Source organism: Homo sapiens, chromosome 6 (genome assembly GCF_000001405.40).
Source record: "Homo sapiens chromosome 6, GRCh38.p14 Primary Assembly".
In the NCBI taxonomy this organism is placed as follows: Eukaryota; Metazoa; Chordata; class Mammalia; order Primates; family Hominidae; genus Homo; species Homo sapiens.
Window position 1 is genome coordinate 138,113,370 of NC_000006.12, and position 242,584 is coordinate 138,355,953.

A 242,584-nucleotide genomic window follows, 5' to 3' on the forward strand; every position below is an offset into this window, starting at 1 on the left:
ATCAGGCCGGGCGTGGTGGCTCACACCTGTAATCCCAGCACTTTGGGAGGCTGAGACGGGTGGATCACCTGAGGTCAGGAGTTCGAGACTGGCCTGGCCAATATGATGAAAACCCGTCTCTACTAAAAATACAAAAATTAACCAGGCATGGTGGCGGGTGCTTGCAATCCCAGCTACTTGGGAGGCTGAGGCAGAAGAATTGCTGGAACCCAGGAGGCGGAGGTTGCAGTGAGCCAAGATTATGATACTGCACTCCAGCCTGGGTGACAGAGTGAGACTCTATTTAAAAAAAAAAAAAAAGTTTAACAATCAACTTCCTGAAGAAAAGAAAAAAGTATTGATTTATAACATTTACCAATTTTCATGGTGTAAATATTGCCCCTATGGCTGATTTCAAGCTATTAGGATGGTGCAAAAGTTATTGCGGTTTTTCCCTTTTTTTTTTTTTTTTTTAATGACAAAACCCGCAACTAAGTTTGTGCCAACCTAATACCAACTTGATGCCACTGAACAGAGTTAGGAAGAAATATGCATAATGAGCTGTCTAAGCTAGTAGGAACACACCACTAAGGGTGCCAGGGCCCCAGACACTGAGCACTGAAGGCTGTCTCTCAATAGGATACATGGGAAATGGATGCTGTCTCCTCCTACAGGCTGGCAGCTTCTACACCCACCCTGTTGGGTGATAGAGGATCTGTCCGAGAGTGAGACCTATATTCCCCATATTCTACTGAACCTGCTATCACAAAGGTCACTGGTTAGTTCAGATTTGCAAAACTCAATGGATATCACTTTTCTCTTTGTTGTACTAGACAATCTGATGTCTTCCTCCACAAAATTCGGCTCTCTTGGAACCTATAAAAATATTAAATCCCATTGATCAAAGACCACCCAGAACACACCAATAGTCAAATAAAATTAAACTCATTAACTTGCTGCAGCAAGGGAGGTTGCACACCATGGGGAACTCTGGGGATGTCTTGGTTAGGATGTCTCCTCACACAGGAGGGGTGAGATTGAGGCTGATGTTAGGTGATCTTGGTGAGGGCTCAAGAGGTGGATGTTTTATTCTGAGATCTCTCATGCCTGGAAGAGGGGTATCTTGTTTTGTGGGTCCATGGTGTTTTGTTTTTCCCATGTTGAGATCTGATTAGGGAGTGGTCTACTTTTTGTCTTGCTCCATCACAATTACAGAGTGACCCTGTCTAATGCTGCTATTGTGTGAAACTATTTATGTTCAGCATAGGATTCTTATAGCCTAGCTACAGTTTCCCAAGCCAACTAGCCGCTGCCAGGGATTTTTTTTTTCCTTTCTTGCTGGTTCTCCATCCCTTCCCTTTCTCCTTAACACGCTAGTCTCTCTCTGCCCTCGCCACCTGCCAGTATTGTATTCTCTAGAATTCCTTCTAAACATTTTCACCATTCTGCTTGTCCTTCTAAACATGTTCTTTGTGTTACATCATCAACTTTTGTGATTTCAACCCCTGCCTGTGTACTCATGGCTTGCAAATATATACCTTTAGCTCACACCTTTCCTTTATGCTTCAAAGTTTTATATCCAACTTCCAGCCAGATGGCACCACCCGGGTCCTCACTCAAACACTTTAACCTCAACCAGTGCAGAGTTCAAACTGCCCTTTCTTCTTCTAAACCAGCATCTTCTTTCTGTAGCCTCTGCAGCACCTCCATCATCTTGATCACCAACATTAAAACTCCAAGACCATCCTTGACTCTTTATCTCTCACTCTATATTTAGTAATTTAGAAATGAGCCGCCTACTCTACCTCCTAAATATTTCTGCCATCCAGGCTCTCTGCTCCATCCCAATGCTCCTCCCCTAGCTCATTGTTTTACTGCTGCAGCTGCCCCCTAACTGAGCCCCCACCCTCTCCGAAGCCCACCTCCTACAAGATCACTAAAAGGACAGCTAAACGTGAATCTGCCCCTGACACTCCATGCGTCGCTCACTGGTTCTCCATCACGTCTTTGATTAAGTCTGAGCTTCCTGAAAGTGACATATGAAACCCACCCCTTCCCCATGATCTGGTGTCTGTTTGCCTCTCCAGCTGCACCTGTCACTTCTGCTTGCCTTACACTTCCCACTGTTTTCGCTTCTCAGATACACGATGCTATTCTTGCTTTTCTCTTGATGCTATTTATGGAATACCTTTCCTCCCAGTCCCCTCCCTATTTACTTCCTGCTGGTCTTTTAAGATCAGCTTCAGACCACATCCCCCAAGAAATCGTCCCTGAATCCTGGCCTATGCCCTCTGTCACCTCCTCCAAACTAATGTAACTACGTGCTCTTCCTCAGTGCTCCCAAACCCTGGAAGCATGTGGACTAATCACACTGTTCCGAGTCATCTCTTTTATGTCCCTATTGGGCCGTGAGCTCCTTGAGGAAAGGGACCTGATTTTATTCGTCTTTATGCCCCCAGCACCTGTCATAATGCAGGTGTTACATAATTGCTTGATAAATGTGTGAATAAATGATTGGTTTTGTCAACAACCACTCGTGAAACTTGGCTTCTCTGAACTTCTGCGTAGTCATCTATCTGTTGAGATGGTTAAAAAATGAACCACAAGGAAATGAATCGCTCGAAAATGCTGTGGAAGTAGAGATAAATGAAAAACTTCTGAGAATCAAAATTGAAAAGGAAGTATTTCTTTGGAACACTAGATGGCAGTAGCACATCATATTTCAGCATAGCATTCGCTGTGCATTCAGCTGTCCTAACGCGTGGCCATGTCTGCGGGCTACAAGAGCAGAGAAAAAGGCACGTCACTTTTGGGCCTGGAGCAATCAGCATAATTTTTTTTTTTTTTTTTTTTGAGACAGGGTCTCACTTTCTTACCCAGGCTGGAGTGCAGTGGTGCAATCACGGCTGACTGCAGTGACTGCAGCCTCGACCTCCTAGGGCTCAAGTGATCCTCCCTTCTCAGCCTCCTGAGTAGCTGGGACTACAGGTGTGCACCACCACGTCCTGCTAATTTTTATATTTTTTTTGTAGAGACTGGGTTTTTCCATGTTGCCAGAGCTGTTTTTGAACTCCTGAGCTCAAGGGAGTTCAGCCTCAGCCTCCCTGGGATTACAGGTGTAAGGCTCCACAACTGGCCAAGTCAACATAATTATTAGGAGTCAGAAGTTAAGGGTGGTTTCAGACGCATTTGCTCTCTGTGACTTAATTCTAACTAAATTCCAGTTTTAACCTCCTCCCTGGAACCAGTGTGGCAGCATTCCAAAAGGAATTGTTGACAGCCTTTCAGTGAATGGGAGCAAAGAGCATTTGTTTAGCAAGAAGCATTTGTTTAAAACCACGTTCTAAGAATACCCTAAGCTACTTTACAAATAATGTATTTTTGAATTCTCATAACTAACTGTGAGTTAGATGCTGTCAGGCCCATTTTACAGATGAAAACACTGAGACTAAGTAAATTAGCTTGGTAAATAAGGGGATTCAAACTCCGACCTGCTTGCCACAATATGTGCAACCTATCACGTTGATGTCATATTCTCTTAATTGAGCTAAAAGCTGTGACTTAAGCATAGCATTTGGAACAAACAAGTAGATGGAGTTAATGAGTTGTCAGTATAGACATATACTGTCTACTGAAAATAGTTAAATTATCAACACCAGTCCCAAGCTTGAAAGTCACTAGGTAAGTGGAGAGTGAAATGCTGAGCTCAAACAATGTCATCTGCAGCCCAGAAATATAGTTAGAAATAACAAAGGCTAACGTTAATTGAACGCTTCAAGGCACGTGGCACTATTCTAAGATACGTATTAATTTCTTTAATTTCAGATTCATCTGGTGAGGTAGGTACAATGATTACACCTACTTTGCAGATAAGGATACAGAGCCACAGATCATTTAAATTACTTGTTTAAGGCTACTCAACAGGTCAGTGTTAGAGCCCAGACCAACCCTCTGGCTCTAAGGCCTCAGCACCTAACCACCACACAATTAGTTATAGTAATAATAATAATGGCAATCAGCCCTTATATAGTGTGACGTGCCGGTCTCTGTTTTAATCACACATTAATTTCTCTTATCCTTACAACTTCTCTATGAGGTTTGTACAAGTATTGCTTCTACGTTACAGATGAGGAAACTGAGGCATGGGGAAGCTAAATGAGTTTTCCTGGATAGCACAGCTAGTAAGTGGCAGAACTGGGCCGCACGCCCAGATCTTTACAAAGCTGCGCAATTAACTTCTAAAACTTTCCATTTCAATGTGCATATTCTTAAATTTATTGGAACACATTTGAAATTTGTAGAGCATACCCAGTTGTCTGCATGTATTTTAAGACTCTACTTATCTCTCCAAACCAATTCCAGACTACTCATTCTTTCTCACACATATGCAGTCTCTCTCGTTACAGTATAAAAATTATTATTATGCTTCTGGGTCTATCACAAAAATGCCGGTTGTACATCCCAGGGTTATTTCAGCCTGGAAAATTTCCAATAAATATTCAGCTCAGGCCTAAATTATTCATGCCCTTAAAATATACTTTTTACAAATATTCTCACCAGACAGGGGGAAGGGAATGAGAAAACACAGGCCCACACTGAGCTGAGCTGTGTTTAAAATTACCTGGACTTGTTTCTTGAACAAGTTGAAGGAGCCATCAATGTTTGTGGGGCTTTTTGTATTTAAAAGTCACACATTTCAGTCTGTTTCTTATATTGACATTTTGTTTCATTTGGAGCTTTAGAAACATGTTTGCATCTCTCAGTGAGTCCCTTCCTGGAAATAAGGCCACCTTAGCCCAGCCCATAATAACCTCTCAGAGACCACTTGGCCTTGTCTCCTGCCTGTACACAGGTCTTTGTCTTATCCCCAAACAGATCTGAAACACCTCGAAGCAGAGGTTTCCACTCCTCTGCATTCCTACAATGTCCACTTCAACGGCCAGGATCAATATTCCTTCATTTCAAGAAATAGAACTGATCTTAGCACTTTGGGAGGCTGAGTTGGGCAGATCCTGAGGTCAAGAGTTCGAAACCAGCCCCAACATGGTGAAACGCTGTATCTACTAAAAATACAAAAAAAACAAAAAATTAGCCAGGTGTGGTGGCGTGCACCTGTAGTCCCAGCTACTTGGGAGGCTGAGGCAGGAGAATCGCTTGAACCTGGGAGGTGGGGGTTGTAGTGAGCTGAAATCGTACCACTACACTCCAGCCTGGGTGACAGAGCAAGAGCACTCCAGCCTGGGTGACAGAGCAAGACTCTGCCTCAAAAAAAATTAAAAAGAAAATAAAAAAGAGATAGAACTGCCACATAATAAAGAGGTTTGCTATGTGGATAGAGATGAGAATGAGAAAAATGTTCTCTTTTTTTTCTGGTTTTCTTTTTTTTTAACTTTTATTTTCAAGTTCCAGGTACATGTGCAGGTTTGTTACATAGGTAAACGTATGTCATGGGGGTTTGTTGCACAGATTATTTCATCACCCAGGTATTAAGCCTAGTACCCGTTGGTTGTTTTTCCTGATCCTCTTTCTTCTCCCATGGCTCCACTCTCTGATAGACTCCAGTGTGTATTGCTTCCCTCTGTGTGTCCATGTGTTCTCATCACGTAGCTCCCACTTATAAGTGAGAACATACAATATTTGGTTTTCTGTTCCTGCATTAGTTTGCTAAGGCAAATGGCCTCCAGCTCCATCTGTGTTCTTGTAAAGAACATGATCTTGTTCCTTTTTATGGCTGCAGAGTATTCCATGGTCTATACGTTCCACACTTTCTTTATCCAGTCTACCATTGATGGGCATTTAGCTTCATTCCATGTCTTTGCTAGTGTGCATAGTGTTGCGATGAACATATGTGTGCATGTGTCTTTATGACAGAATGACTTATATTCCTTTGGGTATATACCAGTGATATGGTTTGGCTGTGTCCCCACCCAAATCTCTTCTTGAGTTCCCACATGTTGGGGGAGGGACCTGGTGGGAGGTAATTGAATCATGGGGGTGGGTCTTTTCTGTGCTGTTCTTGTGCTAGTGAATAAGTCTCACGAGATCTGATGGTTTTTAAAATGGGAGTTTCTCTGCACAAGCTCTCTCTTTGCCTGCCACCATCCATGTAAGATGTGACTTGCTCCTCCTTGCCTTCCACCATGATTGTGAGGCCTCACCAGCCATGTGGAATGGTAAGTCTATTAAATCTCTTTCTTTTGTAAATTGCCCAATCTTGGCTATGTCTTTATCAGCAGCATGAAAACAGAACTAATACACCCAGCAATGGGATTGCTGAGTCAAATGGTATTTCTTTCTTTAGGTCTTTAGGAATCGCCAGAGTCTTCCACAATGGTTGAACTAATTTACATTCTTCCCAACGGAGTAAAGCATTCCTTTTTCTCCACAACCTAGCCAGCATGTTATTTTTTGACTTTTTCATAATAGCCATTCTGTCTGGTGTGAGATGATATTTCACTGTGGTTTAATTTGCACTGCTCTAATGATCAGTGATGTTGAGCTACCTTTCATATACTTGTTGGCCACATGCATGTCATGTCCCTTTGCCCACTTTTTAATGGGGTTGTTTGTTTTTCCTTGTAAATTTGTTTAAGTTCCTTACAGATGCTAGATATTAGACCTTTGTCAGATGCATAGTTTTCAAAATGAGAAAGAGGAAAATATTCTAAAATATATAAATATCCTATAATATCTAACACCTCTGTTTAAAAAAAAAAGTAATTCCTAAACTCATTCAGGAAATCTGCATCTGCCAGTGAGACCCATCCCTCCATCAGTTTGGAGTCAGCTGACATTGTCATGTAGAGAGACAAAGTGGAGCAGCAGCCAGGAGGCTTATTAATTTATTAATGTTCAATTAGAGAATGTTGAAAGAGCTATGCTGACTCTTAGAACTCACATAGAATATTAAGTAGGATACAGGGATACCTTCAAGTCTTTTGACAAATATCCTGCTTCATTTCTCTGAAGATGAACTTAGATTACAACATTTCTTGTCTGTTATTGTAGTGCTGTCACCATTTTCATTAATTGGACTCAGATGAAGATTTCTGTAAATGAAGCAAAAGCTCTAAGTCTTTCTTTTTCTCATCCTAGTGTTCTGTATACATGCATATGCACTATGCATATACACATTCAATATGTGAAACCAAATGCTTTTGTTTTGGAAAATGGCAATAAATTTCTGATCTGAGAAATCTAATAAATATATGAATCTCATTTATTACATTTATAGAAATTTGCATTTACTACATATGATCTTGGTGTATAGTTAGCACCAGCGGGCCTAAGAGATGTTTTTTAAAAGTTGAAATCTCAAATGGCAAAACACACAAATTAAATATGGTTATTCTATTACAAGAGAATCAGCTTTTTACACTTTGAAAGATTTAAATGAGTGTTTCTTTTAAAATTAGATGAGTTAATCAAGCACTTTTTCAGTTGGATTTGTGGCAACTAGAAAGGAATATAGACCCTCCCACGTCTATTTCTTTTGAGTTTTCAGTTTAATTTGGAGGACAGTTCATAATGGAATATATTTGAAAACAAATAGCATTAAAAAGTATCTATTAAGTGCCCAGTGGAGACATACTGAGTGAACATTCAGAGGAGAGCTGGAAAAAGAATTATGGGGTAGTCCGGTGCTATGAACTGTTTGTATCTCCCCAAAATTCATATGTTGACACTGAACCCCTAATGCAATGGTACTAGGAGGCGGGGCTTTTGGAAGGTAGGTAGGTCATGAAAGCGGAATCTTCATGAATGGGATTAGTGCACTGAGAGGAGACATGGAGAGAGCTTGCAGTAGCTGCAAGAAGAGAATTTCCTTAGGCTGTCAAGATCCAGCAACTTGTTCTGGCAGATTATGACTCCTCTTCGGCTTCAAAGAAATAAAGGTTTTAAGCAAATACACTTAGTGTCTGTTGCATACTTTCCCTGGGGAACTACAAAATATAAGGAATTGGATATTTATTGACAGCTACTATTTATTTAGTGTTCACATTGGGTCAGGAATTGTGGCAAGCAATTCTTGTACATTGTCTGCAGTCTTTCCAAAAACCATGAGAGACAGATACTATACCTCCCCTATTGCAGAAAAGAAAACTGAGGATCAGAGAAGTTAAACAACATGTCCAAGGTCTTGGTAGCCTTGGACCAAGGCTTGGTATTTCTCATCCAAAGGGTTGGTTGCCAGGACTCTGCACTGGGTCTATCCAGCAAAGTCTGTGCTCTTTAAATTAAACACCACTGTCTCTTGAGATCATGCTTTAAAAAGGATGAAATGGGCTTTTTATTCTAATTTTTCAGGATGTCTAAAAACTTACGAAATAGCACATGCTCTATGTTAGTTGCCTTGATGGCATGGTTTGAGATTAATTTATTAATCAGAGCATAACATAAGTAACTTTGAGTGAAAAGGACAATTCCAATGGGAGAGAATGTCAGAGAGAATGACGCTGAAGAAATTCAGGGCTTAAGACTATATTGTGTCTTGCAAAACCAGGAGCCAAGCGTTGGATCACGTATGCAATCTGGGATATAGTCCAGTTGGGTTTCAGGCACACTGGTCATCAAACAGTCCCAGCCAGAATATTTGGGAAGGTCTGGGACCTGAACAACAGCTACCCATGGTGCGTCAGAACTAGAGTGGGTACAGACTTGACATCTTCTGAGAAAACTGCTCAGTGCTCAGCTTGTGTAATCACTGACATCCCAGGGCATCTCTCTGCATAGGAAAGAACTGGAAACCAAGGAATGAGAGGGAGAAGAAAGAAAGGGAGCCTAGACAGCAGAGATAAGCCAAGAGGAGGGAAGTGGAGAAAGGAACACTCTCTCAGTATGTCAGGTAAGCAATGATAGAGTGGATTTAATTGCCCCTCTGAGAGTCTGATGACACCAGCTGCCTTAAATGCAGCTTATGCACCATATTTAGCCCTGTCCCAGAGTCTCAGAGCAATATCCCAGGTTTTGTCCTTCTCAAGTTATTTCTGAACCAGCATTATGGAAAGGGAATCAGACTGGAAAACACTAGAGTTTTGGTCTTGACTTTGCAACTAATTATACAACTTTGGAAGATACTAAGTCTCTCTGGAATTAATTTTCCTCATCTGTAAAATGCAGAAGTTGAACTAGCTAACAGAGAGCTATAAAAATGAAAAATGGAATATAAAGAGCAATAAATTCTCCACGTAATCTTAACCTGAAAAACAGCTTCCCCCTGAGATATCAAGAAAATCAGGGCAAATATGGTGGAGATGATTCCTAAGACTTTTCTAGATAAATGCATACATTCACCTCTTTATCTTACACGTTTATATTACAATCAATATACAGTAAAAATTTTGTTGATGAAAAAAATATATGACACTAGACAGACCTGTCCCTGAACATTTGTGGAGCCTGGGCTGAGAATAGGAATGGAGGCCAAATACCATATGTCTAAGTATTTAAAAGTTATAAGTCAAGACAACAAACTCAGAAATGAAATATGTTCCATCCTCTTATCTTGACAAGGCTACCTCCTAACAACCTGGAAGGTCAGGTTTGAATTGAGAAACCATGGAACTTGCTGGATATTAGACCTTTGTCAGATGCAGAGTTTGCAAATATTTTCTCCCATTCTGTAGGTTGTCTGTTTACTCTGTTGATAGTTTCTTTTGCTGTGCAGAAGCTCCCCAACTCATTGAGGCCAGCATCACCCTGATACCAAAACCTGGCAGAGATACAACAACAACAACAAAAAACTTCACTGTTTCCCTCCCCCTGGCTCCTTTCTGCACTGCCGGGATGTCATGCACCCCAGGTGTACACACCCCAGTTCACATGCCACACTCTGTCCAAATTCCCTAAATAGCCGCCCCTTGGCTACCATGGAGGACTTGGGGTGCACACACCAGCAGAGCATTTGGACCATGAGTGGATGGACCGAGGTTGCAGTTGGTTAGGTAGGGTATCTGTGGGACATGGGTAGTCAGTGTGGTCATGAGAGGACTAATGAGGGCACTGGGTGGTCATGTCCCTTGGCCTAAGGACTTCTTGCCCTCTGGGGAGGGCACAGTCAGAGGAAGGCCAGCATAGCTCCCTCTAAACCCAGGCCAGGCCAGGGGCCTCCTGTGTCCTGGGCATGCAAAGCTTTGCAACAGACAGCAGGCAGCACTACCCCCGAGGATTGACATCAGAGCACCTATTTCTCTTGTGGACACAATGGGAACCTCCAGCCATGCCCTTTTGAGCCCCACTGCCCTCAAGAGAAATGTCATCTGAGAGGCTCATGGTGCCCCCTGCCTGCCTGTGCTGTCCCCATCCCTCTCCATCTTCTCTGCTCAACTCTGTGAGGAGCAATATTAACTTACTTGCCCCTTCCCTTATTTCAGGAAGTCTGTTCCGCCACCATTACTTAATTGTATCATTCAGTTTTGTCTGGGGAAGTTTTTGGGTTTTGTTTATTTTTAATTCAAAGCAAAGCATATATCTTTATATGAGTGAGACAAGACTGGAAAGATATAGGATATATGTTAGCATGGTTTTTTATGGGAGGTAAATTACAGGTAATTTTTATTTCCACTTTTGAATTCAGCTGTATTTTTCTAGATATTTTATAATGAATGTATCAATTTTTTAAAAAACTTTTAGGTTCTGGGGTACATCTGAAGGTTTGTAAACTCATGTCATGGAAGTTTATTGTACAGATTATTTTATCACCCAGGTATTACGCCCAAGACCCATTAGTTACCTTTTCTGCTTTTCTCTCTCTTCCCACTTTCCCCCCTCAAGTAGACCCCAGGGCTTATTGTTTCCTTCTTTGTGCTCATGAGTTCTAATCATTTCGCTGCCACATATAAGTGAGAACATGTGGTATTTAGTTTTCTGTTCCTGAATTAGTTTGTTAAAGATAATAGCCTCCAGCTCCGTCTATGTTCCCACAAAGACATAATCTCGTTCTTTTTTATGGCTGTATACTATTCCATGGTGTTTATGCGCCACATTTTCTTTATCCAATCTGTCATTGATGGGCATTTAGGTTGATTCCATGTCTTTGCTATTGTAAATAGTGCTGCAGTGAACATTTGCATGCATGTATCTCTATGGTAGAATGATTTACATTCCTCTGGGTATGTACCCAGTAATGAGATTACTGAGTCAAATGGTAATTCTCTTTTAGCTCATTGAGGAATTGCCGTACTGCTTTCCACAATGGTTGAACTAATTTACACTGCCACTAACAGTGTATACGCTCACCAGCATCTGTTATATTTTGATTTTTTAATAATAGCCATCCTTACTGGTATGAGATGGTGTCTTATTGTGGTTTTGATATGCATTCCTCTATTGATCAGTGATATTGAGCTTTTTCTCATATGCTTGTTGGCCACATGTATGTTTTCTTTTGAAAAGTGTCTGTTCATGTCCTTTGCCCACCTTGTAATGGGGTTGTTTGTTTTTCTCTTGTAAATTTGTTTAAGTACCTTATGGATGCTGGATATTAGACCTTTGTCAGATGCATAGTTTGCAAGTATTTTCTCCCATTCTGTAGGTTTTCTGTTCACTCTGTTGATAGTTTCTTTTGCTGTGTAGAAGCTCCCCAACTCATTGAGGCCAGCATCATCCTGATACCAAAACCTGACAGAGATACAACAACAAAAAACTTCAGGCCAATATCCTTGATGAACATTGATGCAAAAATCCTCAACAAAATACTGGCAAGCTGAATCCAGCAGCACATCAAAAAGCTAATCCACCACAATCAAATAGGCTTAATCTCTGGGATGCAAGTTTGGTTCAACATATGCAAATCAATAAATGCGATTAATCACATAAACAGAACTAAAGACAAAAACCCCATGATTATCTCAATAGATGCAGAAAAACCTTTCAATAACATTCAAATCCCCTTCATGTTAAAAACTCTCAATAAACTAGATATTGAAGGAACATAACTCAAAATAATAAGAGCTATTTATGACAAACCCACAGCCAACATAATACTGAATGGGCAAAAGCTGGAAACATTACTTTTGCAAACCAGCACAAGACAAGGATGCCCTCCCTTACCACTCCTATTCAACATAGTATTGGAAGTCCTAGCCAGAGCAATCAGGCAAGAGAAAGAAATAAAGGGCATCCAAATGGGAAGAGAGGAAGTCAAACTATCTCTATCTGCAGACAATATGATTCTGTACCTAGAAACCTCCCTAGTCTTGGCCCAAAGCTCCTTCAGCTGATAAACAACTTCAGCCAAGCTTCGGGATACAAAATCAATGTACAAAAATCACTAGTATTCCTATACAACAACAACAGCCAAGCCGAGAGCCAAATCAGGAGAGCAATCCCATTCACAATTGTCACAAAAAGAATAAAACACCTAGGAACACAGCTAACCAGGGAGGTGAAAGATCTCTACAATGAGAATTACAAAACACTACTCAAAGAAATCACAGGAGATAGAAACAAACAGAAAAACATCCCACGTTTATGGATATGAAAAATCAACACCATTAAAATGGCCATACTACCAAAAGCAATTTACAGATTTAATGCTATTCCTGTCAAACTACCAATAACATTCTTCACAGAACTAGAAAAAACTATTTTAAATTCATATGGAACCAAAAAAGAGTCTGAATAGCCCAGGCAATCATAAGCAAAAAGAACAAAGCTGGAGGCATCACATTATCCAACCTCAAACTATATTACAGGGATACAGTAACCAAAACAGCAAGGTACTGTACAAAAATAGGCACAAAGACCAATGGAACAGAATGGAGAGCCCATAAATAAGGCCACAAACCTACAACCATATGAACTTTGATAAAGCTGACAAAAACAAGCAATGGGGAAAAGACTCCCTATTCAATAAATGGTGCTGGGATAACTGGCTAGCCATATGCAGAAGAGTGAAGCTGGACCCTTTCCTTATACCATATACAAAAATCAACTCAAGATGGATTAAAGACTTAAGTGTAAAACCCAAAACTATAAAATCCCTGGAAGACAGCTTTGAATAAGTATTTACAATGTTCCTTTTACCTCAGCTTTTACAAGAATTTTATCATACATACCTTGAGAGCTTAGAAGGAAGTTATAAGACATAACATTTTAATAGGGCAAAATAGGCCTCTAAAGTTAAGTCCTTATTAGTATAAAATTCCACACATTTCTTCAAGCAATTTTTAAATTTCATAATTATTTGACTTGGCATGAAAATTCTTTCTAAATATGTCAGAAGTTTGAAAAATAATGTTAACATTGTAATGAATCTCACTTTATTGCAGAGCCTGCCTTTCTCAAATTATAGTAATAATTCTACTATAATGTTTCCTGACACATTCATGAATTCCTTTAACTTACATTTCAGTAGCATCTTAATCTTTTGAACTTCTTGATGTGGAAATATCTTTTTATCTAATGTCATAATTTGTTGCAACATATTCCAGCAGAGGAAAAAAATCCTTCAATATATGAAATGTCTCCAATTTAAATATTTCTGCTTTTTTAGGAGGAGGGGGTGTTTTATGATTATATTACCTAATGCCTAGCTTTTTGCCATCTGCCCTGGTCACTAATTTTAAATGACAGGTGAATGGCTCACAAACATTTAAGAGATAAAAATGATTTAAAAATCCCTATATGTGCTTCTTTTATTTAAAAAATGCTGCTAAGAATTCATTATTATTTATGGTTCATGCACAAATTACAAGGTGAACTGGTCGTACACAACAGAATAATTTGTTTCCTGGGCTAAACATTTCCTGAAGTTGATATGATACTAGGGGATGACTCCATTGAAAAGTGCATGGCATCTTCAGCATTAAGGCACAACAGAAAGTGGATTAAGGGATGATGCTTTTGGCAGCGTTGATGACACAAAGGTAAATAGTTTCAGCCGCATTCACTTTGTGGGAATCTGGGTTTTGAGATAAAAGGAATTGTCAGAAAGAAAGGGATTTATATCAACTCTGCAGATTTGCATAATCAGAATAATAGCATACCCCACTGTAGTAGAATAAATCCTACTGTAAACAATGAATTTAAGCCCCAACTAAAGACATAGTTTCATCATATTCACACTGTTCCTGCTTAGGCAAGTGAAAGTCCCCTACTTTTGGACAATCATTGCTATATGCTGGTAAGTCAAATACTGGTATAGTAGATTCTGTGCTAACCCTCTACTTTGCTAATAAGAATCATCTGGGTGCGTATTAAAACCACAAGTTTCTAGACTCTGCGCCTGCAGAATATGCTTCTGTAGTGTGTGCTGGGAGGGTGGTGGATAAAATTTATCTTCCAAATGGTGTGCTGGGGTGACAGGAAATGTCCTGGTTCAACCAGGCTGTATGGGTCTAGGTGTGTATTTTACCAAGAACTCCATGTGACTCTTGTGGAGAGGGAATGAGAATCCTCCTGAAGGAGTTAATCTCCCCACTCAGGACCTACAGCACATCTAGGAGGAGTTTCTACTTGAAAGGAGTCATCTGCTGTGTAATAAGGAAGGGCCTTTCAGGTGCGTGGGCAAATATCCAGGTTTGTCTGAAACTTCAAGAATTCCCAGGACATGGGATTTTTAGTGCTAAAACTGGGACAAGTTGGTTGCCCTGTCATTGGGAACCAGGCAAAGTGGCTTTTCTAGAGACTTGAGAATGGGAGAAGTCAATGAGAAGTTAGAAAGAAAGCTGGGAATTCTCACAGGAGTGGAATTATTTCTATCCAAAAACACATACAAATTCCTAAGTGAATATATTAGTTCCCTAGGGCTGCCATAACAAACTTCCATGAACTGGGTGCCTTAAATTAACAGAAATGTATTCTCTCACAGTCCTGAAGCCTGAAAGTCTAAAATCAAGGTGTTGGCAGAGCCATCTGAGGGCTACGGGGAGAATACTTCTTTGCCTGTTTCTGGCTTCTAGTAACTGCCAGGCATTTTGGACATTCCTTGGCTGGTAGTTGCATCACTCCAATCTCTGCTCCGTCATCACACGGACTTCTTCCCTGTGGGTGTCTGTGTGTCTACAAATCTCTCTCTCCTTTCTCTTATAAAGATATCAGTCATTGCATTTAGGGTGGGCCTAACTTTAGTATTACTTCAGCTTAGCTAATTACATCTGCAAAGACCCATTTCCAAATAAGGTCACATTCTGAGGTTCTGGAGGACATGAATTTGGGGTCGGGGACACTGGGTATATAAGCTATGTTAATGGGGAGAAAACTATCCTAAAAGATGGTTCATATCGTCCTCTTTGTTTGGAAATCCATTACATAGTGTTCCTATGTAGGAGATTAGTAAATCTCTAATTTACCCTGTGGTCCACATTTATTAATAACATTCCTGTCCCACAAGCTCAAAATTCTGGAAAGACAAACATCACCACCCCCACCCCCACCCCACCACCTCTCTTCAGTTGCACTCAAAGACATGGGTAACTGGGAAACAGTGTCACCATCAGAAATGTTAGGATTCTCAGCAACATTGTGCACTTACAGAGTTTTGCCTTTCAGGACCTTCTGAGTAGGTCCTCAAACATCAACAAAAACATGTATACAGAAGAAAAATGCAACTGGACCATTCCATGTGTGTTTTTTTGAGTTTAAGAGGTACAAATAAAATGTGATATGGTTTGGATATTCGCCCCTCCAAATCTCACGTTGAAATGTGACACCCCAGAGAGGAAGCGGAGCAAGATGGCCAGATAGAGGCCTCCACCCATTGTCCTCCCTACAGAAACAACAAATTGAACAACTATCCACACAAAAAAAACCCCTTCATAAGAACCAAAACTCAGGTGAGTGATCACAGTACCTGGTTTTAACTTCATATCAAGGAAAGAGGCACTGAAGAGGGTAGGAAAGTCAGTCTTGAATTGCCAGCATCACCCCTGCCGCATTCCCTGGCAGTGGCTACGTGGGGTGGAGAGAGAATCTGTGTGCTTAGAGGAGGGAGAGCGCAGTAGTTTTGGGGCTTTGCAGTGGAACTCAGTGCTGCCCCGTCACAGTGGAGAGCAACACCAGGAAGAAGTCAGCTGACACCGATGGAGGGTGCCATTTAGACCAGCAGTAGCCAGAGGGCAGTCACCCATCCAAGCCGCCAGAACCTGAGTTCCAGCAAGCCTTGTCACCACAGGCTAATGTGCTTTGGAGTCATAAACAAACCTGAAAGGCAGTCTAGGCCAAAAGGACTGTCATTTCTGGTCAAGTCTAGCTGCTACGCTGGGCTCGGAGCCAGTGGACTTGGAGGTCATGCAACCTACTGAGACACCAGCAAGGATTATCAAGACAGTGCTTACACCACCCCTCCCCAACTCCAGGCAGTGTAGCTTGTAGCTCTGGGAGAGACTCCTTCCTTCCATTTGAGGAGAGGGGACAGTAAAGAGGACCTTGTCTTGCAACTTGGATACCAGCTCAGCCACAGTAGGATAGGGTGCCAGGCTGACTCATGAGGCCCACATTCCAGGCCCTAGCTCCCGGATGACATTTCTAGACAAACCCTGGAACCTACTGCCTTGAATGGAAGGACCCAGTGTGGCACAATTCATCATCTGCTGAGTAAAGAGCCCTTGGTCCCTGAATAAGCAGCAGGGGTAGCCAGGCAGTATTTGCCATGGGCCTTGGGTGAGACTCAGAGCCACGCTAATTTCAGATGTGACCCAGCATGTTCCCAGCTGTGGTGGCTATAGGGAGAGACTCCTTCTGCCTGAGAAAAGGTGAGGGAAGACTAAAGGGGAATTTCTCTTGCATCTTGGATACCAGCTTGGCCACAGTGGGGTAGAGCACCAAGCAGGCTCCTGGGGGTCCCCAGTTCCAGGCCACTTTGCTGTTTAGAAATCTCTTCCACCAGATACCCTAGGTCATCACTCTCAAGTTCAAACTTCCACAGATCCCTAGGGCATGGACATAAAGCAGCCAAGTTCTTTGCTAAGACATAACAAAAGTGACCTTTACTCCAGTTCCCAGTAAGTTCCTTGTTTCCATCTAAGACTTTGGCAGCCTGGACTTCACTGGCCACATCACTATCGGCATTTGGGTCACAACCATTCAACCAGTCTCTAGGAAGTTGGAAACTTTCCCTCATCTTCCTTTCTTCTTCCGAGCCCTCCAAACTCTTCCAATATCTGCCAGTTACTTAATTCCAAATCTGCTTCCATGTTTTCAGGTATCTTTATAGCAATGCCCCACTCATTGGTACCAATTTTCTGTATTAAGCCATTCTTGCATTGCTACAAAGAAATACCTGAGACCGGGCAATTTATAAGAAAAGAAGTTTAATTAGCTCACAGTTCTGCAGGCTGTACAGAAGCATAAGACTAGCTTCTGCTTCTAGGGAGGTCTCTGCAAAGTTACAATCATGGCAGAATGTAAAGCAGGAGCTTGCACATCACATGGTGAAAGCAAGTGCAAGAGAGAGACTGGGAAGGTGCCACACACTTTTAAACGACCAGATCTCATGAGAACTCACTCACTATCATGAGAACAGCACCAAGAAGATGGTGATAAACCATTCATGAGAAATCCATCCCCATGACCCAATCACCTTTCACCAGGTCCCACCTCCAACACTGAGGATTACAATTCAACAAGAGATTTGGTGGGGACACAGATCCAAACAATATCAGTGGGCATCCTTTGTTGTGTTCCAGATCTTACAGGAAAGCCTTTCAGTTTTTCCCCATTCAGTATGATACTAGCTGTGCATCTGTTGTACATGGCTTTTATTGTATTGAGGTATGTTCCTTCTATATCCAGTATTTTGAGGGTTTTTATCATGAAGGAATGTTGAATTTTATCAAATGATTATTCAGCATCAATTGAAATGATTACATGGTTTTTGTCCTTCCTTCTGTCGATATCACATTGATTGATTTGCAAATGTTGAATCATCCTTGCATTCCTGGGATAAATGCTACTTGGTCATGGTGAATGATCTTTTTAATATGTTGTTGAATTTGGTGTGCTAATATTTATTTGAGGATTTTTGCATCAATGTTCATCAGGGATATTGGTCTCTAGTTTTCTTTTTTTGATATGTCTGTGTCTAGTTTTGGTATCAGGGTAATTCTGGCCTCATGGGATGAGTTTGGAAGTATTCCCTTCTCCTCTTCTTTTTTTTTTTTTTTTTTTTTTTGAGACACAGTCTTGCTCTGTCTCCCATGCTGGAGTGCAGTGGCACGATCTCGACTCACTGCAACCTCTGCCTCCCGGGTTCAAGCAGTTCTCCTACCTCAGCCTCCTGAGTAGCTGGGATTACAGGTGTGAGCCACCATACCCAGCTAATTTTTATATTTTTCGTAGAGATGGGTTTTCACCATGTTGGCCAGGCTGGTCTCGAACTCCTGACCTCAGGTGATCCGCCCACCTCAGCCTCCCAAAGTGCTGGGATTACAGGCATGAGCCACCGTGCCCAGCCTACCACGCCTGGCCCTCCTCTATTTTTTGAAATTGTTTGAGTAGGATTGGTATTAGTTCTTTAAATGTTTGGTAAAATTTAGCAGTAAAGCCACCAGGTCCTGGGCTTTTCTTGCTGGGAGATATTTTTCATTATGACTTTGATCTTACTACTTGTTATTGATCTGTTCAGGTTTTTGATTTCTTCATGTTTCAGTCTTGGTAGATTGTACGTGTCTAGGAATTTGTCCACTTCTAGGTTTTCCAATTTATTGACATTTCATTGCTCAAAATAGCCTCTAATGATCCTTTAAATTTCTGTAATATTAGTTTTAATGTTTCTTTTTTCATCTCTGATTTTATTTACATTGATTTTCTCTCTTTTTTTCTTAGTCTGGCTAAAGTTTTGTTGATTTTATTTATCTTTTCAAAAGAAAACCTTTTGTTTTGTTGACCTTCTGTATTGTTTTCATTTGTATTTCGTTTATTTGTACTCTGATCTTTATTATTTCCTTTCTTTTTCTACTTTTGGGTTTGGTTTGCTTTTGCTTTTCTAGTTCTTTAAGATATATCGTTAGGTTGTTTATTTGAAGTTTCTACTTTTTTGATGTAGGCGCATATAGTTATAAACTTCCGTCTTAGTCTTAGTACTGCTTTCACGGTATCCCATAGGTTTTGGTATATTGCGTTTCCACTGTCTTTTGTTTCAAGAATTTTAAATTTCCTTCTTAATTTCTTCATTGGCCCCCTGGTCATTCAGGAGCATATTGTTTAATTTCCATGTGTTTGATTAATTTCCATAATTCCTCGTTATTGATTTCTGGTTTTATTCCATTATGATCAGAGAAGATAGTTGACATAATTTCAATTTTTGTGAATTGTTTTATGGCCTAACACATGGTCTATTCTTCAGAATGATCCATATGCTGAGGAGAAGAATGTATATTCTGCAGCCATTGAACGAAATGTTCTGTAAATATCTATTAGGTCCATTTTGTCTACAGTGCAAATTAAGTCTGATGTTTCTTTGTTGATTTTCTGTTGGGGTGATCTGTCCAATGATGAAAGTAGGGTGTTGAAGTCTATAGTTATTTTTGTATTGGGGGGGTCTATCTCTCTCTTTAATAGTTGCTTTATATATGTGGGTGCTCCAGTGTTGGGTGCACATATATTTAGAATTGTTATATCCTCTTGCTGAATCAACCCCTTTATCACTATATAATGACCTTCTGTTGTCTTTTTAAATAGTTTTTGTCTTGAAATCTATTTTGTCTGATATAAGTATAGCTACTCCTCCTCTCTTTTGGCTTCCACTGGCGTGGGGTATCTTTTTCCATCCCTTTATTTTTAGTCTATGTGTGTCTTTATAGGCAAAATGTGTTTCTTGTAGGTAATAGATTGTTGAGTCTTGGTTTTTTAAATCCATTCAAACACTCTGTGTCTTTTGATTAGGGAGTTTGGTACACAAACATTCAATGTTATTATTGATAAATAAGAACTTTTTCTTGCCATTTTGTTATTTGTTTTTGGTTGTTTTGTGGTCTTCTCTTCCTTCTCTCCTTCCTTCCTGTCTTCCTTTTACTGAAGGTTATTTTCTCTGGTGATTTTTTAAATTTCTTGCTTTTTGTGTGTGTGTATCTGTTGTAATTTTTTATTTGATGTTTCCATGAGGCTGCCAAATAATAACTTATAACCCATTATTTTAAACTGATGACAACTTACCACCAATAGCACAAACAAGCACAGAGAAATCTAATAAAAGCTCTATACTTTAACTTTGTCCTATGCTTTTTAGCTTTATAGTGTATCTATTTATATCTTATTGTGCTGTCTATGTCTTGAAATGTTGTTGTAGTTGTTATTTTTGATTGGTTCATCTTTAATCTTTCTACTCAATATATGAATAGTTTGCATACCACAATCACAGTATTATAATATTCTGTGTTTTTCTGTGTACTTACTATTACCAGTGAGTTTTACACCATTAGATAGTAACTGACTTTAAATTATACTACAAAGCTATACCAAAACAGCATGGTACTGGCATTAAAACAGAAACATAGACCAACGGAACCAAGTAGAGAACCCAGAAACAAACCCACACATCTACAGTGAACTCATTTCCAACAAAGGTGCCAGAAACATATGTTGGGAAAAGGAGAGTCTCTTCAATAAATGGTGCTGGGAAAACTCTATATCCATATGCAGAAGAATGAAAATAGACCATATACAGAAATTAAATCAGAATGGATTAAAGACAAATCTAAGACATCAAACTATGAAACTACTACAAGAAAACATTGAGGAAACTCTCCAGGATATTGGTCTGGGCAAAGATTTCTTGAGCAATGCCCCATAAGCACAGGAAGCAATGAAAGCAAAAATAGACAAATGGAATCACATCAAGTTTAAAAGCTTCTGTACAGTAAATGAAAATATCAACAAAGTGAAGAGACAACCCATAGCATGGGAGAAAATGTTTGCAAACTACCCATCTGACAAGGGATTAGTAACTAGAATATATAAAGAGCTCAAATAACTGTATAGAAAAAAACTAAAAATCCAGTTTAAAATGGGCAAAAGATCTGAATAGACTTTTCCTGAAAGAAGACATACAGATGGCAAACAGGTGGTCAACATCATTGATCATCAGAGAAATGAAAATCAAAATTACAATGAGATATTATCTCACCCTAGTTAAAATAGCTTTTATCCAAAACACAGGCAATAACAAATGTTGGCAAAAATGTGGAGAAAAAGGATTCCTTGTACACTATTGGTGGAAATGTGAATTAGGACAATCACTATGGAGAACATCTTGGAGGTTCCTCAAAAAACTAAAATAGAGCTACCTTATGGTCCAGCAATTCCATGGCTAGGTATATACCCAGAAGAAAATAAATCAATAATATCAAAGAGGTATCTGCACTCTTATGTTTATTATAGCACTCTTCACAACAGCCAAGATTTGGAAGCAATCTAAGTATTCATCAACAGTTGTATGGATAAAGAAAATATAGTACATAAACACAATAAAGTATTATTCAGCCATAAAACAGAATAAGATCTTGTCATTTGCAGCAACATAGATGGAACTAGAGGTCATTATGTTAAGTGAAATAAACCATATGCAGAAAGACAAACTTCACATGTTCTCACTTACTTGTGGGAACTAAAAATTAACACACTCAAACTCATGGATGATCTTCTGCATATGGATATAGAGTTTTCCCAGCAAAGAATAGAAGGCTGGAATGGGTACTGGGGGTAGGAGGATGTAGAGATGGTTAATAAGTACAAAAATATAGTTAGATAGAATGAATAAGATCTAGCATTTGATAGCATGGCACGTGAGTACAGTCAACAATAATTTCTTGAATATTTAAGCGTGGTGGCTCATGCCTGTAATCCCAGCACTTTGGGAGGCTGAGGCAGACGGATCACGAGGTCAGGTGATCGAGACCATCCTGGCTAACACGGTGAAACCCCATCTTTACTAAAAATACAAAAAATTAGCTGGGCATGGTGGCGGTCGCCTGTATTTCCAGCTACTCGGGAGGCTGAGGCAGGAGAGTGGCGTGAACCTGGGAGGTGGAGCTTGCAGTGAGCCGAGATCGTGCCACTGCACTCCAGCCTGGGCAACAGAGTGAGACTCCGTCTCAAAATAAATGAATAAATAGAATAAAATAAAAAGACTCCAAGAGTATAATTGGATTGTTTCTAACATAAAGAAAGGATAAATGCCTGAAGTGATGGACACACTCATTTCCTCTAATCTGATTATTATGCATTTTATGCCTATATCATAATAGCTTGTGTACCTCATAAATATATACACCTATTATGTACCCACAAAAATTTTAAAACTATAGAGAAATGTGGTCCCCAATGTTGGAGGTGGGGCCTGGTGGGAGGTGTTTTTGTCGTTGGGGTGGATCCCTCATGAATGGCTTGGTGCGCACCTCACAGGAGTGAGTCAGTTCTCACTCTATTAGTTCGTGCAAGAGCTGGTTGTTTAAAAGAGCCTGGCACTTCCTCCTCTCTCTTTTGTTCCCCATCTCGCCATGTGACATGCATGCTCCCCCTTTGCCTTCTGTCATGATTGGAAGCTTCCTAAGGCCTCACCAGGAGCAGGTGCTGGTGCCATGCTTGCACAGCCTGCAAAACCATGGGCCAAGTAAACCTCTTTTCTTTATGAATTACCCAGCCTCAGGTATTCCTCTGTGGGAACACAAAATGGACCAATACAGAATGGAAGTAATATTTATTACGGATTTAACTCACTAAGTACTTCCCATGTACTACTTCATGTAATCATCACAATAACTCTGTGAAATAGGCATTATTAGACCCAGTTTCTTATTGATTTCTTTTCTCCAGATTGTTTTCACAGAAGAAGGGTCTCAGTTCTCATGAATGCATTTACTGCCAAGACTCTCTCAGAGAGCAGAGATTGGTTACTATTAGCTCAAGTGCTTTATCTCAGGAGGGCAAAGGTTAGTAAAAGCACAGGAATGGAGGTATTTGTTGGTCTTGTTTCCCTGGCAGGTAACATAGTGGTCTGCCTTTCTTTGTTCAAACCACCATATTCTCAGCACAGGCCTTAGTGAGGCTGTCCATTCTTCTCCCAACCTGGGTCACAAAGAGTCTTTAAACAAGCCGCCACCCCAGCACTCAAACCTGCCCACCCATCCCACAGTGGACACCTGCTCTCCTTTCCCCAGCTCCCAACTGACTGGAGCATAAACTGTTGGTCAAGGCCTCCCCTACACAGCTTGATGCCAAAGCCCTCACTACCTAATACAGAGTAGTGGAGGAAGGGAGCCCAAGGTTCAGGGAACCTCATAAACATGGGAGTCCTATATTTTGGGAGGCAGGAACAAATAGCCCTTAACAGGGAGTCCCTGGAGAACAAGATCCAGGAATTTGCTGGGGGCATCCCCAGGCCATCTATGGGGATTCAGAGACAGAAGTCGGAGGCACAGAGTCTGTGACCAGAGATGTGAGAAGATGAGGTGTAAGGGCCAGAAAAGGAGAAAGGTCAGTGGAGAAAGGAGTGAGAGGGAAGTGCAGGAAGGCACCTCTGCAAGCTTAGAGAGAGGCGACGCTCGTCTCAATAGCCTTGGGTCTTTGCATAACATTGCGCTTTATAGTTTACTGAATGACTAGGATACAGTTTCTTTCAACCTATCAATCAGTACATTGGCAGTTTATTCAAGATTGTAAAAGATACTTTCTTTAATGTGTGGAATGAAAATGTTCACTAAATCACAGTTGATTTAACTTTATATAAAGACATTATAATAGCTCATTTTGACATATTTTTATGTGAGTCACGGGATAAACAGATCAAGTCTGAGGACTTTCTAAACATTTTTTGTAGATATGAACTAAGCCATGGTTTTCAGAATTGAATTTGTAAAGACTTTTGTTAAAATAATTTCAAAACATACATGAGAAATATACATGTAACTTCATAAAGGCTTTTCTGTCTTTTATGTGGCAATAACATTCCTTTCCCAAATATTTTTTGAAGAAAGGACAACTGCACAAAGGAGAGTTCGTATAAACTTTGGGCCTGTGTGTATTCAGCTTCGGAGAGATGACAATAATGAAGCTTGCCTGGGTAAAAACACTGATTCAGAAAGTGAGGATACCTGGGTTCTCACCCCAACTCTCATGTAACTAATCATGTAAACATGAAAACTTTTCAAATGTTTGTGCCTTGTGAGTCTTTTCTGTAAAATAAATATAATCAACACAGTTCATCTTTTTTTTTTTTTTTTTTTAAGATGGAGTCCCGCTCTGTTGCCAGGCTGGAGTGCAGTGGTGCGATCTTGGCTCACTGCAATCTCTGCCTCCCGGGTTCAAGCAATTCTCCTGCCTCAGCCTCCCGAGTAGCTGGGACTACAGGCATGCGCCACCACATTCAGCTAATTTTCGTATTCTTAGTAGAGAAGGGGTTTCACCATGTTGGCCAGGATGGTCTTGATCTCTTGACCTCGTGATCCACCCGCCTCGGCCTCCCAAAGTGCTGGAATTACAGGCGTGAGCCACCGCACCCAGCCAGTTCATCATTTTCAAAGTGTGCCTCCTTGCCCCCAAATTCCAGCTGAACCTCCCTTTGGACTTTTCTCACTCATTCTCCCTGGAATCCCTTTCTGAGTTGGGAAATAATTGAGCAATGGATGCTGGAGTCTGACAGATGGAGAGTGAAATATGGGCTTGATTACTGATGATGATGGAAGGTGAGTTGGTGAAGGTAGCTCACATGAGCTGCAGCAATGGGCCCCCTTGATATCTATCACCTGGGTCACTGACCCAGCTGGATACCTTGGGCCTTCCCACAAGTTCTTAACATATGAAGGGACAGAGAATGGATGTGTCCTGCAGAGGGACTGACTCCAAAAGGAACAGAAGCCCATAAAGGGCTGAGCCAAAACACCAAGTCCCTTTTTCTACATATACTAACCACCACTTAGGTCCTCCTCTTGCCACAGGGAGGAGGGAGGAAGTAGAGAAGATAGGCGGGTTCCACCCATGTTTCTCCCTTCTAGAAAGTGGGGTAAAAATTTCCTCTCCTTTCTGATAACACAAGGAGGTGAGAATACATGTTTTTTGTCTCCTGCAATGTATTCATTCAACAAATATTTATAAGACACCTCCTTTGTGCCAGGTGCTGGGATAGACAGTAGAGATATAGGAAGGCAAAACAAATACAAGCTGTTCTTGCAAGGAGCTTGCAATCTGCTGAAGGAGAAATGTAATTATGAAAAGAAATACTTAATTGCAAACTGTAATCCATACTAGGAAGGAAAAGCTCAAGGTGGTCTGAGAGAGAATAACACGAGAACATGATTATATGGGTGTGTCAGGTAAACTTCTTTAGAAAGTGATAGTTAACCTCAAATGGGAAGAGTGTTGGGAGTGTATGTGTATGAAAATCTTTGAGGCTAGGAAAAACTAGAAGGGGATTGTGCAGCCTAAGCAGAGAGACAGGGGCGATGAGCGACCCAAGATGAAAAGAATTAGGCAGGAGCCAAATCAACAGGACTTGTAGGTTATGTTCAGGAGTTGGGACTTCACCCTAAGTATAATGGAAAGCAACAGAAGGGTGTTAAGCACGATAGCAAGGGATAAGTGATAGACTCTGTGCTAATGAGAAGATCCTACAATGTAGCATCCAAACTAGCTCTGTTCCTCTCCATCAGCCTTCATCTCTGTTCTGATTTTGTCATATAAATGGAGCTGAGTCCACAGATTGAACTTAGAGGATACCAAGAAGTGGGAAAAATCATGAAGCCGGACTCATTATTATAGGGCCTAGTTTTCATTAGTTGCTTGACCATTGTTTGACGTCAATCTGGAGGAACATGTTTATGACATGCCACAGGCTTTGCCTTGTTAATATTTTATTCATTAAAATCTATGGTTGACATAAAGCTTAGAAAGAACAAGTGTATCAAATGACAAAATTTATTCAAAATTATGTCAAAATAAAGAAACTCTCAGTTAAAATCTACTGGATATAATGCCAGAGAGAAATTAAAATCCATCTATTTATTATCCAAATGAGTTACAACACCCACGGAAGTGACAGACGACCCATAGAATGGAAGAAAATATTTGCAACTCATATTTGATAGCATACTTTTATCTAAAATATAAAAAGAACTCTTACAACTCAATAATAAGCAGGCAAATGCCCAATATTAAAAATGGCAAAGGCTCTGAATAGACATTTCTCCAAAGAAGACATACAAATGGCCAATAAGCACATGACGAAATGTTCAACATCTTTAATTATTAGGGAAATCAAGTCAAAACCACAATATGATACCATTCTATACCACTAGGATTACTATAATAAAGAGACAGATAAGAAATGCTGATGAGGATGTAGAGAAATTGGATCCCTCATATACTGCTTAGGAATGTGAAATGATGCACCACTTAGGAAAACAGTCTGGTAGTTCCTTAAAAGGCTAAACATAGTTACCATATGACCCAGCACTTCCATATCTAGTTATACACCTAAGACATATAAAAACAAAAACTTGTATGCTTACATTTATAGCAACATTATCCAAAGTAGCCAAAAAGTGGAAATAACTCAAATGTCTATCAACTGATAATAGATAAATAAAATTTAGTATATCCTGACAATGGCATATTATTTTGTCATAAAAAGGAATGGAGTACTGAGACATGCTACAACATGAATGGACCTTTAAAACATTCTGCTAGATAAAAGAAATCTGTCACAAAAGACTATATATTGTATGATTCCTTTAGGAGAAATGTGGACAGGCATCATCATTTGTCCACATTGATGAGGGCAGATCTTCTCTACCCCATCTACTGATTCAAACACTAATCTCTTCTGGAAACATCTGCACAGACACCCAAAAATAATGTTTTACCAGCTATCTGGGCATTCCTTAACCCAGTCAAGTTGACATAGACCAACACAAATATAGTTCATTGATATTTGGCAAAGGTATCAAGGCCATTCAGTGGAGAAAAAGACAGTCTTTTTAACAATGATGCAGGAATAAAGGAAAGGAAAAAGGATTGACTGCCTAGGGGCATGAGAGAACTTTTTCAGCAATTGATCTATTCCATATTTTGATCGTGGTCATGACTACTGACTATATATACTTGCCAGAACTCAATGTACAATTAAATCAGTGAATTTTGTTATATGCAAATTTTACCTCAATAAAGTCAATTTAAAATTTAAAAAAAATAATTATATCAGGTCACAGTGGAGGAGGCTTTATTTGGGAATAGTTTCTGTGGAAGAAGATTTCTGAATGAGTGTTAATTTACCATACTTAATATGGGCTTACAATATGACATGCTTATTTTAAAAGGTGATAAAACTTCAGGCAATATTAATTTTACAAACAGTATAATAGCCTGTCTTTTCTCTTACTAATCAACCCATATCTGGAGTGCTGTGGGTCTTTTATAAAGAGGGACATTCATGACTAAAGAACATCAGAGTAGGAGAAGCTGGATGTGTTTCGATCTTCAACCCCCACTGAATTAAGACAATTTAGGGAGCTGAGGGGATTTGTTGAATCATGAAATAAATCTGCAGGGGAAAATTTTAATTATCTTAAAGAACTCATAATTCATTAAGTATTTAAGTCCCTGCCATCCTGCAGGCATTATCCTAGGCATTAATCTTATGATGAATAAACAGAAGAAATTTTTGCTGTTATATGGAGACAGATTTTGGTTCAATAAAAAGAAGAACATTCTAACAATTATAGTTGCAAAAAAAAAATGAGTCTTTGCAAAAGAAGTAGGGCATCTCCATCTGTGTGACTAAAGACTGCATTCCCAGTCACCAGGGATAAGAGTGGTTTCTTCTGTGTTGGAAGACAGGTTACCTCTGAATTTCCTTTCCAAATTAGGTTCAGATGGAGTTGTGTGAAACAAAAAATATTTAATATAGATTTGAGTCCAGGCACAGTGGTTCACGTCTCTAATCCCAGCACTTTGGGAGGCCGAGGTGGGTGGATCACTTGAGGTCAGGAGTTTGAGACCAACCTGGCCAACATGGTGAAACCCCATCTCTACTAAAAATACAAAAATTAGCTGGGCATGGTGGCACATGCCTGTAGTCCCAGCTACTCAGGAGGCTGAGGCACGACAATCACTTGAACCTGGGAGGCAGAGGTTGCAGTGAGCCAAGACTGTACCACTGCACTCCAGCCTGGGCAACAGAGAGAGACTCTGCCTCAAAAAAAAAAAAAAAAAAAAAAAAAGATAGATAGATAGATTTGATAAAAAGGAAAGATTTGACATTTTTAGTTTTATTTTTGTATTAAAAATATGTGCTTTTCTGATTATGAATATAAAGCACATGCATTATATTTCAAATGGTTAAGTTGCATAGAAGGAAGTAAAAAAAATTCATAATCTCGCCACCCAGAGATGAGCATCATTAACATTTTGTTACTCTCCTTCCAGATTTTTCCTATGTATCTATACACCATAGAGAGTGGAACATGCACATATTTTTCCCAAAATGTCATTGTATCGTACAGTCTCTTTTTACATGGCTTTCTCTCTCTTAAAATGTATTATGGGGATCTTTCTATATCAACAGAGACAGATTGACATTACTTAAATTGAATAACATGTTGTGTGGAGGTACTATGATTTGTTTAGTCAGTTTTCTGTTAATGAACATTGAACATTTTTGGATGCTTCCAAAATTATTTGGTTTGGCTATATTCCTGAGAGAGAGAGAAAGAGAGAACACACAAATTGCCTTCCAGAAAGAAAGATTGTTATTAATTTTGTTAATCTTTTACTATCTGAAAGGAGGAAAATTTGTTATAATTTGTATTTTTTTGATTACTAGGAGCTTACACTCTAGTGAGGGAGACAGACATTAATCAAAGGTCACAGATAAATATAAATATAAATTTACAACTGTAATAAGTGTTATGACAGTGAGTCAATGCAATGAGTATATAAGCAGAGATTGACATGATAAATTAGTTGGGATCTTAAGAAGTCAGGGAAAACTTCCCCGTTATAATGATGACTGAGTGATGTAGTCATCAGCTAATCAAGGGAGCACAGATGAGAGCTAGAGCAGGCATACAGAGAATTTCAGAAAGAGGAAATAGCAGGTGCAAAGGCACTGTGTATGTTCTAGGAACAGAAAGAAAGCCAACATGGATGGTAAGTGACAAGCCAGGGCCAGCACAGTGCTGCGATGGAGCTGGAGAGGGAGGAGTCACCACATCACTCAGGATCTTATCGTTCATGTTAAGTTCATATTCATATATTCCACTGGCCACATCTGTTGAAGGATTCTGATCTTCATCTGCAGAACGATGGAAGTCATTAAAATATTTTAAGCAAGAGAGTCACATAATAAAATTTACATTTTGAAAAAAATCACCTGGTTTCAGGTTGGAAAATGTTTAAGTTGGGGGCAGGGTGGACGTGGGTAGCCTCCTTCCAAGGCTACCACAGCATCTAGGAGAAAGATGGTGCTGGCTTAGATCAAGGTGGTGTCAGCGAAGCTAAAAAGAGAATGGATTTGCGAGCCCTATGGAGACAAGACTTGGAGAAATGTTGGGTACTAGGGGCAAGGAAGACTTCGAGGTTCCTGGCTGTAGGGCTGGTATTGGTACAATCCTAGGGTATTCCCGAAGAGGACCACTTTTAGGAGAATGATGTGTTCAGCTTTGATCATGAAACTTAAACACTTTTCGTTATTGGTCATTTGTATTTCTTATATGTACCGCCTATTGTGCAATTTCCTTTGGCATTGCTCTTTTCCTCTCATAAAACACCCCATTACTAGGGATAATAAACCATTTTCATATATGTTGCAAATGTTTTTCTCAATTTGTCATTTCCTTTTTTGGTTATTTGCTGTTAATTTTATTATTTTCTGTAGAAGAGTTGATATTTTATGAAATCTAAATATTATAAATTTGTGTTTTGCCTTTTAATTTTTGAAATTAAGCTATGGACATCACGGAAAATTTAATTTTAATTACCAATCAATCAGAGTTTTCACCCCAAGATTCATATTTTAATCATCCTCTTTGTATAGATAGAAAAAAAGAGCTCACCTAAATGAAGATACGAATAACTTTGTATAAGATGTTCTAGAAATTGAATTTTTATGACAAATGTCAACATTGTCATTTCTTCATGTGGTATTTAATATATATGGATCACTTCAGAATGAAAAATTTAAAACTCTTCTAGTCTTCCAAATCAGGCACTTACTAAATTCTTTAGAGTCTTAGTATCTGCTCTACAGCCCCTGTCAAATACTGATATTTGAGAGAAGTGGTGTATATTCCATAGATGATTCTGAAGGTCATATATGCCTTTTCATCTTTGCAACTCTAAGGCTTAACACGGTACCTGTTGAATGAATTAACAAAACATTTTCAATTAAAATACTTAGAAGTCTAGGTACACTGGCTCACATCTGTAATCCCAGCACTTTGGGAGGCAGGAGGATTGCTTGAGCCCCAGAGTTCAAGACTAGCTTGGGCAACATAGTGAGATCTCGTCTCTACAAAAAATATATAAAATTAGCCAGGAATGATGGCACGTGCCTGTAGCTCTAACTGCTTGGGAGGCTGAGTTGGGAGGATCACTTGAGCCCCAGGAGGCTGAGACTGCAGTGAGTCAAGATCAGGCTACTGCACTCCATCCTAGGTGACAAAGTGAGACCCTGTCTCAAAATAAAATAAAATAATAAAATACTTAGAATAAAATGTTTAGAAATGGTTATATGTACAAACATCCCCTGACTTATAAACTCTTGGCTTAACAATACTTACAAATGAATGACCACTACCACTTGCCCACAAAGTCCTCCCATAGCTATCACTGATGTCCTGTTCTCCAGGAACCTTCCTCTGTCATTGACATCTGGATCCATGGAGCCCTTCCCTACCATTACTGTGGAAAGCACCAGGATCCTCTGTCTGGGCACTCTCCACCTCCTTCCTTGCCTTGCTTTCGGACCTCTCAGGCCAGTGGCACCTGTACCCCTATTGCCAAAGCATCAGAAATCTACGAGCCTCAGGATGCAAGAGTCTTAGGGCTTGGGACTCAGCATGTAAGGTGGTGATGCTCAGGTGTTTCTTTCTGGAAATACTACAAACTACACTCAGGAATATTTCAGCGCCATGATAAATTAAATAAGATTTAATTTATTTAAGTTTGCTTGAGAATGTAGCCACCATTTATAATGCTCCTAAACATAGACTTAATACCTTCTGAAATTGGTGATTACTTGTAGAGAGAACATTAATATTTATGGTAAATTAATTTTTCTTTTTACTTGACAAAATATTAAATCAGATGCACATTTTTCCCTTTAATATTAAAGCCCGGTCCAATTGTAAGGATGAAAAGGGAACTGTTCCTTTCTGGGAATCCCTGCAGCTAACTCAAGGGATCTACCAGCAATGAAGGCAAGCAGCATTTCTTTCTCCTTCAAACACATGATGATCTGATTTGGCTGTGTCCACACCCACATCTCATTTTAAATTGTAGCTCCCATATTCCCACATGTTGTGGGAGGGACCCAGTGGAAGATAATTGAATCATGGGGGCGGTTTCCCCTATACTGTTCTCGTGGTGGTGGATAAGCCTCATGAGACCTGATGGTTTTATAAGGGTTTTCCCCTTTTTCTAGGCTCTCATTCTCTCTTGCCTGCCACCATGTAAGATGTGCTTTTCACCTTCCACCATGATTGTGAGGCCTCCCCAGCCACGTGGAACTGAGTCCATTAAACCTCTTTTTCTTTATAAATTCCCCAGTCTCAAGTGTGTCTTTATCAGCAGCGTGAAGATGGACAAATACAAATACACATGGTTTGCCCAATCACTTCCATTTTGTTTGTCATTAAAATCTTAAGCTACTGTGGGGCATGGTCTGTACTTATAAAACAATACATTTTTTTGTCCTCCTCAAATTAAAAAAAAAATAACTGATCACAGGAGGAGAAACTCAGTCTTCCTCATTCTGAAATTCCTTAAAAATGTCTTTAGTTTTGGTTAAGACAGAACATTTTTGCAGAATAAATTTCCATGTGTGAGAAAAGTGGATCAGAGCAGTCAGCGCTCTAGAGAAGATGCCCAGATAGCTTTACTGGCCAAGATGAAATTTTCATTTCCTTCTATTCTTACAACCAAAAGTTCCTTCTCCAAAAAGCAGGCCCAGGATTAGAGTGCTTCACTTTCATCACCCATCTTACCCTATAGCCAGAGGAGCTCAGCCAGCCATTTAGAGTGCATGCATTATTACACCATGTGCAGGGACCCTAGAGTCTAAGCCCCACACATCAGAGTTGTAATCAGAGGAGTAGACATTACTTGTTTCAGTTTCACCCAAGTTCCTACAGGTCAGGTTTGTGTGTTGATTCTAGTTCTCTTTCACTTCCCTCTGACTTCTATACCCAGGCACAGGTCAGAGCCATTTAAGATTGAGAGAGGTGAAGTTCGTTCTGTTTGGTTCTCGAATCCACTATTTAGTTCCAAGACAAAATCGCATTTCTCTCAACCACTAAATTATTGAGTCTGTGGGTCTATCAGAATTTACCGTCAAACTGCAATTCATCTAAAAGTATACCTACTTCAAAAGGATTAGAAATAGCTTATCTTTTTCCACAGTAAATGGAAAGTAAAGGTTAAAATATAAGACAGAATATCTAATAGGAATAAATTATTGAGTCCATGGGTCTACTGGAATTTGCCAACAAAACACAATTCTTTATCTAAAAGTATACCCACCTCCAAAAGTTAGAAACAGCTTATTTATTTTCATAGTAAATGGAAAATTAAGGCTTAAATATAAGACAGAAGATACAAAAAGAATATAAATAGATGTTTCCAGACACCTGGAGTAATGTAAGTATAATTGTTCACTTAGTCGTTCATGAACATTTTAATTGAGTGACCACTATATACCAGGCACAATGTTAGGTATTGCGTATGTAGCAAAACAGACATGGTTCCTTCCTTCTTGGCTTTGATACTACTTGCACCGGGAAGAGATACCAGACCTGGAGCATGATCAGCATAGTGATAGCCTCAAAGGCTCTGAGAGTGGATTTGATCATATACGGGGTGTTGGGGTGGTGACAGGGAGACAGAGAGGAAGAGGACAGAGAGAGGGAAGGAGAAAGAGACCATGAGAAAGGCGAAAAAGAGGGCTAGGACTGACGCGTGAGACTAATCTTTCGAGTTTGAGCAAATAGAGAGCCAGAAATGAAGCCTAATAAAGTACAAGACAAGTCAAAAGAAAACAAAGCAAATGTGGCTTTGCAGAATCCAATAAAGGAGCATGGTTTCAAGGAAAGAGTGGTCCGTGATAGCAAATGCTGCTAAGAGATAAAATAAAATGGAGGGCTTGTCTTAGTTATTTAAAGAAAAGAGCTTTAATGGAGAGGAAGGGCTGGGACCTGGTGTAACTGGAACCATGTGGCAGGGGAGGCGCTGGGGAGCCTGGAACCCTCGTGCTCTTCTCCCGCCACCGAGCTCTCTTCCACTCTTCATTCAGGTCAGGGCTTAGATATTGCTACTTGTGGGGAGACTCCCAAGCCACAAGTCTTGACTAGGTGTCCCCCTGTATGCTTCTGTAAGCACTGTTTACTTCCCTTCATTGCAATTATATTTTTTCTTGATTGTAAACAGCAGCAACCATCTCTGATAAACTGAAGTAGAAAAGACAATTTTTTGGAAGGCCGTTTGGGACTTTGCAGAATTTTAATGTAAGAACTAGGCTTAGAAAACAGGCCAAATCCAAAGAAGATCAAGCAATTGTGATACAGACCAGGTTACATCTCCAGGTGTGCTGATGAGTTAACCAGGCGACCTCACCCAGCTCACAACTGGCCTCATCACCACTATTCCCAGATGCTGGGTGCCGCTGCCATCATACCACCAAGAGAATGAGTTCCAAACTGTCCCCTTCTTCTTTGGTTTATTAAGTTGTGGCAAGAAAAAAAAAAAAAAGTACATATCAAAGAGGGGATTTGGTCAGGCGCAGTGGCTCACACCTGTAATCCCAACACTTTGGGAGGCCGAGGCAAACTGATTGCTTGAGCTTAGGAGTTTGAGACCAGCCTGGGCAACATGGTGAAACCCTGTCTCTACTAAAAAGACAAAAATTACCCGCGCGATGGTGGGCCCCTGTAGTCCCAGCTACTCGGGAGGCTGAGACAGGAGATTTGCTTGAACCCAGGAAGAGGAGGTTGCAGTGAGCTGAGATCGTGCCATTGCACTCCAGCCTGGGCGACAGAGCGAGACTCTGTTTCAAAAAAAAAAAAAAAAATTAGCTGGGCGTGGGGGCACACGTCTGTAATCCCAGCTATTCACGGGGATGAGGCAGGAGAATCGCTTGAACACGGGAGGTGGAGGTTGCAGTGAGCTGAGATCGAGCCATTGCACTCCAGCCTGGGTAACAGGGTGAGACACTGTCTCAAAAAAATAAAATAAAAATAAATAATGAGGGGATTTAACATTTAGGTACAGTTTAAAGCATAGTGAGCACTTCTGTAACTACTGCTAAGCTATTCTTCTGAAGCCCTTTAGCATTCTTCTCATTATTTTCCCCTCATTGCCCTCATCGCGTGGGTAACTAAGTTTTCTGGATTTGCGCTATTGTGTGTGTGTGTGTGTGTGTGTGTGTGTGTGTGACAAAGTCTCATTCTTGTCACCCAGGCTGGAGTGCAATGGTGTGATCATGGCTCACAGCAGCCTCGACCTCCTCTTGGGCTCAAGCGATCCTCCCACCTCAGCCTTCCAAGTAGCTGGGACCACAGGCACCTGCCACCATGCTCGGCTAATGTTGTTTTTTTTTTTCCAGCAGCGATGGGGGTCTCCCTATGTTGCCCAGCTTGGTCTTTAACTCCTGGGCTCAAGTGATCCTCCCACCTCAACCTCCCAAAGTGCTGAGATCACAGTCATGAGCCACTGTGGCCAATCCCTGGATTTGCTTTTCTTTATAGTTTTATCACAGATTTGTGTCCCTAGCATTGTTACTTTTGCCTGTTTTTGTACTTTATATAAATAAAATCACACTGTATGCATTCCTCTGTAACATGCTTTCTGCTCACTATGTATTTTCAATGTTGGTGTGAAATAGCTACTGTTTGTTCACATCCACTGCTTTATTGTATTAATATACCAGAACTACTTTATCCTGTCTACTGTTAATGAAGTAAGGAGTTTTTTTTTTTTTTCCCAGTCAACAATGCTGCTAATTATATACACACACCTCCTGGTGTACATATTAAATAATTCATTGAGGTCTATAGTGAAAGTAGAATTTCTTTTCTTTTCTTTTTTTTTTTTTTTTTTTTTTGAGACGGAGTCTCACTCTGTTGCCAGGCTGGAGGGCAATGGTGCGATCTTGGCTCACTGCAACCTCCACCTCCTGGGTTCAGGGGATTCTCCTGCCTCAGCCTCTCAAGTAGCTGGGACTACAGGCGTGTGCCACCATGCTCAGCTAATTTTTGTATTCTTAGTAGAGATGGGGTTTTACCATGTTGGCCAGAATGGTCTCGATCTCTTGACCTCGTGATCCACCCACCTTGGCCTCCCAAAGTGGTGGGATTACAGGCATGAGCCACTGCATCCAGCCAAAAGTAGAATTTCTAAGTAATAAGGAATGTGAATATTTAACTTTACTAGGTGACAGCAAATTATTTTCCAAAATGGCTGTAATAATTATATTCCCACCAGCACTGATGACTTTTTTCACGTTCCCACATCTCCATCAACATCGGGTAGTATCCAACTTTATTATCTTTGTCAAGCTAGTGGGTGCAACAGAGTAGCTCAGTGTGGTCTTAAGTTAGGTTTCCCTGATTACTACCAAGTTTGGGTGTTTTCCTATGTTTATAAGCCAAACACATTTGCACTTCTATGAGATAACTGTTCATATCTTTTACCCATTTCTCTATTGAGCTGTATATGTCTCTCCATATACTTGGACCTCCTTAAAGTTCCTCAATAAAAACTTTAGTAATTCTGCACCAGGGACCTGCACATTTTTCTTACATTTATTCCTGGGTGCTTTATATTATTTTATACTATTAAAACACTTTCTACTGTTGAATAGAAATGCACTTTTCTTTTTATATTGATATTACATCTAGAAATCTTGTTGAACTCATGGAATCTGATATTTTACCTGTAGATTCCATTTATCTGCAGATTATTTTGATTTTTCCATGTTGAAATTACATCATCTGTAAATGACTGTTTCATTTATTCCTTTCCTAATTCTTGTACCTTTTTCTTGTTTCATTGTGCTGGCTAAGAATTTTAGCCAATACAGTATTGAATAGAAGTGGTGATTCTTCTATTCTGGGAGCATTCTTATCCAGGACTTATGTCTCTTTCTCCCTTTTTTTTTCTTTAGGCATTTGGTACAGAATCAGAGTCCCAAATGGGCACATTTGCTTGGCCAAGCTTAAGTCACAGGCTTTTCTAACTGCCAAAGGAAAAAGAAGAAGAAGAAGAAGGAAAACATATGCCATAGTATGATATAGGGCTCTTTCTCGAACTTTTCTAGGAATTTCTCCAAAATGAGAAGGGCATTCAAATGCCTGAGAATGGAGAGCAACTTGTAATTACCTGTATACTTGCCTTTATGCACAGTAAGAATCTATGTAATCAAACTAATCTCCGTGAATAACGTGCCTATGGGAGAATTTATTCTTCACTTCAAATTGGAACTCTAAGAATATATCTCCCTTTACTGTGTACATAATATCAGAACTGGAGATTCTCCCTGTTCCAAATTATTTATGGAAGTTCCTGTGGCCTATTGTGGAGTCTTTAAGAAGGGAAAACCTGGGGAATGAATGGGGATGAAGTACGGAGCATTCTAAAGAATGAGAATTTCTTGTCAGCATAAAACCTCTGAGGTGACTTTTCTGAGTCATATCCTCAGTTATTCCCTCCCTCTTCTTTCACAGGTTTATATTCTTATGTTTCCAATGTCATTATCTATAGCTGTATCCATGTTTTCTTCTGCCTAAGTTACTGCTAAGTAGATCACAATCTCCCAGCTCCTTTACTTTCACGTCTGTGAAGAAGTTCATGTTCTTTTATGGTTTTCTAGAGGATTACTGCTAGCAATAATAAAAAGCAATTTAATAAAGAGCATTCTGCCACATAATTGAGACACACGCACACACACACACACACACACACACACACAGAATTTAACATTTCTATGTAGACAGTCATGACAAAGTTTTTTAAAAATGACAAAAAATTGCAACATTTATATGACAAAAGTTACTATCCGTAATATACATATAGTTCTTATAAACTGATAAAAGAGCTATCTGATTTTTTAATGGGCCAAGGACATAAACAGTCAGAGAATAAACAATAAAAATAAGATGTTCAACTTCATCTTTTAGGTTTAGTTATGAACTAAAACAAAAATTAAATATATTTTTTTCGACCAATAAACTGGCCAAGGGGAAAAAGATCTTCAGTACATGGTGATGCTGAAGAGAGAATACAGGCTCTCTGTGCACTGTTGGTAGACGCAAACATTGATGTTCCTTGAGCTGAGTCTGACAGTATGTTGCCAAACCCTTTAACCATGTAAACTTTTTTTCTTATTTCATGAGTTTATTCTATTAAAAACAAAACAAAATAAGCTTTAAGAATGTAAGCAGTCTTTCTATATTCAATTATTAATAATCGATACTTCAACAAACCTAACATAGCATTGATCATAAGATGTATCATTATTCTATGTACTACTATGGAAGAAAAAAATGTCAAACTATAGCACAATCCTTTTTATCACTTAGAATTCTCTTAAAATGTTCTAACTGACATGTAATAATTATACATATTTATGGGGTACAGAGTGATATTTTGATACACGTATGCAGTGTGTAATGATCAAATCATGGTAACTTGCATATTCGTCACCTCAAATATTTATCATGTCTTTGTGTTGGGAACATTTAAAATCCTCTCTTCTAGCTATGTGAAAATATAAAATAAATTACTGCTAACTATAGTCAGTCACCCCACAGTGCTATAGAACACTGGAACTTATTCCTTCTATCTAGCTGTAATTTTGTAACCCTTAACCACATGTTCCCTATCCCCTCACCCTCTAGTAATCACAATTCTACTCTATATTCCTATGAGCTCAACTTTTTTAGCTCCCACATATGTGTGAGAACATGCCGTGTTTATCTTTCTGTGCCTAACTTATTTCACTTAACATAATGTCCTCTAGTCTCATTTGTGTTGCCAAGAATGATAGGATTTCATTCTTGTTTATGGGTGAATCGTATTTTGTTTTCTACATATATCACATTTTCTTTATCCATTCATCCATTGATGAACACTTACATTGATTCCATATCTTAGCCACAATAGTGCTGCAATAATCCTTTCATTTTGATAAATACCCAGTACTGGGAATACTGGATCATATGGTAGTTCTAATTTTAGTTTTCTGAGGAACCTCTATGTTGTTTTCCATAATGGCTGTACTAATTTACAATACCACCAACAGTAGATGAGTTTCCATTTCTCTGCATCCTCACTTTTTGTCTTTTTGATAATAGCTATTCTAACGAGGGTGATATGATATCGTACTGTGGTTTGATTTGCATTTCCCTAATGATTACTAATATTGGGTTTCTTTTTTTATAGACTTGGTGGCCATTTGTGTGTCTTCTTTTGAAAAATGTCTATTCAGGTTGTTTGCCCATTTTTTTAAATCAGATCTTTTTCTGCTGTTGAGTTTCTCATATATTCTGAATCTCTTGTCAGATGAATAGTTTGCAAATATCTTCTCCCATTCCACAGGTTGTCTCTTCACTCTGTTAGTTGTTTCCTTTGCTATGCGGAAGCTTTTTAGTTTTATATAATCCCATTTGTATATTTTTGCATTTGTTGACTATGCTTTTGAAGTCTTACCCATAAAATCTTTGCCCAAATCGTTTCCTCTATGTTATCTTCTAGTAGTTTTACAGTTTTGAGTTTTACATTTAAGTCTTTAATCCATTTTGAGTTGATTTACGTATATGGTGAGAAATAGGGATCTAATTGCTTCTCAGCCTTTTGGCTAAGATCAAGTGGAGAAACAGGGATCTAGTTTCATTCTTCTTCATATGGATATTCTGTTTTCCCAGCACCATTCATTAAAGAGGATGTGCTTTCCCCAGTGTGTGTTCTTGGAACCTTTGTCAAAAATCAGTTGGCTGTGAATATCTGGATTTATTTCTGGGTTCTCTATTTTGTTCCATTGGTCTATGTGTGTGTTTTTATACCAGTGCTATGCTGTTTTGGTTACTACAGCTTTGTAATATGTTTTGAATCAGGTAGCATGATGCCTCCAGTTTTGTTCTTTTTGGTCAGCATTGTTTTGGCTATTGTGAGTCTTTTGTGGTTCTATACAAATTTCAGAATTTTTTTCTATTTCTTCAAAGAATATCATTTGTATCTTGATAGAGATTGCATTAAATCTGTAGATTGTTCTGGGTAATATGGTCACTTTGACAATATCCATTCTTCCAATCTATGAACATGGGATGTCTTTCCATTTGTTTGTGTCTTCATCAATTTCTTTAATCAGTGTTTTACAGATTTTATTGTAAAGATCTTATGCCTCCTTGGTTAAATTTATTCCTAGGTATTTAAATATTTTTGGCAGCTATTGTAAAGGGGGTTGCTTTCTTGATTTCTTTTTCAGCTAGTTTATTATTAGTGTACAAGAGTGCTATTGATTATTGTATGTTTGTTTTGTATTCTGCAAATTTGTTGAATTCATTTATCAGTTCTGAAAGTTTTTTTGTAAAGTATTTAGGTATTTTTATATATAAAATCATGTTATTTGCAAATAGTGATAATCTGACTTCTTTTTCAATTTGGATGCTGTTTATTTCTTTCTCTGGCCTAATTGCTCTAGCTAGGATTTCTAGTACCATGTTGAATAAAAGTGGTGAAAATGGGCATCCTTGTCTTGTTCCAGTTCTTAGAGGAAAAGCTTTCAAGTTTTCCCCCATTCAATGTGATGTTAGCTGTGGGTTTGTAATTTATGGCCCTTGTTTTATTGAGGTATGTTTCTTCTATACCTAATTTGTTAAGAGTTTTTATCATGAAGGAATGTTGAATTTTATCAAATATTTTTTCTGCATCTATTGAAGTGATCATATGGATTTTGTTCTTCATTCTGTTAATGTGATGTATCACACAATCATTTGCATATGTTGAACCATCCTTGCATGACTGGGATAAATCCCACTTGATCATGATATATAATCTTTTTGATGTGCTGTTGGATTTGGTTTGCTAGTATTACATGGAGGGTTTTTGCACATGTGTTCATCAAGGATATTGGCCTGTAGTTTTCTTTTTTGTTGTGTCCTTGTCTGGTTTTGGTAATGTGGCCTCATAGCGTGCATCCTTTTTGACTCAGCACTTCCCCCTTCTAGGAGTTTACTCTAGGAATATATTCTAATAGGTAGGTAATACAATAACCACAGCAATGTTTACTGAAGTCTTGTTTATAATAGTAAAAGCTGGAATCCAACAATATAGATGGATTAAATAGTTTTCTAGAGTTATACAACAGAATAATAAGCAGCCATTTAAAAGGAAAAATTGCCTGTGACAAACCATAGAGTGAAAGGAAGCAGAATGTATAAGACCATTTACATCATTTATATAAAAGTTACCATATGTACAAATACATATACGTCTACATATACAGATATGGCTATCAAAACATTTAAATTTTATTAACAAGCAGGTGGCAGGCATTGTGAGGTTATTGTTTATAATGTTATGTATAATTTTATATAGCCTTACTACTGTTGTGATTTCCTTTTCCCCGTCACCTTAGTTCCTCAATTCTAATTGTCTTACTCCAATTTTTGTCTTCCCAAATATCTCTAGGTCACCATATTTAGCTTGACTTCTGTGCACTATGAAGTGAACTAGCAAATGCTTCAAAGAAAGAAAGTAGCAAATAACATCAGGCTCACTTCTGTACATTCTCTGTCTCTCTAAGATCTTGTTCCTTCAAGTCCTGGCTGCCCTGGTTGTTTAGATGCCTTCAAACAGCTCCTCTTAATTTTTTAATCCAGATTTATAACTGCTTTCAACAGTAAGTGGTTCTGATACAAGCTGCTGTATCATAGCCAGAAGCAAAAGTCCAATTGTCTCATATTTAAGGGCATATTAATTATTGCTAAAATAGGAAATTATTTTGTAAGTAAAGAGATAATTTTTAATGTGAATAATTTTTAGTATTACCTGTTTTGTGGGTATTTAAAATTTTTCCTTGAAGAAAGGTATACAATATTTTATAGAAGTTACTTAAAAGTATTAAATATAATCTTTTAAAAATGCTGATCATAAATAGTTGTATAAACCATATTCAAATTAAATACTTTTTCACTCATCTAAATTTAATTCAAAATTGAATGTAATCCAAAAATATGCTTATTTTATTTTCTGATTATACTGCTGCATATTTGGGTATAATTTTATATTGCAAACAAGTTTCTTTACTACTGTATTCTGTGAATCAAGCATTAGAGTAAGTGAAAAGATTGACGATTTGAATATCAGGTAAAACAAGCATAACAGAGATTTGAGCTGGAAGTACAGATTTAGCATCATGAACCTAGGTGGTCAAGATCTGAAGCAATGGCAAATTCAGTAGATATTATCAGATATGAAAATTTTGTGGGATTGAGACTGCTTCCCAAGCATTCACAAATGGGGAACTACCTGGGTCCTCCACACTTCATAGAAGCCTTCTACACATCCTTAGTCAGCTCTCTTTCTTATTTTCGAATTTTGGGTCCTCTACCTGTTCATTTCTCCTCTTACATTCAGCATATGTCTTCTTGTTTCATAAGCAAAACAGAAGTCACCAGGTGTAGCTCCCACAAATTCCTGTCTCTACATCAACAACTAAACAATATAAAAAATCAGCTTTCTATCTTCATGCCCCACTCATATCCGTAAATTGGCCTTCATCCCCTAACTGGGCAATGACTCTGTCTATACTCTAGGTACCCTCTTTCCCATCTTCTTAGCATACTTGTTTCCCCCATTAGGCTGGCATCCTCCTGCCTTTTTTCAACCCTGCTTTTATGTCTTTTTTTCTTTCACTGTATAAATATACTCCCCACCACTAGGCTGTTTAATCACAAATTTTCCTCTGGTCTGGTGTTTTCCAAATTTCATGCTTCTCCCCATGAGTGGGTTGTGAAATTAATGAGTCTGTTTCATAAAAATATATTAAGAAATGAATTAGTATGGAACCTACAATATCAGAATGCAACACGTATATTCCTAGCAGGAGGTGTCCACATTGCCACAAATCCTGCAGACAACTGAGTTGAGTGACAGCTGGAGAATGAGAGGTAATGAATATATGCATTGGCTGGGAACTGCCAGCCAGTCACTCTTCTGCTCACTGGTGTCTCAGCTGATTTTTTGGAATTGATCATAATTGTATCAGGAGAGTTCATGTTTTATAGTTTCATTTTATGTCAATGTAATTTATAGCTAATTATAAAGTGAGGTTTAGAAGAACTTTATCTAGTCTTGGCAAAGGCAGGAAGACTTTCCACCAAGGTTTGGCTATGAGTTAGAAGATTTCAGTGTGCTTTTTGAATTAGGCATAACTGTCAGGCATTTTTCAACCTTGTGATAATTGTACATTTTAATCAAAGTTATACCAACTATCCTTAACACAGTTTATTTTATTATTAGAAGAAATAAAAACAGTCGTGTGAAAAACACAGAGGCATGTTCTGGCAGAACTACCAGATTTGGACATGTACATAGTGACAACATTAAGAAAAATGTCTTTTTAAATTAATAAATTCTATTATTTGAACTATAAGCCAAAGAAGTGCAAATCATTTTAATAATGATAAAGTATAGCTTGTCGATTACTCAAAACTCACTGAAAATGTATTATTTGTAATGACATTCTTGTAAATAAAAGCTTAAGATCTTCCAAAAAAATCACTTGAAATATAGCAAGCCAAATTTGTTCATAAGGCCTTCAAATATTTTCAAAGAAAAAAAGATGTAAATTTGTCAACATGATTTCACATTGGTTTTAATGAAAAAGCATTACTATCATAATTAGTCACATGTATGCAGCAAAAGGAAAAAAATTAAACAGCTCCTAAAAAAGTTGTTCTCAGCATACATGGTTATAGTGAATATGATTCTTGATAAATCAGCAGAGAAATTTAAAATTATACTTCTAAGTCATATTATAGTTCTAAAGAATATACAGAATAGAATTTATACTTATTAGGCACATACAGGCAGACACAGGTTGTATAATTCCACTTAATGAGAACACTAATATTTCACATTACTTAGACTTTAGTTTATGCCAAATATGTATGAAAATATGATTTTTATAAAGGATTTATTGTGTTGTTTCCATTTAACCTAACACAAAACTACTTGAGAAACATAAGTTCAACTGGAAAATTGTAACGGAATTGTGAGTGATTCAGAAGTAAATACGACCAGGAGACATGGAAAGATAATTTAAAATATTGTTAGAAGCTACTCTGTACATTATTTAAAATCTGTGTTTTATACATTACAAAGATTTTGCATCCTAACAATTGCACTAAATCTTTTGGACTTGAAAACAAAAGTAACGATAGTTGTTTAATTTTATTAAGGGAACCTTCAATTTTTGATATGTTTTGTTCAGAAATTGGATCTGTGGCTAATGATTCCCCTCCCTATGCCATAGGAAGAGAGCTGTGATTACTCAGGTATATCTCTGCAACTCTGTCTTCACCAATGCAATATATGAGATTTGTGTAACTTCTGCCTCTGAGGCATGGACTCCTCTACTCTCTTTTCCTCTTCCTATGGGCTAGAACACAATGTGCCTGGTACATATCTTTGAGACACACAAATGAGAACAACCCCCTATGGGATGAGGAAACAGTAACATTTAAGGTATATGGTCACTTAATCTCCTGGGACCTGCTGCACCAACCTCAACCACTGACTCAGGGTTTAATTGAAGAGAGAAGTAAGTGTCTATGCTTTGTAAACCACTGTATTGTTGGGTCTTTGTTAAAACAACTTAGCCTTTCCATCAAATAACATGTACATGTTGCATCGTACTGAAGTTATTGATTGTTACGAGGAAAGTACTCATTAAATTATATGAACTCAGGAACAGGATTCATATTTTCCTATTTGAAAAGCAATCTCATTTGGCATTTTGAAGATGATATTTCACCAGAAGAATCTGCATATAGGACTAATTTTTTTGACATTTTAAACTAACTGAATTTGGATCTACAGGGAAAAAGTAACAATATATTTCAAGATGTTTAATATATCCAACACTAACCAATACATTTTAAGTAATCACTGTGGTTACTATGTGTGCACAATTTTGTAACACATAAAGAGAAAATTAATGAAGACATTTTGAATAGAAAAATGATATTAGTTATATTACGTCTCTGTTATAAACTTTAATAATTTCAAAAAGAGAAATTTGAAATATTGAGGAAAAAATTGATAAAAGATCTGTTTTCCAAAATCCTGAATCCATATTAAAGTTGATACTCAAAGAAGAAAGCTAATCTCTAATACTTTAATACATTGAAGAATGATTATAAGTTTATAGCCATTTTAGATTAAGATTAAAGAAGACTTTCCATTGCTAAACAGAGTTCACTGTTGTTATTAATAGCATTCACAGCAACTTATTTGTGTGAGCCAGAATTTTTAAGCAACAAAACTAAAAACATTGGAAAGAAATAGGCATCACAGAGCAAACCACTGTGATTGTCCTCATGCCCGCAACCCAGAATGAATTTAGGAACAGGCAAGTATGCCTGCTGCAGTGAATGAAATCATGCTTAGTAGTAACTATTCTAGTTAACAGTATGTACTGTTTTATACCTAAAACTGTTGTTTCAGTTTTTTAACATATCTATACATGTATGTAAACACTGGATGATAATGTAAAGCATATTTTCTACTGTGAGTTATAGAAAAAAAGTAGAAAGGTGTTTACTTTCCTTCATAGCCATCCACTGGGTTGTTTATCCGTGTGATTTCACCAGCTCTTAATCCACTGCAACCAGGCTGCAGTCATCATTTCTCCCGGGTCTGGCTTCCACGGGATCCTAACTCTCTCACATTCATTACATCATTTTCTGTGTTTATCTTTGTCCTTTCTCTGGATGTTGACCTTGTTGCCTGGATACTACTTTTATTTCATTTTTGTGCCACTTTTTTTTTTAGAATAACACTTCTGATTATAAAAGTAAAAATATTTAATGAAAAATAAACTCACCTATAAGCCCATCAAAGATAATCACTTAATATTTTGTATGTACTTTTGATAGATATGTATGTACATATATGCATGTATTTTTGAACTTATATATACATCTACATCAAATATTTAAATAAAATTGGAATCATGTAGTATACAAAAGTACATAGCATTTTACAATTTGCTTACTTAAGTATATAGTATAAGCCACTTTTCTTTTTTTTTTTCTTTCTCTGTCTTTTTTTTTTTTTTTTTTTTTTTTTTTTTTTTTTTGAGACAGTGTCTTGCTCTGTCGCCCAGGCTGGAGCGCAGTGGCGAGATCTCAGCTCACTGCAACCTCTGCCTCAGGGTTCAAGCACTTCTTGTGCCTCAGCCTCTTGAGTAGCTGGGATTACAGGCATGTGCCACCACACCCGGCTAATTTTTGTATTTTTAGTAGAGGCAGGGGGGTTCTCACCATGTTGGCCAGGCTGGTCTCCAACTCCTGACCTCAGGCGATCCACCTGCCTTGGCATCTCAAAGTGCTGGGATTACAGGTGTGAGCCACTGCCCCCGACACCACTTTTCATATTATTCAATATTTCTCTCCCACATTATTCTTTTTAAATTAAAAACAATTTTTTTTTTTAGTAGAGATGAGGTCTTGCCATGTTGCCCAGGCTGCTCTCAAACTCCTCGGCTGAACCAATCTGCCTGCCTCAGCCTCCGAAAGTGCTGGGATTACAGGCATGAGCCAACATGCCTAGTCCCCCACATTATTCTCAAAGGCTATATAATATGATGCTTTATGAATATATCATGGGTTATCTATCCATATCCTTGTTGCATATTTAGTTTTCTCTTTTTTTAGAATTGAAAGACACACTGAAATGCTTGTAGAAAGATCCTTATCCATTTCCATAATCACTTTCTTAGGATGAATTCCCAGAAGTGGAATTGTTAGGTCAAAGCTATACCTATGCCACATACACATCCAGGCTCCCTCCCTCCAGGAATGTAGTACCAAGTTACACTCTGACCAGCACCCAAGACATGAGAGGACCTTGTTGTTCAGCTCCTTCAATAACATTTAAAAAATCTCTCAGTCAATTTGATTAATAGAAAATAGCATCTTATTTAAAAGTTTGTTCTCTTTATTAGGCACTTGAACATTTTTTATAAGTTTATGGGGTCATATGTATTCTCTCCTCTGTAAACTGACTTTATATATATTGGCTTTTTTAAAAAAGAAGGAGCATTTGTTTTTTAATTCTTTGTTAAAGCTTTTTTTTTTTAACAAAGCTATTCAAACTTTATATGTCTGACATTAATATAAACATTTTCCTAGTTTGCAGCTTAAACGAAATTGTTTTTAATTGTAAAACTAGTAAATACTTTAAAATAGATTCAAAAATATAAATCCACATATAATTAAGATTTAGAGGTATCATCTTTTCTTCCTTCAATCCATCCCTCAGAGTATCATTTGCTTTTTAATTTTGTATGAAACTTTTGGCATAAAGGTCTTAAATATTCAAATAGTCAAATCTATTGACCTTTTTTCCTTCAGTTTCTGCCTTAGTTTGTTAGAAATAATCTTAATGCATTAAGATAAGTATATTCACTTATGCTTTCTTCTAAACTTTTCATCATTTAATTCTTAAATTTAATTTTTAATACATTTGTAATTTATTTTGCTACACGATATAAAGTTGTGATCTATATATTTTTCCAAATAGTTAACAATTTTCTTTAACCCAAGTACATTATCTGCTGCGGCGTTTTTACTTTTTTTTTTTTAAACCTTTCTTTAAATGATGGCTTCACTGGGCGTGAGGGTAGCGGTAGAAGCATCCTTGGGGGCTGGGACTTTGTAGGTTTTGCCTCCTCAGTACCAAGAGCGCCGAAGGAGTAGTCTGACATCCCCATGTGTTGGACACCCTCCAATGGCAGTCCCTCCCCTGGCTGACCCCCTACACCTCGGATTTCGGACTGCTCCTCTCAGCCTCCTCCCTGGGCCCTTGCTCCTGTACCCATGATTTGAGAATTAGGGGGGCCGTCACTCCCTCTCTTGTGCAACCTTTGTCAAACTCGAGGCATCAACAACTCCTATATTTACCACCCTTCAAATACTGGCATCCCTCCCAGAGCTCTATCCTGAGTTCCTGTCCATAAAAAAAATCTACAAGTATCTCATTATCATTTCAATCTGAACATGTTCAAAACTGAACTCATATATCCCCCCTAATCCAAACCCTTTTTATCTTCTCTTCTTTAAAGAATGGGGCCACCATCCTCCCAATTTCCTAAACAAGTAACCTGGAAGCCATCCCATATACACCGTCTCTCCCCTATTGTGTCATTAAATCCTATTGTTTCTACCCTTCAATATCTCTTGACATACTTTCCTTTATTCCCCTTCTACCCACCCTTGGCCTAATTGGTTTCTAGATTCCTGCAGAACCTTTGTTCTCCCAGCTGCCAGTCTGCCCCTCTGCAGTCCATCATCCTCACTTCCACCACAGGAACATTTTCAAAGAAAAAGGAAACACGGGGTGCCCTGTCACACTGCCTTCCCCACCGCCCGCGTGAGTCTCCTGGGGCTCCCCCTTTTCACCCCAATGAGAAGCCCTCTGCTGCGGCGGCCCTTGTGCACCACATTTTTCACAGGGCAGCAATTCAGCGCAAGAGAGGATGGGAAGGGGAGGAGATAGGGGTTTTTAGAAGGGGCTTTGGATTCAGGACGTGTTTGGAGTCTAACTCTTGTTGGTCTGGGAAGTAACCCAGCCTCTCTGGGCCTGGTTTCCTTGGGCATATCAAGCTCTACCCCAGCCCCACCGCAGCCCACCGCCCGCCGCGTGTTGAAAGCTTGACTGGAGTTTCCCTGCAGGCAGGGGCACAGTGTGTGCAACGCTGCATCGCCCGAGCCTGGCACAGGGAGTGGCCCAAAAAAGCTGTTAGTGACTGAACGCAAGAATTTTCCGGTTAGCAGACGACGGGATGCAGCGGGCGCGGCGCCTGCACCACGCTGGGGGTCCCGGTGTCCGGGCTGGGCCGCTCCGACTCCGCCCGCGGCCACCGTCGGCTCAGGGGGTGCGAAGACCGCGGCGAGGCCCCTCCCCGCCTGCCTCCCGCCGCCCGCCGCGGACCAGGCGCTCCCTCCCGGCGGCTGGCGAGCCAGCTCCGGACATCCGTCCCCACCTTTCCGCTAAGCGCGGCGCCCGCGGGGCCTGCCTCGGCGGTCAGGTCAGCGGCCTCCAGCCTCACTCTCCGGCCCCAGCCCGCAGCCGCCGCCGAGCGGAGCGCACCTGACCCAGGCGGGCGGGGCGGGGCGGCGGGCGGGGCGCGGGGCTGACGTGGCCCGCGGCATGGAGCGGGCGTGATTCATCAGCATCCGCGCCGGGGCGGCATGGGGGCGCGCGCGGCGGCCGCCTAGGCGCCCAGGGCCAGGCAGCGGCGGCTTCCCCGGCCCGGCTCGCCCGCGCTTCTCTCCCTGTGGGCGGCGGCCCGGCGCCTGGAAGGTCAAGATGGAAGAAATCCTGAGGAAGCTGCAGAAGGAGGCGTCCGGGAGCAAGTACAAAGCCATCAAGGAGAGCTGCACCTGGGCCCTGGGTAAGCGTCCGGCACCTGCTCGCCGCGGCGGGAGGGCCGCGCGGCCGGGGCTGAACCCGCGCCTCCGCGCGTGGGGCTTTCGCGGAGCGTCGGTCATGGGTGCCGTTCTGGCGATTGCGAGAGTCGCCTCGGGAAATTGATGTGGGATTTGAGAGTCTTGGCTCGGGCGTGGACATCAGCCGCCTCCCCTCCGGTCTCTTTCACTCTCCGAAACCTTCCTCGGGAACCGCTGTCCTCCCTGCCTGGCGGCCCCCTTCTCCTGGTCCCGGCGCTGGGGACGATGCTTCCCCATCGCCGAGTTAGGCAGGACCCGGAGCCGGTGCGAATCCTGGGGCCTGACAGCGAAGCGCCTCTGGGGAAAAGGGAAGTTAAACCAACAACCCCGATGTCGAATCCTTGGCGAGTGGAACCAGGAAGGAAAGGCTTGTTTAATTTGATTTTCCTGATAGAGGTCAGCTTGCTTAGTGTTAGCTTTCCTGGTTATTGCACATGAAAAATAACATACGGGCGGGGATCATGTTACCTCTGCAATTCTGTTGTGGTCTGCCCTTCAGACAGGTGGGATTTTAGGGCTGTGAGCTGTGCTAGCGTTGAAGTAAGTTCCAGGGAGCAAATTTGTGTTTCTCATCAGACTCAGGTTGCAGAACTCAGCAGCGGAAAAAAACGGAAAGACATTTCAGTTAGGCGGGGTTTGGGCAATCAAAATGGTCAGGATGGTAATGCAAATAGATCAGAAGCATACTTTGGGTGATGGTGATGCTTTTTAGAAAGGAAAGGCCAAGAAGAAGCCAGCGCAGCTAGCTCTATGGGCTCCTCTCTCTGCCTTGCTGGAGCCTGATGTGATGCCTCAGTTGCCACTCAATTGAAAAATGAAATTGACTCCCTTTCCCTTGCAACCAAGAACCATCACTGTCTGTCATGACACTGTGTGTGCTTTGATGCAGCCTGAGATAGAGAAGAGCCTTTAGCAGGTTTTCCACTAAATGTAAAATTTTGAGAGTGGTTTAGGTGACTCTTAATATGTAGATGGTCTTAATTCACATATGTTTGGGTGTGTGTACAGGTAATTATAGCAGCATCTTTTTTTAAACCTGTGCCTATCATCACAAAATTGTCTAGAATATTGTCTAGGAAGTTTGTCTTGTAGGTAGAACCAGCACTTGACCATTCTAGCTTACTGTTAAAGAAAAATGGACCAGAAATCTGAGAGAACAGCAAGGCTCTTAAAGCCACAGTACTATTTTTGCCGTTGCCATTGTCATTCAGCAGCGTGATTCGAAGCTAGATTCCAAAATGCCTCTAATGAAGGGTCACAGATGGCTGGGTAACATGATAAAGCAGGGCCCAATTGTGCTTTAAACATGCCATTCCTAGTATTCGTTATTATTTTGCTGCAAATTAAGCAGATTTAGATAAACAGGGAGGAGGAGATTAATCTAGTATTTTAATAAGTTTAAATACTGACATCAACATCTTATTAAGTGAAACCACAACGTTGCTGAGTTTAGGTCCTTTAAAGCCACTGGGGAGGCTGAGCATTGAGGCAGGTAAATTTTTCGAGTCAAATCTGAAAGAAACCAGCCTGAGTGGATGTACTTCCTTTCCCAGTGATTGTTCTGTCATTAGCAAGACAAGACAGAAGTGCATGAAATAGTTAAATAATAGTGCAGGGCATTCATTGTGCAGTTGGATTGGGCAAACCAGGAAAACAAGTCAAAGAAGGGAGGATAAATGTGTTGTCCATGGATTGGGGGAGAATTGGTGTGAGCTGGTGGGGCTTTTGAAGTAGATTTCACTTGAAGAATGGGGAAGCTATGGGTTCCTTCTTTCCGTCGCTTCTTTATTTAGGAAACATTTATTAAGACCTCCCTGGTAATGAGCAATGGGATATATGGATGAATAAAATGTTCCCTGTAAGGAATTTGTTAGAAGGGCATGCTGGAGACATGAACAAAGGCCTATAGGGATAGGTTTTCCTGTTGCCTTTCCCACTCCAGTCCATTTCCACTGCCCGTCACTGTTTAGATTACAAAACACCTGTCACTCTTCAACCCCCCAATTTATTTCTAGATTAATGTGTAAATTCCTCAGAATGCTCTTCAGAATCTAGCCCCAGCCTCTGTTCTTGTCACTCCCCAACCAAGATTCAACAATCTAGTGGCAGTCAGCTGCAGCACTTTGTTGAACATGCTGTGTGGCACACTTCTCTCTTTGCCTTTGCTCTTGCTAGTCCTTCTGTAGGGAATTCCCTTTTCAGACTTGGCAAGGTCCATCTTGTTTAGGAAACATTCCCTGAGCTCCTCAATAGGATAAGTTGTTTGTCTGGGTTCAGATCCTTGCCTTGATGACTCTCTTAGAGTACCTACTATTTTGGATAATAGTTGATTGTGTGCACAGGTAGGCTCTTACGGGCAGTGTAATTGACAAATATGTTGGGTGCAAGAGACAAAAAAGCTAGTTTAAGCTGAGCTATACAAAACGGGATTTATTTACTCCTTTAACTAAAATACCCCTTACAAGAATAGCTGTGATTTAGGAATTAGACACTGTTTCAGGGATCTTGTCCTGCTCTTTGTGGGTTGACTGACATGCTCTGCGTGGGTCTCCACAGTTTTGGGCTCATGAATCAACACATTTAGACCATCTCATGAAAAGAGGCAACAATAAACTTAGACCATCTCAGGAAAACACGTCTCATCCCCCACTTAGACCATCATGTGATGGGGAGGTCAACCGCTACTTAGGTCATCATGGGAAAGGGGGGTTACCTCTCACGTAGACCCTCATGAGAGAGGGGTCATCCCCCACTTAGACCCTCATAGGAGCAAGGGGCCATCCCCTACTTAGACCATCATGGGAGAGAGGGGTCATCCTCACTTAGACCCTCATGGGAGAGAGGAAGCATCCCCCACTGAGACCCTCCTAGGAGAGAGAGGTCATCCCCCTCTGAGACCCTCATGAGAGAGAGGGGGCATCCCCGTCTGAGACCCTCATGAGAGAGAGAGGGCATCCCCCTCTGAGACCATTGTGCGAGACAGGGGTCATCCCCCACTTAGACCCTCATGGGAGAGAGGGGATATCCCCCTCTGAGACCCTCATGGGAGAGAGATCATCCTTGATTTAGACCCTCATAAGAGAGAGGGGCATCCGACACTGAGACCCTTGTGAGAGACAGGGATCATCCCCCTCTGAGACCCTCATAGGAGCAAGGGGTCATCCCCTACTTAGACCATCATGGGAGAGAGGGGTCATCCTCACTTAGACGCTCATGGGAGAGAGGGTCATTCCCCACTGAGACCCTCATGGGAGAGAGGGGGTCATCCCCCTCTGAGACCCACATGGGGGAGAGGGGCATCTCCCTCTGAGACCCTCATGAGAGAGAGGGGTCATCCCTCACTGAGACTGAGACCCTTATGGGAGGGAGGAGTCATTCCCCACTGAGACCCTCATGGGAGAGAGGGGTCATTTTCCTCTGAGACCCTCATGGGAGAGGGGTCATCCCTTACTTAGACCCTCAGGAGAGAGAGGGTCACTCCCCACTGAGACACTCATGAGAGACTGAGACTGAGACCCCCATAGGAGAGAGGGTCATCCGACTCTGAGACCCTCAAAGGAGAGAGGCATCATTCCTCACTCAGATCATTTTGAGATAGGTGATCATCACCATATTTAGACCATATCAAGAAAGCTGGACTTCTCCAGTCACTCCTGCCTGATCCTTGGTTTCCCTTGTTCTCTTTGTCCTGATGGTTCATGAGTGTATCCTTGAACCAGTCCTCTAGTCAAAGAATGAAGTAGAATAACTGGTTTAGGCCTAGGCTACAAGTTCCACTGAAATCCAGAGCTGGGGAAAAATGGCTTCCTGGAAGTAAAATTAAGATGCTTCTTCAAAAGCCAGGGGAATGGATACTCGTCAATCAAAACAATACATGTCAGCAGAGTAGTGAGCTCTTTAGCACAGGGACTGCCGTTTATGCTTCTTTGGTTGCTTCTGCACCTATAGTGGAAGGCAGATGTTCAATAAGTAAATCAATACTTTAACTACTTGTTTGAGTTTTAAATAATATTCATCTTTTTCTATTTATAAGAGTTATATATGTTCACTTTAGAATGTTGCAAATAATGGAACAACATAAAGAAAAAATTAAAATAATCTTCAGTCTCCCTATCCGGAGATAACACTGTTGACATTTTGGAGTCTTTCCCTTTGCAAAAGGTCATACCGCATATGGCATATTGTCATGTGTTTTTTAACTTTAGCATCTTCTTCTACTCTGTCTACTTTGTCATGACACTTCTCTGAAAATCAGTGTTAATGGCTGCAGAATAACTAATAAGGCATATGTATGTATCTTCTCTTTATTTAGTGTTATCTGGTTGGTTGTTTTTGTTAGTGAGGAATGGCGTGGCCAGGGAGTAGAAAGGAATGAATTGGATGAAGGGTTGGCTTGGGGAAAGGCAGAAAGAACTTCAGAAACTGGCAGTCCTGGGGGCTTGCAAGCTAGGCTGTGGTGGGATGAAATAGAATTGCAGAACAGGAGAGCTGGAAGCAACCAAGCCCTACTTTTAGTATTTTATATCTATCAGGGGCCTTATACAGAATGAATGTGGAAAATGGAGGAGCGGGGAAAGAAACTAGAGGTACGAAGGCCAAGTAGGGGAAGAGGGAACATCTATCCAACCAGCACCCTTCTCTCTATCTACCCATCTGCTTTTTCTTCCAGCCACAGGTGATTACTTCACAGCCAAACTTCTTAAAAAGTGTAGAAATTGTATCTGTGTTCTCACCTTCTACTCTGTCTTCATCTTTTTGTCATCTGCCTTTCACCTCCATCATCCCACCAACTCACAGTTACTGAAGAACAGTAACATACAGCCATTCGGCTGGCAGACCATTCTCATTCCCATCTCAGAGGTCCTCCTGGTGACACTGGACACAACTGGGCACCTGCTTTACCTTGACTTCTATGATCACACCCTACCAGCTCCATCTTGGTTCTTGAGCCATTCTGTCTCCTTTGCTAGTGCCAGATTCTGTCCCCAGCTGTAAATATTTGAGTTTCTCAAGGGTTAGCTTTGAGCCCTCATCTCTTACTCCCAGCTCTTCTGGAGTTGAACACACACATACCCACAGCTTCAGCTCCATTTCTGAGAATGTGATGCCCGTGTTTATATCACTAGTCGACACCAGTGCTCTGAAACGCACACCCCGCAACTTAGCTACCTGCTGAACATCTCCACCTGAATGGCTTGCAGGCACTCAGCTCAACAAGGCTCAAAGTGACTGTGTGTTCTTCCCCACCTCTACCTCACTGCCCAACCTCACTCACCTCTGGTGTTTCTAAATGATCAGTTGATGTCATCACCTGTCCAGTTGCATTGACCTGAAATCTAGAGTCATCCTTGATACATTTCTGTAATTTGCCATCTTACCTAGTCCGTCACCCAAGCTCTGCTCATTTTTACCTCCTAAATATATGTCAAGCCTGTTCACTTCTTTCTACCTCTGTTGCCAGCTCTCCAGAATAAGCTGCCTTCTCTTTTTATCTGAACTTCTGCAACACCCTCTTAACTGCTCCTTCCTTGTCTGCTCTAGTTCTTTTTCCCAAGTAGTGTCACCTTGGAAACCCCAATCTTTTCATGACATGCCATGTTAAAACACTGAATAGCATCCCATTAGGATAAAAACAAAAGTCCTTGGTGTGTTCTGTCCAGCCGTACATGGCCTGGCTCCTACCTGCCCCACAGCCTTGTGCTATGCCACCCTCATGAGACAGAGGGTCATCCCCCTCTGAGACCCTCATGAGAGAGAGGGGTCCTTGCTCTCTGAATTTCAGCCACACTGATCTTCTTTCAGTTACTCAGCTACACTGTGCTCCCTCTTACTTCATTAATTCAGCAAATATTTAGTGAGTACCTACTATGTGCCAGGTACTGTTCCAAGTGTTAGGGATAACATGGTGAGCAAAACATGCAAAAAGATCCAAGAGTTTACAGATTCTTGGAGAGATGACAGCCAGTAATCAAGATAAATAAATAAAATACACATGACAGCAAAGAGAGTGATAAGAGCTAAGAAAGGGAAAACATAAAATAGTGAAGAAGATAGGAGGTACTTGGAATAAAGAGGGAGTTGCCATTTAAATAGGGTATTCACGGAAAACCTTACTAAAAGGGAGGCTCCTAGTTGGGAAAACATCTGATGGCTTTGGGAAAGAGCAAGGAGCCAGGGGGCTGGAGCGACGGGAGAGAAGTAGGAAGTGAGGACCAGATCATGAAAGTCCTTGTTGGGCTCTCTAAGGATGAGATGGGGAGTCATTTGGGGTGGAGGAAATGCTCTCATCTGGGTCTTGACAGGGTCTCTCAGGATACTGTGTTAAGCAGAGACTGCAGCTTCAGGGGCAAGCCCAAAAGCTAAAAGCCTAGAACAGAGGCTGGTACAGTCATCCAAGTGAGAGAAGGTGACAGCTTGGACCAAAGTGGCAGGACAGAGTCAGGGAAGATGTTGAGATTCTCCAAGCATTTCAAACTTATTATTCCCTCCACTCGGAGTGACCTCTCCTTATCTACTTTAAATAAATCATTTGTGGTCTCATTACCCCCAGCAGGAAGCCCTGACCTCACAGTCCACAGTAGGACCTCCTGTTCCACTTTTGCCTAATTCCCTGTATTTTCCTTCCTGGCGTTTATCATGCTTTGAAATGAGAATGTGCACTCCATGAATTCATGGATCGTGTCTGTTCTCACCACTGGGTCCCTAGCCCAGGACCTGGTTCAGTGTTTAGTGAGAGATCAAAGAAGGGAGACAGGAATTGGCACTGGCGTCTAAGGACTGTGTCAGGCCCTTTATGATCATGATCCTATCAGCTCCTCACAAGCATCCCGGGAGGAAGGTGTCATTGTCTTCTTTCTAAAGATGAGGGAACTGAAACTTACAGAGGATAAGTGACCTGCCCCCATCCCACAGTGTCACAAGCTGGAGTGGAGCTGGGAGTGGAACCTGGTTCTCTTTGCTTTCCTTCTTGATGCTTCCATGGTGCCCTCTCCCCAGCTACCATTCTGTCCTGGGTGCTTACAGCAAAGCTGCAGGCCATTTTCTCCTTGACCTTTGGATGCTCTTCGCCTTGGGTTCCACACTGATCCCATGTGCCTGGGAGTCTCACTGCACTTAGAGCTGTAGTTTCATGGTGGCTGCTGTGTGACAGCCTTTTCTCTTTTCCTTTTCTTCTAGCTTGCTCTTAGCCTTATAGAGCTGGGCACTGTTACCCAGCCTTGGTTGACTATATATCCCTCTGTCCTGCGGGAAAACCATGCTGATCTGGTTGTTCACTGTCACTGCCTTTCCTTGGGGAGCAGCATCGGCTCATCCTGGGTGCCAGTCCCTGCTGTGCTAACTGGTGGGCTGCACTGGCCTGTGTGGCCTTTGAGCTGCTTCCTGTACCTGCATCTCAGGGCTTCCCTTTCTTGTCATCCTGTCTCATCTTAAGCATTGACTTCAGTCCTTCATCTTCCTCCATTGGCCTTGTCTTCACAGAACCAAGAACCCTGCTGAACTCATCTTTCTGTTTTGCTGATTAATTGTCTTTCTGAAATCCACTCTTTTGCCCCACTGGCCATATCAAGCCCAGATCCTATCAGGCCTGTTCTTAGCCTTGAGTCTCTGATATATGTATATATTTCACATTTGTTATTCTCTCTGATCTCTGAGCAAGGTGGGAAGAGACATTTCTCCTTCCCCAATGAAAATAGTTCAGATAGACAGGGCTTGTTGACTCCAAGGAGTGAAGAAAGGGGTCAACACAATTTCAGCTGCAAGACTGGAGACAAGTTGGAAGGATTGAAGTAGTACAGTTTTTTGGGGAAGAGACTGGTGAGCTTTTCATTATCTCTAAAATTGGAGGCAGCAATAGTGTGAAAAATCCACAAACAATGGCAAAGTATTGAACATCCAGGTTGGATTAACAAGATTTGGATGTGAGCCTTCCAATCAATATCCTAACTATACTGTAATTTTTTAAAAAAAGTTTAATCTACTGTGTCACAAATGTGTATGAGAATAATAAGATGTTGTGTAAGTGCTTTGTGAACTTGAAAGTCTTTCACAAGTATGAATTATTGTGTAAGGATATTGAAACAGTATTTTCAAGGAAACAGCTTTTCTTTATTTTTATTACAAGAATATTGTATCTTAGTTGTAACTAGATTCAGTGGTTCAGACTAGGAATTTAACTATTCGTTCTTTATCTGTTTAGGGAAATGTGCCCTAACTTTTAACTTTCCCCTCCTAGTTTGCAAGGTCCAGGGAAATCTCTGGGGCTCTCAAGGGAAAAGGATTTTAAAATATGAAGGACTTGCATGCAGATAGTTGAGAATTGACTAGTTTATAATTAGAGGAATTCCTGAAAAGAGAAACTAACAGAGAAATTCATGTACAATGTATATTCTCAGTGTTTAAATATTTATTTTAACTTTGTAATTTTTCTTTTGCAGAAACTCTAGGTGGTCTGGATACCATTGTCAAGATCCCTCCACATGTACTGAGGTAGGAGATGGACATTGTATAATATCACAGAAGTCAATATTACCCACTGAAGGCCCAGATAACCACATTGGTTTACAGTGTGTCTTAGTTTGTTTTGTGCTGCTATAACAGAATACTACAGACTGGGTGATTTATAATGAACAGAGATTTATTAGTTCATGGTTCTGGAGGCTGAGAAGTCCAAGATCAAGGGGCCACATCTAGCAAGGGCCTTCTTGCTGCGTCATCCCAAAGGTAGAAGGACAAAAAGAGGGTGGAACAGAGAAGAGAGAAGGGGACTGAATGCACCCTTTTCTAACAAAGCCCCACTCCTGTGATAACAGCATTCATCCATTCATGGAGCAGAGCCCTCATGGCCAGATCACCTCTCATTAGGCCTGACCTCCCAATACTGTTGCATTGGGGATTACGTTTCCAACACTTACTTTTGGTGGGGACACGTTCATATGATAGCATAGCATTTTACTTGCTGACTAAAGGCTTTCTTGCACCCATGAGCTGGGATATTTCATGAGGTTACCATGATGTGAACCTGATTGCATTCGCTCCCCCTGTCTGTAGAGGGAATGAAATCAGTGACCTAAAGGAACCAGCCATGGAAGTCCATGGTAAAAGGATCAAATTGGTCAAGGAGAGACATGATCAAAACTTATGTGAAGGAGTAGAAAGAAAATTGCACTCCCTCTGATGGGCATGCACCCCTACACTAGGTAGTGTGGATTTAAGCTCTGATTGGCAACCCTGGCTGGACATCATCTGACTGGTTGTGAAGTCCACAGCCACATGTAGCAGCCCAGAGATAGGAAGCCTATTTCCCCACCTTCTTCCCCTCCCACTATAACTTCCCCCAACCCTCACTGGGAGAGAAATGCCTGCCTCTGTAGAAAAATTGGAAAGAACAATACAACAAAAAAGAAAGTTGTCCATAACTACATCACCTAAGGATAACCACTGATAACAGTTTAATAGATTTTCTTAAATGTCTTTTTCTATACACATATATTTTTATAAATTAATATAAAATTTTATTCACGACTTTGTTGCCTGCTTGATTTTTTTTTACTCAAAACCATATGAAGAATATTTTCTAATGCCAGTATATGTTCTTCAAATTAAAATGTTACATATACTTCCATTATATGGCTGTAGCATAATTCATTTAGCAGTTTTCCTATTGTTTAATAACACTTGGGCTGTTTCCAGGGTTTTCTTTGAGATTATAAAGTATATTGGACTATAACCCTTTGTTGAGTATGGTTTCTATGTTCTCAGGATACTGTGATTAGATATTTTCTCTCTTTTTAAGTAGATTGAACAAAATTTATGTTTCTATCTTTTTAAAAAATTCATTACTTTTCCTGTAGTAACTGCTACAGGTTTACATATTGTAAGGGAATCCATGTTTTAAACTAAGTGCATTTTTGTGTGTGCAAAGCTTATACATGAACAGAATGTCTGGCAACAACATGTTTGTCTAGCGGAGAGGTGGTGCAGCTGGGATGTCCAGCACATAGGAGGATGTGAGGACTTTCTATGAGCTGTGAAGGCATGGATAGTTTAAAGAAGTCAATTTCCTGGCCCCCAACTTCTATAAGTCTCCTTTCTTAAAACTGATTTGCTTCAAAACTGACGTTGCCACGTCTCCTTTTCCACCGCACCTTTAACTGTCACTCTGCTCCTACTTGTCAGAGAAAACCACACCTGTTACCCACCTGTGTCTTACAGTAGTGTGTTGTCCTGGGGTACAGAGATCTTGTTCCACCCACAAAGAACTATGAACATACTAGTGTCCATACTGGTAAAGGGAGTGATTATAAGGACCGGGAAACATATCATTTTTCAAGTTATGTAGTTTTAACTTCTTGGCTTTCAGCAATATTGAAGGAGCTATAAGATGATAGATGAAAATATGTTTTTGATGATGTCTCCTTCATTCCCTTATTATTTATGTAAACAAGGTGTCTTACTGCTTACAACTATAAAGGTAAAAAAGAATTGATATGGAATTGGTGCTAAATTCTACCTTATTATATAGCAACAGAAAATACTTCTTCATAGGCATATGAACTAACTGGGAGAAATATAAACAAACTCCATTTCTGTAGAAATGTATTTTTAATAAAAGTGTATTTTCCATGCTAACCATATTGACATTTTGATAAATAATTATTAATGTTCTTTGGACCAATTTTGTGCATTAGTAATGATTGCTTACAATTGAACATTTTAAAGCCTTATGGTTACAGGAAATATTTTAAAAATTACTTTAAACATACTTTATCTTAACAGAGAAGTATAGTAGGGAGGTTAATAAAAGCCTTTCTAGCATTAAAATATATTGGAGAAAAATGTTTGGGGAAAATGGAATGGAAATACAATAAGTTCAAGGAGAAAAATAACAATACAGCATTATTTTACTGTTAAAGAAGAGTTCACCTTTTTTTTTGATGGATGAAGGTGTTTTTCAACTTGCTGTCGTATTCACAAGATACATTTCAAAAGTGATATGTTTTAATTAAAAATTTTAATAATTCAAGTATTCCAGAATTACAGCCTTCACAATTAAAATTATGATGAAAAAATTTGAATGCTAACTTAAAGTACGAGAAAAACAGAATCTTAACATTTTCTTAGTGACTACATAAGTAAAAGAGTTTGATAAACTCTGCTCTAAAGGTTGTTTCCTCATCCAAAGTGTTGTTTAACTTAGCAGTGAGGTTTTCTGTGGTTCTGGGTTTGTGATAAAAGGTATGTGGTTCAGTGTGAGGAGCAACAGAAGAGGTTTCTGCTCCACTGGCTGGGAATGTTTAAAATTGTTGGGCGCATACATATATTTAGAATTGTTATAGTCTCTTGCTTAATTGATCCCTTTATCATTATATAATGACCTTCTTTGTCTAGTGTTCATGTGTATGTGTGTGGCTAGAAGAGCTGGAGAGAATATGGTTTCAATGTGTCCAAGGACATATTTTTGGTTCTCCTTTTACTCATTTGGCTTTATTTTATTCAACGATCTTTTGCTTTACCCCAGAGCCAGCTACCTATCTTGTGCACCTACAGGAGCTGTTCACAACATTGGTGGGAGGGGTGCCAGATGAGAGACTATGGATGAATATACGCATATGTACATGTCTTTACATATTTTCACCATTATTAGAAATTCAACTCAGAGTATTTCCCCTAATGACAAAGATTATCCTAATGTACAAAGATACATCATCTTACTATTCAAAAGAATGGACATTATTATGTTTCAGATGCACAATGAGATCTATCAAGCATTCTTGTACAGAGAATTGAACCATATGAATGAGACACAGCAGATGTGAGCCTTGCATTCAAAGGTGTTTTTTTAAAAACAATTTGGAAGGAAGAGAATGAAGATATACAAAACAGAAAACATTGTGATGTGGTAGCAAATGTAAATTTATTATAGACTTTTATACATTTAAGGAGGTTTCAGTTTGTGATTCACAATAGTGGGGAACTTCTCAAAGCCTCTTCTAAGATACAAGAAGAAGCCATAATTAGAGCAGAAAAGAGATTGAATCAATACTAGTCTGATTTACTATTCCATGTTATCATTAGGGAAATGATATAAAGAGGAGACATACAGTAATGGGCTTTTCCCCCTGTGTTGTAAATCAGTCCTTCTTTAATCCTTTGATTCCTCTTCCAGGCACTTTAAACCAGGAGAGCATTTACTCTGTTAAATCATTATGTTTAACATGGCATCCTTCTATTTGAGCATCTGCTAAAAAAAAAAAAAAAAAAAAAAAAAAAAAAAAAAAAAATCCAGGCACTGTAAATATTTGTCTGCTCATTGAGGAGAATTTGGATATGTTATTTTTTCTTCCATTATGCTTACATTTAATATATGGGAAAGAAACCAAGTTTATAAACTATCTCTTGCATTCTTCTGATTTTGAATTCAGATTTAGTTTTCATTTCTGTTACATAATCACCTCCAGGTGATTATTTGCAGATTTTTAAAATTGTTTGTTTTGGAAAGGGCTACAGGGATCATTCATAATCTTGAATACCTTTGCTCTGCTTTTTCCTATTTTTTTCTTTTGCCACTTATTTGTTAATTTCATGTTAAATATAGTCCCATTCTCATAATTACTAATATTGTTTTGGTCAGTTGTGTACGTTAGTAGTGGTAGCTTAAATCAGAAGAACCCTTGAAGAGCCTGTGTTGAAATTGAATCCTTGAGAGACCTATGTTGTATTATTTTTCCTTTTGCCATTGATTGCTCTAAGGACTTTTGAATGATTTAAGTGACTGGTGACTGGATTCAGTTATGCATAAAGCATTCTAAGAGAGATATTGATGATCAAACATATTAGATGGAATTAAGGAGGTCAAGAGACATTACTTATTTGTGCTCAAGGCTCTGTCACTGATGAAATGCTCACTCTTATTGTTGATGTGGTGAGCAACAAGGGTAGGAATTAATGCAGAGCCTATTGATATTCAATGCCAGGGAGGGAGGCAGGTCCAGGGAATATGTACTATGGAATATTTCATGACTTTATTAGTGGCTAGTCATGTGAAAATCTTTCCACCTTCCTGCCCTTAGTCTTGCTTTTGATTTGGGGGTGAGTTTTAAGGGTCCTTATCTTCCTCCATGAGGAGACTGCACCCTTGCTATCTTTGCTTCTCTTTTCCCTTTTCTTAAACTTCAAGGTCTCCTTACATGCATCTTTGCAGGGTTGAATAAATCTATGAATTAGTGGGCTACTCAGGTATCCCTACACCGAAGAAGCCATCGATAGCTCAGGTTATGTCTTAGATTAGAATCATCCTCCCCATGTCCTTTTTGCTTCATAAGCAAAAGCCCACTCAGGATGTTCCCTAATAGTGACAGATTTGGTGAAAAATATGACCAAGTACAGTTGCCACTGATAGTCACTGATTCCATCATAGCTATCCACTGGTTTTTCAACCAAGTAATATCATAAGACTTGGAGGCTACCGATCAAGAACAATTAGAATATTCTGCAGTTGTTGAGTAGAATATTGTGTAAATGTCTGTTAGGTCCATTTGGCTTAAAGTCCAACTTAAGTCCAATGTCTCTTTGTTGATTTTCTGTCCTGACAACGTGTCTAATGCTGTGAGTGGGATGTTGAAGTCCCCTACTATTATTGTATTGGTGTCTATCTCTTTCTTTAGGTCCAGTAATATTTGTTTTATGAATCTGGGTGCTCCAGTGTTGGGTACATATATATTAAAATTGTTATAGTCTCTTGTTGAATTGATCCCTTTATCATTATATAATGACCTTCTTTGTCTTTATTGTTTTTGATTTAAAGTCTGTTTTATCTGACATAAGTATAGTGATTCCTGCTTACTTTTGATTTCCGTTTGCATGGAATATCTTTTCCCACCTCTGTACTTTCAGTCTACACATGTCTCTACAAGTAAAGTGAGTTTCTTATAAGCAGCGTATAGTTGGTAGTTGGATTTTTTTTTTTTTTTTTTTAGACGGAGTCTTGCTGTGTCACCCAGGCTGAAGTGCAGTGGTGCAATCTCAGCTCACTGCAACCTCCACCTCCTGAGTTCAAGTGATTCTCCTGCCTCAGCCTCCCAAATAGCTGGGACTACAGGCACAGCGCCACCACACCCGGCCAATTTTTGTGTTTTTAGTAGAGACGGAGTTTCACCATATTGGCCAGGCTGGTCTCGAATGCCTGACCTCGTGATCCACCCGCCTCGGCCTCCCAAAGTGCTGGGATTACAGGCCTGAGCCACTGCACCCAGCCTAGTTGGATCTTTTTTAAATCCTTTATGACAATCTATATATTTTAAGTGGAGCATTTAATGCATTTACATTCAAGGTTAATATTGGTATGTGAGGTTTTGTTCCTGTCACGTTGTCATTTAGATTCTTTGTTTTTTTCTTTTTCTCTGTCTCTGTGGTTTGGTGGAATTCTCTCTTGTTGCCATTCATTCCTTTCTCTTCTCTTAATCCTTTGATTGCTTTATAAGACCTGTGAGCTTTTGTGTTTTCATAATGGTGAATATCAGCCTTTTATTTCCATGTTTAAGACTCCTTTGAGCATTGCTGGTAGGCCAGTCTAGGGATGATAAATTCTCTTAGCATTTGCTTGTCTGGGAAAGAATTTATTTCTCCTTCATTTATGAAGCTTATTCTTTCTGGATATAAAATTCTTGGTCGACATTTTCTTTTCTTTGTTTTTCAGCATTTTGAAAATGTCATTCAATTTTCTTCTATCTAAGAGGTTTCTGCTGAGAAATCCACTGTTAGTCTAATGGGGTTTTCTTTATAGGTGACTAGATGCTTTTCTCTTGCTGATTTTAAAATTCTTTCACTTTTACTTTATTTATTTATTTATTTATTTATTTATTTATTTATTTATATTTTTTTTGAGACACGGTCATGCTCTGTCACCCAGGCTGGAGTGCAGTGGAGCAATCTCAGCTCACTGCAACCTCTGCCTCCCAGATTCAAGCAATCCTCCCACCTCAGCCTCCCTGTAGCTAGGACTACAGGCATATGTCACCACACCCAGCTAATTTCTGTATTTTTTGTTTGTTTGTTTGTTTATTTGTTTGTTTTGGTAGAGATTGGGTTTCATCATGTTGCCCAGGCTGGTCTCAGACTCCTTGACTCAAGTGATTCACCTGCCTCAGCTTCCCAAAATGCTGGGATTACAGGCATGAGCTACTGCACCTGGCTCACTTTTACTTTAGACAGTCTAATTATAATATGCTGCAGTGAAGTCCTTTTTGCAATGCATTTTTCTGGGAATTGCTGGGCCTCCTGTATCTGGAGGATCTGTCCAAATTTCTTGCCAGACTTGGGAAATTTTCATCAATTATTTCCTTAAAGAGATCTTTGGTCTTTCTCTTCCCTCAGGAATACTGATAATTTGTAAGTTTGATTGCTTTATATAGTCCCAAATATCTCAAAGGCTTTGTTCATTCTTTTTTCCTTATATTTTGCCTCACTGTATTATTTCAAAAGACCTGCCTTCAAGTTCTGAGATTCCTTCTTCTGCTTGGTCTAGTCTATTACTGAAGCTTTTGAATATATTTTGTAATTCCTTCAATGAATTTTTCAGTTCCAGAATATTTTTAAGATGTCTATCTCCTTGGTAAATTTTTCATTCATATCATGAATTGATTTTCTGATTTCCTTATATTCGTTTTCAGATTTTTCTTGCATCTCATTGAGCGTGTTTAAAATAAATATTTTGAATTTTTTATCTGACATTTCAAGGATATCTTTTTGGTTAGGATTTATTGGCGGAGAATTACTGTGTTCTTTTGAGGGTGTCACATTACCTTACTTTTGTATGCTTCCTTTATCTTTGTGTTGATTTAAATGCATTTGGAGCAAGGGTAGCTTCCTCTTTCTGAATTTGTTTTTGTTGGGCAGGGGGACTTTTTCTCTCGAAGATGTGACTATGATGTTGGTCGGCTAGGGTTTTACTGAAGGCATTCCCTAATCCTCACCATTCTTATGTCCTAGGCCATCTCATATAATGAAATATAGCATACTTGTCATGGCTCCTCTTCCTTCCACATGCCAAAGCCAAGACCAAAACCACAGGTCTAGAGGTGTTTGAATAAGTAGCCCGATAGCTCCCCTGCATGTTGAGCACTAAAATGTTAGGGGAACATGTTCTGGGCTGCTCTCTTCATCAAAATTGCCCAGTGTGTGTCTTATAACATGCAGCCTTTCTCACTTCCTTATCCTACTTATCCTTGAAGACTGTGCTGAGATGTCCTGAAGTCCTTCCTTAATTTCCTAGGTAGAAATTATATTTCTCTCCCTTGTGTCCTCACCGTTCTTCTTACATAATCCTGTCGTGAAGCTCATCAACCACGTTGGCAGTTGTTTGCAGGTTCTATTCTCAGACCCTAGCCTCAAGGAGCTCATCTAGACAAATTACTCATCTTTGTATCTCTTATGTCAGTGCCTTATAAATGTTTGTGGGATGAAACTGCTTCTCCAGCTTTACATCACATGTCCCAGAAAGCCACTGCCTTCATCTCCTAGATTCTTAGAAAATGCAGTATTTGAAAGAATCTGTGCCAAAATGGAATCTCAGCTTTGGCAATAGGACTTCTAATATCTTACTGACTGAGAAGGTCGGTCTAAAGAGTATACCCAGAAGCCCAACACTCAATTCATTGACCTCAGCTAGTGTAGACTTAAATCCTGTGCCCTCTACTCAACTAAAGCCCTGCCCCACCTAATGTATATTAGATAAGGGGTGGGGGATGGTGGTGGTAGTAATCAGGACTCTGACCAATATTCTATGCCAAAGGATGCTAAAGATACAAAGTTTTCAGTTCTCAGTAGATTTCCATGAAAAGTCCTTGGCCACCCTGGAAGAGGCATACTGCCTGTCCTACCTCCACCTCCAACATGAATTTGACTTGGAGTATTTATGTTCTAAAGGACTGAAGAACCTCCACTCCTATCCTGTCCCAATTCAGGATTGTCTCTTTCTTCCTTCCAGGTCACTTGCAACAGTACTGGTCCAGATGAAATAAAACTGTCAAGGGAATCCTGGAGCTATTTTGTCAAAAGGCAGCCATTGGCAGCAAACCTCTTGTTGGCATTACTCAGTGCCCCTTTGGGAACAATCCCAGTGATTACCCTAGCCATAACCCAGCCATTTTGCTTACCTGCTCCATGATTTTTCAGAGCCAACCTCAGCCTAATTGCTTTCTCTTGCCAGTTGTACTTTCCAAAAAGATTCTAACAGCTTTTTTTTTTCCCATTTGTCTTTGTATGTGTCCCACCACCTCTCCTCCCTAGCTGACCCTCTGCCTGGCCCTTTGCTTCATTTTGCCTGCCTTGTCCAGACACTTCATTCAGTCTAGATAATGACATATTCCTCCTCGTCTTGACGTGGGGACCTACTGATTTTTCATGCAGGGTGTGAGCACATTCATCAGTGTTTATACTTGGAGAGAACCATCCATAACAGCTTCCCATTTCTCATATGGTTTTACTTTAATTGCCTTTATGCTGCATTGATCTATTTTAGTGCTTTAATTCTGTGCTATGAACCCTGGAGCGACTTCTGCAAGATATGCAAGTTTTTTTGGTTGTTTTGTTTGTTTTGTTTTTTAGAGACAGTCTCACTCTGTTGTTCAGGCTGGAGTGCAGGAGCACAATCATAGCTCATTGCACACTCAAACTCCTGGATTCAAGCAACCCTCCTGCCTCAGCCTCCCAAGTAGCTAGGACTACAGGTGTATGGCACCATGCCCAGTTAATTTTTTTAAAATTTTTTGTAGAGATGGAGTTTTGCTATGTTGCCCATGCTGATCTCAAATTCCTGGCTTCAAGCGATCCTCCCACCTTAGCCTCCCAAAGTGTTGGAGTTACAGGTGTGAACCACCAATGCCTATCAGTTTTTTGGCTTTAATGTGAAGAAAGAAACATATCTGCATCAACTGGGAAGAACTTTGTATGATTTAACATGATGAGGACAGCAAATACCCCAATAGCTGTTTTTGGCACACAGTTTGATTCTCATCAGTATTTTTCCTGCCTTTCTTACGTCATGGAGAAGTGTTGGACTCCCCTTGCTACCTCCCACTGCCATGGAGGAAGCAAAGGATGCTGGTGTAGAATTTGCAGTTCATGTTTTCAGCTTGTGCTAATGAATGGAGGATCTGAGCATACATGCTGGACAGGTACTTCACATTATTCTAGGTAGATTACAAACATCTGTGCTTCTCTTGGATGTAAACTCATCTCGAGTCTCCTTTTCTTGCCTTCTTCCTTTTCTCCCTACTATAGCTGACTTCTCTTTGCAGAGTCATACAAATGTAACTGAGTTTTGGCCCTGTTGAGTCAAACTCTGTTGAGTTTTGCTGGTTACCATAAAAAAAAAGGCGGGCAGGTTGGGGGAGCTTTAAGACACTTTGGTTAGTCCAAGCCTGGCTCATTTTCAGATTTAGCGAATTCTTTATCCCAGCAAGCTGTGAAAGGCAATGTGGGGAAGACATTGTCAGCCTTTCTGGGCTCAGTGGGAACCTTGTAAGTGAGCAAGGGCTTGTTCTAGAGGAGAACTGAACTTTTCTAGCTTCCTGAGATCAGGCTTGCCATAAACAGGTGACCAGAAAAATCTGTTTGCAAGGAGAGAGTGGCACATGGACTAGCGTTTAGCAGTGGAGGTTGCTGAAATCTGTGTTAGAAATCAAGGTGCTCTGAAGATCTAGTTTCTCTTTTTCCTTTCCCTGCTGCCATAGAAGACAAAGAATATTCTTGTCTCCTTTTAACATAGTATAAGTGATAATACCATTCTATTTCCTAACTTACAACCAGCTGCGTCTGTGGGCTATCTGCCAGTTGTAAGCCAGTCCTAATGGTTTCCATGTTCTATTCCCATTAATAAGGAAGACCTACAATTAGCTCTCCATTACAAGGCCTGTCCTTGTTAATAGCTCTGACCTAAAAGCACTTTTTAAGTGATGCAGTCATCACTTAAAGAAGTCACCACTTAAAAAATGAGTGCATAAGTCACCCAAGTTAGTGTGTAGGGGATGTTGACTTGAGTGATATTTTAGGATGTGCACGAATTATTAATCTTCAGAAACAAGCCATGGCCACTCATCCTCTCTTTATGACCAATAGTTGATGACTTTATAACTCTGGGCTTTAAACATAAATCCACTGAAAAAAATAACAATCCAATTATGAATTTTTGTTTCTTAGGCTTCTTCATTCCTTTTTGTTTTGTTTTGTTTTTGAGACAGAGTCTCACTCACTCTGTCACTCAGGCTGGAGTACAGTGGTGTGATTTGGGCTCACTGCAACCTCTGTCTCCCGGGTTCAAGCAATTCTCCTGCCTTGGCCTCCAGAGTAGCTGGAGTTACAGGCATCCACCACCATGCCCAGCTAATTTTTGTGTTTTTAGTAGAGACCGGGTTTTACCGTGTTGGCCAGGCTGGTTTCGAACTCCTGGCCTCAAGTGATCCTCCCATCTTGGCCTCCCAAAGTGCTGGGATTATGTGTGAGCCACTGCATCCAGCCTCTTCATCCCTTTTGAATGGAATGAAGGTAGGATTTTTGCTGTGTGCATTATTCTGTGAATTGTTTTCATCATTAAACTGTGCCTTTAAGGCAATTTAGTCCCAAATTTCCTGCTTTCGTTTCAAACTGTGCCTCTGAGAAATTGTTTATATTGATGGATTTTAAAAATGGATCCCAAATGATGGATAGGGACCCGAGCTCATCAATTTAGTGATGTCAGTAGCTCCATAGAGTTATTTACATCTTTCTTTTTCACCCTGTAGGACTTTTCTTCTGGGAGAAGGGTGGGTGCAGACTAGAATCATGTGTTGTTTTCTTGGAAACCTTTGTTTCCAAGTGCTGGTCCCACTTAATCTTGACAGCACTCCTGTGTGAGACAGTGGACACACTGAGGTTGGAGGGGCTATGTAGCTGGCCAAGCTCCTTGAGCCAGTCCAGGGCAGAGCCAGGGCTGCTGGACTCCAAAAATCACCTTCCTAACTCACTATGGGGTATTAGCTCTCCAATTATTTGACTTAATACAGAAGATTTTTTATTATTATTTGCAATTTATGGGAAGAGCTGAGATATATACAATTAAATTTTGTGCAGTAAATCACTTGATGAAGCACCATTGTTGAAAAAACCTCCTAGAAAACCTGCTATATTTCGCCATTGCCCACTCACAAGTGCAACTTACCAATAAAGGATTATGGATTAGACCACCTTGTATCAAAACAGCTTCAAATGCAATTTCCAAGGAGCCAGTGCTTTTAAAAGACAGTTGTCCTATATTCAGACTGAGGGGAGTGTCATGAATTATTAGAGCTATTAAGATTAGCACGTATACCTAGCTTTGCCAGGAAATGACTTAAATTGACTTTACCTCTCTCTAAGGAAGAAGGAAACTTTAAGATAAAAGAGACTCTAGTCTGGAATTGATGTGAATACCCACTGGGGAAACCTGAGTAATTATGTAATTAAATAACTAACTCTTACCTCTCCACCTTCTGCTAACTTGACCAAGGGAAGAGGCTAGGTAACAATTGATATGGTTTTTTAATGAGGGTTAAGGTGAGCAAAACTGAAGAATTACTGAGAGAAGATTTAGGATAGGGCTCATTTTTAGGCCTAAAGGAATCCTTCTAGAATATTTTAAGTGAGAGCAGACCTATGCTAATTTTCAGTTTAATGAACTCCAGAGAGAATTGTTCTATGTAAAATAATGGGTTTTTTTTCCTGAAACTATAACTGCCCCATGGTGTGCTTTATTTTATAAATCCTATTTTGTTTTTCTGTATTTACCAGCTGGGAGAAAAACCTTCAAAAACAAAAGGGGTTTTGTAAGCTTATTTCAGAGGCTGTTGGTAGGACAGAAGCCAGGAAACTGGGTCCAGCTGTGCTTGGGGGTTGGGAGAAGGAGAGATCCCGTGACTGGGAAGGGCAGAGGGAGAGGGCTGAACACAGAGGACACCCAGGACTGAGCAGGTGGGAGGGCTGCTGGATTTACCCCCAACTCTGAAATAAAGCTGTATGTGGAAGACAAGGCCAGCAACACGACCTTTGCTGAAAATGGGGAGGGTAGCATTCATGCATTTCAGAGGTAGTAAAAATAAAGATGTAATTTAAAGTCAACAGGAGGATTTGATTAAGAAAGAAAACAATTGTTAAAGGTGTGCATGCCCAGGCATTCAGTACAGAGGATGTTTTTATGAATGTTTGCTTGAGATGATTGCCTCGCTGTGTTCAGTTCTACATGTTAACGTCTGTATCGGAGGGGTCTGGAGAGAGTGATGCAGAGTGGGAAGACAGGGTGGGGACTGGGCTCATGTGGATCAGGCAGTTGGGAAGGGGGAGCAGGTGGCCTGGGTTTGGAGTCAGAGCCAAACACACAGCATGGTGCATGCCGGAAATGCAATGAGGAACAGGACACAAGCTCTCTTCTCTCAAAGAGCTTGTCATTTGCTGAAGGGAAAGCAAATAGATCATCATAATACAGATGCAAGTCCTGGTTCTCCTACATATGCCTTTTGGGACCTCGAGCTGGTCATTTTGCCTGTCAGTTTCCGTAAATGGAGATGGAAACGGGAAGGTAGGGAGGTGCCTCTGTTTCCCCAGTGTGACAGGTCTGAAGAGATCCCATTGCAGGCCACAGAAGTGGCCTCAACCTCCCCTGTGAGTGCTCAGCATGTGTCCACGCTGGGTCTGTCCAGAGGAGGGCATTGCCCCTTTGTATCTCCCCCATATTGGGGCAGAAGGGCAGCTTCCACCCACAGGGCTCGCTCTCAGAACCCTCTGTGCGTTACTGATGTGGACTGAGGCAGCACTTCTCAAACTCTTTGGTCTCAAGACCCTGTACATTTTTAAAAATTATCCCACATAGCTTCTATTTAAAATTTGGATTGTATCTATTTACCATATTAGAAACTAAAACAAAATTTTTAAAATTATTCATTAAAAATAATAGCAAACCCATTTGATGTTAATATAAATGATATAATTTTAATGAAAAATAACTACTTTTATTATACTTCTACCATCCTCATAGCTGTGGAATTAATATTCCCCCAAACAATGTAGTCCTTACTGGGTTCTTATGAAGATTACATAAGATGTAATCTTCATAAGACAGCAGTTTGCAGAATGTACAACAAATGAATTAACATTCACAACAAGTGAATGAAATGTCACTAGTAAACAGGCTTGCAGTTTTCTGGCAGTTTGCAGTGTGATTAAGGTTTCCCCGCTCCTGTGCTGGGTTTCAAAGTGTGATGTTAGATAGGAAAACAAGGGTACCGGGAAGAAAGGGCAGATGAGACTATGGATTTAAGTAGCATTATTTCCTCGTCCTGTGAATATAAAAGGGCCCAGCTTGTCCTTGGGAATTATAAACAAATCTGCCTGAGCAGGCAAGATTTGGTAAACTTGACTATGGCAGTCTTAAGTGTTCTTTAAAATAAATTCTGGTGTCTGAAATAAGAGAATTGGAATCTAATGTTGCTCTATCAGTGTGTTCTGTTTCCATTTTTACTTACAGACTTAAAGAAATTTCTTTGAGCTGGCCTCTCTCATGGCAGTCCATGGATGAGGGTGGCTGTTGATGGAGCTATGGGTGGGACGGAGGACATCACATTTCCAGTAGTACTGCAACACATACTTACCTGAAGATGATGCTTTGGTTTTGTTTTTAACCAGAAAATACACAAGGGTATTCTTAGTTTAGGGGGTAATTATTTGCATTTGTAAATTCTCTAGGCCTTCCATTATTTTCCAATGGAGAAACCATTGCTTGCCTACCCAACATCCAACTGCTCCTTATCCTCAATGAACCTGACTAGGTATAGGATCTGCTCTTATTATCAGCCCTGTGCTTCCAAGGAGGCTGGCCACGGGCTTGCCCTGCATCAGAATATGAGAGGGGTACCCTCTCAGTCTTGTGAAAGTGAAGTTCTTTCTTCCTCCAAAACGTTTCACCTTCAAATGATGCTTGGAGCAGCTATAGCTGTTTGCAGCTGTGAAAGGAGCCAGCCAGGGAATGAAGCTGACACATGGTGGATCTGAAGAAAGATAGAAAGGGCCTCCTGGCTGTGTTAAGGGGGCACTGAATCACCTGAACCTGGAGCTAATCTGCCTCCTTGTTTAGGACACGGAGGGAATTGGACTTTGTTACTTGCAGCTGAACGCACCCTAACTGATGCACCCTCCCTAAAGGAATGATCATGACCCGTAGGGATCCAGAGAAGGGAGGATAGCCCCGGCATGTGCAGCTGCCATAACCAATCTGAAGAGCTGCTGGTAGGATTCTTTTCTTCATGTCTGGCTGTCTTTTGACCATTTTGTTGTCCTGTTATTTTGTAAGATAAATAGTTGAAGTTTTAAATTAAATGGTTGGTAACTTTGATAAAATATGGAGGAGAGCTGAGACATCTGTGGTGTTTACAAGGTATGGGACCTTAGAGGTAGGGCTTTGGGTTTCTTTCCACCCCTTGAGCATGCAGATGCATATTAGAGCCTCGACCTTTCTCCATAAATTACTGATTTACTTGTAGAATCTCCCATCCAGACCTTGAACTCCATCATCCTTATACCCATGGCTGCTGGTGCTACATGAGTGACCCCCAGTAATGAGAGTTACCAATTATGGCGTATTGTTCTATGCCAGGAATTATACTAATGGCTTGGCATGCATTGTCTTATCGTTTACAACAAGTACAATAGGTACGAACATAATCTGCATTCTAATGATAAGGGCACTGAGGCTTGAGTGATAAAATCACTTGCTTGAGGTCCCACAGCTAATAGATGATAGAGGTTCAAATATAGGTCTGACTCGAAAATTGTTTTTAATTATTCTGTTTCTTCAATGCATATTTGTTGAATATCTGTCGTTTAGATGTGTTAGAATGGGAATTGTTGTTCCTATTGATTGCAGCTTTCACCCTTGGGAAATGTACTGGGACAGAAGACACATATGCCACTACCTGAATATTGGCTCTTCTCTGGAAATAGGCCTTAGTGGAGTATGTGACTTACAAATACATTCAGTGGTCAGTAAGGGAAAGCCTAACTAGCAGTGGTTTAAATGAGATGGGGCTATTTTCCTCATGTAACAGGCTGTCTGGAGGTCGGCTTTCAGCACTGATATCTCCAGGATTCTCTTGGCCTTCCATTATATGTGACTCTTCATGCACAAAATGGCTGTTGCAGCTTCAGATCTCACATCCCCATCCAGAAAGAAGTCAAAGACAAAAGGCAGAAGGGCACAGCCAACTAAGCAGGTCTGGTCCTTTTTGTCGGTAAAGCAAAAGTTTTCCAGGGTTACACGGGAGGCAGGAGAAGTGGAAAACAGGATTGTTGGGAAAGGCTCACGCCAGTCCTGATCTACTACTTGGAGCTGACCATGCTGTTGGGCAAAATAAAGTTAGACTCTTGTCACTGAGGAGAAGGCTGCTCACACTGTCAGCCACACATCTGAAAGTGGAGGCTGTTAGAATTTGAAGAGGTGCTGGAGATATCCCCGTCCCGCAAGCAAAACAACTGAGACTTGTAGGGAACACAAGTGTCTGAGCCAGGATAAAAGAAAAGGGCCTGTTTCCTTAGACTCTGCTGCTCTTCTCACTGCACTGTCCCTTTCAAAGCTTTTACATATCTCCTCCACGAGTTATTCCTCTCATCCTTTTTCTTTTTTTTTTTTTTTTTTTTTTTTTTTTTTGAGACAGAGTTTCACTCTTGTTGCCCAGGCAGGAGTGCAATGGTGCGATCTTGGCTCACTGCAACCTCCACCTCCTGGGTTCAAGAGATTCTCCTGCCTCAGCCTCCTGAGTAGCTGGGATTACAGGCATGCGCCACCACACCCAGCTAATGTTGTATTTTTCGTAGAGATAGGGTTTCTCCATGTTGATCAGGTTGGTCTCGAATTCCTGACCTCAGGTGATCCACCTGCCTCGGCCTCCCAAAATGCTGGGATTACAGGCATGAGCCACAGCTCCCGGCCCTCTCATCCTTTTGAAGGAGGCTGGGAAAGTCAAACTTCCTAGAGCCTTGTGGATAGAAACAAAGCTTTGGAGAAAGCCAAGTAGCATGCCCAGGATTATCCCCTCTGTTTGTTCAGAGCTAAACAGTGGGAGGGAGTTGGACCAGAGTCCTTTTCACAGACCCCATTGTCCTTCATGATACTGTGACCTCCCTTTATGGTCTTTCTCCTTAGCCTGGAGCAGTGAGGCTCCTTGCTCAGACACCCTGGGCTTTCAGGTGGGTAGGCATAGCTGCCTTGACATCCCAGCAAGGAAGGCTCCGGCTCTCAAGGGACAATTGGGTAGCGCCCAGCCTGCATAAGAATATTGGGTCCATGTGTGTGCCTGGGGAGGGGAGAATGCCACCTGGTATGGCCATGAAGAGTGGTGATGCCCCATAAACTTGAGTCCAAATGTTTCTCTCCCAGGTTGGTTTGACCCTGTCTTTCAGTGCAGTTCCTGGTTCAGTCCTCTGTGGCATGTTTCTGCCTTCCCAGGCTGGGACAGAGAGTGCCTTGGTGCTTTCCCACATATTGGGAGAAACACTGTAGCCCACCTCAGCATCCACCTGATGTGAACAGTGTGTCAAGTCACCCTACTAAAAAGGCATCGGGTGGAGCCAGCAGTATGTGTAGGTGGGGGAGTCAAGCACTCTTAATTTTCCTCAACTTAGGAACCTCTCCCAATTATACTAGGATAGGAAATGAGTGTGTGTGGGGGGGTTTAATCTAGGGAAAGGAAAAACACCTGTCTTGAGCTAAAGGCGACTACATGATAAGCTTTTGCTATAAAATAATAGAGTAGGATATAGTGTTTATAATACTTGAGTATTTGTTTATTGAGAAATTCCCTTTTTCTCCATGTGAACATCTTTATCAGCCTCCAGGATCCTAGCTGGTTTTCGCAGATTTTTGTGGGCACCCATATGTGTACTTTTGCAAGCTTACTAAGTCTCTATCTGGATGCAGGGCATTTACAACCACTCCTGCTGCAAATGACAGTGCTGTATGTGCTCTTTGTGGTCTCTGGTAGATATGAATGGCGAGAATAATCATGTCAGGCAGACTTAGGTTCCCCCCCTCCGGTAATGAGGATCTGTCCTGTCCTCCACAGTCACTTTGTCATGCCCTCGGCTGGGATAGTTGTCAGGCAGCTTTTACTGTCTTAGTTTGACTGTCTTTTGCTCTTGAATCATTGCACTAAGAGAACAATCTGCTACTGTTTTCTGTCTTCAGTGTGTTAAAAAAAAAATACTGGGCATATTTGTTTTTCTTCCAGCACATGTCTCGTTTGGAAAGGTCATGCATTTATATGGTAGACTTGCTATTACCCTGACTGCAGTAAAGCAGCCAATTGCCAATGTATTGCTATACATACAGCTGCCTTCGGGGTGACTAGGCTATAAGGCAGTTACAGACAGGCTGAAGGGCACCTGTTGTGCCCACACACAAACCCAACCTTTAACACAACATTTATCCTGAGAAACAGTCTTGTCTTCACATCACATAGTGCCAGACCTGAGGCTACTTGTTGGGCAGGTTAATGCAGATCTTAGTCAGCTGACCTGCAGGCTGGAAGAGGGAGGTATAGGGTCTGTGATATGTTTAAAGCAGGCAGCTAGTAAGGAACCAGCCCAACCTTTTTGGCTCCTGCCCAAGGCCTATTTTTAAAGAGTGCTTGCAGTACAGGATCGATGGGGATGTTCAGTAGTTGAAATACCACAAACATATTACTGCTGGGAGAAGTTGCTGTTTATGGGAAAATAAAATTTTACCTCATTGTTCTCTGCGTGATGCTTGTTGCCAAAATGAATTACTTAAGGGGAGTTATTTCATACATGGATGCATGAAAGTGATGTTCGATGCCTATGGAGAAGGTACTGCAAAGCTTTTAGCAGAGGACAGGAGCTGTAACTTCAGAAGGTAAAAAGGTTTCAGTCTGACCTAGGGAAACACCTGTTTTAAATGATTTAGAAAGTAAGAGAATACACAACTGACACACTTGTGAAAAAAGGTAATGTCAGGGCGTGAACTGAGTATGTTCTCAGTGTAGAAAATTCAAAAGCCTAGGAAACATAAGTATTGACACATCATGTCACTTGAACCATGCGGAAGGTTTTACGACATCCCTACTTTATAGAGAGGAGACTGAGGCTTTGTGAGGATAACTTGCCCAGGATTACCCAGTAACAACTGTTAAAATCTAAACTCTAACCTGTGACTGCTGGGTGCAAAAGTCATATGACCTAAAGATGAATCTTAATATTTGGTTTATTTTCTTCTGAGAGTATACAATGAAATTAGGATATATAGTATGTAATATTTTGAAGCTTGCGATTTTCACTTAGTATATCAAACACGTTTTTCCAATGTCGTTAAGTGTTCTTTAAAAACATTTTAAGGCCATTAAAATTCCATCAAATTGATGCGCCATGGCAGGAAGGAAAGTCGTTTTACTGTCTCCTTTATTATAGGAATGATTTTAACAATTGGTCAAAAATTAACATGAAATGCTAGATATCTTCTCCTCTTTGAAGCTTTGGTCTCAGTTTTTAAAATGTATATGGTCAGGAATGGTGACTCATGCCTGTAATCTCAGCACTTTAGGAGGCCGAGGAGGGAGGATCGCTTGAGCCCAGGGGTTCAAGACCAGCTGGGCAACATTGCAAAAATCCCGTCTCTACAAACAACTTTTTAAAAAATTAGCCAGCCATGGTGGCACATCCCTGTAGTCTCAGGTACCTGGGAGACTGAGGTGGGAGGATCACTTGAGCCTGGGAGGTTGAGGCTGCAGTGAACCATGATTGAGCCACTGCACTCTAACCTGGGCAACAGGACAAGATTCTGTCTCAAAAAAAATAAAATAAAATAAAAATAAAAAGAGTAGCATGCCATCATGATACTAGAAAGGCAGTTCACTTGCTTGGTAGAGGATTTCGCAAGGATGTTTGTTGCTAGTTGATTGTGAACCAAGCAGGATAAACATGTTCCCCCACAGTTATTTAATGCTATTACTAAAACCACCCATATGTAACCAGCTACCATATCCTGTGTCATGGGGGTGGAGGAAGCACTAACCTTGCCAGGAGGGGCTCTGGGAATGCTAACAGGGCAAGCAGAAGTGTGGAGCAGGGTGGCATTTGGAAGGATGGATGGATGTGTCAAGTGGATATGAGCCGAGCATGTGTTTGATGAGCAGCGTGTGATTCTGAGCCTTAAATGGTACAGTTGATCTCAGAACCAGAGATGAAGCTTTGAGGTAGGGTCGTTGGCCTTGCCATGTATTTAAACTAGTCTGATGCTTAGCTTTTACTATATCTGAGGCTAAATTTAATGGTGTAATGCTGAAAGTTTTATCACTGTAGATAAAAAGTCAATAAAAGAGTGAAGGGTACAGATTTTTCTATCTTCTGGAGCCCACGTTCCTGCCCATTTTATAGCTGAGTGTGCGATTCGAACAGGAACAGTTCTCAGTGCTGTGTTTCCTGGGAAAAGTGGGGATTATTGCAGTGGTGCCATGTGCTGGGTGGTTTGTGTGAAGAACATAGGAAAACTGGAAGATTAAACCTTTTCAATACTTTGGCTAATCTGCAGGGATGCTGGTGCTTGTTTCCATGTTGTGGGGTTCTTTCTTTTTCCCCTTTAGTCTTTGTTCCCTGTGGTGGAGAGAGAACATGTTGCTATTTAAAGGGTGTAGGCTTTTGTGTCCTATAATCCTTATATTTGAGTCTGGACTCATCCATTTACCAACTGTATTCATGGATCCATGACTCCAGGAGCTTCATGTCTTGGACTGTGAAATGGACAGGATAATAGCCACTGCCCCAATTCCTGTGAGGATTAAATGAGCTAACTCACTGAGAAAGTTCCTAGCTCACTGAGAAAGTTCCTAGCTCACATCACTTCTCATCCTTTCCATGCCGCTTCCTCTTGAGCAAGTTTTTTCTAACTTTCACAGTAGAGTTAGGTTTCTAGTGGGAACTGATAATTCATAGTAGTTAGGTGACGTGGGACAAGTTACTTACCATCTCTGAGCCTGTCTGCCCATTGATAACATGGAAATAATTACATATCACATAGCGTGTTAATGATCAAATTAAATGAGATAATGTATACCAAGTCAGAATGCCTGGCACAGAGTGGGCAGTCAGTGACTGAAGGGTACTGGCACGAAATGGACATATCTTAGAAGGACAGCCTTCCTTCTGGCATCTTCCTGAGCATCACAGCCTCTTCTGGCTACTACTTCTTTGTCAGCATCATTAATTCTCTCTACTCGCTGGCTGTGGGGGTTTCTCAGAGCCCTATCCTTCTGTTCTGCACCTTGTACATTTCCTTGGAAGTTTCATCCACTTCCAAGTTTTCAGCTACTAGTTATAGATTGATAACTTCTAAATTTTTCCTTAGCTCCAGGTTAGTACGTCCAATTTGTTATGTATTAGCACTTAGATGCCCAAAGGCACTTTGAACTCAAAATATACAAAAATATAGCTGCTATCTTTCCCACTTACTTCCTCAAAACTGTTCTTTCAGGTAGTCTTCTCTACTTCGTTTGCATGCTGTCTGTAGGTTCTTTTTCCTTTTTTCCATTCCTGAATGCAGACACCTAAATGCACTTTCAGCGCTGGGTCCTTCTATTAGAGTGGAGCCCTTCCTCCAGGCTCTCATGCCTCTGGTTAATAATGATGACAACAATGAAGTTATCATAAGGCAACTGTGATAATCAGAAAGAGCACCATAATCACAAGCATTTGTTGAGCGTGTACAATGTGCTAGATACTGTCGGTGCTACGCTGAGTCCTAGGTGAGGCAGGACCCTGCCTTGGACCCGTGTTGTAGAGGCTTTATTTTCAGTCTCCTCAGGGCAATGGAAATGTTCCCACCCAAAGCCTGCCCTTTTCTCTCTGGGTACTGAAGACTTCAGAATTCCCTGCTCTGTCTGTGTTGAGCCTCTTTACAGAAATCAGCTGTCGGGGCCAGGCAAGGTGGTTCACGCCTGTAATCCTAGCACTTTGGGAGGTCGAGGCAGGTGGCTCACCTGAGGTCAGGAGTTCAAGACCAGCCTGGCTAACATGACGAAACATCGTCTACTAAAAATACAAAAATTTGCCAAGTATGATGGCAGGCACCTGTAATCCCAGCTACTTGGGAGGCTGAGGCAGGAGAATAGCTTGAACCCGGGAGGTGGAGGTTGCAGTGAGCCAAGATCGCACCATTGCACTCCAGCCTGGGCAACAGAGCAAAAACTCTGTCTCAAAAAAAAACTAACCAAACAAACTCAGCTATGAGGTCTCTTCCCTGGCTCTATCTTTCAGAAGGCAAATGGTGCCACAAGTGTGTGCATCCCTAGGCCTAAGGGCTGGCCATGAAGCAGTTAACTGCAGTGATTGTGGGTTGGGATTGGTCTGCAGGCTGAGGTGTCCATGTTGCTGAGACCCCTTGCAGGACAAGACAGAGCTGGGGCGCTCCAGAGCACTGTAAATGTTAGGCTGGCCCTGGGCAGTCAGGACTTTGACTAACATAGCTTCTTATCAGATCATTCTAACACTGCTTGAGATAGGTAATATTAGTTCCATATTTTTAGATGAAGAAAGTAAGGGTTGAAGAGGTGAAATGCTTAGCACACAGGTTGCCATTGTCAGGGCCTGAATTTGACCAAGAGTAGTTTGACTCCAAACATTTTTTTTTTATGATAGTCTGTTTTCTATCCATTTGCTACATTGTAGCCAGAGTTCCATTTGGTAGAAAATGTCTAAGATTACATTATTCCTTTGATTAAAAATCTTTCATTAGCTCCTCATTTTCAACTGGCTAAAGGTTAGTTTCTCTGAATGGTATGCAAGACCCTTCAAAAGCTGGCTCAAAGCTCCTTTGTGAAATCATTTCACACCAGTCTTCCCACTGTGACTTCCCTATCAGGTCACAATGGGACTTTGGCTGCTCCACGAACCCCCTCTGTACCTTTGCATTTACAATCTCATTTGGGAATGTCCTTTTCTTCTTCACTGAGCTGACCAAGTTCCATTGTCTCCTGCAGTTCAAGGCCTAATGAGTATCACCTTTTTATGAAGACACTTGCATTTTTCTAGACAAAATCTCTCCCACTCTCATTATACTTCTATAGTTGGTTGTGTATACCTTCATACAAGTGTCATTACCTTGTACCTATGTTTCCATATTATCACATGTCTGTTACTTCCTCTAGACTATGGGTTCCATATAGGCAGGAACCGTGTGTCTCATTCATCGTTATGTGTCTAACATTTCACACAGCGCCTGGACATGTAGTAGGCTAAATAAATATTTATTAAAGAAATGCTCTATTTATTACTAAAACTCTTATGTACTTCTCACAAATGGATTATTAGTCATTTAGGAATGCCAATTTTAGTTCTGACTGTTGTGTTAACTGGTAATGGATTGGTTTCATAAGGCATTTTGACACCATACCTGGAAATTTTTATTTCCTAGAAAACTGTTACTTTAGTTGACCATTTTGCAGTCATGGTACTTAATTTATAAGAAATTATAATACATCTATTTATACATTATTTGTGAGCTTTAATAGGCCAGTGAGTCTTGAAGAGAATATGAAGTCAGTCTTTTTTTCTCAAAATTATTAGTTTTGTTTTGCTTTTAAGTTACCTGTCTTTTGTAGCATAGATGTTTCTGAAAGATATTTATGCCATAGAGTTGTCATTTTTTTAAGAGGTAGCTCTACAGTTGCATAAGGTTATCAGCATATAAAAAAGACGATGGAGCCGGACGCGGTGGCTCACGCCTGTAATCCCAGTATTTTGGGAAGTGGGTGGATCACCTGAGGTCAGGAGTTCGAGACCAGCCTGAACAACATGATGAAACCCCGTCTCTACTAAAAATACAGAAATTAGCCAGGCGTGGTGGCGGGCGCCTGTAATCCCAGCTACTCAGGAGGCTGAGGCAGGAGAATCACTTGAACCCAGGAGGCAGAGGTTGCGGTGAGCCAAGATCATGCTACTGCACTCCAGCCTGGGTGACAGAGCAAGACTCCGTCTCCAAAAAAAAAAAAAAAAAAGATAGTGATGGTATTTTCCCACTACTTTTCTCTTGTTCCATAAAATTAAAGTGTTTGTGTTAGGAACCTGCTGCTGCTGCTGTTTGCATTTGCCACTCCTTGGCGGAAGGGCGCTGCTCCTGCTGGAGATTCCGGGCAGGGTGCTAACTCCAGATTGCCAGCTGGAGCATTTTCATCATGAAAAAAATCATTAAGTAACAAAATGCATGTGTTCTGTGATCCAGGGCAGGGCAGAGCAATTTCCATAGGCATGTTTCATACTGTCAGTATATCCACACTCTAAGGCTGAAAGCTTGATTGTAGGAAAACATGTCACAGAAAGGAAAGAAGCAAGGTTAAGTAGACTGATTTTAAATGACGTATTTGGCTAAGGTAACTGTATTTTAGGATCACAAGCCTCACTTCAGTCAAGAAGGCTTTAGGGAGAGGAAACAATTCAGGAAATGTTTGAAAGATGGTAAGGACATTTCTCTAGGGAGAAGAAAAAGAGAAGCTATTCCAGGAATATTGCTCAGTTATTGATAAATTGGAAAGGGTGGTGACTGGATAGAGGAGATGAAGTTAGCATGGAGGAATTCAGGAAGGATGACATTGAGGCCATTAAGGGAAACAGGCATTCAGTGTTCAGGCCATAAAGCTTTGAAGGAAAGGTAGAGCATGTGCATGTACTTGTAGGCTCAAACTAACTTCACCTTTTCCCTAATTTTTTTTTTTTTTTTTTTTTTTTTTTTTTTGAGATGGAGTCTCACTCTGTCTCCCAGGCTGGAGTGCAGTGGCGTGATCTCGGCTTACTGCAACCTCTGCCTCCCAGGTTCAAGCGATGTTTCTGCCTCAGCCTCCCGAGTAGCTGGGACTACAGGTGCACACCACCACATGCAGCCAATTTTTGTATTTTTTAGTAGAGATGGGGTCTCACCATGTTGACCAGGCTGGTCTTGAACTCCTGACCTCAGATGATCTGCCCTCCTCGGCCTCCCAAAGTGCCAGGATTACAGGTGTGAGCCACCGCACCTGGCAACCTTTTTCCTAATTCTGAAGGTAACATGTTTTATTCTTGAAGATATTTAAAATGTAGAAACATGTAAATAATAAAACCAAAATCATCCACATTCCCAAAAGGCAAAGTGTTGGGGGAAAGTTCTTTCCAATCTCTCCCCCTCTCCTCTGCCTATGCTGTATGTGTGTGCAAGGTTTTATTCAAGAGGACAACCATGTACGGTATATAATCTGCATGATAGTCTCATATTTTTGTATAACATTTTCAAAGTATTTTCCTGTGTCAAAAAAACTTTAGAATACTTTTAGTGATTATGTATTATTCTGTTCTATAGATGTACTGTGATTTGTTTAACCTCAGTTACATTATACATAAAGATACAGTAAACATCTTTACATAGAAAACTTTGCTATTATCTGTGACTATTTTCTTAGAAAAGGCTCCTAGAAGAGGAAACCCTAGTTCAAGGCATACCAATATTTTAATTTCTTTATATATATTGACAAAGAGCTTCTTACGAAAACCTTAAAGAGCAGACGCTTTCCACGGTGCCATGAGAAGTGGCTGTGTGAGGAATTAAGTGTGTCTGTGGGGCTGAGGAGCAGCTTACAGCATTTCACGGCAGGAAGTTGTAAAATTGACATGTGGGAGATAATGTGAGGAAATGTTAAAATGGATTGACAATGGACAGAAAGAAAGGAGTGTCTTGGTAAAAAAAAAAAAAAAGAAAAGAAAAAAAAAGATCTTCACTGGCTTGCTGTATGTAAAATGTTTAACCTCATTCTTGGAATGTAGTTTGAGATTGACAAATGGTAACCATTAAGGTCTCATGTGCTAAGGCATGAGCTCAGGGGTCTGGTGCCTGCCCTGCCTCTTGTCCAGGAGTGATTTTTTTCTCTTTCCCTCTGTCCCTCATCAGTAAATGCCAATAATACAGTCATGCATGACTTAATGATGGGGATAGGTCCTAAGAAATATGTCATTAGGCAAGTTCATTATTATGCAAACATCATAGAGTGTGCTTACACAAACCTAGATGATACAGTCTACTATACACCTAGGCTGTAGGCCTATTGCTCCCAGGCAACCTGTACAGCATGTTACTGCATGAATACTGTAGGCAGTTGTAACACAATGGAAAGTGTTTGTGTAACTAAACATAGAAAAGGTACAGTAAAAATGAAATACGGAAGATAAAAAATGGTACACCTGTATAGGGCACTTATGAATAGAGTTTGCAGGACTGGACGTTGCTCTGGGTGAGTCCGTGAGAGAGCAGTGAGTGAATGGGAATGCTGAGGACATTATTGTACACTGCTCTAGCCTTTATAAACACTGTACACTTAGGCTACACTAAATTTATTTTTAAAATGTTGTTTCTTCAATAGTAAGTTAACTGTGGCTTACTGTGACTTTTTTGATCCTTTAAACTTTTTAATTTTTTAACTTTTTGATTCTTTGAAGTAACACTTTGCTTAAGACACAGATTGTCAGTTGTACAAAAATACTTTATATCCTTATTCTATAAGCTTTATTTTCTTTTTCTTTTTATTTATTTATTTATTTTGAGACGGAGTTTCGCTCTTGTGGCCCAGGCTGGAGTGCAGTGGTGTGATCTCGGCTCACCGCAACCTCCGCCTCCCGGGTTCAAACGATTCTCCTGCCTCAGCCTCCCAAGTAGCTGGGATTACTGGCAGGCACCACCACGCCCGGCTAATTTTGTATTTTTAGTAGAGATGGGGTTTCTCCATGTTGGTCAGACTGGTCTCAAACTCCTGACCTCAGGTGATCCACCTGCCTCAGCCTCCCAAAGTGCTGGGATTACAGGCATGAGCCGCCATGCCCGGCCTTTAAGCTTTATTTTTTAATTTTTAAACTTTTTGTTAAGAACCAGGACACAAACACACATTAGCCTAGACCTACACAGGGTCAGGATCATCAATGTCACTGTCTTCCACCTCCATATCTTGTCCCACTGGAAGGTCTTCAGGGTCAGTAAAATGCATGGAGCTGTCATCTCCTATGATACCAATGGCTTCTTCTGGAATGCCTCCTGAAGGACCTGCCTGAGGCTGTTTTACAGTTAACTTTTTTCTTTATAAGTAGAAGGAGTATGCTCTAAAATAATGATAAGAATATAGAAAATACATAAATGAGTAACATGGTTGTTTATTATTATCAAATGTGATGTACTGTACCTAATTGTATGTGCTATGCTTTTATACAACTGGCGGCACAGTTGATTTGTTTACACTGGCATCACCACAAACATGTGAGTATAGTGTTGCATGATGTTAGGACAGCTATGATAGGAAATTTCCCAGGTGATAGGAAATTTTTAACTCCATGATCATCTTATGGGACCACCGTGGTCCGTCATTGACGGAAACACCATTGTGCGGCACATGACTGTATTTGTCCATCCTTATTGAGTGGTTGTGAGAGTTGTTGGGATCAAGTGCCTGAGCTCTCAGCACGGTGACTGGCATGCTGGAGGTTTTAATGATGGCACTTCCGTGACTCAACTGCCACTCTCCTTACATCAGTCAAGCTTAAGAAGTATTTTCTTCAGATTATGCAAGTATACTCTAGAGTTATTGTATTAAAATCGGTACAAATGGAAAGTATAAAAAAAGAAAAAATTCTCCCATGCCACTATCTGGAAATACCCACTGCCAACATTGAGCTGAGCTCTTTCTTAACTAATGCCCTAATTGATTTGCATTGGTGTATATTTATGTTTGTTTTTCTGCTTGTTTGGATTTTTCTTATATACATGTGTGCTTTTTATGAGAAAATCATGGACAATAAAAGTTGATGTCTTGAGGTAAAGTATAGGCATAACCATTTTATATTATTTAGAATTATTTCTACTAGATTGAATCATGAAATTGCCAATATTCAACCTCTTCTGACCTACACAAATGCCAATTTCATATGCTCAACTTAATAATTGCAATAGGCTTGCTAAAAAACCTTGAAAGCCTGCAGGAGAAAAGGGATTTTGTGTTCACAGCTATATCCCTAGGGCCTGAAACAGTGCCTGATGGGTGAATCCAATCTTTGTTTTGAAATAGAAAAGCATTGATACTGATAAAAATAATTTCATTAAAATAGAAATGAAATGGAAACATTTTAACTGCACTGTAGAGAAAATCAATTAAGGAACCAATTTAGTTCCAGTTGGCTCAATGGAATTGGCCCTGGCAAAAGCTTAATCAATGAAAATTCATCAATGTTGGTGTAAACTGTTTAAATGTAAAGGACCCATATTCATTAACATGAATAATAACAACTTGAGTGTCACCACAGTGAGGGTAGAAACCTTTCATATGCAAATTAGGAAACGGCATGACTACCAGGAAAGGTGCTGGCTGTGGCTTGAACTCAGCAGCTAGTTCCAAAGCCAGATTTTTTTCCACATATCCAAACTGCCTACACCTTCTCATAACTACACACCAACTGTCAACATAATGCATTGCTTCATGAATTATCACTCGAAATAAGAAAGTTCACATTATTTGTTTGATGCCTGTCCCCATTCTTAACATAGTGGACCTTTGAATTACCACTTTAAAGCAGTGTGCCCTACGCATAGTTGGTGGGAGCTGACTCTCCGTGTAGACGTTATGGCGTAGGCTTGAGGACATAGATTTTCAAAACAAATTGGCCTAGCCTAGGCATGGCAGCACATGCCTGTAATCCCAGCACTTTGGAAGGCTGAGGTGGGAAGATCATTTGAGGCCAGGAGTTTGAGACCAGCCTGGGCAACATAGTGAAACCCTGTGTCTATTTAATATTTTTTTAAAAGAAAAGAGATGGTCTAAGTCTGCATCACACTCTGTCATTTGCAAACGTATGACCTTGTACAAGTAACCTAATCTCTCTTAGTTTCAGTTTGGTTGAAAATTAAATGTCTACCTTCAAAAGTTATAATTAAATAGTAAATAGGGACATGTGTAGCATGTTACTTTGTAAGCCACATCTAAGCCATTTCAACCAGACCTATGATTATGATGTGAAGAAATTCAGACAGTTATTTGATAAATGGCTTAGATCACAGAATCCTAGAATTTTAGAGTATAAGCAGACCTCAGAAATGTAAGATATCTTTGTGCCTCTTCTCACCCAGAGCATCAAAGAGGAATCAGCCTAACATTCAGGAATGTATTTGGGGTTACTTAAAGTTCGCATTTTCCCAATATTGATTCTACCCATCCATGAGCATGGGATGTGTTTCCATTTGTTTGTGTCGTCTATGATTTCTTTCAGTAGTGTTTTGTAGTTTCCCTTGTAGAGATCTTTCAACTCCTTTGTTAGGTATATTCCTAAATATTTTATTTTTTTGCAGCTATTTTAAAAAGGATTGAGTTCTTGATTTGATTCTCCACTTGGTCACTGTTGGTTTATAGAAGAGCTACTGATTTGTGTACATTAATCTTTTATCCAGAAACTTTGCTGAATTCTTTTATCAGTTCTAGGAGCTTTCTGGAGGAGTCCTTAGGGTTTTCGAGGTAAACGATCATACCATCAGCAAACAGGGACAGTTTGACTTCCTCTTTACTGATTTGGACGCCCTTTATTTCTTCCTCTTGTCTGATAGCTCTGGCTAGGATTTCCAGTACTATGTTGAAGAGGAGTGGTGAGAGTGGGCATCCTTATCTTGTTCCAGCTCTCAGAGGGAATGCTTTCAACTTTTAGCCATTCAGCATTATGTTGGCTGTGAGTTTGTCATAGATGGCTTTTATTACATTAAGGTATGTCCCCTGTATGCCAATTTTGCTGAGGGTTTTAATCATAAAGGGATGCTGGATTTTGTCAAATGCTTTTTCTGCATCTATTGAGATGATCATGTGATTTTTGTTTTTAATTCTGTTTATATGGTATATCACATTTATTGATTTGCATGTGTTAAATCATCCCTGTATCCCTGGTATGAAACCCACTTGATCATGACCATGCTGCCAAAAACAATCTATAAATTCAACACAATCCCCATAAAAACACCACCATCATTCTTCACAGAGTTACAAGAAACAATTCTAAAATTCATATGGAACCAAAAAAGAGCCCGCATAGCCAAAGCAACACTAAGCAAAAAGAACAAATCTGGAGGCATCACACTACCTGATTTCAAACTATACTATAAGGCCATAGTCACTAAAACAGTGTGGTACTGGTATAAAAATAGGCACATAGACCAATGGAACAGAATAGAGAACCCAGAAATAAACCCAAGTACTTGCAGCCAACTGATCTTCAACAAAGCAAACAAAAACATAAAGTGGGGAAAGGACACCCTTTTCAACAAATGGTGCTGGGATAATTGGCTAGCCACATGTAGGAGAATGAAACTGGATCCTCATCTCTCACCTTATACAAAAATCAACTCAAGATAGATTAAGGACTTAAACCTAAGACCTGAAACTATAAAAATTCTAGAAGATAACATTGGAAAAACCCTTCTAGACATAGGCTTAGGCAAGGATTTCATGACCAAAAACCCAAAAGCAAATGCAATAAAAACAAAGAAAAATAGCTGGGACCTAATTAAACTAAAGAGCTTTTGCATGGCAAAAGGAATAGTCAGCAGAGTAAACAGACAACCCACAGAGTGGGAGAAAATCTTCACAATCTATACATCTGACAAAGGACTAATATCCAGAATCTACAATGAACTCAAACAAATCAGTAAGAAAAAAACAATCCCATGAAAAAGTGGGCTAAGGACATGAATAGACAGTTCTCAAAAGAAGACATACAAATGGCCGACAAACATACAAAAAAATGCTCACCATCACTAATCAAGGAAATGCAAATCAAAACCACATTGCAATACCACCTTACTCCTGCAAGAATGGCCATAATCAAAAAATTTTAAAAAGTAGATGTTTTTTGTGGATGTGGTTATCAGGGAACACTTCTACACTGCTGGTGGGAATGTAAACTCGTACAGCCACTATGGAAAACAGTGTGGATATTCCTTGAGGAACTAAAAGTAGATCTATCATTTGATCCAGCAATCCCACTACTGGATATCTACTCAGAGGAAAAGAAGTCATTATTCAGAAAAGATACTTGCACACACATGTTTATAGCACCACAATTCACAATTGCAAAATCGTGGAACCAACTCAAATGCCCATCAGTCAATGAGTGGATAAAGAAACTGTGGTATATACATACAATGGAATACTACTCAGACATAAAAAGGAATGAATTAACAGCATTTGCAATGACCTGGATAAGATTGGAGACTATTATTCTAAGTGAAGTAACTCAGGAATGGAAAACCACACATCGTATGTTCCCACTGATATGTGGGAGCTAAGCTATGAAGACGCAAAGGCATAAGAATGATACAATGGGCTTTTTGGGGACTTGAGGGGAAGAGTGGAAGGGGGTCGAGGGATAAAAGACAACAAATATGGTGCAGTGTATACTGCTGGGGTGATGGGTGCACCAGGATCTCACAAATCACCGCTAAAGAACTTGCTCTTGTAACCCAATACCACCTGTACCCCAATAACTTACGAACAAATTTTTTTTTAAAAAGTTCACATTGGTGCTTGTATTGAAAGATAATTATTGGTAAATCCTAACTCTTCCTTTGTTCCCTATTTTAATTTCCCTTTGTCCATTGTTACCTGTTAGCCTAATAAAGCTGGTCTGTTAACCATGACTATGCAGTTAAGGAAATAGGTTCAGTCTCCTTGACATGACCAGATGCAGCATCACAGTGCGGATGATGCCTTCCTCATGCATATGCAGCACTGCTAATTATTCTTCTTTAAGAAATAATGGCATGTCAGGACATGAAACCTGGGGGCCACTGCCTTTATTTAGTTAGGCAAGAATAAATTTGCACGTGCCTGTGCATAAAAAATAATCGCCTAATGTAATCGAATGTTGGTTTTTGCTATGCCCTTTTCCCAATGAGGCAGCATCTAGAAAGATCAAAAGATGATTTATTCCAGTACAGTGTGTGCAAAGGGGATTGAGTGTGTGCCATGTTGCATTTTCATTATAAATTTCGTCCTGAGACCCAATTAACAGGCCTGTTTTCTCTTTCATTAAAATCACTTTTAGAAAAAAAATGAAGGTAGGAGGGTTTTTATGATATCACAGAGCAAGCAGCAAAATTAGTTATGCCCCATGAATTTCCTTCTTTTGCATATGGGTTCATTTCCAATTGAAGTCAGGGTCTGAGGCTTGTGATACTACTCTAGGGGCTGCTGGGTCTGAGGGGATGAGAGGCCTTGGATACAGATTATTATGGCCCTGCTGCCAACCATGTTACTACTACAGTAAACTGTTTTCATTCACGTTGATTTTTGTTAGCTGTTTAAGAGCATTAGACTGGTGGGTACACTTTTGTTCTTACTAGTATTTACTAGCAAAAAAAAAAAAAAACCCTGTTTTTAAGCATTTCATTTTAAGTAAATATCTGTTTTGTTGTTGCAGATACGGTCAGAAGCAACTACTTTGCAATAAATAGCACTATTGACGTAGACATTTTCTTAAAATATTGGTCCTCAATTTCAACAATAGAATTTTATTTACTATAAAATTATAGTAGCCTACACATACACCTACACACACACACACATGCACACACACCCACACACACACACACACATAGCTACCCAGGGCTCAGTGTAGCATCTCTTCAAAGGCAGTCCTAGCAGAACCCCAGCCAGGTTACACTGCCCTCTTCTCTGATACAGACCTTGAATGTTGAGCAGAGCTCTTTACCCTAAGGATAGGGACTCCTAACTTGGGATCCATGTAGAGTCGAGGTTTGGGGACCTGTGGATTCCCTGAAATGATAGGCACCCTCCTCTAGGAAGAGGGTCCTTTGCCAGATTGTGTGTATGTGTGTGTGTGTGTGTGTTTAAGAACTAAAATGGGTTAAGAAGCACATCTATTCTAGTTTTGCTCTGATCTTATGAGACCAAAGGAGGTTGGAAGGAACTTGGTCTTGGGAGTCAGATGAATTTGGGTTTGAGTTGTCTCCAACACATTTTAACTGTGTGGCCTTGGGCAGGCTACAAAACCTTTCTGAACCTCAATTTTCTCAAATTTAGAATAAGGGCAAGAAGGTTGTAGTGAAAGTTAAGATGAGATAAATAATAAGTGCTAATCTTCATTTTTCTTTCTTTGTCCCATGAATACTAATGAAAGCAGGTGCCTGTTGTGACCTGTTCTTGCTGGCTCTTCCCTAGCTCTCAGCATGCTGCCTGGCACACAGGAGGCACTCAAATATTGAATGGATGATCGGATGGATGGTTGAATGATGGAGTGCCTTGGTTTAATATCCAGATGAAATCTTTGTCTATAGTGATATTTCCCCAAATCATTTATCTTCTTTTTTTTTAAGACCAAGTCTCACTCTGTTGCCAGGCTGGAGTGCAGTGGCACGATCTTGGCTCACTGCAACGCCTGCCTCCCAGGTTCAATGATTCTCCTGCCTCAGCCTCTTGAGTAGCTGGGACTACAGGCCCACGCCACCATGCCCAGCTGATTTTTTTGCATTTTTAGTAGAGACGGGGTTTCACCATGTTGGCTAGGATGGTCTCTATTGCTTGACTTCGTGATCCGCCCTCCTTGGACTCCCAAAATGCTGGGATTACAGGTGTGAGCCACCATACCCGGCCAATGCATTTATTTTCTAAGGGAGATCTTGATGCCATGCTTGCCTCTGCTATGACCTTCCCAGGACAGTTAGCCCCTGTTCTGTGCAAAATCTTTCTGGGTACATAAAAAGATTCGAGGCCAGGCGCGGTGGCTCACGCCTATAATCCCAGCGCTTTGGGAGGCCAAGGTGGGCGGATCACCTGAGGTAAGGAGTTCAAGACCAGCCTGGCCAACATGGTGAAACCCATCTCTACTAAAAATACAAAAAATTAGTTGGGCATGGTGGTGGGCACCTGTAACCCAGCTACTTGGGAGGCTGAGGCAGGAGAGTTGCTTGAACCTGGGAGGCAAAGATTGCAGTGAGCCGAGATCGCGCCATTGCACTCCAGCCTGGGCAACAGGAATGAAACTCCATCTCCAAAAAAAAAAAAAAAAAAAAAAAAAGATTTGATTTGCCTATCCCATGCTGAAGATCATGATCTGCATTGGGCACTTTGTCTATATCAATGCTGGACAAACTACAGCCTGTAGGTCAAATCTGGCTTTTTGCCTGTTGTTGTAAATAAAGTTTTATTAGAACATAGTCACATTCATTGATTTACTAATGGTCTGTGATTGCTTTTGTGCTTTAGCAGAGTTGAATAGTTAAGACAGAGACCATTTGGAATGCATGGTCTAAAATATTTATTATGGGGCTCTTTACCAAAGAAGTTTGACAACCTCTGATACATATATTATTTACATATTATCTACATATTATACTCCAACTCTGCAGGATTGGTCTTCAAATGCCCTTTTTATGGATAAGGGAGCTAAGACCCACAGAGTTTAGTATTTCAATTGAGACTGCAAAACTTATCAATGCCTAGCATTTGGATTCACGTCTGTGTGATTCCACAGCCCATGTTCTTTCTACTAAACACTCATATCTTTCAACTCAGCCAAAACCTAGTTGAACCACCTTCATCTACCAGTCCTGCCTTGTGACCATGGCTTGCATGGGGAACAGTTCAGTGATGTCTCCTGGTGGTGGTGCAACCTGGAGATCCTAGCATTTGTCAACAACCTGGCTCAGGTCAACAGTATCACTCGTGTGAATGTATAAGCAGGTGAGAGAGTGGAATAAGGATTTCAAGGGCTAATACTGCAGATGGCAGTAATCCACAGATGGCAGAGTAATATAGATAGGCGAACATATTGCTGCTTTCCAAGGGTCAACACATTGAGGATTTCCAAAAGGGTCTTTGTTGCTGCTGGACATGGCATCCAATCTTGTTGGGTGCCCTTGGTGAGTAATGTGTAAATATTTGTACATTTTTAGCTCATAGCTACGGGATATATTTCCTCTTCCCTGGGCTATTAGGCTGTAAGACTTTTGGACCCCCATGCTTGTTCCCTGCTATTATGCCCTTTCATTGGCCAATCTGACTCCAACTTCAAGTGGAAAGTTCTTTCACAGTGGATTAATCCTGGTGGAAATTTGATTGTTTCAGGGGTTTACAGATGAAGTTCTGTGCTGCTTCTGTTAGCCTACCATCTGCCCTTGGTTCCTACTTCTCACTCTATCTTCATACCTCCGTTTAATTTTTCTAAGCTCTTAAACTGGTTATCATTGCATAAAGGAAACAAAATTGGAAAAAAATCAGCTATTCCTGCACTAATTGAGTGCACTACAGTGTTTGCCTTGTAATTGTGACAAGCCGACAGTAAGATAACAGTGACAAAGTTACAGCCACCCAACTGGATGTAACAGAGTTGGGTAATTTATCCATCTGTCAAAGGATGAATCTAATGAAAAATGGCTGTAGTGTTAACTGTCATATAAAAATGGATACTGTAACATTGGGTTGTTGAGGGGCACGGTGAGGGTTAGGAAGGCAAACATTTTTCCTGATGGTCTGTTTTTGTAGTCTGTGTGGCTGGCATTATATTAAGGAGTGTGTGACTCTCGCTTCATCGGTTATGAAGCTGCTGATGGAAGGATTCCATGGAAAAGCAGCAGAGCTGCAGAGTGGACAGGGAGAAATCAGAGCTATAATTAACTTTGTATTTCATTGTGTTCTACAGCAGTAACCCTTATTTCTCCAATGATGAAATCCTATAGTCTAATGTGGTAGCTTTCACACTCTAAAAATCAATATATCTTTCAGTTTATGCTGAAAATATAAAACAGATAAGAGTGGGCCTACTCTGGTTTAAGTGGGGGTGGAGAAACCTGGTAAAATGAAGTCACATTTTATTTTTGTGCCAGTGTAACTCCATAGGGAAATAATGGGTTGATTAAAATTCTTGGTCTGTCGTTTAATTATTTAGAGTAGATGCTTCTAACAGACATTTTTGTCTTTGTAACTCTTTAGGTTTATTCCTAAAATATTTTAATGCCCTTGTTTTCCCTAACCTTTAAAATATCCAAATATCTCTCCTTTTTTTTTTTTTTTGTCTCTCCCCTGACACTAGATAATGTTGCATCTAGGCACCTCTTATCGGCCAATGCTATTGATGGTTCATTTGTATTTCTGTCTTGGAAACATGTTCATTAAGAACCTGTCACAAGACTCAGATCTACTTCTTGATGGAGACTATAAAGCAAATGTTAAATTTATAAATTGTTGAATTCTTTGAGTTGAGGAGGAATTGACAAACTAATAGAATTTTGATGTATATTGATGAGACAGAGTGCTGATGGTGATGCATATAATTTCCAGGTAAGGAAGAGGTAGAAGCAAGGCATAGAAATCTACTTAATGATGCTTCCTAGAGTTGTTCACCCCCAGGTGTGCTGGGTGTGAGCAGTGCTGTTAATTTGGGAAAGAACAAAGCATGTTCACAGACTGGCCGGGGTCCCAATGTGTACTAATGAGTGTACCAGGTAATAATTAGTGAAAGTCTTTGTGTTTGCTCTTCCTGTAGCCATACCAAGAAGGCAAGGGGTTGATGGGCTATCATTTCTGCACAGCTTCTTTGCTGTGTTTTCTCTTAAGCCCATGTGCATTTTTATTATTGGTTATAGTTTTTGTGTATGTGTGTAGTGGCATTTGGGGGTGGGTGTACATAAGGCTTACATCACTTGACTGCCAGCTTTACTGAGCTCACATGTTGTCCTTATTTTTGTGTTTGCCAGGGAGAAATGCCTGCTGCCTCTCCAGTTGGCTTTGGAATCCAAGAATGTGAAGCTGGCCCAACATGCTTTGGCAGGGATGCAGGTATGGCTTTGACTGAATGCAATGGGATGATAGAAATTGACAGGCCACTTTGGCATTGAAAGGGCAAATAGTTAACATTTTAAATACTGGCTGTTTAAAGACTCAGGCAGAAATTTGATTGAACTAGGAAATAACTATAGAGAATAACAGGATTTTCTTATATTCACCAGAATTTCTCTGTACACAGCATTATTTCGTTGAACCTTTGTGATCAGACACTGATTCATGTGGACCTAGCTAAGCCCACACAGATAGGGATTTTTTTTGTGTGTGACATCTTTCAGGAGAGTAAGGGATCCCAAAAAAGAGACGACAAGTTCATACCAATTCAAATCTTGTATACTTTCAACATCTATGGTTCTATATAATAAAAATTGATGGTAAACTGGAAAGATTTTGTTTTGTTTTTTATTCCACGGTTAGATTGATGAATGGATTATTATCTTTTATGTCCAGAGCAAGACTAGGAAGAAAAAAGAAATTTGGTTTAACAAGAAAAGCCAGATTTGCTTGAATACATTTTTTTGGTTTGTGTTTTACACCAAACATAATGGATCTAATTCTGATGGTAAAAAGGTGATGACTATGTAAATATACATACTTTTTAAAGTGGTTGGCCTCTAAGAGAAAAGCACTGTGAAGTTGAAGCCTGCAGGAGTTTGTTCAGTGTGGCGATGGATAAACCATGGTGGCATTTGTCAGATTTTTTTTATGTCAGTATCAACTGCTTCATAGTTAGCTTTTTGAGTTCAGAGAGGTTCCCAATACCTTTTAAGAGATAAAACCTATGAAATAGTGAGAAAACAGTTCTTTTTCCCCCAGCAGATTGGAATTAATGTATATTTTTATACACAGCAGCATTTGAATATTTTAAACATTAGCAATAATGTTATTAAAAACCTTTTGCTTTTCTCCAAGGTAATTGGGCCAACCATAAAAATGGTTGAGAATTTGTTTTGATCTGTCACTTTTGTTCCTTTTTCTCTAATGTTGTGTAGATTTTGCATTTAGCTTCTCTCTCTTTTTTCTTTAACCCTGGAATATTCTAAATTGCAGTGCCATATTTTCAAGGGCTTACTGAATCGTGTTAACTGAAGCAACTTGGTGGGCTGTGAGTCTTCCCTTTACCATCCCCTGCTACCTCCTCTTAACTTTAGGCATATTTTTAGAGCGTCTCAGTTTTTATCACTTTAAGTAAAAATAAATTGTATGTAAACTCTAATTCTGAGCTTTCCTGAGTATACCACATGATTCTGAAAAAAAAAATCCTTTTGAAAGAATATAGGCAAAATTTCAGGGAGTCTTAAGTAAAAAGGTTTGAAATATTATTTTCAAGGTCTTCAGTGGTGTGAAGGTAAAAGAGGGAGTTATTACACTGGATGGATCAGAATTCTCAAAGTTCTTCACAGGCTGCAACTCGAAGCCCCTTTGGAAAAGAACAAATTGAATAGGGATAAATATAAAGGTCTATACTGGGGTCTCAAAAATCAATTGCACCAAGACAGCATGGAGGAAAATAGCTTAATTGCAGTCCTTGTGAATGAGAATTAGGGGTTTCAGGGTGAAATTGTATGCCTCATTCACAGGCATAGAATGTGCTGTGACAACCAACTAAGCTCATTTGACCAGAGAATGTGATCCAAATTATGTATGTTAATATCAGACCACTCTTGAGGCCACATTCTAAGCACAAGTGAAACCTTATCTGGTTTCATTTGGAGAGAACATTTGGAGGAGCCTGAGGAGGTTTAGTGTGGAGAAGACAAGACTTAGGTGGACCTGATAGCTGGTTTCAGATATTTTAGAAGCTTAATCTGTTTGTCTCTGGGGGAAGATGAAGGAGTAGAAGTTGTGGGCAGGTGGATTTTGGTACAATCTGAAAAAGAATTTTATGAAAATGAGAAAGAGATAGAAAAAGCCTATCCTGTGAGGTAGACTCCTGGAAGTCCTCATAACAATGAATGTCTTCTTGTTGAGGTTTTGGGGGGGATGCATTTTCTGATGGGGACATACATGAAGATTTCTGGATTCCTAAATAATTCCTGGATAAATGACAGCTCACATTAGGAAGTAAAAAGATAAAAACCTGAAAAATGATCTTGTCTACAAGACCTTCTTTCCTGTGACGAAGCCACATTTAGAAAGCATATGTGTGTGTGTGACTAGTGGGTAGGGCTAGCTTCCTCTTAGCACGATCATTCTCCATTCCCACCACCTAAATACTTTGTATGGCCGGCACATTAGGGTTTCACTTGATGGAACTTAGAATGAATAATCCAATAGCAGGAAAAGGTCTTTGCCAAAAACGGTTTATTCAAGGTTGCATGCAGTTTTATTTTCTTTAGAGACAGAGTCTTGCTCTGTCTCCCAGGCTGGAGTGCAGTGGTGTGATCTTGGCTCACTGCAACCTCCGCCTCCCGGGTTCAAGCAATTCTCCTGCCTCAGCCTCCCGAGTAGCTGGGATTGCAGGCACCCGCCACCACGCCTGGCTAATTTTTGTGTTTTTAGTAGAAACGGAGTTTCACCATGTTGGCCAGGCTGATCTCCAACCCCTGACCTCATGACCCGCCCACCTCAGCCTCCCAAAGTGCTGGGATTACAGGCATGAGCCACTGCCCTGGCCGCATTTTTCTTTTTAACGGCACATAGCGTAAGTTCTTTCTTAATGGCCTCCAGCTACACGCCTCCCCAGTAAGAAAACTGATCATCAATCCATAATAAGATACAACCAAATAAGGCAGCAGGGGAGAGCCTATCTGTGATCACTGCCTTGTGCCTCTTTACAGAAGCTTCTGTCGGAAGAGAGGTTTGTATCCATGGAAACAGATTCTGATGAGAAGCAGCTGCTCAATCAGATACTGAATGCCGTGAAAGTGACGCCTTCGCTCAACGAGGACCTGCAGGTGGAAGTGATGAAGGTTGGTTTGACGTGGCCAAGAGTGTGCGTCACTGGGACAGGAACACATCCTGATCCCCTGCACTTGTTATCTGAAAATGCCTCTGCGTTGTGGTCATGCTAGCTCATCTTCATTTGGAACGGATGCTTGTTATTCTTGCTCATGGTCCCCCTAAATTACCCTGATGGTTTAACATCAAAAGGGACAATTTCAATCAATCCTTGAGATATTTGGCCTTGTTCTGCATTAAAGGCCATTAGAAAGTGTATTTGTAATCTTTTAAGAGAATGTATGTGAGTAGTTCCAGCGTGGGGTAGATCTGATTATTCTGGGTATTCTGCCTGCTCGCATATGTTAAAACAAAGCAATAATAATAATGTTTTGATATATACTGAGATTTCAGAATGGTCAGTTTAGGGACAGAAAGACCACAGTTGGGAGGCATGTCAGAATACACATCTTTTTTTTTTTCTCCTTCAAATTATATGAAACTTACCTCTTTCATTCCAAGTACCGCCTTCCTTTTAGGGATAGCATCTCTCCCTCCTGCTTTCCCTTTCTTTTAAGAATCACCATGATTGGGGGTCCGTTATGCTGACCAGAGTGTGTCATATTCTCTGAGTGAATGGTGAGTTGGGCAGAAAGGACAGAAACTCTGCCCCGTAACAGCACCTTGGTCATGGTAACACAGCAGGAACCAACAAGAAAGCTTTTAATAATGTATTCTGTCCTTTTCCTCTCTCGGGGAACATATGTTGAGAAATATTCAGGAATAGTTGGTGTCATCCCATGGTGGATTTCTTCCTGGAAATGCACTGAAGGATTTTTGTCTTGGATAAGAGACTACACTTCTCCTGGTTTCAGTTTCTCCATTCAGAAAAGATTGACTGCAGTCATGACATTCTCTTGATGTCCTGGGCCTCACCCTAACCCTGTTGGTGGGTAGTTCAGGTGATGATTAAGAGCTCAAACTCTGAAGCCAGCCTGTCTGGGTTTCAATTCTTATTCTTCCACTTCCTAGCAGAATGTCCTTGGACAGATGCCTCAGTCACTCTACCTTGATTTCCTTGTGTGTAAAATGGGGGCAATAGTAGGACCCACCCAATAGGATTGTTTTGAGAATTAAATAAGGTGACATTTGTAAAGAACATAGCACAGTATCTGGCACAAAGCTAGTGCTTTAGAAATGTTATATATCACTACTTGTACCACTACTGCCTCCTGCTGCTGAATCAGAATCTCAGCGGATGGGAGTAGGAATGTGCAGCTTTCACTAGCATCCCAACTGATTCTTAAACACAATGAACATGATGATGCCTGAGCTAGCTGATCTTTAGGATCTCATTCATCTTTAACTCTCTTTGATTCTGGGATGTACAGTTTTGCCTTATCCTTTCAGTTTGGCAGCTGTGCATTCTTAGGAACCACAGAGTGACCCCTTCTAGCTTTGTTTGACTTCTCCACTGTATCTGTGCCACTCCTGAAAAAGAGGCAAGACCAACTGCCACGCTAATCACTTTTGTAACTTCAAAGTGCAACCTGTGAATCTTTCTTCTTCTATTAGGGCTCCAAATACTGGAGAGTGAGCTTTGGTGTCATACTAAGAGATGCAAGTCAGATTACATATTATTCTGGAAATTCTCCCAGGAATAGTTTTTGTGGAATACAGAAATTTGTATTAAAAATTAAAATGAGGAAGTACCCATTCTTCTAGGAGCTATGCACAAGCAGAACGTTTAATGGTTATGTCAACAGTCGCACCTATTTTGAAAACTTGTACTTGCTTTCTGATTCCATCCCGCCCAGCAGTGCCTTCTGCTAGCCTTGCCGAAGATAGGAGTTGACACAGGTTAACTCCACCAGAAATCGTGGAAAGCCTCTTAATGGACTCTCCAATGACACCATTATAAACCTTGATACTTTTAGTTAATGTCTGGGAGGAAAGTCAGACACTGTCAGAAAAAAGAAAAACAATGAATCTGTCAGTCTTTACAATGAGATTTCCAAAATGCTTAAAAAGATAAGGGCCTTTGTTACATGCTATTATTTTTTTAATTGACAGATAACATAGTATGCTTTATCATGTACAACATGATTTTGAAGTCTGTATACATTGTGGAATGCTTAAATCTAGCTAATTAACAAATGCATTATGTCACATAGTTATCACTTTTGTGGTGACAGCACATAATAGCCACTGTTTACATTTTTCAAGAATATATTGTCAGCTGGGCATTTGACTCATGCCTGTAATCCCCGCAATTTGGGAGGCCAAGGCAGGGGGATGGCTTGAGCCCAGAAGTTTGAGACCAGCCTGGGCAACATGGCGAAACCACATCTCTACAAAAAAATAAAAAAAGTTAATGTAGAGAAATAGGAACGCTTTTACACTGTTGGTGGGAGTGTAAATTAGTTCAACCATTGTGGAAGACAGTGTGGCAATTCCTCAAGGACCTAGAACCAGAAATACCATTTGACCCAGCTATCCCATTATCCCATTACTGGATATATACCCAAAGGATTATAAATCATGCTACTATAAAGACACATGCACACATATGTTTATTGCGGCACTATTCACAATAGCAAAGACTTGGAACCAACCCATATGTCCATCAATGATAGACTGGATTAAGAAAATATGGCACATATACACTATGGAATACTATGCAGCCATAAAAAAGGATGAGTTCATGTCCTTTGCAGGGACATGGATGAAGCTGAAAACCATCATTCTCAGCAAACTATCACAAGGACAGAAAACCAAACACCACATGTTCTCACTTATAGGTGGGAATTGAACAATGAGAACACTTGGACACAAGGCGGGGAACATCACACACCAGGGCCTGTTGTGGGGAGGGATAGCATTAGGAGAAATAACTAATGTAAATGATGAGTTGATGGGTGCAGCAAACCAACATGGCACATGTATACCTATGTAAGAAACCTTCAATTGTGTACGTGTACCCTAGAACTTAAAGTATAATTAAAAAAATACCGCACGCCTGTAATCCCAGCACTTTGGGAGGTCGAGGTGGGGGGCTCACGAGGTCAGGAGATTGAGACCATCCTGGCTAACATGGTGAAACCCCTTCTCTACTAAAAATACAAAAAATTAGCCGGGCATGGTGGCGGGTGCCTGTGGTCCCAGCTACTCAGGAGGCTGAGGCAGGAGAATGGCATGAATCCGGGAGGCAGAGCTTATAGTGAGCTGAGATCGTGCCACTGCACTCCAGCCTGGGCGACAGAGCGAGACTCCATCTCAAAAAAAAAAAAAAAAAAATTTAGCAGGGCATTGGTGGTGTGAGCCTGTAGTGCCAGCTGCTTGGGTTGCTGAGGCTGGAAAATTGCTTGAACCTAGGAGGCAGATGTTGCCGTGAGCCGAGATCGTACCACTGCTCTGTAGCCAGCAGAGTAAGACCCTGTCTCAAAAAAAAAAATATTGTCACTAAATATAGTCATCTTGCTATACAGTAGAGCTCCTAAAATTTATTCCTCCAACTTAACTATAACTGTGGATGAACCCAAAAGATATTATGTTAAATAAAATAAACCAGGCACAGAAAGACAAATACCATGATTTCACTCACATGTGGAATCGAAAAAAGTTGATCTCACGGAAGTAGAGAGTAAGATAATGATTGCTGGAGACTGGGGTGCTTAGAAGGGAGGGGTGATGGGGAGATGATAGGAAACATACCATTATTTTTAACTATTTAAATATTAGGATTGGGGAAAAATATTTCAGTTCACAACAAACCTAGCCTGAAGTTAATTTTTTGAAGTATACTTTTTGATAAACATTTTGGCCAAGCTGCTAGAAAATTAATGACAAGATAACTATACTTTGGGTAATGTTGTTATTAACATCAAATAAAACTTGATGGTAACCTGACTTTGATAGGTCACAAGTGAGGGCTCCATAATCATTTGCTATTTCTGAGATTGAAAATACTTGTTTTGGTATAGAGATTGGTTCACAGTGTAGACTTTCTGGCTTAGAATAATAAGTTTTATCCCTCTTCTCTCTGAATGAGGAATTTCTATATCAACTTTTTAATAATCTCCAGAAGCCAACACCCTTTATCTTATAATTCGGTAATACTTGTAATGATCCAGGTAAAGCCTCTTAAATAAGTCCTTGTTTTGCTAATACCATTACTGTATTAAATGCTTTTACTGTATTCTCCCAAAAATTATAGAAGAGAGAATTAGATGAGTCCCCAGAGAAAAGACTGGATTTCCATTACATCTGAAGGGTATGTTAATTTAGTCTTGGCACTTCTACATGACTCATTCTGATGATAAATTATTTAAGAAATTTCCTATAAAAATCTTCCAGTCATTTTATATAAGTATTTTGTAGGCACAGAAAACCTTTTAAAACAAGATATGGTGGACATCTTCAAATGTTGGTCTGGATATGCTATTCAGGAGGGATAAGGCCACACCATGCAGTTTTTATTTGTCTGTCCGACCACAGCATAGCACGTTGTTATAACGGATCCTAGGTGTTATTTTTTAGAAGTTAGATCATGCGTTTTATTCACATATTGGTATCTGTTAGTGCTTATAAACATGGAAGATTGAACCATGTCACACTCTAAAGTGTATGGAACAATTGTATTAAATTTCTGGAAAGAAAATAATATAGTTTCCTTTTTGTAGAGATTTCTCCAAGATTAAACAGAAACGGGCCAATAATGAAATCCAATATTCCAAGGATAGTATTCTCATTTAGAAAGAAGACTTTCAATCAGAGGGTTAAAAAAAATCAGTGAAGCCTGCTTCTGACAAATAGGAATGAGGTTAAATCACTTAGTCTAGGAACTATTCTACATGGTTTTACTATTTAACAGGAAGGGGAGAAAAGGCAAGTTTGATTTATTGAAATGGCTATGGAACCCAAAGAAAAGTTTTACAGCTTGAGCAAACAATAAATGGTCAGAACTGTACAGAATCAGAAAGAGGCTCTGAAGATAGATTACCTTGGAAATGGATTAGTAGACTATTGAATATTTAGGTTAAATACTTGTCTGCTTTGGCAACATTTTCCTATGGTGTGTGCTATTTCCATAAATGCCAGGCAGATTGTATAGGAGCCATGTACGGATCTAATGACTTCTCTGACGAGAGTAGTTAGGACTTGTTTCCCTTCTTTCTGATGGATAACCTTTAGTGAGGTTATTAACTGATACAGCTGGCTGAGTCTTCAAAGGCTGCCGAATGGAATTATGGCTGGCTGTTCGCCTCTGTAAGCATGTGGGAGATGTGGGCATCCTATCTGGGGAGGGCAGGCTGGCTTTGGCGATAAGGAAGGAGATGATGCTGGACACTGAGAGAGCATTTGATGAATATTCTATTACTGGGTGTCTTTTTTATGTGCATTTTTAGATAATAGAAGTGAATATTCGTAGAGTGCTTTGCAATTTTTAAAGGAGAAATGACAGGGGCTTATCATTTAACATTTTTTATGCACCAGACATATTGATACTAAGGTCACACAGCTAGTGAAATGACCAGGGCAGTATTCAGCCTGGAGTTAAACCTGTGCTCTTAAGTGGTGGGTTACCTTGCCTGCCAAGTCTATCCTGAGAGGCTTGTGGGTGCTAGTCACTGCTATTCTTCTTGTGTAGATGATGGAGCAGAAAAGCCAAGTCACAGGCTAAGGAGGGGTAAAACTAGGAGTGGCTCAGAGTCCTGTGTGGTTTCTGTGTCTTCCCGTGATAATGATATTCCCTCACTAGTCCTGTGAGCTAAATTCACATATGAAGAAGGAATCTAAGTGTCTTTTCCACTAAGTTAGCTAATCGGTCTGGTGTGTGTGTGTGTGTGTGTGTGTGTGTGTGTGTGTGTGTGTGTGTGAAAGAGAGAGAGAGAGAGAGAGAGTGTTGGGGAAAGGGAAAGAGTGTAATTTACCATTGGTTTTTTGGTTTTTTGGTTTTTTGTTGTTGTTGTTTTTTTTTTTGGGTGGGGGGGAGTTTTACTCCTGTTGCCCAGGCTGGAGTGCAATAGTGCAATCTCAGCTCACCGCAACCTCCACCTTCCGGGTTCAAGCAATTCTCCGCCTCAGCCTCCTGAGTAGCTGGGATTACAGGCATGTGCCACCACGCCCGGCTAATTTTTTGTGTTTTTAGTAGAGATGGGGGTTCCACCATGCTGGTCAGGCTGGTCTCGAACTCCCGACCTCAGGTGATCCACCCACCTCCCAAAGTGCTGGGATTACAGGCGTGAGCCACCGTGCCTGGCCGGGGTATTTTTATATAACAAACGCCTAGTAAACATCTATAGAAAATACACAGATGAGTGAATCGTGGACAGAGTTTACTATTTGTATGGCTGGTAGTCCTAAGCTTCAGGGTGTCCAATTAGAGTTCTGGTATTACAAAGTGGAAGGGAGTGTGCTTTTAAATTATGTATCAGTACTGTCGTCAGTGCCTTGGTCTGGGAGCAAGAAACACGACAAAGGAAGAAAGACTGTTTGAGTCCCCTCTCGGTAATGTTTTAATGGCAGAGTCTTACACTTGGGAAGTTTCTTCAGATGGTTAGTTTTGATGTTCTTAACTCGGGGCATTTGGTCTTCTAGAGTTCCTTTTGGAAAGAATGTGATCATTAGTGAAGTTTGAGAGTGAAATGGCTAATTTGTCTTGCTGCTTATAACAGGGAGAAATCTCTTCTTAGCCTGAAGCCATTGAGACCCTTCAGAAGATTTGTAGCAATCTCTAGCGTTAAGGAAAAATCCAATGTTTGATGAAAAATATTTAACTCCTGAATGTGTCGTTGTTGGAGGTTGATCTAACAAGTTTGCAAACATATTGTTTGTGCAGTTAATGCAGGGAAGTGTCTAAAATATGTGGTTCTGCTAAGTAAATGGTTCTCAAACAGCCTTCCCTCTTCCTGCTCATAAGGTTGAGTGATGAGAATCTTTTTCTACTTTGCAAACAGACTAATATAATTCTTACTGAGTTTTCCTCCCATCTTTCTTTACCCTTTGATATGACTGCCTTCAGCAGATGGTAAAAATATATGAAAAAGTAATGAACAAACATTGAAAGCCTGGAGATGTGATTTTCCTTTAAATAGTTTATGCATTATTTTTGAGATGGAGATTTTCATATTATCTATTAATATCTTTTTAAAGCACCACCATTTCCAAGTGTTTACTATATTTCAAAATCACTCTACTAAGTGTCTTTAAACTTTTCTCACATAATCTTAATTTAAGCGCATATAAATGCAGAGGCCCTCATCACTTACTCTGGATGTTCTATAGATCCAAACAGAATGGGAAAGTTCTCTGATTTTTTAATCATTTATTCAGCAAATATTTGATTGTTTTCTATGTGTCAGGCACTGTGCTGGGCACAGAAGATCCCATAGTGAAGAAAACAAAACCAAAGAAAAACACAATCTGTGTTTGGAGGCCAATGATAGAGTCAGAAATCAATTAAATATATAAATACACTAGTCCCCACTTATCCAAAGTTTCACTTTCCTTGGTTTCCATTACACATTGTAATGTCTCCTCAACTCTTGACTCAGGCATGACTTGAACATTTCACTAGTTACTAAGCGAAAATTAGTGGTATACTATAAGTATTGTTTTTATCCCTCTGGTGCCTAGCGGAGCATCTGGCACATGGCTTACTAATTGCTCGTTAGTTTAGTTATTGACTAATGGAGAGACAGAAACACATGTGGTAGTTTTTAATGGCCCACTAGGATAAATAACAAACTAAATTGAGATAATAGATAATAATCTATGAGTTCAAGATTGAGAAAGATCAACATGGGTTTGTATTTTAGAATTGAAATAACCTCCTACATCATCAAATTCTTTTCATAAGTAAATTGAAGTTGGAATGGTTCAGTTACTTGGCTGGGCTTAAACAGTCATTGGTAGCAGAATTGCCTTTTCAACCATTTTTATTTTTCTGGAAAGGCTTTGCAGCAGGGCTGAGAGTTTATATGATCTGTGGATGTATAGTTTTGGATAAGTAGAGAAGACAGCATTCCAGACCTAGGGTCTGAGTTAACTGCAAAGTCAATGTGAATAATATGGCTTCTGAAGATAATGAGGAACATTTCATTGAGGAACCTTTCATGGTCAAGTGTGTCTGCAAGGGTGTGAGAATTGCATGGTGTGACTGTTCTATGGAATAATCAATGAACTCTGTTGCCTTTTGACTTCTTTTTACTTTTTCTTTTTTTCGAAATACCTTGTAGCAGAATGGTAAGAGCACAGTTTCTGGAGCTAGAATGCCTGGTAGCCTTGGGAAGTTACTTAATCTGTGCCTCAATTTTCTGATCTGTAAAATGTGAATAATATTGTGCATATCCTCATATTTCTGGTTCCTTAAGAAGGCCCTCATATTTACTACTGTAAATTGAATTGTAGCTCTGTAGCATAGAAGAATAATTTTGTAAATTATTATACATCAATTAGCCACCTCGATATATTTAAGGTCCTAACCATCAGCCATGATTCCACAATCTAAGGAAAACACCCACTCTTTAGCTGAGCCAATGTTTCTGTTCCATCCTACGAGGTAGAGTTTTATGATTTGATTATTCCAGAAGAGCTCTGTAATTATTGTTTCAGATGTAGAGAATCAGGTTGGCTGTAGCCCTTTAACAACCCTATCTTGAGGAGCTTGCTTGGTCAGGTCTATAAGTATAAACAATAAAACTATCAAAAGTTCTGTGTTTGTATGGGCAGAGACAATTTGAGATGAGGCTCTCATTCTGCAGAGAGTCTGAGAGGGAAAGAGAAAAGGAAGGAGTGAGGGTGTTATCTGGGGCATACCAATGAAATTTGACTTCTTAAAAACCCAGCTGTGAGATTAAGTCAAAATCTGCTTGTTACAGATTAAACTTGAAAAAATAAGTCGTGGAACTTTTAAATTTGTTGCTTTTTTAGACCTTTTTTTATTGATTTATTAAGGAAATATATTTTTGTTGCCAACAGTGCATAAAACTATATAGGATTAAAAACAAAATATTCAAAGGCAAGGGTTTATAATTCAGTAGGAAAGCAATAAAGAGGCAGCCAATTACCACAATTCAAGGTAGCTGTGTATGTTTAATCAGGAGAAGAGTTCAGGAGGCACATTCAGGAGGAAGAAGCATGTTTAGCAGGGCAGAACATCCTTTTAAGGAGGGGATACTATTTGAGTTGGACTTTGAAAGGTAGGTGGGATTCAGATAATTATGTTGGGAGAGAGGGCATTCTTGGTAGAGAAAAAAAGTCCTGGGGATGGAAACTGAGATTAGTGAGGGATAGTGGACGATGAGCCTGAAAGGGTGGTTGAAGAGGCTCTAGAGGGCCTGCTCTCTGTAAGCAGGCAAGTGATCCAGACAGAGCTGGGTGTTAAACATGGAAGGTGAGGAGGGGGAGGATGGGTTTGCAGGATGATTCAGGAATCAGCAGAACCAAGTCTTTGGCATCGTGAAATATCTTATTGGAAGAGGCTGAGCCAGAGGTACCAGGACTTAATCCAGGTAGGTGGCAGTAGGAAGGGGCCACCTGGGCTGAATGCAGAAAGGTGTGGCTGAGTGCACTGACCTGGTTTGCAGAATAAGGAGCAGCTGGTGACTGGCAGTGACATGGGCAGTGAGTAGGTAGGAGAGGGAAAGCCCAAGTTGCCTGCAGGACTCACAGCCAGAGTTTCTGGTTGAGTGATGGTCTTACGGGACTAATTTAAGAGATAGAGACTGAGTTCATATTATCAGGTCTCAATATTTATATTTAAATTTTGACATAGATGTGCGTGTGTGTGTGTGTGTGTGTAGAATATTTTAAAAGATGAATTTAAAGAAGTGCTAGTAGTTTAACATTATGGGCATTCCAAAAGAGAAAAAGTTAATTGTAAATCCCATCATGTTGACTGATTCTTGTATACTGATTTCTCATCATATCTACTTATGTGTTTATAGTTATATTCATTGTGTGTATAGGATTTTTTTTCTTTTATCTTCTCTTTTCTTTTCCTTTTCCTTTCTTTTTTTCTGCAGGGTTTCACTGTCACCCAGGCTAGAGCTCAGTGATGCAATCACGCAATCACAGCTCACTGCAGCCTTGACCTCCAGGTCTCAGGTGATCCTCCAACCTCAGCCTACTGGGTGCGCCACTATGCTCAACCAATTTTTGTATTTCTTTTGTAGAGACAAGGTTTTGCCATGTTTCCCAGGCTGGTCTCGAACTCCTGTGTTCAAACAATCTATCTGCCTTGGCCTCCCGAAGTGCTAGGATTATAGGTGTGAGCCACTGCAGCCAACCTATTTCTTGCTTTATACTTTAAATCATAAGCATTTTCCACATGGTTCTCTCTATATATCTATATATATGTAGTCCTTTAAGTACAGTTTTAATGTTAGCATAATTAAGAATTTTTTATTTTTATTTTTCTATTATTTCCATTGTATTTATTGCCAATACAGAATACTTCCTGTATGTTCTGGATGAAAGAGAAATCTGTAGGCTGCCCTAAGCAACTATCTGTAATTTATATCTTTACTTCTATGAGAAAATGCATCCTGCATTCTACTGAAATTTTAGGCTAGAGTCTATTTCTAAAACATGAACTACTTGTACAATGGAACAAAAAAATAAGTCTTTTCCACTCAACCTTTGGGTGCAAGTTCTAATACACTTGCTGGTCTTCATGTCTAATATACTTGCTAGAAGGACATCGACTCAGCCCTTCCACAGTAATTTCTTTTTCCCATCTTAATCACATATTATCATCCAGCAGTAATCAACACGTAACTGACCAATCCAGTTTGTTCTCCATAAGGGTTGGAATTAGTAGATCTCATCTTGACCAACTAAATTGCCTTGCCATATAAACACAGCTGAATCTCCTAGAATTCACTTGAAATAGTAAAGCAAGTTCATATTCTAAAATAAATATGGTTGAGACTATGCCTCATGTATCGGAAACCACCCCAAAATGCAGTAGGCAGTTCAGGCTGGGCTCGGCTGTCCTGTTCTTTTGCTGATCCCAGCTGTGCTTGCTCATACATCTTCGGTCAGTTGGTGGCTTGGCTGGGGCTGGCTGACTTACAATTGCTGCATCAGGTCCAGGTGGGAAGATTGGTACCTCTTTCTATAAGGTCTTTCATTTTCTAGCATGGCAGGTTATCTACATGGTGGCAGTGGCAGGGAAAATTGAGGAACTCAGAGGCCCCAAGTGTTTTGGGGGTTTGGTTTGTTTGCTTGCTGATGTCCCATTGGTCATTTCAAGCTAATGGTCACTCCACACCTCATATTTAAAAGGTGGGGAAATAGATTCTGTTTCTTGATGGGGATATCTACAGGGGTAATTAAGAATTTTAGAACAAGAAATGTTTAGCTGTTTACCATATTACAGCCTTAGTGAGGTTGATGTGATTTTCATGGAATTGAACAAAAGAAATTATTTGGTCTAATATGTCAATATTTATTTGTGATGTTTAGAAACTGAAATTAAGGATTACAACCTGGGGAAAATGTTGACTCTAGAAATAGATTTGTGAGTCCTCTAGTTAGAGATGACAGTTATAAGACTTGGCCAGGGGAGAAGGTTTAGAAGGGAGAAGAAAATATAAATAATGAACAGATTATTTGTTCAAGTGAATTAGCTAAATTAATTATAACTAATATTTATATATTTTTTCTGTGACTATCACTGTTACAGTATTTCCTAGAATTCAGTGCTAAGGGCATATCTGATGAATATCAATAACTTATTTCTAGTGGCAATCAATAAAGGCCAGAAAAGAACCCGTGACATGACCATAAACCAATGAGGAATTTGAAAGATTTTCCACCTTGAGTATTTAGGAGCTCTAGCAAAATCTGTTGACTAAAAAATCTCTCAGAATAGCTGTTTGCCAGAAATTTGGCAAGTTGAGCCAGAGAGTGATTTGGTTGATAACCTGCTAATAGTGGTAGATGTTTTATGAAATAAAATAACAATGCATTTTCTTAGGGTCAAAAATAAAGATTGAGGTTGTAGCCCAGCTACTTGTTGTGACCTCTAATCCACAGTCTCTGAAGCAAAGGGAAGGATCAGTGGCTCATCCTAGTTCTTCTCTGGAAGTCCTAGATTCTAGCTGTCAGCCTTTTGGAGTTGGAACAGTGTTGTAGAGCAGGGGCTTCCAATCTTTTAGCTTCCCTGAGCCACATCGGAAGAAGAATTGTCTCAGGCCACACATAAAATACACTAACACTACCGATAGCTGATGAGCTTAAAAAAAAATTGCAAAACAAACTTATAATGTTTTAAGAAAGTTTACGAATTTGTGTTGGGCCACATTCAAAGCTGTCCTGGCCTACATGTGCCCCGTGGGCCGCAGGGTTGGACAAGCTTGTTGGTAGAAGTTCTGAGTTATGTCTACAAGGCATGTGGGACAGAAATGAATGAAACAGTAGTTCTCAGGTGGGAGCAATTTTGTCCTCAGGGGACGTTTAGCAATTCCTGGAGGCATCTTCACTTGTCACAACTGGCAGTGGGAAGGAGGAGCTGGGGGAATGGGGGTATTGCCACTGCCATCTATTGGGTAGAAGCCAAGGATGCTGCTACATATCCTACAATGAGCAGGACAGTCCTGCCGACAAAAGGAATTATTTTGTCTAACATGCGAATAGTGCTGAGATTGAAAAACCTTGATCAAAGTAAGAAAAAAGGTTTGTCTTTGTCATCAACATTTTATTTTTTTAAAAAACTTCAATAGCTTTAGGGGTACAAGTGGCTTTTGGTTGCATGGACAAATTGTGTAGTGGTAAAGTATGAGATTTAGTGAACATGTCGCTTGGGGAGTGTACCTTGTACCTCATATATAGTTTTTTATCCCTCATCCTCCTCCCTCCCCCATTCTGAGTCTCCAGTGTCTATTATACCACTCTGTGACATCCATAATTTAAATTGAAGTAAGAAAATGTCCTCTGAAAATTCCTTGTTTACTCTGTGACTCCATCCCTCCCTCACTCCAAAGACAAACATTCTGCCATTTTGCGAACTTCAGAAGACTAAGTCTGCTTTGTTGTTTGTGCCTGAACCATGAGGGAAAAAAATCTCTGTTGACATTTCATGGTCGAGGTACACTTTCAGCAATGAACACTCCATTTGGCTGGGCATGTGGAAGGCAGCACACCCTTCACCCCATAGAAGGGCATTTGGTGTCTCAGTATTCCTGTGCTTGTCACTGAATTTTCTGTTCTTGCTGCCGAATTTGACAGTAAAAAAAGAACTGGAGTGTTTCTAAAGAGAAGGAATTATGCAATAATTTTTAACTTTATGAAGTTTAAAGCCAATCTACATGAGAGGCCAGAAGGAAATGTGTGTTAAGCAACAAAGCTAAATTCTCAGCCAGAGCCAGAGTCTGGCTTTGAAATGCGCCTGGCATTAAGGTTTTCACCATACACCAAGAGAGAAAAATGCAAGGCCTTCTGTGGGCTGTACTTTTTGGAGCCCTAACTAGCTTATTTTGTTTGGTTTGATTTATAAATAACATCTGATATTTTGAAAAATGAAACCACAGTTCCCCCCAAGAAGGAGTTGTGTGTTAATTAAGATAATTTTTAACAGTTTAAGAAAAAGGAAAAATAATTTCTTGTTCATTCAATATGCCCTCATGCCCACCATATGGCATAGGGGTAGGTTGACTCCCCAAAATCAGCTCACATTTTGATGGTACCCTTTTCTTTTCCCCTAGGTTTAATTTATTATATGTGTTATAACGTGAAATTTAGAGTTCCATGAAAGGATGAATACAGCATTACACCTTGTGTATCATGTGTTGGACCATGGCATGACTTCCCAGAGGACACTGCATTTTCCCATTCAGAATGTTCATTACAGCTTATTGTAATTTTTTATTTTATGACCATCTTCATACCAGATGTTAGCTCTGCAAGATAAGAGATTATCTTATTTGTTCACTGCTGTGTGTCCAACAACTACGCTGGATGTGGCCTCTAGCAACACCTCAGCAGATATTTGTTGAGTGAATGAATAGGAGCCTGAATAATCCAGCACACAGGTAGGTGTAGTGTGGCCATGGAGCTGCTCTCTCATCACTTTAGGAATCACTTCTTTACTCCTGAATCCCCTGGAAATGGTCCTGCAGAGGGCTCTGTTGGAACCTTGATAGAAATGAGCTCTTCAACTCATAAATCCTATACAAGTTACCATTTATGATGGAGAGTGCAGAAGATAGATAGGTTCTCAGCAGAGCATAATGGGAAATATCAGAAATGTCTCATGGGAGATGCTTTCTGGTTAAACTAGAGATGATTTTCTCCCCATCCACAGCGAGGTCCTGCCAGATTAGTGTAATTTGGTAATCCCTCATTCAGGATTACCAAATTATAATTTCCCTAACTAGATCACCTGAAACTCCAGTGTTACCTTACTTGGTTACAAAAACTGCCTTTCACCAGTCAGGCCACCTGGATCTGACATTCAGGTGCCCAGAACAGTTTTCTTCCATACCACCAGGGCTGTTTTACTACATTGTCTACACATTTTACAATAATGAGTAGGCACATAGATGCACAGTTCCACTGAAACTGTGAGGCTGACCATTCATCTGGACATCTTATAGAAGGTATTGAGCATGGGCCAAGGCCCAGCTGCTCCTAGCACCTCCCAGGGCCCAGCAAGGTGCTGTAAACATGGCAGGCATCACAAAAGGTAAATCTTACTACTAAGAAGCTGAGAAATCCAATGGTGTGTGTGTGTGCGTGTATGTGTGTAAGTATACAGATTTAAGTAGTGTATCTAAACTGTTCCAAATAAGTGCTATAGGAATAAGTGTTTTGAGTTGTCTGCCCATTCTGTAGCATTAAATATTTTATATTATGCAATTTGAGCAAATTATATTTCTGTTCTCCAAAGCATGTTACTTCATTAATATATAATATAAAGCTTTGTAAAATATGTGGGAATGGTGGGGTATGAGAGATTTCAGCCAGGTTGACTAGGACAGTAGGGGTTGGTGGGAGGGCAGTGGTAGGATGGTACCCAGGTTTCAAACACAGGTGACCATTGCCTTCCACTCTCCCTGCATCTTTTTTCCAAATGCGCAACAGTCAATTCATTGCCACGGGAACAACTAGGATCTGTCTTCGACATCATCTAGATCTTATTAAGTGCCTGTTTTCTCTCTCTGACTTCCAATTTGCCCTAGTTTATCTCCTTTTAGTTATAATTTATTGGCCTGACCAGCCCTAATATGTGTGAAACACTTAACATAAGGCATTTAAATTGACATCCAGTAAAGTTCCAACTGATCTTTCCAGCATCATCCCTGGCCTCTGCTTTCACACTTCCATGCCTTGCTCATGACACTTCCTTAGGTTGGTGCATCTTTCCCTCCCTTTTCTCTCCAGTGTTGGCGCTTTGTTCACATGTCCTCTTATCTGCAAAGTCTGTCTTCTCCAAAGTTATTGTGTCTTCTAGCCTTCTAAATTATTATATACCTCACAATTGCAAAAGCACTTATCACAGTCAGCCTTGAAGAACAGTTGCAGGCATTCATTTCTCCAATAGACGGTGCGAGTTTTTTTGATGTCAAAGACTGTGCTTCCTTTATGTTTGTAATCCCACAATTAGAACCTTAGTGAATAATGACTGGAATTGAATCGTAGCCTAAAAGGGAGGACAGAAGGAAGAAAGTGGAGCTGGATCAGAAAAATGAGAACTTGTGGCATTGATAAGACATGGAGTGAAAAACCAAAGGTTCTATGCTTTTCAATGTGGATTATCTGATATTTCTAATATTTTTTTTTACTTGAAATAAGCCTAATCATCTATGTTGGAATAGCTACCATGAACTACATCAAATGAGACTTGTGTAGCTTCTGTGAGAAGACAGGCTTAAAGGTCTGTCTCATCTGCACTATTTCTTTAAACATTCATTTAATTTATTTGTTCCTGTAACTATCCTTGGGAGGTGGGATGGGAATTTTAAAGGTAAAGGGCTAGAGGACATAGACAAAGTCACACACCAATTAAACACCAAATCACATGCATGATCATGTCTCATTTGTGGCCCTGACATCACAGCCTCTGCTCTGCCCTGATCATGGTCGCTGGACAGGGTGTGCCTGACAGAGAAACCCCCGATCATGACCAGGACATGTCCTTGGGAGAGGATTAATTCAGGATGTTCTTAAAAGAGCACATCTGCGATTCTGTGCTCATCATCATTATCTGTCCACATCCATCCCTCTCTCATATTAACGTGACCACATTTTCTGGATTGTTGTCACTTGTGCCAAAATCTTGCAATAAATCAGCTTTGCTTTCTCCTTTCAAGTCTAATTCTAATTTTTTTTCCCTAAACCCAGGGTTTCTGTACACATTTTAAATTGAGGGATTGCTTCTTGCATATAGTAGCTATTCAATTATCTGGGACTTTTATTAGCCATTGTAATGATTTTTCCCTTTTCATGGAAAGCTTTGCCCCTGTTTTCCCTATTTTCCTTGTGGCTCATTTATGGAGGCAGTTTCTGCAAGCTGGTGTAGATTGCAGGACGCTGCCCATCACTCAAGTTCCTGCTGTTCCATGGTAATTTAGTCAATATGCTTTAATGACCCTGTGAAGGATATATTTTTAATAAAATTGCCCTCAATATTTAGCTGCTTCTGTTTTCCATGGGGCCAGCGTGCTCAGAATGTTAATCTAAACTTGTTGCCCTCTCATTATGCAATGGAAGTCAGATGATTTCAATTTGTTATTGCCCTAAATTTTCTACCCCTAGTCTGTGTTTTAATCCGGCGAATTAATACATGCTAAGCATTGGGAGCATCAACAATTTCAATAAGTCATTTTTATCTGCTGCATCATCCTGGCTAGATGCTCTGCCCTTAATACATCTTGTGAGTCCCAGGAGGGCATGGACACCATCAGCCCTGTAATTAAAATCTGCTGTGCTTTTCATGCAACAAACTGCATGAGCTTAAGGAACTGGCTCCGTTAATGTGCTTTACTTTCCTTTCATTATTTCCTGCTGTTTTCAGGGTTGATTTTGTTTTTTTTTTTTCCATATAGCTCAGTGAGTCTTTGACTATTGGTGGCCAGACATTAGGTGTGGAAAGCCTTCCTTCCAACATCTTGTGAACATGGTCAGCATTGGCTGGGGGCCTGGGTGCAGGTATCCTCAGCTTCTGTGGACTGTTGTTGCAGGGAGGTCTCCCTCTACATATGCTGGGCTTCCCTGAAACACAGGGAGTCAAGCTTCCTGCATTCCCCTGAGAATCTTGATTACCAATACTGCTAACTCAACACCCTTACGAAGACCTCACCATGGGAACTGCTCCTGCTTCCAACCGCTGCTCCGAAAAGCAGCTCTTGCTCACAGAAAACTGGGTCAAGTTTCAAACACTTCTTCCTAAACCTACCTTTGTGTACCTTATATGAACTCACAGAGCCACGGAAGGCAGAAAGTTGATCGTCAGTCCTATAAGCAATGTTAATAATTAACCAGTGAGGACAAATATTTGCCATCATTATTTTCATATCGTAAAGTGGTGCCAGTCTTTATTGTCAATACTTAAAAAATCAAGAGCCCAGAGGGACCAAGTGGCCTCTGCTGGCCACCACCAACTCAGACTCCCCGCCCCCCGCCATGAAACATGGCACTAAAAATAAAAAACCTCAGAGTAAGAAAGCATCATGTGACAATGTCCTGAGGGCCTTTCACAGGCTCCACGGATGGTATAGTCTAATGAGAAGATTGCAAATAAGCAAACAAGTCATTTATGAGACTGATGTCTGCTCTGAAGTAAATGAAACAAGGAGATGTGATACTGAGTACTTTAGAGAGGGGGATCTGGGAATGTCTGTCTGAGGGGGCGACATCTAAGACTGGAAAGAAGCCAATCAAGCCACGTGGCAAAACAAATAGAGGAGGAGCCAAGGACAGGGCTTTTCAGCCATGGGACCACCACTGTGTACTTACAGGGGCCTGGAAGACATAGCCTCCCTCCAAGCCCAGGGTAGGTCCTGGTGACCCCACTGTCCTCAGCTTTCATCCCTCCCTACCTACCAAATCCCAGTTCCCAAAGATTGTCATGAAACAAAAGAAAGCTATTTCCCATGAGGCCAAGAGGCAGTTGCTACCCAATCCCTTTTTCTCAATCGCCATGGCACTGAGACAATTTTTTTTTTTTTTTTTTTTTTGAGATGGAGTCTCACTCTGTCACCCAGGCTGGAGTGAAACAGTGTGATCTCGGTTCACTGCAACCTCCGCCTCCCGGGTTCAAGTGATTCTCCTGCCTCAGCCTCCCGGATAGCTGGGATTACAGGCAACCACCACCACACCTGGATAATTTTTTTTTTTTTTTGTATTTTTAGTAGAGATGGGGTTTTGCCATGTTGCCCAGGCTGGTCTCGAACTCCTAATCTCAAGTGATCCGCCCACCTCAGCTTTGCAAAGTGCTGGGATTACAGGTGTGAGCCACTGTGCCCAGCCAACTGAGCTGATTTTTATTTGGTGTTGATTCTTGGATTAAGTCCCTTTAAGAATCAAAAGACTGAGGAGCACACCTGCAATTAATACCCACCCTTGTGACTAAATATGGCAAAAAAAAATCTTTTTTACCCCCCTTTAATTGCATACATACTTGCTTTCTCTGAAGGAGCGACTGTTCCTAGGGCCGGCCTAGCTGACAGCTAAGACTGAGAGATGGGGAGAGATTTCTTGTCACATCTGACAATTGCAGTTTCCTGTATTAAGTAAATTTGCTAGGCTTCCATGCTCCTTCATGAATTGAACAGATGAGAAAAATGCTCAGAAGACTGCCCCTGGCAGGCTAAGCTGCAGGCAGGGCATGGCTGTGGGGTTTGAGATCAAGGAGCAGACACCAGCACCTTTGTGTCTGTTTTCTGCAGCAAGAAAAGTCAGAGCTAAGTGAAGAGGGAGAGAGTAGCCTCTTACCTACAAATTGAGAAGCAGTTCTTAAAATGCCACAGGCTTTTATTGATCTGTTCCCTAAAGGCTCTACAAGTAGAAAGTGAAGTTTTTAGTGGTCCTTAAAGATCTTGCAAATGTCATTGACCTATTGTCTATGTATCTTGGAAAATAAGGGGAGTAAGTAAACACCATGTAACATTCTGGAGGAAATTGCAAGAGGGAAGAGGAAAATGCAATAAAAGAATTTCTAATTCCGTGTGGATTTGGGAAAGGGATAGGAATAGAAAATGACACTGACATTTGAGTTTCAGAAGAGGTGGAGATGGCTTTGCCTCGTGAGTGAGCACATGGAGTCGGATTACTTGAGTTCAACACTTGCCACCTGTATGACCTTAGGTAACATATTTAATCATGGAGTTCTAGTTTTCTCACCAGTAAAACGGGGGCAATAATAATGACACTTATTTAGAAGGTCAACCTAGATAATTCATGTGAAGTGCCTAGCATTAAGCCTGGCATTTTTAAAATGACTGCTACTAAACAACTCTTTTGAGGTTTTTGCTGTTACTGGACACACCTCCTGGAGCTGTTGAGAGATGCTGTTTCTGGCCAGTCTTGCAAGCCCTTTCCATGGGGAGAGATTAGCAGCCTTTATTTTTTACAGGATGGTCTCTACTTTGTTAGGCAACATGTGGCCACTAATGAGAAAGCAGTGGGTGGGATATAAAGAAATATTAGGTAAAGCAAATAGCAAAGGAATCATAAAAACAGGACTGCACAAATGGCATATGAAACAACAGTGAATTTCCATACTGTTAACCCCTTGTCTCTTCTTTCATCTCTCACCTTGTTAAAGGTTTTACTATGCATCACCTACACGCCAACATTTGATCTGAATGGGAGTGCCGTGCTGAAGATCGCGGAGGTGAGTACTGCTTGTGTCTGTGCCTCCTGTTCACAGCTGCTTTATCTCTGACTGGGATAAATATTGGGGTGGAACTAAGCCCCAGCACTGGAGTGAATCCTTCTCTGATTACTACCGTGGGGAATTTCCGCTAAGGAATTGATCTGTGGGAAGCGTGCTGTGTGGTGCGCCATCCTTAGTTGTAATGCCATGTGTCTCAGAGCCCTGCATGCTTACGTTTGCTTCACTTGAGGCCTTCACTATGTAAATAACAGTACTGGTTCCCCTTACCCTGCTCCACCCAGGCGTATTGCTTTCTCGGTCTAATTTGCCCACAATTCATTGAAAAGCATTTGATTTAAAAAAATAGTTTTTAAGAAACCAAGTAGGAGATTTAGAGAGATGTTTATAGATTAAATCCCCTCCCCATCTTCAAAACCCTGAAGAATGCCTATTGAAATGATCATTGAAAAGCCTTCTCATTTCAATCTGTATTGCAGCCCAGAGTAATGTGTGCCTTCCAGCATGCCCAAGAATATGTCCAACAGAAAACTTGGCTTCTTGAATGCCTGGCATATGTCTTTGGCTTTTGGAAACACTATCATTTCAAAGCTGAACTTTAATATGCTTGGAATAATTTCCCTTCCATTTCTTGAAAAGAATATCTACAGGATTTGTATGTTCTGATAAGAGTATACATTCAAACCACAAAGAGGAATGATTTTCTGAGTTCTGAAATGATGGAGAAAAAGGCTAATTATCAGCACTCATGGAGAGTACTTATATTAGCAGATACATGTGCTTTTTATGGTATCATGTGGTATTAAACAGTGAAAATTAAGAGAAAATTATTTTTGAGCGTGTAGAAAATTTTTATGTGACTGTCAAAAGAGAAAGCAGCAGCCAATCAGCTGACCTCTCATTACAATACAAGTCACTTTTAAAATATGGATTGATACAGATGGAAAGAACACTTTCCTTTAACACATTTGTATGTATACTCTGTATTTGTTTTATTTGCATTTGTTTTTAATTGAATTTTAAGAGAGCCCTGTGAGCTCTTTCATTATCTGCAGGTTCACTTTTCAAAAGACAGTGTTGTTTCTGAAAATAGCAAGAAGCAGGATTGGTGTGTAAGAGGCTTGTTAGCCCTTTGCCATGTGAAGGAAGAGAGGGGAGGTGTCAAGCCACTGCCCCTGCTGATGGAACTGGGGGGAAGGGGAGACAAGGAGCAGAGGGTCTTCAGGAGGAGAGGGCTGCCAGGGATTGAGGCTGTTAGTATCAACAACAACCAGGTTTTGAATGAGAGTCAGAATGATTGAAAATATAATTCCTGAATAATAGGCACACACCACCAAGTTCGGCACGAGTGAAGGGTGTTCACTGAGAGTATCTGGAAGCCAAAATAAAAAGACTCAGCAGGCCCGTCCAGATAGGATGCAACATTGAAACACTGTGGCCTCTTCCAAAATGAGGAAAGGAAAAACAACAACAACAGATCATAGCCAAAGAACAATATAATGATAAAGGCATTTGAGCTTGGTGGGAGAGAAAAATGGGCTCTGGAGTCATACTGCTTAGATATGAAGCCGGCTCTACACTGCCTAGTGGTGTTGCCTCGGATACCTGTCCCAGCCTCATGTTTGCTCTCTGTAGATGAAATGATAAGTGATACTGAGCTCATAGTGTGGTTGTGCTGATTAGACAAGAAAAATACAATCCATATAAAAAGCTTTTAGTGCAAGTCCAGCCACATGGTAAATGTGAAATGTTTGCCATTGCCACGTTTGAAATCGGGAAGCAATTTATAAAAGCACCTTAAAATAAACCATTTAAAACTCCTGTGGAAATGTAAAGAAGGAATCTAGATGTTCTCTTCCTGCTTACTTTTGTATACATTGACTATTACTCATGAATAGTGTTTATCCTGAAACCTGCTGATCAGGAAGTGGGATGTGTACTTAAGCATGAAAAATGAGGCTATTTCCCCAAGGTTCTGAAACTATAAAAGGATCATTAAGCTCTCAAAATGTAAATAAGAGGGCACCCTTCATTTGTGTATCTAAATTTAACTTGCTTAATTAAACTGCAATAATGAAAAGTTCTTAGAACAGCATCCTCTGTGACAGGAAGCATAAGAAATATTACCAAATATAAAAATGGACAATTATGAAATATCCAAGTGCTTTCTGTTCAATTTCATGAAATCATTACTAAAACTCCATGTGGATGCATAGCCCTTCTCTTCATTGATTGAAAGCTGAGCCCGATTTCTGTTAATATTAACCCCAGGGTAGCAGATATGTTGAGTTTTCCAAGGAAAGTTACCTTCATATAGGAAAAAGCTGTGGGAGCAGAAATTGCCAAGGTCTTGGAGTAAAAGAAAAAGGTGGGGCTGGGCACGGTGGCTCATGCCTGTAATCCCAGCACTTTGGGAGGCCGAGACAGGCGGATCACCTGAGGTTGAGAGTTCGAGACCAGCCTAACCAACATGGGGAAACCCCATCTCTACTAAAAATACAAATTAGCCAGGCGTGGTGGTGCATGCCTGTAATCCCAGCTACTCGGGAGGCTGAGGCAGAATTGGTTAAACCTGGGAGGCGGAGGCTGCAGTGAGCCTGTTCCATTGGAAAGGTTTTTTATACCTGCGGAAGGCTTCTCTGTGGGATTTCTCAAAAGCAGAAAGCCTGTTTCATAAATGAGTGTTTGCTGGTTTGATCTTATTGACTTATGGAAACTTCCAGTCTTTGATTCTGTAGCTTGCTATCAGGGTCAAGCAAAATCTGTCTCAAAGGCCATTGTTTTTTCCTCTAAGGTTCATAATTTCAGGGCATGAAAAACACCTTTTTTATTGTTATTCCTTCCATCCAGCCAGCCCTCCATTCTAATATACTGGTTAATAATAATAGCTACTAGTCACTGAGTGCCTAAGGCATGGCAATAAGTGGCATTTTACATGTATTCTCCTTTAATTTCTGCCACAACTAGATAAAGAATACAAGCAAAGTGAAGTTTGCTTGCTCAAGTTTCTACAGCTAGATATTCAAATCCAAACTTCTAATATTGCAAACATGTACTGTTAATCACTCTGCTATATTGCTCCCTGGCTCCCCCTCAGTCTTAGAGAATGTTAGCAGAATCTTGCCATAATAATATTGGCAACCAACTGAAGTGCTTAGGAGTCTTCCACCCTTGGACCTTTACCGAGGCATTTAGTTAGATAATTGTTCTATGGTGTTTTATATATATAAAGCTCAAGTGTTTATTCATTTCATTTTTTTGTGACCATAGATTCAAGTGGCCATAGGGAATATGTCACTTTTTCCAGTATATTTCCATATGGATAGTGTATCTTTTCTGAGCATTATATATAACACATCAGAGGATGGGAGGTTTGTAATAGTTTCACTTGTTGCCCTGGGGAGCTTGAAAAAACATTGACGCTCAACACCTGCCACCAACAGTTCTAATTTAACAGTTCTAGTTGTCACTAAAGTATTTTTTAGATTGGGCTGGTTTATAGCTCTTGAAATGTTCAGTGATACTTTTTTGGGGGGTGGGGGGAGATGGAGTCTCACTCTGTTGCCCAGGCTGGACTGCAGTGGCACAATCTCAGCTCACTGCAACCTACGCCTCCTGGGTTCAAGCGATTCTCCTGCCTCAGCCTCCCGAGTAGCTGGGATTACAGGCGCATGCCACCACACCTGGCTAGTTTTTTTGTATTTTTAGTAGAGTTGGGATTTCGCCTTATTGGCCAGGCTGGTCTCTAACTCCTGACCTCGTGATCCACCCGCCTCGGCCTCCCAAAGTGCTGGGATTACAGGTATGAGCCACCGTACCCGGCCAATACTTCTTTTACTCTGATATGATAGCATTATTTCTGAGACATACCTGAAATAAAATGTTCTACAATTAAGGAACAGATAGTCTCAGATATAATCCTGCAGAAAAGTACACAGATGCCTTGATCTATTTATCTCGGAAGCACCTTGTTATGTTATATTCTCTGCAAGACTGGGAGGAGTAACCCCACCTCCTGGCAAGAAAACTAGCCATGGAAGCAGGACCACGGCCTCAAACCAGTTGAGACCACTAGAGTGAGGAAATTGCAGTTCAAGGAGCTTCACTTTTCCTTCCTGAAACCCTTTCTTTCCTGTGTGCCAGTCTCTATTGATTCTGGTTTGACTCCTCTGAGGAGTCTGTTCTTTAGCTAGTTACTGCTAGATGGGCTTTGAGCACGTGCTTCTTTGGCAAGGAATTTCCATACCTCCCTTAAACCTCTTACTTGCATGGCTTGTGAAGAAGTTGTTTGGAGTTAGAAGACACACAGACCAGTGTCTCTGCTTCAGTTTGGACTGGTTCTCAGCCAACCTTCTGTAGACCAAGTAGATGGCACCTGGGAAGGTGCACGAATCGATGGGTTAAGGTGTCTTAAGCCATTTTAATATGCCAACTTAAGCCAAGAAGACCATAGAGGAGGAAGAGGCAAGTCACAATCAGATTTCTCCGGGTATGCCTGGCACTTTTAGAATTTATTTTTGAGTTGACATCCAAAAGGAAAACTAGCAAACTTCCCTACCTAACGTGGTGATCAGACTTAGACAGCTGTTTCCTAGAAATAATAAAACAACTTCAGTTCACCCCGTGTGTGTGTGTGTGTGTGTGTGTGGTGTGTGTTTGCATCAGCAGGACCCATTTGATGAGATGCCTCTTGCCACATACCTACCTGTTGACCTGTCTTAGGAAGGAGAGAATAAGGAATAGCCTGGCAACTGAGTTGTCAGCATGATTAATCATGAAACTTAGACTTACAGTGAGAGCCAAGATTTTCTCTGGTTCTAATGTGTTCAAGAAGCATTTATAGTCTTCCCTACATAGAAGACATTCCTTCTGCTTTTTTATAGCTTAATCTCTGATCCTTTCTATTTTTAATCACTGTAAATTATTTTTCATCCTTATAAAAGTTTCCCAGTTGAAAATATACTAGCTCACCTCTTTATGGAACTTACTAGTATTATATACGATTTTAACAAAGCAGTGCCAATAACCCCATTCAGATGGGAAAGAGAAGGTAATTGCACAGTTCAACAAAGTGAAGGTCATATGTATTTTATAAAACTAAGCACATTTTTATTGTGGCATCTTCTTTAATATTTGTGATCCCTTTGGCCAACATATATTGAAAAATATATGTATATATATAGCTACGTTCCACTGTGCTGCTTCATAATAAATACTTTAGTGATTTCTCCCTGGGTTTAACCTAGTATTGTTATCTATCAGTCTACTTACTCAGTGATGTAAAGCTTTTATTTCTTATGTATGGCCTGCAGACTTGTGTTTTCTTGTTCTTTTTCCTTCTACTTTTGGGGTTTATTTTGTATCATTAACCGTTTGTGTTTGCTCTCAGTTCTGTTTAGCATGTTATAAAGCTGGATGCTTACAAATCAGTGAAATGATCACAAAGTGTCCCTTATAATCTCCTCACTGCCCTGCATCTTTGTGTGTTCCCTGTGATCAGGTGCCTATAGGGCTTTTCACAGGGTATTTGACTTGGCCCTTTGAGCCTCTGGCAGAGGTGCAGGACTTAGGCTTTCCCAGTGTTGATTCTGCATAATGAAAGCAAAGAGCATGGGCAGGTAGAACCAATAATGGGCAGAATAAAAGAAGAAACTGATGAGCTCTGTCCCAGAAATTCAGCCTGCTTTTGGACATGGTATTCTCTTAGCTGCTATGATTCAGTGTGCTCATTTAGTACTGCCCTGAGGTAGAGGAAGAAAAACATTAAAAATAGTTGGTCTTGAATACAATGAACAGGTTTAAAAATGGAAGCTCTAGTTCTATGAATCTTACTAGTTTACCAATATATTATTACAGGAAGTGTAAGAAACTTTCCTTTAGAAGATGTCAAGATAGCTGAGAAAGCATTTCTTTCTGGGTACCTAAAGATAACCATGTCATCAAATACATGGTAATTTTTATATTTAATGGGATACCTTTTTGTCATATTCAGTCTTTACACTCCCAACTTCAGCCAAATGGGCTTCTTAAATTAATACTTTTTTTAGCTGAGTAAGCATGCTTACCTTTTCCCTGAATAAAATGCTTACTGCAATAAGTCATATCCAGTAGTATATGTATAGTATTAGCAACTAAACACTAAAAACAGTGCTGGCATTAAAACTAAAAAAAGAATACATTAGATATTTGGAAAGTTCTTGTCTGTTTACAGCACTGCGTTATATAAAATCCAGTTCCTCATGCATGCACTTTCTTTCATGAGTCTAAAGTGAATGATGTAATTTTTTAACAGAGATTGCATAGTGGTATGTTTCTCAGTATTCAAGAGAGTTTATATTAAGTGTGTAGTTCAGCTCTCAAAATAGCTCCTCTTTCATCTGTAATGCTTTTAAGGCTTAAAACTCCCCCATAAATTTAAAATGGCAGAGCTTATAGATCTTGAAGATCAACAGTTATAAAGATTTCTGGGGAAAATGTAAGATTTAAAGAAAACTGTTAAATTATGAAGTACAAATGATACACAATGGAGAGTTTGGCTTCATCAAAGTGAATCACTGCACTCATTTAGATGTATCTTCAAAGTTTTAAAACCATTTCATCGCATGCAAAAGTAGAAGCATTTCAGGGTTAAAACACCTTTCAGGGGGTAGGTAGGGTCTCTGTCACCCAGACTGGAGTGGCACAATATCACGGCTCCTTGTAGCCTCTACCTTCCCAGGCTGAGGTGATCCTCCCATGCCTGGAGCTGGGACTATAGGCGTGCACCACCATGCCCGGCTAATTTGTGTATTTTTTGTAGAGATGGGGTTTTGCCCCGTTGCGCCCAGGCAGATCTCAAACTCTTGGGCTCAAGCGATCCAGCCACCTCAGCCTCCCAAAGTGCTAGGATTACAGGTGTGAGCCACCACATCTAGCCTAAAACACCTTTTCTTTTCTAAGCATGCATAAATTATTGTATCTTCAAATCCACTATATCCATGGTTATTTGAGAAAATGAATTAAAAGTCACGTGCCCTAAATACTTTTATGAAAAATAAATACTTTATAACTTGCTTTTGCTTTTTAACTATGAAATTAATTAATCTAAGCCAACTTTCAAATGTAGGTTTGGGAGTTGTTGGGTTTTGTCGAGGTTGAGAAGACTGCCTTTTTTTTTTTTCAAATACAGTTTTCAGTTTCAAATGCTCCTTTGAAATATTAACATTCAATAGGAGATAAATTAAACTTAAAAAAAATTATGTTCACCTAGTTAATTCTGCTAGGTAAACATAGTGAGGCATGGCAGAAAGAAAAAGATAACATGAGGCCTGGCAGAAAATTCTCCAGCTTAAGCAGAAGCAGCAACAAAGATTAAAATGTAGTCTCTTGCCCATCTCAGTTGTCAATCATCAAATTAAATTTGCCATGTAGGTGAGAATCCTGGATTTTCATTGTAGATAATCTTGGAGCTCTTCCTAGAAAAATAATTTAGGAAATTAAACTCCTCTTTTTGTTTTCGTGTCTCTAAATATGCTTTGTAAAATTGAATGCCTTATGGAGAGAAAAAAAGTAGGCAAATTTACAGCATGCATTTTCGTGCCCATCCTGTAGCTTCCAGAAGAATTAGAGGCAGTAAAATCTGAAAAGTCATGACTTTTAGCAGCATATTATCAAATGAGGGATTTTTTTTTCTAATTGAGATTTCTCCATGTAGTAGCCACCACCAGGTCTTTTTAGGCTCAACTAGACATGGAGACTGGTAAGACCCAAATAGGCCACCCTTGGTGTTATATTCACTTTGCAGGACACAGGACAGGAAACAGAAGCAGGACAGTGTTAGGCATTGTTATTCCTGGGGTTCCTCACAGCAGCCTAGAGAAGAACCTCTGGCTCTCAAATGACAGCGTAGGTGCAAGGAGATGAGAGCCATCTCGGTGAGTGCAGTCACCTTGGTCTAGAAGCCCCATGTCCCAAATAGGACCAATATTTCTGAAACAACTCTATTAGCAGAGTTTGCAGAGTTCCTGCAGAGGACGTGTCAATTCGAAGAGTCAGTAAACCTAGGGAAGCCCAAACCTGTGGCTACCCACCAGGTATTTATAGTTGATTCACAGTTCTCCCAATTCAGATGTAGTGTAGGAATTTGGAAACATTTTTGCCATAAGCCATGCTACCTAGTAACACAGCTGATGTCCTGCCTTTATGAAATTTCCAGAAGAACACAGCTAGAGGGTTGACCCAAGGTCAAACTCATTCATAGAGCAGGAGAAAGCGTTTTGCTAACCCTTTTCCCACACTGCACAACCTGGGAGTTAATAAATTCTGTTCTATTTCACTACGAAGGGAGCTTTTTCTGATTAATTTCCAGCCACCTGAGTTGATTCTAGATAGAATTATTTGGCACATCTAAAAATCGCTAATTTGCGTTCCCCTATGATGCTCAGAGGAACAGGTTGTAAGAATGGTTCCTTAGGGAAATATTACTTTTCCTATATGCTTAAAAACAAATTTCCAGGGATTTAAAATATATTTAGTTATATTTAGTAATAACCAGTCCTAAATCAGGCTGACTTTCTGTTTAAGAGGGATTTGATATCCTCTCTGGTCAATCCCAAAGAATGTTGGTAATAAGCTGATACCTGCAGACATGTGTGTTGCTGTCTTATTTCTTTAACAGGTGTGCATTGAGACGTACATAAGCAGCTGTCACCAGCGTAGCATAAACACTGCTGTGCGGGCAACTCTCAGTCAAATGCTGAGTGACTTGACTTTACAGTTACGACAGAGGCAGGAGAATACGGTGAGTCTGTGACACCCCCATGTTCATCACCTTCCTGGTGGTGTCTGTGTATCCCATGCCCCGGGGCCCCCACTGCCAGGGCTGCCTGCCTCCTGAAAACAGTAGGAAGAGCTTGCTTGTTTTAACAGAACATTTATTTGTACACATTAAGCTCTTTAGATGTTTGCCTATTTCACCCTAAAGCTTTGAGAATTGCTTTTCCTTGCAGTTTCCGTGATTTTTTGAGTTATTTTAAAACTTATTTTTTAATCATTGTTTTAAAACTTCTCATACTGAAAATTTTTATTAGAAACATTGCGATACACTAACAAATATTGGAAGTAAATTTGAAATTAAGAAAAATGAATAGAATTTATTACATGCTTTGAGGTTGGGTATGTTTCCCTTTGTTAACTAAAAGATGGTGGCAGGAGGCCTCCTTCACCTGCTGGGGCCTTCAGGGTGAAACTAAACTTGTCTTCTCTCTATCATCAAAGCCCACTAGAGCTTTTTGCTCTAAACTTGAACAGATTGTCTAAAGTGAGCATTCCAGGGGAAAATGTAAACGTAATTGGCTCCTTGTATATATTATCTTCTGGGAATGTTAATGAGAGAGTGATTCCTCTTCAAAATTGGTGTTTTGTGTTGTTTTAAAATCTGCCTCTGTCATAATTTAGATTAAAATCCTTTTGAAATCTGCAAGGAGTGTTCTGAAATGACATTAGTTATTTGTTCAAATGGAAAATCTCAGTTACAGCTGGACGTGGTGGCTCACACCTGTAATCTCAGCACTTTGGGAGGCCGAGGCAGGTGGATCACCTGAGGTTAGGAGTTTGAGACCAGCCTGGCCAACATAGCGAAACCCCGTCTCTATTAAAAATCCAAAAAATTAGCCGGGTGTGGTGGTGCACACCTGTAATCCCAGCTACTTGGGAGGCTGAGGCAGGAGAATCGCTTGAACTCAGGAGGTGGAGGTTGCAGTGAGCTGAGATCATGCCCACTGCACTCTAGCCTGGGTGACTGAGTGAAACTCTGTCTCAGGAAAAAAAAAAAAAAAAAAGAAAGAAAATCTCAGTTACAGTCCCAGATATCTCTGAAATTAATTTTATAAAAATTAGGATTTCTTATTTAACCTCAACTATTTGTAATTATTTTTAATTTCAATTATTTTCTAATTTTTAGAAAATCATGGAATTGAGGAGAGCCTTAGAGATGATCTAGTCAAATTCTTTTTTCCTCATTTATAGATGAGAAGGTGAAACTCAGAAAGATGAAATCGAAATCTAAAATGAATGAGCTTATCAATGAAGGAGCCAGAAGTAAACCCCTGGTCTCTAGCTGACTGCCAGTGCAAGTTCTCAGTTAATATGTGCTCTGGCAGCCAGTGTTGAAAACAACACTAATCTGAAAAAACAAATATTGATTTTTTTTCTTTTCTGTTTGCTGTATCCAAAGCCCCAGTTTCTATTAAAAATTGTTTTAACTTGAGATATTTTTATTACTTTAGCTTACAGCTTGCTAAAAACAATTTTATTTATAGTAGGATTTTGGATATAGCTAGTATGGGAATATTTAGTTTAAAAGAAATTAAAATACATAAATAGAAAATAAGAGAAAAAAATTTTAATTGAGATAAATCTAAGATGTTGAGAAATCTTATAATATACACTCATATTTCATCCATGCTAAATGACAATATGATCAAACACTATATTAATAATATCCTAATATTTTACATCATTTAAATCAAACTTTGTAATTTCAAAGTGCTTTCAATTATATGAGTTCATTTAATCTTATTTTAAAATTTTTAAGTAGGAGAGTATTAGGTTTCCAGTCAAATATCCCAGCCTTTTAGCTCATACTGCTCTTCCATAAGAATGGCAAAGGTATGGCTGTGGAGGTGCAGGTGATACTGTAGAGGCTGTCTGTCTCCATCCTGGGTATTATGTGGCTAAACAGCCTTCTGGTCCTGCTCATCACGGACCATCTGGACTCACCCCAACCGGAGGCAAGATCTCAAATTAGGTGGAAAATTGGTGTTTCCTGTTATTTCCTTTCTATTACTCATGCGGTCCCTGGAGATGTGATTCCATGTCCCAGAAAACATAGGTCTCAGGTTGCTGGTATTTGAAGCATTTGTGATGTCCAATGGAGGGAGACATAAGTTTTGCCGCATAAGAATTTACGTATTTTTTTTAAAGCTCTTAAAGTGGAATCATCTATAGGAATGGAGGGGTTTGCTCTAAAGAGGCCACGTATTCCCCTGGGAAACACTGAGCATTACCTGGGGAAGATGCGTATATTTTCTAGCACGGCCTATCACTGTGCAAAAGAAAATTTTTAAAATCTCAGGACCCCCAAATTTTTTATGCCAAAGGGAAGGTTAAGCCTGGAGGCTGAGTCATGTAACACCCTCTTCCGAATGAGATGCTGCTACTAGCGTTATGCATTAGCCAGACCACCTCAGAAGGGTAAAAGGCCTCAAGTATATCCAAATGACTGCCCCCACAGATCACTCAAGTCAAATCTTTGCTGGCCTCCCGTAAACAAGGACATGCCTATTGTAACTTTAGATCCGCAATCTAGGTCTAGCGCCTAAAACTAAAATCTGTTTGATTCCACACTGATAAAGTTGATTACAAGCCCATCTTCCCAGGTGCAGAATAAAGGCAAGATCCATCACTCCTCTGTCTACCCAGAGATATCTGCATAATTGATTCTTCCGTTACTCCCATTTTTTTCTTCAAACATTCACCTTATGTAAAATTTAGATTTACTGGGCACTAAGTAAAATCTCACAAGCATGTAACCATTCGTGTTACTGCCTACCTGCCCTTCTTCCTACATGCCTTCCCCCTTCCTTTAAGGAAATGTAGAAACCTCCTGAAATGTAAAACCTCCTGAAAGCCTCTTCAGAAAAACAGCCACAGGTGCAGACAGCCACAGGTGTGTCAGCAGCTCACACTTTTCCCGGGCGTGCCCTAAAGCTGGCTTAATAAAACTCAATTGATTGAGATACTTGCCTCAGTCACTCATTTCAGTTATCAACTGGAAAGACATCATGGGCCACCTCAAAATTAGGAAGGTTAAATGCAGTGGAAAGAAAATAAATAATGTAGAATGCCAAAATCACTAGCAGGATGTGTATCTTCAACCTAATAAATGTTTATCCCCAGCTGCATGCCAGGACAGACGATAATTTTGATTTTGTATCGTCACAAATCCTACATATTATCCAGCTTTATTATTGAATTATTTTAGGTAACCTAAGCTATTGTTAAGTTGTAAGTTACTAATTTCAAAAAGTAAAGTTGCTACATTTAAATATTTGGGGCTGAAAGGTTGAAGGATTCTCCTACCCTTAAATATGACTTAAATGTGCTTCCTCCGGAATGTTGTTCTCAACTTGACTTTAGCCATTCTGAGCTGTAGATACTGACATAACATTTCGCAAAAGTTGTTGTGGAAGCAGCTGAGCTTGCAAATTAATGAGCAGAGAATGGTAGAAATGCGTGCCTGTAGCAAGTTTAAAAATTAAATCAGCACCATGGGATGAGTTACGTGTCCGGTAATTAGTTGGCATGAAAATACTTCCGGATTATCTCTTGGTGCAAAGAGGTAAGGAGAATAAAGTGCCACCTTCCTAGTCTCTTCTCAGTAGTCACTGAGTTATCCCTGCAATGGGAAGTAAGTCTGATTATTTGTAAATGTCTTTTCCTTCCTATTTTCCCTTCCCTCACAGTTCTGTCTCTGCCCTCATAGTTCTGGATGTACCTAGCCAAGAGCAGCTGGCTAGGTACAGTTAAAATGCTCCCCATCAAATACAAAGATGGAGATTCTGACCAGTGGTTATCTTTGGACCTGTATTTTGAAGTCCAGGAACCTAATCCTTCTTATGGCCAAGAGTCTGTGTTTATTAGGGGCCACGCACAGTATCAGCTGTAGCCTTGGAATAGGTTGTTCTCTGTGCGAAATTAACTCACCTCTTCAGGTAGGCATTGCCCCAGGTCACAGCCCAGCATCTTGGAATCCTGCGAGTTTAAGTGCACCACAGGGTTTAAACTTCCAGGAAGTATCCACGCCAGAGTGTCCACACAAACGTGACTGAATTATTTTGGGAACTGATAAGCTCAATTCCAGAGATCATAATCTGTCTCATAAACACCGTGAATAATGAAACGCTCTCAAGAGCTGGTGGGTAGGGGTGGGCTCAGGCAAGGTAGCCGAGCCCAGGGCACCCCGGAAGCCATTTTGTTTCCTAGAATTTTCCCATTGTCAAAGAGTCAAGATTTTTCTTGCCTGAATCTCCTAATTGTGTGTGTGTATCTCCCTTACTAGATAATTGAAAACCCAGATGTCCCACAGGATTTCGGGAATCAAGGTATGGCATTTGATTTGTACTAGTTCAGTTTTTAAAGCAGGTGTGAGAATGCCTACTGTGTGCTTGGAGTGAGGGGTACAAAGATGTCTAGGAGCTCTCGGTTGTTTTACCATTCTCTTGGAGGTTGTGCTTGGCTTTGCCTTAGGTGGCATTATTTAATCAGCTGTTGTCTTCCTTCTGTTCCTACGTTCACTTATGCCAACCACACCTGTTCCTGATCTAACTACCTGAGGGAAATTAACGCTTCACATACCTCTCATTTGGAGGCGGGCTTTGTTAGTTACTTCATTCTCCATGAAGTCAGGTTTAATTGCTAAAATGAGAATAACTAGATAGAAGATTATAGAAACCTGATTGGCATACAGTGTTATTGCACCAGAATTGTGTTTGTCAAATACCAATTTTTTGACATGAATGATGAGTCATCTCACAGGGCCTCTTGCAGACAGCCCAATTTAAAGATCAGCTGAAATCAAGTTAAGGAACTTTCATTCTGACCCACAGGAAAAGAAAAAATATAGAAGTCCACATATATAATTAACCAGCAATTTAATTTTTAAAAACAGGTTTGATAATATTGTTTTCTGAAAGTATGCAAAAATATCTGATTAAAAAATTGAAATTTAGACTTTGTTCAGTAATTTTTTAAATACTGCAAAAATCTGCTTTTCTATTATATGTGCCAGTTAATAATAGTGAGAAGGAGATGGAGGTGAGGAGGAGGGAAAAAAAAAGGGAGAGAATGAAAAGGAGAGAAACAGCTTAATAGCCACAATTAGGAGAGGAAGAGTATTTGAAAGAAATGAGGAAGAGACACGCCTTAAGTCACATTCTAAAGCATCACTAGAGTTGTTTCACTAGAGTATTGTTTCAGTCCCATGATGCCACATTCTTGGGCCGCGGACTGGAAGGTGCCCTTTTCAGTTGGATGCTCTCAGTGACGTGCGCTAAGATGTTCCATCTTCCTTTCCTCTTTTTGGCTATGGTGTTCTCATAAAGGCTTCACTTTAATGTAGGATGATTTTATAAACTAAAAAAAGGGGGTCTGCGACTTCTTGGTCAAGGATACATCTCTAAAAAATATAGTAGTAAAAAATTGACAGAGGACTCATTTGGCGTTTGTCTAAAATTGAGCTTAAGGACTACTTGTGTGGGTTTTATTAAACTATGTTTTATCATTGTAGCTTATTTCTTCTTTTTTATTGCTGCACTTAAGATCTTAATTCTGAGGACCAGGCATTTATTTCTCTTTCCCTGCCTTCCTCCAACCTTACTTTCTCTCTTACACATTTGCCATTTTCTCTCCATCTTCCTTGACGTACCGTCATCATTCATTTATACATTCATCAGATACTTAGAGCCACATTTGTAAAGACGTTTACAGGTTTTTTATTTTAGAAAACAAATGCTTCCACTTACTATTTCATGTAGCCTGACAATTCTGTGAAATTGGTATTATTTATCCCATTTTTGCCAGAAGAAAAACTGAAGTTTGCCCAAGCTCACACAATCAGCAGTTTTCGATATGTAGTTGAACAGATTCCAGATTTCAGCCTTTTTCCCACTCTGCTTCTGTGGGAGTTTTGGTTCTAGTTGCTGGAAACTAGAACACATTTAGAGGGAAATTTTATTTTTCTGACATTGACTGTTGCTTCAGTATCAACAAAGACCATGTGCCCTGCAGATACTCAACAAATAAAGTAGGTAAAGATTTGGCTAAATTATTTCACCCCATTTTTCTCTGATTTCTTAGTTCCAAAGCCCATCTTTTCCCATGCTACCTTATTTTATCTCTCTGTGATACCATTCTAAACAGCTCAGAAGACCCAGAAATTCAAGGGTCAGAATAAGGAATACACACATAGACCACTGGCCTAAATATTAAGAAAATTCTTGTCCATCAAGATGTTTTTGAAATTACTAAATTTCTCTTTGTTAAGTGTGAGTGATTTTTATTAATAAGAAACAATCTATTTTCTTTCTGGACTATCTTTTGCGTGTTTTGCTTTAGAAAGAATAATTATAAGCCAGGCGCGGTGGTTCATGTCTGTAATCCCAACACTTTGGGAGGCCGAGGTGGGTGGATCACCTGAGGTCAGGAGTTCAAGACTAGCCTGGCCAACATAGTGAAACCTGTCTCGACTAAAAATACAAAAAATTAGCTGGGTGTGGTGGCAGGCGCCTGTAATCCCAGCTACTTAGGAGGCTGAGGCAGGAGAATCACTTGAATTTGGGAGGCGGAGGTTGCAGTGAGCCAAGATTGCGCCACTGCACTCCAGCCTGGGTGACGGAGTGAGGCTCTGTCTCCAAAAAATAAACAAACAAACAAAAGAATAATCACACTTAATTCTTATCATTTCTGTGATCATCACTTTGGTGGCCTAAGGGCTTCTCCACATCTGAAAATCATCTTTTCAGTCTCAAAAACCATCTAAAGTGGAGGATGGGAAGGATGGTTCAGGGAGCTCGTCGTGCCCCCTGTCGATGTCTCATGCCTGTAACCTCCTCTGTTTTGAAGGGTCAACAGTAGAGTCCCTCTGTGATGATGTTGTCTCTGTACTCACCGTCCTGTGTGAGAAGCTGCAAGCCGCCATAAAGTAAGTGCCCTAACCACTGCCGCTTTTCTTTACCAGTGGTCTACTTCTGAAATAACCTTTGTCTGCAGCATCACTTCAAATTATGGATTGTAAGATTATAGGGACAATAGTTTCCCCCCTCCACACCCTAAACGCTGTTATTTACTAAGGAATATATTCTGAAAGTTGGTGCAGTTCAAATAACCAAATACCATTACTAGAGTATATAACTTTCTGATGTGACAATGGGAAGATGATACCTTACAGAGAACAATTGCTTCATGGAGCATGAAGCTGAGTGGGAAGAATCCTGGGCTGAGTGCTGGTTGGTATGAGAGCCAGTCCTGTCTCAGCCAGATCTCAGCTGTGTCCCGGTGCCTGACTCTTCTCATCAAACCATGCTGCCCTTTCTTCCTCTACCAAATGACAGCGTTGGACTGTGCTCTATTTCTTCTAACATTCCAGAGCCTATGAGCTCACACAACTGTCTTTAAAAAGAGCATGTTACTCTTTTACTTTTTTTTGTTTTGTTTTGCGTATCAGCTTAATCAATATCTGAGTTCACTTAGGTGATGCCTGCTGCTCCATCTTTCCGTGCAGTCATTAACAAGACAACCTATGCACCTGTAGTAAAGCCAAATCATAAAACACCAGACTTTCAACATGGGGCGAAAAGTCTCCACCAGCTACATATGCCATGAATTGCAAAATTCTACAACACATTACAATTCTGAAGTGTCCTTTGAATCATGAAAGACATTAAACTATCATTCATTGGTAACTAGGACATCTGATAATGCAGAAAACTCACTTGTTGAATTTTAAATGCAGTAATGAGTTGGGAGAAATAGTCTAGTTGTAGGCAAGAATGAGGACTCTCACTTTGCTGGAAACATTGCAGAAACTCATTTTGTTATTTGTTTTGCTTTTGGTTTCTCAGAAATTTAGGATTTTTTAAAGCTAAACATGGAATTACTCTTAAAAGTTGTTGCCAAATGGTTTCTTCGTCAATTCTTCTGTTGTTCCTGTAAGTCACCTCTATATTTTGACCAAAGTAAGCTCTCTTTATTGAGGCACTTCAAGGCACAAATAGAAAATAAAATAGTGGTACCAGGGTTGGGGTAGGGGAGAGGAAACGGGGAGATATAAGGCAAAGGATTCAAAGTAGCAAATGTGTAGTTGAATAAGTCTAAAGATCAAATGTACAACTTGGGGATTATAGTTATTAATAGTGTATTGTATTCAGGATTTTTGCTAAATGAGTAGCTTACAGCTGCTCTTGCCACTGGGATGTGGATGGGTAGTGGGAGGAAATGAGTAACTGTGTGAGATGATGGATATGTTAATTTGTTTCACTATAGTAACCATTTTACTATATATATAAATCCTATAACATCATGTTGTAAACCTTAAATATGCACAATAAAGTTTATTTTTAAAAATGAAAAAGCCTATATAATACATGGATAGCATAAACCAAAAAGAAATAGCACTTAACTTTTTCCCTACCCCCACCCTCAAATTTCTCCCATCCCTGGACCCTGGCAGGCTAGGCAGACAGCAGGTCTGGGCTTCCCCTTGCTCAGGAGGGCTGAGTCCTACAGCAGATGGATGTAAATAGTTCCTGCTGTACCCTGCTTAGGTGCCCATCTTTCCTGACCATGGCGTGTTGGAACAGTGGAGCTGGCACTCAGATTACCATCCTAACTGAGGGCTCTAGCACCAACTGCAGCGACCCCATCTGTAAGGCCCCTATGCCACCTGCTTTGCTTGGGACAGTCCCAGATTTTACCTGTTGTGTAATAATTATAATTACCCTCCTTCACTCTCAAAGGTGTTCTGGTTTGGATAGGTCATGTGTTCACTCTACCCATCAATGACCAGAGGTCTGATCTGTTCTAGTGCTAAGTCCTCATCCCCGTCCAGTTCCCCTCCATCATAACACAGACAGCTGGTATAGCAGAGTTGGAATATGTTTCTATTGGCATATTTTCTCCTGAGACCCAATCAAGAGTGGTGTTTAATCACTATTGGCTCAACTACATTATCTTTGTTGGATTACCTGGGTTAAAACCCACGCTTTGCCCCTTACTGGCATGTGACTTTGGACAAAGATCTGAACCACCCTAAGTCTGTGTATCCTATAAAATAATTAATAGACTATTTCTTATGATAATTACTATAATATTGTATAGAATATAATATCAGTCATATAAAACGCATTCATGTTTTTGTAAGATTGAGTGAGAAAATTCACTTAAAAGACTGGGAATGCCCATCAGCCAAAGAGCTCCAGGAACACCTGAAGTTAACAGGATTCATTTTAGTAACTTCTTATATGAGGGAGCCTGTCCACCACGGGAAACCACAGGACAGTAAAAGGGTGTTAGGAAGGGTTGTTATAGGATTTTAACATGAGTTAGGTGACTTAGAATGGGTTAAAAATTGAGCGTTCTGTTCAAAGATTGGGTGCTGTCAGAAAGTAGGCGCAATTCTAGCACTGGGCATCTTAAGTTTTTCTAGCAGACAGGATGAACAGATGGGAGCTAGAGTTGTCATAGAAGAAGAAGTGGGAGTCAGTCATAGGGGAGAGGGACATTTGTTCATTTTTGTGGTCATATAGAGCCCTTTTAAAAAAGAAGACCTCTGTTCAGGCATGGCCGCTGATTGGCTTTCATCCTGTTCCAGCGCAGTCATGGTGAGTCCTCATCTGATCTTAACCCTGTGAACTTGTTTGTGTTCACCAGGGGACACCACAGCCTCGCCGGTGGCAGCCAGGTACTTCCAGCTGTCGGGGGTGCTTCTCCCTTACCCCTGCTCCACCCCCAGGTCCTAGCATTGGCAGGGAATAGAACGAAGACCACCAGAACTACAAAAAATATAAAGACTGCATTTGTTACTTCACAAGCAAGGGAAAACTAATTAGCTAAACTTTTTTTCTGAGTAGTTTTCTAAGGGAAAAATCTGGAGTTTTTAAGTGCTAGAAACGTGGGAGAGGCTCATGGTAGTTATGCCAGTTAGTAATTAAAACCTAGCTAGAGGTCAGGAGTTCGAGACCAGCCTGGCCAACATGGTGAAACCCCATCTCTACTAAAAATACAAAAAATTAACCAGGCGTGGTTGCAGGTGCCTGTAATCCCAGCTACTAGGGGGGCTGAGGCAGGAGAATCGCTTGAACCAGGGAGGCAGAGGTTGCATGAGCTGAGACTGCGCCATTGCACTCCAGCCTAGGCAACAAGAGCAAAACTCCGAAATAAATAAATAAATAAAATAAATAAGTCCCCTAGCCAGCAAGATAAGGCAGAATGAGTCTGTAGGCCCAACACGGATAGGCTTAAAACATACCATTGTTCCTTAGTCAGAAAAGAGTCTTAGAGTAGGTCCAGTGAATGCCTGGCATTCTGGGGTTCAAGTTCATGGTTCTTTAAACCTGGATGGTTCCAGCCACCCAGGAACCCCCATCAGCTCCAGGAATCCCTCTCATGTAGTAAATATTTGACATACATTTGCTTTAAACTGGTTTGTTTGCTTTTAGAATAGTTGCTGCTAATTCTAGTCATCACACAGTTAAGAACACTGGGCTGTGTACATCAGAAATTTGACTGTAGATTGTTAGGAAAATGCATTGTACAAACAAACACTGCAAATGCACACACATACATATTAGAAACTAAAGGTTGTAGATTTCAATCAGTCACTGAAAAACAAAGCATTTCTTAACCACATGACTTAAGAATAGGTATTTTGTTTTTGTTTTGTTATTATTATTTTTATTTTTTGAGACAGTCTCACTCTGTCGCCCAGGCTGGAGTGCAGAGGCGTGATCTGGGCTCACTGCAACTTCCACCTCCTGGGTTCAAACAATTCTCCTGCTTCAGCCTCCTGAGTAGCTGGGACTACAGGCATGCGCCACCACACCCAGCTAATTTTTTATATTTTTGGTAGAGGCGAGGTTTCACCATGTTGGCTAGGCTGGTCTCTTGGTGGCTAACTTCTGTAATCCCAGCACTTTGGGAGGCCCAGGTGGGTGGATCACTTGAGGTCAGGAGTTTGAGAATAGGTTTTAAATGGAGAAAAGAATTCATGTGCATATGTTTCTAGGATTTCTCATTGTACATTGGATCAAAGATGGCTTTAGGCATGTTATTTTAGAGCTTAATGATTTTATAGGATTCTCAGTCTTGTTTGATTTTCCAGTACAATTCCCCTGGTCATAGTTCTGCCTCTAGAAATTGATTGCTTTGTATGATTTTGGTATTTGCCATCACGACTCCATTACCCTAAAATGGGGGCCTTTTGCTAAAGATGCTGGGGGCACAGGATGCTTAGCATAGCTGTAAGGGAAGACCTTTATGTCCACCTGGTAAGATAGTCCCGTGCACCAGCTGCTCTCAGTCTGGTGCTTCTGTTCATTCTCCTTGCTAAGTTTTTACTTGTGTACCATTGCTTCTGATTTTACTAACTTAATTCCTTTATTTCTATTAGCTAAACTGGATGCCTCTTCTACTCTCTGAATAGGCGATTCCTCTGAAATCACACCAGAATCAGTATTTACTAACCTCAACAGCCATTTCCAAAATCAGTGCCTCTTAGGGCTTTAGCTCTGTAGGGGTGTGTGTTCATGATATGCTTGGACTCTTGGGAGGATTCAGAAAATGTATTCAGGTACGCAGAACACTCCCTCGCATGCCTTGGAGATGTGGTATTAATAGAATCCTATGTTAGGCAAGTTGAGTTACATGATGCTTTTTAAATCCAAGAATTTCTGGAAGGATAATTGGACTTAGAAAGATACTTACTTATTCTCTGCCTGTTTCCCACCACTCTTTCCCTGCTTCTCTCTCCTCCTAGAACAGAGAATGTTAGAGCGAAACCTATACCAACGCAGGCTTGGAATAGATGGGGCCTGCCAAAGCATTCCCACTGTCTGTCTTAATTCCATTTCACTCCTTACACACTTAATTTCTTCTCTCCTTTCTTTAACTAAATTCAAATCTATTTCTAAGGAAAGCAAAGTCAAAATGGTTCAAAACAAAACTCTAAGAGCTCCAGAGATACAAAACGTGCTAGGCTGCCCTCCCAGTAGCCTTGCCAGGAGGGGTGGCTGCTTTGCCTTCACGGCCTGCGGGTCCACGCCTGAGCGTTGTTCTCCACAGATCGTGCACCTGGGAAGAAGTTCAGTGATGAGCAGAGAATGAGACCAGCAGATACTAAGCCTGCCAACCATGAAATGCTCACAGAAAAGACCAAGAAAAGTGACTTACAGCCCTCCTAAGTAGACAGATTTTTCCCTCATGTGTTTTGAAAGAGTTGGCTGGTTTCTAGGTTACTTTTTGCCTTGTGCATTCTACTTACTTGTTTGTACAAGGACAGCTTTTACACGCATACATGCTGCGTACGTGCGTGTGTGTATCTAGTGGAAGGTGCTTACGTTTTAAACAGCTCCTTTAATGGTGTGACTCATGCATGGGCACGATCATCTGTTTTCCAGACTGCCGCAACCCACGGAAAAGCTGCTGCGTTCAGTCTCCAAGGAGACTCTCAGGCCAGTTACCTTGGCAATGTGTTCCCTGTCAGCGAGTCTGATAACCTGGGGGTTGAAGTATTCACCATGGCACACTTTGCCAATAGCTTGATGACTCATAGCTTTTCTATGGACTTATTTCCAATGATTTCAGAAATTGAGAGTCTTTCCTGTCTATAGTTGTTTTCGTTTTGTGATGCTAGACTGACAGTTTGAAAGAAAAAGAGAAATTTTTGAATTGGAGCATTTCATAATTTTTCTTCTTAATAACAGGTCAAGTGATTGGTCAGAATGATTAACTGAGACTACAGTGAAGGCAATCCTTCCAGAAGTGATTTTTTAAATATGGCTTACAATTGACACCATGGCCCTCTGATTTGTCCTGTCCACTCTCTTCCTCGTAAAGCAAACAAATTGAACATTCTGAAATACAGATCTGGTCATATCACTCTTTTACCTCCAGATAAAGTTCCAGACATCTTAGTGTGGCCTACAGGACCCTTCCTGATCGGGCCTCTGTCCACCTCTTGGGCTGATACCACCCTCACACCCTGTGCTTTAGCCACAAACCTCTCAGCCCAAATCCCTTCCTCCTCCACCCTGATATTTTGTCACACCTTTTCCTCTGCTTCACCATGCCACAGTCTCCTACTTGAACTTTAGGATCTACTAAGACAGCATGTCCTGTGGACATTCTTTCTAAGAAGTTGCTCCTGCCATATGGTCTCATAGAACCTTGCGTTAAGGTATTCATTCACAGCCCTTCCTACCAGTGCTTTATCTACTTGCTTATATGTCTGTCCAGTCCCGTAAGAGTGAAGAAACATGCTGTTTCATGTCAGGAGCTACGTCTTGGTCAAAAGCATAGGGAAGCTTGTAGGACTAGAAGCCTAGAAATGTGAAGTCCTTACCTGGCTCAAGAATGGCTCATCATTTCTTACTCTTCCTCCATCCATCACCTTCCTCTTGGCAAATAGTAATAACTTTTGTGGAGACTCAGCCTTTCCCCATTTCTTCTTCCACCCTCAAAGGGCGTGGTAGACAGAGTATATCCAAATATAAGTGGCATTCCCTTCTACAGAATAATAACATTATTTAATCACTATACAGCTTTCTTTGGACAAGGGAGATTTTAGAATATGGGTCAGGAACCTTTTTCTATAAAGGGCTACAAACTGTCTCTTTGTTTTTGTTTAGTTCTATAAACCTTAAAAGAAAATAAAAACAGTATTTTTAGTGGACAGACCATGGAAGAATTTTGACAAAGGGCTTTAGAGCATAATATCAATGTCAGTGTATTTAATGGCACATAAATACTAATATCAATGTCAGTGTATTAAATGGCACATAAAGGACTCCACCCCCTCACTATCCTCTGTCTTACAATTGTGTGGTCTTTCTCAATTTGGCAGTTGTGTGGATGTAACCTCTGGCCTTAGCACTGTCTACTGTTAACTTTTCTTTACTTCCTTCCTATCTCTTCAAGTTTCTAGTTGGCCTGCATGAGCCTTTCTGTTCCTTCCACCCCCTTCTCCTGGGGGTAATTTGAACTGTTAAAGACACTAGACTTCCTGACTTCCTTTGGACATTTATTTTAAATTAGGAGAAAGAGACATAACCAAAAATTATTTTTATAAGCAAGTTTTTCCTTTTTCTGAGTATTCCCATCCCACATTACTGAGTGAACTCTCTAAAAAAGGATTTATTATATATTTGCAATAAACATGTCCCTGAAAATTAAATTCTTCCTTAGCCCTATCTGTCACTCTTGTCACCTGCCTGGATTTTAATACTTTCTGGTAGGCTGGGCAGAGAAGTTAATCTGGATATTAGGAATGTGTTCCCCATAAAGCTGTCTGTTCTCTTCATCTGGCTCTGTTCCTCTATGAGGAACCCCATAATGATAACTTGGACACAAAATAATTTCTCCACTGAAAAATCATGTTTCCTCAGTAAAGAAGAAAAGTCTAATGCAAGTTCACAAAGTGTTCACCAATGAAAAGATAATGTGGTAAATGGTCTCTTGAAAGGTTTAGATAATATAAAAATTAGCATTTCTGCCATAAACTATGGACTTTAGTTAATATATCAATTTTTTATTAATTGTGGCAAGTGTACTATACCAATGTAAGATTTAACAATAGGTTCAATATGATAAATGTTTCATGGTCAGTTTTTCTATAAATCTCCAAGTGCTCTAAAAAGTAAAGTTTATTAGTTAAAAAAAAAAAATCACCCCAACTGTATTATCTTGCTGAGGCTGCTGTAACAAAGTGCCATAAACTGAGTACCTTAAACAAGAGTTTATTGTATTACAGTTCTGGAGCCTGTACATTCAAGATCAAGGCGTCAGTGGGGTTGGTTCCTCCTGAGAGGTGAGAGAGAAGGATCTCCTCAGGCTTCTCTCCGCGCCTTGTAGATGGCTGTCTTCTCCCCGTGTCTCTTCACACTGTCTTCCCTCAGTGAATGTCTCTGTGTCCAAATTTCCATTTCTTTAAGGACAGAGTCATGTTGGATTAGCATCCCCCCTAGTGAACTGAGTCTGACTTGATCACCTCTGCAAGGACCTATCTCCAAATAAAGTCACATTCGGAGGTGCTGGAGATTAGGACTCCAACCTATGAATTTGGGGAGAGAGACACAGTTCAACCCATAACACTAACCGTCCCCCTAAAACTAGCACTTTAGTAACGCCTACCATTTTTCCGAGCGTGTTTCCACACATCACCTCTTTAATTTTGCCTTGTCTTTTGTCTGCATTTGTGTCGGTTCTGCTCTTCTGCAGTGACAGCCAGCAGCTGCAGCTTCTCTACCTGGAGTGCATCCTGTCTGTGCTCAGCAGCTCCTCCTCCTCCATGCACCTGCACAGGCGCTTCACGGACCTGATCTGGTGAGCACCCACTCCTGACGCCCCGACGCTGATGCCAACCCAAGGGCTGCTGCTGACTGTGTCTCTGGGTCCCTCTCCATGAAGTCCATGACCCACCAGTAGTAGTTTCATCTGTGCGTAAATGTCTTAGAGGGAAAGCAGGGAAATTGTGGCCAGGTGCAGTTGTTCACACCTGTAATCTCCGCACTTTGGGAGGCCGAGGCAGGCATATTGCTTGAGGCCAGGAGCTCGAGACCAGCCTGGGCAACATGATGAAACCTCGTCTCTCCTAAAAATACAAAAATAGCTGGGCATGGCAGTTGTGGGCACCTGTAATCCCAGCTTCTTGGAAGGCAGAGGCATGAGAATTGCTTCAACCTGAGAGGTGAAGGTTGCAGCGAGCGGAGATAAAGCCACTGCACTCCAGCCTGGGTGACAGAGCAAGACTCTGTCCCAAAAAAAAAAAAAAATTAAATAATAATAATAATAATAGGCCGGGCCCAATGGCTCACGCTCCCTGCACTTTGGGAGACCTAGGTGGGCGGATCACAAGGTCAGGAGTTCAAGACTAGCCTGGCCAACACAGTGAAACCCTGTCTCTGCTAAAAATACAAAAATTAGCTGGGCATGGTGGCGGGTGCCTGTAATCCCAGCTACTCGGGAGGCTGAGGCAGGAGAATCACTTGAACCCGGGAGGCGGAGGTTGCAGTGAGCCGAGATCGTGCCTGGGCAACAGAGCTAGACTCTGTCTCAAAAATATATAATAATAATAAAGCAGATAAATTGCTTTGTTGACATCCATCAGACCAAACTCCGCAGAAAAACTGATGATGATTATGGCAGAATATGCTTCCAGGGCCGTCTTTGGTTTATATCATAGGATCATGAGAGACCAGAACCAGAAAATTTTTCTGTGTTTTCAGCTCGTTCAAAAAGCATGTAACTTATGCAGGGGGCAAGAGATACTGAGCTTTACTCCTAGCCCTAGCTCCATCTCAACACGAATACCAGTCTCTTAATCATAGTCAGAGATTCCCAGAAGTGACAGGCCCCACAGGCAGCCAGCTGGTTGTTCTGGGTCCCTGGGCTTATCGACAGGAAGGAAGCCAAATGATAGGTGTCAGTATGGAATTTGCAATTAACTTCTCAAATGAGAAATCATTTTGTTATTTGTAGTAATATGAAACTTTATAACAGCCATTTAGCATTTTGAGTCCATTTCTTCACTTATGATGGTTTCTTAATGCTTCTCTTATATTTTATTTCATTCATGCTAGCTCAATTTATGAGGAAAAGTATTGTTGAAATACCTAGAAATGTTAAAGAGACTTAGAAAACAGGCAAAATGTAGCCAAAAGAAGAAGAAGTAAAGAGCCGCACTCTTGTCATTTCTATGGCATCTGTTTACTCGCAGAGTAAATTTTATCATTTGGCTCGTGGGGAAAGTTACTTTTCTCACCATCTCTTCCCAGGAAAAACCTCTGCCCTGCTCTCATCGTGATCTTGGGGAATCCAATTCATGACAAAACCATCACCTCTGCTCACACCAGCAGCACCAGTACCAGCCTGGAGTCGGACTCTGCGTCTCCGGGAGTGTCTGACCACGGCCGAGGATCAGGCTGCTCCTGCACTGCGCCGGCCCTGAGCGGACCTGTGGCTCGGACTATCTATTACATCGCAGCCGAGCTGGTCCGGCTGGTGGGGTCTGTGGACTCCATGAAGCCCGTGCTCCAGTCCCTCTACCACCGAGTGCTGCTCTACCCCCCACCCCAGCACCGGGTGGAAGCCATCAAAATAATGAAAGAGGTGAGGAGGCACTGGAGATCGCCACCAGGTTTACAAGGGGGCCTGACCAGCGTTTCGCATACAAGAAGCGCTCAGAAAAGGCTTGCCAATCACTTGCCGGAACTTCATTACTGCCTCATGGTGTCCAGTAGCGAATGCTGTCTCTAGAGTCAGTGCGTGTGTACATGTATTGCGAGCTGGGGTAGGAGGGGTCAGTGATGCCCACTGATGCAAAACCGTTTGAGAATCGAGCTAGTGCTTGTTAAGACTCTGTTAGATGTGCACCAGACCAGGCCCATGCTGAGATTTCATTCTTCTACCTTACGTGCTGTTTGTGCAGATATATGTGTTTATTCGCCTTTGCCAACATTAGATTTCAAAATGATTTTATACTCAGGTTGCACATTATCCAACAAAAGAGCTCTGCCAGTCTCTGATTGCTAAGAGGAATCCCTTTGTCCCATTCTTTTGCCTCATTTCTCCCAAATGTCATGACCCCAGCAAGAACATACAGGTTGTCCAGATTGCAATAGCCATCCCAGTGTGCTACTTCATGGTTTTGAGGCAGAATTAGGGTTATTCTGAAGGTGCTTCAAACAAAGATTCCTCTGCCTTCTCTCAAAGAACCAAACAGAAAAGTCATCAGTGTTTTTGTATTTGTGAATATGTTCATAAAGGTCAAATTGCATTTCCTTTTGTTATCTCAACCCCCACCCCTCCAAAAAACCAGAGTAGCAAAATTCCCTTGTTGATGATTAATTTATTTTAAGCAATCATTGCTGCCAACCAATATCTAGAAGTTAAATTTGAATTCTTTCTTGGTGTTTTAATGAGATTTTATTGTAATGAGTATTGGAAAGTTCTGACCCACTATTTCTAGAAATTAAGGAGTAGCCCAGATTTAATGACTGTTAAGAAAATCTATGAGCCCACGATAATAATTACCATTCTTTTTCTTGCCTACTATATGCCAGGCACTTCACATATATTTTTTTAATTCATAATAAATTTGTGAGGTTGTATATCAACTTTTATTTATTTATTTATTTATTTTGAGACAGAGTCTCACTCTGTTGCCCAGGCTGGAGTGCAGTGGCACAATCATGGCTCAATGCAGCATGGACCTCCTATGTTCAAGTGTTCCTCCTACCTCAGTCTCCTGAGTAGCTGGGACCACAGCTGCATGACACCACACCTGGCTAATTTTTGTATTTTTTGTAGAGACGTGTTGCCCAGGCTGGTCTCAAACTCCTGAGCTCAAGCAATCCGCCCGCCTCAGCCTTCCAAAGTGCTAGCATTACAGGTGTGAGCCACCATGCCCAACCATCAACTTTATTTTTTCAGTTAAGAATGTTACTTCTTTTCCCCACCAGAGCTTCAGGCAATGGAGGTCAAAAGGCCAGCTTTAAGAATTGATCTTCACTAGATGGGCAGATAAAATACAGCTTTGGAGGCCAGTGAGACTAGACCACACTTCACCACTCAGACAGCAGTGGCCCTTCCCCAGGGTCCTCCCCTACTACTGTTCAACTTGCATCCTGGAGGGGCAAGCGTGGGCTTCCTCTGATTGGCAGATCCCCGGGAAGATGGGAGAGAAAGGTGCTAGTGAGGCATGCTCAGCTCCTTATCCTAAATTCACCAGTCCGATCAGGGGCTCTTCCTGTACCTGGAAGAAATGAGAGGAAGGGAGAAGAGAGGCCTAGAATTTTACTGCACTGGATGGATGTTCCTCCTCATAGAAGTGTGATGCCAAAGGAAAAGGAAATTTCCTCCCACAAAGACACTTAGGCTTTAGGAGGTCAAATGGTTTGCCCAAAGTCCCAAAGAAAAAGAAAAGGTGCAAACCCTGGTCCAGCTGACCCTAATCCCACGGTCTTTTCCTGTATCATCCTTATCACTGGACATGACTCTCACATTGCAGCGCAAATGACCCCCAGCAGCCCCTTTTTCTTGGTGTTGGAACAGCTGCCCATTTCAGGAGCCTGAGTTTAAGAGTCAGGGTTCAAATCCTCTCTCTACCACACACTGGCTTTGTGATATAGGTAAATCATTTAACTCTGAACTTAAGAGTTTTCTCATCTGTACATTGTTATAATATTCCAAAGGTTGCAAGTTCAAAATGCACTAAAGTTTGCTTAAGTACTTTGTAAATATCAAGTGCTAAACAAATATGTGGTGTACTTATTGCTATTCTAAGGAAGAGAAAACACATGGAGGCTGAAAATAGCTGGTTCAATTCTAGCTGGCCTCCCTCTCCTGCCTGTTTTATTCCTTTTGTCTTACTGGATTTATGTCCATAAATCACCACTGTTAACAATTTTCCCATTGCCCAGGGCTCTCTAATGGCTCTTCATTGACTCTCCCATCAAGGCCGAGTTACTGTGCCCAGCTTCCAGAGCCTTCTTCCATCATTTGCATTTTCCATCACTTCCCTGGATGCACCTTCATCCCATGTGACTGATCTGCTTTGTTCAATTCCCACCTCCCCGCCTCTTCAGGGTTTTCTGTCCCTTATTCCTGTGGGTCACTCCCCCTTCACAGAATTGAGTGGTTAATTGCAACAGGCTAGATACCGCTGCCACTTCACATTAGCTTATTTACAAACTCCCTTAAGAAGATAATATTATGCCCATTTTCCAGATGGGAAAGCTGAGGCTCTGGGGGGAGAAGTGACTTGCCCAAAGTCCTTCATGTTGTGAGTCGTAAGGCTAAGACAGTGAAGCCTGGTGTTCTAAGTATGGCTGCTTCTTTGCTATCAAAATCCTTGTCCTTCATGGTTGGGCTTCCTCAGACCACTGATCGGGTTCTTCTTGAAATTCCATCCCGCCATTTAACAATTGATTATACGTCCCATAACACTGATTGTTTCACAATAGAATGGGGAACAAGCTTCTTGACTCCTCAACTATACTTTTGTATATAGATTGCTTCTGTATGTTTTCCCCTAGTATTTAACACTATAATGCTTGAATCAGAATAAGTGTTTAGTAACTTTTGACTGACCGACATGTGGACCTGAAGACAAAATGTCTACAAAGAGGCTATTTTATAAGCAGCAGCAACCTTTCTTTTCCCCTCAGAAATGACAGGCACTACAGCAGTCACTGCCCACAGTAGAGCCACTTGGTACCTGGATGCTAAGTAGATACTTTGCATATGGCATCCATAGGTCTCTAAATGTGTTTTAAATAATTTCCTTTGTACTGCAAAAGGAAGTTAGTTATGTTTATCTGTTCATCGTAGATGTTCTAGCTTCCCAAGGTCATTTTGCAGAGATGAGGCTCGAATTTGATGGTAGCACCCAAGTAGCACGTCCAGGCGGTGCTGCCCCAAGGAGCTCAGCAGACTGATTGGGGCCAGGATGTTCTGAAAAGTGGTGCCTCCACTTTATACGACAAAACCAATCGTTTGGGAAAGTTGGTAACCTAGATACCAAAATGTGCAGGGCTTGTGCACACAAAGAAAACCACTGGGTACCCAGGATGTTTGTTTAGCCTTTTGGAGTTTGAAGGCTTGGTATGTTATTTCCCTGTTCTCGTTTTACTTTGTCACTCTGCCATATGCACTGTGTGCCTGTTGATCAAGGACATACAGGACATTTTTGTTTTTCAAAGCACAGCCCCTTTTCTGCTTCTGATTTCCCCTTAAAATGAACAGTAACGAAAAAGTACACTTTGCTTCCTTTTCTCTCCTATGGCTCAGCTTTAGAAGCCCCCTAGTCTTTATCAGACCTCTGGCCCCCCAGCCACTGATCCCACAACTCTCATTCCCACCTGAAGAAGCTGAGATTAAAACATCTTTCGTTTTAGTTTTTGTTGAGGGTTCTCCAGAAACCTTACCAATCCATCCCTTTCCCTCCAGATTCTGAAGCAATTGAGAAATAAGTACAAGATTAATGTGGGAATTAAAATAGATTATCTTGGGAGGCCAAGTTGGGCGGATCATCTGAGGTCAGGAGTTCAAGATCAGGCTGGCCAACATGGTGAAACCCCATCTCTACTAAAAATACAAAAAAATTAGCTTGGCATGGTGGCGCACACCTGTGGTCCCAGCTACTTGGGAGGCTGAGACAGGAGAATCGCTTGAACCCAGGAGGCGGAGGTTGCAGTGAGCCAAGATTGTGCTGCTGTACTCCAGTCTGGGTGACAGAGCGAGATTCCATCTTTAAAAAAAAAAATTATCGAATTTATTACCAGTGAATATCTAATTTATTACCAGTGAAGCTGAATTTTAAATTGTGGTGGGATGCCAGGAGACAGTGAGGTTTTCCACTCCATCTTTTGGGAATACACTTATCCTTCCAGCAAGAGATGGAGCATCCTGAGGCTCAGAGGGTCCAGCCACGGGGCTGCAGGCCTGTAGAGAGGGGGCGAGAGAGAGAGAGGGAAAGAGAGAGCCTGCCTGACTTTAGCCCCAGCCTTGTCACTCTTTTTTTGATGTCAACAAAAAGTGGAAGCTTCGTTTATGTTCCTTCCAGAGAGCAGAAGTGTTCAATTTCTGTGGTATGAAAGAAATATGGAAAGAGGAAAAGAGGAGAGCTACTTAAAATACAACTTCTTCTATGTAATGGACCTTTTCCTGCTTTGCTTGGAGTATCAATCACTTTGAAGATGAATGGACATACGCTAGGACGTCTACTGCAGACACACTGCATTAACCTTCTTTCCTTGAATCAATTTAGCCTCAACTTGACATTTTCTATAGACTTCTACCGTATGTATATAAAAATGTGTTAGAAATGAACAATTATGAACAGTCTACATATGAAAACTTGTGAGAAGAAATAAATGGGAGGATATGTATAGCTTTAACTCCTTGTATTAAAAAGCAGAAAGCCTTAATGTCCTAATTCTCCAGCTTAGTTAGAAAAAAAGAATAGAATAAATTCAAAAAAAGTAGAAAGGAGGAAAAATAAGGATAAAAGAAGAAAGTAATTATGACAAGGAAATATAGGGGATTTTAAAAAGCAGAAAATGTTAGGACTGAACAGATTAAGAAAATTGAAAAACTGTTCTCAAGAGCAATAAAAATTTCAAAACAGGTACAAATAAACAGAAATAAAAATGAAAAAAGTACCTAACTATAGATATTACACACATTAAAGAAATAAAAGAGGGTATTAAGGCATCTTTAGAACACTCTATTTGAAAACCAGGTAAAATGGATAAGTCCCTAGGAAATAATGCAACTTTTAAAAAGTTGGTTCAAGAAGAAATTAAGGACCTGAATAGTCCTATAATCTTTAGAGAAATGGAGGAACTAGTTAGAGGATTCCCATTAAAATTCTGGCTCCATGTAGCTTTAGAAACAAGCTATACAAGCATTCAAGGAACAGGGAATTCCAATCTTCCATGAACTTTTTCAGCAATAAGAAAGAGGGCATACTTCTCCACCTAGTTTATGAAGCTAGCCGACTTGATACCAAAATAAGACAAAAAGAGTCCAGGAAGGTTATATTATAGGCCAATATTACTAAAGAACAGAGATCCAAGTGTTTTCTAGTTCTGTGCTAGAAAAGATTTTTCAACAATCCCTCTGATCATTTTCTTTGTCTAAGCCAGCCCTGAGCTGAAGAGCCAGGAGCCTGATACACACCATATGTCAAGAAGAAAACCTAAATCAGCTTTACTAAGATTGGAAGTTCCAAATAATTCTGTTTCTCCTTATACTATATCACTCAGTAGGGAAAGTACATGTTTTTTTGATCTCACAATTTAAAAACCTTGTGCTTTTTTGTGATATTCACTTTTCTGTTACTCTTTTACCTTTTTCTTTAAGATACTTGGGAGCCCACAGCGTCTCTGTGACTTGGCAGGACCCAGCTCCACTGAATCAGAGTCCAGAAAAAGATCAATTTCAAAAAGAAAGTCTCATCTGGATCTCCTCAAACTGTATGATGTTTATCCTTTTAAGTCTTTATTGAGGCTGCTTTTCTGAAGACTTTTAACCTTGCTTACAAGTCCCTGAAATTTTAAAAAATTCTACATTATATGAAATGTGTCTATTTAATAATTTACCCACAAGCTACATGAGAAGACATATCTCAATTTATTATAATCATGGAACTTTTTATATTTTCATATTGACTTAAAACCAGATGTACCAAGTGAAATATACAATAATTATTCATTGGGATTATTTTAGAGAATTTTTGATTTGCAATACTGTAACTATAGGATTTCTTCATATGTAGCCCCCCTAGAAAACTGAATATTATAGGGCTTGTAATAGTTGTATTCACATACATCTGTTCAGGAATATGTTTACTTTATAGAGGAAGGTCCACATTATATAACCATTATAACTATTTTCTATTTGAAACACTGAGCATAATACAAAAGTGAGGTTGTTCGGGAAAGTCATAAATACTCATCAGGAGCTTCTATTTGTACCCAAAAAACCAGTGAGCCAAGAAGGAGTGTGATTCAATGCAGACCACTTTTTTTTTTTTTTTTTTTTTTGACAGAGTCTTGCTCTGTCACCCAGGCTGGAGTGCAGTGGCACGATCTCGGCTCACTGCAACCTCTGCCTTCCAGGTTCAAATGATTCTCCTGTCTCAGCTTCCTGAGTAGCTGGGATTACAGGCACATACCAACCACACCTGGCTAATTTTTTGTATTTTTAGTAGAGACGTGGTTTCACCATGTTGGCCAGGCTAGTCTCAAACTCCTGACCTCAAGTGATCCGCCCACCTCAGCGTCCCAAAGTGCTGGGATTACAGGCGTGAGCCACTGTGCCCGGCCAATGCAGGCCACTTTATCTGAAGATCTTCCTCTGCCCACCTAGGCATGTTTGTTTCTTTTATTCATTGCCCAGACCATTTTGTTTTATTCAAATCAGACTATCTGTTTTGAATACTTTGCTGTTTGCCAGGCTAACACTCTTGTTCCTTTCAGAGATATTTTCTACATTTTATGCATTTATTCCATTTTCTCTTTTGAACACTGTTTAGCATCATGGATGGCATGACCGAAGCATGCATCAAGGGTGGCATCGAAGCTTGCTATGCAGCCGTGTCCTGTGTCTGCACCTTGCTGGGTGCCCTGGATGAGCTCAGCCAGGGGAAGGGCTTGAGCGAAGGTCAGGTGCAACTGCTGCTTCTGCGCCTTGAGGAGCTGAAGGATGGGGCTGAGTGGAGCCGAGATTCCATGGAGATCAATGAGGCTGACTTCCGCTGGCAGCGGCGAGTGCTGTCCTCAGAACACACGCCGTGGGAGTCAGGGAACGAGAGGAGCCTTGACATCAGCATCAGTGTCACCACAGACACAGGCCAGACCACTCTCGAGGGAGAGTTGGGTCAGACTACACCCGAGGACCATTCGGGAAACCACAAGAACAGTCTCAAGTCGCCAGCCATCCCAGAGGGTAAGGAGACGCTGAGCAAAGTATTGGAAACAGAGGCGGTAGACCAGCCAGATGTCGTGCAGAGAAGCCACACGGTCCCTTACCCTGACATAACTAACTTCCTGTCAGTAGACTGCAGGACAAGGTCCTATGGATCTAGGTATAGTGAGAGCAATTTTAGCGTTGATGACCAAGACCTTTCTAGGACAGAGTTTGATTCCTGTGATCAGTACTCTATGGCAGCAGAAAAGGACTCGGGCAGGTCCGACGTGTCAGACATTGGGTCGGACAACTGTTCACTAGCCGATGAAGAGCAGACACCCCGGGACTGCCTAGGCCACCGGTCCCTGCGAACTGCCGCCCTGTCTCTAAAACTGCTGAAGAACCAGGAGGCGGATCAGCACAGCGCCAGGCTGTTCATACAGTCCCTGGAAGGCCTCCTCCCTCGGCTCCTGTCTCTCTCCAATGTAGAGGAGGTGGACACCGCTCTGCAGAACTTTGCCTCTACTTTCTGCTCAGGTTTGTAAACAATTCTCTGCTGTATAGTCAACAAGATTATTCAGAGCAGTTTGCCTTAATGGGCAATTACTATCATGCTTATAGTTTGACGTGCTCAAAGCATATTAATGTATCTTTGGGTTTCCCCAGTTTAAAGAGGGCGAAGAAATCTAAGACCTATTAGTGGTGGTTTATTTGAATTCTACAGCAGTCGATGGCTGGAATATACTATGAGGCTGATAAATGTATAGGATGTAAAGTAAAGAATGAGAAGTAGCTGCATTCTAGAAAGGTGCTACTGATTGAAACAAGATGACAATCTGTAATTCTTAAAACATTGAATTCCCAGTATGCTTCTATGTCTTGGTGTCTAAAATTCATAGAGCAATGTACTTTTGGTGTATCAAAATGTAAACAATTTTGAATGCTGTCTTGGATCAGTTGCACGCCAAGTCCTCCCAATATATTCTGAATTCTAGTGAACATTCGAACAATGTGTGATAGTCTAGTATAGCTTGGTAACGTTGCATTCTCCCATCTCAGATCCTTCCATCTGTTGAATTGTGACTCAGACCGTAAACAGTGGTGCTGGGGGGAATAGTGGGCAAATCACATCAGAAAATAATGCTGGTATTATTGAAGGGCAGAAGAGAATCACTTAGAGTTTTGGTGGAGGAAGCAGATAAAGAATACAGGGAAGTAGTAGCATTTCACATAGTAAATAATTATTTTTAAGATAGTGTTCTTGAAAGATAATACAGAAAGAAATAAATTAATGGGTACATAAAATTTATGGTGGGAATAAATGTTGGTATGGTACCAGGGAGGTCATCTGTGCCTTTCCCTCAAGTACAAGGGTCTCTTGACCACAGAATACTGGGGCAAATGAATCTCCCTAAGCCTGTGCTCAGATCCAAAGGGCTGACCCTGGGAACTGACACAGAACTGCTAAAAAGCCATGATCACCACTTGCTCTTCTACCACTTAACCTTGAACTTGTGTTTGTCATTGTGCTTGGTGCATTTATCACAGTCATGTGTTAATGCATCCACCATCCCTTCTACCCTCCCCTCTCTAGACTCCCTGCTCTTTGAGGGCTGAGACCTTGTCTCACTTCCTTTTTATTTTCTAACAAAACTTCACACACATACATGAAAAAATTGTAGCCCAGTTACTGGAACTTGGTTAGAAGCTGACTGATGTGTAACTTAACAAGTATCTTTAAGAAGCTGACCAAATTGTCCTTTTTCAAGAGGACAAGAAAAAGACACTTAAATCTCTGTATATATAAGAAGGAACAAATTTTTTTTTCCTTTTTTTTTTTTTTTTCTGAGAGAAAGTCTCACTCTGTCACCCAGGCTGGAGTCCAGTGGTGCAATCTCGGCTCACTGCAAGCTCCGCCTCCCGGGTTCATGCCATTCTCCTGCCTCAGCCTCCCAAGTAGCTGGGACTACAGGCGCCCACCACCACACCGGGCTAATTTTTTGTATTTTTAGTAGAGACAGGGTTTCGCTGTGTTAGCCAGGATGGTCTCGATCTCCTGACCTTGTGATCCGCCCGCCTTGGCCTCCCAAAGTGCTGGGATTACAGGCATGAGCCACTGCGCCCGGCTGGAACATTTTTTAATAAGAGAATTATCCAAAGTTGTAGCAAGCACCAAAGGAGACACAGAATTTTTACTCCAGAAATTTTCACATGACCTAGAAAAGGATGTAAAGAGACATGATTTCTCAACTTTCCTAATTCTTATTTCCTAAGAATTTCATACCTTATTTCCTAATTTCACATCAATTTTTAAGGCTACCTAACATATTTTTTTCCTCAATATTTTTTCTTTTGGAGTTAAATATAACAAATTTTGGATTTTTTTATTTGTGTGTGTAACAAAATTCACGTTTTATTGGAAGACTAGGAAAATGTATACTCTTCCTAAAAAATTATTTTTCTCCCTAAGATCTTTTATATCACTGTCATTAAATTTGACATTCTCTTATTGAACATTCTAGGGGTGTGTTTTGTGCATGTTTGTGTCTGTCTGTCTGTCTTTTTGTCTCTCTCTCTCTCAGACACACCCACCCAAATCCTCCTTCAACCAACATTTATAGAGAAGCCGAATTGTGCTATATGCTAAGGTCCCAAGATATGTACAGCTTATTCTCAATAAATATTTATTGATTGTAAATTGATGAAGTTGTACTTCGGTCTCTCTCTCTTTTATTTTGTAACAGGGTCTGACTCTGTTGCCCAGGCTGAAGTGCAGTGGCTCAGCCTCCCAAGTAGCTGAGACTATACGCACCACCACACCCAGCAATTTTTTTTTTAATTTTATAGATACAGGGTATTGGCCAGGCATGATGGCTCACACCTGCCATCCCAGCACTTTAGGAGGCTGAGACGGGTGGATTGCTTGAGCTCAGGAGTTTGAGACCAGCCTAGGCAACATAGGGAGAACCTTTCTCTACAAAAAATACAAAAATTAGCCAAGCATGGTAGTGCACCTTTGTCCCAGCCACTTGGGAGGCTGAGGCGGGGGGATCACTTGGGCCTGGGAGGTTGAGGCTCCAGTTAGCCATGTTTCCACCACTGCCCTTCAGCCTGGGCAACCGAGCAAGACCCTGTCAAAGAAAGAGAAAGAGAGAAAGAGAAGAAACAAAAGAAAGAGAAAGAGAAGAAAGGAAAGGAAGGGAAGGGAAGGCAAGGGAGGGCAGGGCAGGGCAGGGCAAGGCAAGGCAGAGAGAAAGAAGGGAAGGCAGAAGGGAAGGGAAAACGGAAGGGAAAAGGGAAAGGAGAAGGGAAAGGGTCTCACTGTGTTGGAAAGAAGGAAATAAAGAAGAGATGAGGCCTCACTATGTTGTTCTGGCTGGTCTCAAACTCCTGGGCTCAAACAATCCTCCTGCCTTTGTCTCCCAAAGTGCTAGGATTACAGGCATGAGCCACTACACCAAGCCTTTTGGTCTCTTAAGATGTGCCATAGTTCGGCTGGGTGCGGTGGCTCACACCTGCAATCCCACCACTTTGGGAGGCCGAGGCAGGCGGATCATGAGGTTAGGAGATCGAGACCATCCTGGCTAATATGGTGAAACCCCGTCTCTACTAAAAATACAAAAAATTAGCTGGGCGTGGTGGCAGGCGCCTGTAGTCCCAGCTACTTGGGAGGCTGAGGCAGGAGAATGGTGTGAACCCGGGAGGCAGAGCTTGTAGTGAGCCAAGATCGCACCACTGCACTCCAGCCTTGGTGACAGAGCAAGACTCCATCTCAAAAAAAAAAAAAAAAAGATGTGCAATAGTTCATGAGCTAAGGGAGTTGTACATAAAGCCTCTCAAGTTGTTCTTTGGAAGCGATTGGTGGATCCTTTGAGTCTCTGCCTCTTCCCAGCTGGGAATATTCATATGGAGACGTTTGGCAGCCTTGGCTACTCTGACCAGCTTGGTGTCCCTTGTGCCAAGGCAGAGAGCCCAGCAAACATTGTTAGTCCCCAGAATAGCTGTGTATTAGAGTGCAGCATGGCCACTGGTTGCAGTAATAATGATGGCCTTGAGCCATCAAGAAACAGTAAAATTATAGTCAGGGTCTTCTATTTAAAATTAAAATTATCCAGGAGGCAGATGGATCACTTGAGGCCAGGAGTTTGAGACCAGCCTGGCCAACATGGCAAAACCCCGCCTCTACTAAAAAGACAAAAAATTAGCCAGGCATGGTGGTGCATGCCTGTAATCCCAGTTACTCAGGAGGCTGAGGCAGGAGAATCTCTTGAACCCAGGAGGCGGAGGTTGCAGTGAGCCGAGATTGCACCACTGCACTCCAGCCTAGGCAACAGAGCTACTCCGCCTCAAAGAAAAAAAAATTAAAATTATCCATACAAAATAACTCCACTGCCGAAGTTTCAGCACAATATATAAAATTTAGCTCTCAGATAACTTCTTTATCAACACATCCCCAGTAATTCCAGATGAATGAATTGTCACAGTGGTGAGGACTGACTTCCAAGGGACCACCCTCATTTCTTATAAGAATTAAGAAATATAATCCTAGCAAAGTCTTTTTAAAATTTGAGGCTAAAGCAGGTCTTCAGTTTTGTGTCTTTGTACCTTTCAAATCAATACTTATTTATAGTACATGCAAAACAGGGCTTGTGTGAATTTTTTATGTGGTCAGAATATGGCCCAATAAATGTTGCAGACTGCCCAAATTTTAGAGTTCCGTAAATTTCCCATCAGACCAAACATGTTTTATGAAATTATTTTTTAAACGTAAAAATCAATACATTGAAAAGAGACTTCACAAATGTTTGGTTGTTTTCAAATATCATTTTTATTGACTGTAATTTAGTTGTAGGTCTATTTAATTCTAGTGACATCACAGTATTTTTCTATTCAGGAGTTGGACTCTCTTTCCAAATTACAGACCCATCACTCTGTGGTCCTGTTACCAACAGCTAACTCTCTTCCATCACTGCTGTGGTTCAACTGGTGGCACTGATCGTTGCTTTGGCTACCCCTTCAGCCACTGGGTGCTGGCCTGTATCCATCTCTGGACTGAGGCATGTCCTCTTGCCCCCTTGCAAGTGCCACTTCCATGATTAAAAATTAACAAAAGAGAAAACATTATGCTCCACTGAGACAGGGAGATGGCAGATTTCCTTTGTTCCTCTAAGAGAAAGTTATGAAAGTAAAAACAGAAGAGTGGGAGAAGGGAAAAACTCCCTGAGTTATAAACCCTTTCTTTGACTCATTATTTATTTTGATGTCAAAAGCTTCAAACCTCACTTTGTCATAAACGTCCATCAAGCCTTCATCCCTACCCTGTTATCAGGGGGCTGCTTTCTCGGCTGAATCACAGTCACTCAGTGTTTCTCAGTGACTCCTATCTTCAGACAGCTAATATGCCATTGAAATGAGCCTCCTTAATTCTACAGGATTCAGGAGAGCCTTTCTTTTCAAAGCAATTAAAGTTTCATATGGTAGGGGAGTTTGAAAATGTTCGGGCAAATAAAGTACGTTTTTTATAAAGACAGTGCTTGACATGAGCTGCGATTGCTGCAGAAATGCCTCTTTGATCCTGGATAGAACAAAGTGACGTCTGTGTAAGGTGGTTCCTCAGCACTAAAGGAAGGTCCCAGCCTTGCACGGCAATTGATCAAGGGTCATCGGCACTGACTTTGGATTGCTGTTCCTTAGAGTAGCGGTTTTCAGTTGCAGTCTTGTGACTTACTTTGACCAAATGTAAGGTTCGCTGCAAGCAATATTTTATAAAGTACCAGATTTCCTAAAAGATAGTGTAGCAAGTATAAATCTCAGTTGTACAAGATATATCTATTTCTTCACATTAAAACAAAGCTGACTGTAGCCCCTCAGCCTGCCTAGCAGGGAGAACACTTGGTCTCTGCCCTCCCTTTATTTCTCATCCCAGGGTCAAACCAGAAGCTGGAGCTTGTGTGGTATCTGTAAGGGGAGGCCCCCTCACCTCTTATATCACCAGGGAGCCCCCATTATCTCCAGTCATAGGCTCCCTAAGGGTCCCGTGATTTTGCTACCATTATCCTCCCTCCTCGGGTGTCCCGCCAACCCTGCAGGTACTACCAGGCGGTGGGCAGCCACAGACCTGCAACCTCTGCCCAGCCTGGGCTCTCCCTTCTCTGCCTCACCGCTTCTTCCCCTGTCTCTTCACCCTCTAAGGAATGGGCTGAAGTCTCTGGAAGGAGCTCTAGCTTTGTGACTACACAACCAGGAAGGCATTTATGCCGTTACCAGCCTCAGTTTTTGGCTCTGTGGTTTAAACACCTCAAAAGATGGCAAATACAAGTTTACCTTGCTATCTTTATATAATACAGAAGGTAAAATTACAGGAAGAAAACCTCAAATAAATAAATGAGTATGTTATGCTGCCTCTGTCAGTTAGGATTAGGTTTCTTTGCATCTATAGAAAATGCAGATGACGGCCTGGCGCTGTGGCTCATGCCTGTAATCCCAGCACTTTGGGAGGCAGGGGTGGCAGATCACCTGAGGTCAGGACTTCAAGACCAGCCTGACCAACATGGAGAAACCCCGTCTGTACTAAAAATACAAAATTAGCCGGGCATGGTGGTGCGTGCCTGTAGCCCAGCTACTCGGGAGGCTGAGGCAGTAGAATCGCTTGAACCCAGGAGGCGGAGGTGGCGGTGAGCTGAGATCGTGCCACTGCACTCCAGCCCGGGCAATAAGAGCCAAACCCTATCTCAAAAAAAGAAGAAAAAAAAAGGCAATATTACTACAAAAGGAAAGAGATTCATTTCCTTTCCTCTAAATTGAGTCTGAGGTCTGATCTCCAGAGCTCCATGATGATCAGGGACCCAGGTGCTCCTGTCTTTCTGCTCTACTCTTGTTAATAGGTGACTGTCATCCTCAGGTTTCCTCATGAACTGAGACAGCTGGTGCTGGCGGAGCTGCTGGCTTCTCATCTATAGTCTGAGCAAGAAGGAAGGGGGCAAGGCTAGCAAAGGAGCCACCTGAGAGCTAAATACGGCTGCTTTCAGGAGCTCTCTGGAAGCGCCACACAACAACCTCAAGTTCACTGACCCCTCCTAGGAGACAGGGCACATTGCAAGCCCAAGTAAAGTCATGATTCTATTACCAAGTAAGAAGAAAATGGTTTTATATAGTAACAAGCAGTTTCTAATACAGCACCATATTTTGTTGTAAAAACCAACTATGGATTCAGAGTTATCCTTATTGTAATGTCATTGGTGAATTCCATTCTTGAATGTTGTCTCAGACAGAAAAGGGGAGAATGAAACCAATTTTCAGGAGTTTATATAGACATAAATATGTCTGAGCTCTAACTTCAGGAATTTTACGTAGACACACACACACACACACACACACACACACACACACATATATATATCTGGGCTCTAGCCATTTCTGAGATCTAACTTCAGATCCCAGCTCTAGCACTGAACAGCTGTGACCATGGGCAAGTTACTGACCCTCTCCCTGCATCACATTGCCTACCTGTAATGTAAGTATGATAAACAGTAGTACTTACTTTATCTATTCTGCAGATTAAATGCAGTAGTACAGTAGGTGAAAGGTGAGGATTCATCCAAAATCTGCTGTAGTGTGAGTGCCTGAGCAAGCCAGCAGAAAGATTCTGGTCAGAGTGGGCCATCTAAATCAGTGATGTTGCAGGAAGAACACTGGAGTGGGGTGAATTGATTGAGTGTTACTGTAGGAGCCTATGGGTGGGAAGAGGCGGAATAGAGGGAATGATGGATGGCATGGCTGTCAAGACTCTAAAAGGACCTGGCATTGGATGATTTGGCCATCTAGAGGCTGAAGTCGTGCAGGATAATGGCAGGAAGGGCAGGAGGCATTGGGGTGAAGAGGAAGCCACAGACTCCAAGCCAGGGTGGTCAGTGAATGTGGCCATGTCTGGCATATCATGAAGGAGAGTTTCAAGGATGGGTGGAAGATTTGGCCAGATGATAGGCGCCTCAAAGGCTGAGAGTTTGCTTGCTTGCTTTAATAAATGGAGGAAGAGAAGTATTCTAGAAGCAGGAATGGAGAATAAGTAGTCTAACAAAATCCTCTACCAACACCTGGCATTGTGGAATATAAAACTTAGAGAATACAATAATATAAAAACCACACAAGATATCACTCCTATAGTCTCAGCACTTTGGGAGGCCAGGGTGGGAGGACATAGTGGGCAACGTAGTAAGACCTCGTCTCTACAAAAAAAGAAAACACAAAATAAATAATCATACCACCTAGAAGCTGACTCTGAAATATCTTGGCATCTTTCTTTGCAGTCATTTTTCATCATATGAATGTACTTATTTACATGTATCTACAATAATAATGATGATAATAATAGCTAATCTAACATGGCACTTCCTATATGCCCTGCATTGTCTAAAGGTTTTACTGATATTAACTCATTTAATACTCATAACAACCCCATAAAGTAGATAGCACTATTATCCTCATTTTACAGATGAGAAAACTGAGACACAGGTTAAGTAATAAGTCATCCAAGGTATGTACATAGCTAGGAAGCGGTGATACCAGCATATGAACCTGGCTCCAGACAGCATGCTCATTACACTGCACAGTACCAGGATAAGGGGAATGAATATGTCATATGTGTAATTTTGTAACTTACTTTCTAGTTAATATTTTGTTGCCATGTCCCTTGTGTCTTTAAGTATTCTTTGCAAATATGACTTAGGATGCCTCTATGATACCCATTCCTGCTAACTTACCACAATGTACTCAATTTCTCCTTTTGGTGGATCTTTAAGCTGTTCTTCACATGCTTCTCTTAGAGGATTTTTAATTATCTAGGAGATGCTGTTCAAGAACACAGAAACCTCTGGAGCTGATTAGCTCTGGTTGCAGGGGGTTGGGGAAACCATGGTGGCTGAAAAACTGTAGCCCAGCAAATGTGTGAGTTTTTTAATCCTGATAGACTTGAAAATACCAGTGGATACCTGGCATCTCACTGGCTCCTGGGAACCTACGCTAAAGGAACAGAAACTCAGGCAGAGATTTATAGCATACTAGCAGATGCCATTTATTTATTTATTTATTTATTTATTTATGAGACAAGAGTCTCGCTCTGTCACCCAGGCTGGAGTGCAGTGGCACGATCTCGGCTCACTGCAACCTCCGCCTCCTGGGTTCAAGCGATTCTCCTGCCTCAGCCTCCTGAGAAGCTGGGATTACAGGCGTCCGCCACCACGCCTGGCTAATTTTTTGTATTTTGAGTAGAGACGTGGTTTCACCATGTTGGTCAGGCTGGTCTTGAACTCCTGACATCAGGTAATCCATTCACCTTGGCCTCCCAAAGTGCTGGGATTACAGGCATGGGCCACTGCACCTGGCCTATATAGCCATTTACAATGATGTTTTCCAGTAATATTTAATGATATGAAAAAATATCATGTAATTTTAAAAAGAAGGATTTAAAATTCACATTAAAATGTTAATACTGCTTATCTCAGCCTGGTGTTATCACAGATTATTTTCTTCTTTGTGCCTTTTCCAAATCTCTAAAAGAATTTCTTGCAACCTCTATCAGAAGATAAAGCAGTAATGTTATGTAAAAATTAGAGCCGTAGACTTAAATAAATCTGTGACTAAGCAAAGTTGTGTAATCTTATCACGAAGGTTTAGAAAGCTGATAATGCCCAGCGTTGCTGAGAGTGGGTGTAAGAGTGCTCTTGTGCACAGTTGGTAGGTGGGAAAATTGGTATAAATCTATTTGGAAAATAGTTTGTATGTATCTATTAAACTTAATATACTTATTCTGCTTTTAGTACGCTTGCAGAAGTACTAACATTAATTTCATCATTTCAGTATTTTTCATAATTGAAACAACATAAATGTCCACCAATAGAGCATTAAGATCAAATAAATCAAACCACAATGTAACTATGCAGTGGTATATGCACAGTCATTAAAAAAGAATGAAACAGACCCAGAAGTGTCAATATCGAGACACATCTAACACATATTTTTAGAAAACGTCAAGTTACAGTTTGACATATGTAGTGTGATCTCGCTTTGTGGTATTTTCATACACACAAGGAAGTGAGTCTTGCTGTTAGAGGTATCATTGGGCCTTGAGAGAAGCGGGGACTACTGTTCTTATTTTTTATACTCTTCAGTACTATTAAATGTTCTAAATTAATGTTTATCCAAAAAAGAAGTACCAAATTCTCTTAGACACAGAAGAGATTTTAAGAGGTCTCTTGTGCTACTCTTGTATCTAATCTTTCCCTGGTAAGCAGTCAAGTAGGTGATCCATCCTCCTGTTTCCACAGTAAAGCACATCTTAATTATAGAGAGAGAGAATGAACTTTAGTTACTGAACACTGGGCAATGCAAAGAGTCAGAATATGTTAAAGGTCATAGTTCTTATAGTTTCTTACTCTAAATTGGATAGCACGTCAGTGAGGCCAATCAGAGGGAAGAATGGAAAATAGAGTATCTACTAGAGAGGTACAGGATATGGCAGAATCTTTTCATGACATTCGAAGCAAGTAGAGCGTGGCTAGTGCAAAAACCTGAAGTGTGGGCCCAAAAGACCTTTGCCGATTTTGAGCCGTGTAACTTTGGGCAAATTACTGTCTCTGGGGCACTTTCCTTACTGGTAAACAATAGGGCAGGATTAGAAAATGATATATGAGGAGAGACTGGTTCTAGGCAATAGAAAGCATTTAATAAATTATTCTTATCATGTTTCCATTATTATCAATATCACCAGTAAACTATATCTGACATAGCAAGAAAATGGCTGTTTTCTTTAAGTTGACAAAATAGACCTTATTTTGTTTTATTTACAAATTTGCCAGCTCTTTGTAATTTAAGAAATTAGTCTGCCTGCAGATGTAGGCTGGTACCAACAGATTACCTGCAACAAAGGTAACCTGACAAAGTCTTTCCTATTGGGTGTCTCCACCAGCAGTGCCTGCCAGGGCTTCCTCACTTCTCTGCTGATTTTGATCTCCATGTCAACACTCACATTAGTGGCCTTTTTCACTTTCAGCATCTGAGCAAGTGCTCAGTTTTCCAAAACATCCCAAGGTAATTAGTAGTTGGTTTCAACATTTTGAAAGGAATTATTACTGATGTCTAAAATGAAAGCCATTTACAGATTCATTTTTTTTTCTTGTTGATAGACTCAATTGTACCTTTCATCTATGATCCAGGGTAGTTAAACACCCAATCCTGAATGCTACTTTCTGTTTTACCATGGAAGGAGACTGGTCTTGTGCCCTATGTCTCCTCCAGATAACTGGAATCAGCCCCACTAGCACCTTGAGAGTGCCAGGGGTTCCCATGGACCATCAGGGCTGAGATACACTGCTCATGTTCTAACCAAGGATGTAGTTTTCAGATCTCACTTGCAGTCTGATCTTCCTTTTAAAATGCACCTCAGCCTAGCAAGGCGTGGTGGCTCACACCTGTAATCCCAACATTTGGGAGGCCAAGGCGGGTGGATCCCCTGAGGTCAGGAGTTCGAGACCAGACTCAACATGGAGAAACCCCATCTCTACTAAAAATACAAAATTAGCCAGGCATGGTGGTGCATGCCTGTAATCCCAGCTACTCGGGAGGCTGAGGCAGGAGAATTGCTTGAACCTGGGAGGCAGAGGTTGCGGTGAGCCAAGATCGCGCCACTGCACTCCAGCCTGGGCAACAAAAGCGAAACTCCGTCTCAAAAAAAAAAAAAAAAATGCACCTCAGCCTTGCCAGGCATGGTGGCTCACACCTGTGATCCCAGCACTTTGGGAGGCTGAGGCGGGCAGATCACCTGAGGTCGGGAATTCTAGACCAACCTGACCAACACGGAGAAACCCCGTCTCTACTAAAAATACAAAATTAGCTGGGTGCGGTGGCACATGCCTGTAATCCCAGCTACTCGGGAGGCTGAGGCAGGAGAATTGCTTGAACCCGGGAGGCAGAGGTTGCAGTGAGCTGAGATTGTGCCATTGCACTCCAGCCTGGACAACAAGAGCAAGACTCCATCTCAAAAAAAATAATAAATAAATAAAATAAATTTTAAAAAATAATAATAAAATGCACCTCAGCCCATGATCACAAAGTGCTCTTGGTAGAAAACGTCTTGAGGCAACATCAAAATTTCTGCAGTTTTTTATTTCCCCTGCCTTGTTTCATAAGGCAGAGGTAATGCCCACTCTTTGATTGTCTGAGGTGGTTTTGTGGGAATAATATAAGGTGGTTTTGTGGGAATAATATATATGCTTAGTCCCACCAAAAAAATGTTTATACTGCCCTCAAATATGGCAGAGATCTTGAATTATTTTCCACTTTGAAAGCTTTCTCTGGTCCACATCTTCTTACTTACCTATTTATTAAAATTCATAGGGATGGCCGGGCATGGTGGCTCACACCTGTAATCCCAGCACTTTGGGAGGCTGAGGCAGGTGGGTCACGAGGTCTTCGAGACCAGCCTGGCCAACATGGTGAAACCCTGTCTTTACTAAAAATACAAAAATTAGCTGCATGTGGTGGTGCATGCCTGTGATCCCAGCTACTTGGGAGGCTGAGGCAGGAGAATTGCTTGAACCCGGGAGGCAGAGGTTGCTGTGAGCCAAGATCGCACCACTGCACTCCAGCCTGGGTGACAGAACAAGACTCTGACTCAGGAAAAAAAAAAAAAAAAATTCACAGGGACAACATCACTGGATAAACATTCTAGCTGTAAATTTGTATCTCTCATTTTCATAGGGACAACATCACTGAATAAACATTCTAGCTGTAAATTTGTATCTCTCATTTCTTTGACTGTTAATTCTAGAAAACGCTTACATTTCATATGAGCCATATTTTTTATTAAAGAATAATTTTACACATGATTTGCAGAGTGTATGGACATGTGTAATTTGCATGCACAAATGTAGAGATGAACTGTTTCCCACACATCCCTAGATTTCAGCCTCCAAGTATTTGCAGGAACAAATGGCGCATTCATTGAAAATCTCTCAAGGTGCTCTGAGAGGAGTGGCTCGGTGTGTTTTGTTCCACACTTGGCTGGTATTGCCTGTGGGGCTTTGGAGGGTAAGAGGAGATGACAGTGTAAGGACACAGATGTGCAGTTGTCTGTGGGCTGCAAAGCTGCGAGCTGACCACCAGGCTCCAGATAGTCAGGAACCCTGAAGGCCTGGAAATGCCTGTCTGCAGATGGCCTTAGGACCAGCATACTAATAGATGCAGAGAAGCTGACTTCAGTAATGTTTTCACCCCAAGCTCCCTGTGAAAGTTTGAGCCATGATACCAACAACTCTGACTGAATGAACCCATCTTCAGAGCATGAGATATAGTTGTTTGTTTTTTCAGTTAATTTATATAAAGCTCAAAGGGATCTTCAAAATGAAAACTTTAGTAAGTATAAAATGTCTTTTAAAAGAAAAGATAGTGGGGAGAAAGTCAATAGCTATTATTTAATGGTTTTTTTTTTGAAACTCTTTATTTCCTCATTTATTTTTTTAACAGTTTGATTGTGAGATAACTCACATACCACACAGTTTACCTGCTTAAAGTGCACAATTTAACGTGCTTTTTGTTTTTCGTTTTTTTGTTTTTTGAGGCAGAGTATCTTTCTGTTGCCCAGGCTGGAATGTAGTGGTGTGATCTCAGCTAACTACAGCCTCCGCCTCCCGGGTTCCAGCAATTCTCATTCCTCAGCCTACCAAATGGCTGGGACTACAGGCATGCGCCACCATGCCGGGCTAATTTTTGTATTTTTAGTAGAGATGGGGTTTCACCCTCTTGGGCAGGATGGTCTGGAACTCTTAGACTCAAGTGATCTGCCTGCCTTGGCCTCCAAAAGTGCTGGGATTACAGGTGTGAGCCACTGCACCTGGCCTAACGTGTTTTGATGTATTACATTATTATTTGTTTTCATCATGGTAAAAATAGATGTAACAAAATTTGCTATTTTAATAAATTTTAAGTATACAATTCAGTGGTACTAATTGTATTCACAGTGTTGTGCAAGCATTTCCAGAACTTTTTTAACATTCCAAATAGAAGGTACTCTGCCCCTGGTCCCTGGTCCCTGGTAACCTCCAATCTATTTTCTATTTCTTCTAATTTATTCTAGGTGCTTCATAGAGTGCATCATATATATTTGTTATTTTGTGCCTGACACTTAGCATAATGTTTTCAAGGCGCCTCTATGTTGTGGCATATATCAGAACGCCATTCCTTTTCATGGCTGAGTAATACCCATTTTATATACATACCACAATTTGCTTATCCATTCATCTGTTGATGGGCGCTTCAGTTGTTTCCACCTTTTGGCTGTTGTGAGTAATGCTGCAGTGAACACTGATGTACAAACGTCTGTTCAAATCCCTGCTTTCAGTCCTTCTGGTTATATCGGAGTAGAATTGCTGGGTCATATAGTGATTCTATGTTTAGCTTTTCGAGAAACATTATTCCTTTTGAAAAGTTGTATTAATAACTTTTCTAAACATCTTACATGCATTATTGCATCTAATTCCCATGCAATCATATCCATTAATTCTTACTCATTCGGCAAATGTTTTTAAGGGTCTACTATGTACCAAATGCTGTTCTAGGCATTGGGGATTCTGTAGTGAACAAAATGAATGAAATGTCACCCTCTCATTGATTTTATAGTGGTGATGGCAGATGATAAACAAGTATATGTTAATATAAAACTGGGTAGAATAAATGCCATCGAGGCCATTTTTTAAAAGCCGGGTAAGCGGCATATTGGTGAGGGGCAGGAGTGGATTTGCTATTTAATAATGGAATTAAAAGGGAAGGTCTCTCTGTCACTTGAGCAGAGACTTGGCAGAATTGAGGGAGCGCAGCATCCAGAGATCCTGAGATCATTCTAGGAGTGACAAAAACAAATGCAAAGGCCCTGCGGCAGGTCCAGGCCTGGTGTGGCTGAGGGACAGCAGGCAGTCAGGGTGGCTGCGGGGAATGAGAGGGAGAGAGGAGGGTGAGGTTGGAGTTTTATTACATTGTGATAGGGAGCCACCGGAGGGCTCAAGCTAGGGATAGAATGCAGTCAATTCTTCTTATTATAGGAAAAGAAGGTGAGACTTACAGGGTTTACATGAGTTTATCAAAGTTCTAGCTGCTAAGTAAGAGATCAGGATCCAGGCCCAGGCAGATCCACTCCTGAGCGCATGCTCTTTGCCACCAGGCTGGGGTGTGTATCTGGCCCTAAGGATATTCCTGGCTAGCTGTCAGTGCTATACAGAAATATCCTATTGATGCAGTATCTCTCACGATGGGTTCGCAGCTCTCTGGAAGCCAGCCTTGCCAAGCACACTGTTCACACCCCCAAAAGTCCCTTCATTGTCTCCCTTAGGCATGATGCACTCTCCTGGCTTTGACGGGAATAGCAGCCTCAGCTTCCAGATGCTGATGAACGCAGACAGCCTCTACACAGCTGCACACTGCGCCCTGCTCCTCAACCTGAAGCTCTCCCACGGTGACTACTACAGGAAGCGGCCGACCCTGGCGCCAGGCGTGATGGTGAGTGTGCCGTCCCTCATTGGACTGGCAGAGGGCAGGCTGTAACTTCCTGGTGTACAGCCTAGCCTCAGTGCCCTGAGTGGGATGGCACAGCGTGTTTTGTTCCAGACTGCTCTAGGTTGGTAATGCCAGTGGGACTTTGGGGGATGGAAGGAGATGACATATATATAAGGGCACAGATATACAGTTGCCCAGCACCGTGAGCACAGAGCTGCCCACTGGGCTCCAGTGAAGAGTGTATGGACGTGAGGCTCTGGAAATGGCTGCCCAGGGATAACCCAGTAGTTTCATCTCATGTCATTATTAAACATGTGTATAAAACCTGTTCAAAACCACATCATTGACGTGTTAAGGGAGATCAGAAGATGTGCAAGAAATTTGCTGAAAATGAGTTGTGTTTTTCTTTTTTTTGAGACAGAGCCCCGCTTTGTTGTCCAGGCTAGAGTGCAGTGGTGTGAGCATGGCATGGCTCACTGCAACCTCAAACTCCTGGGCTCAAGCAGTCCTCCCACCTCAACTCCCAAGTAGCTGGGACTACAGGTGTGCACCACCAAGCCTGGCTAATTTTTTAATTATTTTTTGTAAAGACAGGGTCTCGCTATGTTGCCCATGCCAGCCTTGAACTCCTGGGCTCAAGCAATCCTCCCACCTTGCCCTCCCAAAGCGTTGGGATTACAGGCATGAGCCACCAGGCCTGGCTGAAGGTGTGCACTTATAAAAACTCTTCACCGTATTCCAACATGTTCCCAGACCTACTGTTGACCCAGAACTAAGCTCACTGGCTGTTGCTCATAAGCACTTCCTGTAAGGGATACAATGAGAGTGTTGGTTGTCCTGTGGTTAGCTCCTGTGATGGAGCAAGCCACTCCATGGTGTGCCCTATTATCAGTTCCTGAGCCTAAATCCATGGATCTACATGAAGGAAATCAATAATCATTTGCTTGCTTGATAAATTGTAAATTCCCAAAGATAAGTGATTGCTTCATGAGCATAAGTGAAGTGTCTCTGGAGATGTGCACATTCCTGCAGGAGCACGTTCCACCTCTGCTTCTGTTGGGGCTCCTAGAAAAGGAAGCTCGTACGCTATTAAAGACATCTGTGCAATTGCAAACCTTTCCACACATCCAAGAGTAAGAATGTAAAGTGCAGTCTCTCTAATCCTTCTGCAAGGTATCTGTCAAAAGGTGTCATCAGTGAAGGAAACCTCAGCACATTTGGGAATCCTCCATCTCTACTTCTCCCCACTTGCCGCCCCCTTACCCAATACACAAGCCTTGGTTTAGTTCAGGGCTCTGTGACGTGAAGAGGCAGCAGAGGCACTTAGGAGCCTGTTAGTGAGCAGGGTGTTATGTGGTCACCTTCTCATGCGATCTCTCTGTAGAAGGACTTCATGAAGCAGGTGCAGACCAGCGGCGTGCTGATGGTCTTCTCTCAGGCCTGGATTGAGGAGCTCTACCATCAGGTGCTCGACAGGAACATGCTTGGAGAGGCTGGCTATTGGGGCAGCCCAGAAGATAACAGCCTTCCCCTCATCACAATGCTGACCGGTCAGTGGTTCGTTGCAAGGCCTTGGGGCACGTGGTAGGGTGGGACGGCTCACGCTTTAAAGCCTCTTTCAGAGAAGTGTTGGTGCTTGGAGCAGACTTTGAAACAGCACCCACAAAGCTTCCCTGGCAATGGTGACAGTTCCAGGGAAGTGTCATGAGTTCACTTCACAGGAGTTTTCTGTCCCTTTTCCATGTGGGAGTCTGTAGGGTTCACTGTGCCCCATTAGATGAGGACTAACTTAGCACCTTTGTCTGTTGGTGTAAAACCGTAGGCCATATCTATAGGATGTGTAGGCCTAGGATTATTCCTGGAAGTTCTCACATGCTAATAGTTGCCCATATCATTCAGTGTTCTTGGGGTTTACCAATAAATGTAAAATGACTGATTTTAAAGTTGGCTTCCTGGCCAAGTGCCGTGGCTCATGCCTATAATCCTAGCACTTTGGGAGGCTGAGGTGGGTGGATCACCTGAGGTCAGGAGTTCGAGACCAGCCTGGCCAACATGGCAAAACTCCGTCTCTACTAAAAATACAAAAATTAGCTGGGCATGGTGGCAGGTGCCTGTAATCCCAGCTACTTGGGAGGCTAAGGCAGAAGAATCATTTGAACCCGGGAGGCAGAGGTTGCAGTGAACCGAGATTACACCACTGTACTCCAGCCTGGGCAACAGGAGCAAGACCCTGTCTCAAAACAAAAAGTTGGTTTCCTTCCGTTTATCCATATCAGAGGCCCTCCCTTCCCTTCCCAGCTGTACCAGAATTAATAATAATGCCAAATACTTACCAGCATCCTTGTCTTCAGTGTCCAGAGCTTTTATCTTTTTTAAGAAAATATTTATTCAGGAATAGACATTGCAATGGGAATATGCCCGCCATAGTAAACTATGTGCGTATACAGGGAGGTAAAGGATGACAAAGGTGTTTAAAGGAAAAATGAGGAGGATTTCATCATTGTTTTGAGACAATGATCCTTGAGTAAAGGATCAGTAACAAGGGCGGTGCCAGTTTAAGTTAGACAGGCAAGCAGGGGCTGGGCAGATGTCCTCACAGGAGTACTATTTTGTGTAAGGTTGCAATGGCTTGTGAGTTGCAATGGCTTGTGAACAAGTTGGTGCCTTTTGCAGAGTCTCATGTGATAGTTCTCTCTCTATATATAATTTCAACTATTACTTTAGACTAAAGGGGTACATGTGCAGGTTTGTTACCTGGGCATATTGCATGATGCTGAGGTTTGGGGTCAACTGATCCCATCACCCGGGTACTGAGTATAGTAGCCAACAGTTTTCAACCCTTTACCTTCCCTCCCTCTCCTGCCTTGCAGTCCCCAGTATCTGTTGTTACCGTCTGGACGTCCATGAGTACCCAGTGTTTAGCTCCCGCTTACAAGTGAGAACATATGGCATTTGGTTTTCTGTTCCTGCATTAACTCGTTTGGGATAATAGCCTTCAGCTATGTCCATGTTGCAACAAAGGACATGATTTTGTTCTTTTTTATGGTTGTGTAGTGTTCCGTGGTGTATATGGACCACAAGAACTTTTAAAATCCTATTTAACTATTAGAAATTTCACATGAGAGTGTAGAGAGCAGTATGCCATATTGTTGTGGTGCAGTATTTTTTGGCAAAAGCCACTTTTCATGGCTTATTGTGGCTCGGCCATAATGCCAAAGATTGGGGAGTCTGCAAAAGTTTAGTCTGGTCATCGCTTGCCTTAGTAAGTTAGAGCTCCAGCCTTGCCCTGGATTGGCTCTGAGTCCCCAGACTGGGTTTTTTGTTTGGTTGGTTGGTTGGTTTTTTTGTTTGGTTGTTTTCTTAAGAGTCTAGCTCTGTCCCCCAGGCTGGAGTACAGTGGCGTGATCTCAGCTCACTGCAACCTCCACCTCCCAGGTTCGAGCGATTCTTCTGCCTCAGCCTCCAGAGCAGCTGGAATTACAGGTGCCCACCACCATGCCCGGCTAATTTTTGTATTTTGAGTATAGATGGGGTTTCACCATGTTGGCCAGGCTGGCCTTGAACTCCTGACCTCAGGTGATCTGCCTGCCTCAGCCTCCCAAAGTGCTGAGATTACAGGCGTGAGCCGCCGCACCCACCCTCCCCAGACTGGTTTCTGATTGCAGTTATCCTCTCCTGGCTCCAGCAGAAGGAGGTGCAGAGCAAGGCCCTGCCCTCTCTGGAGTGTCTGTATCCTCACACAGCTCGGCATTGCTCTGTGCCCAGCAGGAACAGCACAGGGCTGGGCAAGACAGTCCAACTGGGGCACAGAATCTGTTGTCCAAAGGGCATGTTATGTTGCCTATGGTTGGCACTGGGGGCTCTTACAAGGTGTCAGAATAAACTGGCAGGTGGAACCCAGCCATGTAGAATTCGGGGCGAGGCACTATTTAGGAATCAGGCAGAAGGTCAGAACATACAGTGAGGTCTGTCCATGGGTGGCAGAGTCCTCATCATTGATTGGCATTTGGAGTCTTGCTTCAAGAACTAGGATGGAACTGGGGAAAGTAAGATTGGGTCTCAAACTTGGGGATCAGGATCACTGGAGAGGTGATCAATTTGTATTTTGTTAATCATTATAACATTTACATCCATTTGAAAAATAAGCATTCAGGCCGAGCACAGTGGCTCACGCCAATAATCCTAGGACTTTGGGAGGCCGAGGCGGGTGGATCACTTGAGGTCAGGAGTTCAAGACCAGCCTGGCCAACATGGTGAAACCCCATCTCTACAAAAAAAATACAAAAATTAGCTGAGCATGTTGACCAGCACTTGTAGTCCCAGCTACTTGGGAGGCTAAGGTGGAAGAACCCCTTGAACCTGGGAGACAGAGGTTGCAGTGAGCTGAGATCGCGTCACTGCACTTCAGCCTGAGCAACAGAGCGAGACTCTGTCTTTTTAAAAAAAAAAAAGAAAAGAAAAGTAATCATTCAAATGTATGAGAGCCATTTATTTAGTTTACCTAAAGCAATGCTTGATTTCCGTTTGTTTTCACAAACTCCTTTCAGTAGGGATGGCAGGTACTGCCCAGAGCTTATAAGTCTGAGAATTTGGTTGAGGACCCTAAACATTCCAGCTTTCATTTGAGAAGACCATAGTTTCTGCCAAAAGTAATCTCTGTGACTCTCTTGCCCGGACCTTAATAAAAGGAGTCATTCAGTACATGTAAAATGAATAAGTAACAGACTATTCGCAGTTCCCATATTCATCAGTCATCACTGTTAATTAGCCATCGCTGTTATTAATGGAACAGTAAGCTCAATTGCTATGTCCATAGGAAAGTTATTTAACTTTAATGATAGAAAAGGGCTTTTCATAAGAATTCAACAAAATAAGGATCTATGATTCTTTGTGATTCTAAATTCCAGGTATGAAGTGACAAGTGAATCAGAGCAGCAGTTAACCTAGAGTTTGGAGACTTCTATTTGATCTTTTCATTATGTATGAGGAGAAGCAGTGCCAGCAATCTGATGATCAGCGCTGTACTAACTGTGGCCATTCCTGATGTCATGTCAGAGTATTGTATAGAACTGTGGAATTTTAGCACAGAAATAAGCTTTGCATTACTTGAATTCATCAGACCTTTACCTAGCACATAGAAAACATTCATTATACTTTGATAAATGAAAATTTCTGGCAAATATCATTAGGCCATTTGACCAGACGTCAAATTAATTTCAGAGAAACCAGTCTGTTTCCACCTTAGCAGCCATATAGATTTCGTCCCTGTTTTGGTTCTGATAGTTGCTGAGGAGTCTCCAGGCTTTTTGTAATTTCTGTAAGAATCAAAGATACAGTGGAACACCATGCAAATAAGTCTCATCCTCTTGGGGTGAGGGTGAAGTCCTAAACTCGGAATTAATACTAATAATTACAGGCAGTGGCTCACACCTGTAACCCCAGCACTTTGGAAGGCAGAGGCGGGAGGATCACTTAAGGTCAGGAGTTAGAGGCCAGCTTGGCCTTCGTGGTGAAACCCCGTCTCTATTAAAAATACAAAAATTAGCTAGGTGTGGTGGCACATACCTGTAATCCCAGCTATCCAGGAGGCTGAGGTATGAGAATCGCTTGAACCTGGGAGGTGGAAGTTGCAGTGAGCTGAGATTGTGCCACTGTACCCCAGCCTGGGTGACAGAGTGAGACCCCGTCTCAAAAACAAACAAACAAAAACAAACAAAAAACCCACAACTACCCTCCTTTCTCATCCCCTCCCTGTGTTGCATTCAGCTATGTTAGTTGCATCCAAGTATGTATATTTCAACTCCATAGTCACTTTTCCAGTGATTACTTCCTTTATACTGAGGAACTTGGGGCCTTGGCGAGCCTGACTCAGGGCTACAAGGCTGCTTAATTCAGAGCCAAGACTAAAGCTTAGCCTTCTCAACCCAACTCCAGTCCTTTCCTCGCCATAACGTTAAAGAGTGGTTTGTTGAGCTAATTCTGTAGAAAAGAATTTGTTTCAACAAAAACTTAAACAGGATAACTGAGGATCCAGTATAGAGCTGGAATGGTATAGAGAGGCCTGGATGGGAGTCAGAAGATATGAATACTAATTATTTCTGTCATCAGCCTCATGGCCTTGAACCATTTACCTACTTTAAACATGGTCATGCATCCTTTAGCAAGGACAGGAACATGTTCTGAGAAATGCATTGTTAGGCAATTTTGTCATTATGTGACCATCATAGAGTGTACTTACACACCTAGGCTAGATGGTATAGCCTATTGCTCCAAGGCTACATACCTGCACCGTGTGTATTGAATACTGTAAGCAGCTGTCATAACAGAGTAGTATTTGTGTATCTAAACATAGAAAAGGTGCAATAAAAGTATGCTATTATAATCTTATGGGACCAATGTCTTATATGCAGTTCATGGTTGACCAAAACATCATTTTGTGGTGCAGGACTCTGTCTCTTCCTCTGTGAAATAAAAATAATACTGACCTACTTACCTAATTTTAGCTGTTTCGATGATCAAGTGAAAAAATGTTTTGTGAAAACACTTTGAAAATTATAAGGTATTATTGGCAGGGCACGGTGGCTCACGCCTGTAATCCCAGCACTTTGGGAGGCCGAGGCAGGCAGATCACAAGGTCAGGAGATCGAGACCATCCTGGCTAACACGGTGAAACCCCTGTACAAAAAATTAGCCGGGCATGGTGGTGGGCACCTGTAGTCCCAGCTACTCGGGAGGCTGAGGCAGGAGAATGGCGTGAACCCAGGAGGCGGAACTTGCAGCAGTGAGCCGAGATCACGCCACTGCACTCCAGCCTGGGCGACAGAGTGAGACTCCCGTCTCAAAAAAAAAAAAAAAAAATTATAAGGTATTATTTATTGCACTTTGCAATCTGACTATGTGATGATCTGACCAAAGAGGCTTATTCTCCTCTTAATTCATGTAAGGAAGCTCTGAAACTAAAGTTCACATCTGGGTAACCTGTACATATAAAATTTGGGAATAATCCATGGTTCTGAATAAAAAGAGTATTTAAGATCAAAATATTCTAAATCAATAGATTTTCTAACAGAGAAATAATAATTTATAATGTACATCTATTTTTAAATAAAGATAGGCAACAATGTAACAGAAGAATAAATACTCCAAAGTGAAATAAAACTAGACTGAGGGAATAAAGTAAAATTTATGATAGTCTCATTAAAGGTTGCTACATGCTTGAAACATAAAAGATACAAGGGATATTTGTTAAAAATGAATATTGTGGTGGCCATTTGCTTGTTTTTGACTGGAGTGTTTTATTTAGGGAAAACTTCTTTCTTTTTCCTTGACAGATATTGACGGCTTAGAGAGCAGTGCCATTGGTGGCCAGCTGATGGCCTCGGCTGCTACAGAGTCTCCTTTCGCCCAGAGCAGGAGAATTGATGACTCCACAGTGGCAGGTAATGACTTGGGTCTTGAGTTTATGAACATCCATACACTGCATGTGTTACCAGCAATTACATTGTTATGTGGTGACTTGAATCAGGATTTTGTCTTGGTTAGAAAAAGTAATTGGGCCGGGCCCGGTGGCTCACGCCTGTAATCCCAGCACTTTGGGAGGCCGAGGCGGGCAGATCACGAGGTCAGGAGATCCAGACCATCCTGGCTAACACGGTGAAACCACGTCTCTACTAAAAATACAAAAAATTAGCCGGGTGTGGTGGTGGGCACCTGTAGTCCCAGCTACTCAGGAGGCTGAGGCAAGAGAATGGCATGAACCCGGGAGGCGGAGCTTTCAGTGAGCCGAGATTGTGCCACTGCACTCCAGCCTGGGTGACAGAACGAGACTCCGTCTCAAAAAAAAAAAAAAAAAGAAAAAGAAAAAGTAATTGATGGAAGTTACTTAGCATCATTCAGCTGATAATGCAACATTTATTATTTATAAGAACAAAGTGAAACATAATCCCATATAATCCATTGTTATATTTCCTGTTGTAGAATTGCATGCAACTGAGTACTGCTCATTTGATAGCAAGAGAATGTGATGTCATTCATTGCCAGGTTGTTTTTGTCTCTAGAAAATGACACACACCCCTCCATGTTCCAGGCGTGGCATTTGCTCGCTATATTCTGGTGGGCTGCTGGAAGAACTTGATCGATACTTTATCAACCCCACTGACTGGTCGAATGGCGGGGAGCTCCAAAGGGCTGGCCTTCATTCTGGGAGCTGAAGGCATCAAAGAGCAGAACCAGAAGGAGCGGGACGCCATCTGCATGAGCCTCGACGGGCTGCGGAAAGCCGCACGGCTGAGCTGCGCTCTAGGTACCAGCGGGAGTAGTGTTCCCTGGCCGTGGTCCTGCAGAACTCACTGGGAATGACCCAGCAGGGTGGGGCAGGGGGACCCTTTAGAAGGGGTTCTGCTAGGTGAATGGTTAGAGGATATACTCAGTCAAGAAGTCATTGTGTGTCTCCTCTGAAGGCGTTGCTGCTAACTGCGCCTCAGCCCTTGCCCAGATGGCAGCTGCCTCCTGTGTCCAAGAAGAAAAAGAAGAGAGGGAGGCCCAAGAACCCAGTGATGCCATCACACAAGGTAACAACTGGAGGGCCAGAACCCACCTGGTGCCTTGGGTGCAGTATGCACACACCTGCACAGGCCTACACACGCCAGCCAACACTCGTGCCTGTTCTGTGTGTGATGCCCGGTATGTATACACCACTGATCACGAGATCCCATTGAGCCACAGGCTTGGGTCTCTTCCATGTAGGTGACCTACAGAAGATCTCTCTGGAGAATGAGAGACATACTGACCCCTGGTGGCAAGGAAAGTGCAGCAGGCCCAGGGGGACCCACCTGGCTGAACTGTTCACACCTGTCATCTAGTCACTGGCTTTGGCACTTCACACAAGTGCACACTTGAAGACCCTTCGGGTTATAGTGGGGAAGGCAGATTGGCCAGTTTTCTAAAGGGGAAATTAAGCAGACGAAGAAAATTCATGAGGGGAGGCTCAGGAAGAAGAGGCTCTTATCAGAGAAAAATCTGAGCTTTGTGAACTCGAGAAATGGCTGATTTTTAACTTGATGAAATCAGTGAGTCGGTGAAGCTGATGATTATCTGGATCTAAGGGAAAAGAATGACCATCCTGGTAGCAACAGAAGATACAAGGCAGGCAGCAAACAAAAGGAAAAATGCCAGCTTGGTCCAAATTGTGTAACTACTATCAGATATGTACAGTAACAAGTCACTGAGTCAGCTGTACATTTTTAGCTGAGAAACACAATTTAGGTCCGTGTTTCTCAGACTTGAATAAAATTTAGAGACCCATTTGAAAACAAAATCGCTCTCACAGATCCCCAGCGTTAACTGAAAAAGGAGTCTCACAATTTTACTTAAGTATTTTACAACCATGAACTACATAAAAATCCTTACATTCACAGTTCTTTAAAAAAAAAACCACAAAACCAAGACCACGATATTCAGATTAAAAACAAATAAAAAATAAGATTAAGGCCGGGCACAGTGGCTTACGCCTGTAATCCCAGTACTTTGAGAGGTCGAGGAAAGCGGATCACTTGAGCCCAGGAGTTCAAGACCAGCCTGGGCAACATAGCAAAACCCTGTCTCTACTAAAAATACAGAAATTAGCCAGGCATGGTGGCATGTGCCTGTAGTCCCAGCTACTCGGGAGGCTGAGGTGGGAGGATCACCTGAGCCTGGGGAGGTTCAGGCTGCAGTGAGCAATAATCATTCCATTGCACTCTAGCCTGGGTGACAGAGTGAGACCCTATCTCAAAAAAATAGATAAAACAGCCAGGCGCAGTGGCTTACACTTGTAATCCCAGCACTTTGGGAGGCTAAGGTGGGCGGATCATTTGAGGTCAGGAGTTTGAGACCAGCCTGGCCAACATGGTGAAAGAAACCCCGTCTCTACTAAAAAATACAAAAATTAGCTGGGCGTGGTGGTGGGTGCCTGTAATCCCAGCTACTTCAGAGGCTGAGGCAGGACAATTGCTTGAACCTGGGAGAGGTTGCAGTGAACCAAGATGAAGCCACTGCACTCCAGCCTGGGTAACAGAGTGAGACACCATCTCAAATAAATAAATAAAATTAGTATCACATTTATGAGACAAATGATGTTTTGCTAAAAATCACTTTGCTCCTTACATTAGGAGATGGTTTGGATTCCTTTGAGGTTGGCTTGCTATATTTCTGGGTTCTGGACCATCACTTAGTTATCCTACCACATGCAATGACTTGAAACCTTTGTTCAAGGAGGACACTGTGGTTTGGCCTTGCCTTAGCATTTTGCATTACTGACATCTGAAGTCACCTTCTGCATTCTTTCTCATTAGTCATCTACAATTTTTTTTTTCTTTTGAGACCGAGTTTCACTCTTGTTGCCCAGGCTGGAGAGCAATGGCACCATCTCGGCTTACTGCAATCTCCGCCTCCCAGGTTCAAGCTATTCTCCTGCCCCAGCCTCCTGAGTAGCTGGGATTACAGGCATGTGCCACCATGCCCGGCTAATTTTGTATTTTCAGTAGAGACAGAGTTTCTCCATGTTGTTCAGGCTGGTCTCGAACTCCCAACCTCTGGTGATCCACCTGCCTTGGCCTCCCAATGTGCTGGGATTACAGATGTGAGCCACCACACCCAGGCTACAATTTTTTAAAGTATTATTTGGAGCTCACAAATACAAACTCAAGGGATGAAATGAAATTGGTCATTTTCAGTGATAGAGCAGTCATTCTGGTGCTCAAAATATACGTAAATAAGTTGTTTTAGAGATGATGATCATAATGAGAGCCTAACATTACAATAATCTCAGAGAAAACTTGCAGAAAGCCAGGAATTCTTCCATTTGACCAATTTTTGGGAAGGGTGAAAGGTCTGGGCCCAGATGGTTTTAGCTGGAATTGGCTCATGAAACCCATCCACACTGCTGTGCCTGACCCAGAGCCCATGAAAGGGCCTGGAAGGAATGGCACCTGCCAGCTCAGGATCCATCCCACTTCTGGAGCTGGAGAGCTGGGGCCACCAGCACGTGGGACCTGCTGGCTGGGTGGTTTGCATGATGGTCCGCAAGGACCTACTGTGGAGGTGCTTGCTGCCACTGAAGTCTGTCCTTTCCCTTTTGCCCTTGCATGACACACATTCTTTCATTTTCATTCTTTCTGTCTCCCTTACTCAACCTGTTATTTTAATAAATGTCTTTCTGGCACAGTGAAACTAAAAGTGGAGCAGAAACTGGAGCAGATTGGGAAGGTGCAGGGGGTGTGGCTGCACACTGCCCACGTCTTGTGCATGGAGGCCATCCTCAGCGTAGGCCTGGAGATGGGAAGCCACAACCCGGACTGCTGGCCACACGTGTTCAGGTGCATGACGGGCTCCCACCCCCAGATGGCACTAACCCTGCCTTGGGAAACCTGGAGTGGGCTGTGGCAGGTGGAGAGGGGTGGCCTTAAGAGCCTGCCAGCATGTAAATCAATTATAACAATTCACAGAGTTTGATTAAACTTCAAATGAGACGTGAAAAGAGAAGAGGGAATAAGGGCCCAACTGAATGTATGTTTTGAAGAACAGGGGACAGAACTGGGTCTGAGGAATTGTGACTTTTCTATTGACATTTTTATGAGAGAAGGAAGGAAGAAAAACCAATTAAATAATTGATTGAGATGACTAAGTGAATACTGTGCAAATCTAAAACTGGTCATGTCTCCTCAATATTACATTGCTATATGTTTATCAATGTCCTCTTTACTTAAAGAAGGATTTCAGATAGCTTATTTGCATACATAAAATACAAGATACCTACTTTTAATTTAGCTAGACTGAAACAAAACAAAACAAAACAAAAAATCGTACACCTCTGCCAAAGACAGGCCAAAAATTTAGCTCTAAGCATTGTAGCATCAAAGTGAAAAGAAACTCCCAGTGAGTTATATAGTGCACAGTGCCTGTAAGATGAAAACCAGCAATAGCTCCAGAGTCCAAGTCCTCTTACAACTAAGACTGAAAGCACGTCTCCCCAAGCATTGCATCAGGACAGACCCAGTACCGTGGAAGGAGCACTGCCCATGGAACAGGGCGGGGGCTGGCCACACTGTTCCTTCTCCTTCTCTGCAGCACATGCCTCACACTCACTCCAAACCCAGGTCTAGGCAGAGCAGGCATGGGGCAAGAGTGGCCAGGGCAATGGCCAATGGCCCAGGGCACCAGCCAGAGCTGGGTTCAGTTTCACGTCTTCAAAGCAAATATAGCCATGAGTGTTTGTTGAGCAAAATGGTTCTATTATGAAGGCTGCTGACCTGCTGCTCTTTATTGCTCTAACAAGAAAAGAAAAGAAAAAAGAAAATAAAAAGGCTCTCCTGGTACACAAGCAGCGGGTAAGGGATTGAAAAATTCCTTGATTCTAGAACATCAGAGTGGATTATCCATGATGCTCTTTACCAGTAAACAGACTTACTCCGAGATGAGGGACCTTGCGAACCATCTTCGTCCCAGGTTCTGTTGGGAACAAACCATTTAGGAGTTGGCAGTTGTAGCACATGTGGTGACCCTTCTCTGTGTCTGCCATAATTCGGTGACTGCCCTCCCACCCGGCCGCCACCCACCCCACCCAGACTTGAGTTATGTGGCGCCGTCGGGACCAGGCAGGACGTGGCTGGGCAGAACCCACTGTGGCTAGTTGGCCTCTCCGTCATAGGTATAGCCATTCTGGGATCCCATCGTAGGGAAACGCTTCCCAACTCCTAATCAGAGCACTATATGGAGGGAAAGAGGGTGCCTGGGGAAAAATGGCTCAAACAGCAGGAGGGCAGATAAGCCAGTAAGCCGGATGAGGCAGGGGGACTGGATGAACTGGGCTTCATTGCCCGTCTTTCTCCCAGCCTGGGGTGGGAGAACCCAAATAATCCTTTACCCATTTCAAGGCTGTCTGGTCCAACTCAAATACTACTAATAATAATGCTGTGTGACATGAGAACACAGGAGGGAAGGACTGACTGTCATCACAGGAAAGAGGAAAGCTGGGGAGCTTGCAGAGCTGGCTGCATTTCCTTTGTCTGGCACTGTGGGGTTTATGGAGCTGCCGGGGTGAGCTGCAGCGCCTAACAGCTGCTTGTCTGTGCTCTTTCTAGGGTGTGTGAATACGTGGGCACCCTGGAGCACAACCACTTCAGCGATGGTGCCTCGCAGCCCCCTCTGACCATCAGCCAGCCCCAGAAGGCCACTGGAAGCGCTGGCCTCCTTGGGGACCCCGAGTGTGAGGGCTCGCCCCCCGAGCACAGCCCGGAGCAGGGGCGCTCCCTGAGCACGGCCCCTGTCGTCCAGCCCCTGTCCATCCAGGACCTCGTCCGGGAAGGCAGCCGGGGTCGGGCCTCCGACTTCCGCGGCGGGAGCCTCATGAGCGGGAGCAGCGCGGCCAAGGTGGTGCTCACCCTCTCCACGCAAGCCGACAGGTGCGCGGCGCCGGCCTCCCACGCCCCGGGAGCCTGCTTACCAGGCGACACCCACATCCATCTGGTTTCAGTCATGCCAGGGACGACCCATTTGTTAGCCAATCACTTAAATCTCTTCCATCTTTTTCAAGCTTAGTTCTCTCTACCATTACATCCATACTTGGAATGAAACGTTTTCTACTAACACTGGAGGGTCTGAGGTAGGCCACCTGGGGTCAAAGCGCTGCGCTTACTCTGGGATCTCAGGCAACCTCACCTCCCTGGGCCCTGCCTGGCTTCTCCATTGGTAAAATAGGGTCATTTTTTAAAAGTAATTCTGTCACCGTGTAGTTGTGAGGGTAAATTAATTAGTAACTTGATGCACCTGGAGCGGAGCTTGGAAAATGGTAAAAATCCTCTATTATGATTATGGCTGTTTTCAAAAATCCCACATGCATGTGTTACTTATTGATGCCCAACAACCATGCGAGGGTGAAGAGGGAAAATCACCAATCGCCTCAACTGTTTGGTGGTACTTCCTGAGGTTGAAAGTGCTTTTGGTCACCAATCACACACAGTTCCACCTCACTTACCTCTTCAGTGTTTGGTCACTGTGTCCCAGACCCCCGGCACGGGCACAGGGAGGACCGTCAGGAAGGGGACAGGAGTGGGAGGAGCACTCCCTGGGCCAGGACTCAGATTGACCTGAGTTCCTGTCCTGACTTTGCACTCCCCAGCTGCCGGGTCATGTCTGTAGACATAGCTGCACTGAGGCTCAATTTCTCCAACTACTAACCCACTACCATAATTGCTTTTTGCTGCTTATCCAAGTTGGCTGTGAAAATGTTTTAGAATCTGGAAAGTAATATACAGGTGTCAGGTGGAATATAATATTCATCACTGTTTTCTTACTAGGAAGGAGGGAGGAGAAATGGTCAATAGGACCCAGAAACCAAATGGTATCAAAATTGGAAGTTACAAAATAGCAAGAAAAATATATTTGTTTCAATAATTTATAAATGTTTAATCCGCTAATTCCCATCTTAAAACTTGCGTGTCTCATTTTCCTCTTTCAAGAAGGACTCATGATTCCATTTCTATTAGAGACCCTCTCCCTGAAGCAGCTCATGGTGCCCCCACAGCACTGTTTGCCCTGCGGTGTCACTAGGCTTGGAGGGCAGATAGCAGGGTGACCCAAGAGCCATGGAAGGCTCACCTGGCACATTGCTCGTTGTGGCCTCATAAAACAGATATTTGATCTTTACCATTCTTCATTCCCGTGACCTTCAAATCCTCCCCTAAATTCTGCTACTGTGCTCCCCGCCTTCCTAAATCCTTCTGCTGGCAAGGTCTGTGCCCAGCTGAGTGGGAAAGAAAAAGAACCTGTAAGACCCATCATATTGGGGAACATTCTTTCTTCCAAATAGATACTTGAGTTCCCATCACATCCAGGCCTTTGGGTGTGTATGAGGCCAGTCCCCGCCCTGGAGGGGGGCTTACAGGATCTACTCTTAGCTGTTTTTGTATCTTTTCCAGCATTATACTCATAAATTATAGACAAACAAAACCTTATTCATTAATTTACTGGGGTTTTTTGACATCATTTATGAAATTGAAGCTAATTCTGAAGATTCCATTCCCAGTTACTCAGTTTCTGGGAACAACGCCTTGCCATCTTTCAGCTTCTTGCCAAGCATTTTATGAGTGCCTACCATAGCGGAGCTAGACCATGAGGGCACAAAGATATTTTTAAATATATTCTTTGTGCCTTTGAATTAAAATCTCACAGTTAGAGCAGACTTGTACACAGTTAGAATAGATAGAATAATACCATACATTTGTCTACAGTGTTTACACAGCATTTCCATTAATCACATCAACAAAATTACCATAATCATTCTGCCATAAAGACCTTGCTGAATTGTTTCCAAAGAACACATCTCTTTCTGTTTGCATCCAGGCTCTTTGAAGATGCTACGGATAAGTTGAACCTCATGGCCTTGGGAGGTTTTCTTTACCAGCTGAAGAAAGCATCGCAGTCTCAGCTTTTCCATTCTGTTACAGATACAGTTGATTACTCTCTGGCAATGCCAGGTAATTCTTTCCCTGAATAAACCATATGCCAGGAAGTTAGCAGGAAACAGCCCAGGCCTCTATCACCAGCAGCGTGCCTGAAGATTTGACTCCACATTCCCATTGCTTACACTCACACAAGCTAAGCCCAAGTATAGATTTGTCTCCAGATTTTGAGGCATCCTGTGTGAGGGGTGGTGTAACTCTTTGTGAATGGAAACGTTGCTGCTACCACATCTATAAGAACTCCCACTGGAGCTGGACTAGGTTGTTCTGCTAAGTTTTGTGCTTGTGGTAGAAATTGTGTGGCTCCTTAGGGTGCAGATAGCTTCCTTCACATGAGGGTGGAGCTTTTCTGCGTATCACAAACCACACCACACACCTCTGTCCAGCCAGTGGGACAGAGGTGGTTTGTGATATGCAGAAGCAACCACTAATTCCAAAAGGGGTGGTGAAAGAGGAAACTGCCTACCACTCTTGCAAAACTGATCTCAGAGGCATATCCCATTAATGATGGGTCAGTATCCCTGTTGTCTCCAATGAGGCCAGGTGAAGAAATAAGGCCCTCTTGAAGGCCAGTCTTGTGGAAGACAAAGTAGAGTTGTTCTGAATTGTCCAAGGGTCCCAAAGCATTGGCAGGTTGCTCATAGATGGAATTGTTCATCAAGAGCACAAGTGGTTGTCCTGAAACAGTGAGCACCTTGTCCCAGATGAGTTCAGGCAGAGACCGGGAGCCATGTGCTGGGGATGCACCTTAGTGACATGTTGGACTGCATAACCTCTGAGGTCCCTTCTATCCTTAGGAATCTAAAGTTCTAAGTGTAGTATATTTGATTTTTTCACCCTTGCTGCAGATTTAGATTTGAGAACCACAGTTGTTTCCCCACTAGTTTTTAATAGACTTTAAAACCTGAGCTATATAAAGCCAACCTCCCAGGCCCATAAGACTTTCAGAGAATCTCTGAGCCTGGGGGTAACCTTCAAAGTCTTTCGCATTGGAGAAAACAGTAGACTCTGAGCTTACAAAGAACACAATGAGCAGGGGCCAGGAAGGGTCGGTAAATCTAGAAAGAGGGAGACTTACTTCGGAATCAATCAGGTAGGAATATAAAATGCAGCCTCCAACACTCACCAGCCACAGCATCTGAGGCAAGTCATATCACCTTTCAGACATTCAATTTTCTACTCTGTAAAATAGCAATAATTATATTTTCTTCTTAAAAGAAAATATAGGCCAGGTGTGGCAGCTCATGCCTATAATCCCAGCACTTTAGGAGGCCGAGGCGGGCAGATCACCTGAGGTCAGGAGTTCGAGACAAGCCTGACCAATATGGTGAAACCCTGTCTCTACTAAAAATGCAAAAAAAAAAAAAAATTAGCCGGGTGTCATGGCATGTGCCTGTAGCCCCAGCTACTCGGGAGGCTGAGACAGGAGAATTGCTTGAACCCGGGAGGTGGAGGTTGCAGTGAGCTGAGATTGCACCACTGCACTCCAGCCTGGGCGACAGAGTGAGACTCCCTCAAAAAAAAAAAAAGAAAGAAAGAAAATATAATTGCTTTAAAAATTAAAGTTATTAAAGACTTACAGAACCAACACAGTGTCTGATGCAGGGTAAACATCCATGATTATTACAGGTTGAGTATCCCTAATCCAAAAATCCAAAATCCAAAACTTTTTAAGCACTGGCATGATGCCACAAGTGGAAAGTTCCACACCTGACCTCATGTGATAGGTCACACTGGAAATGCAGGCATGCAACACAGTTTATTGAGGGTCCCCAAGGGGTACAAAAATTGCCTTCAGGCTGTGTGTAAAGGTATATATGAAACAGAAATGAATTTTGTGTTTAGACTTGGGTCACATCCCCAGTAGGAAGCAGAGGAGAGGCAATAGGACATGAGCAGGGAGAGAGCGGGGAAGATGAAGGTTGTCACCTTCTTTGCCAAGAAGGTGGCAAACCCCGCCCCCCATAGTTTCTCACCCTAGTTCAAGATTAGGGCACCAAGAGAGCCCCGCCCTCTTGGCAAAGAAGTAGCCCAAGATCAGGGTAGGCAAGGATGGTACTAAAACAAGACAGAGAAGGCCAGACAGCATGTTACTGAGCAGCAGGGGGACCAGGCCTGCTTGGCAAAGGCTGCAGAGGTTTATTAAGGATTGGCAAAGTAGATGATGACAGTGAAAGGTGACAGTAACAAGAGTAATAATAATAGCTAAAAATGTTGGTCAGTTACTATGTGCTGGGCCCATGCTGAGCACTTTATGCGTATTATCACGTTTAATCTTTAAAGCAATTTTAGGAGTGGGCAGTATTATCCCCAGGTTTACAGATGAGATCATTAAAGAGGAAAATCTTTGGCCCAGTATAACACAACTACTAAATGGTGCCAGGATTCGAATCCAGACGGTCGGACTTCTCGGCCCTCCTACTGAACCGCTACCTCATTCCCTCTTATCATCAAGTTTTGATCATACCTGTCACGTCCCAGGTACCGGGGCTACAGTGGTGAGTGAGAGGACGATGCAGGCCTTGCTAAGTGAACCACCACATCCTTCTTGAATCCAGGGCTCCCTCCTCCCTTGGTTAGCCAATATCGAATTACCCTACTGGTCCTACCTAGATTTTCAACCTCTCTCTTTGCTTGAATAGGTCAGACTATGTCTGAGTTTTGGCTTTCTGGCATTTATGTTCTTGCCTTCCTGTAGGAGAAGTTAAATCCACTCAAGACCGAAAAAGCGCCCTCCACCTGTTCCGCCTGGGGAATGCCATGCTGAGGATTGTGCGGAGCAAAGCACGGCCCCTGCTCCACGTGATGCGCTGCTGGAGCCTTGTGGCCCCACACCTGGTGGAGGTGAGCACTGGGAAGGTGGGAAGAGGCTGGAACTGCTAAGTCAGTGACCAGCAGAGCCAGCATGGGGGCCTGCAGTCATGTATGGGGGCAAAGCACTGTGGCCATTGGGCAGTGGGAACTTGCCTATCACCTGGTCACAAACATCACTGTTTTCTGGTTATACCTCATGGCATCTAAAGAATCACCCCAAAGGGCAGTACTACCCTAGTCTCACTCTGACCCTCTTTCTTTGCAATTGTACAGCTCAGCTAGTTTTCATTTTTATGATCTGGTATCAACCTGAGCCTGGAACAGAAAGACTGTGGATGGTTCCTAATAGCTTTATTTTTATACATAAATATAACAATGTCTTTGGTTCCTACCAGTCCCTGTTTTCTAATAGCTAAATATACTCAGGACAGTGTCCTTTCAGTCAGGGAACCCTATGTCTTGGTTTTCCCAACAAAATTAATACTAAGACCCTTTCACTCTCCAAAGGAAAGCAGTTCGTGTGATCAGTTTTATGGCAGCTCTACATCTAAGCATCTCAATACATGAGGACTGGCCACTTCCAAGTTGACAGGGAAAACTGTTGCCCTGCTTTGCAGTGATAACTATTCTTAATAGCCCTTTTGCTTTTATCTGGTAGAGATAAATCATAAAATATTTCTTGGAACTTAAATTACTAACCTGAGAACATTCTAGTAAGCAAAATGGGTAGAAAATAGCAATGTAGTCATGGGGAAAAAGTCTATCAGTTATCTTTTACTCTACAATAAGGCCTCCCCAACATCTAGTGGCTTAAAACAACAACCATTTATTTAGCTCATGATTCCATGAGTCAGAAATTTGAGGTAGGCTTCTCTGGGTAGTTCTGGTGTTGGCCAGGGGTGGCAGATCTCACTGGCTTTAATTGTGTATCTATGGTCAGCTGGTGCAAAGTCTGGGGCCAGATGGTTCATGATGACCTTAACTGGGAAGGCTAGACAAATAGGTCTCTCTTTTCATGGTCTCTCATGTAGACTAGACTCCAGCAGACCAGCCCCAGCTTGTTCACGTGGCATTCTTAGGGTTCCAAAGAGCAACAACAGGGCAAACCCCAAATCACAAGTACTTTTTAATTCTGTTCTTACATGATGTTTGCTTGTGTTCCACTGGCCAAAGCAACTCACACATCCAAGCCCAGGGCCAGTACAGGAAAGGATTACTCAAGAGCATGGATACCAGGAGGTCTGTAAACCAATTAGAGCTACTGTGGCAATTTGTCCCTCACCTCACTGAGGGACAAATGACTCATCTGATCTTCCTACATGTGGGGCACAGCTCAGATGAAACTGTGAGCCATTCCTAGACTGGGTTCTGGTGTCTTTACAGTGAGCATGTTCTGTACCATTCAAGAAAACTGTCATGTTACAGAAAAAGAAATTACCGGAAACTTTCCTTTTTCTAGAAACATTAACATGAAATTGAGGTTGTACCTGATAAGCTGGTTGAATTGTTAAAAATGCAATTTAGTATGCAGTTTGTTTAGACTTATCCCTTAGAATGTTTTGATTTTAACAGAATTGCTGCTTCCACCTCCTTGTAATGAGGTGGGGTAGGAAAGCCTTCAGAAACCATTCTCACTGTCTGCTGTCCTGATGGTGAGCCACTCTCTCGTGAATTTTGCAGGCTGCTTGCCATAAGGAAAGACATGTGTCTCAGAAGGCTGTTTCCTTCATCCATGACATACTGACAGAAGTCCTCACTGACTGGAATGAGCCACCTCATTTTCACTTCAATGAAGCACTCTTCCGACCTTTCGAGCGCATTATGCAGCTGGAATTGTGTGATGAGGACGTCCAAGACCAGGTCAGTGTGACATGGTCATCAGCGTCATAGCTGGCTCTTACTGAGTGCAGTGGCAGGCACGGTTCTATGAGCTTCGCACACTTACTCTTTCCAATAATCCTATGTGGAATCTGTAACGGAGAAGTTAAGCAGGGCTGGGCGTGGTGGCTCACACCTGTAATCCCAGCACTTTGGGAGGCCAAGGTGGGCGGATCACGAGGTCAGGAGTTCAAGGCCAGCCTGACCAACATGGTGAAACCCCGTCTCTACTAAAAATACAAAAGTTAGCCAGGTGTGGTGTTGCACGCCTGTAACCCCAGCTACTCAGGAGGCTAAGGCAGGAGAATCGCTTGAACCAGGGAGGCAGAGGTTGCAGTGAGCCCAGATCAATCACGCCACTGCACTCCAGCCTGAGTGACAGAGCGAGACTCTGTAAAAAAAAAAAAAAAAAAAAAAAAAACAGAAAAGTTAAGCAATTTGACTAGACACATAATCAGTGATTGGTGGAGCTGGGATTTGAAACTAGGCAATTAAAAAAAAAACAGAAAAGTTTAGCAATTTGACTAAGGATACATAATCAGTGATTGGTGGAGCTGGGCTTTGAACCTAGGCAATCTGCTGGCCTATCTCTTTATACCTGGCCTATATTCCTAACTGCTGCCATACTGTCTACTGAAGGCAAGGTAAAGAAACTAACTGGAGACTTCGTATTTCACACGATGGTGGGCTAGAAATACAGGATCTCTCTCTCTGAAGTCCACCAAAAACGTTGAATAGAGGTTTAAACATTTCTTTTAAATACCTTGACACACTGGCAAGAAAGTAAGGAAGCCCCAAAACTGAGTGCCAATGGGAAGCCAGAGAAGTAAGCGGAGCCCTTAGGCTGGTTTTCCCGCGAGGGAATTTGCTAGCAAGTGGAGCAGAAGTTCTGGTCATCCCAGACGTGAGTGCACAGAAACAGAAAACAAATCTCAACGCAAACTTTACAAAGCTGGTGTTCAATCAGGCCAAGGTTGAATTAAAACAAACTTCCTGAGGATACTATCAGCTTGTTTCTAACATTGGCTCTTAATGGAAAGTTTTTTAAAAAGAGCACTCCAGGATTTATTATTACAACCTAGCCCTTTTATGTGATCTGTATATGAAATTACACCACCTCAGGATCTGAGAAAATACACAGGCACCATACAGAAGCAACAAAACTCCCCCGAGAGAAACTCATGTCAACTCAGGCTACAAAAGAATCCCACAAATAAAGTTTCAAGGTACGTGAGCTCTCAGTATTTTTAAAAAAGTCACAAAACACACAAGAAAACAAGGCAACGGAGAGAACTGATAAAACAACAGATAGTACAACTAGAACTATAAAGAATTGGATTGAAATATTGGTATCTTCCATGCAAAATATTAAATCACAAAGCCTAGTAAGTTTAAGGAAATAAAGGATTGAAATTATAAGTTAACACCTAAAGACTAGATTGTTAACACTTAAGATAAGTTAACACCTAGGTAACACCTATAGTTATCTCCTAGATAGTTAACACCTAGAAGTTAACACCTAAACGTTAGATCATTAACATCTAAGATAAGTTAACCTAGATAGGTTAACACCTAAGACTTTATACCAATAAGAGTGAACTAGGTAATTCAGATCAACTTTCTCACAGGGAACAACTAAAAAAAGTTGGATAAAAAAAATTTTAATCACTCGAAGACACTGACATACTATAGGGCAGTGAAGAACTACAAGGCCAAGATCTGGGAGAAAAAGAATACCCAGAGTAGTCTTCCTGGTATTTGAGGCTGTTTTTCCTAAAAATAGAATCTACTAATTTAAAAAAAGGAAGATATTGGGTTGGTGTAAAAGTAATTGTGATTTTTGCCATCACAGCAAAAACCGCAATTACTTTTGCACCAACATAATAAAAGACGGGGAAGCTCAGCAAAATTGCAGTCTGGGACCTCCCAAGTCTGGTAACTTCCTCGCATCTTGAGTCAGGATCTTGAGGCAAAAGGGACATCTTAGAAAGAAAGGTGAACCTTAAATAGATTAGTCATAAGAGAAAATAAACCCAACTTCAAATAATCCCAATCCCTGACATGAGATTAAGGTAATCTGAGATTTCTAGTGCCTTTCTGACAGAAGATTACATCATTCTATTAATAATCTTCAAATTATTTCTTGATTTGCAGGTGCAACGTTTGCATTCAATAAAAAATAACCAGGCTCATTAGGAAATAACATGTCATTGAAAACAAAAGTTTAAAAAACAAACAATAAACACACACAGGAACCCAGATATCAGAGTTATCAGAGACAGATTTTAAAATAACAGTGCTTAAATGTGTTTAGGAAGCTTAAGGACAGAAGCAGCTTTGGCTATGGTAACATGAAGAAGTTAGGTTAACCTTCCCCGCAAAAATCAAGCATAAAACAGGACAGGACAAAATTGTCCAAAGCAACCATCTGAGGGGTCTGGAAATTGACCAAAAGCAGACAACAAATTGAGTAGCATTTATTCTTAAAAACAGTGTTTGCTAGAACTTTGGTTAAGAATAGTGGGAGTCTGACTTCCTTGACAAAGACTGAAGCCATCACCTTTACTCCCAAGCTCTATTGGCAAGAATAGTAGTTTGACCAGCGTGAGGCTGACTGAGACAATCATCAGCTTTTCTACCATCAGGGACAGACTTGGTATGGAGAAGAGTGGGGAGAAGACCATTGGCTTGTCAATTACAAGTGATGAATTCATGGAGAAATGAACAGGGGAATCCTCAATCTTGCTTGCCTAAAGTTTGTAGTGAGTAGTGTACTAGCAAGAAATCTAACATAAGATCCTGGATATCAGAGATTCATAGAGGGACCAGATAGTCTGTTCACACATCCCTGGATGACTGAAACATGGGCATGTACAGGGGAGATTGTAAAGATCTCATCAGAAAATAAAAGGGAGATAAAAACTGGCTGAACTTTGAATATTCTGGCCAACCTTCTCACACAGATTGATTGCCAGAGGGTAGGAACCTTAAAGACTCAAGGTGTTTGAGCATAGTTTCCACCCACATGATCAGCTGACTACTAAGCTATGCAGACATGAGGATGAACACTAGGGAGTCAGGCTAAAAAATAAAAATGAAGAACAAAAACTGAGCAGACACATGAGCGCCATGGGAAGAGACAGATTCCATAGACTTAGTCTGTGGAATTCCAAGCACCTTAGTCTGGGGGGAAAAAAACCCTCAAAAATAAATTAGAATCCAGCACTGCTACAATATATTATCTAAAATGTCTAATTCTCAAAAATATGAGTGATGCAAAGAAACAGGAAACAGTGAAACACAGAGGAAAAAACAGTGACTAGAAACTGACTTAAGAGTAAGCCCAGATGTATTTGGGAGCCAGAGCCTTCAAAGTAGCTATTAAATATGTTCGAAAAAATTAAGGGAAAATATGACAATGACTCAAAAATAAGGACTCTAAATATAGAAATGGGAGCTATAAAAATGTAAATTTTAGAGTTGAGAAGGGCAATAACTGAAATGAAAAATTAGCTATACGGGCTTACCAGAAAGAGATGGCAGAAGAAAGATCAGTGAACATGGAAATAGATTAATAGAGATTATCTATTCTGAAGATCAGACAAAACTAAGTTTGACCAAAAATAAACAAAGCCTCAGAGATTTGTAGAACAATGTCAAGCATACCAACATACCTGTAATGGGAGTCCCAGGTAGAAAAGAGAAAGACAAACAGATGGGAAAATATATTTAAAGAAATAGTGGAACCCCAATTAAGATCAACACAAAGATATCTACAATAGACACGTTATAGTCAAAATGCTCGATGACAATGACAAAACCTTAAAAGCTGCAAGAGAAAGACTACATTACTACAGAGGAACTAATGCTAGGATTAATGCTAGGATTAACTAATGCTGACTTCTTCAGAAAGAATGAAGGCTAGAAGACAATGTAATGACATATTTAAAGTGCTGGAAGAAAAACTGTCAATGGATAATCCTAGAGAAATTACTCTTCAAAAATGAAGATGACATAAAAACATTCTCAGATAAACACAAATTTGGAGAATATCTTGCCAGTAGACCTGTTCTACAAGAAATACTAAATTCCTTTAAGCTGAAAGAAATAACACAGACTGGTAAATCTATTGCATAAGAAGAAATGGTACATAAGTGGGAAAATATAAAACAGTGTGTGCATTTTTCCCTTTCTCCTAATTTATTTCAAAAACCTAACGTTTAAAGCAATAACTCTAACACTGTATTGCTGGATTTATTAAACATGAAGATGTAATATAAATAACATTAGCAGAAAGGAGGGATGGGAAATGGAGCTATATAGAAGCAAAGTTGCTGTATTTTGCCAGAATTAGCTCAGTATTAACTTGAGGTACAAATGTGATCAATTGAAGATTCATGTTATAATCCCTAGGGCAGCAACCAAGAGAATAACACAAAAAGATTAAAAAATAAACATGAATGAAAGTGATCACAAAAAAAATGTGTTTAACATAAAAGAAGGTAGTAAAAGAGGAACAGAGGAACAAAAAGGATGTGATATGTAAATATGCAGAAAACATATAGCAAATGCCAGATGTAAATAGAACCATGTCAATAATGGCATTAAATATGCACTAATGAAAGGATGGTCAGCATCATTAGTCATTAGGAATATGTAAATCAAAACCACGTGAGATACTATTTCACATCTACTAGGATAAAAAAGATAGATAATAGCGGCCAGGCACAGTGGCTCACTCCTGTAATCCCAGCACTTTGGGAGGCCAAGGCAGGCAGATCACGAGGTCAAGAGATGGAGACCATCCTGGCTAACATGGTGAAACCCTGTCTCTACTAAAATTACAAAAATTAGCTGCGTGTGGTGGCGCACGCTGTAGTCCCAGCTACTCGGGAAGCTGAGGTAGGAGAATCACTTGAACCCAGGACTAGACCTGTAGTCCCAGCTACTCGGGAAGCTGAGGTAGGAGAATCACTTGAATCTGGGAGGCAGAGGTTGCAGTGAGCCAAGATCGTGCCATTGCGCCCCAGCCTGGAGACAGAGTGAGACTCCGTCTCAAAAAAAAAAAAAAAAAAAAAAAAAAAAGATAATAGCAAGTGTTGGTGAGGGAGGAGGTGGAGACATTGGAACCTTCATGCCCTACTGGTGAGAGGGTAAAATGTGTGGCTGCTTTGCAGGCTGACAGTTCCTCAAGGGGTATATAACCGAGAGAAATGAAAACATCTATACAAATCCTGTACACAAATGTTCATAGTAACATTATTCATAATAGCCAGAAAGTTAGAAACAACTCAGATTCCAACAGCTAATGAATATATACATTAAATTAGGTTATGTCCACAGAATGAAATATTATTCTGCAATAAAAATGAAGTACTGATATATGTACGACATGGATGAATCTTGAAAACATTACATTAAATGAGAAAAGCCAGTCACCAAAGACCATATGTTATATGACTACATTTATATGAAATGTCAGAATAGGAAAATCTATAGTGACAAAAAGTACATTAGTGGTTGCCTCAGGCTGAGGGTGGGGTGGTGGAGTAGGCAATGACTACAAATGGGTACTGCGTTTTTTGAGGGGGTAAGTAAAATTATTTTTAAATTAGATTGTGGTGATGTTTGCACATTAAAGGCCTATTAACCTCATAAACTTGTCATTAGTCTTTGAAGAAAAAATATGTAAAAGAAAAATGTATGTATACATAATGTAAGAATTTGTCTCTAAAGCAGCGCTTAAAATTCTTTGGAAAAGTTTGACAAGGTATATCACGTGAATTCAGATTCATCTTAAAGAATTATGCTTAGACAGGAAAAAGGAAACTTATTTTGGTCTCAAGTAGAAAAATATATTGCTTTGAGTTTTATGTAGGTTTAGACTTTTAAAATGTTAGAATTGATTCTTACTATAAGTGATTTGTGAAATTACACCTTTGGTTTGATCACCGGTGATTACAGTGTTATTCTCATACCTTTGTGTATTGAACTATTTCCAGAACCAAGCTTATGTAGATCCTGAACAGTAATATGAGAATGTGATTAGTATTTGTCACCTTTATTTTAAAACTAGCATCTGAACACTTCAAAGCTGTCAATGTGGATTGGTTAGACCAATAATCTCTGCTTGATCCTTACAATTAAATTTTGCAACTAATAGTATTGTTCTTTCAAACAGGTGACATGTTTTCCATGACTGTTATGGCGGGGGCAATAATTAAATCAGTTCTTGTTTAACAAATTGAATAAAGCAAAGTTTCATAAATTAAAAAAAAAAAAAACCTTCCCACAATAACCCAAGCCCTGTTGGTTTCACTGGTGGATCTATAAACTAAGGATGAAATAATATCAACCCTACTCAAGCTCTACCAGAAAATAAAGCAGGAAGGAACACCTCCAAACCCATTTTATGGGGCCTGCGTTTCTGTGATACCAAAGTCTCAAGAAGGAAAACTATAGACCAATATTCTTTATGAAATTAGACAAAAAAAAAAAATCCTTTAAAAATTATTGGCCAGGCACAGTGGCTTACACCTGTAATCCCAGAATTTTGGGAGGCCACAGCAGAAGGTTTGCTTGAGTCTAGGAGTTCGAGACCATGCCAGGCAACACAGTGAGACCCCCATCTCTACAAAAAAAAAGTATATATATACATATAGCTGGGTGTGGTGATGCATGCCTGTAGTCCCAGCTGCTTAGGAGGCTGAGGTGGGAAGATTCCTTGAACCCAGTAAGTTGAGACTGCAGTGAGCCGTGATCACATGCCACTACATTCCAGCCTGGACAACAGAGTGAGACCCTGTCTCAAAAAAAAAAAAAAAAAAGCCAAATAAACCCAGTAACATATAAAGAAGATTAAACATTGTGGCATATGGAATTTATCCCAGCAATGTAAGAGTGGTTTAACAGCTCAAAATCAATTAACAATTAGTAGACTAAAAGATTAAAACCACGCAATCATCTTAATAGATATAGACAAAACATTTAACAAAATTCATCACCCATTTTTGACAAAACCTTTTAAGAAAAGAGGAATTAGAGGGATTTCCTCCATGAGATAAGGGGCATCTTTGAGAATCCTACATCTAACATCACACTTAATGATGAAAGACAGTGTTTTTCTCTTGTAATCAGTAATAAGATGAGGATTTCTGTCTTCTCTATTTCTGCTCAACATTAACTTTTGCTCATTGTATAAAGAAATTAAAGACATCAAGGTTTGAAACGAAAAGTAAAGCTGTTTTAGTTCACAGACAACATAGGGTTGTATATAGAACATTATATGGGATTTGCAAAAAAATTCTAGTCGAGCAAGGTCACTGCATTCAAGATCAACATACTAAAATCAACTGAATTTATATATATGAGAAATAAATTATCCAAAGATAAATAAGAACAATTCCATTCATAACATCAAATATGATAAAATATTTATGAGTAAATTTAGCAAAAGAAGCTCAAGACCTGTACACAAAAGCTACAAAACATTGCTGAGAGAAATTAAAGAAGATTCAAATAAATATGAGATATGCCATATTCATGGATTGAAAGACTCAATATTTTTAAAATAGCAAATCTCCCCAAATTGATGTATAGATTCAGCGCAATTCCAATTAAAATCCAAGCAGACCTTTTTGAAGAGATCATCAAAGTGATTCTCAAATTTATATGAAACTGCAAAGAACAGAATAGAGAAAACAAACTTGAAAAAGAAGGACAAATTTTGAAAATTTACACTACCTGATTTCAAAATTCCAGTAATAAACACAGTGTGGTATTGGTTTGAAGGCAGACCTATAGTTCAGTGGAACTGAAGAATATAGAAATAAATTATCCTGTTTATAATCAATTGATTTTTGATGAAGATACCATTGCAATTCAATCATGGGAGGGGATATTTTCAGCAAATTGTGCTTGAATGTATATGATAAAAATAAACTTACACCTTTACCTCTCACCATGCTAAAAAAAAAATTCAAAATGGGTCATGATGTGATCCATTAAAAGAAAAATGGATGAAATGGACTTCACCAAAATTAAGAACTTTTAATCTTGAAAAGACACCATTAAAAAGTAAAACTTTTAAAAAGTCCAAAGCTGTGGAAAAATATTTGCAAATTATATCTTGGGAATATATAAGGAACTCTAAAAAAAAAAAAAAAAAAGAAAATAACAAGAAGACATGAACCCAATTTTTAAAAACAACAAAATATTTGGCTAATAAGATGTGAAAAGTTGCTTTGCAGCATTAGTCATTAGTGAAATGCAAATTAATACAATACGGCTGATTATTCAGAAGATTTTTGAGTGAGTTTGTCTATTCTGGTTTTTCCTTTTCACTAAAATTAACTCCAAAATAGGGGACAGAGAAATACATCACCCTTCCCAGAAATTCTGCTCCTTTTAAGGAGAGGGCTTTAAGTGCCACTTGCTTTGCCTCTACCAGGTTGTCACATCCATTGGTGAGCTGGTTGAAGTGTGTTCCACGCAGATCCAGTCGGGATGGAGACCCTTGTTCAGTGCCCTGGAAACAGTGCATGGCGGGAACAAGTCAGAGATGAAGGAGTACCTGGTTGGTGACTACTCCATGGGTAAGAATGTTTGGATGATTCTTGCTATTCAGCATTAATTCTCTGTGCCAAGTTTCATGCTATTAAAAAAAAAAAATTGAACAATAGGGAAGACAGATTGTCAGCCATGTTTTATCAGCAGGAAAGAATGTGGTGTAGCAGGAACATGAGTCCTGAGTTCTGCCAGCAGGCTGAGAGCCCTGAGCATTGTCAGGCCCTGTTCTTGCTGACAATTGGACAATAAGGCTGAGAGACTTCTGTTGTTTCACTTACACATTGCTGTGTTGAGTTCACGTCTAAAGCCAAAAAGAAAAATGTTATCCATTTGCTAGTAAGAAGCAGAAAAGTATCATAACACAGAGTAACCAGAATTAGGGAGATTCGGTCTGCTGGAAATGGATGGGTACCCATAAAGCATGCCCAGGGCCCAGGGGTGTTGTCTCAGAGGTTCCCAAGACCACCCCTAAACTCAGAAACCCACCAGAAAGACTCATGGGACCCAGCATATAGTTATGTTGAGATTTATTACACAGCTCGTGACTAAGTTTTAGCAACGTAGGAAGGACACAACAGGTTATGACACAGACAGAGTCTGGAAGAATCTATGCACCAGCTTCCCTGTGCTCTCGCCCTCCCAGGAGGGATCACACAGAAGACATTCTTCCCCCAGCAGTGAAAACACAGCAACATGTTTGCAATGTTTCTGCCTGTTGAAGCCCATTAGAGATCTAGCTGGGGACTGGCCACTTACATACCCTTTGCCTAGCACATTACCAAAATCCCAGACTCCCAACAGGAAAGCAGGTGTTCACCATAAACCGTATGGTTTGTATGAACAGTCTAGGCACGGTGAACTACTCTTATCAGTTAACTGTGGCCTGGGAGTACTCTGAGAGCTGAGTTCCCAGACACCCGCCAAAGGCCAATTTTGCAAGCAAGCTTTCTAAAAGAAAAGTGGTCTCAGGCCTTCTGTGCTCTTTTTCTGCATAGATATAAAGAAACTCATATATGCCACCAAAGGTCTATCTAAACCTGCCCTGCTGTGCCCTGTAGATAATCTACAAATACCTGTGCAGGAGCATTCCAGAGGCCACATGGTTCCCTGCTCTATAGACCAGCACATTGCCTCAGCTCTGCACTCGGCCAGCTCAGCCCTCATCTCTCTGCCGAGCTGCTCCCCTGCCGGCAGAGCTGAGCACCATGCTGGAGCCAAGCCAATGGCCCAATAAAAAACCCAGGCATCTCCCCAGTAGATCTTTCTCAAGATCTGTCTCAGTGGAACGTGCTGGGAATATGGGCAACCCTGGCAAACCCGAGGGCAGAAACTTACTTTCTTACAATTCTATAATCTTCCTCCCTTAGGAAAAGGCCAAGCTCCAGTGTTTGATGTATTTGAAGCTTTTCTCAATACTGACAACATCCAGGTCTTTGCTAATGCAGCCACTAGCTACATCATGTGCCTTATGAAGTTTGTCAAAGGACTGGGTAAGCAGAACCCTTCTCTCATGCCTTGTAACTGCTGAGGACCCTTTCCAGGGTGGCTCTGTGGCTGGAGACAGGGCCTACTGACTGTCTGGAACAAGCACGCATCCTGGGGTACAAGCAGATGGTGGTGTTGTGTACTCAAAAGCAAAAACTTACTGTGAAAGAAGCTTGAATTTTGTGTAAGGTTGATACTTTTCATTGTATTCATGGAATATCTTATAGCATATTTTTAATCTATTTATTTATTATTTTATACTAACTTTATTGTCAAAGAATAATATCAACCTTGTATTTTCCCTTTGTAAAAGGTTCTCGGGCTCCAGGTCTAATCACACTCTATGGAAACTCTCAAAATTTTAAGTTTCTTCTAAACCTTTTGGTTTAACTAAGTGTCCTTCCCTTTCATTTCACCCTACATAAACCTGTGCTATATAAAAATCTCCTATTGCAGGTCATGTTGTATAGTGAGAATATATTTTGTTAAGGTGTTTCTAAATTAAGTATAAAATCATCTGGGTAGTTTCTGAAATACACGAGGCTTTCAAGAAGGGGGACTTCTATACTTAGAAAATATATTTTATAATTAATTAAGCCTGGGGTAGGAGGAATTCTTAACTTTTGCTAAAAAGTTGGGAAATCAAACTCAAGCTGCTAATCATATGACACTGAGAATAGGTTTCTGCATAAGGGCAATTATTTAATATAATATTGACTAATCTAAGGTTGGAAATCTTAGAACATTCCTACAATTATGGAGGCTGAGAAGTCCCACGATAGACCATCTGCAAGCTGGAAAACCAAGGAAGCCGATAACATGGCTCAGTTCAAGTTCAAAGGCCTCAGAATGAGGGGCACTGATGGTGTAACTCTTAATCCAAAGCCAGAGGCTCGAGAACCTGTAGTTCTAAGACAAGAGAAGGATATCCCAGCTCCAGAGACAGAGACACAGAGAATTCTCCTTTTCTCTGCCTTTTGTTCTCCTGGGCCTTGGCTGATTAGATGGTGTCTGCCTACACTGGGTGAGGGTGGAGCTCCCTTACTCAGTCTGATTCAAATGCCAGCCTCTTCCAGAACCAACCTCACAGACACACCCAGAAATCATGCTCTATCAGTGATCTGGGTCTCCCCTAATCCAGCCAAGTTGACATCTAAAATAAACCATCACATAGAGGACATTGAAAACAGCCTGTGTTTTCTTCTGTGAATTCTAAAGTGGAATTATTTGTTTGGGGCCTGGGATCAGTGGAAAAGGCAGAGCCCCTTGTATAGTCATGGTGCCTGTGTCCTGCCTGGCTCCAGGGAGTGCCATTCACATAGACTTGGATGCGTTCAAATACACAGCGGCCACAGTCTAAATTTTGGGACGCCTGCTGTAATCGTGGATAGGAAATGAATTTATTGTTAATTCCCACCTGCTTATTTCAACATGAATTTGACCTGGTCTGTGTTTTTATATTATAAAATGTGTTCATCTAAACCAGGATTTGGCAAGCTATGGCCCACAGTTTTTATAAATACAGTTTTATTAAAACATAGCCATGTTCATTTGTCGATGGCTGCTTCCATACTACCAGGCAGAGTTGAGCGGTTGCAATAAAGACAGTATGACCTGCAAAGCCTGAAGTATTTACTCTCTGGCCCTTTGCCAAAAACATTTGCTAACCCTTGCTCGAAAACCTAAGAAATGTTTTTTGTTTTTTTTAAGGAGAAACATGCCTCTTTGCTTCTGAATTTTAACTAATGCCTAGTAATTAGGTCTGTTTACTCACATGGGAGGGTTCTAGCTCTTACAATTGTAGACAATTAGAAACAATTACAGTACATGAAATGATTTGATTAAATGTATAGAAATAGATTCGAGAAGAAAAATTATAATAATTCAGTTACACTCTTACAGAAAAACCTAGATACCGCTCTACAGACATGTTAAATCTCTAGATATGTACAAAAAATAGAAAAATCATTTAAATGCAATTAAGTAGTCTCTGTCCCTAAACCCCAGATGTTTAGACTCTTCCCAGAGACCTCATTTATCATCAGCATTTAGTGCCACGCACTGGCAGGGAAAGAAATCCTTTTCCAAATGGAGAGAGAGAAGCGCTTCATTCCAGCCCAATCCAGGACTTGTCTCTGGGATTGTCCTTTGTCATCAAAAGTCACTCCATCCAACAGCAGGTCCCAGAAATGTCATTTACCATGTGCCCATGTACAAAGGAACACCATCCAGCCACTGAAAGTACTGTGGTAGAAGAGAGAGGAAATGTTGATTGTTTAGTGGAAGGGTGAGTTACCAACCATATAATCTCAACAAAATGATAGGAAAGGTATGGTCCCAACTGTATTTAACATGTGCACATGCAGCTGGGAGAATGGCTGAAAGGATTTTCCTCAGGGTTGTGCAATTTGGAGTCATTTTTCTCCTTTTCTCCCACTCTCTTTTAATAGATATTTGGTGTACTAGTGCTATGTGAGTAAACAGGTCTCCTGTTACAGGGGGGCACGCAAGGGTAACACTGTTGGTCTCTGTCTCCCGTGCCGCCCCTAGGGGAGGTGGACTGTAAAGAGATTGGAGACTGTGCCCCAGCACCCGGAGCCCCGTCCACAGACCTGTGCCTCCCGGCCCTGGATTACCTCAGGCGCTGCTCTCAGGTAGGGGAATGGTCCAGCTGGGCTCCCGGCCTGGAAACCTGCCTCGGAACATGCTGCCAAAACATGCGTGGGGGGTCTTTTGCTGAAGCCCGAGAGAGACACTTTGCCGTCTGAGGAGATTGGGGCGCAGATGTGGAGTATACATTTTTGTCCCTCCTTTTTCCATGAAGGAAAGAAAATAATGAAAACATACTAGAACCCACAATTGGATGCTGAGGTCTCTGAAACTTTTCCCTCACGCTCAGATGCCTGAACTACTGGAATCTCTATATTTGCATGAGGTTTTAGGGGAAGGGGTCACTAGGTCATGAGAAGTCTTCCTGAGGGCACCAAAAAGTGGAGGACAGGGGTGCAAGCAGTGAAGAGGGACATTAATAAAAGAAAGACATGCTCAGTCAAGATCATCTAGCAGAGATGGGTGGATTACCTGAGGTCAGGAGTTCAAGACCAGCCTGGACAACATGGTAAAATCCCGTCTCTAGTAATAATACAAAAACTAGCTAGGCGTGGTGGCATGCGCCTGTAATCTCAGCTACTGGGGAGGCTGAGGCAGGAGAATTGCTTCAACCCAGGAGGTGTAGGTTGCAGTGAACTGAGATCATGCCATTGCACTCCGGCCTGGGTGACAGAGCAAGACTCTGTCTCAAAAAAAAATTTTTTTTAATCTAGTAAAGAGAATAAAACAGCACTTGTCAAAGTGAGCAGTGACCATCGTTGGGTCCATCCTCTGCCTGACACCATGCCCCCTCCCTGAGGCCGTTTGTCTCTAAGCTTCAGTGACACCCCTCTCTCAATATTTTCTCACCTGTCTTCTCAGGTGGTGTCCCTGGATCTCTTTGGGGATCTATGTACAACCTCTTCCTGGGTGATAGCATTGAGCCCATGGCTTTAAAAGGGACATGCGGCCCTGGCTTCTCCATCCAGCTGCCTCCCCCAGGCCCCATATGACGCGACCCCTGCCCGGCTCCCTTTCCACCCTCACATCCTTCCCTCTTACTCACAGTGCTATAGCTACGCTGAGCTTCTGCCCTCCCGGAAATACACCTGCTCACTGCTGTGCAGGGCCATCTCTGCTTCCTCTGCTGGGACTCTCTCCCCAGATTCTAGGTGCCACTCTTTATCTCCCAGATCTAATCTGAAACGTTACCTCCTCAGAGCACAGGGCTAAAGGATCTGCCAATTCCTGCCAAGATCCCCCACTTTTTTGTTTGTTTGTTTGTTTGCACAGTTGCTCTGTTGCCCAGGCTGGTGTGCAGTGGCATGATCTCAGCTCACTACAACCTCTGCCTCCCAGGTTCAAGCGATTCTCCTGCTTCAGCCTCCCGAGTAGCTGGGATTACAGGCATGCGCCACCACACCCAGCTAATTTTTGTATTTTTAGTAGAGACGGGGTTTCGCCATGTTGTCCAGGCTGGTCTTGAACTCCAGATCTCAAGTGATCCGCCAGCCTCGGCCTCCCAAAGTGCTAGGATGACAGGCATAACCCACCAGGCCCAGCCTTCACTATTTCTAGTACCACCTGTTTAGTTTTTCCTGTAGCATTTATGTCTGGAATTTGATTATTTTAGAAAGGATTGTAGTTGGTGAGACCCACCAGAACAGGAATTTTGTCTGTTTGCTCACAGCCCTGGTTCCTTGAACAATGTGGGCATGGCAGGATTCTAATTAATTCATTAAGACATAAGGATCTTTGGAAGTCTGTCCCAGTAACAGAGAGCTCACGGGTGCCTGGGCGCTAGTCCCAAGAGGGGACTAAAGAACCCAGGCCACTCTGCTGGCTCTGCTTCTGAGACCTTCCTCTCTCCCTCCTGGTCCCAGCCTCCTTCATTTCTCCAACTGCTCTTGCCCCTGTGTTTCTTCAGAGGTTGAGTCAAGGGAAGGAGAAATCAGAGTCTGGTATCTCATTTGCCTGTGGACTGTCTTCTCAGTGAGCCCCACAGAACACTTATTCGCTTAGGCAAAAATTCTGGACATGTTTCATGGTTCCTTCGGTAGGTTTATAAAAGTCTATAGAACTCATATGTAATTAAGATACTGAACAATTATCCATAGGATCCTTTTTCCCTCTACTTTTTTGTTGCCATTGTATGCTATTTCATCTGCTTCATGGGATAGATGCCTCTTGTAAGCTACCCTTATAAATCCAAATCACGAATAATCAAATTTTCAATGTCTAGTTTCCCATCTCCTTTTAGTACTAGTGTATAATTTCATTATTCTTTAAAACCCACAATGCAGCTTTTTCCAACATATAATTGCAGTTTGTCTTTTTATTTTAATTTAGTTATTGGCCAAAATCTACAAAATGCCCTTGAAGCCAATATTCCTTAGTGGGAGACTTGCCGGCTTGCCTCGAAGACTTCAGGAACAGTCAGCCAGCAGTGAGGATGGAATTGAATCAGTCCTGTCTGATTTTGATGATGACACCGGTAAGCTAATTGATTGGACTAAACTAGGTTATTTGCTGTGTTCATATTCCCAGAAGCTTAAGTCATAAATGAAGTACCTTAAGCTTCTGGGAATTGTCTTAGTCCATTTTGTGCTGCTATAAGAGAATACTTGAGAGTGATAAATAGCAGATTTATTTCTTACAGTTCTGGAGGCTGAGAAGCCAAAAGTTGAGGGGCTTGCCTCTGATGAGGGCCCTCTTGCTGTATCATCCCAAGAGGAAGGGCAAGAGAGCACTCAAGGAGTTCAGGGTGGTGGGGAGAGGCAGGGGGACCAAAGTCATGCTTTGATCAGGAACCCACTCCCAAGATACTAACTCACGTTCATGATAACAATATTAATCCATTCATGAGTACAGAGCCCTCATGACCTAATCACCTCTTAAAGGTCCCACCTGTTAACACTGTTGCATTATGGATAAAGTTTCCAACACATGAATGTTGGGGGACACATTCAAACCATAGCATTCCACTCTGGCCCCCAAAATTGAGGTTCTTCTCACATGCGGAATACATTAATGCCATCCCAATAGTCCCAAAGCCTTAACTTGTTTCAGCACCAACTCAAGAGTCTCATCTAAATCAGGTACAGTTGAGACCAAAGGCATGATTCATTCCAAAGCAAATTCCTCTCCAGCTGTGGGCCTGTGAAATTAACAAATTGCATGCTTCCAAAATACAATGGTAGGAAGGCATAGGATAGACATTCACGTTCTAAAGGGGGAGAAATAGGCAAGACAGGAGCAACATGCCCCAGGTGAGCCCAAAAACACAGCAGAGCAGACATTAAATTGTAAGACTCCAGAATCATCTTTTACTGCACTTGCCATGAACATGTGAACTTCGGGGGAAATATTCAAACCGTAGCATAGATCATAAGAATGAGCATCTATTTTTGTAGTTATTTTTTATAATTCTATCACAATAAGTCTGCTTAAAGTTTCCATGGACTTTCCAAAAACATCACTTTACAATGGATGCCTCTATACCCATCCTTTTAAAATGGATTCCTCTGTCTAAAACTACTGCAAATTTGCAGATTCCACTTAAGTAGTTTCTAACTCTCAATTCTCTTGACTTTAGCAAATTGGAATGAAGTTCCATTGGTGCCTAAGTACTTAAATTGGCTGATAATTGTCTTTTAGTATCTTTTAGAAAACAAATCATTATATAATTACTTCTTACAGGACTATTTGGTTAGAGACTGGGGAAATTAAGCCATTACTAAAGAGAGACTCTATTTGTGACTGTTGAAGCTGAAGGCTCATCAAAACAATGATTTTAAAGAATTTGTTTCCAATTAGGTCCCATGTGATCTCCTGTGAATCAGAGTTCAAACTAGTAACTGTGGATCATTTTCAGATAGATTAACTCATGCTCACACCTTCTGTCTTCTGTCTCAGAAGACCCTGTCCTGTTCTACATCTAGAATTGGATATCATACCCTCAAATAGGTCTAACTTCTGGGTATAGGTTATTTCAAACTCCTTTATAAAAGGACTTTTGAGGGGAAGGTTTTTTGTTTTATTTTGCTGTTACAAATTTTGTGGGGGTGGCTAGGAGATTTAAAATTTTCGATGGAGATGATAAACAACAAAGTCTCACAAGTTCAGGCCAGGCGCGGTGGCTCATGCCTCTAATCCCAACACTTTGGGAGGCCGAGGCCGGTGGATCACGAGGTCAGGAGTTCAAGACCAGCCTGGCCAACATGGTGAAACCCAGTATCTACTAAAAATACAAAAATTAGTCAAGCGTGGTGGGGGGGCGCCTGTAATCCCAGCTACTTGGGAGGCTGAAGCAGAGAATCGCTTGAACCCGGGAGGTGGAGGTTGCAGTGAGCCGAGATTGCGCCACTGCACTCTAGACTGGGTGACAAAGCGAGACTGCATCTCAAAAAAAAAAAAATTCTCACAAGTTCAGATTAGTTGTGAGGAATAATTACAGGAAAGAATATCTAATATAGAGAACAATTAAAGTATTGAAAGTTGGCTAGAGATTATCTAATAGAGGTTTCAGTTTAATGATTAGATAAGAACAATTTTTACTTAGCATTTTAAACCTCAAACCCAGATAATTATAAGCAGAAGCTAATGTTGTTTATCTATAATACATTCTTTTAAACAGTTGTAAACGGTTGGGTATGTAACGTCGAGCATTCTCTTTCCCATTTGTGCAAATCTTTGATTTTTTTTTCTAGGAACCCCATCTTCTAAGGGATACAGTTCCATCCAGCACCTATCTAAGTTTTCTACATAATCAATGTAACTAGGACTTTAAAGTTATCATTATGTAGACATAGTAAATCAGAACAAAAATCAGTAATAGCTTTAGTTTTAAAAAATTAATCCTCAACATTGATACATTACATTATCAGATATTATTCCGCTGGTTTTCAAAGGCAAATAATTACATTTTTCCTCTTATAGAAATTTCAAACATATACAAAACTTGTATATTTTGAATATACAAAATATATACATATACAGATATACATATGTAGAATATACAGAACTAAACAGAATAATATAACAGACTTATCACCTAGCTTCAACTACTATCAATTTATGGCTAATCTTGGATCATGTATATCTTTGCTCTCTCTTCCTCTTTCTCCATAGGTTAAGGCAAATCCTCAACATAGCATTTCATCTGTAGATGTTTCAGTGTGTGTTCTTTAAAGATAACAAACATAAACATGACACCACTATCACACCCAAAATCAATCATAATTTATAGTACATTAGAGGTACCAGGGACTGGAGCGAGGAAGAAAGGAGAGTAACTGTTTAATAGCTCCAGGGTTTCTGTTTGAGATGAAAACATCTTGGAAACAGTAGTGATAGTCGCACAACATTGTTGTCATGAATACCTCTGAATTGTACTCGTAGAAATGGCTAAAATGGCTTTTTCTGTTCTATATATTTACCACAATAAAATCATTTTTTAAAAAAAGATAGATGAAGGTGATAGAACTGGATGGATAGCTTATTTGGTATCATCAGCTCCCAGGAAACCTGACAGCCATTTCAAGATGGTAGAATTTCCTTAACCTATCACCTTTTTATTAAAGGGGAAGGAGAAGGAAATGTGAGCAGTATTTTTCCCCTTGACTTTGTCAGACCACATAAATCATCATCTGTTCATGTCTATGGCCACTGAAGGCTAACAACACTGGGTGATGGCTCACGTCTGTATAGCACTTGGCAGTTTACATACAATGTTTAATTGGATCTTGAGATGATTATTCATTGTGTCTAACTGGATTTCATACAGGTCTGCTTTTTGGTTTCCAGGTCTGATAGAAGTCTGGATAATCCTGCTGGAGCAGCTGACAGCGGCTGTGTCCAATTGTCCACGGCAGCACCAACCACCAACTCTGGATTTACTCTTTGAGCTGTTGAGAGATGTGACGAAAACACCAGGTAAATATTTCTGTGTCCGTCTTTTGGGGGAGTGGTTATACATGTAACTCTTTTCAAGAGGGTATTTCTGCAGGTGTCTGCCTGTTTTCACTGTTTCCTAGACTTAGTACAAAGCTCACACGTAAGAGGTGCTCAATAAATGTTTGTTGAATGGTAGTGATGCTTAAGGTATGGCCTGTGTATTGTTTACATGTCTTCCTAGAAGTCTGGTTACAAGTATCGTGTGGTGGCCAGTTAGTTGGATGTGTAGGAGCTCCACATTAATCAGACCAAGGCTATGGTATCAGCGTCTCCAAGAACCATTTGGCTTTGCTATTTCCATGGTCACAGCCTTCCTTTGTGGCAGGATCTCACAGTCACATGCTCTTGGCCCTTGGGCTGTTGGTTGGGCTTACTGGGTCTTCCAGTAATATAAACCACTTTCAGCTATATGCGGTATTAAGGCAGCAACACCCCGTTTGTGTAAGGGTCATAGGTGATTAGATTTGGAAAAAGACATATAGTCCTTGCCTAGTACAAGGACCCTGAGAGTATGAGAAAAGAATGACTTTTAGGAATTTATTTCTTGTTGTGAATTAATCAATTTTAGTATATACATTTATACATGCCAATTTCTCAAGATCAAAGAAACTTTTTTAATAGAAATTTAAGTATTTTACTAACAATCAGACCCTAAATGAAGCCACTTTCTTACTAAGAGGAGGTCTGTACTCATTATAATGAAGACTTGATAATTGATACCGTTTCAAAATCTATAGCAAAGTTTATATTATTTTTTAAAAAACACCATAGATACTGCCACGTTAAAAAGTTAAAAGCCTTCCATCAAAGAATAAGTAGGTATTTTATAGAATTGCAAACCACTATTTCTAAATCTGTTTTACTCATCAGTACCATTTTCTGCTTTCACATTGATTGCCACTAAATGTGTGTGAAGAGCATTTAATCCACTTTTGTTCCTAGGAGCCTGTCATCTAAGGAAATTATCAATAATAAAGACAAAATTGTATATATAAGATGTTTGCTGAAACATCTTGAATACCAAAAATTATGAACACCCTAAATGGGAAGCAGTTAATTGTGGTAAAAGCATGTAAATATTCTGCAGGCGTTAAAATTAATATTTGTGAATAATATTTAATGACGTGAATAATTACTTACAAAGCATTATGTTAAAATGCACATACTATGGAGTGCAATCTCAACTATATGAAATTTTATGCAATTATAAATACAAACACACATGCATTCCAAAAGTCCTAAAAGGAAATACATCAAAATGTGATTATCTCTAGATGAGTTTTTTCTTGTATTCTCATGTAATTTCCATGTTTATTATAAAATGGATGCTTTGCTTTTGTAATCATAACTTCAAAAACTCATCAACATTTCCACAATGTTGAACAAAGAAGCACAATGATTTTCATTATAGCATAGTCTATAAAACAAAAAAATTAGAAACACCTTAAATATTCATCAGTAAGGAAATGGATAAGTAAACTGCTGTACGTAAATACAATAGAAATAGTATGTGGCAATAAAAATGAGGAATATGCAAATTTGCTGACAAAGAATAATCTCACACTTTTGGGGTTTTCTGCGAAATGGAGGTCTTGCCAGGCTGGAGCAAGTGGTGTGATCATAGCTCACTGCAGTCTCAAATTCCTGGGCTCAAGCGATCCTTCCACCTCAGCCTCCCAAGTTGCCGAGGCTACCAGCACTCCACAATGCCCAGCTAATTTTTTTTTTTTTTTTTGAGAAGGGATTTCACAATGTCGCCCAAGCTAGTCTTAAACTACTGGGCTTAATTAAGCAATCCTCACGCCTCAGCCTGCAGAGTAGGTGAGATTACAGGTGTACACTACTGTGGCCAGCTCTAACAAACACTATTGTTAAGTTAAAAAAAAAAAAAAATGAGTATGCAGACCGAAGTTTACATTATCTCCTTTATATAAAATATTTCCCCATGTAGTTAGATTTCATAAATGTATGATTTCAAAGGGTATTTTCTTATACACACATGTGTATTTGTGTGTTTACATTTAGGTCCTAGGAGTTGAGCAGGTGATATTTTAGCTTTACCAGCAATATTTGAATGTTTTAGGAGTATATTCACATATTGCTCACATAACTAAAACCCCGCAGAAAAAAAAAGGAAAAATGCCACTGAAGACCATATATTCCCCCATCAGCAGTAAATTATTTTTCCCTGCACTTTCTCAGCAAATGTAGGGATCCTTCCAAAGAGATCAACAATGCCAGGTGGAGGCAAAGAGCTTCCCTTTTATTACAGGTTGTTGCTACGCTGACTTTTCTTTTTCAGGACCAGGGTTTGGTATCTATGCAGTGGTTCACCTCCTCCTTCCTGTGATGTCCGTTTGGCTCCGCCGGAGCCATAAAGACCATTCCTACTGGGATATGGCCTCTGCCAATTTCAAGCACGCTATTGGTCTGTCCTGTGAGCTGGTGGTGGAGCACATTCAAAGCTTTCTACATTCAGGTATCTGAAGTGCCAGAGCAGTTCATTCTGGGTATTTCTTTGGTAGACAGCACCGTCAGCTAAAACGGTGTAGTAAATACCTAATGCAAATACGAATGCAGGGTTTTTGTCCTGGGAATTATTAAAATAGAACAACATGGTCAGTGCCAGCCTTCTAATAGATTTTCAAAGAGAAAATTCATACCCATGTGTCTTCTACAAAATTTTCAAACCGAATGCTCAAAATATATGTGTGGTAGAAAATAAAATACCTAATAAGAGGTCTGGGGTACCTGTGCATTAGGAGAAGGGAGGCGAATTCAAGTATATAAAAAAGAAAAAAAGAAGAAGCAGCAATATCCCCGTAGCCTGTGGGGGGGTAGCGGGTATAGCCTGTCACCCTGCTTCATCTGGGGAGGCTAAATGGAGGAGGCAGGGTTTTAGAAAAGGCTTCCATTGTGGGCAAGAAGTAGCTTAACAGGCTAGGGATGAAGAGAAATTTCTTAATATTGATGGCACTTTGTAAAGGCTGTGAAAGTGTGGGATGGACAGTATGCTGAAGTCAGCAGATGGAGAGGGACCTAGAGGCAGGGGATGTGTTCACTGTGGTCCCAGTGGAGCCACATGTGTGAAGATGTGGGTGTCCGGGAGCAGAAGAAACATTGCTGCTACCCACAGAGCTTATAACTCGAAGGACTGGCATATCATGGTGTAAGGGAAGAGGTTCCCTTGCTGGAGAGGACAGAGAAACTAAGGAGGATGTTGACCCCAGGGGAGACTAACAAAGCTAATAAAAGAAACTGTGTCTCTATTAAGTTTAGCAAGGACAATTTACCCTGCCAAAAAAGAACACCAATTGTGAAAGAAAACAAGTGAGTTTTTCCACATGTAGGTGGTAACTGGTAACCATATCCCTAAGGGTAGCCACATGTTCCTGGCTGGGTCATTGCTTTGCACAGTGTGAGACTGTGATACTGCAACACATAAAAGTGAACTGCATATTTCATTTTTATTTCTGTAGAAGTGGATGAAACATGCTGAAATTGGGTAAAAATCCAAGAAAATTATTGTTTTACTGGGTTTTGGCGGGGGGGGGCAGGAGGAGGATATGGCCATTTTTCTCATTGTTCTATTTCTTTTTCCCAGATATTTGCTTATCATTCAGACTTTCCTCTGTTGCTATAGATGGCCATTTCAATCTACCCCTTTACACTAGAGCTGTGTGAAACTGTGATTTTGCTGTTTCCCATAGATATCAGGTACGAGAGCATGATCAATACCATGCTGAAGGACCTCTTTGAGTTGCTGGTCGCCTGTGTGGCCAAGCCCACTGAAACCATCTCCAGAGTGGGCTGCTCCTGTATTAGGTGAGGAAATGCTTTCCTGACTCTCCACAAAGCTGGAGTTTTTATTTAAAAATCTAAAGAAATTAAATTGTCTTTGTGGTAGGAATCGACTTTTTGGATTGCTTTCTGTAAGTAGACTTTTGTAATTAAAAATGACTGTGCTAATAATTCTTCATTTCAGTGTTCAGTCAGCAAATGTGTATTGTATAAGACATTATACAAAGTATTCTGGTTCAGTTTCTCAAAGACATACAGAAGGCAAACAGGTATATGAAAAGGTGCTCAGCATCAGTGATCATAAGAGAAACGCAAATTGAATGTACAATGAGATATCATCTCATCCCACCTAAAATAGCTTATCCAAAAGACAGGTAATAACAAATGCTGGAGAGGATGTGGAGAAAAGGGAACCCTCGTACACTGTTGGTGGGAATGTAAATTAGTACAACCACTATGGAGAACAGTTTGGAGGCTCTTCAAACTAAAAATAGAGGTATCATACAATCAGCAATCCCATTGCTGGGTATATACTCCAAAGAAGGAAAATAATTATATCAAAGAGATAGCTGTACTCCCATGTTCACAATAGTCAAAATTTGGAAGCAACCTAATAAGTATCAGTATTAGTCCATTTTCATGCTGCTGATAAAGACACACCCAAGACTGGGAAGAAAAAGAGCTTTAATGGACTTACAGTTCCACGTGGCTGGGGAGGCCTCACAATCATGGCGGAAGGCAAGGAGGAGCAAGTCACATCTTAATGGATGGTGGCAGGCAAAGAGAGAGCTTGCTCAGGGCCACAGGGTACCCAGACATTTGGCCAAACATTATTGTGGGTGTGTCTCTGGGGGTGTTTCTGGATGAGAAGAACATTTGAATTGGTGGAGATAGCAGAGCAGATGGCCCTCCCTAATGTGGGTGGGCCTCGTCCAATCAGTTGAAGACCTGAATAGAACAAAAAGGCCAAGTAAGAGGGTACTTTGCCTGCCTGACTGTTTGAGCTGGAACATCAATCTTCTCCTGCCCCTGGACTGTACTTACATCTCCCCGTTCTCAGGCTTTCAGACTTGGACTGCAACTATACGACTGGCTCAAGGAGAACTCATTATAACCATCAGATCTCATGAGACTTATTCACTATAACAGCATGGGAAAGACCCGGCCCGATGATTCAGTTACCTCTCACGGGGTCCCTCCCACAACACATGGGAATTCAAGATGAGATTTGGGGAGGGACACAGCCAAACTGTATCAGTGTCCATCAACAGATGAATGCATAAAGGAAATGTGGTACATACACAAAATGGAGTACTATTCAGCCATAAAAAATAATGGGATTCTCAGCACTTTGGGAGGCCGAGGCAGGCAGATCACAAGGTCAGGAGTTCGAGACTAGCCTGGCCAATATGATGAAACCCTGTCTCTACTAAAAATACAAAAATTAGCCGGGTGTGGTGGCGGGCGCCTGTAGTCCCAGCTACTCAGGAGGCTGAGGCAGGAGAATTGCTTGAACCCGGGAGGCAGAGGTTGCAGTAAGACGAGATGGCACCACTGCACTCCAGCCTGGGCAACAGAGCAAGATTCAGTCTCAAAAAAAGAAAAAAAAAAAAAAAGGGATTCTGTCATTTACAACAACATAGAGGGAACTGGAGGTTATTATGCTAAGTGAAATAAGCCAGGCACATGGGAGGGCGGGTCACATGAAAAATGGTGACAGTGAAGCAAGGACCTCGTTGTAGCAGTGACACTGGTCACATCCTCCAAGGTGGACAGGCATGGGGGAGGTGGGGACTTTCCAAGCAGAAGAACAAAATAGCATTGAGATAAGAGTTTGGGGTTTGGTTTTGCTTGTAGAGGAGTGATGGAAAATGGAACTAGAATCCAAAAATCACTACAGAATATATGCAGTCTTGCATACAAGTCTACGTTTAATGATTGGCCTATTTGTAGAGGGGATCCGTTGATATTTCTATATTAAAATGGTTTAGGAAGTAGTATTTTGACAATGGAATACTGGATGGTTGAGAGACAAGGAGACTTGGCAGGGAGCTGCAGAATAAACCTGTGCATGAGCCCATATGGCCTAAATTTTGTGGCAACAAAATGGAATTCAAGACTCCTTTGTGGCCGGGCGCGGTGTCCCACACCTATAATATCAGCACGTTGGGAGGCCGAGGTGGGTAGATCACCTGAGGATGGGAGTTCGAGGCCAGCCTGACCAACATGGAGAAACCCCATCTCTACTAAAAATACAAAATTAGCCAGGCATGGAGGCGCATGCCTGTAATCCCAGCTACTCGGGAGGCTGAGGCAGGAGAATTGCTTGAACCCGGGAGATGGAGGTTGCAGTGAGCCAAGATCATGCCAGTGCACTCCAGGCTGGGCAACAAGAGCAAAACTCCATCTGAAAAAAACAAACAACAACAACAACAAAAAAAAAACTCCTTTACTTGTTTCTTTTGGCAGATACGTCCTTGTGACAGCGGGCCCTGTGTTCACTGAGGAGATGTGGAGGCTTGCCTGCTGTGCCCTGCAAGATGCGTTCTCTGCCACACTCAAGCCAGTGAAGGTACATCACTGGGAGGAAGCCCTCCCTGGCACAGTTCTAACCATCTTTAGCTCCTGATCCCTTACCATGTTGGGCACATGGGTTCTGCCTCCTCTGAGCAGGCAGTCTCACTTTAGATCTTGCAGAGAGTGAGAAAGAAGTTGCTGGGTCAGTACTTTTGTCTCAGACACAGTGACGATCTCAGATCCAAGACTGAGCCCGGCCCATGAACCAGGATGCATTCAGTGAGCATCTGCTGTTTCTCCCCAGGACCTGCTGGGCTGCTTCCACAGCGGCACGGAGAGCTTCAGCGGGGAAGGCTGCCAGGTGCGAGTGGCGGCCCCGTCCTCCTCCCCAAGTGCCGAGGCCGAGTACTGGCGCATCCGAGCCATGGCCCAGCAGGTAAGGGCAGGGGCTTTTGATCTCAGGAGCTCTAGAAACTCGAAGTGCATGTTGGGAGACCTTCCTTGAAGGTCTCGCATCACCAAATTGCCTTTCATTCCCTGAGGGACATACACCTTGTAGCTCCCAACTCTTGCCACTACCATTCTTTGCCAGAAATGACATGAACCCAATCAACAGCATTACCTCCTGTCCATCATCTCATTTGTTGCATCCTCCAGTGCCCAGATCAAATAGAACCCTTTCAGCAGCCTCGCCACTGTCCTTTATAGGTAACTTGCTTGAGCTACCTGTAAGTATTTGCTTAACTGTTATTGTTACTGCTAGACTATGAGTGCCTAACAATGGCAAACTTATTTGGGCTTTTTTCTTATATCTTTCATTCACAACACAGAACTTAACATTTAAAAGTTGCTTAATAAATTTGAGTTGAATGTAACATTAAAATTCAAGTGTATTCACTCATGCAGGAATCATCATATACCAATGGCTTTTCCTTCTTGAGACACGTGTAAGAAGTCACAAAATTTGGTTGTCAGCTCCTGAGGAGCAGAGAACACATTCTGTATATTTACCTTGGTATTTTTAGAGCAAAGCCTAGAGAAGATGCTTAGTATGTCTTTGTTGAATCAATAGGTTACTGAATCACAGAAATATCAGAAGAATATAGTAGTATCACGAGCTACAGATATACCCTAAGCTCTTAAGTGACATGGCAGTCTGCCGCTAGGAAACCCTGGACGTGACTCTCAGCAGCAGTCCTGCTAAATGCCATCCCCGAATTCACATATATTCATAACCATGCTGTTCACAGTAGTGAAAAAGGGAAATGGAATAAATTTCCAATAACCATTGACTGGCTAAATATTCCATCATGTAATAGCAACAGACATGCCTGAATTGGGTCTTCATATGAAGAAACTATTTTGCATATGCCTATGTATGTGTATGCATGGTATGTATTTAAAATATTAAACAAGTTTTATGAATGTAATTGAACTGTCACATTTGAGTTAAATTTGAAGAAATGAGTTGGAGGTTATACTCAAAAGGGAAGGCCCCTTTTCTCTACCAGATCTGTTTAAATTCTTAATAAAATTTTCTATTAGCACACTGATAATCTAGGATCCCCTGATTACCCATGTAAAGAACTCAGTCAGTTGAGAAGTTTCTTAGCCAGGTCTGGCTTCTTTGGGGCTTTTCCCAGCTGTCCTGAGGTAGTGGGACAAGAACCTTCTACCTTCAGTTTCTCACATCTCTGCTGAACACATGCCTGACATCTGGGACTTCATGATTCTGCTGGTTCTGAAGGAAGGGAGCACATCCCACTGAAGCCTCCGTGGCCAGTCTGAAGAAGTTGGGACAGAAGAAAGGTTGTAAGGCCGCAATGAAGAGCCACTTCTAGCAGCATGGCAGTTGGAGCTGCTGCAGCAATGGTGTAGCTAGAAGTGAGAACAGAGAAACCAAGAAAGTGGCCCTCCAAAGGGATAGCTTCTGTAAATATGCAGTTGTTACGTCTGGCTAAAGCATTTGCACGTGTGCACACAGTGGTCTCTGCAACCCTGTCCAATCATACAACAAAAATATGAAAAAGTCAATGGGATCTTCTGAAATAGATCATCAATGGAGAAGAACAGCAAGAGCTGTTTAGTGAATCTTTCACTTCTTTTTCTGTTTTTCTGTTGTTTTTGTTGTTGTTGTTGTTTGTTTGTTTTTTCTTTTTTGAGACTTGCTCTATCAATCACCCAGGCTGGAGTGCAGGGTGTGATCTCGGCTCACAGCAACCTCTACCTCCAGGTTCAAGTGATTCTCCTGCCTCAGCCTCCTGAGTAGCTGGGATTACAGGTGTGCACCACCACACCCAGCTAATTTTTGCATTTTTAGCAGAGACGGAGTTTCGCCATGTTGGCCAGGCTGGTCTCAAACTCCAGACCTCAAGTCATCCACCCACCTCAGCCTCCCAAAGTGCTGGGATTACAGGCATGAGCCACTGCACCTGGCCCATCTTTCACTTCTTAATACTTCTCTATTTCTTCCTCAATCCCAAATTTTCCTTATGTATTCACTCTTAAAATAACTCATTATTCAAAAATCTGATAATTCTTACAAGATTTTGAAAGAAAATATTTTTAAAGTATTCTAGTCTTGCCGGGCATGGTGGCTCATGCCTGTAATCCCAGCACTTTGGGCAGCCAAGGCAGGAGGATTGCTTGAGCCCAGGAGTGCAAGACCAGCCTAGGCAATACCATAAGACTCCATCTCTTAAATTTACAAGGAGAAAACAACTCCATTAAAAAGTGGGTAAAGGACTTGAACAGACACTTCTCAAAAGAAGACATACATGCGGCCAACATATGAAAAAAGCTCAACATCACTGCATTAGAGAAATGCAAATCAAAACCACCATGAGATACCATCTCACTCAGAATGGCTATTAGTAAAAAGTCAAAAAACAATAGGTGCTGGTGAGGTCGTAGAGAAAAAGTAACGCTTTTATACTGTTGGCGGGAGTATAAATTAGTTTAACCATTGTGGAAGACAGTGTGGTGATTCCTCAAAGACCCAGAGGCAGAAATATCATTTGACCCAGCAATCCCATTACTGGGCATATACCCAAAGGAATATAAATCATTCTCTTATAAAGATACATGCACATGTATGTTCACTGCAGAACTATTTACAATAACAAATACATGGAATCAACCCCAATGCCCATAAATGATAAACTGGATAAAGAAAATGTGGTGCACGGAATACTATGCAGTCATAAAAAGGAATGAGATCATGTCCTTTGCAGGAACCTGGATGGAGTTGGAGGCCATTATCCTCAGCAAACTAACGCAGGGACAGAAAACCAAACACTGCATGTTCTCACTTATAAGTGGGAGCTGATTGATGAGAATGCATGGACACATGGCAAAGAACAACACACACTGGGCACCTGTGGGGAACGGGGGAGGGAGAGCATGAGAGCATCAGCAAGAACAGCTAATGCATGCTAGGCTTAATACCTGGGTGATGGGATGACTTGTGCAGTAAGCCACCATGACACATGTTTACCTATGTAAGAAACCTGTACATCCTGCACATGGACCCCAAACTTAAAACTTGAAAAAGAAAGGAAAAAATTTTTAAAAATAGCTGGGCATAGTGGTGCACACCTGTGGTCCCAGCTACTCAGCTACTCGAGGGTTTAAGGTGGGAGGATCACTCGAGCCTGGGACGTTGAGGCTGCAGTGAGCCATGATCATACCACTGCACTCCAGCCTGGACAACAGAGTGAGACCCTGTTTCAAAAAATATATATATTCTAATATTTCCAGAGGAAAGTAGTGAAAGTATTTTAAGTCATGTAAAAGAAAATCATTTGGGTCAGAGATCCAGTAAGTGCTCACTATTTTCTTAGTCACATCTGCCATGCCTAGTAGAACACTGTGGCCCTATCAGTAACCATCAGTAATCCTGACAGAAGTCCCAACTCCTTTTTCATCCCTGTGTTGAATATGATACCAAAGACTCAAAAATCAGAGATAATCTTTTACAAAGCCCCTCTTTATTTACTTGTAGTTAATATTAAGTGTCAATACCTGCTATTTGGGGTATAATGAATTGTCACATGGTAGAACTAGTAGCATTGCTGGTATTAGTGTCAACGGCTAACCCTGATTATTTACTCCTCTGTTCTAATGCTTTGCATATGTAATACACACATATCAATTAACTCTCTCAACAAACATATCAAATAGGAAACCATTATCCTCATTTTATAGATGAGGCTCAACTTGCCCAGGGTCATCCAGCTGATCCCTGACAGGTCAAGCAGAGGACACTGGAGTTCTGAAATGTACCTTTGCACCCCCATACAGGTGTTTATGCTGGACACCCAGTGCTCACCAAAGACACCAAACAACTTTGACCACGCTCAGTCCTGCCAGCTCATTATTGAGCTGCCTCCTGATGAAAAACCAAATGGACACACCAAGAAAAGGTAAGTACCTAAATCTCAACTCATAGGGTGCTTATAAATAAGAATGTTCATTCACTTCCAGTTCTCACACATTGTAATCTGAGCTTTGGCCAGAAATACTGAAAACATTTGTGGAGTCATTTAGCAAAGGTTTTCATAAAAACTGTTAGCCTTGTAACCAAATTACCCACATTTCATACATATTAGGTTATCCGGGCTGCCACAGAAAGTACCACAGACTGGGTGACTCAAACAGCAGAACCATATATCCCACATTTCTGGTGCCTAGAAGTCAGATATGAAGGTTTCCTCCGAGGTCTATCTCCTTGACCTGTAGATGACCATTTTCTTCCTGTGTCTTAACATGGACTTCCTCTGTACAGGTCTATGTCTCAATTTCCTCCTCTTATAGAGACACCAGTCATATTTAATTAAAACTAACCCTCACGACCTCATTTTGACTTAATTACCTCTTAAAAGACCTCTTCTCCAAATATAGTCACATTCTGAGGTACCAGGGGTTAGGACTTCAACATAGGAATTTGGGGGAACACAGCCCAACCCATGATGTCATACACTTATAATCTTAAAAAAAAATAGGCCAGGCATGGTTGTTCACAACTGTAATCCCAGAACCGCAGGAGGATCACTTAAGCTCAGAAGTTTGAGACTAGTCTGAGTAACATAGTAAGAGCCATCTCTACAAAAAAGTAAAAAAATAAAAATTTAGCCAAGCATGATGGCGCATGCCTGTAGTCCCAGCTACTCAGGAAGCTGAGGTGGGAGGATCACTTGAGCCCAGGAGGCCAAGGCTGTAGGGGGCCACGATTATGCCACTGCACTCCAGCCTGGGCAACAGAACAAAACCTTGCCTAATTTAAAAAAATAAAAAGTAAATTGAGGCATGGTTCTGATTGTTTCAGTGGGAAGCACATAAACCTCCCCAGGAACAATGATGGCTATTGGGAGACAAAAAGGTCTATGCTCTGCCCCAAGAAACTTGCCCTTTTTAAACACTATCATCCTCCCTTAAAAATATGGTTCCTAGACTTGAAGATGAAGGCAATGACCAACATTTCCCACTTTTAAACTTCTGACACGTTAATAGTAATACCAAGTATTTGAGCACTGTATATGAAACACAGTGGATAGGTATTCCTACTCCCATTTCACCCCTGAGGGCACATACAGAGAGGCTTGGGTCCTTTGCCCAAGGACACACAACTGCAAAGAGGTGGAGTCAGAATCAAAACTGGCTCTGGGCTGGGCGCAATGGCTCATACCTATAATCCGAGCACTTTAGGACCCAAGGCAGACAGATCACCTGAGGTCAGGAGTTTCAGACCAGCCTGGCCAACATGGTGAAACCCCGTCTCTGCTAAAAATACAAAAATTAGCCAGGCATGATGGCATGCACCTGTAGTCCCAGCTACTCAGGAGACTGAGGCAGGAGAATCGCTTGAACCCAGAAGGCGGAGGCTGCAGTGAGCTGAGATCACGCCACTGCACTCCAGCCTGGGTGATAGAGTGAGACTCTGTCTCAAAAACCAAACAAACAAAAAAACAAACTGGGTTTGGTTGAACATAAGGCCTCTGCCCTTTCCCATTTCAAGGACAGAGTTGCTGCAGTGGACAGAATGTGTCCCCCCACATTGATGTGGTTACGCCTATCCCCCAATGTGATGTTAGGTGGCTTTCATGCACGTCTGTGTGAAGAGACCACCAAACAGGCTTTGTGTGAGCAACAAGGCTGTTTATTTCACCTGGGTGCAGGCGGGCTGAGTCAGAAAAGAGAGTCAGCGAAGGGAGATAGGGGTGGGGCCGTTTTATAGGATTTGGGTAGGTAAAGGAAAAAGGGGGGTTGTTCTCTGGCAGGCAGGAGTGGGGGTCACAAGGTGCTCAGTAGGGGAGCTTTTGAGCCAGGATGAGCCAGGAGAAGGAATTTCACAAGATAATGTCATAGTTAAGGCAGGAACAGGCCATTTTCACTTCTTTTGTGGTGGAATGTCATCAGTTAAGGCAGGAACCAGCCATCTGGATGTGTACGTGCAGGTCACAGGGGACATGATGGCTTAGCTTGGGCTCAGAGGCCTGACAGTGGCACCTTCAGGAGGAAATTTGGTCATGAGGGTGGAGCCCTCATGAATGGGAATCATGCCCTTAAGAGACAGCTCCCTTGCCCTCTTTCTGCCGTGTGAGGATTCATGGAGAAGATGGTCACCTGTATTCTGGAAGAGGGCCTTCACCAGGTCTGATCTCAGGCATCCAACCTCTAGAACTATAGGAATCCAATTTCTGTTGTTTGTAAGCCACCCAGTCTATGGTATTTGTTAACGGCAGCCCAAACAAAGATAATTGGTATCGTTTCACAACCTCTGGGTGATTTGTCCAAAGTTAGCTGGGCCAGGCGTGCTGGCTCATGCCTGTAATCCCAGCTACTCAGGAGGCTGAGGCAGGAGAATCGCTTGAACCCAGGAGGCAGAGGTTGCAGTGAGCCGAGATCACGCCACTGCACTCCAGCCTGGATGGCAGAGCAAGATTTCATCTCAAAAAACCAACAAACAAAAAGTTTGCCAGGTTAGCAGGTCAGTTTGATTAATATAACAATCAATCATTTGGGTGAAATTTCTAGGTAATAATTTTTGGGGTCAATTATTGGTACATACCAAAAAAATGTGGAATGTTCAAAAGTTATGAAGCAGGAATAAAAAGTAAATGTGAACCTGTCACCCAACTTCAGGAATAGAACTCTACCAATTCTAGCCCGTTTCCCTCAACCACCAGTCACTAATTTTGAAGTGTTGGCCATTTTTAATCTATTTTATATACCAAAGATTGTGCAATCCTTTGACATCTTTAAGCATTGATTTACTTCAGAATTTCAGTTCTTTTCTTCCTTTTTTCCTATTTCTAATTCACATTCAGCCAATTATTCTTGCTGAAATATTTTTGATTTAAAAGTAGGAAAAAGGAATAATAGGCTGCATTCAAGTTATAAATAAAACATAGAACAGCCTAATGTCCTTATGTTATTGGTTTTAAAAGGTTACAGTTTAAAAATATACCAGCATGGCTCATAAATTTACTTAGCACTTTTAATAGGCAATTACCCACTCACTGCAGTTAAGCAAAACAAAATAAGCATATTAAATTCTTTCACCAATCCCACTGCCCACTGAGTCAAAGACATTCCTTAACATTCTTTAAGAGCTCTTAGCCAAAATCTGTATGCTTTGCATTCTTAGATTTGACTCTTATTTGCAGGGGCAATTCTTAGTTTAGCATAGGATGTAGTGGAAGATGAGTTAGACCTGTGGAAAATTATATGCTAGCCAGGTCCATCCTTTAGATGTAATCCTAAAACCAGATTACAGCATTTAAATAGAGAAACCTGGGTTGGTTTGTTTGGGTTTGTTTTAATAGCCTTGACATTGATAGCCCCAAGCTTTACTCAATCCACATAATCTTAATTAGCATTTTAAGATATATATTAGCATGTTTTAAGTCAACCACTTGTTATGCAATTAACTCTCAATTATCCAGTCTGGAGGCTGGCTTTCCTTTGCCCTTAAGCAGCAGGAGGATGGCAGACTTCTTAAAGGTGTGCTCAGAAAAAGCTTGAAACCCTTGGGTATGCTGAATTAGAAAGTTATTTGTTGATTTTGTTTGAGATCTGTGTCTCCTGTCAGCGTAGATGATTAAGAATTGCATATCTATAAAATTGTTTCACTTATCTTTCTGAAACTTTGATCTCTTCAGTATCATTTCCCTCCCATTCTGTTTTCTTGTCACTGCGCCCTTTAACCCACACCTAAGGTAAAGGGAATTTGCTGTCCTTTTTTACATGCATGGTTAACAGCTGTATCTCTCAAAGCATCCAAAAAATGATCTCGGTGGATGAAGATATTCCACAATTCAGACATGGCTTTGCATTGGCCTGACTTTAGGTGTTGGCTGGAAAATGGCTTTCCATTTCTCAGGGAAGGTAATAAAAAACAGTGTTGTGAGCGAAGGGTTTCATGCCTTCACCAGACTGATTAAACTCACCCCTCTGGTGGTGCTTCCTGCCAAGGATCCAGAATCCTAGGGGAGTGGGGTTCAAATGTCAGAACCATTTCTCAGGGGGAGCATTTCCTTCAGGCAGCCTGCAGTCAGAGCCAGCCTGCTTTCTTTCTTCCACTTGGAGACTTACTGAATGCTACTCTCACCATTTTCTTTCTTTCTTCCACTTGGAGACTTACTGAATGCTACTCTCACCATTTTCCTGGTTACTGGGGACAAGAAGATGAATAAGGTAGTGTCCTGTCCCTTGAGGATGTTATAGCTATCAGGGGGACAGACTTGTTTGATCAGTAAAAAATTTCCCTTTTTAGTATGCATCCTGTGGTAGCTTTTGGGCCAAGTTGTTATAAGCTTTTGGAGTCCTCTTTTTCAGAAGAGTGTGTATTCAGGTTTACTGGTAGCTTAAGTAGGAGCTGGGGCTGGGAAAATGGAGAGTTGTTGTTTAATGGGTACCAAGTAAGTTTCTGTTAAAAATTATGAGAAAGTTTTAGCAATAGATAGCAGTGATGGTTACACAACATTATGAATATACTTAATATCACTGAATTGTGTACATCAAAAAGTTAAAGTAGTAACTTTTATGTATATTTTACCACAAAAAAAGTTAAAGCGATTTATTTTAAAAGGTTACTGTTTTCGAATGACAGTCCTTTGTTACTCATTTCATCTTGAGAGTAATGTGTTTTCCCTCAGTGAGGACTACACAAAGGGCAAAGTTAACATTGAGATTTATGCAGGATTTGTCATTTTCTGTTAGAAAAGCACTTTTTCCTACTTACACAAATTTTTACATTCAAAGTCATAGACATAAAGCAAAATGTTATTAACATCATGGCTAGAACTTTGAAATTAATAACGGTTGTCATAATTTTATAATTATCCAGTTTGGGGCATTAATTGGCCATATAATGGCCACAACTATTTTCATAAAATTATAAGAGCAGTGAAAAGAAATGAAACTGTAAACCAAAACCACATTGGCAAATTAAAAAGTTTGGCAAACATAGTACAGGTTGAGCATCCCTAACCCCAACTTTTTGAGTGCCAACAGGACACTACAAATGGAAAATTCCACATCTGACCTCATGTGATGGGTCATAATAGGAAAACCCAAAATATATTCTGTGTCCCCAAGGGCAAAAAGACTTCCCAGCCCCCTTCAACTGTGATATCTTTTGATGTCACAGTTAACTCTCTGATATCTGTGATATCTTGACAACTATTAATTTGGCATAATAACTTATATTCTATAGCTTTGGGAATTTTTTTTCTTTTTGAGACAGAGTCTTGCTCTGTTGCCCAGGCTGGAGTGCAGTGGCGCGATTTCAGCTCACTGCAAGCTCCACCTCCCGGGTTCATGCCATTCTCCTGCTTCAGCCTCCCTAGTAAGCTGGGACTACAGGTGCCCGCCACCATGCCCGGCTAATTTTTTGTATTTTTAGTAGAGACGGGGTTTCACCATGTTAGCCAGGATGGTCTCGATCTCCTGACCTCGTGATCCGCCCACCTCGGCCTTCCAAAGTGCTGGGATTACAGGCTTGAGCCACCGCGCTCGGCCCAGCTTCAGGAATTTTTTTAAGTGTCAAGAACTCCACTAGTTGTGATTAAAATGGTTATCACACAGTGCCCAAAAAGTATGCCTTCTTTCATGGAAGACATTTGAGTAGAGGTAGTTTAGTTTGTAAATTTGCATAGATCGTTCTGAAACGGGTAACGTCTATATTGCTTTGAGACACCTGATATAGGGCAGAAAACCATTAATCGAGCCCTCTCTTTTCACTTGAAGCGTGTCTTTCAGGGAAATTGTGGTGAGCCTGCTGTCTCATCAGGTGTTACTCCAGAACTTATATGACATCTTGTTAGAAGAGTTTGTCAAAGGCCCCTCTCCTGGAGAGGAAAAGACGATACAAGTGCCAGAAGCCAAGCTGGCTGGCTTCCTCAGATACATCTCTATGCAGAACTTGGCAGTCATATTCGACCTGCTGCTGGACTCTTATAGGACTGCCAGGGAGTTTGACACCAGCCCCGGGCTGAAGTGCCTGCTGAAGAAAGTGTCTGGCATCGGGGGCGCCGCCAACCTCTACCGCCAGTCTGCGATGAGCTTTAACATTTATTTCCACGCCCTGGTGTGTGCTGTTCTCACCAATCAAGAAACCATCACGGCCGAGCAAGTGAAGAAGGTCCTTTTTGAGGACGACGAGAGAAGCACGGATTCTTCCCAGCAGTGTTCATCTGAGGATGAAGACATCTTTGAGGAAACCGCCCAGGTCAGCCCCCCGAGAGGCAAGGAGAAGAGACAGTGGCGGGCACGGATGCCCTTGCTCAGCGTCCAGCCTGTCAGCAACGCAGATTGGGTGTGGCTGGTCAAGAGGCTGCACAAGCTGTGCATGGAACTGTGCAACAACTACATCCAGATGCACTTGGACCTGGAGAACTGTATGGAGGAGCCTCCCATCTTCAAGGGCGACCCGTTCTTCATCCTGCCCTCCTTCCAGTCCGAGTCATCCACCCCATCCACCGGGGGCTTCTCTGGGAAAGAAACCCCTTCCGAGGATGACAGAAGCCAGTCCCGGGAGCACATGGGCGAGTCCCTGAGCCTGAAGGCCGGTGGTGGGGACCTGCTGCTGCCCCCCAGCCCCAAAGTGGAGAAGAAGGATCCCAGCCGGAAGAAGGAGTGGTGGGAGAATGCGGGGAACAAAATCTACACCATGGCAGCCGACAAGACCATTTCAAAGTTGATGACCGAATACAAAAAGAGGAAACAGCAGCACAACCTGTCCGCGTTCCCCAAAGAGGTCAAAGTGGAGAAGAAAGGAGAGCCACTGGGTCCCAGGGGCCAGGACTCCCCGCTGCTTCAGCGTCCCCAGCACTTGATGGACCAAGGGCAAATGCGGCATTCCTTCAGCGCAGGCCCCGAGCTGCTGCGACAGGACAAGAGGCCCCGCTCAGGCTCCACCGGGAGCTCCCTCAGTGTCTCGGTGAGAGACGCAGAAGCACAGATCCAGGTACATCCCTGTGGCCACAGCAGGTGGGCGGGAGGCTGGGTTTCCAGTACTGGATGGGCCCCCCCTTGCAGAGCAGGCATACACAGGCTAAGATTTATAGAAACAGGTAGGGGGTATGAACCGATTTCCCTCCAAAGTCAGAGGACTGCCTGAACCTAAGTGCAGGATCTCCCAGGATCAGTATGTCATTATGAAGCTGGAATTTTACTCTCAGGTAATTTCAGGAACTGTTTTTCTCCATAGTAATGTATATTATTGAGAATTAGGAACTTACCTGTATAAATAAGGTGAGGCTAAAGCTTATAACATGTAAGCTTTTTCAGTCTGGACAACACGGCAAAACCCATCATCTCTACAAAAAAAAAAAAAAAATTAGCTGGGAGAGGTGGCACATGCCTGTAATCCCAGCTACTTGGGAGGCTGAGCAAGGAGGATTGTGTGATCCCAGGAGGCAGAGGTTGCAGTGAGCTGAGATGGTGCCACTGCACTCCAGCTTGGATGACATAGAGAGACCCTGTCTTTAAAAACAAGTAAGCTTTGACTAGCATTGAGTTCTTAGTGTGTCATTCGAAAATGGCCCTGAAGAAATTCTGTAGTTATGAAGCATTATATAAAAGAAAAAAGCAAAGTAAATATTGTGTGGTTATGCCAATGAATTTTTTTCAAATTGTTTTCATCTCAAGTTTTTCTAGCCCATCCTGTGCACATAAAAATTCTCATTCTTCAGGGAGGCTTTGAGTGTAATTCTATGGTGCATCAAAAAATGAGTTTGAGATTAACGGCCTGTGGAGATCTCACTGTGAGAAGGCAAGGGAGGTTTGTTGTTGTTGTTGTTTTTAAATCTAAGGAATAAGTAAGAGTTTAGTAGTTTGTGAAAGCTGAAAATAAGGCGAGTCTCTGCCCATCTTTATGTATGTGAAGTTATGATGTAGGCATAATAAATTAATACGCCTACAATTTATTATAGGCATATTAAATGAGTGAAAACTAATTTATTGCAACTAAAGCCTGGAAAAAAACCATTTCCACATTGGCAGGGCCACTCTCAAGTGTTCAAATAAAACCAGGGGGGAAAGCCACTGATTTTCTTAAATCTTTTCTCTTAGGCATGGACCAACATGGTGCTAACAGTTCTCAATCAGATTCAGATTCTCCCAGACCAGACCTTCACGGCCCTCCAGCCCGCAGTGTTCCCGTGCATCAGTCAGCTGACCTGTCACGTGACCGACATCAGAGTTCGCCAGGCTGTGAGGGAGTGGCTGGGCAGGGTGGGCCGTGTCTATGACATCATTGTGTAGCCGACTCCTGTTCTACTCTCCCACCAAATAACAGTAGTGAGGGTTAGAGTCCTGCCAATACAGCTGTTGCATTTTCCCCACCACTAGCCCCACTTAAACTACTACTACTGTCTCAGAGAACAGTGTTTCCTAATGTAAAAAGCCTTTCCAACCACTGATCAGCATTGGGGCCATACTAAGGTTTGTATCTAGATGACACAAACGATATTCTGATTTTGCACATTATTATAGAAGAATCTATAATCCTTGATATGTTTCTAACTCTTGAAGTATATTTCCCAGTGCTTTTGCTTACAGTGTTGTCCCCAAATGGGTCATTTTCAAGGATTACTCATTTGAAAACACTATATTGATCCATTTGATCCATCATTTAAAAAATAAATACAATTCCTAAGGCAATATCTGCTGGTAAGTCAAGCTGATAAACACTCAGACATCTAGTACCAGGGATTATTAATTGGAGGAAGATTTATGGTTATGGGTCTGGCTGGGAAGAAGACAACTATAAATACATATTCTTGGGTGTCATAATCAAGAAAGAGGTGACTTCTGTTGTAAAATAATCCAGAACACTTCAAAATTATTCCTAAATCATTAAGATTTTCAGGTATTCACCAATTTCCCCATGTAAGGTACTGTGTTGTACCTTTATTTCTGTATTTCTAAAAGAAGAAAGTTCTTTCCTAGCAGGGTTTGAAGTCTGTGGCTTATCAGCCTGTGACACAGAGTACCCAGTGAAAGTGGCTGGTACGTAGATTGTCAAGAGACATAAGACCGACCAGCCACCCTGGCTGTTCTTGTGGTGTTTGTTTCCATCCCCAAGGCAAACAAGGAAAGGAAAGGAAAGAAGAAAAGGTGCCTTAGTCCTTTGTTGCACTTCCATTTCCATGCCCCACAATTGTCTGAACATAAGGTATAGCATTTGGTTTTTAAGAAAACAAAACATTAAGACGCAACTCATTTTATATCAACACGCTTGGAGGAAAGGGACTCAGGGAAGGGAGCAGGGAGTGTGGGGTGGGGATGGATTATGATGAAATCATTTTCAATCTTAAAATATAATACAACAATCTTGCAAAATTATGGTGTCAGTTACACAAGCTCTAGTCTCAAAATGAAAGTAATGGAGAAAGACACTGAAATTTAGAAAATTTTGTCGATTTAAAATATTTCTCCTATCTACCAAGTAAAGTTACCCTATGTTTGATGTCTTTGCATTCAGACCAATATTTCAGGTGGATATTTCTAAGTATTACTAGAAAATACGTTTGAAAGCTTTATCTTATTATTTACAGTATTTTTATATTTCTTACATTATCCTAATGATTGAAAACTCCTCAATCAAGCTTACTTACACACATTCTACAGAGTTATTTAAGGCATACATTATAATCTCCCAGCCCCATTCATAATGAATAAGTCACCCTTTAAATATAAGACACAAATTCTACAGTATTGAAATAAGGATTTAAAGGGGTATTTGTAAACTTTGCCCTCCTTGAGAAATATGGAACTACCTTAGAGGTTAAGAGGAAGGCAGTGTTCTGACTTCTTTAGGTGATCTGAAAAAAACACCCTTATCATCCAGTGTACCATCTAGAGATCACCACAGAATCCATTTTTTTCCCAGTTCCACAAAACACTCTGTTTGCCTTCAGTTTTTACTCACTAGACAATAATTCAAGTTTAGAAACAGGTAATCAGCTATTTGATCTTAAAAGGCAATGAATTGTTGGGATATCAGTGAACTATGTTGTATACTTTTGAATTTTTACATTTTATAAATGGAATTGAAAGTTGGATAACTGCTTTTTTTAAATTTTCCAACAGAAGTAACACCACAGTTGCTTTGTTTCTTTTTATAGCTTACCTGAGGTTCAGTTCTTCTTTGTGAACCTGTGAGTACTCCACAGTTTACTGGGGGAAAAGGCTTCAGTAAAGCAGAGGCTAGAATTACAGTATTTATACATAGCAACTTTTCATAAAGTAGAAAAATTCAAAGGAAGCTGTCTCAATTTGAGAATACCAGCTGGGCACGGTGGCTCACGCCTGTAATCCCAGCACTTACTTTGGGAGGCCAAGGTGGGCAGATAACCTGCGGTCAGGAGTTTGAGACCAGGCTGGACAACATGGTGAAACCTCGTCTCTACTAAAAATACAAAAATTAGCCAGGTGTGGTAGGATGCACCTGTAATCCCAGCTACTTAGGAGGCCGAGACAGGAGAATCGCTCGAACCCAGGAGGCGGACGTTGCAGTGAGCCAAGATTGCACCATTGCACTCCAGACTGGGTGACAAGAGTGAAACTCCATCTAAAAAAAAAAAAAAAAAAAAGTGAATACTGTATCCCAAAGTATGTTAGTTGTTTGTTTGGAAATCAGCATTCTCCCCGATGCTCTATTATGGGATCCAAAATTCTTGAACATAAGTTTACCCTGTACTGTGTCCAAACACTGTTCTAGTTCTAGCCTGATTATGGGTCCCAAGAATAAAAGGATGAGTAGGTGTACAGAGCTCTTGACCTACAATTTTTTAAGAGTGTTTTGGTACCTTCCCATTGTCTTCTCTATAACTCAGTCCTAACATACTCTGCACTCGAGTTACCAGCCATCCACACTGACATCAGATTTCAACCAGAACCATCACTGAGTGACAGCAGTACTTCTCAGAGGTATTTGCAGCTTGATGCAAAGTAGTCTCTAATGAGTAGGCATTCAGGTGGTTCTTCCCAGCAGGTGGAGAAGAAAGGGAGGAGATGAAGAACACTGAGAGGGGAGTGGCACCTTCCCAGGCTGCCCAGCTCAGTCTCTTGCCCTGTTCCTGTGACTCAGCTGCCCACTCCCCCAACTTTGTTTCCCTCCCTCCCAGTCTCTGAAAGTGTCAGGTGTTTCTCTCCTCACAGTCTCTTTTGCAGCAACAGTAAGACAAAATTCAAGGCAGCCTTTTAAAGTTACGAACAGTTATTAGCATGTATTTACAGACCTAAGCAGAATGAGAGTTTATACATTGTTTTTAGTTGCCTGTATTTATAGCCAAAAGTATATTACCTTAAAGTTGAGATCTTTCTCTTCTTTTCCTAAATTTTGGTAAAGTGTGCTTCATGAAACAAACATCTGGAAAACTCCAAGTATAAGAGACCCTGGACTGATGATGGCCCAGCCAAGTATATGGAGGGACAGAGTTCTCTCTGTCATTAATGAGGACATCGGTTTTCACAATTGAACCTCATGCACTGTCCACAGCATCTCACCTAGCTCCTGTATCTCCTGATCTGCTTTTAAAAATAGTTAGTTAGGCTGCCTTTTTACACCACCTTCTCTCTCTCCCCTTGTGGTAATTTTCCAGCCTTCCCCATAGATATAAAACTAGAACACCTTTATGATTTGGGGTCTATGTAATGACTGACCGATAAGAACCCAGGCAGATGCTAACATACTTAACAGCTCGCATTAAAATACTTTAAATCAGGCGTGATGGCTCATTCCTGTAATCTCAAGCACTTTGGGAGGCTAAGGTGGGTGGATCTCTTGAGGTCAGGAGTTCGAGACCAACCTGGCCAACGTGGTGAAACCCCGTCTCTACTAAAAATACAAAATTAGCCGGGCATGGTGGCAGCTGCCTGTAATCCCAGCTACTCGGGAAGCTGAGGCAGGAGAATTGCTTGAACCTGGGAGGTGGGGATTGCAGTCAGCCAAGATTGTTCTGCAGCATGGGTGACAAAGTGAGACTTCGTCTCAAGTAAATAAAACTAAAATTTTTAAATCAAACATGACAAAAATGTTAATATAATTCAGAAGTACCTTGAAATTGAAACATATTTGTGCAATGATCATTAGGCTTTTTGTCCTTGTTGTTTTAAAATGAGGCTTATACAGAGTGAGTTGAGAGTCAAGTAGCCTTCGCTGTGAGACGGTAATGCAGTTATATAATAGATACCCTTGACTTTGCCAGATTCATCACAATACTGCTTATACAGGAAAGTTTTCTCAGAAAGGAAAATCCATTAGTATCAGTCCCATCAAGCCAAACAGAATGAAGACCTTTGATAGTAATAGCAAGAGGTTACAAATAGCAGGGAGGAGGCGAGTAGTGAATGTCACTGTGATTGCAAACCCTTACCTGTATTATCACACGTAGTCCTCACAACAACCTTGTGAGACAAGTGTTGTGTTCCTCATTTTTTCAGAGGGGAACACAGACCCAGAGAGGTTAAGAAATTTGCCCAAGATAACAAGTAAAAGGCAAAGTTGGTTGCAAAAGAGGTGTTTCTGAATTCAAGGGCCATACTCTCTCTCTGACAACATGCTCTAAGTCCATAGAGTAAGCACTCTAGTATGAAAAAAAGTTTCAAGGAACGAGGCCATGAAAATGAGACTATTTGACATCTCAGATCTGTCTGGGATGTTATGGAGGTTTTTAAAAATAAAGTTGAAAAAAGAAAATGAATCATGTTTATACATAAAAAAATCACATGTAACACATTTCAAGTGTTTGAAAATAAAACCAAAATCTAAACTTTAGTCTTCAAGCAGACATTCAGTGTTACTTTAGAAAACTCACTGAATTAGGTGGAAATGATGGAATAATACTATTCATGGCCAGCTATTAACACAGAAGAACATGGCAGTGTGTGTCTGGAACGGCATGCACAATTTGTAAACCTTTTTCAAATATCATTTAATCAACTCAGAATAAAGTGCCCTGTAGCCAACAGTGCCTCTTTACTTGCTTCTCTGGGAAATACATGGTACTAAATTAGTAGCACAAAGTTTGGGAATATGCAAAATAATGGATAACCATTTTTCAAAATGTACATTCTCTGAAGAGGAAGCAGCTGGTTGGACAGGATTTCTTGAAGAGCCAGGTGCTAAGGGCATCAGGTCGACATCCATAGTAACCATGTGCCATAACATCTACACATTTCCACTTGTTTTACAGACAAGGTAACAGGCAGAAGGAAAATCCAGAGTCTTGCAGTAAGCAGATGACAAAACTTCAATATGCTTGGGCACCACTTAGGTGACCCCAGGGAGATTTAGTGTGGCCTTAGGAAAGCAAAAGAGCACTTTTTATTGGAAATATGAGCTTGTCACTGGGAAAGATTTGTAAAATTGATCAAGAACTTGATTTATAATTATGCCTCAAAAAAAAAAGTTCTCATTTAGTAGTGGAGCAATCTAGAAAACATACCTTTTTTGTTTGTTTGGAAGATCCTCTTTCCCTGGCTGTATTGTAGTGTTTGCTATTTGATGTGGAAATAACTAATAACTTAAGATTTTGGAACAGAACACCCTTTAGATTTCCAAAACACAATTCTTATTTCAGGGAAGACAGACCAAAAATATCTCCTGAGATCATTGGTTTCTTTATAAATTGTGGTACCACTCCATCATTGAAGAGAAACCACTACCACACCACTAGCACCATACAGAACCTTTTCTCTGTATCTTTGTACAATACTACAAAGGGGTACCAGGGAGGAGAGAGTGGCTGACCACTTTAGTGACAAAACAGCACTCCACTGCTGGTGAATCCCATCTAATTATGGTCCTTCCACCCTTTTCAACCACCAACAACTGTTCGTACTGTTAATTCCTATCCTGAAGGTTTAACCAGTGGTTGTCTAGTATCTTCTGTCTTTAGAACAGTGGTTCTCAAACTTTAGTACACATCAGCATCACCTGGAGGGCCTTTTTTTAAAATAAGACACAGATTGCTGGGCTCATGGTCAGAGTTCCCAGTTAAGTAAATCAGGAAATTTGTATTTCTAACAAGTTTATAGGTGAGGCCAATACTGCTGTTTTGGGAACTATGCTTTGAGAACCACTGCCTTGAAAAAATTTCCAACTTCTACCTTTAAGATCAGCCTGACTTATCAAACGCTAGAGAAAAACTGAATCTACCCTTGGGCAGATGACTTGGGATTGGATTCTATACAGCAGTCTTGCTCAATCTTCCCAGTTTCCAGTTTTATTATACCAACAATTGGTTTTTACAAGCTAGAAGACAATGAATGTATAAGTTCTATGGAACAGTGAGATAAATCTAAGCTTCTTGTCTTTGTATTTAGAAACATTGATTCTATGGATGATCATTTGTATCATGTTGACCCTTTGACTTGTACTGAAGGTGATTTTAAATTTAAGTATGTAGTGTTTGAATTTCTTCCATCCATGTCGTTTTAATGAGATGTTTCCATGTCAGCTCCTTTACAGCCTTGGCTCCTGGCTTACAGATTTTTGAATAGTTGTTTGCTTGCCAGTTGTTTTACATCTTTCATTGGCCACCAAAATATTAGCCATTTGAGATGAGATGAGACTACTTGTTGTACCTTCATCTTTCATTTAATTTTCTGGCGTAAATTAACATTTTAATTTCATATATATCTGTAAAGAGTCTACCCAAAGGCTTCACGGAAATTTGCAAAATGAACTAATTCCCTTTTAAGCAGCAGGTGTGCCTGTTTTTGACTTTTCAGTAAATATGTTGTTTGTGCACATATCTACATGGTGGAGACCATATTCATTATTTCATCTTCCAAATAATGGGAAAAATATAAAAGTGAATCAGTGTGCTTTGGGAATTCAGTGAAATCATGTTAACTCATATAGAGGGGGCCTTAGTTTATCTCTTCTTTACTGAATTAATTAGTTTTGGAAATTCTTTTACCATTAAAAAAAATTAAGGACCATACAGAGAATGATTTAAGAAAAAACAAGTCACTTAAAAATCATCACCTATTTATAAACTGTATTAATTACACATAATGCTTATTGATTCAATGAGGTTTCTCTAAAGACTTCTGCTTAATAAATATGCTGACTTCATTTAAATTAGTTTAGACTATTGTAGGAATGGAAGGAAATGATTATATTTACTAGAATTAGTGAGATCAGAAAGCATATCAGAATGTTGATGATATCAAGGAGACAATCTACAGAGTTTTTGCCTCTGTGGATGGAAATAAGGGTGTTTTTTTTTGGTTTTTTTTTTACTTTAGTTTCCCATAATTTTTGGAAATTATGTGTGCATTTAGTTCTTTTAGTAACACTGATTTTAAAATTAAATTTCAAAAGTCAATCTCTAAGAGTAATTTATTTTTGTTTTACCAACCAGTGCCAAAAAGGAGAGGAGGGAATCCAAAAGCCAATCTTTTGAACCAATGTGTAAAAGATTATGTTTTTTCTTAAAGTTAGGGAGGCTCGGGCCCTGACACTGCCAGCCCCAGTGAGCATCCCTGGCTACCTCGGGATTATGTGCAAGCTGCTTTGTCCTACATTTCTTTCATCTGGTTCTTATTGGGAGTGCTTCTCTCTAATAAAAATTGATTTCCCACAAAATAGGCAAAGCTGAACAAAGATGAATGCTTTTGATAAGTTGGGTTTCACTTCAGTTGAAACAATGTGATAGAATATCCAGGTGTGGCATGATGGGGCAGGAGGAGGTGCCTAGAGGGAAAAGTTATTTTTGTTTCTTAGTGTTGTGTTGTGGGGATGGGACAGATAAGAATAAGATGTTTATTGCCCTAATCATGCTAAGAGACTATTATTCAATATGCTTTTCCCGCTTTTCTAAGAGGAATAAACTTAGACAAATTACATTATAAACAGTTCCCCTACTACTATCTCCCACTCTAGATAAAGCCAGTGGGTGGTATGGGTCCTTTTATTCCTTATAGTATTATGCCAAAGAATCAACTTATTTTCATTGAAGATTATAAATAAATGAAGCTTGTTATAGCCATAATGATTTGAGTCAGTATACCATTTTACCTATAAAATGCAAAATTCATCCTTGCAACCCCATTCACCAGGAGCCTTGAAGCATTTTGTTTACTCCAAAGGCCTTGTCAAGGAAGCATAATTTTTTGTTTTGCCTTCTTATTTAGTCAGTTTGGTCATATTTACTTAAAAAAACAAACTGAAAATCACACTCCTTTATATGTTGATATAACTGATTTTATAGAATCTGTCTGTTCTTTGTTTAACAGGTCTCTGTAAGCAAGCTTGCAAGTGTATTTTGTGTACATTTTATCTGAGGTGGAAATGAAAATTCTAAAGAGAAAATATTTTAAAAGATATTGTATTTATGTTGCTTGTGTTGTAGAATAAAGATTCAAATGCATTAAAAATCTGGTACATGAAACAATTGTGTTTACTGAATAAATATATATAAATATCCTGTGTTTACAGAATTCTGTCAAAAGAATTAGGCCCCTTTTCATGGCATTTCATAAGTCTAAATGTAAAGGCCCATTTTAAATCCTGTAACATGGAGATAGTCATTATTGACAATTTGGTATATGCCTAAAAAACAAATTTGTAGAAATAATATATCATTTCCTTGTTTAAAAAAAGGGCTTATTCTATGATATTATCTTTTACTCATAAGAACTTATATCAAATTCCTACTGTCAGTAGATATTGATGTAGATCATTCATTTAAAAAATTAAAGTATTACCTTTTGTTCATAAACAACCAAAAATCCAATTAATAAGAATATTAGTATTTAAAAGTAATATTAAAAAATACAGCCACTTTTAACTTCCTGATCTTACTAGATTATTGTTTTAAATACACATATATCAAAATATCACACTATACCCCATAAATATGTACAATTAATGTAATTAGTGATGTCAATTAAAAACAAAATTTTTTGCATGGTGGCTCATACCTGTAATCCAAGCACTTTGGGAGGCTGAGGCAGGCGGATCACAAGGTCAGGAGATCAAGACCAACCTGGCTAACATAGTGAAACCCCATCTCTACTAAAAAAAAATACAAAAAATTAGCCAGGCGTGGTGGCAGGCACCTGTAGTCCCAGCTACTCGGGAGGCTGAGGCAGGAGAATGGTGTGAACCTGGGAGGCGGAGCTTGCAGTGAGCCAAGATTGCGCCACTGCACTCCAGCCTGGGCGACAGAGCAAGACTCCATCAAAAAAAAAAAAAAAAAAAAAAAAAAATTATATATATATATATATATATATATATATATATATATATATATATATTTAAAAAGAAAACGTTTTAAAAAAAAGATTGTAAGTCTATAATATATCAGCCTAGGTATCACCCTGCCCAAATCATAGAAAACTGCCGTTTAGCCAAGCTTGGGGTAAAAGACATTCAAAATGCTATGGAAATTGAATTTTTGCTTATAAGCTTAAGTCATGATTCTATCATGCATACACACTAGTAGTCTCAGTTACACCACCAAGACTCAATCACTTCCATCATAAGGATGAAATAAAACTAAGATAGGCATCAACATACTTTGCATAAGAACATCACAAATACAGGGGCCAACCATGTTTATGGATGGAGACAGCTGAGAGTGAAGCCTCAGCTAAAAAAGCAGAGTTCACATCCCATGCTTTGTCCCTTCCTGGGAGTGGGAAACCTGGACAACACTTGACTACTTAGAGCTCAAGTGTCCTGCTCTGAAAAATGAAAATACACTCTTACCTCAAAGGGCTGTCTTAAGGTAATATGAAAGCTCAATCTTGCAGTGTTTTGCAAACATTAGTGCCTAATCGACAGTAAGTACTATGTGTAGGAGAATAACTATTTATAAATACCATGCTGTTTTGCAAGTTAATTTACATTTGAGGATATGTACATATCCTTGATATTCATATTCATGAATGTTCTCCAACACAGAAAGCTTAACACTTTATACCAATCCAGTATGAAGTTAGCAGCTCAGAAGCAGAGCTCTTTAATCAAACATTTTGGAAATGAATTCTAGGTCAATGGCCAATTCTTTAGTTACTAATATCTAACAATGAATATACTATGTGCACAAATCTATATGTATTTCCTTAAAACAGAGAGAGGATACACTTCAACTATTTGGCTTATGATCAAAACGTGTATTATAATGTAGCTTTGATGTATATTTCATATCACTCATTAGAAAAAATTCACCTTCCCATACAGCTTAAAGCTAGATTCAATATACAAGTGAAAATGAAATCAAAGCATAATGCAAAATTGTGGTTTTCACATATTGACCAGCATTCCTCTTATCTCAAGCCTTTGAAAGAGCATGGTAAGCATCTCTTTGGTCTTCTCCTTGTTTGTTTTTATTTATAGATTCCTAGTTACAACATGAAGCCATTAGTGCCCTGAGTCTCCCTTGCTAACTTAATCTGCTTGTACAAAATGTTGTGTTGTCAGAGAAACAAACTATCCAGTTTAATCTCATTCAAACTCAAAGATTATAAAGGCATAGTTAAATCCCACAGACATTTATAAGCAGATTGTAAATGATTTTTTTTTTTTTAAAAAAAGCTAGGTTATTTCTATTTGAACATGAAGAGATGAAATGCACAACAGTTTAGAGCTGAGAACTCAAATATTGAACTTGTATTCTCTTTGATATTGTTACCTAGTCTTCTTATATCCGCATATAAGGAAACTACATTGAGCTATTGTTCTAACCAGTACAAATGATGTAAGGAAGTAAAACAACATTCTCTAGCACTGTCTCTAGTAGAGAAAGAATTCAAAACAACATTCTCTAGTGGTGTCTCTAGCCAAGAATGATTTGCCTTCAAGAAAATGAATCAGATGTTAAATGTTGTGAAGTAGAAGGCTCCATTTATAGCAACTTGAAAAATTGAGTATTGAAGCTAATTTACCCATTATAAAGGAAAAATATGCTGCCTGTATTACAGATAAAAGTTTGCTATTCCAAGGTTCATTTTAATCTGCTCCAATAATGGCCGTGGACTGTAAATATTTGACAGCTCTTTTAAAATATAACAATGTGTTACAAAAATAATATTCTTCTAAAGTCTAGAATAGATTTCTTTTTCAAGCAGAAGCAGAATATATTATAATAGACCTCTCAGGTCAAAACCATTTATAAATGGACATTTTGGAAAATTAACTGAGCATAGTTGATGTTTTATTCTAAGGACAACAAACTAAAGACACAGGCAGTTACACATTAGTATACATTTAGACAGTTAAATTTTAGATTATTAAATTGGCAAATTTATTAGGTTTGTATAAAAGTAACTGAGGTTTTGCCATTACTTTTTTTTTTTTTTGCTTTTTGAGACACAGTCTTTCTCTGTCGCCCAGGCTGGAGTACGATGGCACAATCTTGGCTCACTGCAACATCTGCCTCCCGGGTTCAAGCAATTCTCCTGCCTCAGCCTCCCGAGTAGCTGAGATTACAGGCACCTACCATGACACCCGGCTAATCTTTGTACTTTTAGTAGAGACCGGGTTTCACCATGTTGGTCAGGCTGGTCTTGAAACTGACCTCAGGTGATCCACCCACCTCGGCCTCCCAAAATGCTGGGATTACAGGCGTGAACCTCCACACCCGGCCAGTCTTTGCCATTACTTTTAATGCAAAAACCACAATTACTTTTGCACCAACCTAATAGCTTTTATTGCTATGGAAACAAACAACCAACCCTGTAAGCCTTTGGTGATTTTGGGGGGGATTAGAGCATGGCCTGGCATGGAATAGAAACAACTCCTCCTCTCCGGGTCTCTCTCTCAGCCCTCTGCTCTGCCTGGCCAGGAGCAGTAGCCTCCCTATCCCTGAACACTCAGCTGAGCACACCATACATTGTCTGCGACCTGCCCATGCTGCTCCTAGGCATCAACCAGAAACAGATTGACATAACAGAGTTGTTTCAAAGGCTGCTCTTGAAAGGATGCACAGGATTCAGCAATTATCAGAACCTGGGTGTGTCTTTCATAAAATTGTAAACTAGCCAAAATTCAAAAATGGGCACAGATATGGATTTAAAGGACCAGATCCCTGATCCAAAAATTGTAGCTGAATGCTACCAGACCACCTTTCTTCAATACAAGTTTTTCCTCAAAAGCATTAAGTATGCTTGGCTGAAAAGTATTCTTGAGATATTAATCTATTTTTTGTCTCTCAATATTTTTCCCCATTTCTTTCTTGCTAGTCAAGTAAATAGTTGGCTTAGGAGTTCATTATTTCAGGGGAGGGACATGATGTGACTGAATGCCAAAAATTGCTTGTGAGTCTCCAGCTCTAGTATTCTAAAAGCCTAAGCCCTTTACAAATATGTTAAGTTTGTGCTATCCTGGCAGAACAGAGGTACAGAACACTTTTTAGTTGAGTTAGAGAAAAATAAAGAAAATGAAAACTTAATATGTAAAGTTGTGGACTAAGATTTATACCTGCTTTTGTAGTGAATAATCTAAAAATCACTGTAAAACCTTATGTCTGGTTTTCTAAGGCAATTAGGATGGCAAACAAACAAACCCATCCAGCTTTCATTACAAATGCAAAGTTATTCCCTAAGGAAGTACCAACAGAGTTGGCAATCAACAAGACCTCCTAAGTTCAAAGCCAGTGGCTCTGGGACTCAGAAATCTAGCTGTCTGCTCTCTTTGGGAACAAGGGGCTGCCTTGTCCAGTCATCTTCTACTGAGGTCCCAAACTCTCTCCTCTTGAATATGTGAGCCATTTTAACAGAATAGAATTTGATTCCATCCACTGGGCAGGGACCCATTTGGGGCGGATAAACCAAATGTGTTCCCCCACCCAATTTTGTAGCCTTCATTCTGCTTACTTCCAGGTAAAGTAGACACCCCATGTCTACTGGGGCTACAATAGCCCAATTTCATGGTTAGGTAATCAGCAAAAGAAACTTTCCACCCCTTGCGAATTACAGCCAAATTCGGCCTTAGAAATTCAAATAATTTCTCTATATAATCTTAAGGAAAATGGCAGGACAATGTAACCAGTTTACTGAGTGACTCAACCCCTATCAAAACTATCCTTCCCCTCCACTGACAACAGCCTCCTCCCCCCCAGCTCACTTAGGTACCTGAACTAGCTCAGCCACCTTAGACAATCTCAAATTCTAATGTCCCTAAGAATTAAAAATTGTTGAATGTTGAACTTGCCGGTGTCCGGGCCTTGGATACCTGCAAGTGTTCTTGCAGAACTTCTGATCCATTGAGATAGTGAGAATGTGGACTTGGGGGCTTGTTTTGATTCCTTATACTCTGATGCTCCATTCAGAGAGGAAATCAGTTAGTATGGTGCAGGGCTCAGGAATCTGCATGATGGCAAGGTTTCAAAATGCAGAAATAGGTGGAAATTGTTCAAGCACTCTATTCCCCAGGTAGTTTCACTTTAGAACGAAGTTTGTAACTTGGGGTAGGCAAAGAATTAAGGGATCTCTGTAATCCCAGCACTTTGGGAGGCCAAGGCAGGTGGATCACCGGAGATCAGGTGTTCAAGACCAGCCTGACCAATATAGTGAAACCCCGTCTCTACTAAAAATAAAAACATTGGCCAGCATGGTGGCACATGCCTGTAATCCCAGCTACTCGGGAGGCTGAGGCAGGAGGATTGATTGAACCCAGGAGGCGGAGGTTGCAGTGAGCCGAAATCGTGCCACTCCAGCCTGGGTGACAGAACGAGATGCTGTCTCAAAAAAAAAAAAAAAAAAAAAAGAGAAAGAATAATTAAGGGATCCACAAACAAGAAAGGGAAAAATTATAGCTCTATTTTCACTGACTCGTAACTGAAATTTAACATGCCCTTTAATTTGGAATGCATACAACTAACCACAGCGATGTTGGCAAGACCTGCAGCTTGTTACCCAGAAAAGTCCCTTCCTATTGCAGATCTCTAAAAATTCCCAGACTTGGAACACATGGTGGTTGTTACTAGAAACCACTACTGGATCTTGTTATTTAATGTATTCATGGGAAAGAATATATATTATTCTACCACAAGTTGAGGATTTTGATAAGTACATTGGCTTCCTTTATAACAAATTGTATTTTATCTTAAGCATTTAGAAACATTATTTAGAAAAGAAATTCCATAGACCTCCCCAGACTGCAAAGAAGTCCACTTTTCAGTTAAAGAAACTGAATTGTCAGTTAAAGGAACTCTGTCCTAGAGTTATCATAAGGAAGGGGATGGCTGTCAATCTGGGACAAACTCATCAAATTATATTTGGAACAAGTACATTTTTCTCTCATGTTACCTTACGGTCTGTTAGGATCACTTGGGAATTAGGAGCCGTAACTCCCTGTCCTAGATTAACACAGTGTGTTTGTGAGCAAATTACTTCTCAAGTCTCATTCCCTTATCTGCCATGTGACAGGGCTGGTGAAGTGATTGCCAAGATCCCTTAAAACTTACCGTTTCCCTTTCCCTGACCAGTATTCTGATGGCAAAGCGGCTCCACTAAGCTCTCACGAAGGCACCTGCTTTAGAGGCATTCAAAAGAGGGGCAATACACAGATTTTCTCCTACTCAAAAGAAATGTCTCCTGGCTGTAGAGTAAAGTTACTATGCACAGATTTTCTCCCACTCAGAAGAAATGTCTCCCGGCTGTAAAGCTTACCATGCACAGATTTTCTCCTACTCAGAAGAAATGTCTCCCGGCTGTAAAGTAAAGCTTACTAAAAAGGCAGTTCTGTACGTATTCATGCAATTCACTCACTTAAAATTCCAGTTTGGTTGGGTTTTTAAAGCATTGTCAAAAAAAAAAAAATAGAATGGCCTAAAATTTCCCCTCACCTCCATTTTTTAAAAATGAAAAAAAAAATCAGTGTGTTAATGTCAGGATTGATCTCTTAAAATTTGTTTAAAAAATGATTTGTTTCATGTAAATTTTAAAAATTGATTCAAATTAGGAATATCTCAAAAATAAAAATACACCTAATAATATTTAAAGATGAGATGGATAAATTATAAGTCAAATACATTAAGTTTCTACCCAGATTTAGGCCCCTGTTAATGAATATACCAACCCTTTAGATGTCTGGAACCAGTCTGACTGCTAATTACTAAGCTAATGTTTATTCTAAATTATTCAGTAACTAATATTGGCAATGATTTTACCAAATAACTCTAATATGCAAATGGCCAAACTCATTTATCATCATGATCTTATATTATTAGCCATCAGATTATGAAATAAATCTAGAAAAATTTTACATATAACACCAACAGGTAAACTGATATTAACTAATAATTATTTCTTCATTCATTATCTTCATTTTAACAATAAATTTTTTAACCACTGAAGCAATCATTTTCTTAAGAAAAGTGAGACTGAGAGGACCACTTTCAAAAGGAATAGGGGTCTCTGCTACTCAGTGTTTACTCTGTCATAGAAAGATGGCCGGGCGTGGTGGCTCACACCTGTAATCCCACCACTTTGGGAGGCCAAGGCGGACAGATCATTTGAGGTCAGGAGTTCTGGATCAGCCTGGCCAACAGGCTCTACAAAAAATACAAAAATTAGCTGGGCGTGGTGGCACGTGCCTGTAGTCCCAGTTACTCTGGAGGCTGAGGCAGGAGAATCATCTGAACCCAGGAGGTGGAGGTTGCAGTGAGCCGAGATGGCACCACTGCACTCCAGCCTGGGCAACAGAGTGAGACTCCGTCTCAAAAAAAAAAAAAAGAAAGAAAGACCGACCTTGTGCTCATATTTCCTCTCTGAATGGAGCATCAGATTATAAATCAAAACAAGCCCCCAAGTCCACATTCTCACTATCTCAATACTCAGAACTATGTTGGACAATTTATTTTAAATATGTCCTTTTATTCTCACCAACAGTCTGCAAGGTAAGTTTTCCAGACCACATTTTACAGATAGAGAGAGTAATGGCTCGGAGAAGTGAACAGAAATAACTTACTGATGGTCACATGGCTGGAAATTGGCAGAGCCAGAATTCAAACCCAGTTCAGCTTGACTGCAAAGCCATACCTTAAGCACTAGGACATGATAGCTTGAGGTAACGATGTAAGTGAAATTAACAGCCAGGCTGGAGTCTTTCCCAGTGCACCATCTCTAACCTTAATCGATCGAACATCACCCACAAACTTGAATTCAAACCTTTTTTTCTTAATCAGTCCTCACAAAATAATTGTGTTATACTAGTCCTCACAGCGAGAAACTGAGTCTGGTCTCATAACCATAGGTTACACAAAATAAATTCATATTCTATAGGAATAAGCAACACACAAGACAACTGATGATCATATTCAACCTGACAATTTAGCATTTGCCATATGATAACTTGAGAGCATTAATATTCGAGGCAAACTTAAAGGTCATTTTGAGTAGTCACAATTTTTAGAATTTCTCATTTTATTCCTGCATTACGCTATGCTGTTGAGAAGCAATGGTTTCAGGCCAAATTATCTCAGCTTCCTTTAGAAATGCCTGTGCTAAATTAAAATTTAATGTTATGTCTCAGCTTTCAAAAAGGGTCAATATAAAAAATCACTGAATTTGTCTTCCATAAATCTATATTAGTAGTAGATACCCATTACATCACTTGATTTCTTATATAAGGAAACATGAGACCATTTTTCAAGAATTCAAAGCCAAGGGCTTTGATAACAACTATTTGATCTTGTAAATAGATACTAACTTTAAAAGGGAGAGAGGGGGAAGTAACCTGTTGCCTTTGTATTTGTATTTTGCCTTCGCTGCCAGTAAACTCAGAGCCAAATTTAGTTTCAAGTAAAGCAGAGTGTTTAGGAACAAGGGAAAAATAAAACACATGCCCCTTGCAACTTACTGCACCTCACCATATTCCTCTTCCTAAGAATTAGACAAGGTGGTTTCAAGTCATTTTCTCTCATGACAAGGAAACATCCTGAGATAGCTCCCAAGGCTGCCCAGCTAGGAAACGGTCTGAACTCAAGCCCAGGTCTGAACCAAAATTCAACTTTTCCAAACATGTTGAAAAAATTATTTCATCCTAACTCCCTAGTAGCACCCATTTGGTTATTAGATTTGTAGTGTTTTTATTTATAAATGACCTTAAAGCCTTTTTGTAAGTAACATATAAATCACGTGTAATTAAAATAGTCCCTCGAGAGAAATGTGGTTCAGCAAACTCCAAAATGTAAGTAGTATACGTTGCCCACAAATACTCTTCACAATACAAGCGCCGCACCAGATACCCCAGGGTTTCAGGTCCATTCTACCCAAACGGTTCAGAGGCAAAAATTGGTGGCATGACCCAGAGCGTATGAAGCAGGTGTCCCTCAATCCCATATGAGTCCCTCAGCACCCATGGGAAGAGGAAAGGATATGGGGTGGCCAGTCTCTCTTTAGAATACATCCTTATCTAAAGAGTTGAGATCAAGAAGAGGCTTGTGACTCAAGAGTTCCCAGAGTTAATTTCCGTTAAGTGTACCAATTCTCCTTTAATAACAATAGCATTTCCTACCATCACACTAGTTAATAGTTAACATCAAGCACTTTGTAAGTATAAAACATTTTACAAGAATTATTTCATATAACCCTCAGAACACTTTTGAACTAGGCATTATCCCTATTTTACAGAGGGAGAACCTCAGGTTGAAAGAAATCACCTAATTTACCCCAAATCATTCATGTTTAGATGGCAGAAGTAGAATCCAAACCAAACCAAACCATCTGGCTCTAGAGCCTGTACCTTTGTCTAATAGCCTATAGGTCTGTCTATGAACCCATCAGGACAAAATCACCTTAAAAACTATAAAGCTTGTTAAACAACTGCACCCAAGTAGCTTCTATGTTTATTTTTTTAATTTATATTAATCAGGAATAGGTAAAATTCAGTAGAACATACTAATCAAAAATTTAATTCTCATAATGGCACTAGACGGTCTAAATATTTATCAGAGGCCGGGCATGGTGGCTCACGCCTGTTATCCCAGCACTTTGGGAGGCTGAGGTGGGCGGATCACGAGGTCAAGAGTTTGAGACCAGCCTGGCCAACATTGTGAAACCCCGTCTCTACTAAAAATACAAAAAAAAAAAAAATTAGCTGAGTGTGGTGGTGGGTGCCTGTAATCCTAGCTACTTGGGAGGCTGAGGCAGGAGAATCATTTGAACCCGGGAGGTGGAGGTTGCAGTGAGCTGAGATCACACCATTGCACTCCAGCCTGGGTGACAGGGTGAGACTCAGTCTCAAAATAAATAAATAAATACATATTTATCAGAATAGCAGCAAATTTGAGTTTTCTATTAAACAGTCTATTTTATGCATAGATTCAAAACCTAATAAACGGGACTTGAGTTATCCTCTAAAGTGGTGATCTATAAGTGTTCTATTATCCATAAATTCCTGATTCCGGCAATTTTTTTCTAGATAACTCCTTCCACTCCCTCAGCTTGAAAACCAGTTTTTCCTTGATGATGCCACCTTCCTTAAAATTTTCTGGGAGTCAGGTCAGAAGAAATACAGAAAGTCTCCAGGCTCCCACCGTGTTCCCAGACCATTGCTCTGACTCTTTTACATGATCAATCCTCTCCTTAGAAACTTGTCCCACTTTGATCTCCAGGTTGAGGTCATCTTTCTCTTCCCTCATTTAATGTTTATCCCACTTTCTGCCCCAAGTAAGCAGCAATTAGGTTGTGTTCTAATCCTCAGGGTTCAGTCCAAGACAGTTAGAAGAATCCAGAAAACATCTTCCAAGATTGTGGTTCAGTACAAGTCACACTGACTGATAGACAACACAGCTGGGCAACCTTTCCACCTGAATGCAATCCATGGACAAATGCCCAAGCCTATGCCCAAATATGGCCCCCAAGCTGTGTTAGGCATAACGAGCTTACATTTTAATGTGTGGCTGAGCGTAGTGGCTCACACCTGTAATCCCAGCACTTTGGGAAGCTGAGGCAGGTGGATCGCTTGAGCCCAGGAATTCAAGACCAGCCTGAGCAACATGGTGAAATTTCATCTCTACAAAAATTCAGCTGGACAAGGTGCCTCACACCTGTGGTCCCAGCTACTCAGGAGGCTGAGGTGGGAGGATTGCTTTAGCCTGGGAGGCAGAGGTTATAGTGAGCCAAGATCATTCCACTGCACTCCAGGCTGGGTAACAAAGCAAGACCTTGTCTTAAAATTTTTTTTTAATTGCATGTAAAAAATATCTTAAAGTCTAAAGGGGAAAATTACATTACCACCAATTATCAAATTTTTACTAAACAGAACACATATCTCAGTCTGAAATCTCCATACTTGGGTTCATTCCTGCACTTCAGGATTTTCACCAGAATTAAGGATATCTTCTAAAACAAAGGGAGGTGCTATCCTAAAAAGCAGAAACGACTTACCACCCCTAAAACTGCAGCTTTCCAACTTCTAAACTTTTTTTTAAATTTTATTATTTTATACTTTAAGTTTTAGGGTACATGTGCACAACATGCAGGTTTGTTACATATGTATACATGTGCCATGTTGGTGTGCTGCACCCATTAACTCGTCATTTAGCATTAGGTATATCTCCTAATGTTATCCCTCCCCCCTCCCCACAACAGGCCCCAGTGTGTGATGTTCCCCTTCCTGTGTCCATGTGTTCTCTTTGTTCAATACCCACCTATGAGTGAGAACATGCAGTGTTTGGTCTTTTGTCCTTGCGATGGTTTGCTCAGAATGATGGTTTCCAGCTTCATCCATGCCCCTACAAAGGACATGAACTCCTCATTTTT

At 41.0% G+C, this 242,584-nt stretch overlaps 2 protein-coding genes across 4 annotated transcripts, besides 14 other annotated features; one reads left to right on the plus strand and one right to left on the minus strand.

Annotated features, from left to right (window-relative positions):
• Window positions 48,379-49,349: an enhancer, noted in NCBI's record as "OCT4-NANOG-H3K27ac-H3K4me1 hESC enhancer chr6:138482885-138483855 (GRCh37/hg19 assembly coordinates)". NCBI's record gives its function as "activates a minimal SCP1, AML or CMV promoter by ChIP-STARR-seq in naive and primed H9 embryonic stem cells {active_cell/tissue: H9 hESC(naive and primed)}" and the evidence as "EXISTENCE:reporter gene assay evidence [ECO:0000049][PMID:30033119]".
• Window positions 48,443-48,672: a silencer, noted in NCBI's record as "silent region_17594". NCBI's record gives its function as "represses an Ori minimal core promoter by ATAC-STARR-seq in GM12878 lymphoblastoid cells {active_cell/tissue: GM12878}" and the evidence as "EXISTENCE:reporter gene assay evidence [ECO:0000049][PMID:35858748]".
• ARFGEF3 (ARFGEF family member 3) lies at window positions 48,570-231,294 on the plus strand. 3 transcript variants are annotated; one of them, XR_001743524.2, is made up of 35 exons: window positions 48,570-48,802; window positions 57,293-57,344; window positions 93,673-93,754; window positions 96,541-96,672; window positions 116,415-116,483; window positions 125,140-125,262; window positions 129,583-129,625; window positions 132,144-132,222; window positions 140,511-140,615; window positions 142,067-142,400; window positions 148,158-148,270; window positions 149,332-150,242; window positions 165,082-165,248; window positions 166,630-166,795; window positions 172,577-172,684; window positions 173,332-173,547; window positions 173,705-173,815; window positions 176,449-176,599; window positions 178,364-178,684; window positions 180,624-180,757; window positions 183,441-183,586; window positions 185,237-185,416; window positions 193,884-194,028; window positions 195,370-195,492; window positions 198,038-198,141; window positions 200,426-200,570; window positions 203,882-204,010; window positions 206,334-206,510; window positions 207,742-207,856; window positions 210,302-210,404; window positions 210,654-210,785; window positions 214,652-214,773; window positions 220,601-221,819; window positions 222,926-223,297; window positions 226,209-231,261. XR_001743524.2 is itself a non-coding variant. In NM_020340.5 (34 exons), exons 1-34 carry the CDS (start codon window positions 48,718-48,720, stop codon window positions 223,115-223,117), a joined length of 6,534 nt encoding a protein of 2,177 aa, NP_065073.3. In that variant the 5' UTR covers window positions 48,570-48,717; the 3' UTR covers window positions 223,118-231,294. The 3 variants fall into 3 exon arrangements, 2 of the variants coding, with proteins under 2 accessions (NP_065073.3, XP_047275064.1); NM_020340.5 differs by having other exon boundaries at window positions 222,926-231,294; XM_047419108.1 differs by lacking the exons at window positions 48,570-48,802; window positions 57,293-57,344; window positions 93,673-93,754; window positions 96,541-96,672 and adding an exon at window positions 110,354-110,679 and having other exon boundaries at window positions 222,926-231,294.
• Window positions 57,578-57,747: an enhancer, noted in NCBI's record as "experimental_90516 CRE fragment used in MPRA reporter constructs". NCBI's record gives its function as "activates a minimal promoter by MPRAs in K562 erythroleukemia cells, with activity observed for the introgressed 6:138492169 variant allele {active_cell/tissue: K562}" and the evidence as "EXISTENCE:reporter gene assay evidence [ECO:0000049][PMID:34662402]".
• Window positions 62,170-62,339: an enhancer, noted in NCBI's record as "experimental_90526 CRE fragment used in MPRA reporter constructs". NCBI's record gives its function as "activates a minimal promoter by MPRAs in K562 erythroleukemia cells, with activity observed for both the introgressed and non-introgressed 6:138496761 variant alleles {active_cell/tissue: K562}" and the evidence as "EXISTENCE:reporter gene assay evidence [ECO:0000049][PMID:34662402]".
• Window positions 69,881-70,382: an enhancer, noted in NCBI's record as "H3K27ac hESC enhancer chr6:138504387-138504888 (GRCh37/hg19 assembly coordinates)". NCBI's record gives its function as "activates a minimal SCP1, AML or CMV promoter by ChIP-STARR-seq in naive H9 embryonic stem cells {active_cell/tissue: H9 hESC(naive)}" and the evidence as "EXISTENCE:reporter gene assay evidence [ECO:0000049][PMID:30033119]".
• Window positions 70,383-70,882: an enhancer, noted in NCBI's record as "H3K27ac hESC enhancer chr6:138504889-138505388 (GRCh37/hg19 assembly coordinates)". NCBI's record gives its function as "activates a minimal SCP1, AML or CMV promoter by ChIP-STARR-seq in naive H9 embryonic stem cells {active_cell/tissue: H9 hESC(naive)}" and the evidence as "EXISTENCE:reporter gene assay evidence [ECO:0000049][PMID:30033119]".
• Window positions 102,617-105,122, minus strand: PBOV1 (prostate and breast cancer overexpressed 1). Its single transcript, NM_021635.3, has one exon. The coding sequence runs from the start codon at window positions 105,024-105,026 to the stop codon at window positions 104,619-104,621; it is 408 nt and encodes a 135-aa protein (NP_067648.1). The 5' UTR covers window positions 105,027-105,122; the 3' UTR covers window positions 102,617-104,618.
• Window positions 137,851-138,020: an enhancer, noted in NCBI's record as "experimental_90581 CRE fragment used in MPRA reporter constructs". NCBI's record gives its function as "activates a minimal promoter by MPRAs in K562 erythroleukemia cells, with activity observed for both the introgressed and non-introgressed 6:138572442 variant alleles {active_cell/tissue: K562}" and the evidence as "EXISTENCE:reporter gene assay evidence [ECO:0000049][PMID:34662402]".
• Window positions 173,579-174,078: an enhancer, noted in NCBI's record as "H3K4me1 hESC enhancer chr6:138608085-138608584 (GRCh37/hg19 assembly coordinates)". NCBI's record gives its function as "activates a minimal SCP1, AML or CMV promoter by ChIP-STARR-seq in primed H9 embryonic stem cells {active_cell/tissue: H9 hESC(primed)}" and the evidence as "EXISTENCE:reporter gene assay evidence [ECO:0000049][PMID:30033119]".
• Window positions 215,811-216,784: an enhancer, noted in NCBI's record as "NANOG-H3K27ac-H3K4me1 hESC enhancer chr6:138650317-138651290 (GRCh37/hg19 assembly coordinates)". NCBI's record gives its function as "activates a minimal SCP1, AML or CMV promoter by ChIP-STARR-seq in primed H9 embryonic stem cells {active_cell/tissue: H9 hESC(primed)}" and the evidence as "EXISTENCE:reporter gene assay evidence [ECO:0000049][PMID:30033119]".
• Window positions 216,785-217,758: an enhancer, noted in NCBI's record as "NANOG-H3K27ac-H3K4me1 hESC enhancer chr6:138651291-138652264 (GRCh37/hg19 assembly coordinates)". NCBI's record gives its function as "activates a minimal SCP1, AML or CMV promoter by ChIP-STARR-seq in primed H9 embryonic stem cells {active_cell/tissue: H9 hESC(primed)}" and the evidence as "EXISTENCE:reporter gene assay evidence [ECO:0000049][PMID:30033119]".
• Window positions 217,809-218,558: an enhancer, noted in NCBI's record as "NANOG-H3K27ac hESC enhancer chr6:138652315-138653064 (GRCh37/hg19 assembly coordinates)". NCBI's record gives its function as "activates a minimal SCP1, AML or CMV promoter by ChIP-STARR-seq in primed H9 embryonic stem cells {active_cell/tissue: H9 hESC(primed)}" and the evidence as "EXISTENCE:reporter gene assay evidence [ECO:0000049][PMID:30033119]".
• Window positions 218,559-219,306: an enhancer, noted in NCBI's record as "NANOG-H3K27ac hESC enhancer chr6:138653065-138653812 (GRCh37/hg19 assembly coordinates)". NCBI's record gives its function as "activates a minimal SCP1, AML or CMV promoter by ChIP-STARR-seq in primed H9 embryonic stem cells {active_cell/tissue: H9 hESC(primed)}" and the evidence as "EXISTENCE:reporter gene assay evidence [ECO:0000049][PMID:30033119]".
• Window positions 221,011-221,614: an enhancer, noted in NCBI's record as "H3K4me1 hESC enhancer chr6:138655517-138656120 (GRCh37/hg19 assembly coordinates)". NCBI's record gives its function as "activates a minimal SCP1, AML or CMV promoter by ChIP-STARR-seq in naive H9 embryonic stem cells {active_cell/tissue: H9 hESC(naive)}" and the evidence as "EXISTENCE:reporter gene assay evidence [ECO:0000049][PMID:30033119]".
• Window positions 221,615-222,216: an enhancer, noted in NCBI's record as "H3K4me1 hESC enhancer chr6:138656121-138656722 (GRCh37/hg19 assembly coordinates)". NCBI's record gives its function as "activates a minimal SCP1, AML or CMV promoter by ChIP-STARR-seq in naive H9 embryonic stem cells {active_cell/tissue: H9 hESC(naive)}" and the evidence as "EXISTENCE:reporter gene assay evidence [ECO:0000049][PMID:30033119]".
• Window positions 231,295-242,584: the final 11,290 nt, after the last annotated feature.

Excerpts from the sequence above, each read along its gene's own strand:
- ARFGEF3 (NM_020340.5), top strand. The coding sequence starts at position 48,718 with ATGGAAGAAATCCTGAGGAAGCTGCAGAAGGAGGCGTCCGGGAGCAAG. Across the intron at positions 195,493-198,037 it reads GAAGTTTGTCAAAGGACTGG|GGGAGGTGGACTGTAAAGAG; the intron begins GTAAGCAGAACC and ends TGCCGCCCCTAG. Across the intron at positions 214,774-220,600 it reads AATGGACACACCAAGAAAAG|CGTGTCTTTCAGGGAAATTG; the intron begins GTAAGTACCTAA and ends TTTCACTTGAAG.
- PBOV1 (NM_021635.3), bottom strand. The coding sequence starts at position 105,026 with ATGAGGGCCTTCTTAAGGAACCAGAAATATGAGGATATGCACAATATT.